This window comes from Actinia tenebrosa, unplaced genomic scaffold (genome assembly GCF_029948245.1).
Source record: "Actinia tenebrosa isolate PJP-AT-01 unplaced genomic scaffold, QUT_ActTen_1.0 PGA_scaffold0__85_contigs__length_37466705, whole genome shotgun sequence".
NCBI lineage: Eukaryota > Metazoa > Cnidaria > Anthozoa > Actiniaria > Actiniidae > Actinia > Actinia tenebrosa.
The window spans coordinates 18,609,030-18,838,675 of NW_028292569.1; the positions used below are offsets into that span (position 1 = coordinate 18,609,030).

Below are 229,646 nucleotides of genomic sequence, written 5' to 3' on the forward strand. Positions count from 1 at the left end.
TCAAAACCATGGGCTATATGTTTAATCGATGCTTTTTGGCCAAAAGTGTTCCATTTTGAACATTTGATGAATTATGCATGATTTTGTTAAAAGGTGTGAAAAATAAACTTGCAATCGGTATAAATGTGAAAATGTCAAATCTATTTTGAACATTGTAGAGGAAAAAACATTTTATTCGCAATTGATCTGAAGTTTTGGTCCTTCAATGTCCAAAACGGGATCAATTTTTCATTGCTCAACTTAATTAAAATAATAAAGTTTATCATCTTTGTTGATAAACTAACCTTCAATTTTCATTGCTCATCGGAACATGTTAGATCTGGGCTGATCTAAGTCAGGTCACGGCTCACAGATCGAACCTGAATCAAACTCTGAGCTGATCTAAGTCAGTGCATGGCTAGCTGGCAGATCGAACCCTGAAACAACCTCTGGGCTGACTTGAGTTAGAGGGATGTGTGGAAGAAGGTGGAGGAAGGATGGAAGAAGGTGGCGGGGGAAGGGGAAACGTCCTCTATGCTTGATAAAAATATAATGCAGGTCGCGGCCCTTTACGCCATCCCCTAGAAATGCACGAGAGAAGCGAGTCGCTCGTTGAATGTCGATGATAGTAAAGAAACATTTGATAAACAAATGAAAGCTTGCAACATCTGCCTTACCATGGTAATTATTACCATCTCCACAAACATACTTCATACTGAGTTTAAGTAATATCTGTACATGTTTTTATTTCTTAATAAGAGAACTGATTCAAATCCAGCCTATTTTATCTTCATTTTCAAAAACAACACTAGACCGAATCCCTCTTCAGAATCCTTTTGTAATATTTTTAAAGCACTTCCATGTTAGCATATGATGTCTTTGAAATTGTGCTCGATGCCTTCCTGACTTTACTAGTGTGTAAATCAGTTAGTTAAAATCCAAACATTGTTCTAGATTAAATGTGATATCTATTTTAGGATTCACAAAAAAGTGCATTGTAGTGATCGTGAACCTTGACGCGCGAGCCAAAACTTCGCCGCTGCGATTGGCTCGATGGGTGCATTGTATCCCCTTAAGACGTGGCCTAGTTGTTTACCCTTACTTTTTCTCACTCTATGCTCTTTCTGTCCTTTTACAAATCATTTGTAATCAACATTCAATAGCTAACTTCCTATCGGGGGAATCGTTTTGTTTGTTTCCGAATTAAATCAGCATGAGAATTCATTTTGTTTTCATCCATTTTTTAGTTTCAGCTGCTTCAAGTCGAAAATCCGACCACACTGAAACTCACTCACGAAAAGCATAAAGACCTTTATTTGTACGAAGCAAAGAAGCAAAGAAGCAAAAAGTTACTGGATGCAAGGAAATCGAGTTTTCAAAAGTGGCGGCGTTTTCATCATCATATCAGAAAGGTAGAAAGATCATTTCAAGACGAATGGAAAAATAATTTTGTTTTTCAAACCGTTGAAAATAAACAGGAAGAAATCTCCCAGTGATCAAGAAATCGATTCTAGTTTGAAGACGTAAAGACTGACTTTCAGGGAAGCAGGATAAATGTGAGGATTTTGAAATTTGAAACCGAAAATTTAAAATTATCTTCAAGAATCTAGCAATAAAAACAAGGAGTGTCAAGATTTAAGAATTCAAGAACATCGAGAGACATTTTTCGAATTACTATGAATATATGAACAAAATTTTGATTCTTCAATGAATTGTGCGGCAATGCAAATCTGAACAGGTTTGCCGTCTGGAAGATTCAGAACCGATAAGGCAAGCCTTACGTTATTGCTGAAAGCGCAATATCAAACATTGTTCATGATATACGTCATTCAAACTTCACTGACTTGATAACGATTGAAATATTGTTTAACGAATGTTATTGTTATCGCTGTAGCCTTGTCAACGTTCTCTCAATTGGATCAAAACATTCATAAATAACTAAGCTTCCAAAAGCTGGTCGTTTTAGAGCCGAAATGTTCCCGTATGGTGTCCGAATTGGCTCGTGCGTATTTCTCCTCATAACATTTTTCGTTGGTTTGATCGGAAATCTGTTAGTTTGTCTAGCGGTTCGCAATAGCGTGAGCATGCGCACTCCGACCAACTTGATACTCGTCAATCTGGCGGTTGCCGATTTCTTGGGCTGTCTGGTCAACATGCCAATAATGTGTTACACATTCTGGACTGATTTTCAAGACAAGAGTATAGACGCTTTAGGCGAGGTCCATTTTGTACTCACCGTGTTCATAGGCTTCCCTATTTGTTGTTGCCACGTGCTTCTCTGCATTGATCGTCACGATGCCATTAAGTCACCATTCCAACGACGCATCAATAAGAACAGAATCAAAAAGATCTCCTTAGTGGTGTGGGCTGTATCGTTTGCTACAGGAATACTGACAATATCTCTGGTTCTTTTGGTACCCACGCACTGGTTGACACTGCGTGAAGAAAAACCACATTTTATCGCTGGCGAGATATTGAACGGAACGGGGACGTTTGTGATACTAGCGATCCTTTCCATGATGATATACTCTTCATGTGTCGTCAAAAGGGGGATCAATTCTCATAACAACAACATGATGAGCGCGATGGGTCGTGCTACAATAGACAGAGAAATGCGGATTACCAAAGTGACCACAGTTTTAATCACCGCATTCACGGTGACATGTCTTCCCTGGGTCTTCTTTCGACTGTTGTATGACATCAATGGACATCAAGATGAAATAAGCTACGCGATCTGTTATACCTTCTTGTTCACCTCCCACGCCATAAATCCTATTGTCTACGCTGGTTTGATGCGCAACTTCCAAAGAACAATGAAACAGAGCTTGAAATATTGTTTGGCGAAAATATGCTGTGGAATGGCTTGCACGACGGGTTTGGGAGGAAGATTAGAGAGAGAGCAAGGGGAGGGAACGTCTGTTAAAGGTTTGCAGCAGTCGAGAAACTCTCTAGCAGCAATTCAACCTTTGGACCTTGAGAATCTTAATACATAGAGTTTTCAACAACAATGGCATGTGCAGTTTAATGAAATAGTAAGACTATACGAGTTATTATACAGCTCCATTAAGTACTTCTAATGTTTATCATTCATTCATCGAAAACGTTCATTCCGTGTTTTTCCTTTTCCTTCCATTGCTTCCCTCCCAAACTCTCTCCCTAGCTTTTTTCTTCGTTCTTTCGATCTTTCGTTCTTTCGTTCTTTCGTTCGTTCGTTCGTTCGTTCGCGTTTGTTCGTTCGTTCGTTCGTTCGTTTGTTCGTTCGTTCGTCCGTTCGTCCGTTCGTTCGTTCGTTCGCGTTCGTTCGTTCGTTCGTTCGTTCGTTCGTTCGTTCGTTCGTTCGTTCGTTCGTTCGTTCGTTCGTTCGTTCGTTCGATCGATCGTTCGATCGTTCGATCGTTCGATCGTTTGTTCGTTCGTTCGTTCGTTCGTTCGTTGGTTGGTTGGTTGGTTGGTTGGTTGGTTGGTTGGTTGGTTGGTTGGTTCGTTCGTTCGTTCGTTCGTTCGTTCGTTCGTTCGTTCGTTCGTTCGTTCGTTCGCGTTCGTTCGTTCGTTCGTTCGTTTGTTCGTTCGTTAGATCATTTGTTCCTTCCTTCCTTTCTTCCTTCCTTCCTTACAATCAATCGATACATCCATCCATTTTTTTGGATTTGAATTATGGAAACGAATATTGCCTGAGCTCAAGTTCATTCTCTTTTACGGCTACAAACTCTTAGTAATGGACTATTACTAATCCTGCTTTCTGATTGGCTATGCTAACATAGGTTTATTGGTGCTATCCAGCCAGTAGAAAGCTTATCTCTATTAATATTTACAAGCTAGTGAACTATTTCAAATCCTGCATTCTGATTGGCTATGCTAACATAGGTTTATTGGTGCTATTGGTGCTATACCACTAGCAGTCTCTATTACTATTAACAAACTAGTAGAATATTACGAATCCTACATTCTGATTGGCTATGCTACTATAGGTCTATTAGTATTAAACAAATATTATTACAAATCTGCATTCTGATTGGCTAAGACTACTAGTGGTCAATAAGTGATAGATCTTTCGCCCTCATGGTCTACAAGTCTAATTGTTAATTCAGTATCAAAAAATGAGTGAACTATTTGAAATCCTGTATTCTGATTGGCCCGACAATAGTCAAAGAAATCTTGTAAATCGAAGCAATAACGCTTGCCTTGCTTTTTGACAAGGCTCTTTTCTGAATTTCTGAAATTTCTGTAGTAGTCCCCTTCACACTTCTGGCGCCACATTGAAAGGTAGCCGTGCCTTTGCATCGAAGCGAGACGAACGGTGAGCTTGCAATGATAGAGACATGTGAATAATTGTCCAAGGTGTTTAAAAAAAGGTCTCTATTATCCCTATTATTGATATGTGATTGCAAGCTCATCTTGAAGGGGACCATTCAAAATTTTCTACAGCTATCCAACTAGATTGTTCATACTAAATTCATTACAGCTCTCGCACTTATAAACTTTAAGGGAGAAATAAGCCCATGATAGCCTGTGGTTGTAATTACTTTTAAGTAGAGAACATGCATGTAAATAAAAATAAACTATTGAGAGAAACTTAAATAAACTTGTGCCACGAAACTTTCAAGAAAGATATAAAATAATATAATATATTTTTTCAGCGATCAGAGCTTTGCTCACGCTGAGGTCTCCCTCCTGATTGGCAAAAAATATTTGATTCGAAAAATAAAAAATATTCCTTAAATAAACTTGTGCCACGAAACTTTCAAGAAAGATATAAAATAATATAATATATTTTTTCAGCGATCAGAGCTTTGCTCACGCTGAGGTCTCCCTCCTGATTGGCAAAAAATATTTGATTCGAAAAATAAAAAATATTCCTTATGTGGTAAATGAAAAATTCTTAGAAATATTCTTAGAAATCATGTTTACATTGCTTGACTACAACTATAACAAGATTTAATATGCATACAATTATTAATATACAACTGTACATACAATTACTAATTGCAGTACTTTTTGAAAAGTAATGTTTTTTTTTGTACAATTCTAAGCAATTGTAAATGCTTACCTTTGGTGAACGAAGTGTAAGAGAAGACAAAAATGGTTTTAATAGAGCCAGCTTCTTGAAATGTTTACATGCATCTTTATGTTGATATACTGATGTTACTTTAGTTCCAACTTTTAGTAAAAGCTTGTAAGTGTTCTCCTACGACAGGAATTGAAGAGTTCTTTCCAAGACTTGCTTCTGGTCGACGTCTATATAACACGGCTTGAGTCTGTTGTAATCTTGAAGATCGGATTTTGAGTGTTTATAATCATATTTGCTATATCTTTTTTTTCTTGAAGATTTAGCTAGATACTATTTCTTCATTTTTGATGGGTTATGATTCTTGGCGGCAGAAGAAAAAAGATGGAATCTTCAAGGATTTTTCGAGAGTCTTCGAACGTTCTTTTGGCAAAGTTTGTGAATGAGTGTAAACGCGCTGGCGGCCGCGCTAAAAAATTCAAGCGAGCTGATTGGTCGCGTTTGATAAGTGTTGGTAGGGAGAATTTAGTGCTCCATCACTTCCAATTTTTGACTTATTTTTGTGTTTGTTAAAAAAATATGGCTTTTTTTCTCGAAAATCAACGAATAGAAGGGGGAAAAAACGAACAAAACAGGCTAAACAACTATTAGGAAGTACTGATCAAATACAAGCCACGAGCAAGCAAAAGATACTTACAGAAACAAAATACATCTCTTCCAATCTTTTTGCTTGATTTTCTTCGTGCTTGATACTTTATTTTTAGTATCGAATATTTTTTGGATCAAACTTTTGATTTTAAGAGTCGGCAAATACGGTTAATCCTACCCTTGCTCGATTGATCAGAATTAAATGGAAAACAATGGGACAGTTAGGCTCAGGTCAAACGTCGAACGAACTTCATGAGTCGAACCTGATTGAAACAATGGATAACAAGGCGGTGAAGTTCGACGTTTGACCGGAGCCTAAATTTTAGGAAAGAAAATTAAAGTAAAAAATTACACTTAATATACGCCATACAAGAGGGTGCCAATGGGGGTACTTAATTGTCATTTGACTACTAATTGTTCGGCCGAATGTCAGTCAACTGTAATATATTTACGCCGAGCGCTGGCCATAATTTGCCAATGGTCAGTTAACTACTAGCCCCATTGACCTTCATACAACACTCAAGTCACATGTTGGATTTTAAGGCCGGTTTAGACGATACGATTTTCGCCTACAACTATCGTATACAACACGCTCGCACCATCCTACAACTCGAGTCGTAGCGTGAAAACCTGAGAAAAACCCTCGTGGCAAGGGAGAGAACACTACACAAACAAACTTAACTCACATGTAATCCAGTGCGATCCGTCGGAGCTCGAACCAAGTGCCAGTATGGGTAACCTGGGTCGCGCGATCGGACTGCCTGTGCTCCCGTCATGCCCAGGGAGAGAAAACTAAGATGCGGCGTCCAAAGAAAACAAGCCAGGTTGACGACTAAGGGGACTATGACGTTTTTACGGTATCTACCGTCCAATATAAAGTGGTTAATTTTACGTTGTATTTTTGAAAAACGTACATTAAAGGAAGATAAAGTTAAACTTGTAAGTTTCCTGGTACAACACTCCAACTGAGAAAAAAGCGGACCATAGCACTGAGGTGAGCGGAGCCACCTTAGCAGTGTCGCAAAAACAAAATGAGAGCCAATAAAGAAATGACATTTTATTTTCTTAACAACTTACAAAATAAGGCAAATTAATAAACTAATATTAGACATTTTAAAAATTCTAGAGTGAATAGGATTCAATATTCAGCTGTTATGTTTAAAGTGATAAATATTACTATATAAATATCATTATCAACGCAGGCTTGGCCTTTGAAAGGCAATGGCGATGCATTTTCTGGTCTGCGAATTATTTAGAGGGACCTCCACGTTGAGTCGCGGTTTATTACTGTCAATGCAAGGAATTTAGGGAGCTTTTTCTTGTTTCAACTTAAAATAAAACCCACTGAAGCTGTTTTGATCTCGAACTATATTTAGTAAAGTTTCTTTGCAATGCAAAGTCATTCTTTGGGCAAATTTAGATTCTACGATTTTGAGTGACGTCACAGTCTATTTCTCTATCACACCTACATATTAAACGATAAAGTTACTACGAGAATATCCCGTTAAGAAAATTAAGTAAGCTCTTATAACGAAATATATAGCAGATTAAAAAGGGCTTTATTGCTTAAGACATTAATAGGCATTAGGTAGGTCCTCGCATGACGTAAATGAATGATCCCAAAGTAGAGCTTTATGTAAATGTCACGAAATTCTAATTATATCTAAAAATCTGTTCTCCTGTCTATTTAAAATTGCTTTGTGAGTTTATTTTTCGAAAGCTATTGTATAGATTTGACGTGACGCGCAGTGCATTGTAGGGTTTTTACTCGATAAAAAGGCGACGTGTTTTCTACAATGGTATCCCATGACGCAATGCTTTAGATTACGTGACGAAATTGCCCGTGCTGTTAAGTGAACTATGTTCTAAGTGTTCATTTCTTGACTTTTATTTCGGTGCATTGTGTGACTATAAATAACGTAAGAAGGCCATGTTACACGAGTCACTCCGTCACACAATTACTAATTATAACGAAGGAAAAAAAGTCACTAAAACGAGGAAAAACTTAGTTAAATTGTTTAAGAGATTGTTTTGCCATGCGTTTATGTTGGCAATTTCAGTTTTATAACAAGAAATTCGCAATAAAAACACTACAAATTTGTATTGACAAAGTTGCATAGTCTTGTTGCGTGACAATAAAAATGTCGGTCACGCGACGTTAGCTCGATCAAAATGCACTACAAGTCGCGTAACATGGCATTCATGGAGAGAAAGCAGTATTCACAGTTACTGCTTTAAATCATTCACTAAAACGTCTACGAATAAATACATTTAAAGCATAAATAGACGAGGGAATGGCGATACTGGCATTTTCTGGAATGTGTATTGAGAATTTATTTCCTGACTCCTCGAAGCGTTGGAGGTTTTCGTTGCTTGTTTAAGTTGGAGAGAACAAGAGAGATGTACGAGGTTAACAAGTCGTCCATTTTGTAGCCCTGAGAGTGAAAAACATAGTTGATATCATTTGCATGGTATAATGGCATTTGTCATGATATAAATGCATCATATCTTTTAAGACATAATGCATTATAATGCATTATATTAATGGTTAAAACCATTAATATATCATCACAATCACCTTCATATTGTCATCAAAAAATAACCTTTCGCTTTAACGTCATCATCATCACCATCATCATCATCGCCACCGCCACCGCCATCACTATCTATTTATTTTTAACATAATCACCATTGTCATTATCCTCATCTTCACAATCATCATGGTCGTTGTCATTACTCTTGGTACAACCATCACCAGTCTAGTTTACCCTCATCAGCATTAAGCATCAGCATTACCCTCATCACCATTATTATTATCATCATCATCATAACAACCACCACCATCATCACCATCATAAACACCATTATCATCCTTGCCATCATCATCACCACTATCATCATCACAACCATATTCATCATCAACAACAACATTATCATCATCATCCGCATCATCAAGATCATCATCACAACCATTATCATCATCAACATCGTCATTACCATCATCATCATCATCATCGTCATCACCATCATCATCAGCGTGAGCAATTCATAAAAACTAATGGGCGATACTAACCAGAGCTGTTTCACACAGGAATCTACTGCCCTTCACTACATTTCCTATCGTCATGTGAAAGTAGGTATTACCGCTGCTCCAGTTTGAGATTTTCGTGAATGGATATGTCGCTAAGATTTCCTGCAAAGGCGACAAAGAATATCCTACATTAGTATAATTTTAGACTTGGTCACTTAAGGAAAATTACTCAAAGGAATACCTTCGACTGTGATTAGCCCCAGTTATACACATATATTGGCATTAGCACACCTCACACCAAGTAGTTTTCCTATATTCAGGTGTCTTTTGCCCTGGTTAACATACCTTGGTTTTGGGATCAATTAGATTGACACCGTTCTTGTTGATAGCGATGAGGAGAAGCTGAGGGAAATTCTGTTCTGTTGTTTGCTGGAGAGGAAAAAAAAACATAAAAGATAAGAACTGGTAAAAATACTGCCGTGTTCAATTCGACTTGCGCCAAGAGCAACAGAATGCCCAGTGTGCACCAAGAAAGCGTACCAGTTTGTTAAAGGTATCCGTCTAACTGTTTGCGATTTCCTTCAAAAAGATAGGAAAGGAAATGTTGCAACGTGAAGAAAAGGGAAGAAAAGTAAAGAAAAGGAAAGAAAAGGAAAGAAAGATGCCCGGTAAGGCGGCCACTTTCTTTAGCGTCAAAGCAGAAGCTGAATAACGCTAGATTTACGATGTGACTAAAGAATGAGCCAACGAACAATAACAAGATTCTTACTTTGACTTCGAAGAAGGCTGAACCAAACGTCGGCCATCTTTGGATGATTTTCAAAAACGAAACTTTAGCATCACTCTTGGTTTTTCCAGTGTGTTTGTTGAATGCAGCGACGATATCCTAAACATAAAAAGAATAGAATAAGTTCTTTGCATTTTTGTCTAATATTTATTCCATCTCTCCCCCCTCCCACCCCTCCCCCCTCAACTCCTCCCTCCCCCTCCTCCCATCTACCTCTATTAATCAGGAGTCACATGATTGTGGCTCATTACGATACACATACGATACACGATAATCTTTTCAGAAGATAATCTGGCGGACATTTTTTTTGAATCAATTCAAACGCGGTCTGACTCAGCTGGATAGACGCTTCTGGTTTTTTTCTGCCGCAAAGTCTAATATTGCAGCGTGTGTTGGCAGATATGATAGCTCTAATGTCTTACCCTTTTCCACTCATCAGGAGAACGCTCTTTCATGATATCTTGCGACACGAGTTCCTTCAACATTTTACTAAAAAGAGCAACAAAGTCTTAGGGCTAAAAGCAAATAAAGAATTCAATTTCATCAAACTTCAAAGCAAGCCCTATCCTAAATTTGCAGATCCAAAGGTGGGCATGCTATAGTCCTCTTTACCATAGGCATAATGTTTTTCACCACGTGTCATTCCCTAGACTACCATTTATTCATTTACAGAAGGTGCCAATGGGGGTATACCCAATTGTCAGTTAACTACTAATTTTTGCGGCCGAATATCAGTTAACTGTTAATAATTTTACGAGCACTCACCATAATATTAACCAAATTATAATGAAATATCAATTAACTGTTAACTACTAATGTTAGGTTATTTGTCAAGTAACTACTATTTTTTTTAGCCAATTGCCAGTTAACTACTAATCCCTTTGGCATCGTCTTTAAAGGTAGTGCATGAAAAGGCACATGAAATATGGATACAACTCAACCAAAGAATCTTATTCTCAAGAGAAGGACACGTTGTCGTACGTCTAAAGTAAAAGTAATTCTGACCACAAAGCAATGATATTCAAACCGACAAAACGACGTTAATGATGTCTTACGGAATATTCTGAAACTCTCGTTTGTCTTCTCCGAACTTTACTCGGTAGATAAGAGCAGCAAGTTGTGCAGCTTCCTCTTTCGTACACTTGTGATAGCCTCTTAAATATTTAGGCAGCTCCTAGGATTCAAAGTAACCAGTAATTTATTAAAATTTAGATTCAAACAGACACTTTCTCATTTCAAGCAACAAGGTGAATCCTTTACCTTTCCTTACAACAACAACAACCACAAATCTACCACCACGACCAACAACAACAACAACAGCAACAGCAACAACAACGATGACGACAGCAAAAGCAACAATAACAATAACAACAACTACAACAGCAGCAACAAAAAACAAACAGACAACAACAACGACAACAATAACAACTACAACAGCAACAAAAACAGAAACAACACAGCAACAGCAACAACAATAACGAAAACCACAGCAACAACAGCAGAAACAACAACAGCAACAACAAACAAACAAACAAACAACAACAACAACAAATTGTTTGAAAAAATAGTCATGAAATTAATATATGAAAAAAATGGCATAAAAGAGCACAGCTGTTCAAAGTAGCTAATAAAATATATACCTGAACGAGTTTTAACCCTCCTGAATGCTGTTATACTGAATAGAACACGGTAAAGGCTGATTTATTTCTTATTTACTATTTTTAGTGGTAGGAGTTCAATACCTGGTAAAAGTGGAAGATACAATCTGCAGCGTTGTCTTTACCGACCACTGTGTTAATCCAGAGCTTCTTCATGAAGAACACTTGATATGTCAGGTTGGGAAGCTGACCTGGTGACAAAGAGTTGCCAAATGGTTACCAGGGGGTAACAACGGTTACCATAGTGATATGCATAGTAATAGGCGTGACTGTAAATACACAGATTAAGTTGCCATTTAATTAGACCTCTTTAGCAAATTGCCCACTTCAGACCACGTGACATTCCCTTGAGAATTGTTCTTTTTTGACATTTTAAAATATTTACATATGAAAGAATCAACTCCCAAGAGTTTCATCACATGGTCTGAAATGTCCACAACAAACAACGAAGGTAAAGAGGTCTATTGTTTTCCTACCATGGTTACGGTGATGAGAGGTTTCGTATAGTGCAAGTAACAACGGCTAGCATAGTGTTACACTCCTATTACAAAAAAACGTTGTCGCTCGGAGATCTGAAATCTCGGACCGAGTAGCAAGCTGCAAAATGTAAATTATTTAAAGCCGAACAACGTAGTTTCGTATTACACTGGAATATGATGAATGATGATCTTTTATATGATCTTTTATATAAGAAGATATAACTAGCTAAAAACTAGTGTGAGCTGCGTCGGTGTTTCTAATGAAACAGTAATGATAAAAAGGTAAATTATACACCGTGAAAAGATGAAAAAACTTACTGACGTTTCGGACGCTAGTCCTTCGTCGGAGTAATATGTTTTCTTGTGGCCTCAATGAAAACTAATGCATTGGTATTAATTGAGTTTATACCAATAAAGTCATCATTATTATTATAATGAGCTTTGTGTTAGAAATGTGATGTTTCGTATTTTAACGGCAGAAAACATAAAAGCACAAAAAGTCCGTTCAGTTTTAGATCGCCCATCTCAGATCTCCGACCGCCAATGTTTTCTGAAACAGGTGTTTGTATACATAGTAATAAACGTGGCTCAAACAAAACTCAGATATAACGTTGCCAGGGATATTACCATGGTAATGATTACTATAGTTACGGTGATGTTAGGTTTCGTTACGAGTACAAACCGTCTCTCGTAGGTCTTGCTTTCTTCAGCCATTCTGTCAAGTGTCTGACAAAGTCGAAGAAGAAATCCCCTTCTGGGACACTGATGACTGGAATAGAAAATCTGCTATAAATATCTTGCACTACGATTGGATGGAAGAATTTGATTGATGGATGGGTAGATTGATCGACGGATACATGATAGACGGACGAGTGTGTGGTTGGATGGATGGATGGATGTTGGATGGATGGATGTTGAATGGATAGATGGATGGATGGATGGATGGATGGATGGATGGATGGATGGATGGATGGATGGATGGATGGATGGAAGGGAGTGAATGGATGGGTGGTTATTGATCACGTGACGTAGATTCCTTCATCATTATACCTTATACATTATATATAGTAGATTACCCACCTTTATCAGTAATTTTGACGAATAAGCTGAATCCATCAGAAGACTTGAGTCCGAGACGTTGAGCGACGATCGAACAGAACTCTCTGGCCTTCGTACTCGAATCAACTTCAAACGCCTAAAATTCAAAATAATAAAAAAATAAATTCGTTTATGTTAGAACGCGAGTATCCAACATGGCGGCATATAGTCACCTGATCTACTACTAGATTTTTAGTTATTTTTGAATTAAACGACGACCTAAATCGAGTCACAATCTCTAATTTTACAAGTACCAAAACGTTAACAGCTATTTCAAAAAAGTTTGTTGCATTGTTCATGTTGCCTGTTGCTTCGTAAGCTTGAAATTAATTTTCTTGATATGTAGTAATGTCAGCACAGACGAAAATATGCCTCAAAGACGTGCAGACAAAGATTAGGAAAATTTCATATTGTTGTGACCTTTCGCATATTGTATTCAAATCGCCAATGGTGTAGCTCGGGTTTGGTATTCAACATACGACAAAACCTTCACGAATTCCTTTTGAAATAGCTGTATACAATTTGAAAGTAGCAACTACTGAAATAGTCCAGTTTCGAGTTCCAAATTACCGGTGTGTTTCTTGATTACAGACTCATTTACTCAGGCTTAGCCTCGAATCAGTGTCTAATTACTCGCAAATACCAACGGTAAAGTAAAGAATGCACAACTTCAACAATACAAACACTTTGAAACTTGACGGACCTTGACTGGAACACGTGAATATTCTTCACAAAATCGAGGCTAAGCCTGAGTAAATGAGTCTGTAATCAAGAAACACAGTGGTAATTTGGAACTCGAAAAGGGTCTATTCAAGATGGCAGCATCTGATCACGTGACCAGTCACCATATATCGCCTTGTCCATCTCTTTTAGACATCTTAAGTCACAATCAGCTACATCGAGATGGAATCTTTTAAATTAAATGCATCTTCATTGCAATTAGCAAAGGCATACCTGGTCACTATCATCTGGAAAATATACTTTGTGGAAGATCTGTGTTGTCTTGTGCTGTGTTTTGAAACGAAAAATCCAAATATGAGAATACAGAAGACTAAACGAAGGGAAGAGAAAGAATTCGGGACATTTGGTTTTCTTGGCTTCCGCCAGTCAAAAAATACTAAATTCAAACAGTTGGAGATTTGAATGTAGGAAATTAACCGAACCGAGACGTCTAGAATTATATGCGCATCACGTAATTTAATAGTAATACGATAATGCGATAATATATATGTAAAAATACTTTATCATATAATCGTGTATACCTGAATGGCTTCTACTTCGACCAGATGAGGTGGGTACTTCCGCTGACCAACTCTGATTGTTTTCTGCAGGCGCATTAGGCAGTCATGTGCCAAAGGTTGTCTTATTCGCCAAGACTTGAACACTTGGTTGACCTCTCGGAGAAGCAAGGAACTAAAAAAGCAAATATGGATTGTTAACGATCGTATTTTCGGCGACGCGAGTGGAAAGCGTCTGCGCATGCGCATAGTCTTATTGTAGAAAATATGGAAATTTGACTTGCCTGAAAAATGGATTCATTAAATGACAAAGCATAAGATTAGTCCTTGAAACTTAAGACTAGTTATTTTCTATTGTCTTTTTTAATGCAGTATTTTGTTCTGACAGAAATATCGTTGGTCACAAAGTCTTTTGTATAGCCGTAGAAATAAATGACATACCTGCAGGCAAAAACACCGGTACAGAGCCACAGAAGCTCCCAACCCTTCTCAGAACTTGATCTGGATGAAGTTCAAAAGAAATCATAAATTAGTTTACAAAAAATAAATCACAGACAAATTACTTAAAAAGAGTTTTTAAAAAAAGTTACAGCCATTTTCAATCACACGTTCCCTCTAGCGATTGTTTCTGTCGCGATGAAGAAGGTTTTGGTGGACGTCAATCACAAGACGTTTCCATAACATTGTCGGAAAACACAAAGCTATAAGGGCACGTGCCTATAGAATGTCATGGAAACTCGTCGCGACAGAAACAATCGCTAGAACGGCGCGTGTGTTTGAGAATGGCTGTGAAACGTGATTTGCAGAAACATTAATTTTTCTTTTTAGAACTGGAGTTGAGAATCTTATCTTTGACACCCTTAGATCACATAATCAACACTGCTAAGGTGCTACACAAGAATCAAAATAATGCTGATGAAGCACGTATATTAGTGTGAAGCACGCATGCGCGGTTAACTTACGGTAGCCTGTTTTCTGTTATTTGTTTGATCAGCTGACAGTAGACCTCATCCCGAAGTGGTTCCTGACAAAAAAGAAATTTGAAAAAAATCATTAAATTGTTCAAATTCAAGATGGCGGCTATGAAGTTCAGTAATGTGGTAGATCTCGTATTCCTGTGAAAAATGTCAGAATACGGCACATCACGGTAGCTCCTTCGAGCCAACCTGGGTACATGAAATAACTAGTCACGCAGTGGAAATGTTCGGTCACGTTACCGTTACGTTCAACGACGGTGTATGGCGTCCCTCGTTACCCAAGCCAATACAGTGCGTGACATTACTTGTCATTGACTGACAATGCTCGGTCACGTTACCGTCACTGTCAAGGCACGGCAGGCCCGACTGTAACGTATTTTTTATAAAGTCTTGGCTCCAAAAATCATGTAGAATACATACGTGTTGCAGTGCTGGTTCCAGTATAGCATCAGTTAGTTCAGTGGCTTGTCTGGCTCGCTTAGATGGGTAGTCACCCATGTACTTCATAATAGGTAAGAAATAGTTAAGATCAACAAAATGAGAAATCGGGCAATTCTTATTACTGCAACCACAGGAAGCCCAGCGACAAGTATTTTAGCCCCATAATCAATTAATCAAACACAACTAAACAGGACGTTATCACACTGATTTTGTAACTTGTTTTAAAATGTGTAAAGGATATCTAAGAAGATCTGTGTTGCCTTTTGTGCCAGTTCTTCCTGACCTCCCAGTCTCTTGAGTAGCGGCTGCTTGATAGGATCCTAAACAGAAATTTTAAAAATGTTATAAATATCTCGTTTTCTGATTGGTTGGTGGCGCGCGCTTTATGGTATATATAAGGCTTTCACTCTCAGACCGCGTGTCATTGCCTACAGTATCATTTCTATGTTTAACAGTTGCGCATGCATATAATTATAAAATGAATGTTATAAATATCTCGTTTTCTGATTGGCTGGTGGAGCGCGCTTAATGGTATATACTCTTTTACCCTTCTACCGGTATACACCTAATTGAAAAAACGTTGTCGAGTTCAAAAAAAGGTTATATAATTAAAGCTAAGACCGAATGGGAGCATGGGAAGACAAACAATTATGCTAATTTCATGCGTATTGCAGTTTTCCCTTCCTGTGCACATTTTATGCATCATGGCTTTGGCATGTTGTTAATCTAGGTCGACCGACTTTGCTCTACTGTGCATTTTTACATGTCTATATGCAAATATAATACACATTTCGGAGTACCCAAAATCCTTTTCGGTCTTAGTTTCGATGATATGACCTTCTCGAACCCGACTACGTTTTTTCAATTAGGCGTATATAATGCTTTCACTTAATGCTGTCACTGCCTATAGCATTTTTTTTTTGTTTAACAGTTGTGCATGAGAAGACACATGAATCTGAATACAACTCGAAGAAATAATGTTATTCTCCATGGAATGACATTACGCCCAAGTGAAAAATACCTTAGAGAACGCCCATGGAATATTCTTGTCCTTCTTCCTCACTTGTGTCTGTAGAGTCTTACTCAAGGTTCTCTTGGATGGCGGCAAGAAGTGATCGATGGAGAAGGCCTCCAGGGTGTATGGCTTGTCGAACACCTCTTGGCCTTCAGGATACATGGCTGTCTTTGTGGTTGCTATGATCTTTTCTGAGCTTTCAAGATTTTGGTCACTAAAGGTTATCTGTATTTAAAAATGATGATAGCTATTGTTATGTATAGGACTGAGGCCCGCGTTACTGTGCAAAGCGGAGGAGCAGCGTCTGTTTTGTAAAAAAAGCCGTCTATGACAACACATGCACAAGGATAAAAGACATGGCCGCAAAGTTGGATGACATATCAAAAGAAGCCAAGACTGTCAATCAACATGACAAGGTTGTCACATGCACCCAAATAAGTTTTAGAACAAAACTAAGATTAACCCAAATTGGAGTATAGAGGTTTCTATACAATATATAGGTTTCGCACCATCACGTGCCAACACCCAAAATACAGCTTGGGTTGTCTGTGGTTAGATGATCGCAGAACAATAAAATCCCCTTGCTCTTGAGAAACGGTTGTATTGTTTCTGCCATCTAATATAGCTGCCATCACGTGATGGTGCAAAACGCATATTGCTTGAAATATCTTACCAGGGTGTCCTGTCCAGGTTTAGTCGTGGTAGGAAGAACATACACACATTCCGCGGGGAAGTCCCCGACCTTCCCTGTTCGTTCGCACAGACCCGTACACCAGCCGGAGTTAAGGACAGTTTCTCCGGTATCGTTCTCCAGGACGATGAGATCACCTTTCTTGAAACTGAGGAAAGACGACTCTTCGCCTAAAATAGTAATAAAACATGTAATTCATGAAGGAGGTACAGGAAAAAGTAAATGATTTGTGCCAAGAGGCCATATAGTGCTATTATTTATCAATCGACACGGGTATTTTTTGTTACTCTTAAGGCTCTATTTTTGTTATTTCATTATAAATGCGAGGTCAATATACAGTTATTAGAGAGTTTCAGACTGACTTTTTTTTCTCCCCGCAAACGGCAAACGTGACCACGTTTTCATCGTTTTTCTGTATTTTACTTTACCTTTTACAAAGCTTCTCACCAAGCGCAAATACTCTTTTGTTTTTCTACTACTTGGACTTTTTTGCGATTCTTTTTCAGTAATTTAAAATAATTTTAAAATGGTCAACTGACGTTTCACGTTTGCCGTGAACGTAAATCTAAAACTCTCTATTAACCCGGTAAATAACTATATATAGACCGTTCGCATTTATAATGAGCAACAATTGATAGAAAACCTTCTCAATTGATAAATAAAATACTTAATTACCTCGAACGTCGGCAATAAGCCTATACATCCCTCTGGCCTGCGGCCCTCGGGATGTATATGGCTTATTGCCTCCGTTCTCGGTAATTAACTCTTACTTCTACTGACCTTGACTCTGATAATCTATTAAAGCCACAACATATTTGGATCGATTACGTAAACCATCCCAGAAAAACTGCACCAGCTCACAAATGTCTTCAGCGCTCGTGGAGGTAAAGGTGTACTCGTCTCCTTTGACTGTAGATATTGTGAAGCTTGAGCCCTCCAAACGCTTGGTCCTGAAAGAAAGAAAAGAATAGGATAACCTCGTAACTGCGTCAAGTGATAAGAAAGCAGTGACGCACGGAGGGGGGACAAAATGAGACGAATGGATGGCGGCCATCTTGAATCGCAAGGCATTATGGGACCCCAGGGGCCAAAACGAACCAAAGATGCTGAAATGACAACCCCACGTTACTTGAGAAATTTTCTCAGTTGTGGAACCGTCCATTTTTTAAATTCATCTCTTGTCAAATTTTATTGCTTTAACTTTAAATGTCAATCGATGCCATTTATGTAACAAAGCTTTATATATTTGCTCCCTGAACGACCAAAAATGCCTTGTGATTCAAGATGGTCGCCGCATCGTTGAAGCAGTCATTCCCTCCCCCCAAAAGAATTTAACTTTTTATCTCAAGCACTTTTTTTGTCACAACGTTTGAGCCCTTTATTACTTAAATACTAATGATGTTCCTATAGATTTATTGGGAAATTTCGGCCGCAATGCACACAATGGCCGTAGCTACACAAGTGCGCCAGCAGTAGATCGAATGAAATATTATCTGGAATCATTTTGAAACCTATTTGATCACGTGATTTTAACTCAAATGATTTCTATCAACTTACTGATTACAGTTGACGCGAGCAATATCCGGGAACTGCAGATCTAGTAGCACGTGCTCCTGATCGTCTACTATGTAAACCCCGGTCCAATTGACCGCGATGATGACGTCATTCTTGGGGAGACTGGGTCCTGAGAATTGATAGGCTTCGTAGAAGCGAGAGAACAACAGCGGCCATTTGTAACGGGCATAGTTAACGACGTCTTCTTTGACGACCTGAGGCTCGACTCTTCGTAGAGTGTAATATCCCTGAAAGGTAGCAAGAACAGGTGAGAAAAGGAAGAAAGACCGCCATGTTGGTTGACGAAAACAAAAAAAAAAAAAAAACAAACAAAGAAATTTTTTTTGTTAAATTTAGGCCCCGTCCACACGTATCCGAAAATTTTTGTAACCGCAAATTTTTATTTGCGGATACGGGTTGCGTCCACACGTGTCCGCAAATTTTTGTGTTCGTATCCGCAAATTTTACGAAAACGGATACGTGTGGACGGTGAAAAAGATTGAAATACGCTGTGTGTGGACGCAAACATTTTCGTATCCGCAAAAAATAATTTGCGGATACAAAAATTTTCGGATACGTATGGACGGGGCCTAAGCCAAGATGGCTGCTTTGATGTCACACATGTAACGAGAAATCCACCGACTCGTACCATAAATATCCAGCACAAAATCGAGACTAACCCTGCGAAAATGAATCAGTAGTCAAGAAACACAGCAGTATTTTATTCGTAAAGGGTCTATTGATAACGATTTCATTCTGGGTTTCGCGTAACGTCATCACCGTCATAGAGCAGTTTTCGTATGACAGTGAACAATTCGATGCCGTATTCGTGCCTTACCTCGATCGCGATGTTTAATAGAATTTTGTTTGCGGAATTATTTTCCGCGCAATGTGATTGGTCTGGCAGTGCCGTGACATTGTCGTGGCCGTGTCAGGACGCCGTGGTCATGCCGTGTTTCGGGTATTTGATTGGATGGAGAGTAAATTCTCGTGCAATGTGATTGGGCTGGCGTATGCCTTGGCGTATCCCGACCGTGCTTGTGTTGTAAGCTTTTCACAGTCATACGAAAACTGTTCTATTGAATAGGCCCTTTGCAGTTAACGGTCACGTGTCTGTACTGGTGAGAAAAATCTTTTATTTTATTTCAAATTGATGATTTTTTTTAGCTACTTGCAAAGAACTATGTGAAACAATGTGTATCCAGTGTTTCACGAAATGCAGTTTTATTACGATTTCTCGAAACAGGTTGTAGAAATTTTGTTTGCTCACCAGTATATTTCACCCATGGGAATCAAGATGCTCATTCATTTGCTCTCAGTGAATTAATCAGCACGTGATTAATGTACTGCAAAGGGCTTATTTACTGCCGTACTTGTGCTTCGTCATAATAGAAAAACAAACATGAGCTTTTGATTCTTTTTTATTGTTCTGAACTTACTTTTCTATGTGCATCGATAATCAAAGCCTGCCAATGCTCAAGCGCGCCTCGGCCAGTTTCAAGTAAAGACTCCGGTAGATATGAGGGTAATAGATTCATTAGCCGGTCAGGAACCATGTCTTTACCATACTCCACGTAATACTGCTTGGCTGCTATGTCTGCAAAGTCTTCATCCTAAGAACAATACAAATAGATAAATAGATTATAACTTTTTAAAAGCGACCGGCATTGATTGATTGATTGATTGAAGACTTTATTTAATGAGTGTGACACATGACAGTAATTTTGTTAACTGATTAACTTGTGGCCCTCGGGTTTTTTTTTTTTTTGGCACGTCCACTGAAGATGGTCGTCACCAGCGTCTTCAGTGGATCTTTTACGTCCGCCTTATACAGGGTTATAGTGAAGACAGACGGGGCCTACGGTTTTAAGTCCTTGTCCGAGAAGACTCGAAGGTCTAACCATTCGCAGATATAATTTCAAAGGCAGCACCTTCTCCTCAGTTATTTTAAAACCCTGAGTGTTGGTCCGGCCAAGGCTTGAACCATGACCTTCCGCACAACAGACCGACGCACGCTCTTACCAACTGAGCTAACCGGGTAGCGGCATCGTTTTACCGATCAGTTATATAATACTTCATCTTACAGTTCTCTTCAGTGACTCAAGTTGAGATTGAAGCTTCCTCGCATAGCAAAACTATACTTTTTATCATAAGCAGCAACTCCAACCTCGGCTTGGAACTATATTATTCTTGGTCACTGAACGGAACTTTAAAATGGAGTATTCTCAAAGATTATTTTTTTGCACTTCGCTTTATCTCTTTTGGCAACCTCTAATATTTCGCGACCAGTTATCAAATTATGAAAAAGGATTTTGTTTTGCACTAATTTACAATTCTCTTAGGCAGTCATCATATATTTAACTAACAGTTGTCAAAGTACAAAACTATTTTTAAAAATCAAAATGGTTTGTTCAATAGAAATTCTCATATGAACAAGCTGAGAAACAGAGAGGAAAAACGGGAAAAATTTCTTGAAAATACGAGCTATACATACTAATTTAATAAGAATACTAGTTGTAAAAGACAACGTTTCGCTGTCATCTCGACAACATCATCAGGTCTAATAAAAACTGTAAACTCTACTAAATATAGCTAAAGTAAGTGTGAAAGTTCAATGAATAACAATTAAATCAAGTGGAAAAATGACAATAAAAGCGCATAACAATGAGAATCAAATGAGAAAACGACAAAAGGCAAAAACATGAAAAAATGAAAAAAATGAAATGAAAACTTTCGCTCTAATAGAGTCTGATTGTTTGTTAAGTTCAGGTTTAGGGTCTTTGATGTATAACATTTCGTAGATCAAGCAATCAAGTTTTCCTCTGCATTTCTTCAGAACATACTAAAGAATAGAAAAATTTCTGAAAATAAGAAGAGAATAGCAAAGAGATATGTTTAAGTCACTGCAGTCTCGAAAGCTTGTAAACGTTTTTCTAGCATTCAATCAAAAATATACCAAACACCGAACAATAGGTAAACTCGATAAAACCAAAACAAGAAAATTAGTTTTATAAAAGTTTTCTGGCATTTAGGAAACTAAATATACGATATAACAAGAAAATAAAAGTGTAAACTAACCTTATTTAATTTTAATTCGCCAAATTTTACAAACTTGGCAAACAGATTAAAATCTCGATCAAAGTCGTCGTAATCTTCGTATATCAATGTTAAATCTCTTAAATCACATTGATGTTTCTTTATTTTCTTTTTTCTTCGTTTTTTGCAAATTGAATGCGACTTTTTTCCATGTTTTTTAGTTATTTTAACTGGGAGTATCCTCATCTTCGGTACGAAATGTAATTCTTTTCAGTCCTGCAACTAGCGAGTTGAACTTGGAATATATTAATGTCGAGGTAGTTTTTTTAATAGCGAAAAAAAAGACTAAAACAATAAGAAAACATCTGCACATTAATAATTAAAATCAAAGACAATTACGAAAACGTAGGTTATTACCCTTTCTCGGCAAGGAAATATTTTTTCATTGTACTTCGTTAAAAAACAATTCTTCATAATCACGGAAAAACCTATAAACAGTTAGTGCAATTATCATCTTCGTTTTTATCGAAAAATTAATATACAATGTGAAATAGTTGTATGAAAAATACGGAGAAAAATTTGCTTTTATCATAAATCCAAAAACATCAATACAAAAAATAGTAGCAATATATATATATGATTGTTTCAGCAAAAGAAATAACAGCATTTGAATAAATATCTAGTTAATATTAAGATGTGCCTAAGTATTCCTCATCTACACATATTACATTTTCTTCTTTTTCTAATAATTTGATATAACTTATGAAACTTGTAAATGCATTGTAAATGTATATGTGTATGATTGTAATGTATTGAAAACTATTAGCATTAAGTCTTAAATATTTGTAACTGATATATAGACGCTAATGATGAAACTAAACTAAACTAAACTAAACTAAACTATATTCCGAAGTTAGGGCTAGAAATATACTTAACACTTAAATATTGTTTTGAAAACTAAAAGCTAGAGAAAGATAAAACGGAATAATAAAGGTGCAATCCGCCTTTTTTGTTTCTGTTTTCTTATAATTATTATTATTTTTAATGATAATAATAACAATAATAATAATAATAATAATAATAATAATAATATTAATAATAATAATAATAATGATAATAATAATAATAATAATAATAATAATAATAATAATAATATGAGCTGAAAGTTAACTTGAAAACTTTAATTAAAGCAAAAAATTCTAATATTAACCGAGACCTAAGTTTTAAAAAACTTTTAAAAAATCTTTTTTCGACAGCGGTTTCTAATGACGAACGAAACAATTTTCGATTTTGTGAAGAATGAATTTTTAATGATGTCAGTTTAATAACCTCAAAGTAGTGCATTTACACTGAGAAAGAAACAGCATGACGTAATTCACTAAATCGAGAAAGAAAACCTTACATTTTTTACATTAATGCCACTCGTCTACATTACAATGCAATAAACTACCGTTACCTAAAAATAGAACACAAATACAATAACAACCTACCCTTAGACAACAAACATCTAATACAATAAACAACCTACTTAAACACAGGGGGAAAAAGACTCCAATACATAAGCTACCTGCCTAAAAATATTCTACAAACACAATAACAAACTACCCTAAGACAACAAACATCTAAAAGAAAGAAAGAAAGACTTCTCAATTGCTTTTTTTAAAGATTTGTATCATCTGTAAAAAGCTAATTTGTATATTTTTGTAATTTTAAGGTCACGTGACACAACTTTAGCTGTAATTTCAGCATTGCTATCATATATTTTTGTAATCTACAGACGATAAGCTTTATTTGATGTATGATAGCCTTTACCACATCAGGTGGTAACATTCCGCCAATTTTTGGCACTTGGACTACAGGGGGAAAATGACTCCAATACGTAACGAGGAAGAGTTAAAAAGATCGTCAACCTAGCCCCTTAAAATTCGGTCCCACAATCCTATGCGCCGCGAGATTGTTTCTCGTTACCAGTTTTCCTTTGATCATATTACGTAATCATATTCGCTGAAGCAAAGTAATTATCGGTGGAATATTTACCGAGCCGCGAGTCTTCAAGGGCCGCAAGTCTGCTAGGTAAGTATTCCCCAAAATCACTGAGCCTGAGGTGAATAATTGTTTGGGACTTAATTTAGACTCGAATATCAAAATCTAAATTAATAAGGATTAAAAAAAAAATTGTTTTAGCATTACTTCCGCTCTGACAAGCTTTGGAAAACCTCATAATTACCGCTGGAGCAGTGATTATCGACTAAGAATCACTGGTCGCTCAACCAATCACAGCGCGAGAAACTCTATATTCAAGTCTAAAATTATATTAATTATTGCTAATAAAAATATTAGAAATAAAATCCATTTATTTCTCAGGACTACATCCACCCGGATGATCATAATACTTCGATTAACATTCATTCACCTGGGTTCAGACCGTTCTATACAATAAAATCCATTTACCTTATCACATCTGTATTCACCAAACTTAATTCCTCGTATGACTTGCTGGTAGATAAGGTCTGTGCCACTTTTATCAATCGAGGGATCGTGCCAAGGGGAGAAAATCTCTTTGCGGAAAAAAAGTCTCCAGGGTGCGTTCCTTTCTTGGGCTCCCTGTTCTTTTGCGTACTGCTCGCACTGGGAAATGGCATCCATCACGTGATCATTCCCACTACCAAGACTAGAGACCTGATTGGATAAGAAAATGACAGTAAAGATGATTGGTCATGAAGTAGTCACGTGGTAAAAAGCCAATGACTTGAACTTGCTGTGTCAAACTCAAGATCTAATTGGATAAAAATATCAACATATATAATCGCAATCACGTGGGTGATTTTACAGTATGAAATCAACAAATTCTCGCTTCCCCTCCCCTCCCCCCCCCCCCCCAAACAAAATGTCTGGAGACAAGAGGTCGACTTGGGGCAAGTCTGCTTCATTGGAAAAGAGGTCGATTTCCTTAATCAAATATGTATGCAATGATTCGATTCTTGAAACTGAGTTTTGAATGAATAAGGCAAGCCAAAAAAGCTGTCAAAAATCTTCATATTCCTAACCCCCACCCCCTCCCATTGGAAATCCTTGGGGATAGGAGAATGAAAAACCTGAAACAATCTCTGAGCTGATGGATTAATGAAGCAAGCAAGAAAGCAAGCAAGCAAGAAAGCAAGCAAGCAAGAAAGCAAGCAAGCAAGAAAGCAAGCAAGCAAGCAAGCAAGCAAGCCAGAAAGGGAGGAAGGGAGGAAGGGAGGAAGGGAGGAAGGGAGGAAGGGAGGAAGGGAGGAAGGGAGGAAGGGAGGAAGGGAGGAAGGAGGAAGGAAGGAAGGGAGGGAGGGAGGGAGGGAGGGAGGAAGGAAGAAAGGAAGGAAGGAAGGAAGGTTTTTAAAATCAAAACAAGGAAGTAAAAATAATAAAGAATATAACCCACTCCACAAAACGACAGTTCTCTCTCCTTCCACAAATCCAATGGGTCGGGAGCGAACATTTGTTCATAACGAGTAGCAAAATCCTCCATTTTTCCAATAATATCCAAAAACGATAACAAGATTTCTCACGGAGCGATCCTTAAGCCATCACAATGCTAGGCCATCGAAGGACTGAACTTCAACACTCAATCGTATATAATCCCTTATTACGAAACCTTTCGCTGTTTTCGTTGATCAAACGTAAACGCTAATAACGATCCGGTCGCTTTTTCCTCAAATGAATTATTTGTAATAAGCCACGTTTTGACAAGTCTTATATCGCTAATAACAGTCTAAGCTTCAAAGGTGGTAATAATAAAACATCAAAGACAAAATTTGAGTTTAATTGGAATTCCTAAATTGAATTGAAAAACACTTTAAATGTTGGCTTAGAGATAATTGTTAGCGAGTTTTTGAAGAGTTTTTAATAAGATGTTATTGGAATATCCAAAATTAGCACTTTTGCAAGAATGTAATTGTTTTAGGCAATTTTGGAAAAAAAATTCAAAAAGCTATTTAACGAGCAAAATTCTATTTTCTTATTTATTTTCGAATAGAAAGGAAGAAAACTATCTTAATATATACTATTTTTAGGCAATTTTGATGGAAATTTAGAGAGTTATTTGACTAGCAGAATTCTGTTTCGTCTTCACTTTCGAACAGCAAGAGAATTAAAAAAAACTTGGTTCGCACATTCTCCGTTTGCCTAGCAGCGCTGTTACATTTCTCAATAGACCGTTTTTCTCAAGGTTGCGTGCGCATCCAAATTTAAGGAACCTGACGGGCCACGATACCAGAACACGAGTATTATCATGCATTCCTTCTGAGATATTTTCCGATAAGAATTCATAGAATCGATTATTCTCCGCTTTAAATTTAAAACTGTCTTCTCAATTTTACTGAAATTGCGTTTTTCAGTTTTTTGGCTTGGATTGGCTTGGAAGTTGGATGCGCACGCAACCTTGAGTAAAGGTCTATTAATTTTGACAATATATTTCAATCATGCGAGAAATGTGACTATAGAGCAGGTGCATGTTACGTCATTGCCGCATCTTGGTTGACGATAACAAAGCATTCCTCATTAGCTTCTCTTGTTAGACCAACGAAGAAGGCGGCTGTTTCATTGTAATCCATATCTCAAAGGAATTTTGAGTCACATGGTTGCTCACACTTCATTAATACAATAGCTAAAGAAATGTACACACACCTTGTCGAAGAGAGCGATGTATAATGAAAATCCGAAGTTATCCATGAGTGAGATCTTGTCTGCCAGTTGGGTGCAAAGTTCTCTCGCTGTTGTCGAAGAATCAGCCAGTAAAGTCTTGGTTCTCCCGTCCATGAATGTTATGGGTAACATTAGTGGCTTCTTCGACTTAGTTGCCTTAAAAAACAAATTGAAAATATTAGAATAAATGATTAGGGTAAAAATTTGGCTCAGATCAATGTGTGTTACAACATTACGTCATCTTCTTCTTCGACACTGCTCGAGTCTTTCGCTACGAAACACGAACAGCGCTTAATTCCAGGAAACATCACTCAAAACGTGTCCTGAGTAAGTTTTTTTAAGTTACTAAGTCAGCTTTTTACAGCTTGGACTCTGTAAATTCGCAAACTACAACTGTGTTGTTGTCACAGACAAGTGAACATGGACTTGGTTGGCTCTTTTGCGAAGCAAAATATTCACACATACCAATGGCAAAGTAATTAAGACAAAAGATTAAGAAGAACAAAAAAATGTGAAAAATAAATGTGTTTTATACTATCCCAAGGGAATGTACTTGCGCAACTTTATAAACTGAAAGTTTTATTTTAGAAAAATTTTCATGTATTTGAAATTATTTAAAAAATTACACATCAAACTATGAATTTTTGAGTGAAAAAACTAACTTCTTTTGAACCTTTTTTTATTGAGAGGCAAGCGCTACTTTTAGAGTCAAGACAAATTGATTTATCCATATTAATAGACAGCTGCCAATCAAATAATAATGAACTACACATGACATCAATTAGTACCAAAGGCTGACAAGATTGGCAGCGAATGTACCCTTCTTAGAATTGTCTTGAATGCAAGGCTAACATGGAAATACAAAAGAAATGCCACAAATAGACCGTTTTTCTCAAGGTGCGTGCGCATCGAAATTTAAGGAATTTGACGGGCCACGATACCAGAACACGAGTATTATCATGCATTGCTATGAATTTTTTTTTCGATAAGAATTCATAAATCAATTATTATAGTTTTTAAATAAAAAACTGTCCTCTCAATTTTACTGAATTTGCGTTTTTCAGTTTTGGGGTCCGTCAAGTTGGATGCGCACACAACCATGAGAAAACGGTCTATTGCCACAAATTCCATCGAGAAAAAGTGTGATTTCTTTTGCATTTCCAAGTCAGCGTCGCATCCGCGATACTTTTAAGAAGGGTCCATTCAAGATATTCTCGTTCCGAAAGCACGCATTACTTTTGGTTCCTTTTCGCTTAGAGAAGAACAACATTGTTTTCTACTCAGGCAGAACCAAGGAAGAACTAGGCATGCGCAAAATTAGGGAAATTATTCATTTTAAAATGCCAAATAAAGAGTATTACGTTGAGAAAGTAGTATGAGGAAATAAATATTTCGTTCTTATATTGATACATTGAAATAAATTTTAAAGAATTAGAAATATTTTGTTTTTAATCGCGTCCGCCATTTTCCCGCCTTTTTCTCCGTACATGCGCAGTAGGGTTTCCCGTGGCTGCGTTTACGAATAGTAGTACATAAAGAATCAAGTGTATCCGAATTTGTCTTACCTGAAGCTCTAGCCAGCTCGGTGGCTGATCTCTGCAGCCATTCTGTTGTGTTCTTCGTAGTCGTTCTTCGCAGTAAGGAGCGTAGCCAGGCGGACCTTCACTGATGAAGCATTTTAGGTATTTCTCGAACTAGAAAAGAGCAAGAAATGTTCATATGTTTTTATTATATAGTTGGGATAGTACGCGCGTGCTGTTAGGTCAAAAACTGTGCTTTATTAGTGAACGAAGCACAGTGCTGAAGCCATCCGCGCGCGAAGTGCTGCTAAATCCTGCGACCGTCTTTCTTTTTGTGTAAATAAATTCAATATTGAAAAAAAAATACTAGCTATATGATAAAACAGCTTTGTCCGTGCTCTGTTTAGTAATAAAGCACGCAAGAAAAGGCGCTAGCACGAAAGTAGTGTAAGGAGAGTAAGGCTTCTCACACTTCTTGAATGCTTACGGCGCTTCCTAATTTTTCCTTGCTCCATTCAGTAATAAAGCACTTAGGAAGCGTCGCAAGCATTCAATAAGCCTATGGCTCGTACTTCTCCTTACACTCGGTCGATCAGTCGGTCGTTCAGACAGACAGTCGGTCGGTCAAACATCCTGTCAGGAAGGAAAATAAAATAATAACTGAAAAAAGAAGACTGACGAATACATACCTTATCTGAAGGAGCAAAGCATCCCAGACACAGTGACAACAATATCCACCCTCTTGCGTGACTAGTCTTAGAAGGATTCGCGCTCAATTGTTTACATATTTGGCAATAAATCTCGTCACGCAATTCAAGTCTCAATATTCCATGGCCGATAATGAAGTGAAGTTTTTCCAGGTTTGATGTTGGGCGGTCCTGTGCAGATAATGGACCATATCCACCATCTAGAGTACCACTTTCTTCAGCCTCCCTCAGCTTAGTAGCCACGTCCTGTCAGAAAATATGGACTCTATTAGACTCTAGGCAGATCTTTATAGCCATAACTATTAAATGAATCCAATCTCTTTTTTTTTTTCCTAGCTGCGTGCAAGCAAGAAGCCTGATTGCTTTTGAAAATGGCTGGCTCACCACACGATTTAACTTAGTCCCCGCCCACACGTATCCGGAAATTTTCGTATCCGGAAATTTTATTTTGCGGATACGGGTTGCGTCCACACGTGTCCGGAATTTTTTGTATCCGTATCCGAAAATTTTCGAAAATTTTCGAAAACGGTCTCCAGAGTGGAAATTTTCGAATACGCTCCGAATATGGATACGTGTGGACGGTCGTATCCGCAAATTTTCGAATACGATAACGTAAACACGATTTTGTGCATGCTCAATAAGAAAAATTATTCGTCAAATGGACTAGGCACTAGCGTGCATCAGGGCGGATCGAGAAATTTCCGGATAAGTGTGGACAGTGAAAACGATTCGAAAACGATTCGAATACGCTGCGTGTGGACGCAGACATTTTCGTAACCGAAAAAAAAAAATTTCGGATACAAAAGTTTCCGGATACGTGTGGACGGGGCCTTAGAGCAGTTTTGTTATGACTGTGAAAACTTCACGGCACGGACTTGCCTTGTGATGCGCATGAAGTGAAGTGTCTGAGCATTTTGATTGGATAAGCAGTTAGCTCGCGCGCTGTGATTGGCACAAAAGATTTCGTCAATTCCGTACTGTTAAAAAGGTACGAAATCTGTTGATGTGGTAGAAACAAAGTACTAGTTTTTACCTTGGTGATTTTGGATTTTCGTTTCAAAGTCAGAGATACAATTCTTTTGCGATTTGCTTCTCTTATTCGTCCAGGAGACTGGGACCCCTAAGTAAAGAAATAAGAAATGTTTTAAATAGCACGGACGCAAAGACGCAGGCAGACAGACAGACAGACCTGTAGGACGGGGCAGGGTGATAACAAATAAAAAGGTATGTATATAAACTGTGCGACAGACAGACAGGCCAAAGGACAGAAAGACAGACAGACGGACACGCAGGGTAGCAGACAGGCAAATAAATATTAATATAGACACACAGATAGACAGATGAACAATCACGCCGACAGACAGACAGACTGGCAGACAGACAGACAGACTGGCAGACAGACAAGCAGACAGACAGACAGAAAGAGCAGACAGACAGACAGACAAAAACACTTACAGTGAAATCGTCTACTCCTTCGACTCCTTTCTTGGTGAACTTCTTTCCCAACGTATCGTAAAGTTTGCTCATGACAGACGAATTATCCTGTTGACAAACCAAGAAATAAGTCACATTATCCCAAAAGAAATGTCCAAGCTCCTTGATTTCTCACTCACCTTGGCCTCGGGATTAGAGGTGATGTACTTGGGCTCTGGTAGGTCACCCATGAATCGAAGGATCGTGATCCACACGGCGAGAGAAGCCTGGACACAAACAAAAATACATTAAGCTTAGTTGCTGCTCCTATAAAAATGCAGCTGCGTGCTGCATAAGTAAAGCCTTAGTACACAATGAGGATCAAGATATGTTTGGTTAAACTGTTACATGATTGGCCACTTTCCATATAACGGAATACTTTACAGTCAAAATGGCTCAATCTTTACCCCCTACGTGCTATTAATGGTTTCATCATTCGATTATTGAAAGAAAAAAAATTTTTCCTCAGAGTACAAACATTCAGGATTCAAAATCATAATAAATAACCGATTAAAAACTCGCATTCTGATTGGATTACGGAGTTCCTTATATGGAATAATCCAATTAGGATTCGAGTTTTTAATCGGTTATTATTCTCGATTCTAAGTCTTCTTGTTTTCAGAAAGAATAATTTTTTTCAATATTTGAATAATGAAACCATTAATGAAACATAGGGGGTAAGTTTGAGCCGTTTTGAACTTAAGGGATTATTTAAAAAAAACTTATCCGCAATAATCCTGTAGCGAGATGACGTTTAACCCCCGACTCTATACCATAATAGTTTTTAAAATTCTTTCATATTAACATTTTTGATTCCTTAGAGAATACTGGAACAGTCATAATTAAAGAACAAAAGCAGTGTGAAAAGGATTATGGTCTAGAGACGGGGGTAAAACGTCATCTCGCTTCAGGCTTATTAGCATCCCCCGCAGGCTACTCCATATATTCTATATTCTTTGTTGGGATCCCTGTATTAAATTTCATGGCAGAGAAGAAATAGGAATTTTGTCCTCGCCACAGGAAGCCCAAGGAGCAAAAAGAGCCAAGGCGATGCCTGCGGAGGAGGCTAATTTGCAATGACATTATAGGATCTGAAATTGTAAAATGCGAGCTAAGTCCCTCTATTTCCCTTTGACACTGTCCGTCTGTCTGTTCGTGTTGATTGGACTCGTAACCAATCTTCCTCGACCAATCGACAAAGACAGACAGACGGACAGTGACCAAGGGAAGTAGAGGGACCTAGCTCCCAGTCTACTGAAATTGAATAGAGGGGACTAAAAGCTCCGGTTTTTTAAAACCCAGAGCGTGGTACAGGGTTTTTTATAATGATTTGCTTACCATGCTATCAGCTTCTGAATTCAGGAGCAGTAGTGATTGTTTCAGAGGTTTTCGTATGTAGGTATGTGTGGCACCCCCCTGGAAGTATGTGGCTGCGAATTTCGAGAATTTGTACTCAGACACGTCTTCTTCGGGCTGAAGAAAGAAAACAAAGAAGCCACTTAGTTGAAATATCCACGCGCTATCAGATAATACAGGCTTAATAATGATAACTGGCTAAGATGACAGTATGGTGATAGTAATCAGTGGTAAATGATAAAAACAGTTCATGACTGATTATGATGATGATGATTGAGGGTAATTGATGATTAAGATGAATGATGATAAACAATGGCTTATGATGAAGAATATGAAGAAAGTGATGAAAGTTGATGGTGGTGGTTGATGATGGTTAACTTGATGTGATGTAGAGGTGATGATGATGATGATAGTGATGATGATGACGGTGATAATGGTGATGATGATTATGGTGATGATGATGGTGGTGATCGATGATGATGATGGTGATGATGAAGATGGTGATGGTAATGATGATGATGGTGATAGTGATGTTGATGATAATGATAATGATGATATTGGATATAATAAAAAAAATTGAAAGCCTGATCTTTCATCACCTTTTTGATGAGGATGATGATGATGATGATGGTGACGATGATGATGATGACGATGAGGATGATGAGGATGATGATGATGGTGACGATGATGATGATGACGATGATGGTGATGATGATGATGACGATGATGATGATGGTGACGATGATGATGATGATGATATTGGATATAGTTTAAAAAATTGAGAGCCTGACCTTTTCAAATCTTTCTTTGTTATTAATCTTATTAAATAGGTCAAACACAAAAGCATTCGCAATGCTACAATACCACCACCAAATACCAACCCCATCTTTTCTCCGTTTAACGACAGCTTGATCCTCTGTGGAAATCATAGCCTGCTGGTGCTGTTCCAAATCCTTGCAATAAAAAACAACAAACAAATAAGAAAGACACCCTGGACAGCAACTTGGCTCAAAAATACGAAAGTAAATCGAGTAAAAAGCAGAGGAAAGGCTAAATTTAAGGAAGCAAATGTGGCAAGTTGATTGACGTAATTGTTATGGCTGCTGTGATTGGATAGCGTACATAACAGCGAAAAGCCATTTTACAGCATCCGCGCTATTTTATCCAAAAAAAATTCAAAGTAGCTATATTTAAACTTATCACCAAAAAAGAGAAAAAAGTATTTTTAAGAAAAAATCAAAACAATTGGTTAAATATAGCTATACTTCGTGGTTAAAAAAAGATTTGAAAGCGATAAAAAAATTTCCTTCCGCTTTTGAAAAACAGATAAAAAACTTTAAACCCTTTTAGGAGGAGGGTGAAGTAAGAGTTTATCGCAAATTCTAGATAAAATTATTTATACTAAATGGTTTTTATAAGATTTTAAAGTCAGGTTAAAGCGGGCCGTAAGAGATGGGGAAAGTTAGTCTAAATAGTTTTTACCTTAAAGGCTGACGGTGTTTCGGCTGCTGTTGGTATAGCTGCTCTCTCCTCTGGTAAAAATCCAAACATTTCATCGACCTAAGAGAAAAAGTAAACAGAATCATTATTGAAATAATAAGCTATAATTAGACCCCATTATCGCTTTTATTAGTAAAGCGAGGACACATCATTTACTAAAATCTTGAAATGATTTATATCCTTGAACATGACAAAATATTCTTGTGTTTGTAGTAGTTTATTCGCCTCGAGGCTGAATTTATATTCTTTTAAAATTCAGAATATTTTTTGTTTATACAGTTTATCATTAAATTTTAAGTATTTTGGTTAAAGACACTTGGAAATTCACCGAAGACAAATGTGAGATAATTATGGCATATAAAAAACTCATTTAAGAATTGAATTTCGAAACGCTGAAAAAAATATATAGATACAATCTTACCAATGATACCAAATAGCACGGATTTTCTCGAAATATCCTAGTATTTTCTGCTTCTTTATCGTAATTCTTCCTTTTCTCGCTCTGAGAATGCTTTGGAAAGTTCACAGGAATTTGACTGAACTCCTTATTACGATTTTTGAGAAAACAATTATCATTTGATTCAACTTCGCATCGCTGTTGATCAAAACACCAAGGATACGTCGAAGCCTGTGGTCTTCTACGATCTTTTATCCGATAGACGTTCCGAGCAGCAGACTTCATTTTAAAATAAAACCAAGATCATCGAGAAAGATTGAAAACTCTCCCGGTGAATGGAGAGATAATCACTAAATTGTGGACAAAATTTTCAAATATTCTGATGCTTAATACTAAATGGTTTTGTCTAAAACAATCACAAATTCTTGTCCTTTGACCTTAGGATATAAATTAAACGTTTTGCAATATTAAATTTCTGTTTTTAATACCAAATAACATGTAACTTATACTAAGGAATTTTAAGAAACTGTTGGTATTTAAAAGGTTCATACCAAGCATGCCTAAGTTTTCCCGCGCTTTTGCAACTTTTAAAATCTCACTATTTATGAAATTTTGCGAAGAAAACTTAGACAGAAAATTTTAGGCCTGGTTTTGGCTTCTAAACTGAGACTCTCGGCATAATTTACCGCTATGATTCGAGCTACGATACACTATTCAATATTCATCTAGTATTCAAGACATCAACTAAAATGAGCCGTAAAATTTTTAAGAATATGAATTTCGCAAGACATATTTAAATTCTTTATAGATATACATTTTTGGCTAAAAATCTTTAGGTACAGAGAAGATACTCTGTTTTTTGTTTTGTTTTTACCATTTTTTCGTCGTCTACATCTGCTTCTTTGCGTTGTTTTGCTAAAGCTTCAGCCTTTTCAATCTCTTCCTTCTTCAGTTTCGCCTTTTCTTTGTCCTGCTGTTGAAGATCACGAACTTCATCTTCAATCTTCGCTACTCGCTCCTAAAAACAAACCATAATTCATAAATCAATAAGCAGTTGCAAATCATAAATCAATAAGAAGTTGCTACAAATACTTGGATATCTAGATATTGTTACCAGCTAAAATTATTCTTCATCTTGACATGATAACATGATTATCGTTTATCAAAATATTTTAAATTCTATGGACCAAAAAAAAATTCGTATCTCTTTATCTGAGCAATAAAGAGCACATTTTACTCAAAAATAGAGACGAAAGCTTATCCAATAAATGTATATTTTGAAGCTATTGATTTAAAATACTCCGTTTTTGGCGGGAAAATGTTTTAAACGAAGAATGCATTGCGCGCCTGGAAGAGTCACAATGTATTTTTTAAATTTATTTTATGTTAGTTTAACCTTGTAACGTCTTTCCGCTTCCATTTTGGCCTTGTCAGACGCCATTCCTTTCTTCAACTTCTTTTCTTCGATTTGCCGAAGTTTTTCTGCCTCTTCGCGTTTAACTTTCTAAAAAAATCAAAAGAAAAAATATTCCTGAATTGCGGCTTGAAATTTTAGAGGACAACATTAGGGAATTCTTACCTCAAGTCTGAGACGTTCTGCAGTTCTCTTGGCCAGCACCTTTCGTGCCCCTGCTTGAATCTTGATAATACTACGCATGCGCACATTGAAATCTTTTCGCGCCATGTAACCGCGGCAATAAGCCTGGAAAAAGCACACGCGGAGACGAAGGTTTTGGAATTTGGCTGATCTTTCCCGAGCTCGGTATACAGCTTGGAGACGTGCGTAACCATTACGAATCTGGAACAAAAGAGAAGTTGATTTCAGAATTTTTGGTAACCCTGTGGTGGGTGAGTCCACAGGTAGTCCATTTTAAGATAACTGACCTTGAGGAATCTGGCTCTCTGGTGATGTCCTCGCCAGACTTTCTGGATCACTACCGCCATCTGTTTTTGTTTAACAAACCGTTTCTTGGTTAAGAAGCCTCTTACGACCTTCTGGATAATAATAGCGCGTTGGGTAAGTAGTCTGTCACGGCTTTCTTCCAACTCATGGTCCTGGGCATCCTGTGGTAGAGAAAAATACATCAGAGACGGTAGGTCAAATTTCGTTTAGTGGGGTGTTACCATTTTAATCAATCCATCCGATTGGAAATTCATTCGTTAATGCCGATACACGCTGCAATTTTTTCTCGGGCTGGCAATGCAATCTCAATTTTTTCGTTGCATTGCCAGCTCGAGGACCCAATTTCGGCGTGTATCATGCCCCGCTACAAAATGTTTTACCGAAAATCAAAAAGTTTGAACTTTTCTCTGCAACATTTTCGGAATTGCACGCCTAAAAATAGAGAAAACTAAAAATTCTATTATCCGTGTTTACTCGCAATGCAATAACCCTATTCAAACTAGCCAATCAGGATTTAATACTGATTTTTACCCATTTCAAACCTTTTTGATATGGTAGATGTTGCAATTTTTAAAAATGTAGTAAAATTGCGTTGACAGCGCGAAAAAAAATTGCGTGTATCGGCAGCTTAAGAAAAGAGCGGGAAACTTTGACTTCCGACAAATGGTACACGCGTCTACCGGAAGAACCGAAGAGAGCGGGAAAAGTGGATTACCTCAATCGAGAGACCACTCCAATCGGAATGACCATTTGTTTTTGGGTAAATGTTATGTTTTTGTTTTTTGTTTTGTTAAATGGTAAGCCCCGAGTATAAAATTGACATCATGTTACGAAATTGCACTGACTGTGACGGTACGGTGCTGTGTCCAAGCATTTTGATTGGGCGAAAAATAATTTCCGGCAATGTGATTGGTTTAACAGACGTTGTCAATTTCGTACCATCACCGTGCGTTTCACAATCATGCTAAACTTTATTTACAAGTCAAACACGCGGAATTAAGACTTTTTTTTCTGGAAATCCGGGCGAGAATTGTCTTCTTATTCATTTCCGGGCATGCGCAGTGCGTTTTTCAGCCATGCTTAACATGAGGATAAAATCCCCTTACGTCACGGCATAGACATACGAATGTCAAAATTACTAACCGAGGTCCTCGAAAAATTAACTACCATAACGGACATCGAAAATACTCCATTTTGCAGTTCCGTTATGTGACTGATTAGGGACTTTAGGATTTGCAAAATCTACGACGGCGACGTCAACCGGAAGTGTAAGTAACTTCTCTTTAGGGTTCTGTTCATTGGATGATTTCATTCAAAACATTGTGAGTAAAGTCAACTCATCCACAGGGAAGATAGACTTTGAAGGCGCGAAACCCCAAAGTTAAGTTGTTTACACCTCCGGTAGACGTCGCCGTCGCAGATTTTGCCCTTTAAGTTTCCGCGCATAGCAAAACTATAGTTTATCATGCGCGACAAGTCCAACATCAGCTTGACAAACTATTATTACAACTGAATGGAACTCTAAAGGCCCCGTCCACACGTATCCGAAAATTTTTGCATCCGCAATTTTTTTTTTTGCGGATACGGGTTGCGTCCACACGTGTCCGGAAATTTTCGAAAACGGTCTCCAGAGTGGAAATTTTCAAATATGCTCCGAATACGGATACGTGTGGACGGTCGTATCCGCAAATTTTCGAATACGCTGACGTAAACACGATTTTGCGCATGCTCAATAAGAAAAACTATCCGTCAAAAGGACTAGGCACTAGCGTGAATCAGGGCGGATCAAGAAATTTCCGGATACGTGTGGACAGTGAAAACGATTCGAAAACAAATCGAATACGCTGCGTGTGGACGCGAACATTTTCGTATCCGCAAAAAAAAAATAAAAAAAATTGCGGATACAAAAATTTCCGGATACGCGTTGACGGGGCCTTAATTCATCATCGACTTTAACCACGTGGATGGTTAGTCAGGACGCAGCAGCTAACTCAAATATGGAATGGCCTTGAAAAAAAACTCAGCTCACGTGACGTTGGGCTGAATTCAAGTTTCGAACCCTGATACCCAGACGTGTGAGGCGAGCGAGCTAGCGCTACACCACCCTTGATTCCCTTTGACATCATTTTTTTCTCCATTAACAACGCTTAGAATATTAAAATATCAAAATTAGTATAATTCAAACAAAGAATATGAGTTATATTTAAATGATTGGTATTCCCTAAATTCTACCACAGGAAGCCCAACAAGATCAAAACAAACCTTATGGTTTCCATCATCCCTGAATAACGAAGCTGACGACAACACAGAACGCGATCAAACATCTATAAAAACAATGAAAATGAAACCTTAAGAATTCAGAATTTATTCAGAATTCATGGCAACTATAGTTTGTGTAGGCAGCATGCTTGGCAATGCCCTACAAGAAGGGTGTCCGGGAATGTTGGGTGGGATGGAGGCAGAGAGGTAAAGAGGGGGACGAGCCAGTGGTGTGTTGCGGAAGGAGTATTAGGAGGGACGGTAAGTGGGGTAGAGGCAGAGAGAAGGCAGAGAGATTAACAGAGGGAGGGGTTGGGTTGGGAGGGGTGAGGGTGGGGGTGGAGTCTGAGGTAAAGAGGGGGAAGGACCAGTCGATTGTAAGGGAAGGAGGTATGTAGGGTCAGGGGTGGGAGATTTGGGGGGGGGGGGGTAAGGGATAGTGAGTAGGGTGGAGTCAGAGAGGTAAAGAGGGGTAGGGTTGTGGATATGTGTGATATAAAAAATACTTACCAACGGCTTTTTGAAATCATTGGGTTTGATACATCGCACAAAGAATGGATGACAAGCTGACAAGGTCTTCATCAGAAGGTCTAGAGACCTGTTGAACTGTTCGCCTAAAGTTGGGGATCTTTTGCGGGTTTCTTCGCCCTAAAACAATGAGTAAAAAACAGTACTTAAACAAATTAAAGGATAATTATGGCAATATATATATACTAGTAATTGAAGACCATTAGTAGGAACCAAACAGAAGGCAGAATTTTTCACTTTCAATGCGAAACATTGCTACGTGCAACAAATTTTGCTTCCAAGACGCAAAAATGTTTCTGCTGTGCGGCAGAAACATTTCATGCTTCCAAGACGCATGGAAACAATGTTTCCCAATGTTTCCTCGTTTAGCAACGAAAGTCAACATTCTAAAAGTTCGTTACTTAGCAACGCTAGCTCTATCTTAAAAGTGCGCATGCGCTAACCGATATTGAGTAAAACATTTTCCCGATGTTCCCTGACAGTTTTGCCACCTTTGGAAATATTTAAGGAAACATGTTTCCTCGTTCAGCAAGGGCCTAAGTTAACTTACCATTGCTCGTTCTTTAGCAAAAATTTCCAACAGGAAAGGCGACTTACTCCTGCCCACCAGATCAACCAAGTCAGCATTAAAGGTGTCTCTGTTCTTCTCCAGAAAACCTGCGTAAACAATAAGATACGTCAAACCTTTTTTATGCAAATCTGATCGTTAGTTATATCCAATTTGATCTATGAGAGGTGGTTCTGTGACCACTAGCTGAGACTGTATTTGTCCCGATGCCTGATTAGTTCAGATTCAGTTTCTCGACCAAGCTTGTAAATAGCCAAAACTGGTTTGCCTCCTTGCCGGTTGGGATTCAAAGGAATCCCAATATCTGATAAATGTTTTACCTGCGGAGTTGTAGAAGACAGTGCCGGCAAAATGTTTGATTCCAAATGTCTTGTCAGAGGTATTCTTGGAGGAAATATATAAATCGTTCTTCTTGTGATTCGAATGGAGCTTCTGTAAGAATGTCGCATCTGTTCCCTGAAATAAATCGTATTGTTAGCCATGGGCATCAAGAGTGCTGTAGCGTCTCTCAATTTTAGAGGTCTCGCCCAGGTTCGAATCCTGGACTCGGCTTTACTGTGAGAAGAATTATTAAGGTATCATCTTCCTGGATTTGAGGAATTTAACAAGCTATTTCTATCTGAGTGTGAACCATACCCTGACTTCAATCAGCCAAGAGTTTGTTTCAAGTTATCAGTAAAAATTGAAGGTTTAAAGGTGATGAGACTTTCGACCAATCAAAAACACTCGAGAAACTGTGTCACTTTGGTAACGCAAAATTGCATAAAGCTATAACTATGGTTACAATTGGACGCCGATGAAATCCCAAATCCCGAAATTCCATAGGCACGTGCCTTCCAAAACTCTGTATTTTCCGACGATGTCATAGAAACACTTTCACTGACGTCCTCCCCAAAACAAGCATATTTTAACGCGCCGGCAAATTCTATTTCGCAAGTGCTTTTAGGAAGCACTGTAAGCAAGACACCACGAGTTATTTTTTGACCAATCAGAGATGCTAAGGTGGATATCACCATGGTCTAATCCATGCTTTAATCCATTCTTTTCTTTCAAGACTTTCCGAACGCATAATCTATTTACGGGTCTAATGTTATGTTTCATATTTATGTGATACTGATGTGAAGTGATGTGTTGTGATTCGAAAATGATGTCTTGCTGAGTGTATGGATTAACTCAAAAAACGACCACCGAAACGTTATCTCTACTAGGGGTCTCGCCCCAATCCCCTTTAACGAGTATGTAAAACCATAGCAACAGTTACCCTTGGGAATCTGCTCTCTTCGTTGACAATAGCCACCACGTTCATGGGTTTTTGGGCCAGTAGATCAAGGATAGACTGGTTGTCTACGAACGTGATGTGATGCCACTTGATGTGTTCCTTGTCGTATTCCTCCTGTTTTACCAAATAAATTACGTTGTTAATAATGTTGTACAATTAAAGATGATAACAATCTTTATTGAGGGAAGCTCTTTCACATAAGTGATTTTCAAAGATGCCCTAAAGAGGTAGAAAAAAATGAAAATTTCATGGAAAAGATGATTGGTATTGCTGGAGATGATAAAGTGGTGGTGGTGGTGGGAATAGAGCAGTTTTATGACTGTGAAAAGCTCAGTGCCGTAAGCGTGACGTGCCGTGACCGTGATGCTTTCTAGAATTTTAATTGACTGATTTTTTTCACGCGCAATGTGATTAGTCTGGCATAGCCGTCACCTTGGCGTGACCGTTTTCGCGCCGTGTTTATGCCGTGTTCCGGGTATTTGATTGGATGGAGAGTAAATTCTCGTGCAATGTGATTTGTCTGACGTATCCCTTGCCGTGTCATGACGAAAAACTGCACTTAATGGTGGAAGTAGAGGTGATGGTGGTGATGATGATGGCGATGGTGTTAGTGATGATGATGGTGATGATGATGGTAGTGGCGGTGTTATTAATGATGGCGATGGTGATGGACACTTTGTATCAACATCATTACCTGTTCTAGCTTGAAGATGTGTCGTACAAAGAACTGCTGTAGATTTTCATTGGCATAGTTTATACACAACTGCTCAAAGCTGTCAATAAAGAAACATTCAATAACTGTTTAACATAACATATATAAATTCTTGTATAGATACAAACCACAAGCTCTTCCTTTACCTGTTATGGTTAAAATTCTCAAAACCAAAGATATCCAGGACTCCAAAAGATGTCCGCACTGCATTTTCGTACTCCTGGAAAATTTCAAAAAGTGTTAAAATGATTTTCGTTCTTTTTCCTTTGCCTTCACACCACTCGTCATCCCCTTGATTGCTATTTCTTTCTTTACGGACATCGCTTGAGGAGACGAGAGTGGATGCAGAGTATGAAATGCAGGCACCGCTTAATCCTACTAAAGTTGAAAGACGAAGCTCCCTCCCTCCCCGTCCTATTCAATCTCCATGGATACCCTTCCCTCCCTCCACCAATCTCTTACCCAGAGTCCTCCAGCGCCTTCCTGCTTTATCGTCAACCCGCTGACCAAAAAGCCGGAAAACTCTGCGCTCGAGGTGGTCCCTCCACCAACACGAACATTTCCGAATTTGAACAATACCGCTGTTTTCCTTGATAACAGGCTCATTTATTAAGGGTTAGCGTAATTTAAGCGCCATTTTATTTATAATTACCATCAGTAAAGTAAAGAATGCAGAACGTCAACGATACAAAGACTATGAAATTCCACAGACCTTTACTTGAACAAATAAATATTCTACACAAAATGGAGGCTAACCCTGAGCAACAGAGAACTCGAAACAGGAGCATTGTAGCCGCGATCCCAACTTCTCTAGAACATGTGGAATGGTAGTCTCCAATATACACCAGTATAAAAAATCCTAAATTCTTAACGCCTCTTCCTACAGTTCTTCTTATTGACCAAAAGAGGTCCACACACTCGCCTGAGACACTTACTAACCCTCCCTACCCTTTGAACTAACCTTTGGCTTAAATATTGCCTTGTTGATTTTATTAACGATCCAGACGAAAATACGCCCATAGATGCCCTTGACAAAGGCGTCACGGACGTCTTTGGCCTTCTCGATAGACACGGGAGAGAAAATCATCTCGCCTCGAGCAAAAGTTGACTTGCTGGTGAACGCGTTCGTTAGATGTTTATATTGTACCTGTGGAGGGGAGGGGTGAGGTGTTAGATCCTTATAGGAGGACTTGGTAGGGGTGGGGAGAGGACGAGTGTTACATTGATAGGGGTGGATTAACATTTTGATCGGATGCCTCGAGAAGGGTGGGGAGAAGTTAGAGTGATAAGGGCGAATTAAAATTTTGATGGGAAGCCTTGGGAGGGGTGGGGAAAGAAAAGATTGATAGCGGTCGATTAACATTTTGATCGGAAGCCTCAGTAGGGGAGAGGATGAGTGTTACATTGATAAGGGATGGATTAACATTTTTATTGGAAGCCTCAGGAGGGGTGGTGAGAGGACAGTTTGATAGGGTACCTGTGTGTGGGCGTGACAAGTGGGAGTGGCAAGTGGGAGTGGCAAGGTGTAGAACTTATGGGTGTTAGATTGTTAGAGTATGTGTTTGTGGTTGTGAGATTTCAATAAGGGAACCTAACCTTTGATTATAGCAGATTATAAACCTCGGGGGTTGGGAGGGTGGGGGTAAATAATAATTACCTCTAGGAGTTTGGCTGCAGTTTGTCCTGTGTCATCATTACTGACATCACAACCTTCTACTGTACTCTTTTCTGCTCCTGTTGAGCAAAAGTACAAACAATTTTAGTCAACACAGTTTTCCATTTTCAGACACATTTTAGACATACATGTAATTATAATGAACAAATGAAATGATGAGAAGTGAATACAGAAAGGAAGGGATTAACTTATGCATTTCCTCTGAAAAATAGGCAAGGCAAACCAGGGTACATCTAAGAGCAAAATGCAGTGTGTATTCTTGTAGATCAATTAGAATCATGAGATACTGTACCTTCAAATTCTAGATTTCCCAAGTATAAAATGGCAGCCAAAAGCTTGAAAATGGCTTTTGCTTCTGCATCAACAAACAGCAAAACCTAAACAGTAACAAAAATTTTTTTGTGATCATGTTTATTATCTTCATCATCACTGTCATTATCACCATTATCATCATCACCATCCTCATCATCATCATCATCACCATCATCATCACCATCATTATCATCATTATCATCATCATGTCATCACCATCACCATCACCATCATCATCACCATCATTATCATCATTATCATTATCATCATCATGTCATCACCATCACCATCACCATCACCATCATCATCATGTCATCATCATCATCATTACTATCATCATCATCATCATCATCACCATCATCATCATTATTAGTTGATCAGCCAATGATTGTTTCAGGGACTACTTCTGCTGCTGCCACTAAAGTTATTGTTGTTGCTGTTGTTGTTATTGTTATTAATATTATTTGATCATATTATTTGAGGTTGCTTCAAGGTATAAATAATCTTTGAAGTATTTTTTCAGTCATATTTACCTTCATGGCTGCTTTGATGATGATAAACTCTTCCTTGTCATCCATTCCTTCACAGCTGATACATCCCCCTTGGGTGAGGTAGTTGTAGTGAGAGGCTTCGGTTAGGTGAAATTCACGTTTCTCCTCATCTGTCATACCAGCAAGCATTCGATAGAATATATGGTAGTTCCTTTCATCACGCATCTAGTACAAGGATAACAAAAATATATGTTATTTACTGTCCTATAGTCAGTCCGGATAGGGAAAAACTGTGCCCTCGGTCTTGAAAACAGACCTTGGCCGTTACTTGTTTTTGTAATCATTTTGTTTTGCTGTTTAGCGGCAAAGGATAACGGACCGCGAGTGTGGGCAGATACTGACAAAATACTGCCTGCTCAAACAGCCAATCAGAACACACCATTTTTTAGGATACCGGACCTGAAAAAAGATTTTGTCTTGCTTGAATTTCTTTGAAATATGCTTCCTTCTATCTGTCCTAGCTCCCGCCTTCAATTCCCACCCTACCACCCTGCCACCCTGCCACCCTGCCATCCTGCCACCCAGCCATCCTGGTAATTCTATCTTTCAGCATGATTATATTATACATAGCACATGAATACACACATATATCATCCCTAACCATAAAATCTTAACACATACCTGATTCACAATTCTTGATTTCTCAAGCAGATACTGTTCAATCCTTGCTCCTTCGATGGCTCCTGACCTCTCAAAATGAACATCAATGTACTTGCCAAATCTACTGGAGTTGTCATTTCTGATTGTTTTGGCATTTCCAAATGCTGTAGATCAATAGAAAACTTCAATAAAAAAGCTTGAGAGATGAAGAGCATGAGAGACATATGCAAGGTTACATACACCTTTTTGCCTCAGGCATAATTTTTGCACATGTCATTGCATTCCCTAGAGTATCATTTCTTTGTATAACAGTTGCACATGAGAAGGCAAATCAAAATATGAACACAGGTAAAACAAAGAAGCTTATTCTCTAATAAATGGCATGTGGTATAAATGTTATTTGATCTCATACTTCCTTCTTTCATCCTCATTTCAATCCCTTCCTTTCCCTCAGCTTCCTTCTTTCATCCTTACTTCAATCCCTTATCTTCCCTTCCATTCTCTCCATCAATTCATCCCTCAGTGTCCTTCTTTCATCCTTACTTCAATCCCTTACCTTCCCTTCCATTCGCTCCATCCATTCATCCCTCAGCGTCCTTCTTCCATCCTTACTTTAATCTCTTACCTTCATCCATTCATCCCTCAGCGTCCTTCTTTTATCCTTACTTCAATCCCTTACCTTCATCCATTCATCCCTCAGCTTCCTTCTCTCATCCTTACTTCAATACCTCTCTTTCATCCATTCTCTTCTCAGCTTCCTTTTTTTAATCCTTACGACCCTTCTTTCCTTCCTTCCATCCACCTATTCATCCTTAGTTTCTTTCTTTGATTCCTTGCTTTCTTACTTCTTTCCATCCATTTAAAATCCATCATTTTTTCTCAACAGAATCAAACATGGGAAATGCTAATCAAAATACAATTCTGAATTCTGATTGGTTGACCTTGTGTTTGTTCTGAAGGTCAGCTCAGCTTGCTGTTTCCCTTCTTTCCTTTCTTTGTTAAAAAATCATACCTACCTTCTAAGATAGGGTTGGCTTCCAGGATTTGTTGTTCAATCCAAGAATGCCTGCCACTAACAGCTGCTAGATATTGGAGAATTAGCTTGGTAGACTCTGTTTTGCCTGCTCCACTTTCTCCACTGGATAACAGAATAAGAGAAGAGTTAAAATAAACAAACAATACAAGGACAGAGAGAAAATGGAGAACATAAGTAAGTAAGTAACATAAGTAAATGAGAACATAAAGTCAAAAAAATAATAATGTAATTAATTAATTCAACTAATTATTTAATTAAACTAAACTAAATTAAATTAATTAAATTATTTAATTAATTAATAAAATTAATTAAATAAAGTAATTTAATTAATTAATTAATTAATTGAATTAATTGAATAAAGTAATTGAATTAACTAAATAAAATAAAATTATTTATTAAATTATTATTTATCATTATTAAAGGTTTTACGTTTTTATGTTAAAACATATGATCAAAAAATGATAGGTAAGATTGAATGAATGATTAAATAAATGGATGGATAAATAGATGGATGGATGATCAGATGGATGAATGGTTGCATGCATGAATGGATGATTGGGGAATGGATGGGTGGACAAAAGAATGAGTTCGAATGAATAGATGATAGATTGAATGGAGGAATGAATGAACAAACGATTTAATGACGAAAAGGAAAAACAAATGAGTGAAGGAATGGATGAAATGACAAATGAACTTATTAGCAAATGAACACGCAAATAAAAAAGTGGATGGATGGAAGAAATGAATAATTGAATGAGTGAATTCATGGATAGATGGATGGATGGAGGGATAAGTGAACAATCAAACAAAGGAACAAATGAATGAATGGTAGAATGGATAAATGGATAAATGAATAGTTGGATAAACAAATGAGTGAATGGGATGAATAGGTAATTAAATGGTAGGACGAAAGACAAAATGAAAGGGGAAAGGTAAAGGAAAGGAAAAGGAATAGTTGGATAAATTGAATGAGTGAATGGGATGAATAAGTAACTGAATGGTAGGACAAAAGACAAAATGAAGGGGAAAAGGTAGCATCAATGGAAGCATGAATAACTTTAGACCTAAAATGAAAGAATGGCAAAAGTAAGGTGCTGCACTCATGTTTCCACTTTAGTTTTGAACATTTTAAGATGTCATCTAGATGATCAATAAGAGGACAGACAATAAAAATCTGTGAGCAACTTGTTAAACACCTTATAATGACACACTGGTCCTGTTGTTCTCTCTTCATGAAGTTATAAGCATTGTCGGCAATGGCAAAGATGTGCGGAGGCAACTCTCCTAGTTTTCTGTCCTTGTATTTCTTGATATGCTCGGCATCATATATTGGGTATAGTTGATAGGGGTTGACAGCCACAAGAATAGATCCAGTGTAAGTCTAATGAAAGAAAAATAAAAATATATTTAAGTAAATAAGGTACATGTAAGGGTGGAGAGGGGGGGATTAATTTATTTACTGATACTCCTATACTCCAGTGATAACTCTTTTGCTTAGCATCTAAGCCTCAATTGTAATTTATTGTTATTAAGCCATTCAATCAAAACCCATGGAATCTTAATTAACTTGTATTGTTCCATAATATGTACAATTCTTTTACCCAGACCCTTTTCACCAAAAAAATTGAAGGCTCTCAGGTAACACACAAACCGGAACACCCAGATTTTAGGTTATCTGATATGCTCATGCTCCACTTATTCTGACTTCCAATATTAATTCAAACCCTTTTTTTCTTCAAAAGAAAAACAAACAAGCTCATTTATACATTGTTTATGGAACAGTTTATTTGTCTGTGATTAACATTCTAAAAAAAAATAAGCAATTTAGCGAGACCCTAGATGCGTACAGTAAAGTACTCGAATTTCGACCGTTGTCGACTGTAAATCAGCGAAACAAATCAAAAACAGATGATTATGCAAAAAATTTAAACCGGTCAAACTAACAGCCGATTTGTGTGTTACCAGAGCCTTCAATTTTTCGTAAGAAAGCTGAGAAGGCTATGGGTATGTAGTACATACATTCCTTACTATACAATGGGCCTTAATAAAAGAAATTAAAAAGCATATTTGTACACAATCGAGGCTAAGACTGAGCAAAGGTGAACTCATAATATAGGATCATTGGAGTTCTCTTGATGAATAATTAGTTAATTAATGATTTAAGATTTTATATAGCACTCTTTCTATATGGATATAATCAAAGTCTCTTTACATTGAGTTGTGAATGTCAGAAAGGATTGTCCTTTTCCGATAATATGACACCCTAAACCTAAAGGAAGACATCAAATAGAATTCCGGGTAAGAGAATCCATAACATCATACATGTATTACTGTATATTGCATACTCACATAAATTTGGTGGCGATAATATCTGGCATACAAATTGTGCAGCATCCCTGCTTCATTCAGATCACCAAGCTGGATCTGATTTATTTTTAAATCAAAAGAAAGAAAGAATTTAATTTTTATTCTAATTCTAGCAACAAATAAATTCTGCAGACATCAGGCAAGGTCTAAAGGTAATTTGCAGGACATAATCACATGACTGTACGTTTACTGGATGACAAAAAAATTCAGACTTATCTTTATTTAATAAATAACTTTTGCTGGATTACTAATGTCATATATACGTGTGGCATGGGTGGTATAGTGGTTTACCGCTCGCCTCTCACCACTGTGGTCTGTGTTCGAGTCCTGGCTCAGACTGGATCATATGTGAGTTGAGTTTGTTTGATGTGTTGTTCTCTCGGACCTTGCTGTGAGGGTTTTCTCCAGGATCTCGGGTTTCCTCCCTCCATAAAGAGTTGAGTGTTGTATGTTGTAAATATAGAATGTAGTGGTAGTGCGTGGGGAGGGAACCTCATGGAAGAGCCCCGTTTGGGGAGTGGTGGTTGTAAAATATAAGTTTTTAAAAAAAAAAACTTTTTAAAAAAAATTTCTTTCCCTTATAAGATACTTTCAATTCCAAGATACGAAGCACTTTAAAATTTGTTTGTCATCCAGCAGAGTCTTCCCCACGAGACCTTTGGCTGAATTGATTCGTTAGCAAAGAGATAAATCAGCTACATGGGACTGTTTGTTGCAAATGACCTATTAAAAAAGGTACAGGTTCATTTAATACAGGTACCACTGTACTTACCATGTCGTCAACTCCTCCTATACTTGAGGGATGCATGACTTTGAGTTTCTTGGACATGGATGCTTTAATCCAATGTTCCTGAAAAAAATAAGATGAGGTCAACATATTACACTTCAAGCAAAGCATCTGATAGACTGAGAGGGTGCAATTCTGCACAATTGAACTAAAATCCCACCAAATTGCACTATTCATTGTTTGTCACACTATTCGTCATTTCCCACAAGATTTGTCACTTTCTGCAAAATGTTCAAAAAATACATCGAATAATAATTATTAATCACTGAACCAAATCCAAGAAATATTTCTTCTTAACTAAAATGAACTCCCAATTTTTTTTATTTCTAGGTGGATTTTATTGCTTTTACGACAAATCTGAGGCCCTAAAACATGTTGCTTTACATACATTCTTGATTGTTGGACAATTTTTTCATTTTTTCATTTTTCAATTTTCTTTTCTTTTTCCACTCTATCAGAGGCTCTAGATCTCTTCATGTTTAAACAAGGTTGTCAATGATTGTGCTAGATAGGTATACATTAGTAGGTTTGGCAGCAAAGAGTGGTTTATGAAATAAATTATTGTAACTTAGTGTACTTACTCTGCCTTCATCATCAACGACTTGTACCTGTCCCGTATCGGCCATCTTGACCATACCGCCGATAGGCAGGTCAAACTCACCTCCATTTGTAATGTCAAGCCAAACATGTTCCCCCTAACGATAATTGGAAAAGAATATGCTTCAGCTTAAAACCATGGGAAAACTTGCTTTATTACATATTTAGGTTTGATATCAATGTGACAAATAAAGGTGTGAATAAAAATCACATCAGTGAAGTGAGATGATATCAGTAATGATAAAAGGGTAAATTTTGCACTGTGAAAAGGTGAAAAAATGAAAAAAACTTATTGATGTTATGCGTTTCGGACTCTTCCTTCTTCGGATTAAAAGAGGTGATATGATATCAAATATATAACAAATACACAAATACAGTATGTTGTTTAGCATGTGCGCAAGTAGTACATTCATGTGTGCCATTTGACTTTTATTTTTGAAGATATTTGAGGACAAAATCGAGGATTTTGCTTCCAGAGGAAGTGTGATCACTGGATAGCCCCACCCCTCCCCTCTAAATAGGGTCCAGTAAAATGACAAATGCTTGTTTTAATTTATTTTTATGTCACCAAATTAAACCTGAAAATAAGTCTTTAAGAGTAAATTTCTGTTTGAAAAGATGTGTTAATATAATTATACAATACAATAAAAAATAAGTTATCTAACTTATTACGATATGTTTTATTACAACGTTTTTCAATTTATCAACAACTTGAATGCTGAGCAATTGAATGAAAAAAACTGTTGGAAAACAAACACCTTAATTACTAAAAAAAACATTAGCAAATGTATTAAAAAAACCAGTTTTAATTTCCTGCAGCCCAATTTTTTTTTCTTTTCTTTTCTTTCCCTTTTTTTTTTTTTTAATTTTTTTCCAAGAATGCAATTTCATAAAGAATACCAATTTAAAAGGAAAAAAATGCATGAAGCTGTGCAATCATCCAATAGCTTATTTTTTTATTTTTTTCAATTACGAGGAAATAATTTTCAAAGTTATTTACATTTCTATATTAGACAACAGAAAAAGTCAAAATTCATGAACAAAGGATAAAAAATTATTGAACTGTCCTAAAAGTATTGAAGGGATTTGGTTAATCTTGTAAATCTTTGTTACAATAATTTATTATCAACGCCCAGATGGAAATTTTGCTTGGATCAAAATTACATTTTCTCCCTCTTTTTAGCTATGAACTTAAAGGAATAAAAATAAAAGATGTTGCTTTAGGCAAGATAGCAAATTATCTATGCATTGAAAAAAAAAAAATTTGACAACGGGGCGCTATTTTATTCGATGCGTTAAATATTCAGAATTTTTATTCTTGACAAGGCATCGAAACGAAAAATCAAGATTTATGAGCACCATTAAAAAGCTTAATTGCATTCTTAGAAAATATCAAAAACGTAGACAAACAAAAAAATAAATAACTATATTTTAAACTATCAAAAATATTCCATACACCTCGTTATATTTTTCTTCATTTTCTATTTTATTATTATTATTTTTTCAATATGCATGAATTCGTCTAGGGTTTGAGTCTGGTAAAATGATTTATTCCTAGAATACGCAAACGTTTTCCTTTTTACTCGAGATTAAGATATACTCTTTTTGATTTTAGAATTACAGATAATTTTGAGATAGGAATCTCTTAAAAAGTGGTTTAAAAAGCTTGAAAGGCCGACCCAACAAACCACGAAAAATATAAACATTAGAATCGCTGCTGTCATACCCAATTATTTCAGCTTATAAACGCCTTACCTTAGATACGATTACCATCTTGAGTATAAAATCTTATAAACCATACATAAATCTAGAGCTAGAGGGGGAAAATATAATAAAATAAATGTTAGAATATAGTTTAGAGTTGAATTTTGTTTAGACTTTGTAGAAATTATAAGAGAGTGCGTTCGAGTGAACTAGAGTAAGTTTGGTTTTAGAGTAAAGCATAAATAAATAATACCTTCCTAGTTGTAATATTAGCTATTTTTTTAAGTTTATGAGGCCTAGGAAGGGTAATTTCGGATGATAACGGAAGAAAATAGAGTAGGAATAAAATAAAATATTAGAATTTCCTACCGTAAAGTTCTCGAATATGGAAATTCAAAGCCGCGAAACTTCAATGACCGCCTTCATTCAAGCTCGATAAACCGAGTGTTTTCCACTTCAGTTGGTAGAATTTTCTCGCATACTGCTACCGTAAGCCCTCGGCGTTGTCTTGCGGTCAAGATATGGAGGAAAAAATAATTTTTTGGGACCTTTTTTGGGGCCAAATTTCAAATTATCTTCCGAAGCGAAGCCCTCGAAAACTTTGAAAGTAATAACATTCAGACGAGGCTTAGCGATATTAGACTCCCGAGCGGGGGTAGAGCGGGGGTAGAGAGGGGCTTAAATTGTCATCAGTATGTCATCGTTTTATTTAGTTTAAAGCTTTATGAAGGCCAACTTAAACAAAAGTTTGTAAAGAATTCAAACTACAGATTTTCAAGGAATATTTTAGGATCTAAGTAATTGTGTTCAAGTTAGAGACAGAATAAAGGCAAAAGCAAGGGCTGGATTGATTTATTCCCGATAATTTGAAAACAATATTGTGCGATAATTGAAAACAATAGAGTTATGAATGAGCTTCTCAGTAAATCAACCATCCGATTCATTTCTATTCATATTAGGGCATAGGGCGCTGGCTTACGCTTGTATTGACGTCATAGTTTGTTTGGAATGGATTGTAGTAATCCCAGTTATCCTAGCAAGGCTTACACGAAATAATGCTAATTTTAATGCTAATTTTCGTTCTCAGGAATACGTTCTCTCTTTCCTTTTCTTTATTTCCTTTTTATCCTACCCCCTTTTCCCCCTTATTTTCATTCATTCCCTCCCTCTCTTTGTTTATTTTATCTTGTTCGCCTTCAGTCAGTTCCTGTAACTGAACGGGGAAAATAAATAAATTCAAACAGTCTTTTTTTTTAAATATAAATATGGTTTATTCTAGAAAAATATAGTCTAGAAGATCAATTTTTAATGACAAAACGTAGAAATATTTCGTTCCCAAAATCATCAAGCAAATTTTAAAAAAAACAGTTACAGATTCCTTGTTGAGCTACGGATGCCATTGAACAAAGTATTATACTTACTGGGGCTAGGGTAGGGATTTTGAGCATGGAATTCAAGTTCTCCTGTTAAATTTAGTATTCAAAAGAAAACAGGATTCGTTATCTTTTTATTCTTTTGGTGAATCCCTTCTCGAAAAATCAGTCACCTTTATTCAATTCAGCATTTTAATTAGTTTTTCGGCTTTTTCAACTCATGATCATTATTATATATGGGTTTGGTCACTAATGGAAACATCAGTTTTTCTAAGTAGTTTTCTTCATTTATTTATGATTCTAAAATTTTGTTCCAAACGAGCTATTGTTTTTTGTCGTTTTGTGATAGAAGTAGGTGTAAGACGAGGAAGGCAGATGTTGTTAGTTGTTGGTGTTGTATTTTTTTTTAACAGCGTATTTAATAGAAGGCACCGTAGTATTTGAGGGGGAAAATGAAAAAGAAAAAACACACACACACACACACACAAAGAAAAGAAAAAAAGTTTTTCCGCCGGCCATCTCTTATTTCCTCTTACTCGAGATAGAGGAAAAATAGACCCACAAAGTTTTTCCGCCCATTCCCCGGACATGCGCAGTCCGTACCTCTACAGACCCCTTGCATATGACGTCAAAGAAGCTCCTTGGAGGGAACAAAACAAAAGAATTCCAAACACCTAAAAAATTGGAACCTATTGTTTTGTCCCTCAGATTGAGCTGCATACCAAAGTGCAGCAAGGGGTCTATTATTCGGCGTGTACCTCTGATCATGAATTGATGATCCAAGCTGACCTCGAATTGACCGCGTTCCCCGAAAGGAATTATGTGGGTCACCTCTTTTTGGTTGGCATTTTCCTAGAAGGTACTAATTACGATGGATTTATCTTTTTGATTGAAATTGAAGTCCTCCAAGAGTTCGACTTCGGCGTTCACGAGCTACCAGTTAAAGAATGAATCGAAGAATTCTTATTCCCATTTAATTGGTTCTCCGGCAGAATCACGAGATAAGCTTTACATGACATACATGAGAGGGTTAACTCAGCTGGTCTGTGTTTCTGTTGTATGAGAGGTATACAAGGACTGGGTAACGCAGTTTAGTAAATTTAGATTTAAAATAAATAAGCATATGCAACGCTAAAAACATACTTTTTTTAGACGTTTCGAGGCTACTTTCTCTTGCTGAGCAAGAGAAGCGCCGGCTCTGAGGACAAGATTCCTGATGTGACGTCATTCCGGACACTATACCCTCAAACAACCCCTCGGATTTGACTCACAAACGTGATACATTACTTCATATTCATATTTCATTATCTTATTTTAATTAATTAATTAATTAATTATTGTTTTGAAATTTAATTATTGGCTGCCTAAGTTGTTTGACACATGAAGCCCAACACTGTTATTTAGTTTTGGTATAGTTAAAAACTTGCATTGTGTGGTGGAGTGTCAGCGCTGTATGTAGAGCTGTTCCTTGATGTCATATGAAATCCACTCGCTAGTAGTGCCAAAGCGGTTTATAGATGTAATTAAAAAGACATAAATAAGAGAGGGAACCTTCTTAATAACGCTCGCGCCATGTAAATTTCCGATTGGGCTATTTTTAGTAACCGGATGCACTTTAAATTTTGCCTCACCCCACTTCGGTGCTCTTTCCTAGTTATGAAGTATATATTTTAAGTTGCAGCATGAGTGGAATTTATTTTCTGAAGTTATTTTCTTTTGCTTACGCAGGCACTTCATTTATTTACTTGCTATTTACGTACGAGTATGCGACAAAAATGTAGTTCGTTCCTCTCTTCCCCTAGTACAATATTTTATTTCCTGTTTGTGACAACAGAGGGTCTCCTTTTCGATAGTCTTCGAGGAGTATGTTACCAAGCTTTTTCATCTCAACGGCTCTTACTGACTTGAGAATGTAAATCGACTTGTCGTACTTTTGGAATGACACGATGGACGATGGATCAGCATGTTTCAAGTTTTTGGGACTGAAAATACAAGTATAGATAAACACTCAATACTCCAGTTTCCAATACTTCATTTTACAGTTCCGTTCAGTGACCTAGAATAATATAGTTCCAAGCCGAGGTTGAAGTTGTCGCGCATGATATAAAGTATAGATTTACTATGCGAGGAAACTCCAGTCTTGACTTGGAACTATTATTCGTGGTCATTGAACGAAACTGTAAAATGAAGTATTCTCTCTGTTTGCAGGTAATTTAATTTCGCATGGAATTGCTAAGAATATTCATGCATTCCAGTGAAGCATGCTGACATGAAGACTGGCTTATGATGAGCTAGTTCCCAGCAATAGACCATTTTCGAGTTCCAAATTACCGCTGTGTTCCTTGGTTAACAGACTCATTTACTCAAGCTTATAGCCCATTTATTACAACAAGGCTTAAACATGTTTTAAAGTGGTTTAACTAAACAGGTTTGTAAAGCTATCTACGAACACTGCACAACATTTGGTGAAATAATGCATGTAAACTATCCTTTGTCTTGCTCTGAAAATATTTTACAAAGTTTCATTATATTGCAGGTTTCTAGTTTCTCAATTTTTTCCTAATGAAAACATAGTTTAACCAAATACGTTTAGGTGTGAATGGGGTGTTAGTCTCGTAAAGGCCGATTTAGACAGTACGATTTTCGCCTACAACTGTCGTATACAACACGCTCGCGTCTGTCGTAGTCCAGTTGTAGGCTTGATTTACACGCACGACTCGAGTTGTAGGATGGCGCAAGAGTGTTGTATACGATAGTTGTAGGCGAAAATCGTACCGTCTAAACCGGCCTTAACAGTGTCTAAGATTCGCAAATAGCAACGGTAAAGTAAAGAATGCACAACTTTAACAATACAAACACGTTGAAATTCAACGGACTTTAACTGGAAAAAAAGAATATTCTACGCAAAAATCGAGGCTAACCCTGAGCCCTGCGCAACAGAGAACTCGAAACTGGAGTATTCAATGGAAACACATGTTCCCTTTCTATGGCGTCATGATCCTTACCTGTCATTTGTGATTACAGCCAAGTGATCAAAGTCGAGGCTCACAAAGAACGACCCTCTCTGTTCACTTACAGAGTGAAGATCAATTCCCTTGCTGTGCATGTAGACTTTGACTTCGCCCTTGGGGATCTTACGGCCTGATATAATAGTGGCATTGAAAATCTTGGAGAAAACATGTACCCACTCTGCCTTGGCTAGTGATACTACTTCCTGTTTGATTGCTTCCGGGTCGCTTCCCACACGCAAGGTAGGAGTCTGGGTAAAGAACGTTAATCTAAGTTTATTCAAGTGGTGTTCTTTAAACGTTGTCTTCACTCAGAACAAAAAGAGCGACTACAATACAACAACTACAAACATAACAAGCGATAGATAAATAACTTAAACCTGAAACACCAATTAGCGCATGCGCAATTAATTAGAGCTCGGTCTATTTTGGCAAATATGCAGGAGGTCGTGCCTCAAGGCTCGGCCGGACCAACAATCAGGGTTTTAGGAATAATTGAGGAGAAGGTTTTGCCTTTTTGATTGCGTAAGAAAATGGTTAGAGCCCTCACCGTGGCTCGAACGACCACGTTAATGGAGGTCCCGTCGACCCTAATTAACCCAGTGTCGGTGCAAGGATTACGAGTTTATCAGTTAATGCGCTGTCGAGTGTTATCAGCAGCAAGAGGAACAACAACAGCAGCAGCAACGATAAAGCGGTTTTCGTATGACTGTTAAAAGTTCATGGCACGAATACGAACACGGTCGTGACACGAAAAGGTAAGCCAGACTAATCACACTGCACGAGAATTCACTCTCCATCCAATCAAAATAATACTTGAAACACATGCGGACTGGGTCACACCAAGGTCGTAGGACTTTCTAAGTACACCAAGCCAATCAAAGTGTGTGACGGACTAATCACACTGCACGAGAATTTACTCTCCATCCAATCAAATACCCGAAACACGGCATAATCACGGCGTGCCGACACGGCCACGCCAATGTCATGGGAATGCCAGAAAAATCACAAAGCACGAGAAAAAGTCAGTCTATCAAATTTCTAGACCTTTTTTACGTCAGTCATACGAAAACTGCTCTAACAGCAGCAGCAACAACAACAACAACAACAGAAGCAACAACGGCAACAACATGAGCAGCAACAATGACAACAGAAGCAACAACGGCAATAACAGCAGCAACGACATCAGCAGCAACAATAACAGCAACAACAACAGCAGCAACAACAACAGCAACAACAACGGTAGCAACAACAGTAACAACAATAACAGTAGCAACAACAACAACAGCAGCATCAACGGCATCAACAACAACAGCAGCAACAGCATCAACAACAACAGCAGCAACAGCATCAACAACAGGAGCATGCAACAACAGCCACTGTCAAGAAAGCCGGTACCTACCGTGTTGATAGTATCTCTTATCAAACCAATCATTTCCATCTGTTTACGGTGTGTCTCCAGGAAGCTCTCTGGTAGAGACTGCTCGATCAATTGACTTGCGAGATTTTCATTGAAAGTCTTTCCATGGTTGATGTAATATTTTCTTGCCAAGAAATCTGCTAACTCTACATCCTAAGATATGATCAAGAAAATTATTAAGATATTATTAATTTTACCAAAATACTGATCGTATGCTGTGTTCCTGGGCCCGGTTCTACGAAGCCTGGATAGCGCTATCTGGCGTATATATAAATCCTTATCCAGTGGATAAGTCGATGCTGCTATCCGATACATTTATCCACTGAATAAGTTTTATCCGTCGGATAGCGCTATCCACCCTTCATACAACCGAGCCCTGATGAATACCGCGTAATGGATAATAGCGGTATGACCACTCGAAATCCAAACCAAAATCCAAGGGAAAAAAATAAATCATAGAGCGGTTTTCACAAACGTGACAAGGCAGCTATATTGGTTTATATACCAGACATCATAAACTTTCTGCGCAGTTTTTGCATTAAAATAGAGTTCAATTCCCGGAGGATAGAAAATGTATCGTTTTGGTACACCAACATGGCCGCCGTGACGTCACGTAAAAAACAAGTAACATTGGTTCCACAGAGTGGATCTTCTTCCACTGGATTTCGATTGGAATTTAGAAGTTGATATTTGCGTGGGAGGAAAACTGGGAAACCCGAAGAAAAATCCACAAAGCACAATAGAGAACTAACAAATATTTCCTTTGGCCGATGCATGATGCGGAGTGGGGACTGGGAACGATCGCGCAAATGCAATGGTTCCAAACAACATTGGCGGAAAGAAGCGGTTTGGAAGGTAAGTTCATGTTTTCTGCTTCGTAAGATATCGTTTGTGTAGAATCTAAATGTTTTGGTTACTTCTAGCTAATATATGAACTTAAGATATTGTTAACGATAATTTATAATGAACGTATCGAATCGATTTTAAATATTATGCTCTTCAATATATCATGGCCAACCGCCAATTGTTTGCATAATGATTGTTGGCGCGTAGCTTCCAGAGAAAAATCCGCCCTCATTTCTACTCACAAGTGAACAGCTACATATTCATTCTGAAGAAGAGACGCCTGGTTTTGGCTTCTTACAGCGCATTGCGCAAAAGTATGACCACATTTAATGTATTCGAATACTTCTATGCACGGGCTTTTCCCTGCAAAACAAGCATTTGAACGCCTTATTTGGTAAAACCAGCCAGCTTCGCATCGGAATGTGTCTGCTTAACGTACAGAACCCGTGCATAGTAGTATGCGCATACATAGTAATATTGCTTTTGCGCGTCCCGCTGTAATCCGTGAGCTGTAATGGCTCGGGGGTAATGTTTTCCCATTTCGGGCCACGTGTCATCCTCTTGAGGATGATATTTTTGTTTGAGTTGTATCCATATTAATGGGTCTTCTCATACGCAAACGGTGAACAAAGAAAGGATGCTCCATAGGAAATGACACGTGGTATGAAAGGAAAAAAGAAATAAAAAAATCGCTAAATGTAATAAAGGTCTAAATGTAGCCCTGTATATGTCTATCATGCCCGTTCATCTCTCAAGTCTTCTATTGGTCTAAATAATTTGGAAATGATAAAAATATCAGAAACGACAACTCCAGTCGATTTGGCAATTGCCAAAGTACATGCTAAAGAGGTCTATTCTCTGTTTACGTTAAAATCAAAGATGTAATGCTCAAGGGAATGACACTTGGTACTCACCGTGTCACAGGCGTACTCGCCAAATCTGATGCCTCCAATCACCTGGTTATAGATCAGGTCGGTCTCCACAGGGTCACTGGAGGGATTGGCGCTTGAAAGGAAGAGATCTTTACGGATGAAGATGCCCCACTTGCCTCCGATAGCTTCGATTTTGAGATTCTGGAATGATCAGGTTTATATAGTATTATCTTTAATTTGTCATCATCATCATTTTCATCCATCATCATCATCGTCATCATCATTACCAAAATCAGTACTACATTATCATTTATCATTTATCATTTATCATCACAGACATCAACAACATTATCGTCCTTATGCTCATTAGTCATCATTATCGTAATCGTAATTAACAACATCATTATCACCAACACCATAATCATCTCTGTCATCAACAACAACAGCATCACCATCTTCATAAACAAGTTCATCATCATAAACAACATTATCATCACCATCATCATCACCAACGCCATAATCATCATCGTCGTCAACAACAGCATCGACATCATCATCAATCGATCAACACTTGTCATCATCATCCTCATATGATCACCAAGAAATCTTCCACCTTCTTTAACAATGACTGTAATCTAATCTCCATGATGGAAGGTTGTTAACATTTACGACCGGGTTACGTACCACCACCATCATCATCATTATTGTTGAGGTCATATCCTCAACAAGCTAGTTTTTATGTTCTCCCACCGTGTTGTTAAGTGTAAGTCCGCTAACCGGCTAATACTGCTGTCGCTTTGTGTGCACGTGGTTATTTTGGTTTTGATGGTTGCGACGTGTTTGTGTGTGTATAGTGCGTCCATCAATTGGTAAGTTTTTCATTGTTCGCTCGCTAATATTTGTCGTGATTGTAATGTAATGCTCTTTGTTTGCTAGGATCTTACTTCGGAACGAATTGGAAATGACATTGTAAAACCTTTTGATGAAAATAGACCAATTGTGACTACACGACTCGCGACCGTCAGTGGAATATGTGATAATATCAACCTACGATCATCATCATCATCATCATCATTATGGAATCATCCACTACATTCTGCTTTCATCATGATGGATGATTGTACATTTACCTTGTGCTGTGCATATTGCTCACAGAGCGAGATCACGTCCATCACACTCTCTTGTCCACACCCCCAGTTGAACACCTAAATAAATACCGTAGATCAATTACAAAACTTTAGAAAGTCGATTAAAGCCCTGGAAAGGGGAATAATATCACTATTGTCTGGACCTGGGCTTTCAAAGAACCTTATACATACGAATGAATAAATAAATAAATCACTTTTATTTAAGTGTCTAGTCGTTCTAGCGCTTTCTCACTAATTGGGGACACTTTTCGCTCACACGCACTACCACTACATTTAATATTTTATGCACACAACGCTCAGCTCAGCATGTTGATTTTTACGGAGGGAGGAAACCGGAGAACCCGGAAAAACCCAATTCACATGTGGCGACCGCAGGGCTCGAACCAGCGACCCGACCCGTTGGACTCACAGCGGTGAAAGACGACACGTTATTAGCCGCGAACGCCACCCATGCTACTCTTGAATTGAATTGCCAAGCTAGATTTCTAAATTACTTTGTTCGGGTTGAGCACATATGTGGACATAACTTACCAGGATGGTTTACGTATGTGATGTAAAATATTACCTCGTCAAAAACTTTGGCAAAGACAGAGAATCCAAAGACATTCTTCAAGCCGATTTTCTTTTGTATCTGTTGAAGAAGTTCTTCGCATGTCGTTGAGGAGTCCACTTCGTACTTGACGGTTTTGCCGTCCATTGTGGTCACTGGGAGAAAGATTTTGCCTTCTACTTTGGCTGCCTGGAGTAATGAGTGAAGGAAATTTTCAAACTATATGCTTTCAGATATTATAATATACTGTTATTTAAACAATGTCACTGATTTAAAATTACGTAGGTTGGCATTGAAATTATTAAAGACTCTGATTCACTTCAACCTATTATGACGTATTAGTTTCCGAGATTTCATGGAATGGAAGCCTCAAGGAAGAAGGCGAAAGGTCGGGAGCCCACTACAGTCATGGAGGAAGTCACGCATGGCAGACCTGAAGAGCCCAAACATCACATGGGAGCAGGCAAAGAAGACAGCAGAGTGAAGTAGAGGACAATGATGAAGGATTTCCTCAAGGGAACGAACAGGAATAAGCGAGATTTCGTCATGAGGCATTTGTAACTTAAAGGTGGGTTTTGCTCTCGGAAGCTCGGTTAATAAATCATAATTCGTTGGGGAAAAACAAAACCAACGCCTTTAATAAATGTAACTGAAACTTGAAAATACGCAAGGCAAAATCCGCGCATTGCTGGTTTTTAAAGATCCCAAGGAAAAGGAAAAGAAAATGTTGGCAGAAACCGAATGAGGATTGGGCACTTATTTAAAACGCGGTGACAGGACAACGCTTTTGAGTAGATGTCATTAGCTCCAGTAACATATAAGACATACGAAAATAGAGAGTAATGATAAAAAGGTAAATTATACACCGTGAAAAGATGAAAAACATTACTGACGTTTCGGACGCTAGTCCTTCTTTTACTCCGACGAAGGACTAGCGTCCGAAACGTCAGTACGTTTTTTCATCTCTTCACGGTGTATAATTTACTTTTTTATCATTACTTTTTCATTAGAAACACCGACGAAGCTCACACAGGTTTTTAGCTAGTTATCTCTTCTTAACATAGAGAGAATATTTTGAGAAAGTAAGAATGTAACCAACATATATGGCAGCTATGACGTCACATGCAGAAGGGCGAAAGACTTGGCGGCCATGTTAGTTAACATGACAAAAGAAAGCAAGACCAAACTACGACGTCACATTCACAAGAACAAGACATGACAGCCATGACAATAGGAAGCAAGTCTTTTGTACGTCATCAAAAATGGCGGTTATGACGTCACATGCTCCTCAAAAATTCTATATTCACGGGATTTTTAGGTAATTTTCAAATGGTCTTATAAGAAACTAAAGAAACTAATACATAAAAAACGAGAGTCAACAATATTGAACTACAGGGATCAATGTAAATGAGAAACGCTTACGGTACGATCACAGTTCGCTAGGTTACTGTTTATCCAATCAGAATGCTCAAATAGGCACCGTGACAGTCACGGCACCTCACGTTCGTACCGTGAGCTTTTCATACTCATACGGACCCTCCTCTTTATTTCTTACGTGCATCTCAATGAAGTTTGGTGCAAGCTTTCTGTTGCCGACCTCTAGTGTTCGTTGTAGGCGTTTCAGGCAATACTCTCCGTATTCACTATTAGGTCCTTGCTTGAGAAAATTCCTCAGAAAATTCAAAAACTAAAAAAACAATCAACCAATTATAATGTTAATTAATCATTGATAAACAAGGCGCACGTCACTCGGGCTCTCTTACTCAAGAAGGGAACTGCAGTGTTGAAGGGAAGAAAAAGAAGAGATGGGCAACAATGATGAAGTCAGATGTACAACAATAATGATCGACTTCAGATGGGGAACAATAATGACTTCAGATGGGAACAAATATGACGTCAGATGGGGAACAATGATGACGTCAGATGGCGAACAATGATGACGTCAGGTGTCAAAAAATAATTATGTCAGATGGGGAATAATGATGAATTCAGATGGGGGACAATGCTGACGTCAGATGGGGGGCAACGATGAAGTTAGATGGAAAATCATGATTACTTCAGATCGGGAATAACTAGAACGTCAGATGGAGAACAATGATGACTTCAGATGGGAGGCAATAATGACGTCAGATGGGGAACAATAATTACGTCAGATGGAGAACAATGATGACTTCAGATGGGAGGCAATAATGACGTCAGATGGGAAACAATGATGACGTCTGATGGGAACAATAATGACGTAAGATGGGAAACAATGATGACGTCTGATGGGAACAATAATGACGTAAGATGGGAAACAATGATGACGTCTGATGGGAACAATAATGACGACAGATGGGAAACAATGATGACGTCTGATGGGAACAATAATGACGTCAGATGGGAAACAACAATGACGTCTGATGGGAACAATAATGACGTCAGATGGGAAACAACAATGACGTCTGATGGGAACAATAATGACGTCAGATGGGAAACAATGATGATGTCAGATGAGAAAGAGTTCATACCTTCTGAGATGGAGGGAAGCAGCCAAGACACAAGGCCATGAGAATCCATCCACGTGATGAGCTGGTTGAAGAAGGGTTTTCAGTCAACTGAACACATATTTGATTGTAGATCTCGTCTCTGCGGAAAATAAATTGGGTCTTAATTTCTATGTTATGACGTAATCTATTGTATATTTCATGTCAGGTCGTGTCATATTTTCTCATTCATATCCTGAAGACATGATATCATTTGCTGTGAAAATGACATCGCATGATGTCACGCCATTAAATGTAACGCCTTTCTGCTCCATGTAACACGACAGATCATCTCACGTCTCGTCGAAATTGAAATTGTGAGTTGAGCGCGTTGTGAATAGAACATTGAATGTAGTGGTAGTGTGTTTTAGTGCGAAAGCACTGCAACGACTAGACAAGGATATAACTTACAGCCTAGTAATGTCTCTACCAATCAGAACGCAGCATTGATGATTGACCATGCACTAGTTGGATTTGACTGATTAGATTGAGATTATATAAGTCATTCATACCTGAGCTCAGGGCGGAAAATTCCATAGCTGCAGATGAATCTGACTTTCGTGATGTTCGAGGTTGGTTTGGACATCAGAGAAAGCTCAGGCAAGCTTTGCCATTCTGGATGCTGATCGAATAAAAAACCGTTAGTAAAAAAAGAAAACAACAACAACAGTAACAGCAACAACAGGAGCAACAGGAGCAACAACAACAACAACAGCAACAACAGCAACAACAACAGCAACAGCAACAACAGCAGCAGTAACATCAACAGAAGCAGCAGGAACAACAGCAGCAACAATGCACAATCATATGACGCAATGTGCTGCGTACCTTAACTGAATCCATCTTGCGTTTAAATGTACCAGCTTGTTTCAGCTCAGCGTTTCTTTGCATTGTACGTTTGAATACATTGTCCTGTAAAGAATTAGACTATCATTTATAGCCAGAAAGTTTAAGTCGTGCACAGATAAAATGTTAATTAATGACTTAATTATGACGCTGTAAGAATTATGACCATTTGAGGGCCACAAGGATCAGTGATAGGTTGCGGCAATTCTACTTTCTTGTAAAATCCTGAATTTAGAAATCGGATAAATTATTTATTTTTTTCCGGTCCGGTATCCTAAAAACTCGTGCGTTCTGATTGGCTGTTTGAGCGGGCGGTATTTTGTCAAAAATAAAACAACAAAACAAAACGATGACAAAAACAAGAAAGAATAAATACGGGAAAAAATGAATAAGTTATTTACCGTCCTATAGTCGGTCCGGATAGGGAAAAACTGTGCCCTTAGTCTTCAAAACGGTCCGTTTTCAAGACCTCGGGCACAGTTTTTCCCTATCCGGACCGACTATAGGACGGTAAATAATATATTTTTATTTATCTAATAGTTGCTGACCTCTTCGCTTATTGCTTCTTCTTTAGGTTCTGGTAGATCCATCATGAATCGTTTAATGACATTGAAGATCGTCAGCGCAATCTGAAAATCATTTTTTTTGAATATATCTAATAAAAAACCACCTCTAGGGTTTCGTGTTTGATTCCTGGACTTCGATAGGTCTCTCCCATGCTAGTTAGATCAGCCCAGAGGTTGTTTCAGGGTTCAATCTGTGAGTTAGCCCTGCCCTGACTTAGATCAGCCCAGAGATTGTTTCAGGGTTTGATCTGTGAGTTAGCCATGCCCTGACTTAGATCAGCCAAGAGGTTGTTTCAGGGTTCTATCTGTGAGTTAGCCATGTCCTGACTTAGATCAGCCAAGAGGTTGTTTCAGGGTTCTATCTGTGAGTTAGCCATGCCCTGACTTAGATCATCCCAGAGGTTGTCTTAGGGTTCTATCTGTGAGTTAGCCATGCCCTGATTCAGATCAGCCAAGAGGTTGTTTCAGGGTTCTATCTGTGAGTTAGCCATGCCCTGATTCAGATCAGCCAAGAGGTTGTTTCAGGGTACCGATATAAAAATAGTGTTTAGTTTGGTTTCGTTTTAATTTTGCAAAGAAATCTGGGTTTTTCATGAGCCCATAATATTTACGAAGTGAAAACTTATGATTGGTGAATCAGAAGTACCTCCTCGTTATCTTCATGTTCTCCCAAGTCATGCAGAGAAGAATAGAGTCGTGTTCTGCAGTAAGTGTAGGGTGACCCATTCTGGTAGTGATCACGTGCATAGTCTGAGAACGCGTACTGCGCAAGATCTGCTGGCTCGTCGAGGGACGTCAACTGAAAGGAAAATGAATGGGCCTATCAAGCTTCTGATTTTTGGGATCTATTCATCTCATCCCACCCCATCCCATCCCATCCCATCCATCCATCCAGCCATCCATCTTTCATATCCATCCATCCACCCATCCCATCCATCCCTCCCATCCATCCCATCCCATCCATCCATCCATCCATCCATCCATCCATCCAGCCCATCCATCCCTCCCATCCATCCCATCCCATCCCATCCATCCATCAGGTCATCCATCCATCCATCCATCCATCCATCCATTCATTCTCAAGGGCCTTCATTATCTTCATTCATCGGCTTATTAGTTATTTCAAAATGTTTGAAAGAATCCCAAAAATCTCAAGAATTCACTTCACTTTCAACCGTAAAAAAAAGTCATGGATTTCTAAACTTTATCATTACATCAAATTTTATTTATCTAACGAAATATGTTTCTCCAGAGATTCTAAAAATTCAAATTATTACAGAGAAATCTGATTTTCTCTCTTTCTTTCTTTCTTTCTTTCTTTTTTTTTATCTTTTAAAGTAACGCAAGCCTTTTTGTTTACTTTACTAAATAAGCTTGATAAAAAAACTGCCGGAGATCATGGAATTAAATGATTAGTAGATTAATGATAAATCGATAATTAATTAATGATAAATTAATGATTACTAAATATTTTGAAGTGAAATGCCATACCTTTTTGATTGGCGAGAGTTCCATGTCTTACTGCAAAAGCTTCAAAAATTATATATTCATAAATCATTAGTTTTCGAGACCAGTAATTATTTTGTGCTATTAAATTTGCTGCTTTGCTAATTGCTTAACTTATAATCAATTTAGTAAATCCTTAAAGATTGATACGAATTGTTTGTCATTTTCTCTTTCACAATAAAAATATCTAGTGTTCAAAACTTTTTAAAAAGGAATAATTATTACGATAGCAATATACTGTGTTGCGCAGTCTAGTCGTGAATTTTAATATTTATACATAATTTAAAATCCAACAGAGTTGCTAAAGTTGTTAAATTTATACTTATATAAATAAAAAAATGCAAAATATACAAGTACAAAAGTAAGGAATACTTGATGGTATATGGTGATAAATTGTTTTTGATAAATTTTTGCTTATTTCCTCTGGACTAAGATTCGAAAAAAACAAACTAAAAAATTGCTTATATTTTATCGAAGAAATTTGTCTTTAATTTATAGACTATATTTCAAAAATATATACCATTTATGCTATTTAAACGTTATAATTTACGTACTCACCTTTCAAGGTGTCACTTTTAATCGCATTGATCAAAAATGACTAGTTTTATTCAGCCACGGGAGAAATCAATAAAAGTTATACTAACAAGTGGCGAAAGCTGGAAGTAAGTTCTCGAACTTCTATCGGTTCGCTTGTCAAGCAGAACTTGCATGTAAAAATTTTTGTCTCGTTATTAGTTAAGAAATATTGACATCCAATTGGTATAAGATGAGTAAAACCAGAAACGAATGGATGGAAAGACAATTGCTTTTGTTATGTAGCAGCAGTCCAAAAATAATAGGAATGCCGGACATATATTTTTGAATTTTTTAAATGTAATTTATAAACTAGTCAAAACACTTGCGATTTTTTTTGCCCGAGGTAATGTGACGATACCTCACGCGTCACGTCATGGTGATGTAAAGGAATGGAATTTGGATGATGTAAACATAGTATGTTGGACTTTCGGTGGGGTGATTATGTACTTGATGAGCAAAAGATGTATAAATAAAGAACTTGAATTTAAGAAAAATAATGAATATTATTGGAGGTTGGATGGATGGACGGGCGGACGGACGGACGGATGGATGGATGGACGTATGGATGGATGGATGGATGGGATGGGATGGGATGGGATGGATGGATGGATGGATGGATGGATGGACGGACGGATGGATGGACGGATGGATGGATGGATGGACGGATGGATGGATGGATGGATGGATGGATGGATGGGATGGGATGGATGGATGGATGGATGGATGGATGGATGGATGGGTGGGTGGATGGCTGGACGGACGGATGGATGGATGGACGGACGGACGGACGGACGGATGGATGGATGGACAGATGGATAAAACGATGGATGAAACGATTGGGACTTTACAGGAAATTACAATTTTTCAATTACTATCAAATATCTTTTATTAAAAATCCTCTTTAACTTTACTAATAGAAAATACTTACTCTTATCATATTAAAAATATCTTTTATCATTACTTAAATGAACCAAAATAAATCCGATCCAAAACCTCCTCTCACGAGGAGTTTTGTTTGTCCGACTACTTTATAATTGGTTTTGTTTAGATTTTTTTGTTTTTGTTTACTTGTTTGTTTCATTGTTTGACTATTCATTGATTTCTTTGTTAGTTAAATAATTCGCAGAAAAATCCCCTTTTTAGCTACAGCATTCGAATCACTTCAATTCTTCATTGAAATGTCAAAATCATATCATGAATTCTCAAATGCTAATTAAATAAATAGAAAGCTAATTTTCTTTTAATTAGTAACTAGGAAAAAATATAAAAGTACTGGCCTTTTCACCCTCTGGGCTGATCTAAGTCAGGGCACGGCTAATTCACAGATCAAACCCTGAAACAACCTCTGGGCTGATCTAAGTCAGGGCATGGCTAACTCACAGATCAAACCCTGAAACAACCTCTGGGCTGATCTAAGTAAGGGCACGGCTAACTCATATATCAAACCCTGTAACAACCTCTGGGCTGATCTAAGTCAGGGCATGGCTAATTCACATATCAAACCCTGTAACAACCTCTGGGCTGATCTAAGTCAGGGCACGGCTAACTAACTGATCGAAATGGAATTTAATGGTTAGGTTTTGCGAAGGAAGGAAAAATACAGGACCAGGAGAAAATCGTTTGAATCAAGGGAGACACAAATAGAAACAGCAATAGTCAAATCAATTCACAAATTCGATTCAATTTGCAGTTCGGAGAAACCAGAGCTTGGTAAATACGCTCTTAAATTACTTCTAAGATGTTCTGGGATGTAGTCGAGTAGTTGAGGTCTGTGTTGAGATTCGTAGGCTCTTTTCGCCTGTTCCATCAGGTTGGCAGCATTTTCTTTCCCTGTTTGCTCGACAAGCCTGGAAAAAGCGCTGTCTGGGTCGAGCAACAATATACAAGGTTCGTCAAATTCAACCAGGCGACCACTTTCGAGGACCTGACGAAACAGAGGATAAAACGTCAGTTTATTGCAATACATCTCTTCACATTGGCTAGCTGATAGCTGAAAACCTGACTGAGTGACTGGTCGAAAGACCGATGGATATACCGATCCCGCATTCATTGTACTACCTCCCTAGTTACTGTTGCTACGTCGGACAAGCGTAAATATGTTTTTGATATACAGCATGGAACAGACACCGTTTGCTGAAAATTCTAAATGTCTGTCTTAGAATCAGAAGATATAACTAGCTAAAAACTAGTGTGAGCTGCGTCGGTGTTTCTAATGAAACAGTATGATAAAAAGGTAAAATATACACTGTGAAAAGATGAAAAATTTTACTGACGTTTCAGACGCTAGTCTTTCGTCGGAGTAAAAGAGCTCTTTTACTCCAACAAAGGACTACAGCGTCCGAAACGTCAGTAAGTTTTTAAATCTTTTCACGGTGTATAATTTACCTTTTTATCATTACTGTCTTAGAATCGATGCATTTAAAGGGACATTAAGAAAAAAAAATCGATAACAACTGAAAAATCTTCCAAATTTGAGTTTGTTGGTCGGACATTCTGTATTCCATGCATCTGGAAAACTACCCATGCACTATTTGCGTTGACACTCAAGCATAGTCGGGATCGGTCTACTGTCTGACTGACTGATCGATGTAATAAAATAGATAAAAATAAATCAACTTATTTAAGTGTCTAGTCGTTCTTGCTCTTGATTTTTACGGAGGGAGGAAACCGGAGAACTCGGAGAAAACCCTCGTAGCATGGGAGAGAAGAACACATTAAACAAACTCAATTCACATGTGGCGACCGCAGGGCTCGAACCAGCGACCCGACCCGTTGGACTCACAGCGGTGAAAGACGACGCGTTAGCCGCGAACGCCACCCACGTTACCCATAACGACTAACTTACTTACCGAACAAAGGACTGAATAGCTAAAAACCTGACTGACGTACGGAGCGGTCGAAAGGTCGACGGATATGCTGACTGGCAGAACTACCGGCCGACCTTAGAATCGATTTACTTACTGACTGACCAACTGACTAACTAGCTGAAAACCGACCGACCGACCGAACGAACGACAGTACAATTCATTGCCTGACCGGATCTCCCAACTGGCTGATAAACTGACTGACTGACTAAGCGATTGCATGTTCGACCAATCGATTAACTGACTAATAATAACTGACCTACTGTCCATACTAGTCCGGGCGTATCCGGATCAATTCTTCACCGAAAACGATTTTTTTGGAATACGGCCTCCAGAGTGGAACAATTTGAAAACGCCGGCTAGCCGTATTAGCGTGGACGGAGAACATTCCGTATCCGAAAATTTTCGAATACGATGACGTCATGATTGTCATGGGAACATGGCGGGAAGGCCTAAACAATCACCGCAGGCTCAATTTCAGCTTCCGTGCACATGATCAGATGTGCAATGAAGCGTTTTTGCCGCCTCTGATCGGACTAGTGTGGACGCGAAACATTTTAACCGTTTTCATGTGTGGACGGAAAACTTTTTTGGTTTCGGTGTGAAAGTTGCGGATTCAAATTTATCCGGCATAGTGTGGACGGGGCCTAAAAAGGACCAAGCAACCGACGGACGGACTACAAAACGGAGCACATTTTATGCTTATGAAGATCACATATCCAAACAATCGTCGCGGGACTCTTTTTCGTCCTCATTAGATATCATTAAGTTTGATAATATTTCATCACTTACCATGACCCGGTCACAATCAATGATAGTGTTGAGTCTGTGAGCAATGGTCAGCACCGTGCAGTCCTTGAATTTATTATGAATTGTTTTTTGAATCAAGACATCAGTCCTACAATGGAAAAAAGACTTACTGAATCTCATAAATGAAGATCTTAACATTTGTTCAAACGATATATAATCATTATGGGTTTCAAAAATTGTACAGATAAACGCTAGAGATGTTGATCGCCAATATAAAATGAGTGTGGCATGGCCGCCGTGAAAATGGTCATCATTTGTACCTTAGAACGTCTATTTTTCCGACCAAGAGAGTATAAATAAGAGAGGTAAACTTCTAAATAACGCGCGCGCTATGCAAATTCCCGGTTGGGCTATTTTTAGCAACCGGATGCAGTTTAAACTTCGCCTTACCCTACTCCCGTGCGTCATCAACTTGCGCGCGCGCTCTTTTCGTTTTTTTGCTTTGATCACTTTTAAAGACGAAACAGAAAGTGTGCGAGCGCGCAAGTTGATGACGCACGGGAGTAGGGTAATTTTGAGTTAACCTTTTTAAAACACGTCCTAAGAAATAACTTTACATTGAAAAATTCTATGTTACATGTACCAGAAAAGCTTTCTCTTGCCCCATCAGCAAAAAAAGTTAAGAGGAATTCTTTTTCAAGAACGAGCAATAATGGCCAAAAGCGCCAAAAACTAGACCTTCGTATGAGTTTTGATCCCAATTTTTTAAACAGTTAGAAACTGATGTACTTTGATAAAATATGTTTGAAGCGATATTTTCAGTTGTACAAAGATGTTTTGTTGCATTTGTGTTAGAATGTTGCTTTGTCAGGCTTTTTTATAGAAAATATATGGGAAATAAGCAATATATGGGCCTAAACCTCATTTTCGAATAAAATTTTTGCTTTGGGTTAACACTTTGATTCCACTTTCATCGGTCATCTCCACTTCCAAACAAGTTAAACTTTCTGAATAACAACATTTTAGCCTTGTACAACATCCTTTCTTCAAGAAAATAGTTTTTGGCGCTCACTGCTTGAATACGAAAAGAATTCTCTCTTAATAAAAACAAAGCACAAATGCAATAAAAGTAAGCAAAATCTGTGTTGTCTTAATAAGTCACCAGCTGCCATTTTGATAACTGTGAGATATTATGAAATAGGAGACTGGGTATTAGGAACTGTTTAATTTGACAAACAATACTTTGCGCGATTCGAGGCGAGATCACGTGGTAACGTATTAGATTCTACTTACTTGGAATCCACGTGAGAAGTAGCTTCGTCAATAATCAATATCGCATTGTGTCTCAGCAACGCACGTGCCAAACAAATGAGCTGCCGCTGACCAACGCTAAAATTCGAGCCTGACTCAGTAATAATAGTCTCCAGTCCTCCCGGTAGATCATGAATCGCTCGGCTTAGCTCAACCTGAAAATGATTCGGATTAAGATAAACTTGAATTGCGCCTCTTTTCTAAGGGAAGTTGGAAATTGCTATGGTGATGGCAGCTGCTATGGTGATGACAGTTGCTATGGTATCTAACCTCGTTAAGGGCGATCCACAAGTCTCGGTCAGTGTAGTCATCGAAGGGGTCCAGGTTATATCGTAGAGTACCGCCAAACAGAACTGGGTCCTGATAACGAGAAAAAGCATTTTGGTCGACGCTAAAGCAAAGACCTGGTAAAACGTAAGGTGAGCAAATTTCAACACCATTTTGGACAGCTATGCAAAAAAAAAAAAAAAAAAAGAAAAAAGAGAACATTTTGTACGACTAAAACTCGCCTCAAGGACGGGGCGAACCGTGTTCAAATATCTATAGCGCGCTGCGATTGGTCCAAATGTCTTTCGCGCGCTGTGACTGGTCCAAAGGATGTAATCAATTTCATGTCCGTACCTCGAAGTATGCCGCGCCGCACCGGCTACGCCTTGTGTTTCTCTACGACTTCTCTCTTGCCCTACAGTTCCCATCGTGTTTATATCACAGTATATAGACACGCGCGCCGTTTTATATTCCTAATATATATTATGTCCTAAGTTACAGGTTTATTAACCTGAGGGATAACAGAGATCTTGCTTCGTAGGTCATGGAGTCCAACCTCAGTGATATCTATGCCGTCTATACGAAGAGTACCAGTATGTTCAACCATTCGTAGTAGTGCGGCCATAAGTGATGACTTGCCTGCTCCTGTACGACCAACAATTCCGACCTGAAGACAAGAATTTGTTAACAAGCAAACCTGTGGTTAACGACCAACCTTGCCTTAACGACCAGCCTTCAGTTGACGGTCGGAATAATAGATATAAAATGAATTTGAACCTCCTCTTATCGACCTTATGTGATAAGTAGACCTGTGGCTAACGACCAACCTCGTAATTCCTATCAGGGAGGGTGGAGGGGGAGGGAGGGAAAATATAATGAAGTTGAACCTGATCTTATCAACTGTTATGTTAGGAAAACCTCTGGTTAACGACCAAGCGTGCGTCTCAAAAACAATATGCGATCGAATCAAACCTCTTTTTATCGACCGCCCGCACCTTCTATGACCTACTTTGCCGACCACGTGTGAAGTACTCAAAATTCTTTAACACCCTAAGTTACCGACCATAAGACGAAAATAATAAACATACAGCTCAGAAATAAATATACAAGACGTCTAGTTAACGACCGGCCGGATGTGAAGTCGAGGTGACAGGTTCGACCACTTTTACCTTTTCTTTTGCCCTGATACAGAAGTACATGTTCTTGAGTACCCGTGGGAGGGAGGGGTGGTACTGGAGTGACATTTTTTCAGCAGTAATCAGACCATGTACAGGCCAGGCCGGCGGGACATCCTCATTAGTTTTCGTCCAGTCTCCTTCAGGATCTAGTCTACAGTATTCCAACACTCGCTCTACAGATGTCATCTAGGATAGATAAACGTTTTGTAGATTAGGCTTTTCGTAACGTCAGATTTGGTGTCACGTGACTCGCGTCACATGGTACAAAGATAAAGGCAATCTCTCTATTACTCCAGTTTGTGATTCCCTGTTGCAAAGGGTTAATCTCGATTTCGAATTATTTTGAATATTCACGTGTTCCAGTGAAGTTCCGTGAAATTTCAAAGTGTTTATATTGTTGAAGTTGTGCATTCTTTACTTTACCATTGGTATTTATTGAAACTTTGATGCTGAAACGAGGCTAACCTCGAGTTAATTAGTCTGTAATCTAGAAACACAGAGGCATTTGACTAATTCGAAAACGGTCTTACTATTTTATTTATTTTATTCAAACAGAGAAGTATTTTTAGAATAAAAAGTATACTGGTGAGAGCCCCGAAAACACGACATACACTTTAGACTTATTATGACTAGATCACGTGGCGTTCAACCAATCGCATTTTAGACAAAAGATGATCACATGATATTTAGCCATTTACCATAAAGGCAAAGAAAGATCACGTCACAACAGCGACATTTTAGACGTATTATGACTAGATCAAGTGACGTTTAACCAATCACCTATTAGACAAGATGGTCACGTGATACTGACCCAATGACATTTCACAGGATAAATGACGAGCTATTAATGAAATTTAGATCACGTGACATTTAGCCGGTAATGGGCCAATTTAGGCAGTGTTAAGTCACGTGACGTCAAACCAATGAGATTTCAAAAATAGAATATAATCATCTGACCTGGTTCTCTACTTCAGCGCTGACCCGTACACACCACTGAAACATGCCAGTCAGTACTATGGCATACGTTAGGGCGAGACCAACGACGCCTTCATCTACAGCTAAAAAATAAGTTAACATTAGCACGGTAGTTAGAATCTTGTAAATTATGGCATACGTTAGGGCTAGATCAACGACGTCTTCATTCAAGCTAATATAAAAAGTTATAATTTGCACGGTGATTATATTATTATTAGCGTCCTGATTATAACTATATTATTAGTTATTATTAGCGTTCTGATTAGTCAAGAACTGTGCTGTGTTTATTATGAACGGAGTACGGCTGCTGATGCAATCCGTGAATGCACAGCCTTGGTTTTGCGCAGTAATGAAGAAAACAGCCAAGGCCAGAATATTCCAATGTTTTTTAGAAGAGTGAGAAACTCTTACTTTGTTTCTCGGCGATGAAAAGGGGAGTAAACGCTGCCATGGTAACGAACAAAAAACACAAAAACTCCAGACGATAGGCCAACCACCTTGAGGCAGCCAGGTAAAGAAACCAGGCTTCAGTATGGTGATTTTGACATCTGCTCAGCTCCTGAGAGACGAGCTTTTGGCTCGCCATGGAACGAATGGTTGATATCCCCTCTAGAGTTGAAGAGAAATGGTTGAATACTGGGCTACGACCTGAAAGAATACGAGAACAGCGATGATTTACATGGCGTGGTGGTGAAACACTTGCCTCTCACTTCTGACGTCCGGGGTTCGAATCCCAGCTACCCCATGTTAGCTGAGTTGGTTGGTTCTCTTTCTGGCTCCGAGGGTTTTTCCGGTCCTCCAGTTTTTCCTCCCTCCTCTCAAAATTAACTCTGACTAATTCAAACTGTTTAGAGCTATGCTCCGGGGTCATACATGGACTGTATAGCGACTGCAGAGACGCCTTCACATGCCTTTATTTTGACTCAGTTGAGCTGCGTCACTGCTGTACTTGTAATAATGTTTAACGATGACAATTAACAGTAACATGACAAGGTTTTGTGCGCGTGTAAAGTTTGGGAAACCACAAATCATTTGTTGATGGGCCTTTATCGACGCTATTAAGGACTTTAAGATTTGCAAAATTTGCGACGGCGACGTCTACCGGAAGTGTAAATAACTTCACTTTAGGGCTTCTCGCCCTCAAAGCCTGTCTTCCCTGTGGATGAGTTGATTTTACTGACAATGTTTTGAATGAAATCGCCAATGAACAGAACCCCAAAGAGAAATCATTTACACTTCCGGTTGACGTGGCCGTCGCAGCATGAAAAAGGCCTATTAGAGAAGTACTCAAGTTAGGTCAGGTGCATTCTGTTTCTCCAACCCACATCACTAGATCAACTAATCAATGGGAAGCAGTGACCATCAGCATCAGCATCATCATCTTTATCCCCATCACCATTGTCATCATTATCACCATTACCATCACTAACATCATCATCATCATCCTTACCACCATCATTATTACCACCATCATCCTTACCACCATCATTATTACCACCATCATCCTTACCACCATCATTCTTACCACTATCATCCTTACCACCATCATCATTTCCACCATCATCCTTACCACCATCATTACCACCAACATCATTACCACCATCATCATTACCACCATCATCATTATCACCACCATCCTTACCACCAACATCATTACCACCAACATCATTTCCACCATCATCATTATCGCCATCATCATTACCACCAACATCATTACCACCATCATCATTACCACCAACATCATTAGCACCATCATCATTACCGCCATCAACATTACCACCATCATCATTACCACCATCATCATTACCACCGTCATCATTACCACCATCACCATTGCCACCATCACCATTACCACCATCATCATTACCACCATCATCATTACCACCATCATCCTTACCACCATCATCATTACCACCATCATCATTTCCACCATCATCATTTCCACCAACATCATTACCACCATCATCATTACCACCATCATCATTTCCACCATCATCATTACCACCATCATCATCAATACTCACTTATAGCTTCGAGTCGTTTCACTTCTCTTCCAGTCTTCAGGTAATAGGTCCGTAAGAACACGAACACGGCGATCAGGGGTACGATACCAATCAGTATCCATGGCATAGAAGCAACGTTCACAATCACTATGGCAATGCTGATAACTGACATCTGGCGTGTAAATGATACGTCATTAGATGTTGGGAAGATAATAGATGTGTTTTTTTGGTTCAATCATTCATCCATCCATCCATCCGTCCATGCATCCATGCATCCATTCATACGTCCATGCATCCATAAGTCCATGCATCCATACGTCCATGCATACATCTATGCATGCATGCATGCATGCATCCATCCATCGCTCATTCACTTTTTGCCATCTATCATTCAATTCATTTTTACTTTCTTTATTTAAACTCATTGCCATGAAAACCACAACCTTTTCCCACACACGTTGGCTTATTTCGCTAGGGTCACGTGTAATTCAAAATTGCAGCACGTGCTGTTCACGTGAGCCCACATTTCAAGTGAACAGTGATTGGCAACTGAACTTACGTGTAAAAATTCGTAGAATTCCTCAGGAAGCGAGTCGTCCATAAACCCGATGTCCTTAGAGAAACGATTCATTATTCGACCTGAAAAATAATTGGATTTAATTCCTATTAAGCACAGCTATAGTTGCGGTACTGTCCATTCCAAGCTGTGAAATTGTGGGAATTAATTGTGGTGCACTATACTCTCAAAACTGGAGCCATTGGAGTTTCAGACATGGTAGCAAATATGAGAAAAGATGAGCGTTTGTCGAGTCTCTATAAATTTGTGAGTTTTGTCGACCGGGTTATCAGGTTTCCATCCCTCTAAATCCCAATGCGATCTGTGAGTTAGCCATGCCCTGACTTAGATCAGTCAACGGTTGATATTCGATCTGTGAGTTAGCCGTGTCCTGACTTAGATCAGCCCAGAGGTTGTTTCAGGGTTCAATCTGTGAGTTGGCCATGCCCTGACATAGATCAGCCCAGAGGTTGTTTCAGGGTTCTATCTGTGAGTTAGCCATACCCTGACTTAGATCAGCCCAGAGGGTGTTTCAGGGGTTCTATCTGTGAGTTAGCCATGCCCTGACTTAGATCAGCCCAGAGGTTGTTTCAGGGTACGATCTGTGAGTTAGCCATGCCCTGACTTAGATCAGCCTAGAAGTTGTTTCAGAGTTCCATTTGTGAGTTAGCCATGCACTGACTTAGATCAACCCAGAGGTTGTTTCATGGTTCTATCTGCGACCTAGACGTATCCGGACTTAGATCTGCCCAGAAGTTGTTTCATGGTTACATAAAATTGACTGTGTGTTTTCTTTGCAGTAGTTACTTACCTACTGGGTTCGTGTCGAAGAAGTAAGACGGTAGACGAAGCACTGAATCAAACATGGCGTCGTGGAGCTTCCGAGATGCGTTGACTTTGATATAGAAAAACAGAAAAGCCTTCAACATTGAGAATAAGAAAGTGAGGCCCACTAGGCCAGCGAAGACATATATGTAGAAATACTGGTTGTATTCCATTGGTGGCACTGGTGTAGTGGAGGAGTTGAAATGAGGCGAGGAGTATCGCTTTTGTTGAGCTGAGAATCTTGAGTTCATATCTGACCTGGGAAATAAAAGGAAGGGAAAGAATGAATAAAGTACGAAAGAAAGAGAAAGAGAGGTAGAGGATGGGTTTGAGCTGGAAGACGAAGATAAAAGAACAGAAGAAAAGATAAAGAATGAATAAAGTATGAAATAAAAGAGAAAGAGAGGGAGAGGATGGGTGAAGAAAAGGAAAACGAAGAGAAAAGAACAGAAGAAAAGATAAAGAATGAATAGAGTATAAAATAAAAGAGAAAGAGAGGGAGAGGATGGGTGAAGAAACAGAAAACGAAGACGAAAGAACAGAAGAAAAGATAAAGAATGAATAGAGTATGAAATAAAAGAGAAAGAGAGGGTGAGGATGGGATTGAACAGGAAAACGAAGAGAAGAGAACAGAATAAAATAAATGGATGAGTAAAAGAAATGGAAAGGCAATAGAATTGAAAGGAAATGAAAGGAAAGGGAAGGGAAAGCGAATCAACAAATAAAATGAATGACAGGATTTTGGCATTTACCAGTGAGCCAGCCACCAGTCACCCATGGTGTATGCTGCCTACAAAAAAATAATCACATTGAATTATTACTAATATTTATTGATATCAAACATTACTAATATACTAAATAATATAATGAGGAGATTACGAGGAAAGGGGGAAGTAAAAGAGAATGGATTTGAAAGATTTTGCATTTATTAACGTATTAAAGGATTTATAATGGTAACTGAAAATTTGTCGTGTCAAGGTCATCTACAACCATCATCGTGAATTATGAGAAAACACAGCAAGCGCGCGCACTTTCTACTTTGTCATTCGTATCCAAAATAACGGTTGCACTAATTTGCATTTTATTAGAAAATATAAAAACTTGCTTGCTATACACCGTTTTCATAATGGCCGACAACTTGCAAGGCTGAGCAAGGCTGCTTATACAAAATAAAGGTGCATGGATAGCGCGAATTCAGGTCAAAACGAAAAGTCAATTTCAATACTTTTCTTTACTTTCATTCTATAAACGCATTTCGTGTGCTTTTATTTCTTCTATTGTAAACTAATGACTGGTTGACATCGTTTTCGTGCACTTGTCAGCCATTATGAGAACGGTGTATGCGATGTATAGGTATAAAGCACTTAGGGATTAACAGAATATTGGAGAAGTGTCAAATAGCACTCCGCTACGCGTCGTGCTTTTCTTATCACTTCTCTCGTGTTCTGCCAACCCCCGCGTGCTTTATAACTGCACACAGCACGCGTGCGCGTTTTTTATTTCTTCATTATATCCTACCTGAGTAAAGATGAAAAGGAGGAACAAAACCGTCAAAACACAGCAGTTCGCGCCTGCGCTGAACAGTTTTGTGTAGACACTGATTGGGATGCTACCACGTGGTCTCTCTTCAGGCTCAAGGTCAACATCAGACACTGGACCCCCCTGGAAAAAAGGGAATTACTTAGTATTGAATTCCTAGAGGAATTGTTCGTAGGGACAAAACAACAGGGTGTCTTTTCTTATGCAAAAAAAAAAAAAAAAAAAAAAAAAAAGAAAAAAACAACCATTGGTTTGTCCCCCAGAACAATTTTTCGAGGGACTCAATGCAAGGGGTCTATTGTCTTGGCAGTGGTTTCACATGGCTCATGCTTTGCTGTTTGCCGTTCTTTTTATTTAGACAAAATCTCATGGATAAGTTAGTCGATTTGTCGTTCACTCATTGATTCACTCACTCACTCATGCCCTCATTCAAATCACTCATCCTTTTGGTCCTTCATTTCTTCAGTTTTTCTGATTCGCGAGACTGAGTAATCATACATATTTTGATATTTTTGCTCGCAGTCAAAACAAGAGATACTTTTTCGAGGATAAAGTTTGCCCAAAAATACATTTAAAAAATATTTTTAGCGCTTTTGCGATTTATCTAACTTATATATCACTATTTTTCTTTTTGTACTTGTATAACATGTCCAACTTGTTAAATAGTTAGTGGGCCCCCTCGATGAGCTTCTGCTCTTAGTTTGGGGCAAACTATTTAATATATGTCTAGAAAAATCACTCATGTTATCTTACCTGATCGCCATCGATTTCCAAATGCAACTCAGTCGAAGATGCAAAACTTCGTCTAAAAAGCACATTTGTGGAGCTGGATGGTTTGTCCTCTGTCTTGACCGGAGGAATCAGTAGATCACTCTCACTTGTCTCTTCATCAATAGCACTGTCCCTGTCTTCGTCGTGGGATTTGGTCTTGATCAGAGATATCAGGTCTATACCAGAAGAGGCGAGCTCTGTGTGGGTCCCGAGACCGAGAACGCGACCCTGGAAAGAAACATGAACGCGTTATAAACAAACAAACAAACAAACAAAAAAAAAAAACAACAACAAAAAAACAAAAACCAAACAAAAAAAAAACACAAATAAAGGGTAAGCTTGTCTTATTTTTACAAGATTATCGTCTTTGGTTAAAGCCTGGACACCTGAATCATTCTATAGCGGACCCCTTGCATGTGACGTCAAAGCAGCTCAATCTTGGAGACAAAACAAAAGAATTCCAATCTCCTGAGAATTGGAACCTATTGTTTAACAAGAGACCCCTTGCATGTGACGTCAAAGCAGCTCAATTTGGGGGACGAAACAAAAGAATTCCAATCTCCTGACAATTGTTTTGTCCCCTAGATTGAGCTGCATCCCACAGTGCTGCAAGGGGTCTTACAGGAATTAAGAATGGCGCAGTCTCTGGGGTCTCAGGTTTGATTCCTGGACTCGACATCACATATCAGCAGAGTTTATTAGGTCTCTCGCTTGATTCGAGGGTTTTTTCTCTGTAAGCTTAAGAATTCCGCAGGCCATATAGATCCCGCAGGCGCCATGAATAAATTAGCATCTAGGAATCAGTCGAGCTGGCATCATTAACTTGTGAGTAGTTTTCTTTTCTTTTTTTTTTTATTATATCGATTTTGTCCCTTTTTATAAAGCTCATTATTTGTAAATAGTTTGTTTAGCGAATCGTACAATCTTCTGTATAATCGTGGAAAAATTCGTCAAACTGGAATTAAAAACGAATGTTGGAGTATAATGTGTTTGGAAGCTCAACTATTTAAGTGGTGGGAGTCTACATCCTCCCTCTGCATAACCTGCTGTATTTCACTACGAGGTAGAGTCAATAATATTGCAACTCTACTAACAGCATTTACCTCTTTCAAGCACAGAATCTGGCATGCTTGATTCAGGAACTGAAGTTGGTGTGTCACCAGTATTCTTGGGCATTCCTTTAACAGTCCGTTGATGCATCTTTGGAAATGTTGAAAATATGATCATTAGGGTCTTTCGCTTAATGGGCATGTGGGTCGGGGGAGGGGGGGATTTTTTGAATCAAGTAAAACTGAATGCATGACCCCTTCTCAATCTGAATATGTCTTACGTGGCCCCCTGTTAAAACAGGACAATTAAAAAAAAATTGTTTCTATTTAAATTGCATTTTTTTACGTGCCCTCCCCTCTAAATCTCACCATCACTATTACCATGTCCTCCAAATTGAGCTGCATTCCGACGTGCTGTATTTTCTAATTAGCTAATTATTTTTGGGGTCCCCCCGTTAAATGTCATCTTTTTACGTCTCCCCCCTCTAAATCCGACCAGCCCTATTGTCATGTCCTCCAAATCGAGCTGCATTTCCACATGTTGTATTGTTGTATTTTCTATTTAGCTAATTATTTTTGGGGTCCCTTACTCAAATGCCATTTTTTTCGTGCCCCCCCCCCCCCCCCATTTCTCTAAATCCCGCCATCCCTATTGTCATGTCCTCCAAATTGAGCTACCATTCGACGTGCTGCGAGGGGTCTATAGGACCTTTATGTGTGCGGGTGCAAACTTACTCGTCAAATAAATGTCTGGCAACACGAGAGTCAACTGAGCTCAAGGGATCGTCTAATAAATAGATATCAGCATTGTAATAAATAACCCTGGGGAAGGAAAAGTAGTCGAATTTAGTTTATGTTGTAATAGAAGTACCAGCAATTAAGAAAATGAGCTGCAAACCTACTATCGTCATTATATGTGTAACACCACTACTTGTAATCATCATCATAAGGACTATCATCACCAACACCATCAACACCAACATTATCATCATGATCAACATTATTATCACCTATGCATCATTGCCACAACACCATCATCATCATCATAAACGCTATCATCATCATTACCACCAGTATTATCTTCACGATCAACATCATTTTAACAAATAGACATCATTTTTTTTATGTCTGTCCTCTTATTGACGATAAATTGCGTCATCACATTGTCAAAGTAGTGTGGATTCACGAGGCGTAGCCGATCAACATCATTATCACCATATGCATGATCGCCACGACACCATCATCATCATCATAAGCACTATCGTCAACACCATCATCAACATCACCATATTCCGATCATTTTTACCAACACTATCATCAGCAACATTATCGTCACTTGTCGACACCACGCCGACACCATCATCAACATTCCCATAATCATAACCATTTCCAACATCATCATCATCACCATCATCAACATCACCCCATCACCATCGCAACATGATCAACGCCAACTTAATGGTAATCAACATCAGTGTATCATTCTCATCACTACCATCATCACCATCATCATCATCTTCCATTATTACACGTATTGTCAATATCTTCCTTATCACTACTATCGTCATGACGACGTACTATTGGCTGTTTCGAGGTTCAGGAGGAGACTAGGTCTAATTACAGTGCAATATGGGACCCTTTTAGGCAACATATTTTCAAGGCGTCTATTTTCCCCCAAAAAACGTGAGTTAGTGCAAATTTAATTCGACCTTTTTTCTTTTTTCTTCTATTTTGAACTATTGTTTTACTCAACCTCGAAATGGCTAATAGTAACGGATTATTAACCTTGCCAAGTTGATTCTTGCTTTCTGTCCTCCGCTTAAAGCAAGGCCTTTCTCCCCGACTAAAGTCATGTCTCCTTCTGGCATTAGTTCGATGTCCTGAAAAATAAATGATCGCACAGATTACTAGATAAACAAAATAAACTATTACAAAAATATAAATAAAAGCAATAGAAACTTTATTTATAGAGAGTAAACACTAAATAGTATACAATACTAAATAAACTCGTGGCAGTGAAGAACATTACAAGAAGAAATGACAAAATAATGGATAAACGAAGGAGACGATACCGGATGAATCAATGAACGAAAAAATGAAACGAAAGATTTGTTTATAAGCAATATTTGGACAGGGCAGCTAAGGCTGGTTTAAATGGAGGCCTGCACGTGTTAAAAACATTAATAATTCATGAAGGGAACATGATAGAAATCATGACCATGAAGGAGGTTTTACATCTCATCCCATCTCTCTAAATCCCACCATCCCTATTGTCATGTCCTCCAAATTGAGCTGCATTCCGACGTGCTGTATTTTCTATTTAGCTAATTATGGAGTTTTTTATTTCTAGTGTGGAAAGTATGGGAATTACGCGTGAAGTGAAAATCATTCAGGAGTTAATTACGCGGGCGCAAGGTCATTAAGGCACTTGAAAATCTGAAGACAAATTTGATATTTGCTGCGAGATTCTGACGATGGCCAACTGATACTACAAATGATTACATGCACCTGGATTTTGCGAAACTCTATAATACTGACCGCACGCCTTTGAAGTTTGCCTAAATAATAGAAACCAAATGAAGAAACCAAATGAACTTGAATGATCAACAGACCGAACCTTTTACTGACCGACCGCTCGATCGACTGAATTGAAAAACAGGGATACTCGACCAAGCAAACGAACAGGTGTTAACGACAGTGACCAGGGGAAAAAACAGGCAATAAATATAGCATTTATCAATTCTAATTAATATAGATATCCCTTTTTTGTGGGGTTACAAAAAAGTAAATATAAAACTACCAGAAATAAATAAATGAAATGTAATATTAGGAGGGGAGGAAAATACAATGGAGGAAATTCGTTTCCTGTTATATAAATGTTTTGTATAGTAACAGAACTAGGGGATTAGGGCAAAACAATTGTCATCTCACGGTACCCGATTTAGAGGGGAGGGATGGTGTTACCCGGTACCCACTACCTCTGATGGAAGCAAAATCTTAGATTTTGTCTCCAAATATCTCCAAAACTAAAAGCCAAATCACAGAAATGAATAGATTGTCTGTCTGCATGTATGCTAAAAAAAAAAACATATTTGCGTATAGAAATTGCCACTACAGACCCCCAGTATCAAGCATTTGAACAGGTCTCTGAGGGGGAGGGGGTATGTACCGATACCCACCACCTTAATTCATAAAATCGGGTCCCTATTTTGGACCATTGTTTTGACCTCGTCCTTAGAGGCTCTACTCTTAATGTCATAGTATTTAAAATGAAGTTAATGGTATATGAAATAAATGGAATATGGCATTGCCAGAAAAAATGGAAAATTACATTCTCATGTAACAAAGTACGAACAAATCCAGGAACTTTTACTTAATGGAAAGAATGAAATTCCTTAGTCTTAGTGTGAGTGTTAGTAATATATATAGTATAATTAGTATTATTTCAATGCAGTTTGAAAGTATACTTTTAAAAAATTACATATATGAGATATCCTATTTTTTGTATAGTTCAAGAATGGTCACTGACAATTAAAGAGTATGTCACTAAAATGGTTATTCCAACCAAACTAACTGACATAAAATTTCCAAACTACCTTAGAAAATTGCAAGAAGTTTTACAAACATGTGAAAGAAAAAAGTTTAAAATTACGAAATTAAAGAGAAAAAAATTTTAGCAATTCGACATTTTTCGTATCCTAATACCTGACTGATAAATGTATATATTACACAAAATGCAAATGCATTACTTGTTAAAAATCAATTTTCGATTTGGTATCCAAAGTTTTACTCTTTTTCTTTTCTTTCATTCTTTTTTCAAGGAGTATTGAGATGGGCAGGTGAAACCAAAGTGGGATAAAAATAGAATTAATTTTCTTTCATGGTTCATTAACCGATGTTGGAGACTGCAAGGCTGCTGCCTGTAATTGTAACTTCTTTAAGAACAATGAAAATACCTAACACAATAGATAGAACGACAATGGAGTGAAGTTATTAAAACCGTGAAATAGATATTAGACTAATACACTTTAGTAGACCCTACTTCCATTGTTTTCGTTTGTGCCTATTTGACTACTACACGTTGACTAGTATTTTTTTATTTCACGGGTTAAGAGCCTTCCCTCTAAGATACGATACATTTTCTAAAAAATACATTCCATCTACTGAGTACTATGTAGGTTCTATCTAAAAATTCCGTGTTTGAAATCGGCCACCGTGGCGGCTATGAAGTCACATAAAAACAAAAAAAATGGCGGGATCCCCAATACTAGGTATCAATGAACCTATTTTATTGACTGCCCTTTCAGCAACACTGAAAGAAATACCGTTTCTTTAGATTAAAACTGAAGCGGTGCAGCCTTTGTCGGCGTGGAGTTCAAATAAAAAGCTGAACTTTTGGACACTCTTTTTTTCCGGAATTAAAAACTATGCGGTCTTCCTTGTAATTGAATAAGATAGAAAGTTAATTTAAGGCTAACAATGAAATAAGAAATACATAGACAGTTCGACGTCTAGTCTTAAATACCAGGGTTTTTTCCATTTTTTTCTAGAAAGTTATCGCGATTTTTTCGAATTCGTACGGGCTTTCTTTTACAGAAGTGAACCCCAGACTGTAGAAGACACATAAAGTTTTTTTTTTTAAATTTCTTTCTTTTTTTAAATATATTTAAAGCTTTAACTAAAACTCATTTATTTACATCCATTCATCCCTTTTTCTTTGACCAACTGTGTTTAGAACAAGTGCGAGGTGTTAAGTATAAATTCAGGTGTGAACACTTTACACTTTCTTATAATGAAAATAAAAGAAAAAACCATCACTTATAACATAAGAAAGTTATCAATTTGATCTTGAATGGGAAACTATGAGGTCATCAGTCAAAAAATTGCCATTAGTTCAGTAAAAAACGAAGTTTTGTAAATCAGCCTACACTTCAGCGCTGAAGACAGGTGATATATTATTTATGTTATTTATTTTTGACCGACGGAAAAAGGAAAATCAATTAAAACTTTCTTTAGCGCATAGTTAAAAAAAAAAAAAAAAAAAAAAAAAGAAAGAAAGAAAGAAAGAACTGAGAACAACACCTTTTCAGTATTTGGAATTTAAATAAGATATAGTTTTAGCTAAAATTGAATAATATTCATCAAAGTAATTGAATACGTATATAACTGAAAAATTGAAAACGGCCCAAGGCAAACGCCTTTGTGACATTAGTAATCTATTGTAGATGAAAGTCCCATTAATTTTCTCTTTGATTAACGATTCTAGTTTGGATATTGGATTTTACTGTTTCGTTCAAAGCACAAATCCGCAGGAAACATCACAACAAAACTAAAGCAAAGTGTTAATGTCAACAGAAATCGTTGCTAAGTTCGATGTCAACACTACTTACCTATAAAAGGAAACGTCCAAGATTTAGAAACCTAGTCTTCGACACACGGCAAGATATGTAACTAAATCATTACTAGATTAGTATATTACGTAAATAATTACTAGATTGGTATATTACGTGCGGCAAGTTAAAGATGATCTCGGATCCAAGCGTCAATGTTACTTTGTTCAATACCTCGTTTGTGCCACGGCTACCACCACCATGGACCATCACCATCCCAGAGAGCCAGAGAATAGCATTTATAGTGTGTTACGTCTTGATTCTGGTCTTGTCTGTTGTAGGCAACACTTCCATTATTGCTATCGTTGCCAGAAATCCATCGATGCGAAGTACCATCAACTATCTGATCGCCAACATGGCTGCAACAGACTTGGTAGCATCAGTAGTCGTTACAGCACGTTTTTTCTCCATCTTCCATAATCTGTCCACGGAATTTGAAGTTTCGGGAGTTCTAGGAAACATGTTCTGTAAGTTAGCTCCTTACATTCGTGACGTCTCGATATCTGTGTCAATCCTTAGCATGGTAGCCATCGCAGTTGATAGGTTTAACGCTGTTGTTTTTCCAATGAGAGCAACACCTCGACTCCTAGACCTCCGTGTCCTCTTACCAATCATTTGGTGCCTTTCACTGGGGACATTTACAGTGCATTTGGTAAACTTTAAACTGATATCCCCTATCCAAGGGGTTTATATCTGTGTACCAGAATGGCCTACTGGAGTAGACCCAATAAAGGCCAGTACCATCTTTTTCTTGAGCATTTTCACTGTATTTTGGTTGGTACCGCTAACAACCATTGCCCTCTTGTACACCATTATTGCCCTAAAAATGAGATACCAGACAATTCCAGGACAGCAGTCATCAGATGCTGAACAAGCGAGGCGAAAACAAAACAAGAGCATCGCAAAAATGGCCTTTGCAATCGTAATTTTCTTCTTCTTGTTCTGGTTTCCGTATCACGTCTTCAATATCTTGGACCTTCTCGTTTGGAAAGGAAGAATCCCCAATGGGGTCGATCCTCATCTGTTCTTCATTCTTCGAGACACCGTAATCATGATCTCTTTCGTCAGTTTTGTAATCAACCCATACATTTGTTTTACGTTCAGTTCTAAATTTAGAAATTGCTGCAGGAATCTCTTCCCGTTTTCTCTCTGCTTCGCTACAAGGATTAGTCCTCTTGGCGTATCTTCCCAGGGGACTTCGAAGGGTACTTCGACAACGGGACAGCAAAAAATGGTCAGGTTTAACAGGACTACTACTTTACAGGCCCACCGCGAAAACACATCCAAGACTGAATCGCTTTAAGACTTTCATTAAATATTAGTCTACAGCAGATAGACAGCAGCACAAGGCGACCGTCAATTTTAAAAGTTCCACTTCACAGGTACACTATACGAGAACGTACACATCCAAGGCTGAATCGCTTTAAGACTTTTATATCGGATACTAGTCTACAACACATGGGCAGCAGCACAAGGCGATGGTCAGTTTTAACAGTACCACTTCGCAGGTACACTATACGAGAAAACATCCAAGACTGAATCGCTTTAAGACTTTTATATCGGATACTAGTCTACAAGACATGGGCAACAGCACAAGGCAATTTTAACAGTACCACTTCACAGGTACACTATACGAGACTGAATCGCTTTAAGACTATATTTGTCTACATCAGATGACATAGGTGCATGATGGCACAGACTTGACGGTAAAAAGTTTGTCTTCAGTTAATGACACAAATTTCATCGTGAAAAAAAGTATAATTTCATTTTAATGCAGTTTTCTTTTAGCCTCGCATCCGAGATCCCTGTTTTCACAGGACTCTATGACGATCTAATAGACAAATAGTATTCGAAGATTACTTTGATTAACATTCCAATAAAACTGTTAATTTCTTGAACCATTAGGTATCGAAAGAATTCTTGTGTTTTAGAACAGGTAATATAAATCAGTTGCCGACGGTAAAACCTGTAATCGAAAACCGCAAGAACATGAAATAGTCAACAGTGCGAAGTTATATTTATAGCAAACGATTTATCTTGGAACGCTCGCGTAAATGTGGTAGGTAAAAAAAGCATCCAAAAGGCTATATTTTAAAATTCAACCCAATAGACCTCATGTTCCTTTAAAGCATCTGTTTATTTTCGATGTTAGCTGTATAAGGTCAGTTTTGCGTTACGCCATACCTGTATTTTACTATTCTTTGCCAAATTATCTTAGACAAGACAAGACTTAGAGACCCAAAGAGAGCAGAATCTATCATATGTCCAAATCCAGATTATAATAGCACACTAGGTAAATTGAATATACCATATTTAGCTGATCACCATCAAGTAATATGTGAGACATTTGGCAGATTAAGATTCCCATTTTTCCTTCCCGCAAACGGCAAACGTGACCACGTTTTCATTGTTTCCCTACATTTCACTTTGCCTTTTGCAAACCTTCTTGACAAAGACACGTGTTCTTATTTTTATCCACTACTTGGAGATTTTTGCGATCCCTTTTCACTAATTTTAAAGAATTTTTTAATGGTCAACTGACGTTTCGCGGTTGCCGTAAACAAGAATCTCAAACTCTCTATTATTCGATTAAATTTTACGACATTCTGTTAATCAAAAAAGCGAGACGACGTATGAGCCTAAACATTTTAAGAGCTGGAAAATGAGACTATGAGCAGCCTCAATCTATTAAAACTTTTTCACACATTTTCATATTGCTCTAGCTAAGATTGTTCACGACTTTACAGTGAAACTACTCACTGCGCTGTTAGTTCCACTTGAGTTTAGAATTTTATCTGGAAATCTATGAGCGATTTATTAAAGACACGATAAAGATCATCGCCTCCAAAAATTATTGACTTCCATCAATGATTCCAAGTATAATTTCAGACGTCCTTTATAATGTACCTTCTTGGAAAACTAATAGATTTATGAATAATTTCAATGTACAGTCTTGTATTCGACTAAATACTATGTAGATGCTTAGAAAAAGCAGATGCACACATAAAAAACCCAGAAAATTAATGGGTGATAAAAAGATCATAGCAAAGCAATTTACGAGGTGACTGGACGGAACAAATTACACCATACGCCCAGCAAAGAAATGAAAGAGAAAAAAGTGTGTATATGTATATATATATAGACACATTAAAGCCGAAAACAACAATAAAAACAAAACGATCAATGCTTTTGAAAATAATTCCATTTTTTTGGTTAATGCTTTTTGTTGCAGAACAGTTATTAAAGTTTAGTTCCAGTACAGTTAAAACCCAAAGTCAGGTATTAAAATAATATTAACTCATATATAATATTTTCAAAGAAATTGACAAATATTTCAGTCAAAGAATCAGTTCTCATGAAAAAATATTATAAGAAATTCGATTTTTTAAACATTTACCAAGATTAATAGTGACAAAGTTTCTGGGTTCCATTCGAAGAATTCTCGTGGTAAAATGTTACGTAGTAATAAGAAATGTTCTGAAAGTTTACCAAGATTAATAGACAGTGATGTTAGTTTGTTTAAAGCGCCATCTTAAAACCCACCTTTTTAAATCAGCATTTTGATAGTTTTTTAGTATTTATCAATATATATTTATTCATCTTAGTTATATATATTATATTATATTATGTTATGTTATGTTATGTTATGTTATGTTATATTATATTATTATTGTAATGCGCGCATGATCATTGTATGGAATGAGCGCACAATAAGTGATTAAACTATTATTTATTATTATGGAGGTCGTGTGTTTTACTGAATTTCTTGTACAATTAGGGAAAAGTTACCCTGTTGGCAGAGCCTGCTTTTAATTTCTTCCTAGCGAGAGAACTTCCTAGCAGAAGTCGTGTAGTATTTTATTTGCGCATGCTCGGTGGTTGCTAAGAAACTGCCTTGTATGTATCTCAAGCCCAACCCTAGCTAATCCGTTTATAAACGGTTTCCGGTTCAACGGTGTATACGTACTCCTATTTGGAAATTTAGCGACTTTTCATGTCCTGTAGGTAGCGAACCAACGTGTCTTTACTATTTATGGAACTTTCTAAAACTTTCTTTACTTGCGAGTTGGTTTAAGTTGGTTTATTCTAGTTAAGAATATCTTGCGGTTCCTTAAAAGCGATTCTTCAAAAAATGTCGGCCAATTTGCTTCACAACGCGGACTAAATTCTGATCATCAAATACTTCTCCTAATACAGACTCGCGCGTCAAAACCTGTTTAAACCACAGGTAGCCCAAGCTTGGTTTCTGTGGTGTCCTGTTATAAGGAAATGTATGGGGATTCATCAAAAATTTCAATAAAATCATCTAAACGTGAAATTTTACCCGATCATTGAGAAATAGCACTTCTTTCGCTCTGCGTGGTTATTTTTTGAATTTACCCCGTTTTAACCACGCAGAGCGAAAGAAGTGCTATTTCTCAATGATCGGGTAAAATTCGAGGCTTTATTTTCACGTTTTTAAAAAAGGAGACTCTGCCAGCAGGGTAGGGGAAAATGCTACTAATTTTGGATGTCAATACTCCTGGCAGTAAGAGACGACCTAATTGCTTAGTAGAAGCAGATGTACACAGGAAAAACCGAGAAAATCGATAGGCAGTCATCGAGATACACCAGCGTATTTTATATAGAAAGACAAATTATTGTTATCCTTTTATTGAAACTTTTTGAGACTTCTAGTTGCAAACCCTTTTTGATGACCCGTTTTCATGCCTTGCCGGCAACCTTCACAAAAATGGTCTATTCTAGATGTTGAAAATATTCAGATTTTGCATGCGAGTATCCCTTTGGAAAATATGAAATTCAAATGTGATATTAACAGCTGCGTATTGTGGAGAGTACGTATTGTCTGGCCTTCATTAGTATAGGTAATAACACGGTTTCGAGTTCAATTTGTGATTAATTTGCACGAGTGTGTTTTTCGAAGAGTTGAAATTGCACGAGACCGTAGGTGGAGGTTTTCGAGAAAAAAGGGAAAACAAATTTGAGCTTCAGGGGCGATTCTCTCTATCAAATTATGGCTGTCACAGTTCTTTACTGCCTTCAGTGACCTCACTGGCATTTTAAAGGATTAATTGTGCATTCTTGGTAAGCGTATTGTCTGTCCTAATAGATCCATACTTCGATCCTCAGTGATTTCTAAAAATTCGTTTTCAACCTCTATGTCATCCATGTAGCTTATAAATGCATGATTAGTATAGGGCACACTAAAAGGCTTTATGAAAAACCGGTTGTTAGGTTCGTCTCGCTTCGATGCAAATGCTCGGCCACCTTTCAAGATGACACCAGAAACTGTAAAGGGGACTGTTTCACATACCACGACCCACGCGCGCCACTACCGACCGGAGGTCACAAGAATGGCCTCATTTGAAGTTACAATTCCTTCAGGAACAATTCTGACAGCACATAAAACAGAACATGGAAATGTCTTCCTGAAACCTTGTCTAAAGTTAGAACTAAAAATAAAACAAATGTACGGATTGATTACAAAAGTGACATTAGAAATGAAGATAAATGTTTCAGAAACTAATTTCAAGTGATCTACGGAAATCTCTTGAGAGAGCCATTGAGTAGCGAACAAATTCATGGTGTTTAGAATATGAAATGGAGTCCAACAAATGAAAAAGATGAAAACGATAGCGAAAGCCATTTTGGCGACCTTCTTATTCCTTTTTCTCCTATTTTTTTCTACTGAAGGTGTCTGTTCCCCGGGAATGGATTGGAATCTCATTTTTAAGGCTATAACACTGTACAAAACTGCGACAATTACAAATGGTACAGAGTAAAACGCCACTAAGTTGATAGTCACATAAAATATTTTGTGAGATCCCGGATGCCATGTTGGCATACAAATGTCAACTCCTTGAAGGGACAACAGTTTGTGGTTCAACAGTTGTACGAAAAAGAATCCGAGGGACAAAAACCATATCAATGGTAAAAGAATGCGAATGTCCAAAAGTCGAGGTGTTGCTCTTAATGGGAAAACAACAGCAAAAAGTCGATCAAATGCGATGGCTACCATGCTCTGTATGGACACAGATATCGAGACGTCACGAATGTAAGGGAATACCTTACACAAGAAGCTTCCAAGAATTCCAGACACTTTAAATTCCAGGGAGAGATTGTGTAAGACGGAGAAATACCATCCTGTAACGATCGCTGATGCTACCAAGTCTGTAGCTGCCATGTTGGCGATCAGATAGTTGATGGTACTTCGCATTGATGGATTTCTGGCAACAATAGCAATAATGGAAGTATTGCCTAGCAGAGACAAGACCAAAATCAAAGCGTAACACACTATGAATGTTATTCTCTGACTCTCTGGAATGGTGATGATCCACCTCTGCTGTAGTACAAACGATGAATTTATTGAGGTTTCATTGAGGCTCAAGTTTGCTGGAAGGTGCATATCCATCCCGAAAAAAAACACCAAGGTTCTCAATAATCTCTAGCGCTTGTATTATTGTTGCTCGTCAAAACTCTGACTGAAAAAGATGGTCAACAGAATTCCAATTTTGTTTCTCGGTTAAGTGCTAAATGATTTGCTAATGTTTACAAAAGCTTCCTTTTAAGGGTGATGCTTTCAACACTAACATCAATTCCAAAAACTCATTTATCAGTTAAGTAAACGTTGTCTACTCTCAAATTAAGACAATTCACACTTAGTGATACATGATTGATAGCGCATCATATTTTCGATTTATCTGAACGCTTTCCAATATCATTTTAATTAAAGGGGCACTTTGATGAAAACGCCCCATTTTTTCAAAGTCCGAATAATTGAAGTATTTGTGGATAATTTGACTCAATTATGATTATGTAAACCAGATTAGTGAAAATTTTCGCCTGGGAGCCACTTGCAGTTGAGAGATTTTGGATTAAAAGAGAAAAGAACAATAGGGCTGAGTAAATGACGTCATTTCCTAGCTTTTTTTTTTTTTTTTTTTGCTGCATAAAATTGATAATTTTTATCCGACACATTTTACTGTGAAGAAAATATGTTGCTTGGCTACTATGGGGCCATACAGATACGTTTAACTAAGTTTAAAGTCAATTTTTATACATTTTCATCCAAGCGCCCCTTTAACATGACTCCAACACATATGCGAGTATCGCGTAAAAAACACTCGGATATTTCTGGATTAAGAACATTTAGTAGCTCAAACATATAGGCTTTTAACGGTGAATTGAATTCGCAATTTTATTTTTATGCTATTTTTATTTTATAAAATTCATGCATATCACTGAATAAGTAATCTCCTTTGGGATTTCGTGGCCACTTTGAATAGTGATAATGATGATAGTGACAGCGATGATGATGTTGATGGTAATAATCATAGTGACGATGTCGATTGTAATGACAGTTAACGGTTGTTCACGGTTATAAAAGATTTCGTGGCCACTTTGAATAGTGATAATGATGATAGTGACAGCGATGATGATGTTGATGGTAATAATCATAGTGATGACGTCGATTGTAATGACAGTTAACGGTTGTTGACGGTTATAAAAGTGCTGATTATAATGGAGGTGGTGGTAATATTGGTCGAGTGGCAATGACGATAGTAATGACGGTGGTGGCGCTGATGTTGATGGCAATGATAGTGATGGCAATAGACCCTCTTCGAGTTCCAAATTACCGCTGTGTTTCTTGATTACAGACTCATTTGCTCAGGGTTAGCCTCGATTTTGTGAAGAATATTCACGTGTTCCAGTCAAGGTCCATCAAGTTTCAAAGTGTTCGTATTGTTGAAGTTGTGCATTCTTTACTTTACCGTTGGTATTTGCGAGTAATTAGACACTGATTCGAGGCTAAGCCTGAGTAAATGAGTCTGTAATCAAGAAACACAGCGGTAATTTGGAATTCGAAAAGGGTCTATTTCGATGTCGATGGATATTAATAGGGAATGATGATAGAAGTCATTGATATCGGATGTTGAAAACGTGCGTGGGTTGTTTTCTGAATGAAAGTTTAGATCAAACGAATTCCGTTCGCATGACACTATGCCATTTTCATCACTAAAGTTGTAAAAAATTCATGTAAGAGACGCAATAAACTCTACTCACATATTTATGCTGAGTTCAGGGTTCGAAAATGAGATACAAAGTTAGGTTTCGAGTTAAAAAATGGTAAACATAAAGGTAAAACCTAAAAGGACGATATGTGATGCTTTTCAGCCACCCCCCCCCCCCCCCCTTGAAAACATTCTGCACCCTGCCATTCTGGAACCACTGAGTGAAAATGGATATGCAGACGAGTTGAAAATGTTCAAAGAAAGTATCCTCATTAAGAAATGAAGATGGCTGACAATGAAATGGTAACACTCGAGGAATATTGTCATTTTGTCTGAATCCACGCCAAAAACCCCAAAAAAGATAATAAGCGCGTGAATTTACGTCAACTTCGGTTAAATAGGGAATACAATTTCTTCCTACCTATATTTACTGTTCTCCAAGGCAGGTGCCTTTTTTGTTTATTCATGCTATTTCCTTATTCTACTAAGACTAAGTTCCTTAATCCCTTTAAAAAATGGACAAATCGCACACAAGAATAAGGAATACTTCTGCCAAACTTGGTTGGAATATCATACATAGGTCAAATTAGTCTCGTTTTATTTGCTGCAAAAAAAGGATTTACATGCCACACTGTCTTAAGCCGGTATTTTTATTGCAAAGTTTAAAATTTCCCGATGGTTCATTTTAGTTAAGAACCAAAATTCCTAGCAAGGCTTTTACTAAGATCTTTCGACGTTTCTGACCATTTTCTTTAACAAAAAAATAGCATAATCTATGCATAAAGCGTACAGTTTTCAGTCAACTTAGGGTTTCTCATGATCACACCTTTTGCAGCTGGCACTTTTGTTCATTAAATATTATTTACATTTTTTTCGTGACTGCACTTCAATTTGTGGAGTTTTTACCCCAAGCTGTCACATCTCGTATCGGTTACAATGTCTATACAGTGTCTATACACTGTCAAAGGCGCTATACAATGCGTTTTTCATTCGCCATTCAGATAACGAAGAATATGAGGGCGAATAATTGTTTTAGTATTTTGAACACAAGTGAATATATTAAGTAATGGAGAGAGAGTTTTTTTTCAATGTTACTTATCTCTGCAAGCGGCACAAATCGACAAGGTAGCGCGCTATATTGTAGGTATATATATATTGCGACCTATAGGTGAATATAGCAGCATAAGACGTAATAAACTGTGATCAATGAGCGCGCCGAATTTATTATATTCACTTGTGTAAAAATACTAAAAGTTATTACCAGTTCTTCGTGCGCCGCTACGTGCCAAGTATATTTCACAGATCTGATCTCTACTCTCTTCGTCCAGAATACACAGATATATAAGATGCAGTTTTGAACCTGCTTAGGCCATTCTAAATGCGCTTTATCAAAGTGGTATTTAGCATTCTATCCACTGATTGATAGCATATTATACAGATATATAAGATGCAGTTTTGAACCTGCTTAGGCCATTCTAAATGCGCTCTTTATTAAAGTGGTATTTAGCACTAACTCTACTGGCTGATGAAGTACATCTCCGTCTGTTGCACGCGATTCGTTGCTGACCTTTGCGAAGTGTCATCCAACGAGCCGATTCTTGTCGCAAAGAACAACGAAAATGGAAAAAGGTTTCGAAGGGACTTTCTATAGTTTGAACTAAACACAAAACAAATGTAGGGATTGATGATCAAACTTACGTAGGATACTAGAATGATTATGTCATAAATGAGACCAAAGTGACGACGAATAACTTGCGGGACATTTCCATTCCAAACAAATCCCAAAAGAAAATTAAAAACATGATAGGGAAACCAACAGACAAAAAAGCAAAAAACAATGCTGACAGCCATTTTGATGACATTCTTGTTGCGTTTTCGTCGCCTGGTTTCGGAAGAGGACGACTGTTCACCAGGTACAACCTGTCGTCTAATCTTCAAGGCAATAACAGCATAAACAAAGCTTACGACCAAAAGAGGTAACAGAAAGAGGAAAGTTACAGTTGTAAAGTAAAATATATTATCTGCTTTTCTACCATCGACACCAGACGGCCATATGAAATAACAAAATTCTACCCCATATATTGATATGAGTTTATAAGTTACTAGCTCCACAGAAAAATATCCCAGAGCTATGAACCAGATGGCTGGTAAAAGTACACGAATGCCAAGAATTCGAGGTGTTGGCCTCATTGGGAAAACAACAGCGAAGAACCGATCAAATGCGATGGCTGCCATGCTCTGGATTGACACTGCTATCGAAACGTCACGAATATATGGACAAAGCTTGCACATCATGTTCCCAAAAACTCCATGAGCTGCCCATGCCTTAGAAAGGTTGTGCATGACGGAGAAAAGACGTGCCGTGACGACCACTGATGCTGCCAAGTCTGTTGCAGCCATGTTTGCGATCAGATAGTTGATGGTACTTCGCATCGATAGATTTCTGGCAACAATAGCAATAATGGAAGTATTGCCTACAACGGACAAGACCAGAATCAAGGTGTAAGATAAAATAAACGATATTCTGTAGCTGTCTGGTATGTTCAAGATCCATGGCGGTGTAAATTGCTGATGTGGAAAAGACGAATTAAAGGTTGAGTTGGGTTGAAGACTTGAATTCGTATTAGACATACCCGTAAAAAGATAGTGATTTGAGAGATTAGTATTCGAACTTTATCTAACTATGTCTGCCTCAAGAGTTATCCTTCTGCATGCGTAGCACAATGATTATGACCGAACAGAATGCGTATATGAATAACTTCTGTGCACACACACTTTGCAAACCTTCCCGTATCCAAATGGACAAGCTGTCACCAAGAGCCAACAATATTGTCCATGGTTTCACCAATTAAGTCCATTAAAATCTTCGATTCAAAAATATTTTGATCATTGAGAAAAAGCCATTACTATCTATTAAAGTTCCCTTTGTATCCACTTTTAAGGAAATAAGTAAGTGTGAGTGAGGAAATGTCGGCTATTTGTTGCAAGCAATTATGAAATTCTTGCTTAGTAAATTACACAGACTGTAACGCCGCCGTGGTCAGATAAACAGTTACATTTACACAGCTAGCGCTCTGTATTATTAGAAGCAGAAATCCTCGTAAAATTGTATAGCTTTAATTTATTTTTGGTCATCTTGCCAAAGATTTTTGACGGCTTTTGTTACGACTCTTTACACAGCCCAAGCATTCGCCTTTAATGGTCTTGCCGTGATTCATAAGCTGCTCTTTATATTACAGAATTCATTAGAAAGAGCAAACTCAGAAGAAAAAACAGTTTTTCTGGGAAACTAGTGTTTACGTACTGTAGATATTTGAAGGTGCAGCCAGCTTTTTTTTTTTAAATTTGGGAAAATTTCGTCCAATGAAGAGTGTGCGGTAATAGTCCACTTTATTGCTTAATAACGAGCTTTAAACAGCTTATGGGCTGTAACATTTAATAGTACTATCTATTTTCTCTACACGAGTATTTATTTGGTGCATCCACCTTTTTAGTGGCATGTAGAAAATTACTGTACCGTCAAGTTCGTTGACTAAAATGCCGGCCACTTCTTTCGGCCATGAGAATGTGATGTCATATCCCCGCCATGTTGGTTGACTTGAACAAAAGATTTGTTCTTGGTTTCTTTTCTAATGTCCTATTATTGTCCTGTACTTTTCCTTTGTCCTATTTAGAAGGGGAACACCCGACTGCAAATACACCGATCCCGCATTTATTGTTTTCTACCTCTCCTTAGTTACTGTTGCTACGTGGGACAAACTCAAATGCTAAGGTGTTTGACAACAATTGTTTCGCCTTCAGATGTGTTTCTAATATAAAGTATTTTTTTAAATAATCTTTATTCAAGTTTTACATTGAGGACTACATTTACAGTGCATATGAAGATTTAGCATATACCAACTTGTCGTTTTGCTACAATTTCCTATGAGGAAATTGAAAAAATGAAAGTAACTGCCATTCCTATCAATACTAAAAAGGCAACGAAGTATGGCCTAAAAGTTTTGCTAAAAGTTTAAGTTTCTGTTTGTATGTTTTTTATTGAATTATTGTATATAAAAATAAGTTACTCTGTACACAAGTTGGTATATGGGACTCGCGTCTCGGTAAATATTCCACGATATTCACTTCGCCTTCGGCGAATAATTGCTAATTATACAATATATGGTACATAAAGTTTATACTATTACAAAATGCAATACAATAGAGCCGGAGCATGTTACGTAATTGCCGCCATCCTGGTTGACAAAAACGAAGCGTTCCTCATTAGCTTGTCTTGTTAGATCAACCAACATGGCGGCTATTTCATTGTTATTTATATCTCAAGGGATTTTGAGTCACAAGGTTGAACACCCTCTATCAGCTAAGTCCGATATAAAATGACAATACAAACAAATACCATATATTCCATTCGTTACGTTTAATTTTAAAGGTTATAAATAGTTTTAATTTGGAATAAATAGTTTTGGGGACAAATGAGTTTCTCAAGATTTATTGTAAATAATATAATGCTTTAGATAGAGAAGAAAGTGATTGATCAAAAGCAGCATTTTATTTATTGCTATATACTCTATACTATTTCCCAAAAAGATTCCAAACATCAAATCTTCCGTCTTTTGATAGGCAATACGGAGTAGATACCGATTGCTGAAAATTATAAATGCGTGTCTTAGAATCAATCCATTTTAAAGGTACATTAAGAAAAAACATTAATAAAATAATTGGGATACTACGCGCGCTATGATTGGTCGAAAACCATGTTTGATGAGAGTATCAAAACATGCTACCGTCATTTTTAATCTCATTGGTCAGTTTGAATAAGACTGCACGTAGGGAGAATTTACCTAACTTTGCTTTTTTTCGATCTTTTTTCGCGTTTGTTATTTTATAAAACAAATCAAAAACAGTTTTCTGTGTTTGATACTCTGATCAAAACACTTGGGATGTTGAGAGAACACTCGAGAAGCTGGAAACCACTCCGCTACGCGTCGTAGTTTCCTACGCTCCTCTCGTGTTCTCCCAACATCCCGCGTGTTTTGTTAAATCAAGGATAAAATTTTATTTTCAAAATCACTTATGTGTGAACAGTGTAGTAGTGTGGTTGCAGTATTTTTGTGTGTGGTTTTCTCTTTTCAGAGAAATAAGCATTTGAAATATCAATATGCAAATAAGATGACGTAAATTCAAGAATGGGTTACATTTTGCAGTGTGATTTACGACAAGTGTTCTGAAGTGAAATAACCTAAAAGTGTACAAAGTCATATATTTCAGTTATAAGGATGATTTGCAAATGAAAAAACAGCAGTACTTTCCACAACAGCATTTTTGTATAATAAACTAGTCTTGAATTTACGTCATCTCATTTGCATATCGATATTTCAAATGTTTATATCTCCTACGGCTACGCCTCGTGGTTTTAAACCCGATAAAACACTCCTGCTCGTTTATTAAACAGCACTTAAACTATAAACTGGCTTATTAGAGTTTGTTCGTCGGACATTTAGTATTTCATTGGGAAACTACCCAGTGTTTGGGTGGACACTCAAGAATAGCAAGGATGCATCGGTCTATTATGGAAATAAACTTAGTCATTGACGTTGTACATTACCGTACTTTGTTGTACGCGATTGCTTTGAGCTCCTTCCTCGAGATTCTCCACTCTACTCACAAAAAACAAACAGCATGGAAAAAGATTGCGAACGCCTTTTCTAAAGTTCGAACTAAACCCAAGACAAATGAATGCATTGGTGGTCAAGCTTACGTAAGAAATAAAAATAAGGACTTCTGATATCAGATCATAGTGAGGAAGAACACTCGATGGAATTTTCCACTGCCAAACGAAAATATCAAAACTTACGAAAATTTGAATGGGCGTCCAACAAGCAAAAAATCCAAAAACTATTGTCAAGGACAACTTTATGACTTTATTGTTTCGTTTTCGGCGTCTATTTTCTGCTGCAGAATTCTGTTGACCTGGAATGTTCTGGCGTTTTATTTTGAAGGCAATGATTGAGTATAAGATTGTGACGACCAACAATGGAAGCAGAAAGAAAAAATGAAGAAATACTGCATGGTAAATAATTATAGCCTTTTGTTCATCGATTCCCAAAGGCCATGAATTGTAGCACCAATCTCCGTCAGGAAAAGAAACGAGGTTGTAGTTCACCAGATGCACAGAAAAAAATCAGAGCTACAAGCCAAATGGCTGGTAAGAGGACACGGAGGTAAAGAAGTCGAGGTGTTGCTCTCATTGGGAAAACAACGGCAAAAAAACGATCAAACGCAATGGCGACCATGCTGAGGATTGACACAGCAATTGAGACATCACGAATGAAGGGACATAGCTTACAGAGAATGTTCCCAGCAACTCCAGGAACTTCCCATTTCTTAGATAAATTGTGCATGACGGATAAAAATCGCCCTATAACAACCACTGATGCGACCAAGTCTGTTGCAGCCATGTTGGCGATCAGATAGTTGATGGTACTTCGCATCGATGGATTTCTGGCAAGAATAGCAATAATGGAAGTATTACCTAGCACAGACAAGACCAGAATTAAAGCGTAACAAACTGTGAATGTTATTCTCTGGCTCTCTGGGATGAACGATGGCGGTTTTAATTGCTGTGGTAGTGACGATGCATTGACGAAGCTTTCGTTGAGACTTTGAGTTGTTGGAAGAGACATCATCTGAAGAACGTTACACGATACACTGGCAGAATAAGTTTCAGTTTCAGACCAACCTCGTATTTATGTCGGTTTCATAAATTACTTCTAGCGCGCAAATAAAATTAGACCTTTAAAGAATCGAGCAGAATTGACATATGTATATACCGTAAAACAGGTGAAAAAGATCTACAATAAGCACCTTGAGCTACTGCGTAAATATTAAAGTGCCTATCACCCTTCTTGACAATATTCACAGTATTGATTCTACATGGGGTAAGATGTGGAATAACCCGAAAGAAAGTATAGTTTGAGTGCGGCTTCTTGAAGTTATAAAGGTTTTTCCATGCCATGTAGAAAATGGCTACCATGCTCTGGATTAATACGGCCATCGAGACATCGCGAATGTAGGGACATATTTTACAGAACAAGTTTCCAAAAAATTCCAGGAACTTGCCATTCATGTGAAAGATTGTGAAAGATGGAGAAATACCATCCAGTGAGGACCACTGATACTGCCAGGTCTGTTGCAGCCATATAGGCGATCAGATAGCTGATGGTACTTCGCATCGATGGATTTCTGGCAACGATAGCAATAATGGAAGTATTGCCTACGACAGACAAGACCAGAATTACCGCGTAAGACAATAAGAATGATATTTTCTGACTTTCTGGGATGATGATGATCCATGACTCGTTGCTTGTTGCTGTTGTAGAACCGATGAATTGAAGAATGACTGTTTAGACTTGAATTCATGATTGAGAATAACAAATCTTGAAAAGAGTAACAGGAAAGCTCCTTATATAATGATCAGATGATCTTGTGCACGCTCAATTATGCTTCAATCTCTTAAATCATCGCGATGCAGTGCCTTTATTTATACCTTTCCCTTTGAAGATGTGATCAGGCAAGCGACCATTTGACATCTGTGTCTATATATTTCTAATTTGCGTCAGACAAAACGTGCAAAAAATTTTCTTTCGGTATACATCCTAAATCCCATAAATACACTCGAATCATAATGTCAAGACTGTTGATTTGAGACTGGTATTGAAATAAAATCATGTCTACTTTCTACATTGCTACTTTCCAGAGTCAAATACCTTTTATTGTCATTTGCTTTATATCTTATCTATATCAAAATAAATTTCCACAGAAAGAGCTTTTTAGATGAAAGGATGTAACTATACCTTTCGCAGTTTATTATTATGATATTCAACATTCAGGACGATATTACGAAAATCCGTCGCTTTTATCTTTCAAGTATAGTAAATGATCATGAAGGAAGAAGAACAGTTGTTTCTCTTTCATTTAGTCCACGTCTAAACTAATGCATTTTGGCCAAACGCTCCGTTTTCGTCTAACCGTAAATGCATCGAAAGCCTTCGCGTTCACACTTCTCACTATATGCATCTGTCTTAAAATGTTACCACCTTGGAGAGCGTTTTCAAATGCGTTTTTTAATCGTCTTAGTGTATTTTTCTTTTGTGTGTGTGTTAAATCTAGGAGTTGGTCTTCAGTTGTGGAGGGAGGAAAAACGGTGAACTCAAGAAGATAATAAAGCTATTCAACTATACTTTGATTCAGTGTCTCAGAAATGTTGAAGCAGTCTTGCTGCCATCATGAACATCAATAGATTTAAAAGTAAGTTGTCGAGAAATTAGCAGACGATAAAATTGATAAAAATTCTACACTTGTCGAAACATGTCTTTAACAAAATTCAAAAGAGTAGGGATTTTTTTTCAAAATTATCAAAAACAGTTGGCGGAGTCCGGACGGAGAAAAAAAAAAAAAAAAAAAAAAAAGTACAAGCAACGACCAAACAGAAGGGCAATAACTAAATAACACTGCTTTTCTGATCAAACAGATCTATTTACACTGGGATGAAATTTGTTTCCTAAATATTTCATAACATTTTGGTCATAAAATTGTCATGTTCATCAGATAAGACATGTAGCTTTGCACGACACTACAGCACGTTTTTTAAGAATTTAGAAGAGCTTGAGTGAGAAAACAAATCTTCGTTTTTCTCCGAGTATAGAAAACATTTCGCGAGTGTACTTTTATGAGACCAAGATACTGTATTAACAAACACAATGTGAAAGAATTAGCCTTAAGTTTCAAGCATGGACACTAAGTTTTCGAATTTTGTGAAGTCCATTTATCAGGCATGTTAGAAAGGCAAACTTGCATATATTTTTATCAAGGAGACGTTTTGGCTAATTTGCATAAGGACTTAGAGCATGCGCAGACGTTTTACACTCGTGTCGTTTTGCACGAATAAGTGCTGGTAGCCATTTTAGCTGACGTAGAACAAAAGCGACTGGTTTGAAAGTAGGGGGGGGGGGGGGGGGGGGGGCAGTGTCCATAAATATTCAATTATCAAAAAGTAAAATGAACAGGTGACCCACCCCTTGTTAAAATTCAAATATATATTCCAAAAGTTTGACTTGAAAACTGATAACGGCTAAATACTCTATAGAGAAATACATGCGTAATAGGTAAATTACGAGCCTTATATGAAACGACTGAATAAGAGTGCCCTAAAAACCTTTCACAACTTCAAGTCACGTAAAAATTGAGAAATAAGTTTATAGAGAAATACGTTTTTATATTGGTTTTATCACCGGAGACTGATTTAACGGAAAGCTAAAACCGTTTTAAACATAGATTACGTGGAGAGAAGTAAAAAATGAGATTTGAATGAGATCTTAAATCTAGCAAAAAAGCTTGAAGCCGAAGAATCTATAGTGCCTTTTAATTAAAGCACAAGGAATCAACAAAAATACACAAAAAATCCAGATGTTTTCCCTATGTAGTATACACTAATTTGATGACAGTCTTTAAGGGATTCAGTCTTGGATGTGTTCTTGTATAGTGGACTTCTGAAGTGTTCTTGTTAAAACTGACCATCGCCTTGCGTTGTTGTGCTGTCCATATGTTGTAAACAATAATTTGATGATATTCTTAAAGTGATTCATTCTTGGATGTGTTCTTGTATAGTAGACTTCTGAAGTGTCTTGTTAAAACTGACCATCGCCTTTGTGTTGCTGTGTTGTCCATACGTTGTAGATTAGTATATGATGATAGTCTTAACGCGAATCAGTCTTGGATTTGTTTTCGCGGTGAGCCTGTGAAGTAGTCCTGTTAAACCTGACCATTTTTTGCTGTCCCGTTGTCGAAGTACCATTCGAAGTCCACTGGGAAGATACGCCAAGAGGACTAATCCTCGTAGCGAAGCAGAGAGAAAACGGGAAGAGATTCCTGAAGCATTTTCTAAGTTTAGAACTGAACGTAAGGCAAACATAAGGGTTGACTACAAAACTGACGTAAGATATCATGGTTGTGGTGTCATGAAAAGTAACCAACAGATGAGGATCTACACCGTTGGGGATGCTTCCTTTCCAAACGACAAGCTTCAAGATAGAAATAGTGTGAAACGGAAACCAGCACAAGAAAAAGAAAAACACGATTGCAAAGGCCATTTTTGCGATACTCTTGTTTCGTTTTCGCCTCGCTTGTTCAGCATCTGATGACTGTTGTCCTGGAATTGTCTGGTGCCTCATTTTTAGGGCAATAATGGTGTACAAGATGGCAATGGTTGTTAGCGGTACCAACCAAAATACAGTGAAAATGCTCAAGTAAAATATGGTACTGGCCTTGATTGAGTCTACTCCAGTAGGCCATTCTTGGATACAAACATCAACGCCTTGGATAGGGGATATCAGTTTGAAGTTTACCAAATGCACTGTAAATGTCCCCAGTGAAAGGCACCAAATGATTGGTAAGAGGACACGGAGGTCTAGAAGCCGAGGTGTTCGTGTCATTGGGAAAACAACAGCGTAAAACCTATCAACTGCGATGGCTACTATGCTGAGGATTGACACAGATATCGAGATGTCTTGAATGTAAGGAGCTAACCTACAGAACATGTTCCCTAAAACTCCCGAAACTTCAAATTCCATGGACAGATTATGGAAGATTGAGAAAACACGTGCTGTAACGACTACTGATGCTGCTAAGTCTGATGCAGCCATGTTGGCAATCAGATAGTTGATAGTACTTCGCAGCGATGGATTTCTGGCAACAATAGCAATAATGGAAGTATTACCTACAACAGACCAAACCAGAATCAAGGCGTAACACACTATGAATGTTATTCTCTGACTCTCTGGGATGGTGATGATCCATGGTGGTGGTTGCCGTGGCACAAACGAGGTATTGAAGAAAGTAACGTTGACGCTTGGATCCGAGATCATCTTTAACTTGCCGCACGTAATATACCAGTCTAGTTATGATCTAGTTAGATATGTCATGTGTCGAAGACTATATTTTTCTGAACCTTGGACGTTCCCTTTTATAGATAGGTAGTGTCGACAACTAACTTAGCAACAAGCTCCTTTGACTAGACCAAATATTGACTATTATTGCTGTTTCCTGTTTCCCGCGATTTGTGCTGTGAAAGAAACAGTGATTAAAACTCACTCTTCTTCAGTCGTTTCATACAAGGCTCGTAATTTACCTATTACGCATGTTCCTATATGATTTCCGAGCCCATCCCACACGGCTTACTGCTTCATCTATCAGTGATTAAAACTGTTCATCAAACAGAAAAGCCATAAACATTTCCTCAACAATAAATAACCCTCGGACGTCAACTCTTAAACGCATGTGCCTTTGTTTCTTTCCTTTAAAAAACTGTGCGCTGAGGGAAGTTTCAATCAGTTATCCTTTTTTCCTCGATCTAAGGTAAATGACATCCGTAATATGACCTATCATTAACGTTGTGCGTAGCGTTAGTGTAAGCTGATTAAGACATCTTCGTTTTTCTGAAGTAGAGGCGAAAGTTTCCCACCAAAGATGAATATTTTGTGAATGGTTTGAAGAGCTACGATGGGAGTTAGAACCGCTGTTCTTAAGTATGGTTGCACAGGTTCTCCTTCCGGATTCTGTTTAAATTTAACATATTTGGAACATCGAAAGTGTCAAATGTTTGCCTGAAGAAACACCTCGCTCTGCAGCTCACTTCAGTTGATCAAAGAAAAATACGTCTTTGTCGATTGCGTCTCAATCATTAATCCATTAATGAAATGACGGCAAACGGTCTTGACATGTTTGTCCGTTCGTCAGAGAAAAATATGATAGATTAAAAGATTGAGTTTTAGATTAAGCTTTTTAATTTCAAAAAATGGAAAACCCGTTGCTTTTATCTCTCTGACACATGATAAATGGAGTGAGTAGAGAAGTTGACTTTTATTTGTGGAGGGAGAAAAAACGTTGAACCCTGAGAACAACCCTTAAGAGGACGGCAACATACAAGCAATACTGGATCATACTTTGATTTGTTAACAGAAGTTGTTTGACAACCTCCATGATATCTTAGGGACTGTTTGTTCATTTATTTATAGGAACCTCATGAAATTTTGAGTGGCGCTGCAAAGGGGTGTCTTGAAATAATAGTTATATTTATAGTAGAGCCTTCAAAATTGGAAATAAAGAAGGGAGTCCGGGGGAAAAAAGAGGTCATTGATACTAAAGGGAGTTCGGAGAAAAAATTGAATTTTGCTATTTCTGATCTCATTCTACGTGATCAAACATGGAAAAGCTGTTTCCTAGTATTTGCTCATCAGCTCATACATGTAGTTTTGCACGAATACGTGATAGCAGCCGACCTTGATGACGTAGAACAACGTTTTGGAGTATGTACGAAGCAAGTTCGTCTGGCACTGCTTTATCGTTGACTTAATTTTCTCTGTAGTCAAGTGTTATACAGGGGAAGAGGGGTGGGGGGAGATTTAGGAGGCCCCCTGAGTTTGATTGCATTTGTGCCAAGAACGCAGGAAATATCCCCAAAACGAAAGAAATGGTTTCTGGAATCCATATTTTAAGAATTCTTCTTGGAAGTATGCGCCCAGACCTTGTCTTGTTTCGTTTTGCTTAATAAGCGGGGAGATTAGTCTAATGCCAAATCCCCCCCCCCCCTCCTCCCCTCCTTCACATATTCTTTGATTCACCTCTGTAATAGCGGTATTTCATGAATTGAAAAAATTAAAAAATTAAAAAAAAAAATGCAATCGCACTTTTCACTTGAAACCCATCAAGAGAGCATAAAATTCATGTGTGATAAATATTTTCCCCTTTCAATTCTTTCACAACTAGTTATATAGGAATGAGTTCGAAATGGGTCATTTCTAAAGTGATTGGAAAAAAGGAAGTTTTGGTAATTCTAATCTGAAGCTCATTAAGCAGGTTACATATTCATGTGAGATGAATACATTATCCCTGTGATTGACGTTGAAGTTACTAAATGTTGCGATGCTCACTTGATTTTTTTAAAACTGAAACATTATTAAACTTAAATATATTCCCCACAACTAGTTTTTATTCCGGTGATATAAGAATCCTTCTTGAACATTTGTATAACAGTATTTAAGACATAATTATATATTTTTGCACTTAGAGTACACTTTTAAGATTCTCTTACTAAACTATGGACCTTGTGTGACATAGCACGAACAACTAAGGAAAGTCGGGAAGGTACATACATATGCCCGAAATAACTTTTGAAATTTCAACAAAATAAGCTCAGCCATGACATATGGCTGCAATGGTGCGACTTGCTCCGAAGAAAATCAATCCAGTCATTCAAGGTAGCTGTTTGTCTGTCTGTCTGTCTGTCTGTCTGTCTGTGTGTGTGTCTGTCTGTCTGTATACTACCTGACCATCTTGTCTGACTTCTCCATTATTTCCTGTCTGGCAACTGATTTCGGTGTGCCTGCCGTCACCACTTTGTGTCTGTCTGTCTATTAGTTTCTTTGTTTTTCTTTATCTCTGTCTTTAAGGTTTATGTGCATATATCTTAATGTCTGTCTGTCTCTAAGATTTTGGTCTTTCTTGATCTATCTGTCGTTCTGTCTTTGCGTATATGCGTGTGTCTAATATAACTTTTGTTTCAAGTGGAAAACGTAATAACCTATTACGGTTTTCTAACTTACGGTACTCTGTACGTACGTATTTGTCTGTACGTATGTACAGCACGACATCATGTCATCCTAATGGAATCATTCGACACTCGATTGATAAAGAAAAGAGAAAACGGGAAAAGGCTTTTGGCACGATTCCTATAATTAGAACTGAAAGCAAAGCAAATATAAGGATTAATTGCCAAGCTCATGTACGACAATAAATTGAAAACATGTGTCAAGACCTGTACGCTTGAAGCAAGAGTTTTAGGAATGCCTTTTGCTCCCCAAATTACCAGTTTTTTGAACAACAAAATTTGATAAGGGCACCAGCACAAGAAAAAGAAAAAAACTATCGTCACAGACGTCTTAAGAACGTTGTTGTTGCGTCTCCTTCTTCTTTCTGTAGCGTCAGAAGATTGTTGTCCGGGGATTTTTTGGCGTCTCATGCGCAATGCAATTAAAGTGTACAAAATGGCAATGATAGCCAATGGTACAAGAAAAAGCCCTATCAATTTGGAAAAGTAGAAGACCGTTTCAGAGTCTCCAAGAGGCCATTTATGGAAACATAAGTTGACTCCTTGGATTGAGATGGTTTGATAGTTAAACAGATGCACCGTAAATGTTCCAAGTGATAGGCACCAAATGATTGGTAAGAGGACACGGAGGTGTAGAAGTCGAGGTGTTCGTCTCATTGGGAAAACAACAGCGAAAAACCGATCAAAAGCGATAGATACCATGCTGAAGACTGAGACTGCTAGCGAAACATCGCGAATGAAGGGGCATAGCTTACAGAAGATTTTCCCTAGAACTCCGGGAACTTTCCATTCGTAAGAGAAATTATGAACAATCGAGAAGTATTGAGATATCACAACAATTGACGAAACCAAGTCTGTTGCAGCCATGTTGGCGATCAGATAGTTGATGGTACTTCGCATCGATGCATTTCTGGAAACAATAGCAATAATGGAAGTATTGCCTACAACGGACAAGGCCAGAATCAAGGCGTAACACACTGTAAATGGAATAGTATAGCTCTGGGTAACGTTGAGAATCCAGAACGGTGTATTTTGCTTAAGAGGTGACGAAGATGAATTAAGGAAAGATCCGTTAATACTCGAGTTGGGATCCAGCGAAGATGACATCTTTAAGCGCAGTTTCTAGGACTGAATTTTGTCTCCCAAAAGTGAGACAATTTTTATGGTGTAACGTCGTTGCAAATCTTGTTAAATGAGTACAAAAACGGAATAAAGTATTAATATAGCTTCCTTACTTAGATTGATGTATTTACAGAAGTGAAATCGATCCGGTATGACAAAAGCTGCCATCTTAATAAAGGCATGATGTAAAAATTTCACACTTATTTGCGCAAATGGGCCTCCAACGAAAAATCCAAGCAACACTCTAAATGTTTACCTGTCTTCCTTCCTATTTCTTATATTCCTATGACTTTCAATTCACGCCGAATTTTCTAGTCTTTACTGAATATATGACGCAAGAACCAACATATTTCTTATCAGATTAGATAAGGTACTTTGATTTCCCATTTAATTTCCTAACCAACCATTAAAACACGTACGAAGTTATTAAAATTAATGTCAACTTTGAAATTATTCTTTTTCAATTTCAAAAATAATTTCCGGGAAAATCCGGAAACTTTGTAGTTTTTAATATCGCTATAAAAAGTATCAGTGAAATTAATATTTTTATTTTAGAAAGACCTTCGGTTTTCGGTTACAGCTGTTTTGGAATAATTAATTTTGATCAGTATTCTTAATATTTTATTGTGTTTGATTTCTTGCTGGAGTAATCCAAGTACAGTACCGCTTTTGTAAGGTTAGGTTTAGTGCTAATGTTTGGATGACCAATCTATTGTTTTTTGATCCAATCACGTAACTCGTTCCGAGCGGTACGGGCTGGCTCTCTTGCTGCACTAAACCCGCAACCATTAATTTTATCTATGGGACTCGATTTAGCTAGATAAACCAGCCTCAGCACTCAAACATCATTACATAAATTATGACGCCAACTTACAATTACATGCCACTCATAGATTACTTTAGTTTTTAAGAACAAATGCATTTTGGCGCCAGCCTTATTTCGCAAACTTAATTAGATCAGCTAAATTTTTTAAAATGATTTATTTCGATTTGGATGATAGTGTTTTTGCTAATATCATTATTAGCTACGACGACGATGAATCATTACGTTAATTGTTAGGTTTTTCGATATTAAAAGAAAATTGTGAGGACACAAAAGTGGTGATGGTGACGATGATGCATGATGCTGATGATAATTGAGATGATTATAATGGTGATAATAATTGTGATGCTGTTGCGTCAAATGATGATGATGTCAATGATAACGTTGTCGAAAATGATGACTGTTGAAGCTGTTTCTGCTGCTGCTGCTGGTGATGATGATGATGATGACGATGTTGTTGATGACGATGACGAATACCATTGAATTATCTTACATGAAAAACGTCCACACGTATTCGGATTTTTTTGAAAACAAAATTTTTATTATTTCGTTTTCATAAAAATTTTCGTTCACCGTAGCGTTTTCGAATCGTTTTCGCCCGTATACACGTATCCTTTTTCGAAAAGTTGCATTTACATGGCCAATCCGCAAAGAAAAACGATCGGAATATTGTGGACGTCGCCTACATTTTATATTTATTGTATTCGTTTTTCAAGGACCGTGACATTCGCATGTAAATAACTTGCTCTAAATATACATTTTCGAATCCTGATGTCTAAATACGACCAGCTGCATTTCTTCTTATCAAATATCATCCCAAAGCATCACTGAAACCTAAAGCTACTTCATAATCTGTTGGGTTTTTTAATCTTATACTATAATCCTATAAATATTCATTTTCATGACCAGACTTGTTCAAAGAAATAAAGATATTAAAAACTACAAAATTATGGAAGAAAATTTTTTCAGTAGATTCAAATACAGCTTTCGTTATTTTGTGCAACAATTCTAAAAAGTTCGCAAAAAGAAAAATAGAACTGATTCTAAAATCTGAATATTTTAATATTTATTTAGTAGTTAAAATGAAATTAAAGGTAATAAGACTATGGAAAAAGGCGAATGAAAATAGTTTTTTCTTCATGCATTTGTTTCTTTCTTTCGTGTTCTCATTTCTTTCTTCTTTCTTGTCAATTTTTATTTCACTCTTTTACTCTTTTTATATTTTTTAAAGTCTGTTTATTCTTTTACTATTTTTCAGCGTTAAAACTGCATCCATAACAAGGCAGTTAAAACGGAAAGAACGTGTCAGTAGCTGTTCAAACATGGTTGCATGTCAGGAGACACCAAAGTGAGCCATATTTGACTTAAACAAACAGGTATTTCATATCATTTGATAAAAATTCGGTAATAAATTAGCAGGGATAAAAAGGGTAGTCAAAGAGGGAAGCCAAAAGCTGCAAAACTTTTTTAACAGAGGATGGACTGACTTAGTTTTCATGTAATAGTATTTATAAAAATTAATAACAGTTACAAAAATTCCAGAAAATGTTTTACAACTGGAAAAAATATTGGGTTTCAAAGGAAAATCTATATATATAAAGCAATAAATAAATAAATAAGATTAGAGACCGACAATTTAGTTGCTTGTTAGTTCTTTCTTGCACTTCGTCTAGATCCCAATAAAAATTTATTTGCTATACTTTAACTTTCTAGCAATGTTCATAATTTACAATGTCTACCAATAAAAGACTTTTTGGTAAAAATATTTTTATTTTTATTTATTTTTTCTTTCTTTCTTTCTTTTCTTATTTTAGAGCTTTGGTTACACAGGTTGGAAACTCGATAAAATACATCTAAGCAAAAAACGCGCTTGCAGAGGTAAGCTGTCAATCATCTTTTTTAAATGAAGTCATGATTTTTTTCCTACGTCAAGAACGCGAATTCTGTAGAAACAGCTGTAGTAAGAATCAATGATAAAAGAAAAGCTAAGTTATCTAAGTTACTATCATTGGACGTAACTTTCGGTCTCGTGTGGATTTTTTTCCAGCTGAAATTGAATAGCAAGTTTTCAGTGAAACTGGTAATGCAAATGACTAGATTTATTCAGCTGATTGATACCAGAAAATAGAAAAAAAACCTGTGGTTGATGGCACATGACGGGCAGTGTTTGCCTGTCATTGTAAGATAGTAATGATCTGCGTTAGATTTATCAAGCCGATGGATCCCGTGCAATAGAATACTCTTTGGTTAACTGCACATGACGGGCAGTACTTGCCTGTTATTCTTAAAGTTGGTAGGAAGATTAATGAGATTCAGCTGATTGATCCCGTGCAATAGAATACTCTCTGGTTAACCGCACATGACGGGCAGTGTTTGCCTGTCATTGCTGAACATGAAATTTTTAATGTTCATTCAGCTCACTGATACTAAGCAAAAGATAATAACGTTTTAATATTAAGAGGGAATTTTTTTCAATAATGAGCTCTTCAGTGCTCATACAACCCAGACTATCCTCACTCATGGAAATCCATTTGTTTAAGATGTTATTCAGCTTGTTGTCTCCTTAGTCCTTTAACGTGCTGCTCCTAAATGTACTGACAAGACACTGACTTTATTATTTTGATAAGGGTCGGCAGTAGTTGACATTATCTTTTGCGGTTTCTCTGCCTCAAAACATGTAGCTATATTTGTCCCCTTCGTAAATAAATAAATAATTAAAAGGAAATGAAACGAAAACGAATCAGAAAAAAAAAAGGATACCATGGTGCGTCTTTATTTACACAGCTCGTATTATATAGTATATCATCACAAAAATTGTATGACTATAAACAACACGTACACTATATTATTAAAATAAGAGTGTCAACAGTGCACGATATTATTATAATGAAGATTTTAAAAACTCGCTAAAAAGTTTAATTTTTTTTTCGTTTTTTTTTTTCCTTTTCCTTTTTTTTTTTTTTTTTTTTCTTTTTGTAAGGGAATTCTAATTTCCTTTCAACTCGAAAGCAATGTATTTTCTAAAAAAAATACCTCGTAAACAGATGAATGGAAAAATGGCTCTTTCTTGGTGTTGCAAGGCACCTGAAGCATGAACTGAAGACAATAGAACAATAGCCAAGGATAATGAATTTGGAGCTAAACAATATACTGTAAAACTGTAAATCTCTAACCCAGAATACAATAAAGCTTGCTACACCAAGAAAGACCTGAAAGATACGAGTCTATTGCGACAAACCCAAAGCGTCCATGTTTATAGGATTTTTAACGGTTTCGTATGCCTGTCTATGAGTCACAAGTTACGAGAAGTCCAGTCTTATAAGCAATATCTACAGCCTGTACCTAAACCTAATTTTGCCTCAAGAAACTACTACGAAAACAATTTCCAAGAACTTAATCTCTTCAAACAATACTATTACCTTAACTCATTTCTACCTAGATCTATCAAACTATGGAACTCGCTACCAATACACTGTAAAATGAATGATGTAAGCCTTTCCAAATTTAAGGAGCTTGTGACCACCCATCTTGCTTCCAAAATGGAACATTACTTACGACCTTAAAATCTTTTGAATTTGAATTTTGATAAATTTTGATATGCTAACTAAACTAAACTAAGAACTGTTGCTTGGAAACTTACTTACAAGTACAATTTCGTTCCTTTACAGTTCCGCCACAATCTTGGCATTCCTAATTTTCTATTCAGTCGAATATCCTGGGCGTGATTCCATCATGTTCTTTAAGCTCAGTAGAAAGAAATTGGAGCAAACTATTTTGAATTCATGCTCCGCCTCGTGCAACTCTTACGCTACCATCGTGCTCTTCCAACTATCCGCGTGCACCATCAATAGATTTACGCACGCTAAGCATTGACCATGGCTTAACTGCAAAGCCTTTTCCTATGTAAGTTGGAACTCCTGGCTTTCTGGAAGAATTCTTAGAGCAAATAATTTAGAAAACGGAAACAGGTTCTTGAGGCGTTTTCTAAAGTTCGAAGCAAAGGCAAAGCAGATGTAAGGATGGATGACGAAGTTCACTCGAGAAAACAAGACGAAGATGTTTTGTAAAAGAGGATAGTAGGGACGAACAGTCTTTGGGACATTTCCGTGCCATACGAACATTCGTATGAATCTTAGAATATAACGAGGGGACCAACAGATCCAAAATGAGAGGACAACAGTTATAGCTACTTTCAAGACACTTTTACTGATTTTACGTCTCCTCTTTTGGGACCCCGTTGAAGTTTGTCCTGGTACGATCTGCCGTTTCATCTTTATCGTAATAACAGTGTATAAAATAGCAACGACAATCAATGGTAAAACATATAGGATGACTATTTGAGATGCTTTGAAGATACTGCTACCTTTTTGTCCTCCCAAGGCAGCAGGCCATTTAGAAACGCAGATTTGCATTCCTAGCTTAAGTTTAAGGCGCAATTTTACTAAATGAACGGCAAACAGTCCCAAACCTGCAAGCCATATGGTTGGTAATAGGACTCGAGTAGTTAGAAGTCGAGGTCTCACTCTGATTGGAAAAACGACAGCGAAAAAACGATCAAATGCGATGGCGACCATGCTGTAGATGGAGACAAATAATGAAACATCGCGAATGAAGGCAAACAATCTGCAGAAACTTTCTCCGAGAATTCCTGAAACTTTGTACGTCATGACGGAGTCGTTGGCATTTGAAAAGTACCGGGTTATGACAACCACTGATGCTACCAAGTCTGTTGCAGCCATGTTGGCGATCAGATAGTTGACGGTACTTTGCATCGATGTATTTCTGGCAACAACAGCAATGATGGAAGTATTGCCTACGATAGACAAGACCAGAATCAAGGCGTAACACACCATGAATGGTGTTCTGTGTTCTTCTTCTACGTTGACGAGCCAGACGAAAGATACTTTTTCGAGGCTAACGTTTGTAGGAAAAGACATTGCTCCCCACTATGGCAAACTTATCTCTTTTAGTGATCTGTGGAAAGTTCATTACTTGCAGACAACATCTCGGTATAAGACAAGTGAACAATTCATGGTCCCATTTATGCCTTAGATAATTTTCCCCCATGCATGACGATGAGGAAAGCTAGCCAATAGCTGAGGTCTAATTAGATAGCTTCTAATTGAAGTTCGGCTAAGAGAAAAGATGTCTACAAAATGGTAGCTCAATTCAATTACCTATTTATCAAAAACTGCCTTTCATAACCTTCTTTTCATAGTCAATACATATCCCTATTTACACAGCTTAAGCCAAGCTATTATAATAAGCCTTTTGTAAAAGATGTACACGTGATTGTTACTGGATGGCAATAAAAAAAATGGACTTCCTTTATTTGAAAAAAATTGCTAGATTACTAATGTCGTATCCAAAACCCTTTCAAAAATACTTTTTTCCTCTTATCAGAGATACTTTCGATTTCAAGAAACAAATTGCAGTTAAAGTTTGTTCTCCATCCAGAAGAGCTTTTCCCAAGGGACCTTGAGCTGAATTGACTCGTTATCGAAGTCATATACCAGCACGGGACTGTTTGTTGGTTTGTTGCAAAAGGCCTATTGGCCTATCGATTAACGTGAGATGAACAATTTTGAAGTTAAATGCAAGTGAATTCTAATTAAAAAAAAAACTATAACAAAATAACAGATCAGTTGGTTGTGAATCTGGCTTTCAATTATAATATGGGTGATGCTTTCATGAAATATGTTGATTAAGTGGCATCGGTGTTTTCACTACAAAGATCGAAAGAAGTTTTGATAAAAAGGGTCTCGGGTTTGAATGCTGGACTCAGTATCATATTCTACTACGTTACGTCTCTCCGTTGATTGGAAGGATTTTTAGAACTAAACGCAAAACAAAAAATAAGCATTGATTATCATGCTCATTATCATCACAGTGTCAACAGGGCAAGATATTGTTATAATCATCATTGAAAAAAAATCGATAACAAAAAGAATTATATAGCTTTGGAGCTTTGAATTAGGAAAATAATCTGCTCCTTAAGAAAACCTTATACAACAATTGTTTACACAGTTTGAATTATACACAATTATGCAGGACTCTATATAAACTAGCCTTGCTAAACTAGATGTGCCTGTATAAATATTGACTTAAATAAAAGTATATTATAAAAAAAGTTAAATCGTAATAAACCACACCAGGTGATCTCAGACACGCACTTCCTGTTATTATTAACTAACCACAAGCATTGTTGTTGCATCGCCAAAAGTTCCATGACGAATTTCAAAATGGAGTCGTATTTCGAGTTAACCTTTTTAAAATACGTCCTGAAATATAACTTTACATTGAAAAATTCTATGTTGCATGTACCAGAAAAGCTTCCTCTTGCCCTATCAGCAATTAACATTAAATAAAAGTAAGCAAAATCGGTGTTGTCTTAATTAGTCACCAGCCGCCATTTTGATTACCGTGAGATATTATGAAATAGAAGACTGGGTATTATGAACTGTTCGATTTGCGAATAATCCTTTGCGCGCTTCGAGGCGAGATAACCTGGCACGTACATTACGTCGATAGTGCTCGATGTTTTTATTAATCATATCCATTTTGAAACCTCAGAAGTTTCCTGCAATCTTATTGTAATGATGAAAAGGTAAATTATACACCGTGAAAAGATGAAAAAACTTACTGACGTTTCGGACGCTAGTCCTTCGTCGGAGTAAAAGAGAAAGAAGTGGTAGAAAGGAGTGTGTATATATGATAGAATAAGACAAAAGAAACCATTGGTCATCATTAGAAACACCGACGCAGCTCACACTAGTTTTTAGCTAGTTATATCTTTGCAATCTTATTGGTGTGACTATTTCCGACACAGACAGTACGGTTTATAGACCTAATCTAATTGGCTACGCGGTCGTAAAATTTTGTAAACACTTGTGTGATTTCAAACCAAATTGCACTCCACTCAGGTCTATAACCATCATTAATCATTAATGAATAAGGTAATTTTTCGGTATAAAAAATTCTTATTTTCTTTGAACTCTCGAACTATATTTTCAAAAAACTTAGAAAAACTTGTACAAAGATATTTAAAAAATATTCTTCTTCTTCTTCTTCTTCTTCTTCTCCTTCTCCTTCTCCTTCTTCCTCTTCTCCGTCTTCATCTTCTACTTCTTCTACTTTTTCTTCCTCTTCTTCGTCTTCATCTTCTACTTCTTTCTTTCTTTCAGGTTCTTTATCTTCTCGTATAATTTTCTGTGTTTATGCTTTCTTTAAAACTTCACTTACAACTTGTGTTGAAAAACTTTCGATATGAAATCTTATGTTACTTCCCAAAAAATGGAACAGATAGCCTATACTGGTCGTAGAAAAATGTGATTCTGAAGAAGCGGTATTTTGAGCACCAAGAAAACTATATAACATGTTTTTTATATTTCGAAATGACCCTGAACGTAGTCCAAGAGAACAAGCTAGTAAGAAGTGACGGCACTTGAACCGCAAGTAAACCACAAGCCGTTATGATTCGTTCTGATTGGATTCGGCAATGGAGTTAACCCTATACCTCATGGCCATTTTGCACAGCCATAATTGGCAAAAGATGACGAAAAAAAATCGCCGAACCCTGTCATATTATATAGTACGATGCGCTTGGGAATGCGGATAGTCGTAATTCGTAACCGGAAAAAAATGAGGTATAAAAATGGTGATTAAATGTTCGAAGCGACGTTTCGGAAATGCAAATGTAAATGTTGAACTTACTTGCGTTCGAATTACGAATATTTATGACATAATGGCGGTAAAACAAACGTCTGCGCATGCTCGCAGCCTGTATGCAAATTAGTCTTAAAACTTTTAAAATTTAGCTGTCAAGGCAAAGTTACTTTTAAGATTTACTTTACACAAAAATAGAATCAGTTATTCGAACTTTTAAAAGGCTAACATCTATTCAAATTGCTTATTTATTAACGCAGCATAATTTAGTGGCTAAAATGTATTGTATATGGAAAAAAAATAGCTTCTATTTTGCGCTAAAACGTTTCTGAATTTTTAGGAATGTCCTGATATGCACAAAAATATTTGTCTTCAGCCTCAAATCTATCTACAAGGGGCTTACCTTCTCCAGTGCACATGCTCTGATGACTCGCTTGTATCTTGATTCAACCCAGTTTTGCCCAAATAAGATGTTCTGTTTAACGGTACCCGAGAAAATCCAAGATTTCTGAGACGCGTATCCAATTTTCCCACGAACTTTGATGTCTCCATTGAGCAATGGAAGCTCTCCGAGAACGGCCATTAGCAACGAAGACTAAACGCCGAGAAATATGACATTCGTATAAAAAATTATGTAAATGACTTTTGAAAAACAACTAGTAAAGTAATACGATATATTCGAGTTACACTCTGTCTTGAAACTATCGTATCGAGTTGAGGCATTTGGGTCATTATAATAAATGTATAGAAACTGATTCAAGGGCAACTATTTTGTTTAAAGGCAATAGAGTATAAGGCCCCGTCCACACGTATCCGGAAATTTGTGTATCCGCAATTTTTTTTTTGCGGATACGGGTTGCGTCCACACGTGTCCGGAAATTTTTGTATCCGTATCCGGAAATTTTCGAAAACGGTCTCCAGAGTGGAAATTTTCGAATACGCTACGAATACGTGTGGACGGTCGTATCCGCAAATTTTCGAATACGCAGACGTAAACACGATTTTGCGCATGCTCAATAAGAAAAACTATCCGTGAAATGAACTAGGCACTAGCGTGCATCAGGGCGGATCAAGAAATTTCCGGATACGTGTGGACAGTGAAAACGATTCGAAAACGATTCGAATACGCTGCGTGTGGACGCACACATTTTCGTATCCGCAAAAAAAATAATTTGCAAATGCAAAAATTTTCGGATACGTGTGGACGGGGCCTAACTCTAATAACTGCTTTAGACCCTTTGCATGTGACGTTAAAGCAGCTCAATTTGAATAATTTTTTTAAAAAAAGGATTACATTCTACACAGGTCCACTTCACGTTTCCTTGCGTCATCTTGAAAGATAACCGTGCCTATGCATCTAAGCGAGAAAGGCGGTGACCTTGCGATGATAGAGACGTGTTACAAAAGCTGTATCATCGCAAAGTCAATGCCGTTCTTACTTCGCTGCATAGGCACGGTTACCTTTCAAGATGGCGCAGGGAACTGTTATAGGGACTATTTTCACTTCAGACCAAATCCAACTTGCTCTATCCATATTGAGGCAGTTAGCGCATCAATTCAGTAAACAGTATGTATTACATGAGTCTTACCTTGCCAGAACCAACAGGGCCAACGACCATCAGCAAATCTCCCTGGGTAAATGAAAAGGTGATGTTAGCAAGTTTTGTCTATATGAAGCAAAACGTTCTTGAGAGCTTTCACCCGCAGTAACCTGTTATGCTCGATAAGCAACATTTATATACTAAAGACTCAACAAGAAATCTTATTCTCAAGGGGAAGACGTGATGTGAAATGGGACAAAATGAAATGAATGTCAAAAAGATGGTCTTTTTACTTCTCACCTTTCCGATCTCAAAACTAATGTTCTCAATAGTTGAACTTTCAATGTTCTGAAAAGCAACAGTTGATTTTCTCATTTAAATCATTTAACTAGAGTGTTTTTAACTAGCTGTCAATCGTTGGTGTTGTTGTTGTAAATCTGCAGTAGCTGTGGTTGCGTTTGATGCAGCTTCTACTGTTGTTTCAGCTTCTACTGTTGTTACTACTGCTACTGTTGTTGTTGTTGTTTCTGTCGTAGCTTTTATTGCTGTTGTTATTGTTGTTATTGTTGATGTTGTTGTTGTTGATGGTGGTGTTGTTGTTATTTCTGTTGTTGTTATCAAGTGTTGTTGTTGTTATTGTTGTTGTTGGTGGTGGTGGTGGTGTTGTTATTGTTGTTGTTGTTGGTGGTGGTGGTGTTGTTATTGCTGTTGTTGTTGTTATTGTTGTTGTTGATGATGTTGTTGGTGTCGTTGGTGGTGGTGTTGCTGCTGCTGTTGTTATTGTTGTTGCTACCGCTCCTGTTGTTGTTGTTGTTATTTCTGTTGTTATTTTTGTTCGTGGTGGTATGGTGGCGCTGGTGTTGTTGTTGCTCAGTACTAATGTTACTGTTGTTGCTGCTGATGGTGTTCATATCACTTACCTTATCCCAGGCCGCTGTAATACCGTTTACTACAATCCCTTTCTCGCCCGACCTGGGGTTCAACCTAGTCATCTTGTCATATCGCAGTTCATCTAACTCAAGAAATTCCTGGAACACAAACAAGCAATTCCACTTATTTTGATGACACCTATGACATTTTTCCAATTTCACTTCAATCTCTGATTTTTCTGTATCCTGAACTAGATCAGTCCAGAGTTTGTTTAAGGTTCAACCTGTGACTAATCCATGCCCTGACTTAGATCAGCCAAGAGGTTGTTTCAGGTTCTGTCTGGGGGTTAGCCGTGCCGTGCCCTGACTTAGAACAGCGCAGAGGGTGTTTCTCGGTTTGATCTGTGAGTTAGCCGTGCCCTGACTTAGAACAGCGCAGAGGTTGTTTCGGGGTTCTATCTGTGAGTTAGCCGTGCCCTGACTTAGAACAGCGCAGAGGTTGTTTCTGGGGTTTGATCTGTGAGTTAGCCGTCCTCTGACTTAGAACAGCATAGAGGTTGTTTCAGGGTTCTATCTGTGAGTTAGCCGTCCCCTGACTTAGAACAGCACAGAGGTTGTTTCTGGGTTTGATCTGTGAGTTAGCCGTGCCCTGACTTAGATCAGCACAGAGGTTGTTTCTGGGTTTGATCTGTGAGTTAGCCGTCCCCTGACTTAGATCAGCACAGAGGTTGTTTCTGGGTTTGATCTGTGAGTTAGCCGTCCCCTGACTTAGATCAGCACAGAGGTTGTTTCTGGGTTTGATCTGTGAGTTAGCCGTCCCCTGGCTTAGAACAGCACAGAGGTTGTTTCTGGGTTTGATCTGTGAGTTAGCCGTGCCCTGACTTAGATCAGCACAGAGGTTGTTTCTGGGTTTGATCTGTGAGTTAGCCGTGCCCTGACTTAGATCAGCACAGAGGTTGTTTCTGGGTTTGATCTGTGAGTTAGCCGTGCCCTGACTTAGATCAGCACAGAGGTTGTTTCTGGGTTTGATCTGTGAGTTAGCCGTCCCCTGGCTTAGAACAGCACAGAGGTTGTTTCTGGGTTTGATCTGTGAGTTAGCCGTGCCCTGACTTAGATCAGCACAGAGGTTGTTTCTGGGTTTGATCTGTGAGTTAGCCATGCCCTGACTTAGATCAGCACAGAGGTTGTTTCGGGGTTTGATCTGTGAGTTAATGAACCTTTAAATGAGAACACTCTCTAAAAGGAGCATACCTGAATTCTTCGGACAGAGATCCTACTCTCGCTCAACTTTTTAATTCCGTAAGGGAAGTGTTCCCCCATGGTAATTATCAACCTGTTAAGCAAAGCAAGGGAGCTGAAGACTGTGGCAGCGGTGAGTGTGTTGCCAAGGAGAGCATACGTGGTAAACATCAGGAAACTTAGCAGGGTGTGGGATGCAAACTCGAAGCCTCGATCGGCTGCCTTGATGAACGAAGACTTCATTATCGCAGAAACTTCTTTGCTATTGAAAATAATTATTAAAAAAAAAAAAAAACCGATTACATAGCGCCCGCTGTCTCAAGTGTTACAGTCACTACATAAAGTCGATGATGGTGATGTGGTGGTGGTGGTGTTGATAATTGATGCGCAGACGGTGATGATGGTAAATGGTAGTGATACGCGATAATGGTGATGGTGATGATGGTGGTGATGATGATAGTGATGGTGATAGTGATGGTGATGATGATAAATGGTAGTGATACGCGATGATGGTGATGGTGGTGATGATGATAGTGATGGTGATAAATGATAGTGATGATGATAGTGATGATGATGATGATAAATGGTAGTTATGATGATGATGGTGACGATGGCAATGATGATGGTGATGTTAATAATGACAGTGATGATGATGATGATGCTGGTGATGATGTTGATAAATGATTTGGAGGTGGTGATGATGATAATTGGCTGTGATGATGATAAATGGTTGTGATGATGGTGATGATGATGATGTTTGTGCTGATGTTGCTGCTGCTGATGATAAGAGTCGATGTAAGGGATGGTGATGATAGTTATTATCATAGTAATGATTGATAATGCTGATAATGGTGATTGTGATAATACCAAATGGTAGTGACGATAATGATAATGTTGGTGCTGATGGTGTCGATGATAATGATGATGTTGGTGATGTATTGGCTGTGACCTTTATGATGACATGATGATGCTGATGGTGATTATAAAAATAGTCAATGTTAGAATGATTGTGATGGTGATAGTTATGATTGATGATGAGGATGATGGTGATGATGGTTATGATGATAGTGATGATGATTGATGACGTTCATCATGATGATGAAGATTATTGTGGTGACGGTGTTGATGACATTTATGTTGATTATTGATGATGACGATGATGGTGATGATGGATGAAGATATGATATCAAGAATTTCTGACACCCCTCCAGCAACCCCAAAATTCATCACTCACACCGTCCAAAATTTGATTGCCAGATATCACTATTAGTGGTGAATGTAATTAATTCCTTCGTACTTTTCTATCCCTACCTTCGTATTCTTCGTACAAGTAGTGAATAAGGTATCTCCCAGACGTACATTTTAATCACTCTGATGCCAGTAATGATTTCATTCATCAGCCGACATCGTTCGTCTGACAGAACAGCAGTCTTGTTTCTAAAAAGATGGGGAATTTTCATTTTCAAAGCACTAAGTGGAAAATTTCTGATGCTGTTGCTGCGGTTATCACTTGTGTTGTTGCTGCTGCTGATATTGTTTTTGCTATTGTTTCTGTTGTTACTGTTGCAGTACTAGTGATTGTTGTCGTTGGGTTATTGTCCTTGCTATTGCCCTAGTAGTTAGTGTTGCTGCTGTTGTTGCTTTTGTTTCTATTCAGAGTTACTGTTACGTTGTTATCATTGTTGTTGTTGATGCTATTATCCTTCTTACTAATTCTACTTTTGCTGCTGTTGTCTATGTAATCCAATTACATTTCTCCTCCTGCAAATTCCAATTTCCAACAACCCTTCTTACGAACCTCTAGCCCTCTCACATTTAATGACCAAAGATATCATATTCACATAGAAAACATGAAATTCTACTTACTCTACCTTAAATCGAGTGCTTAAATATATAGGAGTGCCCAGGCTTGACTCAGTTACTACATACGCTGCGTTTAGAGCTAGAGAAAGCTCCACGGTTCGATCTGTTTTGATTTCCCTATCTTCTGTGTAACTTAAGCTTTAAATACCCGTAATAAGGAGGACGTATACTCTGAGGGGGTAAAGGGCGTACAGGAACCCCTGGCTTGCGAGAATTGAGCAACGACTCCCCGCGTCATTAAATTAAAGTAAAATAATATACCTTCACTTTTAATATCCTACTGCATATATTACCTTAGTACGCCAAAGATGTGACCAAGCCAAGCTTGATAAGGGATCAATAATAGACTTATGGATATCCCAACAAAACAAGACAGCCCTATCAGCCTCCACAATAGATAAGTAGTAATAACCAGTAGAAGTGGACCAATCAATACATAGTGAGCCATGATGAAGCACTAATAAAAGAAACCAGGTTATGTACTGAATTATTTAAGTCTTAGGCAAGTAATCTTTGGTTTGGTAAAGAGCTCTCTGCTATTTGTGAGAGTTCCGTAGTTTGATCCTCAGTGACCGCACACACTTGTTTTAAGGAGCAAGTGTGGCTTGGTTGGTTAGTGTGCTGCCTGCTCAGCAAGAGGTCCATAGTTTGATCCTCAGTGACCGCACACACTTGTTTAAAAGAGCAAGTATGGCTTGGTTGGTTAGTGTGCTGCCTGCTAAGCAAGAGGTCCATAGTTTGATCCTAAGTGACCGCACACACTTGTTTTAAGGAGCAAGTGTGGCTTGGTTGGTTAGTGTGCTGCCAGTGTTAAGCAAGAGGTCAATAGTTTGACCCTCAATGACCTTACACACTTGTTTTAAGGAGCAAGTGTGGCTTGGTTGGTTAGTGTGCTGCCAGTGTTAAGCAAGGGGTCCATAGTTTGATCTACCTCAGTGTTAAGATCTCTACTGGTTTGATCATTTGTGTTGATGCTAATATTAAAAAATGGCACTAATGCTTTTTTTTTTTTAAAAGAGGGAAAAATATTAAATATGATGATATTTTTACCTCATCAAATTTCTGTGCGTCTGTTGATATCAAGTTCATTATGAAACCAGTATTTACTGTGTCAGGTACTGCAGGACTCAGACTTAATACCTGGAATAGGATCAATTTAAAATTTAACGAACTGCCTTGTAATATCAACCTTGTTTTTCTTGTATCAAAGCATGTGCTACATAGAGCATCATTTGCCAAACATGCCCCACTCACACAATACTGAACCATTATTAAGGGGAGCTATATTATTGTTACTGTATGTTGCATGTTGCATGTGCTGTGTACTGTACGTGCTGTAAGTCAGTACCATACGTCTCTCACTCAAAGGATAACCATTCTTATGGGAAGCCATTTCAATGCTACAAAATACCGTACCGTGAAGTACTACGTGCTGTAAGTCGTTTTCCACTTATAAGATATAAACATTCTTGTGGGGAGCCATTTCAATGTTAGGGCAAGTCGTACCGTGTACGTGCTGTGAGTCAGTACTGTACGTTTCCCACTCATACAATAACCATTCTCATGGAAAGCCATTTCAATGTTACGGCAAGTCGTACCATGTACGTGCTGAGAGTCAGTACTGTACGTTTCCTCAATCATAGGATAACCATTCTTGTGGGAAGCCATTTCAATGCTACAACATACCGTACGGTGTACGTGCTGTAAGTCGCTTTCCACTTAAAAGATGTAAACATTATCCTTGTGGGAAGCCATTTCAATGCTACAGCAAATCAAGTAAGTGCTGTAAGTCAATATCAAATGTTTCCCACTCATACGATAACCATTCTTATGGGAAGCTATTTCGTACCATGTATGTGCTGTAAGTCACTATTGTACGCTTCCCACTCATACGATAACAATTCTTATGGGAAGCCATTTCATTGTTACGGCAAGTCGTGCATTTGTCACATTCTTATGGGAAGCCATTTTCAACACTTTTGAAAGACAATAATTCTGATTCTTTTTGTCCTATCAAATTTAACTCTTTCCAGACTTTTTAAACTTGAGATGCTTTCTCAAATGACAAAAATAAAAAAAATAAAAAAAATGGTGGAGTGCAAATAAATAGCCCGTGAAATAGATAGCTAGCTAACTAATTACTAGCCTTTGGTTGCCTAAGTTATAATTAGTTAAAATAGGCAAGCCGTGACGGGTAAACTAGTGCACGTGTGCTACTCAAGGGCACGATTTTTTAATATTTTTAAACACGCTTACAAAAACTGAAGCATGCTTTTCCTTCGTATAATTTGACATGTTCGCATTTTCATATCTATTCATTTGCGTATTGAATTGTTATTCTAGTAAACGCCCGTGCCCTTGTCATGCCTCACTGAATTCCTATGTCTTGTCTAATTAAGCGCTAACTATCTCCTATTTCATCCTAACTATTTCACGGGTATATCATTTGCACTGATAATAAGATTAAAATTGAAAACTGGCTCTAGTTTCTTGCTCCTCTCTAAAGTCGCTAATTCTAACATTCCATCCATTCACTTGCCTTTTTGTAAATCAATCCTATTACAGCAACTCTCAACTGCATACCCAGCCGCCTTGCAGTAAAATAATAGATCTGATGTAACAAGATAGATGTCAGTGTCATCAGCACCAAGCCTAATGCATACAGGTATGCACTGACTTTGGAGATGTTGGAGTTTGGATTAAAATAGGATACCAGGAATAGAAGAAAATATGCTAGAGCCATTTGGCAGGATTCCTGGAAAGATAGAAAGTATGAATATCAGCAAAAGCAAAATATGGGAGGAAAGAGGGAATGAATGAATGGGAGAGGGAGAGGGAGAGGGAGAGGGAGAGGAAGAGGGAGAGGGAGAGGGAGAGGGAGAGGGAGAGGGAGAGGGAGAGGGAGAGGGAGAGGGAGAGGGAGAGGGAGAGGGACGGGGAGAGGGAGAGGGAGAGGGGGAGGGAGAGGGGTTGGGGGTAGGGGGTTGGGGGTTAAAGGGTTGGAGGGTTGGAGGGTGGGAGGGTGGGAGGTTTGGAGGGTTGGAGGGTTGGAGGGTGGGAGGGTGGGAGGGCGTGAGAGTGGGGGGTTGGGGGGTTGGGGGGTCGGAGGGTTGGAGGGTTGGAGGTTTGGATAGAACGATGGGCAGATGAACAGAGATGAATCAATAGATGGAATAATTGAGAGATGAATGGAAGGACAGACGTATAGTCAGGTGGATGAAGAAATGGAATTGGATGTATGGAATGAATGAACGGGATAGATGGAATGGGCTGGACGGATAGATTTATGGAAGGATAAAGACAAGGAAGGAGAGAAAAAGGAAGAATGGTATACAATATGGAAAAATAATAGAATGGGGTGGATAAATAAATGAATGGATGAAAAGAATTAATAAAAAAAAAAAAGAATGATTCAACATACTTTTATTAAAAGAACCAATCCAATGAATATAAATTTCCATCTGATCAGCTTAAATAGAGCTTTAGCAAAACTAGGACGTTTGTTCAATAAACTTTCTCTGCATTTCAGCTGTTCTTTCCATTCCCTGTAGTAAAAATTGAAATGAAAAACAAAGGAGCCTTCAAATTTCATTGAACTCTGAAACAAGCTCTGGGCTCATAAAAGTCAGGGCATGGCTGACTCACAGATCGAACACTGAAATGACCTCTGGGCTGATCTAAGTCAGAGCATGGCCGACTCACAGATCGAATTTGAATTAAATTGTTAGGTTTTTCTAAGGAAGAAAAACTGGAGAACCAGAAGAAATACCCTTGAGTCAACTAGGGAAAAACCCAAAAAAATTCAATCACATAAATTATATCAAGTTGGGTGGTGTGACAGTGAAGGTTCTCCCTTTAAGCCAAGGTAAGGCCCGAGTTCATGAAGGCAATCAAGTTCAGGAACCCCGTTAATTCTCATACCCATTATTTATTCATCCTGAAGCACTTGAGTGATAAGCTACACAGTGAAAACTCTACTGTAGTTTGATTCAAAATGGCTACCATGTGAGAGAGGTCTGAAGTCCATTCATTCTGGACAATAATGACACAGGGAGCCCAAACTAAGGTAAAACACATAGCTTGGGTTTCCTGTGTCTTTTTTTGGTTTTATATATATATATATATATATTTATTTATTTATTTACTTTTTTTTTTTTTTTTTGCCTGGAGGCTGGTGCTGCACAACGGGACACAGAGTCCCCTTCGAGGTAAATTGCACTAATATTGTCCAACCCCATAAAATCCCCATACCCACCTCACAATCAACCCTAAGCAAACATCAGTAAAGCTGTCATACTCGGAGGGTTATATGTCACTTACTGTTCAAGTCTACTAGTCACAGTTTCACTAGAGTCTTCTTCTAGGACTTCATAGAGGTCATCTGGTTCTAGTCGTCTGTCATAACCCTTCTTAAATAATCCATTCATCCACCTATCATATCATCATAATTCATCAATTTTAGACCAATAAAATGAAAAAAATATAATATTGTGTAGTTCCAAAAATAATTATCCATACCCCCTTCTCCCCCTCCCCCCTCCTCAAAGAGGGATTTGGAAATTCTGAGGGGTAGGGAGGGCAGAGAAGGAACAAAATTACAGACTTTGTATGGAAGAAAATTGGAGTTTCTGGGGGTAATTCTGCATGAGGGGTATGGATAATTTCTGGAACTATAATAATAATAGTAATAATAATAATAGTAATAATAATAATAGTAATAATAATAATAGTAATAATAATAAAAATAATAATGGGGTTGTTGTATAGCACATTTCACATTGTCTCAATGCGCTTTACATTTATGAGAAGTGGAAGACTTTATGGGCTGCATATTATTAAGGCGCCACTAGCAGCCGTGCAGCTTACAATCATGAGTGATTTTTTAGTACATTATACATTTGAGAATTTCACAGATCCAAACAAAGCTGATATGGGCATATAGAATAACATATAACGTATCGTGCCTATTTTGTTCCCTTGGTGGTGTGGCATTGGTTATCGATTGTAAACTTGACTGCATGTGTCCTCAACTCTCATTCACAAATATTATATTAAGGATTTCAGGGATCAATTTTCCATGATACATCATTCAACACAGCTCATAGGTGATGATGATAACAAGTACTTGTATTATAATACTTGAAGTATAAATATCATTATCATTTTAGTTATAACATCCGCAGAGTCCAGCGAGAAAACGAGAGACAGTCGATGGTATTTATACCTATCTATCATTATTTAGCAAGGGGAAGCACCGGTGGCATGCGCTGCTAATGTGCCGCCTCTCACCAATGCGCCCCGAGTTCAAGTCCTTCCGATCTCGATGATGTATGTAAGTAGAGTTGTTTGTTGGTTCTCTCCTGTGACTCGAGGGTTTTTCTCCGGGTTCTCCGGTTTTCCTCCCTCCTCAAAAATCAACTTCTAAATTCTAATTCGATCTTTGGGGCCTAGCTCTGTTGTGATTGTCCAATGCTGTGATACAACAGCTAAAGCTAGTAGATTTTATGATTTTTTTTTATATTAAAAATTAATCCATAGTCATAAAAAAGGTTTCTTTATATATAAAAATAAAAAACACAGCAGCATTGACCGAGCTCTTATCATTAAAGGTATCAATTCTCCACAAAAATAACTGAAGACTTGACTATTTAGCTATACAGTAAGAATAACATCGTTCTTAAAGTTAATAGCTTTGACATAATGTATCCATTAGTGTAATATATACTTGCATTCCTGTCAAGAAGTACTGAATGAGTATTACCTTATCTATCAGACAAAATATCTACAAGATTAATGGGTTAAGATGCATGAGCTGATGTCTTCTGACCTTTGGGATATAAAAAAACAGTTTGCCCAAAATAACTATTTTAACAGTTTAATTTCTAGAGTGTGGAATAGATAGGTTTAAAGAGAGTTTATAAATTTTATATTATTCAATCGTAAGGTAATTTTTGGCATTAGGCTTTGTATATGGCGTTTAAATGGCGTTTAAATGGCGTTAAAATAAGAATCGCTTAAGCTTAACACCTTTAGTAAAACGTTATAAATCAAAATTTAATTAGAAATCAGGCTTATAAAGATTTCAGTTCTATAGCTGAAATATCTGGCTCACATTGCAAAAATATCTATTTATGAAAATAAGCCAGATATCTTCTTAGAAGTAGCAAGCTTTATAATAAATAGAAAAATCGCAAGAATTGTGCTCGCTTCACATGCAATTATTAAACGGTTATTGATTAAACAGTATTGAGCTTTTTTTGGAAATTTTAACTCGAGTTCTGATCAAACATTCCAAGACATTTACTTACCAAAAAGTGAGTCTGGAGCAACAGTTTGCATTTCTCATAGGATTCGGAAGGCTGGTCTTATCTGAGAACTCCATAGCTCAAGACAGTACAAGCTTTCTTTTGTTTTTTGTGTACAATATTTTGTCTGATCGAACGCGCGCGAAACCTTCGTCGCATTGAAATAGGAGACTGGGTCGAGGCAGTATTCAAAAAATCTGCTTTCTCTGTATCGTTTTACATTTTTCTCCACAAAAATATAAAATCAACTTAATATCGCCTATGTAGTTACAAAATAGAATAGATTTAAAATATTTTTACGAGTTTTATTTTCTTTTTTAGGTTCGTATCATACTCGGCTTATCATCGAGAAGTTTTCGGAAACATAGGAAGTTTCCTCTTATTCTTCTTTGCTAACGAAACCAAGAAAATTCAAAACATTTTAGATATGATTTAATGAAATATGTTTTTTTGCTTAAATTTTGAGATTTTAGAATGTATAAATGATGTTTCGTGAGAGAAATATTCAGAATATTGTCGGAAAATATTCGTAAGATGTCGGTAAGTTGTCGGGTGTTATCCGCTGATAATGCTACTTGCGGGCGCTCTCTGATTGAATCAGCAAAAATGGAAGAAGTCGTAGTTTCCGACGAAGATTTAAAGGTCGTTAAAAATATTTAAAAATATATTATTCCTTATATTTTTTTTTCAATATCAATCTCTCCAGATGTTTTTCTAACTCACTGAGCTCTTATTTCGTTATATTGTTTTAATTTTCAGAACGCTCAATGTAACTACGTCGAAGAGTTTTCTACTGGCAACGTCGATTCAAACACTCAGTTTCGATATGCTTACTGTCTCGTTCACAGCCCAGCTAAATCTGACATTTTAAAAGGTTTAGACCTTCTACGAGGTAAAGGAAGTTGAATTGAATTGTCTTTCGATGTTTATGGGTGTGTTTTGTAGGTGTCTATCACCTGTACTGTACGCCCGGAGTAGTCAATCGTTAAAAATCGATATCGATTTTGCCAATCGATAAATCGATAACAATCGATACCGCTGATTTGATTGATATCGATTGTATCGATCAATCGTTAAAAATCGAACTCACACTAAATTTTTGTATCGATTTTTATCGATTGATTGATTATATACATACATGTATCGATTTTTTTCGATTTATGCCTTGAACAATTTCTATCGATGATCGTACGAGGGTCGTGTGGCTACGGATTTACATCACCGGCAATTACTCTTTCGTAACCATAGCTTGACACAAACTAGGAGTTTGTTATAGTCAACAGTGAACAGACAGCAAAAGTACTTGGATAATTAGCTGCCTGATCTACATGTTATTACTTGTGAATTAATAGTTATAAAATCTATTGCACTATCATCGATATTTTCGAATACTTTCCGTGAAATAAAGCTGATTATATGATTGTACTCATTATTGGATCGAACTAAAGCGGTCAAATCTTGATCGATAAAAATCGATTAAATCGATAAAAATCGAACTCACACCAATATTTTTTATCGATTTTAAACGATTTCCTATAAAAATCGATACAAATCAGCTGATTTCTATCGATTTTTATCGATATTGATTTTTAACGATTGACTACTCCTGGTGTACGTCAAATAAAGCTTGCCTTTTCTAAAAATATATAATTTTTGTGCATTTGCTGTTCATAAACTACAGTACAATGATTTAAAGCTGTTAGTAGTTTAGAAAAATGTGTTCAGAATATAACTGAACATATCAGACGTTTTATTCCTCCCATCGGCTACCTGACGATCACCAATCCTTACCTAACCTTGGACAACCTAAAAAGTGGTCGGACAAAAACTGTCTCCATTTAATTTAACTTTTTCAGTACATTCAATATCTTCTCATGCAAGATGAAGTAAGTGGTAAGACTGATGCCATACCAACCCAACCCCCCCTCCCCCCCCAGTAGTGCTATAGTTGTGAGCTGCATGCTGAAATTTGATTTTTTGCGGCCGTCAATCAAAAATAATCAGTAGGTACCTTTTATGTTCTTGACTGGTGGCAGTGAAAAACCAATCACAACAAGCCATTTAAATGTAAGAGTTGACAGAATATCGAAAACCGCAGTAGATATGATATAAAATAATGTATTTTTCTAATAGGGTTATGCCACAGCGGGACAGATCAAAGAGACTATCTGTACTACCTAGCAGTAGGGAACTATAAACTAAATGTAAGTAATCACAATACAAACCCTTTAACTCGCCTAATGAAGACTACTTTTTCGTTTGAGCATGCTATACTTAACTCCATTGAAACTGATAAGTTGTCCCGGGTTTACAAGGACAACTTCTTTCCATATAAACGCTCAGTATAGCTGGCTGAAGTAGGAGGGTGTCCCTGCTACCAGGAATAAGTTGTCTCCTTGTAAACGGGCCCTACGGCTGAACATTATATTGCTCACTGTGCATGTCACTATATGAAATTTTTCTACATGACAGGAATACAAGACAGCTTTAAAGTACACAAGCAGAATATTACAAATAGAACCAAACAATAGACAAGCCTTGACTTTGGATCAAAAGATTAAAAGCCAGATGCAAAAAGGTGTGTAATTGCATCAAAATATTATATTCAACTTACCTATAGAGAAAAAATATCGCTCTGGAATCCTCACGAGTACCCTACATTTAATATTCCGGCTGCGTTACCAGCGTGGTTGGTCCTTGTAGTGTAGTGGTTAACACATCAGACTGGAATACCAAAGATGTGGGTTCGATTCCTGCCAAGGGCGTTTGATATTTTCTCTTATTCTCTCTATTTCCTTAATTCTAATTCCATCTAGAAAGGGCCTAGATGAGCATTACTCCATGTAGATCTAGTTAACCTACTGTGTACCAAATCAATTGTGTATTACTTGTGACTGACTCCACATGGTACAATACTTCATACTATTGTTTTTGTATTTTTTTCCCAGATGGTTTGCTTGGTCTCGGCATAGTGGGAAGTGCTATAGTGGTTGGCGGTGCTGCTCTCCTTGTTGGGCTTCTTTCAAGGAAAAAATGAATTAATGGGAAAATCCACAATTCCATCACGGCATATAATATTCGAACTTCCAAAGCAAAGAAAAGCTTTTCTTTAAAAAATGTCTATTAGTTTACAATTAGCAGATATTAGAGTTACACTCGATAATGGCCGCAAACGGTTGTTTCAAGTGGAGGCATTTGGTTCAAAAAATATATACAATAAAATGCATGGAAACTGACCCAAATGCAACAATTCTTTGAAACAATAGAGTGTATAGCTCTAATATACACCTATTTCAGAAATCGTCGCCGCACCAAAAGCCTCAAGCAACAAGCCAAGACCCCAGAGAAAGCCTGTACTTTTAGCTGTAATTAGTTTATTCATGGTGCATTTTCATTTATTGACTTCACAAATTGCTCGAAGCCAGGCTGCTTGAGATGATAATTAGTGGAGAGCCATAGCCACTTGCATGAACCATGAATAAATCAATTATAATAAAAGTACTGCCGTTCTCTGGAGCCTTGGCTTGTTACTTGATGCTCTTGGTCCGAAAACTATCTGCCATTACCTAATGCAGGTATTTCATAGGTTAGGTAGTCCCATACACACAGTAGAAGTATAAACAAGAAGTCTATTATGTGAGCTAACTATGCATATACACTCAATTGAAGATTCGTTGTCGGGTTCAGAAACATAGAACATAGGAGCTGAGACCGAAATGGCACATGGGAAGTACGTTAATTAGATGCATGCTGTGACTGGCGAGCCGTGGCATCATTCATTGTTCTTTAATACGCTTTTGGCATTCTAAACCGACTGCATTGATGGCGCAAATGAATAAATTATAATATAATTATGTCATTTCCCAACTGCCATTTCTGTCTCAGCTTTTATGCTCTATGTTTTTGAACCCCACAACGATTCTTCAATTGAGTGTATATAAAAAAAAAAATATTGCAGCAAAAAAAGTGGTGTTTTGAAAGTATGAGTATAAAGTGCAGTATTTTATAAAAATCGTAAAATCTTTGTTGTGAGAAAGTAGTTTGGATTGAATGAAGATGCTACCATGACGTTCCATAGATATGAACTTGTCGTCAAAATATTTTAACGTTATCCAACAACTAAAATGCTGATGCTGTGATTGACACCTGTCAAAACACTCAGTAGCTGTTTTTGTTGACAGTGAATTGTACATGTTGATGTGATGTTGATATCAAATGTAAAAGTGGTCTATTTCGTAGCTAAGTATTTCCTCTTTAAAATAGGATATGAAAATGTACTGTATTTAAACTATTTTTTTATAAATTATAATAAATGATAATTAAAAGAAACTTAAAATAAAATAAATATTAGCATATGTTGGGAGTGATTGTTTTCTTAGATTATCCATTTGCATTTTACCTGAGTGCCATCTACTACCAATACTAGAATCCCCTTCAAACTTATGTTTTTCAGTATTAACCAGTAATATAGTGCAAACAATTAATACGTGAAACATAAGTACTAAATTGTTCAAAACAGTGCTAATTAAACAATAGAAAACAATAGAATTAGCATAAAATAGTGTAATTTGTATTAGTAATGTTTCACAGATATGTTGTTTGCACTCTATTTTTTGACTACAGTATGTTTTAAATCGGTGTATACTTCAAATTTTCCCCTTTATATGTCTGGGGTGGATCCAGGAAACATTGGTTAAGTTCAAATACGGCGAAAACCCTTGTGGCAAGGTAGAGAACAATACGTCAACAAATTCAACTCACATGTGATCTGTCTGAGCCAGTGGAGCTGAAACCTGGACAACAGAAGTGAGAGGCGAGAAATGTGTTTTAACAGCAGCTTAATTTAAACTAGCTCTGCTAGAAATATATGAGACATGCTTGTATGAATATTGTTTAAATAAATAAATAAAGTAAACCACTATGCTACTCATGCAAAGAGTTTCATTATTTGAATGAAGATGATTCAGTGAGGAATCTATCGTTATGAAAATAAAGATTGAACAATTAAACTAGAATGAATTAGATATCCCTACCCTCTCCTCCCCTAAAATGCTTTGTAATCTTGTCTGGTCCAAGTCTCTACCGATCACCGCGCGGAACGCCTCGTAAGGATCGCTCATCCTCAAAATTCGCTGACTTTTTCCTATTCCTACCTCCATTTTCTTTCTTTTAAATCAATGCAACAACATGCCAAGAAAACTAGAAGAACTCCCCAAGAACCCGTTACTAAAAGCATCTTGCATTTCTAAATACATTACATACCAGTAAGTAATCTATTTTAATCACATATAAGCGTTCATAGATTTTGATGGTTTCACTTAACCCGTGAGACGTATTTTATAGTTAGTAGTCGTAAGCTTATGTAATAGAGATACACACTTAGATAAGATCTTTTTTTTGTATACTGTCTCTTTGATTATTACACTTTAACAAATAATTTTTTGTTTTGCTGGTTTATAAACGTTACTCAAGCTATCAAAGCACATGTAAATTTGTTATGTAACTCGTGTAAGACTCGTGACCTTCAATATTTGACTTTTACTTTACTGAGCGAACTCTAAGCTTCTTTGCTCCTTTCAATGGGCAATGGCGCTTTATTTCTTTGAATAGGAACCATATAGCATTTTGATCGGCTTTGAAATGAAGGAAATATTTGCTTACGTTTCCACTTCAATCAGCTGTTATTTTGTAACTTTTTTTTATGTTAGACTAAGATCAAACGTCGAACTTAACATGAACCGAACCTAATGACATCAAATAAGACTTCCTTGTTATCCACTGTTTCAAGTAGGTTTGGCTCAGTTTGACGAAGATGTTCAACACTTGACCTAGCATTATTCTCTTGAATGTTCTCTTTGTTGAATGCAAATATTATATCTATAGAATAGATAACAAATTATTTAGCACTGATAAGCACTAAATGTTAACTGTGTGCACGTTTTTAGGTGGTTGAATCCTCTCTTCAAGAAAGGAAACAAGCAGCCTTTAAAATCAGAAGATTTTTATGAGGTACCACCAGAAGATGAGACAGAACATATAGCAAACAAACTTGAAAGGTAGGGTGCATACCATATTGATGGACTGCAAGCATTCCCAAGAGAGTCAAAAGACAAAAATGTATCGGCCATTCTGGTGCCATTAACAATGGATGCTAATGAGAAATATTTTGTTAAGTGACACCAAAACTCCCCTGAGAGGCCACGATGACATACATGTAACGTGCAATCAAGCAATATCCATGAAAAGCTTTGTAAGAAATTGCACAAACAAATTGCATAAATTTCAGTAAACCATATCAAGTTCGCTGAACTGTAACAATGACACAAACCTCAAAGAAACAATTATTGTTTCTTTGAGGTGTGTGTCATTGTTACAGTTAGAATAAACAATTCTATATCCTGTGTCTGTCAGTTCCATCATTCAATCCATCCATCATAATATGACCATTTACTATCCAAGTTAATAGACCTCCTCGGCTCGGGCGTAATGTTTTCCCATTTCAGACCACGTATTTATTCCTAGAGTATCATTTCTTTGTTTAATGGCTGCGCATGAGAAGTCACATGAATATGGACACAACTCAAACAAAGAATTTTATTCTCAAGGGAATTACATGGGAAGCACGGGTGGCGTGTGCTGCTAATGCGCCACCTCTCACCAATACGGCCCGAGTTCGAGTCCTGCCGATCTCGATGTCGTATGTGAGTAGAGTTGTTTGTTGGTTCTCTCCTGTGCTTCGAGGGTTTTTCTCCGGGTTCTCCAATTTTTCTCCCTCAAAAATCAACTCCTAAATTCTAATTTGATCTTTGGGCTTTCCCTTAGTTCGGAGCCTAGCTCTGTTGTGATTGTCCCATGCTCCGATACAACAGCGAAAAACTTTGTAGATATTAGTCTGAAATAGGAAAACATTACACCTGAGCTGATTAGGTCTATTACTGACAATATTGTTTCTCTTGAATACTTTCAGACAATGGAACAAAGAACAAGAAAGAGCCAAAACTGCAGGAAGGAGACCTAAACTAAGCCGAGCAGTTGCAATGTACCTTGGAAGGGACTTTATGATGGTTGGGTTACTTAATATGTTGGAGGTACGACATGCGAAAATAGAGAATTTGAACACTTAAGATGATTTTGCACTATTTAGCACTAAATAATTACTTATTTAAACAATAGAATGAGCATGAATTAATACTATTATTTAAGTAAGTGTACTATTTAAGTGGCATACTTTGTACTCTGGTGAAATACTCGGCTAACTACTTGAGAGTTTTTTAATCAGCAATAGATATGTATTCTTGTAATTGATATCATTGGTTGACTCAGTCTGAGGATCGAACTAAACATTTTTATTAGCTAGAGATATTTATTGTTATTGATTAGCATCACTATCATAGTTATTATCACACTTGACCCCCGATAAAGTGGACGTAAAAGATCCTGTTGTAGGGGATTGTTACCCGATACAACAGTCTGACCTTTATTCGTAGTTTCGTCATGCGTGTGTGTTTATTTATTTTATTTTCGTATCATTTATTTATTTATTTTTCCTTTTCCTGTGGTATGGGTTGTGTAGCGGCAGCCACAGGCGCCAAGCAAAGCTCACAGCCTACCACAGTTTGTGGTTTTTCTTTTTGTTTAAAGCGCCTAGAGCAGATTTGGATAGGCGCTATATGAATATTTATTATTATTATTATTATTATTATTATTATTTTCATCATCTTCATAATCACCACAACCGTCTTCATCATCATCATTAACACCATAATCACCCATCTATCACTATAATCATTATGGTTAGTCTGGAATGACCATCATCAGCAGCACAGCACCATCATCACCATCATCGAATAAATCACAACCAGCACCACCATAATCATCATCATCATCATCACCATCATCATCATCACTATTATCACCATCATCATCATCGCCATGACAACCACCATCATCATCATCATCAACGTCACCACCACCACAACCTCCACCACCACCATCATCATCACCATTATCACCATCACTATCAGTCATCATCATTGTTTTTAATGTCTTTTTTCTTTCTCTATCATAGGAATTTATGCGTATTGGCATGCCATATTTCATAGGCAGATTTATAAGTTATTTTGTACCAGGAACGACTACCACAAGACTCCAAGCAGCTTTATACGGTGGCGTTATTATCTGCTTCTCATACACTCTTGCCGTAATTCACCACCCCTTGTTTTTCATAGCAACTCGGTACGGAATGCAGCTAAAAAATGCCTTAGCAACTTTGGTCTACAGGAAGGTAGGCAGTTCATTATAACTGTATGACTGGTAATCAAATGAGAGTTTGTTTGTAGTGTTCAAATTCATTTGGGGTACTAGTTCAACCCTTATAGACTTTACTGCAATTCCCAGTCACACGCAATCAACTAGACCTTCATTACAAATGAAGAATTTTGAGTTTGGGTGGATGTCAATCAAAAGGGTTTCTAACGTTTCTATTGGTTTCTACACCAGGGCTGGCGTGAATACTGAACACATGCAAACGTGCAAAAAACATTGACCTTATCTAATGCTTCTTGTCGCTGTGAATTTCTCGCTCTGGGTATATTTTCTCAAAAATGTCACAGGATTCCGGCTCCGAATCTCAAACGCTTGACTGCAAAGCTATAGCTTCGACTATGATTTGAGTTTATTCAAGATCAGATAAGTCAATACCGATAGCTTGAAAAGTGGAGTCAGAATCCTTAGACATATTTAAAATACCTTTTTGATTGACGTCCATCAATTATTTATTTTCCCTATTTTCCCACAGTCCCTTTGCTGGACATTAATGGAAACACTAATTGGCGGGAAAGAATTAAACGGCATTAAAAAACAAGTTGGGGGCCACGATTGGTCACAATTTAGAAGTTGGTTTTTGTGTAGGGAGAAAAGTCTGCGAGTCGAACCCTGGTTGCATGTTTTGTTATTAGAAAGAAACCTATTCCTGGATATGGTTTTGTAATACCAAAAAAATAATGATTGGTTGAATATCAATGTCTTGTCATCTTTTAATAGTCCAAAAAGTAATCATTATTGAAGACTAAAATATGTTGTAGTTTTCAATGCCATTTCGGTACCCTTATTTGTAAAGCAGGCTGCATACTATATGCCTGAAGGGCATCAACACCATGCCCCATTGGCTAAAGTTCTCAGCTCACAGTTCTATACCAATCAGAGCGTGGGTACTATTAGACTGTCGCAAAATCAGCTGCCTTCTGTGTATTCGCTTGAATAAAAAACTCTTGCAGGAGACAAGGGAGGTTGACTTGGGGCAAGTCTAGGGTACAATCTAACACTATATATTATTTTGTTATCCTATAGGCTATTAGGTTGAGTCAAAACTCAATGTCTAAGACCACCACTGGACATATAGTAAATTTGATGACAAGTGACGTGCAAATACTGGAAAGGGTAATAATTTGTCATAAAAAGATTTATTACTTGGGATTCTTGTCAATGTGAATTAGAAAAGTTACATACATTACAATAAAAACGATCCTTAGATGGGATTAAGTTATGTTTGTAAAAATCTACAGTGCTCACGCTACATAGCCAAGTTTATCTATTACGAAAATAACTATAAGCTTTAGCTGTTGTAGCACAGCATGGGACAATCACAACAGAGAGCCTAGACTCAAAACTTAGTGGAAGCACTAAGATGGAATTGGAATTGTGCAGTTTCAGAAATTATCCATGCCACACGTAGGAAAAATAATTAGTGTTTGTAGGGAAGAAAATTTCTGAAGGTGGGGGGGGGGGGGGGGTAGAAAATCCTCCGTGGGGAGGGAGGGATGGGGGGTGGATGGAATGTAATTTTTGGACCTACACCTTTAGAAGTTCATTTTTAAGGAGGGAGGGGAACTGGAGATCCAAAAGAAGAACCCTCGAAGTACAGGAGGGAACCAACAAACAACTCTTCTCACATACATGTACAACGTCACCAAGCCCAACAGGACTTGAACCTGGGTTGCATTGGTGAGAGGCAGCGCATTAGCACTGCACACAGCCTGTGCTAATTCTGTTTCATGCTACTTTTGTCTTGCATCCTCTTTCGTCAAAGGTGTTGCAGGGGCAAATCTTTCGTATTACTTGTTTCAAATCATCACATCAGTGTAATTCTGTTTTACAGACAACTATATTTCTTCATCAAACGTGGCTTGCTCCACTGCTCCTCATTGTTGCAGCCGTCTTGTCTTGGCTTGAGATGGGACCATGGTCTTTCACTGGTATCCTGGCTCTGCTGTTGCTGGCCCCTTTACAGGGCTGGATGGGAAAGCAATTTGCTCTTTTGAGGTGAGGAAATCAACAACATCTTCGTTATTGTCATTTTTACCATCAATGCGAAGATCATTCATCATCAGTCATCATCTTTTCTGTTATTGCCACATTCATCATCATTACCACCATCTTCAATATCATCATTATTACCATCAACGTCGTCATATCAGGTGCAAATTAAAGATTTTCTTAGAGGGGGTTCTGCATATGAGGGGCATCCACCTGTATAAAACTATAAAGAAGAAGTGTAAATTTTAAGTAGGAGGGTTGCCACACCCACAATCCCCTCCCACCTAGATTTGCCCCTGCATATTTGCAATCAGTCGTCATCATCATCATCATCATCATCACCAACATCATCAACGTTATTACTATCATCATTTAGCACTATCACATTCATATTATTAACATGCTGCATCATTACTGCTTATTATTGCCGCCACCTCTGTCATCACCATCAACATTACTATCATCATCGCCATCTTCATTATTGCCATAAGCATCATCACCATTATCATCATTATCATCTACGATATTCTACCATCGCATCACTATCATCATTATTACCATAATCATTATCATCATCATTGTAAGCAACATCTGTCATCACCACCATTATCATCATCATCATCATCATCATCATCATCCCCACACTGCAAGCAGACATCCTCATTATATATCAACAATAATACAGTTGCTGTCCAACAAATAATAACACTTCACTTTATAGACTGTAATTTTTGCACACTTTCTCCTCTAACTTGTTTTCTTTTCCCAAGGCAAAAGACAGCGACTATGACTGACCTGCGCTTCAAGATCATGAGTGAAGTCATAGCAGGAATGCGGGTCATCAAGATGTACACATGGGAAAAAGCATTCTCAAATTTAGTAGCTGATGTCCGCGGGTAAGAACATGATGCTAGAAAACAGGGGTGTACCTCTAAATTAAGGTGTCAGGGGATCTTCGCGACCGATGTTCACTAAAAGGTGCGGTTGAAAATTATGAAATTCGCACTGTTAGAAAAACTGATTAAATTGATCAATAAGTAATGGTCATGGTTGAAATCTGTGCTTATTGAACATCAAGAAAATATATACTTTTATAGGCATTAGATGAATAGTTAGTGCGCTATGGCGTTTTTAGTGAAGATCTGTCACAAATGTCCCCTGGTACATTAAACGGATAACTTTGGGAACTTGCCTGGTGTCCGCTTACAGCCATTCTCAATCAGATGCGCTGCTCGAGCGATTGTTTCTTTTGCGACGAAGAAGCTTTTGGTGGACGTCAATCAAGGCGTTTCCATGACATTCAATAGGCACGTGCCCTCATAGCTTTGTGTTTTCCGACAATGTTATGGAAACGCCTTGTGGAAACCCCTCATTTGCCCTATTTCACTTTGACGTCACATCAACACAATCTATTGTTTAAACGCAAAGGATCATGGTCGTCGGAGGGGGTCAAATCAACACAAATTCACCGAAAAATGTTCTAAAACCCGTATTAATCCACGAAGACAAGTAGAATAACCAGCAAACGCTCAGATATTTTTGAATACATATTAACACATAGTATATCTGAAAACCAGGCCATTTTAGATTAAACTGTTTCGGTAGGAGCAAATTTTGTTGAATTTACCATTGGATTTGGCGATTCTATCCCCCACATAAACAAGCAGTGACGTCATAGTGAAATAGGGCAATTAAGAAGGCACCTTTAGGACCTTGCCAGGTGTCTGTGTAAAAATTTTAAAAATTTTACTGTGAATACAGGGACACCCATCACCTTTGGGACCTTGCCTCTATAGACATTTTTTCGTATATTTTTAAATAATTTATTTTAATTATAAACGTCGCCTTATGCTTTTTTTATTATTATCATCATCATTAACATCACCATCATCATCATACATGCATACTTTTATTGAAGTTCCTTTACAAAGGCTTTTCAGTAACAGTTTAGAAATTAAGACTACTATTTAATTGAAAAATATATAAATTGCTTATACTGTAAATGGTATTAGGAATATAAAACGGCGCGCGTGTCTATATACTGTGATATAAACACGATGGGAGCTGTAGAGCAAGAGAGAAGTCGCAGAGAAACGCAAGGCGTACCCGAGTGTTTCTTTGACTTCTCTCTTGCTCTACTGTTCCCAGAGTGTGTGTATCACAGTATATAGACACAAGCGGACGTTTTATATCGCTTTTATAGAATCTTTTTGAATGATTTCGCACGAGCGTGTCTCTGTCCTCTGATATAAACACGCGTACGGTAGCCAGGCAATCAGCGCGCGCGTTATATCTCAAATATTTTATAGAATAGAATTCAATATGGTTGAAAATAGATGAATGAATCATTAATTTGATAACATATAATAGCTTAAATAGCTTAAATCATCATCAGCATCAGCATCATCATCGCGCTCACCATCATCATCATTACCATCATTCACTATCATCATCACCATCATCATCATCACCATCATCATCACCATCATCATCACCACCATCATCACCATCATCATCACCATCATCATCACCATCATCATCACCATCATCATCACCATCATCATCACCATCATCATCACCATCATCATCACCATCATCATCACCATCATCATCACCATCATCATCACCACCATCATTATCATCAGCATCATCATCAGCATCAGCATCATCATCGCACTCACCATCATCACCATCATCATCATTACCATCACTCACTATCATCACCATCATCATCATCACCATCATCATCATCATCACTATCATCATTATTATTATTACTCACTATCATCATCATCATCATCATCACCATCATCATTATTATTGTTACTCACTTTCGTCCATCATTCACAGGAAAGAAGTCAGTATCATCGAAACAGCAGCGACACGTCGTGCAATCAACGGTACCTTATATGCCATGTGCATCCCTGTTATAGGACTAGCAGTGTTTATACCATATGTCAAGACCGGCAACTCGCTTAACCCTGAGAAGGTCTTCACTGTCTTGGGTATATTCTACTCTGTCAGAGTGTCGCTTACTATCTTTTTTCCTGAATGTGTTCGAACCTTGAAGGTTGGACTGGTGTCGTTTAAGAGAATACAGGTAATGTTTTAGAAAATAATCGCTTTAGAAGGTCATTGCGGTTGTTGTTGTTGTTGTTGCTGTTGCTGCTGTTGTTGCTGTCGTTGTTGCTGTTGCTGTCATTGTTGTTGCTGTTGTTGTTGTTGCTGTTGCTGTTGCTGTTGCTGTTGCTGTTGCTGTTGCTGTCATTGTTGTTGCTGTTGTTGTTGCTGTTGCTGTCTTTGTTGTTGGTGTTGTTGTTGTTGTTGGTGTTGTTGTTGCTGTTGCTGTCGTTGTTGTTGCTGTTGTTGTTGCTGTTGCTGTTGTTGTTGCTGTTGCTGTCATTGTTGTTGCTGTTGTTGTTGCTGTTGCTGTCATTGTTGTTGCTGTTGTTGTTGTTGTTGGTGTTGTTGTTGCTGTTGCTGTCATTGTTGTTGCTGTTGTTGTTGTTGTTGCTGTTGTTGTTGCTGTTGCTGTCATTGTTGTTGCTGTTGTTGTTGCTGTTGCTGTTGCTGTTGCTGTCATTGTTGTTGCTGTTGTTGTTGCTGTTGCTGTTGCTGTTGCTGTTGCTGTTGCTGTTGCTGTCATTGTTGTTGCTGTTGTTGTTGTTGCTGTTGTTGTTGGTGTTGCTGTTGCTGTTGCTGTTGCTGTTGCTGTTGCTGTCATTGTTGTTGCTGTTGCTGTTGCTGTTGCTGTCATTGTTGTTGCTGTTGCTGCTGTTGTTGTTGCTGTTGTTGTTGTTGCTGTTGCTGTCGTTGTTGCTGTTATCAAATTCATTAATAATACATGAGGAAAACACAACAGAAATCACGACCGTGAAGAGTGTTGTAAATCTGATACAAAACTGTGTTCATTTGCATAAACTTTAAGTTGGATTTTCTTGGCCAAATTCACTTTAATTTTGAAAATTTTAGTGAAACACAAAGGAACTAACCTAGACGTTTGATAAGTCATATGCAGTATTCGTGTCCGTGTTGTATCAGATATACAATCACTCGGCTACACCTTGTGGTTGTATATCTGATACAACACGGCCACTCATACTGTATATATTACTTATTGTTGCTATCGTTGTTGTCGTTGTTGTTGCTGTTGTTGTTGCTGTTGTCGTTGCTGCTGTTGTTGTTGCTGTTGTTGCTGCTCTATTTGTTGTTGCTATTGTTGATATTGCCGCTGCTGTTGTTGTTGCAGTGCTTTCAGAATATGGACCTAGCCGCCGGAACTCTGGCGATTGCTTCAAATCTAACCGCCTGCTAGTTTTTCTTTTCTATTTAATAGCCCAAATTTTAACAATATTTTGTTGTTTATAAATAGAATTTCCTACAAATGGAAGACAAAAAGATGATGTCTAATAACAGAAGTACGAAGACTAGCTCAACAACCTCGCTGAAACCTGTTGTCGAAGTGGAAAAAATCTCTGCAAAGTGGAATGAGGTGAGGAAATGTTTTTTTCTCTAAGGAATTCCTGCATTTTGTGTTGTTTTCGAAAAAGTGCAAACTTGAAGACAATAAGAAAAGATACCTGATAAAAGCAAGGGGTTGAATTCGGGGTTACCGACGTCCCTTTTTTGGCTATTTAAACTCTTTTTTATTTGGAGTTAAAACTGTTTTTTTTTTCCTTTAGAGCCTGAACACGCAAACTTTGACAGATATTAGTTTTAAAGTCACTCCGGTAAGTCATACTCGTTCAAAAAACTATTTTGCTATAGTTGCTTTAGATTTGAACTCTCTTCGTTTGCTAAACATAAATTATATTTCCTAGGGTGAATTACTGATGATCGTCGGTCCTGTTGGGGCAGGGAAAGTAAGTAAAAAAATATCTTAAATCAATAGATAGGAATAAATAATGATTATTCTACTGTAGTAACATCAAATTGGAACGGTTATTATCGTATGAGTGGGAAATATAGCGTACTGACTTACAGCAACTACTGTACACGGTAAAACAGGCATTAACTATGAAATGGCTTTCTACAAGAATGTTAACCTTTTAAATGGCAAACGACGTACAGCACGTGCACGGTACAGTATGTTGTAACATTGAAATGGCTTTTCTAGAGAATTGTAATCGTATGAGTGGGAAATATACAGTACCGACTTACAGCACGTACTGTACACGGGACGACATGCAGTAACTATGAAATGGCTTCCCATAAGAATGTTTATCTTTTAAATGGGAAAAAACGTACGGCACGTGCACGGTACAGTATGTTGTAGCATTGAAATGGCTTCCCAAGAGAATGGTAGAGCAGTTTTCGCATGGTTGTGAAAAGCGCAGTGTCGTAAGCGGGAGGTGCCTTAACCGTTGGTTTTTAGAATTTTGATTTTTTTTTTTTAACGCGCAATATGATTGGACTAAAAGTGCCGTGATCTTGGCGTGACCGTGTCCGCGTCGTGTTTATGCTGTGTTCCGGGTATTTGATTGGATGGAGAGTAAATTCTCGCGCAAAGTGATTGGTCTGGCGTACGCCTTGCCGTCTCACGACCGTGTTCGTGTCGTGAGCTTTTCACAGTCAAACGAAAACTGCTCTAATAGTACGAGTGGGAAACGTACGGTACTGACTTACAAGCACGTACACGGTACAATATGTTGTAGCATTGAAATGGCTTCCCATAAGAATGGTTTTGGTGTTAGTTTACTTACTTCTGTTTATTTATACTACAGTCTTCGCTACTGATGGCTCTTCTTGGTGAGTTACAAGTGTCACACGGTGTAGTAAACGTACAGGGGAATATCAGCTATGCATCACAGCAATCCTGGATCTTCTCGGGAACTGTAAAGGAGAATATCTTGTTTGATCAAGAATACGACAAGGAAAGATATGATCGTGTGATAAAAAAGTGTGCCTTGGAGAAGGTAGGATAAACTTCAATTTTTCTTTTTTTTTAATTATTTTTTGTAACTTTTTCAACTGAATTTGTTTTGTTTTTTTCCCACTTCATTCCTTCTTTATTTGGATTCGTTTGTTTGTTTATATATCTTTTTTGTTTTGTTTATTCCTCGTTTTTGTTTGTTTGTTCAGTATATATTTGTATTGATTTGTCCATCAAGAGAAGTTAATTTGATACAAACATCCATTCCTCCATCCATCTTTTTCCTTTCATTCCTCTATCCATCCACTCATCCTCCTGTTCCTCCATCCATCGATCACATCCCATCAGTCCATCTATCACATTTGTTAATCCATCCATTCATCCATTCATCCCATCCATTCATCGCATTCATTCATACGTCCATCCCTCTATCCATCCATTCATCCATCCCATCCATCCATTCATCCATCCATCCATCCCATCCATCCATTCATCCATCCATCCATCCATCCATCCCACCAATCCATCCGTCCTTCCATCCATTCATTCGTCAATCCCTCTATCCATCCATTCATCCATCCCTCTATCCATCCATCCCATCCATCCACCCATCCATCCCATCTGTCGGTTCATCCATCCATTCATACCCCCTTCATCTTTTTCCTTTCATCCCTCTATCTATCCACTCATTCTCCTATTCCTCCATCTATTCATCGATCCCACCCCAAGACATATCATCCTATCCATCCATCCCACCCGTCATTCCATATCCATCCATCCCATCCACCTATCTTTTTTATTCAATCTTTCATTTTTCCACCAGGATTTAAAGCTTCTTCCAGCAGGTGATGAAACTCTAGTCGGTGAAAGAGGCGTGGCTCTGAGCGGTGGACAGAAGGCACGTATCAACCTTGCAAGGTATGATGTAATACATTCACCCAGTCTAGATAGTTGTGACTAGTCATTAGAGTTCAAACAATTTATCCGTGAAATAGTTTCCTTATTTTTTATTTATTTGTTTATTTATTTTTTGTTTTGTTTGTTTTGTTTTGTTTTTTTGTTGTTTTTTTTTTTGTTTTTTTTGTTGTTTTTTTTGTTTTTTTGTTGTTTTATTTTTGTTTTTTGTTTTGTTTTGTTTTCGGTTTTGTTTTTTTTTTGTTTTTTGTTTTTTGTTTTTTGTTTGTTTTTTTTTTGTTCCGAAAGACAGTGTTTATATTCTGAAAGAAGACATACCAATGTTAATAGATATCCAGCCAATCACAGCTTGCGTTATATTGATGCTATGTTTGGAAGTCGTTTCTATTCATATTATTATCAATGATACTTAAGTTCAATGGCTATGATATTGTTTTGTGTCCCAGGGCTGTGTACTACGATGCCGAAATTGTTCTTCTTGATGATCCCCTTAGTGCTGTAGACACGAATGTTGGGCGAAAACTATTCGATGAGTAAGTACTTGATTCGGTGAACATGACGTCACTCAATCACCATGGTAGAGCAGTTTTCATATGACTGTGAAAAGCTCACTGCACGAACACGTTCTTGACACGGCAAGGTAAGTCAGACTTATCACGTTGCACGAGAATTCATTCTCCATCCAATCAAATAACCAGAACACAGCATAAACACGGCGCGGACACGGTCACGCCAACATCACGGCACTTAAAGACCAATCATATTGCGCGAGAGAAAAAATCAGAAAAAAACATCACGGCACGGTCACGGCATGGCACACTTACGGCACTGAGCTTTTCACAATCATACGAAAACTACTGCGTGCTCTACGGACACACGATGGAACACCGCGCACGATGTCGACGGCAATCGACGTTGCAATGTTGCGGGGCATGTCACACGACGCAATTTGTTACACGCAATGTTGTTGAAGTAGAAAAGGAGAGTTCTTCAGCAAGGTAACCTGCAATATTGCGGGCAATGTTGCACCGCGTTTCACACCTTAGGCTGATAAATCAATATCTTACTGAGTTCACTCTCTTTGTGCATTCGTTTGATTGTTCTTTCGTTCGTGTATTCGTTCGCTCTTTGTACATGTATTCGTTCTTGAGCGTTGCTAATTTATGTATGTTCGTCCAGGAAAGCACCTTACGCTTACGCGCGCTCGTTTTTTGTTTGTTTGTCTGTTTTTTGTTTTGTTTTGTTTTTTGTTTTGTTTTATTTTTGTTTTTTGTTTGTTTTTTTGTTTGTTTTTTTGTTTTGTTTGCTTGTTGTTTTTTTTTGTTGTTTTTGTTTGTTTTTGTTTTCGTTTGTTTTTCGTTTTTTTGTTTTTGATTTTTGTTTTTTTTCCTTGTTTTTTTTGTTTTTGTTTTGTTTTTTGTTTGTTTTTGTTTTATTTTGTTTTTTTGTTTGTTTGTTGTTTTTTTTCTGTTCGTAGTTTGATTTGTTATAATGCTAAAATATTCTATCGTTTAGGTGCATACGTGGTCTTCTAAAGGATCGTATCTGCATCCTTGTCACACACCAGCTTCAGTATCTCAAGGGAGCGACCAACATCATCTGTTTGAAAGACGTAAGTACCGTACCATAGACGCTCAACATTTTCCTCGTAAATTATTGACATCTGAAGGGTTCTGCAGCAGCGTAGTTTTAGAACAAGAGCAGCCTCAATCACAATCCTTTCGCATTGCTAATATTTTATTTCCAAAACGAGAAGATTTCTGCAATTTTACCCCATGAGAGATGGCTGCCTAGTCTTCTATGCAGCCACAATTAGTGTCGTCACGCAACACCCACTTCCCTAGGAGTGAGCGTTGCGTTACGACACTAATAGCAGCTGAGTATAGGAGACTAATGGCAGCCATGAAGCCTGAAAGAAAAGAGAAATGTCATGAAAATTTAAACGAATTAGGAAGTGCTGACTTTCGAACAAGTCAGTCGAAAACCGGGATTTTTTGTATTGTTTTGTAAATGAAAATGCGTCGACCCAAAATAACGAGCGGAATTTCGATAACTGGTAAGCGCGTTCCTATAAATTGAGCGTGGAATATTCAATGAATGGTAAGTGTGTCCATCCACCAAGAAGAGCGAGAAATGTTGACTTCCGGTAGAGTGTTTGCACGTCCGTCCAAAAAGAGCGGGAAATATTGACTTCTGGTAAAGAGAACTCGCGTCATTCCACCGAATTGAGCGGGAAAAAGACGACTTCCTGTAAAGGGTACGCGCTTCAGTCCACTCAAAAAAAAGCGGGAAACTTTTACATCCATAAATTATTATTTATATTCTCTTAATAGATTAAAATATTTCTGAAATATCATTGATTCAATGCCAAGAAATTGTAAATATTTCCTTCCAAATCAGGGCCATTGTGTTGGAAAAGGAACGTTTGAAGAGCTCAACGAAGGTGGTTTAGATGTCATGTCATTGATGTCGACCCTCTCTGACCAGGATGTTATGGTAGAGCAGGAAGCTGTCGACCTTCATCAAAATGAATCAGACCATCATGTGGTCATAGCCAATGGAAAGACTCCTCTGTTGGAACCCAATCACATTTACAAGAGATCTACGTCGGCTGTATCGGAGGCGATAACCGAAACAAGGACGAGAAAAAGTCACTGTGACTTGCCTTCATCCATGTCCATGGAGACGCTTAATGATGTAAGTTATTAAGAAATTTCATAAAAATTATTTGTACATTAATTTGCACTGTAACTATAAAGTGGTGTTGCACCAGATAATGTTCCTTTAAACTGATTTGTCGCGAGAGCAACTGCACAAAAAAACAAGCTTATATCATGTATTTCCAAAATTCTCAAGACAGAAGCCGGAATAATCACCATAGCTGTTAAGAGCTTGTTAAAGTTAGTAAAACTGTTAAGTTTGAAGGAAGTAAGTTCAAAAATCGAAATTTTGTATGAAAACATTTGATCCAGGCATCTCTTGCCTCCGGTAAAAGTTTTCTTACGAAGTTCTCACTATTACTGGGTTTCACCACAGGCAACCCAAACAAAGTTCCTGTGATCGGCCAATCAGAATGCAGTATGTAACATGACCCGCTCACGCTTTACAACGGCCGTTTAAACACCATCGATCACACGCTGTAGAAGAAATCAAATATTCGACTTTAAGCCAGGATTTTTCTGGAAATATTTGGCGTGGTGGCATTCAGAATACATGTTATGATAGAGAAATTATCGTTCCTTGTTCCATGTTGCATTTTATTGCGGTTCAAGGGGAGAGAGAGATTTTTTTTGGATTTTCTAGCGTGATGTAGTCGATATCGGGTGCTAAGTCTCCAGCCTTCCCATTATTTAGGTAGAGAAGAGCGGATTTTGAAAAAAACCACTAAACGGCCTCAAATCGCGCTGAAACTTCGCCAGAAGACTGAACAAAGTAAAAGCAACAACTGGAGCAAGTTTTGAGGCAAATTGTTGAGTGAAACATTTTATTTTCATGACCTTAATCATAACTCCCATACATTCCCTTATAAACCATACACAGGAGCCTTGTTTGGGCTGCCTGTGGGTTTCACTAGACATAATTTCTTGTCTAGTGGGGAATGTTTATTAGCTGAATCACAAAATTCTTTCTGGTTAACAGCACATGGTGGTCAGTGTTTGACCACCATTTGGAGCAGATAATGAGATCCAAAAACTTTTATCAGCTGAGTGAAATCTAAAATTATGCCTTCGCGAGTTTTTAGCATATTTCGTTTAAACCTCGCATTTCTACTGGTTGTAATATGCTTATCACAGCTATGGAAATTATTTTTTCTGTCTTTCTAAATTTCAAAATACTTGATAAAAAGATTATTGTGTACAGTACCGAGACTGTTCCAATCGTCGAATTCGGCTTTCGCTGCTAAAATAATGCAAAACAAATACAAGAAGCAATGATACCCCCATTCATAACAGGATCAAAGAGAAATGATTTTGGACTAGCTAGCACATCTCCGCTGAATACATCTTCTTTAGCACTAAAGGGAAGCATCTAGTGAATTCACTCGATGTGAAAAAAATAAACTCCGAAAAATCTGGTATGAATGTTTAATTTTCTAACCGTTTTTAGTGTAAAAATGGCATTGGCCATTACGGGGTTGAGGAAAAGACAAGCTCGAATTTCATTGCAGTGCATTTCGGGACTGTTTAGGGGACAAAATAGCCGCCATCTTGGAAATATCTCCCCTCAAACAACCCCACAATGCACTGCAATGCCAACTGGACCCAGGTTTTTATCTTAGAATGGCTAATTATTGAACTACTGTCTAGAGCCCCGAAGAGATCTACGTGTCGAAACAAGAAGCTGAAAAACAGACGACTGGGACAGTAACCTGGAACGTGTATCTGAATTACTTAAAAGCTGGGAGTAGCCTGTTTGGTATGATCGTACTAGCAATCCTAGTACTAGCATCACAGGTAGGATACGAAGCTCAACTCTCGATTATCTAGATCCCTCTCGACCAAATTAAACCCTAGCTGTTGAGAGAGAGCCTGGGTACTTAAAAATTCAAAATGGCGCCTGACTGGATTTGGGGCAAAAGGTAAAAGAGTGTGTGCAACCATGTGACTCAAAATCCCTTGAGATATGAATAACAATGAAACAGCCGCCATGTTGGTTGATCTAACAAGAGAAGCTAATGAGGAATGCTTTGTTATCATCAACCAAGATGGCGGCAATGACGTAACATGTACCTGCTCTATTGCTTGAAGTACAATATACGTTACATGGAGTCCTCATTGGCCATTGGCTAGTTTGTACAACCCGAATAGAAGTTTTCGACTTCGTAAAATACCCCTGTATTCCTTGATTACCAGACTCATTTACTCAGGGTTAGCCTCATATCAGTGTCTAAATATTCACAAATACCAACGGTAAAGTAAAGAATGCACAACTCCAACAATACAAAGACTTTGAAATTCTATGGACCTTCATTAGAACACGTGAATATTCTATACAAAATTGAGGTCAAACCTGAGCAACAGGTTTTTTTTAATGTTATTGAGAGATTTTCATTGACTGTTTTTCTTGCCAGGGATCTATTCTGGTTGGAGAATGGTGGTTAGCTGAATGGTGAGTTCTAAAGTTGTCTGTCTGTCCGTCTGTCTTTCTGTCCTTCCATCCTCTTGTCCAACGTCTTCCGTCATTGGAGAATAATATTCTTTGTCTTAGTTGTATCCAAATTCATGTGTCTGATGCACAACCGTTAAACAAAGGAATGTTACTCTAGGGAATGACACGTGGTCTGGAGTTGAAAAATATTAAACCCATGTATTTGTCACTCCAGGGCGGACAGCGAACACTACGTGTCAACAGTTGTACCAAAGAAAAGTAACTCGACATTCTACTTGCCCTTCTATGACAGAGACACGTACATCATCGTCTATGGTGTACTCGTAGTCGTTGGCATGGTAACCAATCTGCTATCATTTGTCTTGTTGTTTCGCCTTTTTGTCTTGGCCTCAAAAAATCTTCACAACAACATGTTTAACAGCGTTCTCAGGGCTCCCATTTATTTCTTCGACACGAATCCTGTTGGTAAGTTCCTTACTAAGGTTATGAGCATATTGCGAATACTTCACGACTACTGTACGACAGCTTACGCACCACCTGACGAGAAACTTACGGCTGCTTCACGATCACTTTAAGAGCTTTATAACTACGACACGACTGTTTCACGATCACCTTACCGGCTTTATAACTACTGCACGACAGTTTCGCGACCACCTTTAGGTTGTATGGCTATTACACGACAGTTTCACGAGCACATGGTTGACTACACGACTGTTTCACGGCCACCTTACGAGCTCTATGGCTACTACGCGACTGTTTCTCGACCACCTTACGAGCTCTATGGTTACTACACGACTGTTTCTCGACCACCTTACGAGCTTTATAGCTACTACGCGACTGTTACTCGACCACCTTACGAGCTCTATGGTTACTACACGACTGCTTCTCGACCACCTTACGAGCTCTATGGCTACTACGCGACTGTTTCTCTACCACCTTACGAGCTCTATGGCTACTACGCGACTGTTTCTCGACCACCTTACGAGCTCTATGTCTACTACCCGACTGTTTCTCGACCACCTTACGAGCTCTATGGCTACTACACGACTGTTTCTATACCACCTTACGAGCTCTATGGCTACTACGCGACTGTTTCTCGACCACCTTACGAGCTCTATGGCTACTACGCGACTGTTTCTCGACCACCTTACGAGCTCTATGGCTACTACACGACTGTTTCTCGACCACCTTACGAGCTCTATGGCTACTACACGACTGTTTCTCGACCATCTTACGAGCTCTATGGTTACTACACGACTGTTTCTCGACCACCTTACGAGCTTTATAACTACTAAATGACTTTCTTATGACCACCGTACGAGCTTTATAATATATATATATTTTTGAAACTGTCGAAATTTCGTCTGGCAAATAGTGCTGAAACCTGTCCTTTAGGAGTAAGTATATCAATAATGTACGTATACCTTCCATTCGACAGGTCGTGTTCTCAATCGGTTTGCTAAAGACATCAGTCAAATGGACGATCTTCTTCCCTCCTCATTTTCGGATTTTGTCAGGGTAGGTATCTTTCGTAGGTTGTTTGATGCTGTACAGTACTTCCTGATGCCTTGCTGCATCATGCATTACCGTGCTCTTCCATACAGCAGTTTTCGTATGACTGTGAAAAGCTCGCGGCACGAACACGGTCGTGACACGGCAAGGCATACGTCAGACTAATCACATTGAGCGAGAATTTACTCTCCATCCAATCAAATCAGACCCGGAACATGGCGCGAGCACGGTCACGCCAAAGTCATCGCGCTGTCAGACCAATCACGTTGCGCGAAAAAAAAAAATCAGCTAAGCTCATTCCTTGCTGTACCATACCGTACCTTGCTGCATTGAATCATGCTGCACCGCACCTTGCCTTGCTAGACCATTCCGTACCTTGCCTTCTTCCACCATGCTGCATCGCACCTTGCCTTGATAGACTGTGCCGTACCTTGCTGTCTTGCATGTGTCATAGATTGTGCCATATCGTTATGTGCCACGCCGTGTTTTTACTAAGTATACGTCATTTCCAATCAGCATACTGATTTGCGGATCAGAAAAACCAATGGTTCCAGATTTGTTCATGTGATGCTTATGGAAGATTACAGTTAAGATTATAATTATATCGTTTTTTCAGTATGGATCTTGATAAACATTTGATTAAGAAAATAAACGCAAGAATTGCTGGACGTTTCGATGACATCCTGTCATCATTTTCAACAACATTTAATGACAGATCAAGCGTGAGTTACTGAATGACAAAATAAATATATGTACTTTTTTTTAATATCAGCTCAGTGTCCTTACATTTGCCATCCTTCTCCTCAACGTGGTCAGCATCCCATACCTTTTGGTCGGCGCACTACCAATGACTATCCTCTTCGGTTACCTTAGAAATTATTACCTGAAGACATCACGAGACATCAAAAGACTGGAAGCTATCAGTGAGTATTTATCAAATTTTTTTCCGTGCTCCGTTCAGTGTTAAAGCCAGCAGAAAGTGCCGCAAGCACGAAAGAGGTGTGTGAAGCACGTGCTTACGTCACTTCCTGCGTGCTTCATTACTGAACGGAGCTTGGGAAAAGCTTTTTTATTCGTTAGTTATTAGGCTATATGCAAAATATTATTCAACAAATCCATGTTCCCTTAAATTTTATCCCCTCTCTCCATCAATGCTCTGTTTTAAGTGTTCTGTCGAGTGTCAAAGTGTTTGTATTGTTGAAGTTGTGCATTCTTTATATATTACTTTACCGTTGGTATTTGTGAATATTTAGACACTGATTCGGGTCTAAGGCTCCGTCCACACGTATCTAGAAATTTTCGTATCCGCAAATTATTTTTTACGGTTACGGGTTGCGTCCACACTTGTTCGAAAATTTTCGAAAACAGTCTCCAGAGTGGAAATTTTCGAATACGCTCCGAATACGGATACGTGTGGACGGTCGTATCCGCAAATTTTCGAATACGATGACGTAAACACGATTTTGCGCATGCTCAATGAGAAAAACTATCCGTCAAAGGGACTAGGCACTAGCGCGCATCAGGGCGGATCAAGAAATTTCCGGATACGTGTGGACAGTGAAAACGATTCGAAAACGATTCGAATACGCTGCGTGTGGACACGAACATTTTCGTATCCACAAAAAAAAAGTTGCGGATGCAAAAATTTTCGGATACGTGTGGACGGGGCCTAAGCCTGAGTAAATGAGTCTGTAATCAAGAAACACAGCTGTAATTTGGAATTCAAAACTGGTCTGTTAGCTTAGGAAGACAGAAATAAAGCTTTTGAAAAATCCCAGACTATCATAACTCCATGTATTTCCCTTCACCAGACCGTAGCCCAGTGTATTCTCACGTATCGGCAAGTTTGGATGGTCTGATGACGATAAGAGCCTTCAATGCTGAAGAACGATTTATTGACAGTTTCTATGACTACCAGAACTACCACTCGGCTGGGTACTTCCTCTTTCTGACTACTCAAAGATGGCTTGGTGCCAGACTTGATGTCATGTGTGCCTCGTTCATGGCCTTGGCTGTTATTGGTAGCATGGTAACATTTGAAACCGGAACAGGTATGGGAAGAGTGCTGGGCAGTACATGATGATACGTTCCTCCCTTCCTTCCTTCCTTCCTTCTTTCCTTTTTTCCTTCTTTATCGATCTTCTCTCCGTCGTTACTAAGATGTTTTTAATTATTGTTCTTTTCTTTCAAATATCTAATCTTTCTTCTTTTTTCTTTGCAGCTTTGAGCGCTAGTGTTGTTGGTCTGTGTCTGACATATGCTAAGATGTTAACAGGCATGTTCCAGTGGTGTACAAGGCAGAGCGCTGAAGTAGAAAACATTGTAAGTAAGCATTCGTTATAATGCGTTCTCACTAAAGCTAAAAACTTTACAAAAAAATCTTTGTTCAAGTTTTCTTTACTTTGTGGATAATGTTTTAAAATTTGAGCCAGACCACGTGTCATTCCCTTGAGTATAAGATCCTTCGTTGGAGTTGTATCCATATTTATGCGTCTTCTCATGAACAGCCTGTGTAAAGCAAAGAAATGATACTCTAGGGACTGACACGTGGTCTAAGATTGGAAAACCTAAATAACCCAGTTAAGAAGGTTTAGATTCCCTTCCATACCTAATGCGAAAACATGCAACACGCATTCATGGTGCATGGATGATGACCCTGGTTGAACCAATCACAGCTGGCGTGATAAATATGCAGCCAATCAGATTTCACACCCATTGTGATTGGTTTGTGTGGATTCTCGCTTTGATTGGCTCAACTCGAAAGCCATTTAACGGCCGTGCAAAATTTTCTCTAATGGAGTTATATTTTTATTGAACGCCAGATGACATCAGTTGAGAGGGTTATAGAGTACTCACAACTAGAACCAGAAGCAGAGCCCTCGAAACCCTTACAAATCCCGCGGGATTGGCCTAGTAATGGCGTCATTTCAGCCGAGCGGCTGTACTACTCCCATCACAAGACGCTACCTCCAGTTCTCAAGAATCTTAATTTTTGTATCAAAAGTGAAGAAAAGGTAATGTTCTGTCCAGTTGGTCGCACAAGTTCTTATTAAAAGTTTGTTGGTCGTTTGATTAAGACGGACGGTTTGAGAGGCTCGTTTTTTGTTGTTGTTTTTTGTAGTCGTTGTTTTTTGTAGTTGTTGTTGTGTTGTTTTGTTTTGTTGTTTTTTGTTTTGTTTTTTGTTGTTGGTTTTTTTGTTGTTGTTTTTGTTTTTGTTTGTTTGTTGTTGTTGGTTCGGCAATGAATTATTACAGTCAATTTGACAATGTTGTTATTTAGTTGGTCGTAATCCAGAGGTTTAATCAAGAATTACTAAAGAAAACATTCTATAGTTCGGAATAGATGGTCGCACAGGGACTGATAACTTACTTTGACCTTGACTGGTGGTCGGCAATTCAAGGTTCAAACTTTCATGAATTTCTCATGATACCTATACTTGATCGCAAAGATTGATTTAACCAGACCTGCGGTCGGCATACACAGGTTCGACCGGATAATAATTTATATTTTCTCCGTATTTAGGTCGGTATAGTTGGTCGTACAGGTGCTGGTAAATCGTCCTTACTCAGTATGTTATTCCGACTGAATAACCCAGAAGGACTGGTACAAATAGACTCTCTAACAATCACTGATTTGTCCCTTCACGATTTGAGAAGCGCTATATCCATCATACCACAGGTATGTACTCACCTCTCTCCCCTTACAAGCTGAGCGGTGAAATTTAGTTTCAGCCAATCACAGCGCGTTTAGCTGTTCTGCCGCCAGCCCTCATCTCTAGGTTATTGTAAAGCAGCAGTAAGGGGGACTCGCGGTCAATGTCAAAGATTTACGGGTTTTACAGGCGGTTTAAGGAAGGCGCCGGCAGCGGGAATAAGCCGCGCGCCGTGTCCTTACTGCTGCTGTGTTGGGAATCAAAGATAAGTGTTTATAAAAATGTACGATATATATACGATGCATGAATGTAAAAAGTTCACCAATGACTTCTGTATAATTTGCCTAAGATCCAAAGTTAACATACCTAAGCCCAAGGGTTTCTGGTGTTGTGGTAAGAAAATGCAAATAGAAGACGACACGTCAGCACAGTGTTACGAGTGTGGTAAGAATATTCGTAATGCCGTACCAAATGCTACCAGAGAGCAGTATTACGCCAATGGAGGTCGTAAGAAAACGCCATATAAGAGAATAAAATACTTCAGGGACTGGATGAGTCATATCCAAGGTTTACATCCGGTATATTTAAGCGACGAAGTAAAGAAGAAAATCATAGACCATTTAGAAGAGCCAACCCCACAAAGCCTACGGAAAGCGTTGAAAAAATTAAAGCTAGGGAAATATTACAAAGCTATTCCCTATCTTTTGTCTGAAATTACCGGTAAGTCTATTCCTGAGGTTTCTGATATGACAAAAGCCGAGTGGATGTTTTGTCGGCTGAATAAGGATATTCCTTATTATCCTGACGTAATTTACGAAATATTTTACAAAATAGACCCCAACCACCCCCTGTTAGGATGGATTCCCAGGCGATGATTTTACACAAGTTTTTTCACATTTGTGTAATATTTTGTGAAAACGATGCAGGCTGTGTAATATTTTGTGAAAACGATGCAGGCTGCGTAATATTTTGTGTAATATTTTGTGAAACTAATTTGCATATGAACCTGACAGCCGGCGTTCGATATGTAAATAGAATCCTGTCACGATGTTTACTGAGCAAGCTTTCTTTGAAGCTCTTCTTTTGCCTCCTGGTAGATCTTTTTGCGAGATTCCTCGGAAAGATCTTTTACGACTGTTTTTTTATTCCTTATGTCCGTCTTTAATTTCTCGTATTTGTCTTCTTCGGCCAGAATAAGCGAGAATTCGACGTCGTCTATCTTTCTGTCACGCAAAGCCTTTGAGACAAGATCGGTAATTGTATTTACTTTAGCCCTTGACAGAGCTATTGTCGTGTCATGCTTGGATATCTTGCTTGACAACTGTTTCATAATACCCGTAGCAACAGCAGAAATAATACCACAGGCTGCCCCAACGCCGGCCAAAGGAACTCCAACGATTATTCCCGGTCCAGTAAGCGAAGTAGCAACGCCGGAGCCCGTTAACACAACAGATATGGATCCTGAAGTTATCGCAATCTTATGTAGCGTACTCCGGGCTCTGACGTACTTTTTTCGGACTTTTTCGTAGTGTTTTGTCTGCCCTTCCAAGTAAGCCAAGATTAAGTTCGCTTTATTCAGACGAAAGTTTTCAGCGTTTAGTTCGTTAGGTGTAGTATAGGGAACATCTGGGTACAACTTAGGTGCTGATGGTATAACATCCATTATATATACTAATGTACGACGCTTTTGGGAATAACATAGAGGAGCAGCCGCATCACGACAACCGGGATTACTGGAATTGGAGAGCATTTAGGAAGATGTTCCCGCATGCAGACCCTAGTAAGTTCGAAAGAAGGCCCGATGGTATTTACTATAACGGCTCTAGGATGTACAGCAATGCGGACTTGGAGCCAAAGCATCCTAAGATTTTACAACCAAAACCCGAGCATAAAGAAAGGCAACCTAATTTTCCAGAGAATCTATTGCCGGCAACCCAGAATTACCCATTTTACGACAACAAAGGTGGAGCGAATGACTTTGCTAAGATGGTTACCTCCTTAGAAATCCCCGTGGGTCCTACGACTTTCAAGACAAAGGTCAGAGACATCTTTAGAGAAACTGCCATGAAACATACCTCAGGGAAAGAATCCAGAGAATGGTTATCAGGTCCCAACATGCGGTATTGGCCGCAGCAGTTAAACTTTGCCGTCTGGGCTGCTACTAAAGGATGCGGTATAGCCGCGGATATGTTCCATATTCCTTTCCTGCGATTTCATGTTGCTTTTACTATTCGTAGGATATTGTTTGAGTTAGGAGCGCCGCTTCCTAGTGACACTATCTTTAACCCGAAGGATAACAAATATGACAAAGTCGCATGGGAGCGATTAAGGAATGAGTTTAAGCTTACCAACCCCGATTTTCGTAACAAAGAGGGTACCGCCCATGGTTTAGGAGAGACTTACACCTATGCTTCGTATGTTGGTGCCAGCATAGAAACGCCGGGCATGGGGTATCCTAGCTCTTACGAATTCTCGGACTTAGGAGGCAGCGGAACGAAGGGTAATTTAATTTACTACATAGAAAGCAAAGAAAAGTATCCTTGGGCGCCTTTCTTTGCCGCAAAGGGCATTGGACTGAAAAACCTAGCAAGGATTAATCGAAGCATCGAAGCCTTTGTTTACTGCATTCTAGGGGCCCAGGTTAGCACTCGCAGCCCCATCGTAGATGCCTCCGGTGCGTCACAGGAAACGCAACAAGTATTCCTTGTCCTCTTCGAAAGCGCTGTTATCGAGAATGAGATCTCTAAGTCGGTGCAGAGATATCAACTTGCAGTGCAGCAGTCTAAAGTGCGACTGGATTATGCCTTGAGTCCTGGTTGTTGGTTAATGCCAAGTAATTTGGTTATCAACGCCGATTCCGTCGTGGGATACAACAACAAGCTGCAGCGAGCAACCAAGGATATGAAGTTTGGGGTGAATGACGTGAATTCTGACACTCTTAGGAACATTCCCCATTTCGTGGAGAAGCCTAAGAAGGAGCACGTAGAAAAGCCCGCACCAAAGAACGTAAAGAAGAAGCCCAAAAAGAAGGTTATGCCTGCGATACCCGAGGAATATGACCATAACTTACTAAAGGCCGGCTTAGCAGCTGCAAGCATTGGTCTGAGCTATTATATATGGCGATGAGTAATCCCTACATGGCTGGAGTAGATTGCGTTTATACGACTTACACAGGTGAGAAAAAATACACCCAGGCATCTTGGGTTGATGTCACGGGCATGTCCGTGAATTTGAATTACTCAGGAAAGAAATTGATCCTTTGTAGTATTTGCATGGGCGCGAGCAGTCACGCCAACGTCGGCTTTAGGTTCCTGGATGAGAATGGCGTACTGCAGCCTATGCGTGCGAAGACGAACAACAGGGAGCCTGTGCATTTCTCCGTAGAGCCCAACACCGACAGCGCTGAGAATTTATCGGTTTGGACTTTTCATATGGTCGCCGATTGCCATGGGAAGGTAAAGCTGCAAATGCGCGTAGATGACACCGGGAGCGTTTGCATAAATAGCATAGAAAATCAGAGAGATGAAAAATATAACCACGCAACCATTTGCACTCTTACGGTAATGAGTCTCTAGAAGCAAATTTATTTGCTGGTATATATGAACCCACATACTAAGGAGGATTCATTCCTTTATTTTCTGGAGGAAGATAGATACTTGCGTAATGCTAATTGGGTTGACACGGAATTGTGGGTGAAGGTTGGTGGGTTGGGATTGATTATGTGCACAATTTGTATTAGCGTAAGGGAGGAATATGGTATTGGATTTAGAGTAGTAGATGAGAATAACGATCCATTGTTACCATACAGAACACTGAAAAATACTAGACGGTCAGCTCATTTTTCATATGAACCGCCAAATAGTCTAGACGATATAGTACCAATAACCTTTCACATGGTAGCTAATTGTCAATACGCAAAGCTTCAGATCAATACTGACGCAACATCTAACGTTAATGTCGAAGTTAAGATAAACGCTGTTATTTCACAATCAGCTGCGCCAAGCGATTCTACTTTTAATCATAAGACCATTTCTACTATGACTGCCATACCGCTAGTTCCGCATTATCAAGGCGGTGCGAATACTATCTTTACTTATCCCCAGTCTAGAACACCCCGTGCACCCGACGACGATTATAAGCCGCCAGTAATACACAAGGATAAGATCAACCCCGCATCTTCTTCAAAAGGACCACGCCGATAGCGACGACCAAGATCCAAATGTTATTCCCCACGAACTTCAACAGTTCGCCGCCGGTCTTCAGTGTCAGGCTTAAAACGCTACCCAGCAGCCCAGGAAGACCGGCTGCCATCTTTTTTCCCAAGTCCGTCAGCCCATTGCCTAATTTCTTTACGCCCGCGCCTGTAGCCTTAAGCGTGGATAGGATGACTCCTACTACGGTACTAATAGCGACCGCAAATGCCAGTGGAACGCCATACTTCAAAAGGGCTCTTTTTACCTTTTCCTTGGTGGTAAGCCCGAGCTCTTTTTCCAGGTTGTCCTTTTGCGCCCGTAATTCCGCAAGGCGTATTTCAAGCGTATCTACTTCCTTTTGGGCTGCCTCCCTTTCCTCTTCGGGACGAGTTTGGTCCTCGATTACTTCTTGCTGCCGCTCTATTTGCCCCTCCAGGTCCTCAATGGCCTGATCTCTTTGCCGGATTTGTTCCTCCTTAGTATTGATTTCAGCCATTAACCGTCGCCGTTCCACTAAAGAGCCGGCTATGGTGGTTTGCAGGTTATCGGTATCGTCTTTAATTAGATCCAACTCTTGCAGGGCGAGGTTAAGAGCCCTTTGAGTTTGATTTCTTTCGCGTCGAATTTGGGTTCTTTGGTCTACCAGCTCCCTTATTTCTTGATTTTTAAATTCGACCTCCCTCCTATGCGCGTCGGCAAGCCGCTGGTTTTGCTTCATGTATTCCTCCTCCCTTTCTTCCAACGTTTCCCGCAGTGCTTCCACTGAGGCGCCAGAGCTTTGGGCTTCTCCTAAGTCCTCCCGTGCTTTGTCTAATTCGCGCAGGGCCTGATCCACCTGATTTCCTATTTCTTTTATTCTTTCATCTTGATGGGCGGACTTCTTTTCAGCATCGGCAAGTAGCTGACCTTGCTTTGCATATTCTACATCTTTTTCTCTTAACTCCCTTTGCAGATCCGCGGCACGTTTTTCCGCGTTGGTCCTTTCGGTTAAGTTGTGCAGCCTTTCTAACAGGCTTCTAGTAGCACGCTGAAAGCCTCTTAATCTCAAGACGTCACCCCTAACGTTGCCCTCCTCATCAAAGAGGTTTTGCGGTTTTGTCCAGCGGTCTTTGTCGGGAAATCTTAAGTCTTGGACGCTTATGAGGACTTTGTTTCCCTTTTCCGTGAGCTTTACGTCGTCAGCATCAAAGTTGTCGTAGCGCAGCTCTAGCTCCCGCGCTGCCCACTCTACGGTTTCCCGCGCGGCTGCTTCCGGCTCGCCTATGTTTTGAAGCTCTATGTGCTCACGCGGAAACGCGTACTCGCGTGCTTTGAGATGTCTTAGGGCCTTTGCAATCCTATCCCTTAGGGAATCGTCGACTTGTTGGGTGGGAAGCAGCGGTTCTTCATCACCGTCGTTAATGTCAGCCTGACCTTCCTCAGTGGTGGGATCAAAGTCGGGGTCTGTTCCTTCTACTTCCATTATATATGATAAGCTCAAAGTTAAATCCCAACGTATTACCTAAGCAGGTTGGCGGGCTGAAGGCAGAACGCACCTTTCATCGGGTCACATTCGCACCTTCTAGCGCAAAGCCAGGGGAAACCTTGTACGTAGGCGTACCCCGCCTAACAGATAACCTAGTCTTAGTACCCGGCACCTTGGCTTTAAGGTTCGACTTAGCGGTGCAGTCAAGCCCCACAGATGAAAGGATTATCGTTAACAACGTGGGTCGCAACATCGTTTCTAAGATGAGAATCAAGTTTGCTGGGGAATCCTTGCTGGACTTAAATAGGTACGATCTGTATACCACCTATAAGGATCTATGGTTAACAGCATTTGACCGCCCGCAAAGGATAGAACAAGGAATTGGTAGTGTCATTCTACGTAAGGTCCGCACACCTACGAAAACGCAACCTACTGACGGCAGCGGAGAAACCGCAGTGGCAGACGCAAAGCGAATAAAGACCGCCTATGGTAGTAAGTATGTCATACCATTAGACTTTGAAGTGATTACGAATCACGGTGTGTATTACCCAAGACAGCTTGCCGAACTGCAGTTTGAAGTAACTTTAGCAGATGCTAATAACATCATTGGTGGGCTAAGCAGTGCACTTACCACGACAACCCCATACTCTATCACTAATCTAGAATTACAGTACGAAACGGTGTACAGCGAAGAGCTGGCCCGTAGCGCTGGCATGGAATATAGCGCCGGAAAGGCATTCTTATACGACCACGTAGTGATGTATAAGACGTTCAGCTTCCTGGATAAGACGGATGAGGTTATCAACCAAAGCATTAACCTCCCCCAAAGAAGTCTCACGGGGTTAATGTTGGTGTTTGCCAAACCCTACGAAGCCGGTAAGCGCGACTCCGAGGCCTTTCACAACCCCAACATTACTAACGTCGGCGTGAATATCAACGGAGTCCCAAACAAGGTCTACTCCCAGGGGATAAAGCCCGCAGACGTGTACAGAGAGGCCATGCGCAAGTTTGGCGACCAAATTAGCCCTGAGGAATTCTTTAAGGATAAGTATGCGCTGTGGATTGACATGCGCACCATTAACGACGAAGACCTACATGGTCAGGGTTTACGTCTAGTAAATACGCAGGATGGCATAACATTGGAGATCAAGCGCACCAAGAATGCCTCCGCGGGCGACGGTGATAAAATAAACTGCTACGTCTTCGTCGTGTCTGACGCGCAACTGAGCGTAGAAATGAATCAGCTAAAGAGCGTTGCCTATTGATCCACTCGCTCATCCTTTTGATAAAAAAATATCGTTGGTATATAATGCTTCGCGTATTCGAAAACAACGAAACCAAACTGCAATGCATAGTGCAAGGCGATAAACTATACTTCAAAGCAAAGGAAGTGGCGCTGGCGTTGGGTTACGAACGCCCAAAAGATGCAATTAAGGTGCATGTTCGTGAAAAGTATAAGGTAAAGCTTAGCGAACTTAGAGTGGAGGTGAATCGCCTCCCCTCGTATTCACAGCCTAATTCCCTGTACGTAACCGAATCTGGGTTGTATCAACTAATATTTAGCTCTAAGATGCCAACGGCAGAGACATTCCAGGATTGGGTCCTCGAGGACGTTCTTCCCGCATTGAGAAAGACAGGTAAGTATGAAATAGAAAGGCGGTTCGATAGTCCTAACAAGTTAGTCTTCAAAATGGAAAATGAGTTTGACCTGCATAAGAAAGTCGTGGACTACATACGCCGCTTCTACCCACAGATGCTCATAGCGCCCGGCTTAGGGGAATTGCAGGATTCTGACAGCAAACGCATAAAATGCTGGCAGAAGGGTTATCAAAGGGGTCAACCCGACCTCTTAATACTGAACGCGCATTTAAGGTATGAAGGGCTTTGCATCGAATTAAAGACGCCGAAAGGAAATGGCATACTCTCCGCAGACCAACGCAAGATAATTTCGCAGTATGACGCGAATGGTTACCTGACCATGGTTAGCAACGATTATGACGTCATCTGTCGTGCCCTTAGCAACTACGCGGAAGGCATCCGTATTCCCTGTCGGTGGTGCTGCAAACGCTTCAAGACTACGGAGACAAGGGCAACGCATTTAAGAATATTTCATAGATATAATGATCGTCAACCAAATACACTGGCGTGACCTGATTTGCGGTAAAGCATACGAAATAAAAAATTACGTCGTCTTCGAAGACATCGACCGTTTACGGTTAGTCCTCAAAGACTTAGAAGGTAAGGAATATTCCCTTTGGGCGCCGGATTGCGTGCGGTACGTAATTCAGGGCGAGGAATTCACCCACTTACGCAGCTATGGTAAGGTAAATGGCCGATGGAAGTTTGACATTGAAAGAAGAGTCACTCCATCTCCTCTTTGTAGTTAAGCGCGTCTGCTAAAGTCCGCTGCGCTTTAGGATCCGCGGAGCACCAATGCCCCACAAAGGATCCTTCGGAGAATACCCTGTCGCAATGAAGGCAGATGTATTTTTTACGCGGTTTGGGTATCGGTGGCTTACGAGGGGTATTGCAGTCGGCAGGTAGTTCGCAAGTAATACAGTCCATATATTGAAAGGGTAATTAGAATGCCTCCCAGAAAGGCAGCTGCGTAGGCTAGCATATACCTTTAAAAGGGGTCCTTATTTTTATTTATTATTATTAAATATCCTTAATTATTCTTAATAATAATAAATAAAAATAAGAATGGGATTTGAGACTCTTTGCACAAACCCTATCTTACTATCTTAGGTCCTTTCTAACTTCTACGGGCTTTCCTTGCGGCCTCATTGCCGGCATGCCAGGCCTCAAAGCGATCTAAGTACTCTTCAAAACCGCCTTGGCCTTCATACAAACACTGCCAAATATGTTGACCGCTCCTTTGACAGCCGCAGCGATCGCAGGGCGCCTCCCAATATTCCCTATCTTCCCACCTTACGCCTTCTACGAGGTCAAACTCCGCAAAGCGCTGGTCGATTTCCTTCTTCCGGCGCGTCAACTTCCTTTGGGTTTCCTGCGGACAACATCGTGCAGCAACGTCGCCGTGCTCCTCGCAAGCCACGCTCAGCAGGTCGTAATTACCGCAGCACCGATGTCGATGCCATTCGTCGTTCTTGTCCTCCTCGCAGCGCTCACATACGTTCTTTAGGCAAACGCGGTTATCCACGTGGTAATCCAACATCTGCGCGCTGCTAAAGAGGCGATTACATTCCTTACAACGTCTTTCGCGTGCCTTCTTAGCGCACACCTTCTTTTCCAGGTGGTATTTTAACATTTGCTTCGAGCTGAACTCCTTGTTACACCGCTCACACTCCATATATAATAAGGATTTAATAACCCTTATATGGGATACCGCATAAAGTCCTTAATGGACTCTTTTGCCCCAGATACTATTTCAAAGAGTGTCTCAGAATGTTGACGTTTAGGTTAAATCTTTGTTAAGGATGCCTGGAAACTATTTAAAAAGTGTCTCAGAATGTTGACGTTTAGGTTAAATCTTTGTTAAGGATACCTGGAAACTATTCCAAAGAGTGTCTCAGAATGTTAACAATAAGGTTAAATCTTTGTTAAGGATGCCTGGAAAGCCCGTAAGGATTAGTAGGCGGCTTAAGATAGTAAGGTAGGGTTTGCGCAAAGAGTCTCAAATCCCATTCTTATTTTTATTTATTATTATTAAGAATAATTAAGGATATTTAATAATAATAAATAAAAATAAGGACCCCCTTTAAAGGGCGCTTGCAGGATTCAAAATAGTAAAGCTAAGACACTCTTTGGAATAGTTTCCAGGCATCCTTAACAAAGATTTAACCTAAACGTCAACATTCTGAGACACTCTTTGAAATAGTTTCCGGGCATCCTTAACAAAGATTTAACCTTATTGTTAACATTCTACAGGGGATATCGCATGAAGTCCTTAACGGACTCCTTAGCCCAGCCCGCCATCGTCAAGAGCGCACCAAACCTTTCTGCGCGCTTCAGACCGCACATTTCATCGTACAACTCCTGCACGCGCTCTTTTAACCGGTCAATCTCCTCCCTTTGCATTTCTATGGTGTCTCTTTTATCTTTTGCATCGGTGGCAATCCTTCTTACTGCGTCCACTGGGTCCATCGTATATATAATGGATCCGAACCATATTCCCTGCAATGCTCTGATAGTAGGACCCACCGGCTGCGGAAAGACCCAATTCGTAGTGGAGCAGCTATTAGGACCCTTTAGATACCGTTTCGACTACATCGTGCTGCTTTGCCCCACCTACGTGAATAACCGCACCTGGACGGGCATAGGAGTGAAAGATGACGACTTCTTTGTAGATATCTTAGATCCTAACGAGTTATCCGGCCATCTTAAGTTTTGGCACAAACAATTCCCCAAGAATACGCAAACCCTCCTTATACTGGATGACATTGCCTGTGGGGACGACGTAAAAAGACGCACTTCCGAGCTCGTTAAACTCGCCTTCAGCGGTAGACACGACAATATCAGCGTTTGGTTGCTCTCGCAGCAGCTTACCAGTGTCTCTAAACCCTTCAGGGAAAACATAGGCTCTCTCGTAGTATTTTATACTCCAAGTAAGTCTGATCTGGAAACCATCTTAAGCGACTACGGCGGTGAGATATCCAAGGAACAGTTACACGAATACATGCGGCATTTAAAAACGCACCAACATTCCAAAATGATCTTCTCTTTAAGGTTTCCCTACACGGTTGGAATCTATGATTCCTAATGTATATGGACATTGAGCAGCTCTTAGATGAAGTCCCCACGCAGCTAGATGAAAGCAACCTCAAGGAACAACTTAACATCCTTGTGTCATCTGGGAAGTGCAAAGAAATGATAGGCAAGGAACTTACCCATGAGCAGCTTAATAAGTTGTCAGAAGAGGAGGTTAAGAAGTTCCATAAGAGGTACGAGGCCGCCCTTGCAAGTAAGACCACGGACGCCGTAGCAGACTCCGCTATCCGACTTGCGACTAAATTGCTTGGACTTGCGCTGCCCATAGACGACGTGGAGCAACTACGGAAGGACATTAGCGAGGACTATGTCATCGCCCAAGAACTTAAGATAACCTGCGGGTGGTTGTCTTTGAAGTGCGGTAAGTTAATGGCAGTCGCCTCTGCGGCACTTCACGTAGCTCAGCACGTTGACTTGAAGGAACTTACGATGTCTTGGAAGGACTTCAAAAAGGACAGAGAAGTCGAAAAGGTCTTCCAGGCAGCACTTGCTGAGGTACCTGATCAAGTCGCCTCAAGTACTTAGTCAAGTCGTCCTTAAGTACTTACTTAAGTCATTCTCAAGTACTTATCAAGTCCTTCAAGTCCTTAGATATAAATGAGTGAACCAGAGTCGAAGGTAGAGCAGCCCCAAGAGGAGCAAAAGATTACCAAGGCTAAATCTCCAGGCAGAGTTGCCGCGGGGAAGAAGCTCGCGGAGATGAATAGGAAGAACAAAGCCAAAAAAGAAGAAAAGGTGGAGGAAAGAGAAGAGGAATCCTTTATTAATCCTGGGTACGTCATCGGCGCGTTAGGAGTTGCTATAGCAGCAGGTAGCCTTTACTTACAATGGAAGGCAACGAAAAAGGTAGAACCACCAACATATCACGCGCCCGTGCACGCACCTGTGGAGCCGGCTGTTAGAAAAAGTAAGATCCCTGAAATGGAGTAACAACCTTCTCGCTCTGTAATATAATGTCAACCGCGTTATTGAAAACTGTTGAAGAAGCAGCTATCATTACTTCCATCGTTGCGGGTATTGGTTGGGTAGGTAAGAAAGTGCTCAAAGAAGACTTTACTGAAGACCCAAGCAAGAGCTTCGCTAATTTTGCTAAAATGACCGCTGCCGTAGGCGGGGCTATCATGGCAAAGAATTACCTACAGAAGGAAAAGTACATTCCTAATGTATAAATGGCTAGCGTGGTCGCAGGTGGAGTTATTGCAGCTTTAGCATTCACTGGAGCTAATTATGGTGGTCAGTATTTGGATAGATTAGTCAGAGGCGACAAAAGCGGAGATTTAGCCGCCGAAAGGAAGAGACACGACTTGGCGCTGGAGAAATATCAGCGTGACGTGGCAGCTTGGAATGAAAAAAGACAAGCTTACAGGGATTGGTTGGATAAGAACTACCAAGACAAGATGCAGGCGGATAAGAACTTCGAAAACACGGACTACGCCTTTAAGCTCTATGCGCAAGCACACCCCGTGGCATTAACGGGGTTAAAAAGGCCTCAGTTTAAGAATTACTATCAGCCTTCTAAGAAACAAAAAGACAATGAGCTGGTCTTCGTAGGAGTCGCAGGGCTGGCAGGAGGCGTAGCTTTGGCGTATCTGCTCTAACGAAGGGGAACTGTGTTTCCTGAAATATATGATCGTCTTTTTGGAAAGCGATAAAAATAACTTTACCACTTATTTGAATCCCCCCATTAAAGCCCATAAGGTTCGGCTGGTTAGTTGCTCTTTGTACAATTCTTGGTATAATTTAGTCAATGCCTTGATCACTGAGCATAAAGGCGGCGGCAATTATCAAGGCGTATTGCTGCCCGATGGACATTACACACCAATCACCCTTGCTAAGGAATTAGCAAAACACGGTTATACGCTCACCACAGGATTGCCGCACGAAATGACCTTCAAACATAATATGCCAAAGTATTCAGTAACTTTTGGAAAGTCTGACCCATTGGGATCTTTATTATGTGCCTCGGGCAAGACAATTACCGACACAGCCATACCTGTGAAATGGAAAGTCGCATCCTCTTACGAAGTCTATTGCGACTTGGTCCATAGTTACAACAATGGAGAAAAGTCTTCTCTTATGTCCAAGTTTCTGCCCAAAGGTAATCCATTTGACCCAGTAGAATACACTCCCATTTCTTTGAGCTATGATTTGTCTAATTTGGTAGAAAGCATAAACATCACCATTAAAGTGGACGGAAAGACGGCGGATTTCAACGGGCGAAAGATCAATCTTGTTTTGGAATTCATATAATGGGCCGCGTAGAGGACAAACTCAAAAGGATTTACTATGGGCCTGAAGGCTATTGGAAAGGAGCGTCGGCCATCAAGAAACTCGCGACCACGGCCAGGGTATCAGAAGAAACGGCTAAGAACTGGCTAAGAAAACAAACCCTCTGGCAGGTCTATCTTCCCGTGCCCAAGTACATTTCCAGGCCCAGCTTTACCGTAAATACCCCCAATGAAGTTCATCAGGCGGATTTGCTTTTCTTACCGCACGATAAGTTGAGAAAAAAGACCTATAGGTACGCTTTGGCCGTAGTTGATATCGCAAGCAGATACAAGGACGCCGAACCCATAACCAGCAAGGATTCTGGGGAAGTCGCAGAAGCCCTAGGTAGGATTTATAAGCGCGTCTTGAAATGGCCTAAGCTGCTGCAAGTGGATGCGGGGACAGAGTTCATGGGCGTGGTTACTAAGACCCTGAAAGACCACAGCACTAAGATTAGGAGAGCCGAAGCAGAGTACCACAGGGGTCAGAGCATTGTCGAAAGATTTAATAAGACCCTGGCCGAGCGTCTCTTTGGGTACCAGTATTGGAAAGAGCTGGAAGATCCCTCCAAACGCAACAGGGAATGGACCCAGAGGCTCCCCCAGGTCGTCGCGGCTTTGAACAACGAGGCGGCCAGGGCTACGGGAATGAAACCCAAGGATGCTATGAAGAAGAAACACGTGGAGCACAAGTCCTACGTCAGAAGTTCAAGGGCGGTCGGACTGAAGGAAAAAAAGCTACCCCGCAACATAGTGGTCAGATACCTCTATCAGCCGGGGGAACTCGAAGGTGGCAGTAAGAGAGCCACGGATCCTAACTGGTCCCTGGAAACGTATGAGATTTCGAAGTCCGTCACCAAGGAAGGGCAACCCGTGTTGTATTACCTAAATGGCCCAAGTCGCGGATTCGTCATGGAAGAGCTGCTCATAGTCCCCAAAGACTCAGAGTAATGCTGCTCCACGCGCCCGATTACACTCTAGGCATGTCAACCTTACGTTGCCTCTACAATGGCCGCGCTTATTATTTATGCGATCCACGGAGAACTGCTGATCGTCATTTGGGTCAAACCTCCATAGTAGAGGTATGTTACATTTGGCACACCTTGCCCCTTTCTTATAGACGTCGTCCACGCATAGGTCGAATTTGACCCCCGCATAGCGGGGATCCATACTCTTTTCTTCGTCGTGTCTTTTGTAGCGAAGGAGTTTCTTAGCAATGTTCTCTTTGGCTACGTCCTCTGGGATGCGGTCGTAGCGCAGTTGCGGCCCCCAGGCTCTTTTTAACTGTTTGGCATATTCTACGCAGCTTACGGCGGTGTAGATAAGGTTGCTCCAACACAACCGCTGGTCTATGATCCATAAGGTTTCTCTTATGGTAAGCCCTTGCGCGCTGTGGACTGTCATGCAATAACCTAAGCGCCAGTCTGGATGGGAGGTTATTTTTTCCACCTTTTCTATGGGTACCCAGGCTTTATCATGCGTTACTGCGTTCTGCAGTTGGATGTCGGTACCAGGTACCCAGACGTCTCTTTTTTGCATGCGGGTGTCGTGGGGTTTGTAGCAAACAGGTACGGGATGCGTAGGGAAGCGCTCTCGGTGTATATTGAGTAAGTCTTTCTGTATGCGAGACTGTGCCGCGCGCTTACTACTTAGCACCAGATCCTTAGGGTGCCACGTGTAAAGGAAGTCCTCGTATTTCTTCGCTCGTACGCGTTTGCGCAGTGTTTTGCATTGGTCGGCGTCACTAAGGCCCCTTAATTCCGCTTTCAGGTTTCTTACTTGATCCTTACTGCGGTAGTCGGTGTTAATTTCCTCTGCATGGTCTACGAACCCCTTTAGCCATTCGTGGGGCATCTCTCCGGCTATTGGAGGAGGCTGGCAGGGATCTCCGGCGAATATTACTTGACATTTCCCGCGAAGGAACTCTACGAACTCCTGCAGGATTTCCAAAGGCACGGTGCAAATCTCATACCAAAGTATCACGGGAGGTATGTCGTGGATGGCTTCTGGTACCCACTTTTGGCCATTCCAACGGAAGAAGCTGTGGTACGTTTGAGCGTCGTAACCCATTTCGCAGAGTTTTCTTTCCAAACGATGCGTTGGCGTTAACACCTTCACGCGGGGAAAGAGTTCCAAAACACGCGTCGTCTTACCGCTGCCTCCCGTACCGTAGAGGTAAGAGAAGCGTTGGTAGGAAATAGGGTCCGCAACTGAAGGTAGAGGCTCTTTGGTAGGCGTTACGGAACCCTGGGCGTGCTCGCCGTGATATTCTACGCGGCCTCTCCAAGCTTTGATCTCTTCGTCTTTGACGCGCCATTGGCCACTTTCCGCTAACTCGTCTTCTGTGTAGAATTCTTTCATCTTTTCTAAGACGTGCGGTTTCACGTACAAAGAATCCGTGGCTACACGCGGAATGTCTTCTTTGTCGAACCGCAGCAGCATCGCAAGAAGGTTAATATGCGCATATGCTAACATGCTGGCACGCAGATGGTAATACTGTGGTCGATGGTCCTGGTAGTAACACAAAGCATTCCATTTGCGTTCTTTTTGCTCGGCTTCTATGAAATAGTCCCACTTCTCCACGGACACCATGGTTCCTTGGTCATGGGCACGTTTTATGAGGAAACTCAACTCACCTTCGTCTGTTATTAAGCGCCGTTGCATGTGTTTTTCTCCCTCCTTAGCGCCCTGGGTGAATTTACCTATGACAATTCGGGCCGTAGGGTTATGCTCTGGTAACCATTTGGTAAAGGCGCTGTGACAAAGTATGGCTTCATGCGCTGTGTATTTTAAAAGCTTGCGCTCTTCAAAGAACTTCAATAGGGGTATGGGTATCCATTCTTTCTCTTGTAGATGCTTCCCGTACCACGCGTAAATTATGGGATGTAAGTCTTTAGCCAACTTCCAAGACGTTAATCGTACGAATCCAGTTGCTGGGGCGTCGTAGTGACCGTCTAACGAAACGCGGAAGAATTGGGAGTCTGGATGTCCGTAACGGTCGTAATATTCCTTACAATCCCCTAGACCTTTAAAACTTGCAGGGTAACAGTGTTTCATATCCAGAGACACGTACTCGTCTTCGTCGTACTCCATGTTCCAAAGACCACCGTGACCATGCTCTACACAGGCTTTGGCTATGTCTCCGAACTCTTTTGGGGTAGGTTTCCACCCATTCCTCTTCTTGGCCGCCAAGAAGTCCAAACTACGAGAGCTGAGGACCTCGTCTGAGAAGTCCTCACCAAGGGATTCACATGCACTTTGTATGCGCAGGTGTTCCATTTCCGGTCGGTATAAAGTACCATCTTGGGTCATAAACTGACTTCCCTCCGCGTCCATTAACCATATGGAATTCTCATGAACTAATTCTGTCAATGGAGAATTCTTATAGACCTTCGTTTCCTTCTTTCTTGGGAACCGCAGTTCGCGCCAGGCGTGCCCATTGTGCTGGTAGATGACTATAGGCGCACCGCGGCCCCCATATTTGTGCGTTCCGGAGTAAATAAAGCCGTCGGTGATATCTTTCACATGGATTCGCCTCTCCAGCGCCGTTTCTAACTTCTTGATGTTATCTATCGACCCTCCGGTCCTATTAGTATCTTTTTCCCATTTCCTGATGGCTTCTCTTCTGTTTAAAGTCAGTTTACCGCCCCGAGAGGAGTCTTCAAAGAACTCTCTTACTAACTTCCCTACGCAGTTACCAGGATGTCGCATCGGTTTCAACTTCTTAACGTCTGGCGTCTTTATCTCGTACGCACCGTAAATGACTACGGTAACCGGGTAAGCAACCTCGTAGAACAGCATGTCTATTCCTACCAATGCTCCCGGGCGTGTGTTTTCGTTTAAGACAAACAGGTCCTTCTTACCAGATGCCCTGATAGGATTGCGCCCCTTTTCTATCATCCACTCGCCGTCTAAATACTTTATGAACGTTAGCTCCAACCGGTAGTTACCTTCGGGTATTAAGTTAATTATTCTTTCAGCCCTTTCTTCTGTCATCGTCTCGTCCGTATCTCCCTCCATAAATGTTGTGAAGGCAAAGTCAGCATCCAGGCGATCCAACACCTGAGTTCGCAGTCGGCGCACAGTTTTATTTCGAATGCTTGTGATGGCGTCCATCTATATGTAAAGGATATTTTAACCTCCGTTTGCGGTTCGACAACTAGCAGCAGTAAGGACTTATCGCGCGGCTTATTCCCGCTGCCGGCGCCTTCCTTAAACCGCCTGTAAAACCCGTAAATCTTTGACATTGACCGCGAGTCCCCCTTACTGCTGCTTTGTAACCCAACTTTTCCTCAAGAAGCAGAAATATAGACCAAATGCAAAACTCGCACCGATGTGAGGCTTAGTTGTGAACAAAGGGATCTGGCATGATTTGTGACTTTTGAATCACACCAGATTGCTTTGAATCACACCAGATCCCTTTGTTCACAACTTAAGCCTCACATCGGTGCGAGTTTTGAATTTGGTCTATGGAAAGGAAGAATCAAAACGATTCCACTTACCGCCATGTTTGCTTCATTCTTTTAAGCTCCAAATTGCTTAGGGCCGGTCATTTTGTCCACTCATGCTTTACGCGCCGCGTCCACTGCTCATCTGGTAGGGATAGTACGGTTTTTATTTGGGGGACTAGAGCTGGCGCTTAAAAACCTCTAGTCTGTTCTAAAATGTCTAGCGTTTTCGTTCCTTAGGTTTTTCATAATTGGATGGCCGCTTTATAAATTATAATATTATTATAATATTATTTTTCTGTGTTTTGTATTGCTGATATATTTTTCTCGTTAAAAATAATGCCAAAAAAAAAAAAGAAGCCAGATCCATTATCGATCATTATCGATAGTACTAAGCGCCGGATTGTTTTCCCTTATCCTTAGGATCCAGTGCTTTTTAGTGGAACACTCAGAAAAAACCTCGATCCTTTTGGTTCTTATGCCGACGTGGACCTATGGAACGCTCTTGAAGAGGTACATTGACAAATGTCCTTTATATAGTACACGCCAACTTAAAAGTAGCCTTCTCCGCAGGCTACCCCATATATTCTCCTTTGGGATTCCTGTGTGAGCCAAAGGAAGCCCAAGGAGTGAAAAGAGCCAAGGAGATGTTTGTGAAGGAGGCTAGCTCTTAAGATCGGTTCTTTCCTGTATCTAACCGTTTCGTTCCCAGTCTTCCTCGACTGTCGACCTCTTCTCGCCGTCCCAGTCTCTCCTCGGTCCCCTCTCCCCAGTCTCTCCTCGGTTCTATCTCCCCAGTCTCTTCTCGGTCTTCTCTCCCCAGTCTCTCCGTTCTCCTCTCACCAGTCTCTCTTCGGTCTGATACTAATTTCCCTTTAACAGGTTCAGCTGAAGGAATCTATTGAAGAATTACCAGAAGGACTGGAAACACCGCTCGCTGAGTCTGGCTCAAATTTCAGTGTTGGTCAGCGGCAACTGATATGCTTGGCGCGCGCCATCTTAAGTCATAATAAGATCTTGGTTATTGACGAAGCGACTGCTAACGTGGATCACAAGTAAGTCCAAAAATATCTGGGGGAAATTTTCTCGTATCCTGTAATCAGACGAGCGTTCTCTTATTCTAAGTTGTGCGAGCGATTTTTATATGAGTAGGAAACGTGGTTTTGATTTCCAGCACGTACATGGTACGACATGCCGTGACATTGAAATGGCTTCCCATAAGAATGGTTACCGTATAATTGGGAAACATTAGATACTGACTCACAGCACATCCACGGTTCGACATGCCGTAACATTAAAATGGCTTCCAGTAGTTCATCCTACCATAACGCGTAGCTACAGCTACGGTTAGATACGGTAGGACGGTACGACTTCAGTACGGGTGCGAATTTGTCGTATCGTTCCCTGCTCATGCTAAAAATGGTTTGAAGCACGACTTAGTATATATGCATGTGCATATTTCATAACATAACCAACCGTCACAGCACAGCCTACATCCACGGCTTCTCTAACCTCTTTACATGTATAAAGCATTTTCAGGTGACGTCGCAGCGGTCATGTTGGTGTGCCAAAAAAATACATTTTCTATACTCCGGGAATTGAACTATTTTTATGCAAAAATTGTGCAGAAAGTTTCAATTTTTTGGCACACCAATTTGGCTACCTTCTCACGTGAGCCCTATTTTTGGACCAATCAGAGCGTTTTTTTTTTTTTTTTTTTTTTTTTTTAAATCAGTATTTTACGATCCTGATCTTGATGTTCATATCGGTTGTGTTTTCAGTACGGATTCTCTGATTCAAGAAACAATCAGAAACAAGTTCAAAGACTGCACTGTGCTGACGATAGCTCATCGACTCAACACGATAATGGACTCAGATAGAGTTATGGTAAGGATTCTTCATTATAGACACCTTGCATGTGACGTCAAAGCAGCTCAATCTGTAGGACAAAACAAAGAAATTTTTATCTCCTGAGAATTGGAAACCTATTGTTATATATGTCCTCCAAATTGAGCTGCATTTCGAGAAGGCCTCTATTGGATTCAGTGAATAAATTCCCCACATTATACAAAATATTTCTTTTGCATTCTTTACCGATTCTTTACACTAGAAAATGTTCATTGCAACTTATCTTGCAATCTTTTCGTGCGATAAAAATTACGTTGCAGTTGCACCACTTGGGAATGTTTCATGCAACCATAAACGACACTGTAAAGCACAGTCATTGCGAAAGGCAAACTCGAGTCATTGTTCCCCCTTAGAAATAACGAACCAATCACCGTTGCAGCAGCGTTCCCAATAAAATTAAAATCTTGTCCCACAAACAAACACACAGTATCTGTTTTAAAGAGTACTAAAAGGGTTACGAGGCAATTAGTTATATCTCTTTTCGTTTCTCAACAACATTTAGAACCAAGTCATTACAAAAGGCATTGTCCAACAGCGCCTTTAATGTTTTGTCATTTCCAGGTTCTAGACGAAGGTCGTCTGGTGGAATTCGATGAACCTCATTTATTACTCCAAAACCCCAAGGGTGTGTTCACACAGCTCGTCGAACAGACAGGTAAACGATCCATCGATGTCTTATGCGAGTCGGCCCGACAAGCTTACGAACTACGACACGATGAACCAACGAATACTCCCGACGACGAAACCGTAGGTACTCTTAGTACAAACATGGCTGATATGGAGGTAGAAAACCCAGATAAGAAATCTAATGATAATAATGGTGATGGTGATGATGATGATGATGATGATGGCAATGATAGTGATACACCGTTCATAGAATATAAAGGTACAGCATCAGAGACAAGCACTAGGTAGGCTAGATGCAGGGAAATACGTAGAGGGTGAAGGGGAGTGGGCCTAGAACAAATAAGCCCTGAGGGGGGGGGGGGGGGCGGTTAGTGGGAAAGGTTCCTACTGTTTGTTTTTTCCTTTCTTTCACTTTTTCTCTTTCTTTCAATTCTTTAATTCATCTCGTATTTAATGCTGTGTTACGTTCCAATACGGCGGTAGAGTTAGTTTATTTTATTAAATAATTAATGATGGTAATTGAACTGAGTGGAGTGCAATTTGGTCTGAAATCAAACGCGCGATTACAAAATTATTTTGTTTTATTTTATTGTTTAAAAATAATAATTTTTTAGGATGCGATTAAGAGCTCCTAAGGATGCAATTTGGGAATTAATCGCACTCCTTTGAACCAATCAGATTGCAGGATTGGTAGTGATTACAAAAAGGATATGATTAAAAAATTAATTACAGTTAGTTTTATGTTCGATCGTTGTGTTTCGTAGTGTCACGAAATCAAACTTTCACAAGCCTCCTTAATGCGAACGAGTACCGCGGACCAGATCAAATGAAGATCGCGTTATTGAGTTGTCCGTATTACACAGGACAGGACTCGGTAGTTTAATGGTGTGTGTCGTAATTTGAAAAAGTCGTTGGACGCAGGCAAGGCTTATGTGATATAAATAAAAGATTCATAGTAGATTTAAATGCCCCAGCTCAAAACATGCTGGTTTTATAAAAGGCTAGATGTCTCGGTAATTACAAGTGCACGTAGTACAAAGGTATTAGAGAGTTTTAGATTGACTTTTTTTCTTCCCGCAAACGGCAATCGTGACAACGTTATCATCGTTTTCTTGTATTTTACTTTACCTCTTGCAAACTTTCTTATGACACACACATATTCTTTTGTTTTTCTACTACTTGGATTTTTTTGCGATTCCTTTTCACTTATTTAAAAGAATTTTTCACTGATCAACTGACGTTACACGTTTGCCGTGAACGTAAATCTAAAACTCTCTATTACTAATATATATCTGAACCGCGCTCTACTCTGAAAACCGCACATGTTTAAACCAATCACAGCGGGCGTAGCGAGGTTAATATATGATTATACTAAATTTAGTAGGTATTTGATTTTTTGAACGACATGAAAAATTATATATTTTTAAATTATTATAAATTAACTTCTTTTGTCTTTTGCCCGAATTCGGAAAAGATAAGTATTATATAAATACTATTTGTGGATACAATTTAGTATTTAGTGCTATTTATAACCATTAATTATCTATGTCATCTGTTAATATGAATGCATGCATCATTTATATAAATCATTCTTTCTATCACTCAAGTATTTAACATTGAATCCAAACAACAGGTAATTAAAAAATAAAATTGTATTGAAACTTTAATATCAATTAAAAGATATTTCATTTGCTTATTACTCTTTTGTTTTTGAATCCAACATGCTTTTCCCCATTAATTTTACTTCAGAATTTTTTCAACTAAATTTACTTTCGTTGTTTCCCAGTAATCACTCCCTTTGCGGTTTACTTCCGTTTATTTTACTTCCGATTAATTCTTACTTCCGTTAACCTTCAGTTATAACCTTCTTGGTTTACTTCCGTTTATTTTACTTCCGTTCATTTTACTTCCGTTTATTTTACTTCCGTTTATTTTACTTCCGATTAATTCTTACTTCCGTTTATTTTCCGTTATAACCTTGTTTTACTTTATTTTACTTCCGTTTAATTCTTACTTTCTTTAACCTTCTTGGTTTACTTCCGTTTATTTTACTTCCGTTTATTTTACTTCCGTTTATTTTACTTCCGTTTATTTTACTTCCGATTAATTCTTACTTCCGTTAACCTTCCGTTATAACCTTCTTGGTTTACTTTACTTTATTTTACTTCCGTTTAATTCTAACTTCCTTTAACCTTCTTGGTTTACTTCCGTTTATTTTACTTGCGATTAATTCTTACTTCCATTAACATTCTTCCAATTCATTCTTGTTTAATTCTGTTTATCCGATACATTCTTTCATCGCTTACTTTACTTCCGTAAAATTCTTTGGAGAGTTAGAGTCCACTATCTCTAATTCTCTAAAAATTTTAATCCGTCGAGCAATATTATTGTTTTCCTGGTTTTCATAGCCGCCATCTTGGTTCAAAGATGGCCACCATGTTTTTTGTTACTTTATTTTCTCGAAACGATTGCGCTCGAACTACATATTTTTCATACGAAGATTTTTTATTTACAAAAAAAGAAACTTTTGCTTTCATTTTTTTTTTCTTTTCTTTATTTAACGTCAATTTTGTTTTATTTATTTTCATTTTGTTATGTATATCAGTGTAACATGTTTTCGTCACGGTAAGCTATCGTTTTTGCTACTTTCCATGACAAAAAACGTTTCAAAAAACGTCGGTCAGAGATCTGAAATCTCAGACCCAGTAGCACGTTGCAAATTGAAATAGACTCACAGCCGAACAGCTTATATATAGTTTCATTTTAGATTGGAATATGAGGCATGAGCTTTGTGTTAGAAATGTGATTTTTCGTATTGTAGCAAGAAAATATAAAAGAACAAAAATTCGGTTTAGTCTCAGATCGCCCATTTCAGATCTCGAATTGGCAACGCTTTTGAAATAGGTATATAAAGTCTTGGGGAAGAGCGCATGTAAGCGTAGTTCTACAGTTTGTAGGCCATAAGGTCGGTGATTTGCTGACCATGTTGAAGTCGTTTTTCCATCTGGACTAATAAACTAACACCATCGATCACTTTCTGGACGAGTTCAACCTGGAATAATGAAAGGAAGAGTTGGTCAAGTGATGGAAAAGTAAAGACCTGCAAATGAGAGCAGCAAAGGAAGTGGTATTGAGACAAATACAGGTTGAAAACATCCATCGATTGTAATGGAAAACTCCAAAAAGAAGCACATCTTATTCAAAAGAGGATTGCATTTGGAAAACAGGAGAAGCAAAGAAAAAGGGCTCTACAGGTCAGTTTAGATTACCAGCGTTAATGAAGGTAAAATACAGGTCCCAGTGATAAGCTCTGGGGAAATCCAATGTTGACGATATAAATTCCCATTTCCAGTGAAAATCCCTGTTTAGAGATTTCCCCTACAAGACTTTCTCTGTTAGTTTAGAGCTGATTTTTACCTCAGTGTGTCCAAGTCGGTCTGCGTTTGAGATCTCAAATATGTTGTCCTTGACGGGGCTCACTGATCCTTCTACGAATTGAGAAACAAATATTTTACATAGTAAAAAGGTGCCCTATTTTGGAACACTAAAAAATTGCTGCACGCGAAGGTTGAACCGACTTCGGGTTATATTTGCAATTCATTTGTTGCCTGATTACACCTCATTCGTTTTCGTGCAATATGTACTCATTAACAGATCAGGGAACAGGGCCCGGTTGTACGAAGGGTGGATAGCGCTATCCGACGGATAAATCTTATCCAGTGAATAAATTGATGGCATAACAGCATCAACTTATCCACTGGATAAGGACTTATCCTCCGAATAGAGCTATCTACCTTACAACTGAGCCTAGTTGTCATTCTCTTGAGAAAAATATTCTTTGTTTGAGTTGTATTCATATTCATGTGTCTTCTCATGTGCAACTTTTAAACAAACAAAAAATGATACTCTAGGGAATGACATGTTGTCTAAGATGGGGAAACATTTTACCACAACGAATAAGTTACATAGGCGCACATTTCTAGGTGCAGAACTTGAAATGCGATGATATCACAAAATGACTTACCGCTTCCCCTCTTTTGTAGCCGCAGATCACTCAAAATGGCTGGAAACTTTGGATCCTAACGAACCAACGTCGAAATTTTCATGTGTTAAAAAAGAGAAAGATTTCAAAGGTATTTAGGATTGATAGTAATTGATTCCCGTAATCCCTCCCGAACCCTCCGAACCCTCCAAAAAAACGATTGCGCAAACTCGTATTCAGTGCGCTTTTAATGGCAACCTCTCACTAAGTGCTCTGGGAATCGATCCCAAGATCCACTATAAGAATAGACCCCGTGCATGTGACGTCAAGCTCAATTTGGAGGACAAAGCAAACAAATTTCTATATACTGAGAATTGAAATCCCTTTGTTTTGCCCTTCAAATTGAGCTGCATTCCAAAATTCTGAAAGGGGTTTATAGAGTCGTTTGTTGGTTTTCTCCTGCTCTTCATTGGTTTTTCTTCCTTACATAAATATAACAATTTTTTCACGTTTTTGATAATGAATCGAGTACCATAGTTTTTTAGCGTCAGTAGTGTTACCTTCGTAAGACGAGAGCGATCTTTATATTTTCATAAATAGAACTTTTGCATGATGGCGTCATTTGACTCCTACTACACCAGAATACCTGGCACACTTTCTTTTGTTCAGTTAATTAGCACCAATTGTCTTACTATTCTCCGATGAGGGAATACTAATTTGAATAAGAAAGAAAATTCGCCAAGCATTATGGTAGTGCTAGTGAAATGACGCCTTCATGTAAACGTACTATTGGTTTATTTTTAACTTTGTTTACCTTTCCAAGATTCGGTAGTCTGACCAAAGCGCTAACTCTGAGTCCCGTCCCGAGGTTACTCGGACACGTCGTTATATTCCCCAGATGTTTATTGCGCATGAACGATACGCCGCTGCCCTCTACACTTTTTTCAATCTCTTTCAGCCCTAAGTAGAATCTTTCGTACAGTTTTTCCATATCCCCGCCCGTTTCCATGGCAATAATCTTGATGTGGTCCTCTTCGTTGACGCGAACAGTGAAACACTTGCCTTTGGTGTACCAAATGCCACGCGCATCCGGCCAGTCACGTGAGAGACCGCTACTTGTGAACAGTGGGCTCGTGGGTTTATCGAAGAGGGTGCCCTCGGTGATTAGGAGACTGCGGTCTTCGGCGGTAAGGGAAGAGATGGCATAGTAGTGGCCTTCCATGTCACCTAGTCATATGATTAGAATATATATTTGTAGCAATTCTATTGTTCAGATTCCTACTTTTGATTGGCTAATTTGTAGAACATTTGTTGGAGTAGTCGCACTTTAATTGGTCAAACAAATGGATAGAAATAATTTTGAAGTAAGGTTGAAAACAAGAGTAAGACCCCATCGTTTTGGTTTTTATAAACTGGCTCTATTCCTTAAATATTTAGACACTGAAATGAGCCTGAGTAAATGAGTCTGTAATCAAGGAACACAGCGGTTATTTGGAACTCGCAAAAGTTTCATCCGATATACACTTACCTTTCATTGTACCAAGGACATTCTTCAGTATCGATTCTATGGCTCGCCTCTCTCTTCTGCTACAAAATGAAGGAAGCCTAAACCCTTTCAGAGATCTACACGCTCTTATTCGACATGAAATCACAAAATTTTCATCTAGCTTCCCGTGTTTCAGTTTAGCCGGGTCCATATCAGACACGTGGGCGGACGTCTTTTTGTAGCCATTGTGTCGTTCCTCAATGATTCGATCAAAAAGTTCTGCAAAAACGTGATACGATTCCTCGTCTCCTGCCACAATCCCGACGGAACAAATATGTGGATGATGTGGATTGTCCACTCCAGTTTGGATCGCTTGATCCAACGTGAAACCATTCCGAGTTTTCCGGTTTATAAGCTTCACATACAAATCAGGGGTCAGGTGTTTGGCCATTAGGTTCGAGTGGTTCCAGAGAGACGGGTAGTTCGCCAAGGCGTCTTCTTTAGGTATATATTCATACTTGCTTCTCGCTCTTCTACCGGCGTATAAGAGCAAAACTACCGTTGCAATAGCTCCGCCGGCGGCGGTGATCCGTCGATCCTTCAGGCGATTGATTAATAATTCTAAACATTCTTTCGCCTCTTCCCAAACGTCTGGTGTACAGATGTTTTTCAAAAGATCAGCCATCAATAGTTTCAGTAAAGTTGTCACGAGTATTACGTCATCAAAGGGGAGTTAAAAGCGCGCGCTGTATTACCCAAGATACACTTCGTGTCATGATTATTACGTCATACAAGGGCGAGCACAATTTTACCCAAAATTCCTCGAGCTATGTGTTTATTACGTAATGAAACAGAATTGAGGAATGAGCACTCTACTTATGTAAACGTTTCTAAAATTTCCAATTAACAGGCCTCATTCGGTGCAATGTTTTCCAATACAGACTACGTATCATTCCCTAGAATATCATTTCTTTATTTGATGGTTGCGCATGAGAAGACACATGAATATTTATTAGTTTCAGGGTCCGTGAGGATCTGGGACCGATATTTGGTGGAAGCCCAAATATTACAATCGAATTTAGAACTTGATTTTTGCGAAGCAAGAAAAATAGCAAACAACTAGAAGAAAAACCAATGAAGCAAAGGAGAAAAAACAAATAATTCTACTCACATGTGATGGCAGGTTAGAGGATTAAACCCATAAATACAGCAACCATACTGATAGCAAGGGTGAGGGTTCAAAAATCCGCCTTTTTGTTCGGAACACCGAACCAAAAAAAATTTCTTAAAAACCGGCATTACGTTTTATTATTATTATTATTATTATTATTATTATTATTATTATTATTATTATTATTATTATTATTATTATTTCATTTTTTAAATTTGTTTTTTAATGGAAATTAACGCATAAATTCTAAAAAGCAGCAATTTAGTTGTCGAGGTAGATAGGAAGGCATACCAATAAATTGCGTCCGCAAATCACGCCTCTTGAAATCTTCTTTCTTTTAACATTTTTAATAAGAGGACATATCACGGAAAACTGGAAGAAATTGGTTAAACAGCACACATTTTGAGTCCTTTTTAACATCATTTTCTTAATTTTGACGATCCGAATTCCCCTACTTCTAAAGTCCATTCCATGATTTCCTCAAGTGTTTCTATATTTGAAAAAATATATTGTCCACTGCGGGAGGTACTGAAAAGTTTGATTTACACAAGCATCTACAGTATTTCGTTAATCTTAATATTCTCAACCATCTATTCATCCATTTATTTACCTTATCTTAAGTATTTCACATGAAATAATTCAGAATTCTACTGTGAGTTTTGAACATGCATAGCTTTCTTTATAAAGAAATTTTCTAAACTCATATTCAGATATCGAAATAAATAAGATATGTTTAAGATTTTGAAAAAATTCAGGGCTTTTTCGACTGGTTTAAGATCATTAGTACAGTGGTTAATTATCGACGATAATTTCTCAAGACTCCAACATAGAAAGTAATCACTACAATATCCATCTACCTCTTACCTAAATGAAATCCAAAAATATATAACAATTCAGTTATTTGATTTGATTTTTTTTTTTTTTTTTTTTTTTTTTTTTTTTTACGTTTAAATTGTTTTCGCTTAGCAATCCTTGATTCGCCTCTAAATAAAAGTTATATAAGCGAAGCTTCTATCCATCTACTTCTTATCCAAATTGAATCCAACAGAATAGATTTTACTTTATTCAGCGATTTTATAACTTTTCGTTTAAATTGTCTTCGCCTAAGTTTACATGTAGCTATCCTTCATTTTGATTTTCTGTGTAAAGGTTATTCCAAAGTAGCGGGCAAGAGCGAAATTTCTAAATATTACAAATATTTTAAATAATACAATGTATTTTCTAACCTATTGCGACCATCTTTACATATTATTTTGGCGCTTATTTTCATACCAACTATGAGATATTGTAAAAAATTAACAAAGAATAACATGTTCTTCAGTTCGAGGGGAAAAAACAAAAGTGTGTAATTTTTTAAGCAGGACTGAAGAATGTTTAAGAAAAAGGTCGTATTTTCTAGAGACGTTTTTTTCTTCTTTTAACTTACTTATAGGAAGCTGTTTGTGTAGAAAATTATGTAAGGCGTTCATTCGCTCGGCGTTTTTTTTTTTTTTTTTTTTTTTTTTTTTTCTTTCTTAACATCCGAGTTTGTCATTTCTTAACTCTGTCATTGCTACCTGTTTATGACAAGATAGCCGGATATCGTTGTATATTAGGTAGGCCTAAAGTTAACACAATATAGCCTATCTTCCTTAAAGTCATAAATTATAAATACCACGCGTTCGACTGGACAACTGCTGCGAATAGAGTAGTTCCATCGACAATACTGAACCTTGTTTACAAATTCATTTCCATGTTGAAAATATGCTAATAAACTCCAAGGCGAGTTTTCTATCAAATCTTTCAACAAAACAACGACTTCTACTTCGGCATAAACTCTACATTTCTAAAACGTTTAAACAGTTCAAAAAGATTCAAACTTTTCTTTCTTTACATCGTATTTTCCTTCGCTAAATTTTACAAATAACTGTTTTGTTAACAATTTTGATTCAAGTTTTTGTTTAGTCTGTGAGAATGTTTTGCTCCACGCTTTTCGGTGTTATCAACTACCGCTTGGTTTTTGTTTGAAACATTCTAATGCTTAAAAAGATATTTTCTTTTACCGCTGTCATAACATATATTGGGTTGCCTGTGTCGCAGCACGCTATTACCTAATTTGGAAAAGGCCTCAATTTTGTTGATGTTACCCGGCTTTCTTTTGATATCTTGAGATATATTGGACTGCCTGTGTCAGCCATAGATTAATTATTGCCATATTTGGTGAAGGCGCCAATTTCGTTCCCAAAAGCCACCTACTCGTATGCGCATGCGCTAAAGGGGAGTCAAGATGACGTGGTCCGGGTTCGATTTTCTTTCTGACTCCGAGGGCTTTTCCAGCCCTCCGGTTTTTCTCACTCCTCTCAAACTGACCATAGCTAATTCAAATTGGTTAGAGATGAAGCGTCTTCTCATGCTTTCCGTTCGACTCCTTTGAGCTGCGCCACTGTTGTACTTTGAGTTTGTTATTAGCGATGACAACTGTCCAATAAAACAAACATGGCCGCTGAAAATAAAAACTTCGCATTCAACAAGAAAATTTCGACGTTTTCAGGGAAACTTATTTTAGCACAAACATTAGTAAAGTTCTATATATGACATAAGCAGCTTTTGAAACATGCAAAAGCGCTCATGAAAAGAGATTTCTTTTGCACATTTTTTAAAAATCTTATTCATTTTGTTTGTAAAGACCCCTGCCAGTAATAAATGAATGGTGCATTTTAGGGATAAAAGGTAAATCAATTAGCTTTAGGGATATCCGCAAATAGGCTTTTAGAAACAACTGTCTTGGTACTTAAGGCATTAAGAATAATCTTCTTAGAATCGTAAGGATAAGAGATAGATGAATACGTACGTTTTAGAGAACATTGATCAAAAAAGATCCTTTTAGCTTGCGCGTAATGTTTTCTCATTCCAGACCACGTTTTATTCTCTTGAGAATAAGATTCTTTGCTTGACTTGTATTTATATTTGTGTGTCTTGTCATGCGCAACCGTTAAACAAAGAAATGATATTCTAGTGAATGACACGTGGTCTGAAATGGGAAAACATTTCGCACGAGCAAGGAATAGGGATAACTTAACCTATTAGCCACCTCGAGGTTGCTTAAGGAATACGCTGGGACGAATTTGCATTGCAGTGCATTGTGGACTGTCTTAGGGGAGATATGGCCAATATATCTATTTAGTCCCCTAAGATAGTCTCGTAATGCTCTGTAGTATCACCTTCGTTTATTCATGCACGACCCGTGTTTAAATAAAAGTATTCTATTCTATTCTATTATATTCTACTCCACTCTGCTCTGCTCTGCTCTGCTCTGCTCTGCTCTGCTCTGCTCTGCTCTGCTCTGCTCTGCTCTGCTCTGCTCTGCTCTGCTCTGCTCTGCTCTGCTCTGCTCTGCTCTGCTCTGCTCTGCTCTGCTCTGCTCTGCTCTGCTCTGCTCTGCTCTGCTCTGCTCTGCTCTATTCTATTAATCTATTCTATTAATCTATTCTATTAATCTATTCTATTAATCTATTCTATTAATCTATTCTACTAATCTATTCTATTAATCTATTCTATTAATCTATTTTATTAATCTATTCTATTCTATCCTATTCTATTCTATTCTATTCTATTCTATTCTATTCTATTCTATTCTATTCTATTCTATTCTATTCTATTCTATTCTATTCTATTCTATTCTATTCTATTCTATTCTATTCTAACTCGACCCAGTTTTCTCCTCAACCTTGAAAATTCTAATTGTAAAAGAAGCCTGGGTCTCTTATGACCATATAGCCACCATATTGCGAAACGTAATCATCCAGCATGGCGGTTTATGCTCCATTTTTGAATTCTATGTTTGGCTCAGATTAATAGTTAGACACTGAAATGAGGTTAACCCTGAGAAATCGAGTCTTTAATTAAGAAACACAGCGATATTTTTAGAATTGAAAACTGTCTGTCTTATTAAAAAAAGCGTTTCCTCGAGCCAAACTTAATCGATATAAGGGAAGCAAACTAGTTTGCTATCCTTTAACCAAGCCTACAAGCTTATTAGTCTGTCTATCTTGTCTAACGCACAATTCAAGACTAAAATATTTGTAAATGTATACGCAGAAGCAGTCTCGGTTGTAATTCATTTATTCATGCACTCCAAGTCATTAGAGAAGTAATTACACCAAACTAGTAATCAATTTAAGTCATTTACTTCAGTTTGCTCCATATTACAAGTTTTTTCTTTGGCTCCAGCTTGACGGAATACAAATCATTTCAAATTACAAAATAAAGCCTGAAGTTGTGAACAAATCGTAAAATTTTTTGTCCAAAATTTCCTTTTGTCAAAGAGAAAAACATAAATAGAAACTTTAAGATTATTCGTCGATCATACGCCACCTTATTGTTCGTATCACGAGTGAGTTTGAAATGAAAAAAGTATATTAGGCGGCGTTCTGTGGTTAAATTATCTAGTTTGATTCAGTTTATGTTAAAATTCAAAACAATGCCGAAAAAAGAAGATTTAGCAAATAAAGAATAGGAATCTTGAAAATAAATCGCTAGACACATTTGTCATTTTATCAAAGCAATCAGTTATTTTTAGATAATCTCTCGATAGACAAAATCTATCAAAGAAAGACTTCCATCGCGACAAACGGAATTCACTCAACCTAAATCCTCCTAAATCTATGATACTGATTCTAAAAAGGTCGCATTAGAGAAGCCTTAATTTTTCGTTTGCTGATTTCCCACGCGTTATTTCCAGACAAAAAAAACACACATTTTAGTGTGGGAGAAAAATTTTAAGTTTCTGTGAAATCCTTAATGAAATTTTCTTTTGAATTTGACTATTTGCTTTTTCAGGTGCACTTTGGTATCTTTAGGTACTGCAATTTGCTATCATGAATATGAATTCAATGACAATGTGTCAAACTCTCGATTGAAATTTTGGATTTAGCACTGTGGGGCTGCGCTGCAAATTGATATAGACCTTATCTTTCATTTTATAGGTTCCGTCGTATATCATTCTTTTCAAGAGTTCCATAGGAACAACAAAAGCTACGCTTTTTTGAATTTCATAGAAATGTTTCAAGAGAGTGTCTACAAAATACTTCGAGAAAAAATGCAAATTCTGCATTCAGTGCTGTCTGGCAGTGATCATTTTGGCCCATTATTCTCGTAAATACTTCCTTCCATCGAAATCCATTTTTTTATTCTTATAATTCCAAATATAATTAAATAAATGTAGTTTATTATAATTTTTTATTAGATTGTGCGAAATCAGCTTGAAAATTTAGACTGAGTAATTACATATATTTTATTTAAAAGAACAAAGCTTTCTACTTTGCAAGAACAACTCAGTTTGAATATGTCTTTAACCACAACTACGACTATCATACTATTTCGTCTCTAAAGTTAAATTAATAGCCCTATTTTCGTTTATCATTTTGAAATTTATATGAAAACAAAAATCATGACTTCATTATATTGTAGTTAGTGGAATTTTCGAAAAATAAATAAATAAAATTGATAGTTCTAGATAAGATTTTTTTGTTTGAACTTAAGATCGCTTTTAAATCTTGTGAATTCAAGGGATATTAAAGTGGGAAAATTTAACTTTTAGTAAGAATTCTAGAAAATTTCCAAGGTATTAGTGTAGGTTATTTAGAATTATTCAAATCGATCCAGGTTCCGCAGTCCAGTCCAGTCCATTGGTTAGCCACCTGCTACATGGGCACACTATTGAAGCCCTGCAAAGTCGCTTTGTTTTCATGCGCTCGGTTTGAGCGGCCCAAGTCGATTTGAGGCATAAACATTCAATCGCTGTCCCGTTGAACTGAATAACTCTAAGATATTACTACCAAAACTCACATGTGACGATTTAAACCCCTTTTTAATTCATAGTATTTGAGTACTATAATCTTTGAAAATTGAAAGAATTTCGAACGGATTTAAAACAGACTGGTTGGGAAACTTCTACGACGTGGTTGTTAGAAATGAAAAAAGTATCAATAACAAACGTTTTTCATCCTAAATCTTGGATTCGATCAGCGACTTTCTTAATTCTAACAACATTTTTCACGGCCGCAAAGGCGCAAGGTAAGTTCATCTTGTTTCACGGATCCTTTAAAATATACTTTTCTTTTTGTGTTATTCTTATTTGTTTATTTTAAGACCCGGTTCCAAATTACTCTAATAACGACCTTCTTCGTAAACGGATTTTAGACCCAAATCTTACCACAAAATTCACACCATATTATACATTATTTGACCTAGGTTTTCTTATCTTTGGCTCCTTGAAATAGAGCCCTGCTTTACACAATTCATGGCTTTAAATACATTCGATTGCACAAATATACCGCGCTTTGTCTTATTCTAGTGCTTTGTAGGAATACATTACGAGACGGAAATATATCTATATATATGTGATTGTGTGTATTTTTCTTTTCCAAAGGTCTAAAAATCATTTTAGATTACAAGGTTGATGATTTAGACCAATTTTTTTATTCTTGTGATATTGCCGTAGTTGTATTTATCAAGTGTTAATAAAATAATAGAAACGAGACATTTTCAAGCTATAGTTTTATTATGTAAATCAGGTCAAAGTCTAAGCTTGGCTCTGCAATTATTTCAATTATAAGCTATGTTACCAAGAACTTTACAAATAGAATCTTTTCAGCATATACTGTGAGTTTATTTTTCATTAACTAGAGAAATTCTACAAAAAGCAAAACTGTTATTGATGTCATTAGCTAGACAAGTCAAGAAATTCGTCTAGTTTTCCTGGGAACAACACGAGGAATTCTCCCCGTTGTGAAAAAGATATTTCCTTGAAAAAATAAATAAAATCTAAGGTTTATTTACTCGAAGTGTATATCTGCAGAGGAATCAAAGTTGGTACAATTTTCAATTAGTACACAATACATACACACAAATGTATATATAACTTCATGCAAGAGGCTGGAATTACACTTGTTGGGCAAATTTTGATTTCTATGTAACAAGAAGAAAATTAAGTTGCAAGGAGAAAGATTCCTTAAGTAGATTTAACAAATATTTTCTTTTGTCCAGTCGACATGCTTGAATATTTTTCAAAATTATAAATCGCATATTTTGAACAAGAAAGATGGATTGAAAGATTTCTAGTATTGTAGAGAAAATATTTTATCAGGCTTATCTCAATATCAAAAGATGTTGAAGCCAACTTGTTTAAAGCTCGAAATTTTGGTATATATTGAATGAGTGAGAAAAGAAATTGCATGTCGAAATTTAGACTATTAAACAATTTTTTTTTCGAGGAAACGAACTACAAGTCTATCGAAGCGTGAAGTCTTATTCAAGCTATGAATTGTATAATCTTGGACCCAATTCAAAAATATGGTGTCCAATTCATTAATTTATTTGTAAAACTTTATCTTTAGTGGAGCAGAGTGAAGAGGATTTTTAAGTCATTTTATAAATAAATACTCATTTTCAAATTTCGAATAATTTTCGTGAGGTTTAGAGTTACTTGAGTTGGATTCTAAACGTTAAATTCAACGCGAAGGAAATCCTTGTAACCTAGTAACAATATATAAATATTTCATGACTATTTTCCTTTATTATTCCATTGAATTCCAAAAAGTGACAGTTTTGTTCTAAATAGGTTAGCTTTATCTATAAGTGCCCGTAAAACTGTCAAAAATCATATAATGAATTATTTTCATTGGGATTGGAACGATACCAAAATTGAATTGAAGGTTTTTTGCAAAGTTGTGCCAATACTCTCATACAGATTAATAAGCCTCAAATTTAATTTCACGGGAACAATCAATTTTTGAGTGTCTTTTACGGTTTGCATTAAATTTCCGATTTATATATTTTGTCCTAGTTGTATACGACAAAGAAATTTATATCTTGTTGAAGTTTATATAAATTTATTGTTTTTGTGGTCTATAGTCTTGGCAAACGTTTAAACCACAAAAACCGCAGGGAATTTTATGACGAATCCCCTGAGCTACGTGCTTCTCTTCTCGATGTCCTTAACTTTGGATTAAAGCTAAAGCTATTGACTTTGAAATTTGAAATTATAAATTATAACCAACTATAAGCGAACTCTTACAAGTTATTTTTGTGAATGAAATTTGTCTCGACTTTATTATAATTTCTCCAGAAAAGTCCATTCTTTACTTCTATAATGTGTAAACTCCTCAGGGCAAAGTGTCAAAGTTTTTCTCTTTTGAATAGAACCGAGTGCTCAATTTGAAGTTTTAATATCGATAGAACTATAAACAAACATTTAATAAGTTGTCGTTCAACTTTGGTGTCCGGTCGTTTACATGTGTTATTACTTTAAAGTTTTACAACAAACAACCTCAAACGGTGTTAATATTTATATGAAGAGAAATTACTAACAGTTTCTCCTGAAAAATCTAGTAAAACTAGCTATTTTTAAGCAATAAAGGCTTTGGAAATTAAGTTAAAAAAACGCGTGGGCGTTACAAAAACCGCCATCTTCAATTTCTCGTATTTCAAATAATTTTTATTTCTTCAACTTTGTTCCGGTAAAATTATAATTTCAAGAAAAAATCACTTCAGTTTTGATCCTAAAGACAAAACATTCAACATCAACAGTAGAACCTTTTTGAATATTTCTTCCTCTGACGTTGGGCACCAAAAAAGAATTAGTTTGAAACCTAAACATCGTCATTCAAAGTATCCGATTCTGTCCTTCTCTTGGAATCGGTTGTCAAAAACCACGAATGTTTAGAAATTTTTCAACACTAATTGCGTAGTGCTCATTTGATAAAATGGTTTACATTTGATTTACATTTAACAAATGAAATACATTTGTTTTATTGAACTTTAAGAAGTTTTTTAATGAGCTTGTCGTCATTGTGAAGCTCACAAGCAAACATTTATATCAACAAGGGATCGAAAGCTACAGCCACTGATATTTTACTTGGCGCCAATTCAATAATATTTGAAGTAGTTTATTACCGAGACTCTAGGCGATACTGATTCTTCAAGATTCTAAAATATAATTGATAATAAAAACATATTTAAATAAATATTCTTTTCAAAGCATAAAAATGTTAAGTATTTTTCGAATTACATTTTTAATTTTAATTCAAGATTAATTCTTACTTTCCCGCGCTTTTGAGACGCGCGCGCGATGCTAAAATCGAAATCGCTCACTTGCTCATGGTTCTCTCACGTGGCTGAGATATGGACATGTTTCAAGCCAATGATTTTATTCTTATTTTGATTTATTTTGTTTTAGAATATAAAATGTTTTTTTGAAATCTGTCTTATTTTTGCCATTTTTCTTCAACTTTGTAGATGGTAATGTATCAGTAATTAGAGATTGGCCTGGGCCAAACCCAGAGGCGAATGCAGGAACATCAATAGATTTTACGTGGAGATACACACTAACCAAACAAGACAAAGAACACTTAGATAAAATAAATTTTGGATTATGCTTCAAGGAAAAGTTAAAGGAATCTTTGATAACAGTCACAAAATTGGTCGAAAATAATTCAACAAAGTTTCAATTCAATGTGACAGAAAAGTACGAAAAAAGACTTCGATGGGTTGGTGCCGAGGGGAAAATATCCTTCAAGCTTTCAAATCTCACGAAGGAAGATACTAACAGCTATATAATGGTTATGTCATTCGGGTCAACGAGAGAGCCAATCAGCGACCACGTGGAATTTGTTGTTAACTGTGAGTAACTTTGAGTTGGTTGGCGCATCAGCCAAAACACCTTATTTATCCATGGCAAGACTGCACACTCGTTTAAATTCAAGAAATAGAGAGATCACAAAGGAGATGCAGATGAAAATCGGCAAATCATTTTTGGGGATCTGATCATTTTTTGTTTGAGCTACACGATGACCGACCTCTTGCTTGCTTGCTTGCTTGATTGCTTGCTTGCTTGCTTGCTTGCTTGCTTGCTTGCTTGCTTGCTTGCTTGCTTGCTTGCTTGCTTGCTTGCTTGCTTGCTTGCTTGCTTGCTTGCTTGCTTGCTTGCTTGCTTGCTTGCTTGCTTGCTTGCTTGCTTGCTTGCTTGCTTGCTTGCTTGCTTACTTGATAGATTGATTGCTGTTAAAAAAAACACGACTGCATGGTAATTACTTTGAATTAATTGTTAAAACATTTTTCTTGGATTATGTCTAGATGCACCTAGAATCCTGAACAAACCCCCAGAAATGAGACAAGTTCGTCTCCCAGAAGGAGAATCTGTCCATATCTCCTGCACAATCACTAGCTGCCCGCTTGCTGTAGTCACGTGGTCTAAAGAAGGTCGCGTGATCCAAAGCCAGTCAAAGGAACACGATTTGACCATTCAGAAAGGTCGTGTGATAGACTCTGGGGTGTACACATGCGAAGCGAAGAATAAACTAGGAGAAGACAAGATGCAGGTATTGGTCATCGTCACGTCATGCAAGGAGCTAAAGAGTGACGCATCTAAAAATACAGATCCTGGTAAGTTATTATTAAATCAGCTGAGCGGTGTATTTTGTTTCAGCCAATCACAACGCGTTAAGCCGTTTTGCCGCCAGCCCTCATTCTTATCCTACTGTAACGCAACGTTTGCGTATTTTTCTGAAAATATAATATAATATACGTGCCTACAAGAAGCAGAATTATGAAAAGGAAGGGAAAAAAACAATTTCACTTTACCGCCATGTTTGCTTTGTTCTTTCAAGCTCCATAAATGCTTAGGGGCAGCCATTTTGTACGCTCTTGCTTTACGCACCACGTTCACCGCCCATCTGGAACAACTTGCTTACTTATTCAATCAACTCGTTCCCAGTCCGTTTCGAAATCGACTAGCTAAAATGTGTGCTGTTTTTAGATCAGTCACTTCACGATGCCAACGATCCCAGTACTCTATTTACGATGATCGCGCCTGCAGTTGTGTTCTTCGTAATATTTTTGGCGTACTTTGCCTTTAAATGTCCTGCGTATCGCAACAGAAAAAAGTAAGTCGCCTCAATATATCTTTTGGGATCCCTGTGGCAAAGAAAAGAAAAGGGACATTGAGGAGAGTTCGCTCTCAGTCACACACAGGTAGCCCACCAATGAGATGCTACTTCTAGTCTGTATCTAAATTCAATTTTAAAAGACACTTTTTTTCAAACGTCTGCAAAAGATTGCAAATACATGACCTAAAAAATTAGACGTTATTCCGAGGAAGGGTGAAAAAACTCGACCTCGGAATCTTACTCAAAGAGAATGGAGCTTCATTCATATTTTAAAAATATTTTGTTCATTTTCAGGCGCAACCGAGCTTTGCTTAACTCCAAAGCCACATCAACATCGCTAACCAACACCGATGAACAAGCGACAAGTTTACTCGCTGACTGGTCGAACTTCAGCGACCGAGGAGAGAAAGTATAACGACAATGTGACCTCTTAAGAAGCACACTTTAAAGCATTTGCGGACCAAACTGCTTCGAAATAATCTCTTGGGGGAAAATTCTTAAAACAAGATTCGTTTTGAAGTATTTTCGGACCAAATTGCTTCGAAAGAGTCTCTTGAATGGAAAAATTCTTAAAACCAGATTCGTTTTAACGCATTCGCGGACCAAACTGCTTACAAAGAGTTTCTCGAGGGAAACAATTCTTAAAACAAGATTTGTTCTAAAGCATTTGCGGACAAAACTGCCTCGAAAGAATCTCTTGAGGGGAAAATTCTTACAACAAGCCATTCGTTTTTTAAAGCATTTGCGGATAACCTGCTTTGAAAGATTCTCTTGGGGGCAAAAATTCTACAACATTAATTTGCTAGAAGACTTTTATTTTTCAGTTAAAGCAGTACTCTGTGAGAATTATTGTTCGAAGATGCTCTTGAAAAGAAGAAAGAGACGAACAGTTAAAAAAATGGCTCTTCAAGCCGAATAACTAGCCAAACAAACCCGTCTCTACCGAAATAGCGGGTGTCAAGCCCTCCACATAAGCGCACCTCTATTTCTTATTATTCTAGTATTTATAATAGCTCACCTTTGCAAAAAAAATCTAAATAACCATTCTCCATTTTGACGCGAATGTGAAATGTATATAGTGTAGTTAGATAAAAAATTTCTTGTATTTCGCAATCAATATAGTTCGTACTTTTATACAAAAATATTCAAATTATATTCCTATTTCTGATTGGCTGAAATGCTTGCTCTAAATAGATAATCGCGCGTTCAATTAGAACTGACCATATTTGGTCATGCTCGGTCAAGAAACGCTATATATATATGATATATTATGATATTCATTGGTCTGGATAATATTAATGAAAAATGAACATTAATTTTATCCTCAATAATTGATAATATCTAGAAATCTGATTTCGAGAAAACGGCATTGAGCCTACAAACTCAAGCAATGACGTCACTGGGCATAAACATCAGGTTGCCATGGCTACTCTCACGTTACTATTTTTAAAAAAACTAGATGAATCTTCTTCTTTGTATAAGTTATCCAAATACATGTATTCGATAGTTGAACTAAGCCGAAATATCTATGGTTATAATAAGAAACAATTGAAATCCAGGAAAGCTTTTAAAAGTGGATCAAAATGGCTTCCAACAATCCTAAGGAACGGATTATCTTCAAAAAGACGTCTGGTCGCGAAAGTAAACCAAAATCCTCTACATATTGCAGTTAGAAGCTAGTGAACTCCCAGGAATAATTATCAATCAATTATGCGGATCCACACTACTTTGACAATGTGATGACGTAGTTTGTCGCCAATAAGAGGACAGACGCATAAACAACTGGGCCCGGTTGTACGAATCCTGGATAGCGCTATTCAACGGATAAATCTTATCCAGTGGATACATTTATTGGATAACAGCATCGACTTATCCACTGGATAAGGACTTATCCTCCGGATAGAGCTATCCAGGCTTCGTACAACTGGGCCTAATGTCTATTTGTTAATTAATCAATACGATTGAATAAGGAGATACCTCACTAGAGAACCTTGTATAAGCTACAGAATACGAAGCAGAGTCAAATCACTACGATGTATGCTATTTTTATTAATGATTGAACGCTAATACAAAAGGTGACAGGAAGGAAAATTATCCCACTTTCTTAGCTTTCTCACTCTGATCAGCAATTATTATTATAGATTATTTAATTATTAAGAAACAAATTAAACTCATCGTGTTATTGCCTGACTAAACTTTATTAACCAACTACGATATAACGAGTACCCTGAGCCGAACCTAATTGAAACAATGAATAACAAGGCGGTCTTCTTTGATGTCATTAGGTTCGGCTCATATGAAGTTCGATGTTTGACATGAGCCTAACAGTGGAAACCACCAAGTGAGAGTACTTTCTTTCCCCCTCTCCCCAGAGATTCCTTTACTCCCCACTCTTCCCCCCTCCTCAAAATCACTCCGCCCCCCTTAATGCATTAGTTCAAGGACACAAGATGCAAAATGCCTAAAACTACGAGAGGCAGGCTGTCCTTGGTGCTTGTAGCGTGACTTGCATCAGGGTTCGTATCGTACATTCGTACAATCGTTCCCACCATTTCGCTTTGTACCTTCGTGCAAGTTTTGTTCAGCCCCAATACCACGTTATACTTCACAACTGTAGTGAGTTTTTATGGCTTGACCGAGCGAGTTTTTCTGGTCTTTATCGAATGGAATAACTGTATAGTTCTTGGTATTATTCTGCTCGCTAACTTCACGGTTGATGATTTCGCTTTGGTATACCACAGGTAGCCCAAGTGTTGAACGATTGAAATTTTATGTGCTTTGAAAACATGCTTTTAAGAGGACTTAAATCTGCTTCAATTTTAGTTCGGAATGTGTAGCATTAATATATATTTTTTTCTTAATTATCTTTGGCTCCTAGTCGAGGTTAATATTTCATCCCATCTCTTATATCAACTGAGCATGAATGGGAGTATGTGGAATAGGTTATTAACTTATCTGTGAAAACGATTTTATTTTCCACGTGAACAAGATCTAGTCAGTCCAGAGCAATAGTTATCCAAACTGGTCGCCATATTTCGATTAGGTGTATACTTTAGTTATTATTCCCATAACTTTTAGCTGTTTACTGATACGGAAAAAAAGGATCCTGTAGTTTAAACACATTGTTAACGTGATATATCTAGAAATTTCTATAGGTCTCCACTATAATAGCAAAATATATCATGTTTCTTGCAATATTAGCAATAGATACAACTAAAACTGAAAGTAATAGAAGGAACTACAAAAACATGCCAACTAAGACCATTGCTCGCCTAAGGATTAGCAAAGTACATTTGCGCTACAGTTCAGTCCTAAAATTTTTGGTACAGTTTCTGTTCGCCACAATCGTTCCATTGTATTTTACCAGAATTGATAGATCAGTGTTCCAGGAGGTCATTGTTGATCGTCATTACTGTCTTGTCTTCTCCGACAAATACTCATTCCTCGGTTTACATCAGGTTCCACTCGATTGTTTAAATTATTTACCAACGTAAGATCTTTATTTGAATTCAAACAAGCTATATCGTTATGAATCCAGCATGTCTTCCTTGTTAACTCTTACAGCTCGCTCCTCTTGGATTTTGATTTCCGTGTTGTGCTGGTAATAACTTTTTCTGTCAACAATCCCGCTCTTCAGAGTGAAATTATATATGAGACAAGTATCGAACGAAGACATTCCTTGCAAGGTTTGGACGTTTGCTAAATCACGCCTGCTTCACGAGAAAAGGTGATCTTATACTGGTAGCAGGCATAGGATGGTTCTTGTTAAGTCTACCGCTGTATACGTCCTCCTCTTCTTCCGGGCTTCGCCAACACCGAGTCCTCCGTCACATTGTCCGCCATCACGATCTATCACTACTGACGCGACAACCACCACCTCGAACACCACCGCTTTACATTTTCTATAACATTCTCAATAATACGATTGAAAAATAAAATTTAGAAAAATACTATATTGTTGATCAATACATATTTGTTTTAAACATACATACTTATACATAACATGATATTACTAATAAACTTGGTTTAAATATTCCATTAATTTTAATAAAAGTTTAAAATCATAACAAATAAGAGTTAGAGTGCACGCACTAAACCCGTGAAACAAATACTAACTTTTAGCACTAAATGGTGATAATCAAACAATAGAAAACAAAGGATTCTGTATGGAAGAGTACTAATTAGTACTAATTAATGTTCACGGATTTAGTGCGTGCACTCTATCAAAATTCTAAAATACATTTGTTTCACTATATATAAACATACATTAATTTTTTTTTTTACTTAATGATACTTTACAGTGATCTAGTATTTGTACTGAGTTGCTAACTGAGAGATTAAATGAGAGAGAAACTAACTTATGAAAATAAAAACGATAACATTCATTGACTTCTTGGTATGTAAGTTGTTGATATTGCACTCCATATTTCCAAAACAACTTAGATGTTTGTGACCACACTTGAATGGTTTTCTTTATCCACAGGCATTCAGATAACGTTCATTGACTTCTTGGTAAGTTGATGATATTGCACTCCATATTTCCAAAACAACCTAGATGTTTGTGACCACACTTGAATGGTTTTCCTTATCCACAGACAATCACATATATAATAACGTTCATTGACGTCTTGGTAATTTGGCTAATATTGCACTCCATATTTCAAAAACAACAATTTTGAATAATAAAAGAATGATTTTGTATATTTTAATAATATGAAATAATAATAATAATAATAATAATAGTAATAATAATTATTATTATTATTATTATACAGCTTTTCATTAATCCCATATAGGTAACTGTCCAATTATTTTCTTAATTGGACAGGTCTTGTTGATATGGGATTAATTAGGCAGCTATATAATTAATAGGTGATGGGATTTCATGCTCCCCAATCAAGAAATAATTAGACTCGAAAAATTCCTCTGACTGCCAAATTGGACTCGGCCTACTGCCTCATCCAATTTTGTCAGTCCTCGGAATTTTCCTCGTCCAATTATTTCTTAATTGGACAGCATGGAGTCCTATTACATATACTAATAACAATATTTCATATAGCGTCAATATCCTGTAAAGTTCAACAACGCCTTACACTTCATTTCACAATAGTCAAAAATTAAATTAAAATTAACGGACGACAATGCAGTATAAATTCAGGTGCTGCATATGAGAAAGCCCTCCTACCATAAGATTTAAGCTTAAAATAACTTTTTGTTAAAAACTTGGAAGATTGAGATCTAAGCTGGCGAGCTGGAACATATGGTTTTACAAGATCCTTTAAATAAGAGAGCGCATAACCATTTAAAGACTTGAAAGTAAGAAGAAGTATCTTGTAGTTGATTCGGTATTCCACAGGCAAGCAGTGTAAGTTATAGAGAACAGGAGTAATAGAATGATTTTCACATGACCGTAAAAGAAAATAGACCATTTAGTTTATAATAGTTGATAAAGCACAAAAGAAACTCATTGGTTTAGAGTCTACTACTAACTATTAGTTTGCCTATTCTTTCACGATCATATGAAAATCACTCTATGATCTAGTTTACGACTCTGAACAGGACACTAAACGTGTTGCTGAATTTTGAAATCGCTGAAGTTGAAGCACTGGTGGCGTGCGCTGCTAATGCGCCGCCTCTCAACAATACGGCCCGAGTTCGAGTCCTGCCGATCTCGATGTCGTATGTGAGTAGAGTTGTTTGTTGGTTCTCTCCTGTGCTTCGAGGGTTTTTTCTCCGGTTTTCCTCCCTCCACAAAAATAAACTACTAAATTCTAACTCGATCTTTGGGCTTTCACTTAATTTGGAGCCTAGCGCTGTTGTGATTGTCCCACGCTGTGATACGACAGCGAAAAGCTTCGTAGATTTTAGATTTTAGAGGTTTTTGCATTAAGTATTTAGGTATTCCATATAACAAAGAATTGCAAAAGTCAAGTCGTGAAGAAATGAAAGCATGTACTAGAGTTTCACAAGCTTCAAGGGAAATAAGTCTTCGAATTTTCCAAATATTTCTGATCATGCGGAAGAAACATGACTTGCAAATTGAATTCTCAGGTGAAATCTCTTGAAAAGATAATAATAGAGAATCGAATGACAAAGAATGTTCTGGAAAAGTGACCTTTTCAGATGAACTATCAAATCCTGCCTGGAGGATCGTTATTTTATTTTCGAAAAAAATCAGCAAAAGAGTCCGCAAGTTTATTTGACGAGAAAGGAAATTGCTGAGCCCTCATACTTCTCAATTTCTGAACAGTAGAAAACAGAGCACCGCTGATTGGATTGGTTCTCAGCAGGGTTCTCAGGATGATGTTAGAAAAGAACTAGTTTTATTGATAATATTTCAAACCACTTTGCATTGATTCACATACAATTGACAATGAATAGTGAGACGAGACTTTTGTCCTCTCCAAACGCCTACGTTTTACTTTAGCTACCTTAATTTCCTCATTATACCAAGGTGCAGATGGACGCACAGTGATAAGGCGATCTTTACAAGCTGATCAAAGATGGAAGTCAGCACTGTCTCATATTGACCAACAGGACAAGAGAGATCAGATTTAGGAGCTGTCAATAATGAAGAGCTCAAAACATCAATAGAAAAGGAGTCAAGATAACAGATTTCAATTTGCGGCAATTAAGAAACCTTCTATCAAATTCTCTACTTTCACATCCCCATAATACTTTGCATCTTTGGGGGGTAACCAGAGGGTAAAAACCCACTTATTTTGCTGAAGGATGATCAGACAATGTTGAAAACACCTTGTTTGGTATCCAAAGATAAAATGAAGAAGTAAAAAACAGAAAAAGATAGAAGCCAGCTTGAAGACGTTTAAGGTAAATTTTAAACATTTTTTCGTAAGTCAATACATTTTCTGTAAGACCAAAACTATGGTGTTGAGCAATGGCGGGAAATTTGACTTCGTTGAACATCTAAAGATTTCCACCAAAGACACCGCGATAGAAGAAAATTCCTCAAATAAGAAATCATAATTGAAAAGCTAAAAATGTTGTCAATTGTATTTAAACCAAAGAAAAATGGTAAAAGCTAAAAATCCTATGAAATTTGTAAAAATTAGAGAGAGCCTCAAGCAAAATAAGCAACTATACGCCGAGTGCTGATTTCGCTATATTTTCCCATTTGTTTTCTCTTCTTTTTCACCCTTTTCCCATTTTGTGACTAATAAATATAAAATCGAATATGTATATAAAAATTCCAAGGACCAATGACTCGGAAACATTCCTTCGAAAACCATTTCTGAAAACACGTTGCATTTTGATCTAGCATGGGTACAACCATATTTACCATGCCTATTTGCTCACTCCATGCCTATTTGCTCACTCCATGCCTATTTGCTCACTCCATGCCTATTTGCTCACTCCATGCCAATTCACATCTACCAAAGAATATAAAATAATTACGGGAGTTTTCCAGTAATACCAGATAAGTACGATCCCTTTTTCGACCTTCTTTCTTTTGTACGATTTATTTCCATTTTCTCATTTTCTCTTTTTTATCATGTACACAGTTTAGTGTAGTTTTTCTCAGTATTCATCACGTTCTACGTTGTGTCGCTTTTAAAGTTCAGATTAAAATTTATTAGATATCAATTTTATTTAGAAAGCAAATGTAAACACAGGTATCCCAAGCTCAATTTTAGTGTCGATCGAATTACAGCTAGTAAATGTTTGAAGTTGTTTGTATTGTTATCATCGTAGATCTGAGATGAGTTTACAAACAATTTAGTTTAAAAACATATTTACAAATGTATTTCTTAGCTTATACTAATTGATCTTTTACAAACTCCATACATTTACTGAAAATTGCTTAATATCAATCACGTGACTTTTTAGAGTCGACTGGGGGACAAACCGCGGTTGACTAGGTGCAACTAGCAGATCTTAGGTCAAAACATGTCAAAATAAGTCCTCAAACTATTGTATTTGACTAATTCTACGACACATGAAACCAGAAAACAAGAGATGAAAACAACCTCCAAAATCCTACAAGCCATTAAAAACGCAGCTATTACCGGATGTGACGTCTATTGATAGCAACCTATTCTGTGATATACACATATATATATCCATTTATTAAAAACTGACAAAGAAGCTTTTCAAAGTATTTACACTACATTTCTTATTATCATCTTTTTTGGATTTTAAATTTTAAATTTAGAAATTTATAATCGAAATAGTTGAAAAGTTTGTTAGTTGATATACTGAGATAATACAAATGATTTAGTCTTGGTTGCCATGGGAGCAGAGAGAGAACGAAGGCCAGATGTCACATTAGTATTCAACTGTTCAGATGAACTACTTTTTTGAATTCAATAATTCAGTCCGGCCAAGAAAGTAAAAAACAAGAAGATTTTTTGATTAAAAAAATAGGGTAGTTATTACTCTTCTTCTTCAGATCTGATACAAAACAAATATATCCCCAAACCAATCGAAATCAGTACGAATACACCGAGCGCTGTGTAGAATACTATCGTGCTTATTTCGTTTACACCTTCCCTGAAGTCTGGGTTCGTTGTATACATTCGTACAACGGTGCCATTCATGGTCCATACGGCCTGTGAACACTGTGAAGTAATCGCATCGTCGTATCCTACCTTAGCAGACAATTCAACTGATTCTTCAAGCGCGTTCTCGTTGATGCTAATCGTTCCGTTTTCTCCAGGAATCAATTCCTTCTTACCGTTATTAAACTTCTCGTATCGAACACTGCTTGAGACGTACTTTACGTTTTGATTCAAGTCGTGCCGAAGGTTATAGGATTTACTGAAATTCAAGCAAATCCTTCCAGAACGATCAAGCATTGCTTCCCTTGTGAATTTTACCCTTATTGCTCGATCCTTTGGGATTTTAACTTCAATCTTATGCATATAATACGTCTCTCTAAACACTGGGCCGTTTTGCAGGTTATATAACTCCATCTTGTTCCCTGGAAAGACATTTCTCGCCAGATTTTGAGGAGTTCCGACGCTTGCTTGATTTACAATTACAGGAGACTTTGAATTCACTGCTGGAATAGGTGAATATTTGGTTATTTTTCCTGTATATCCTTCATGCTCTTCCCTAGCATCGATCGCCTCTCTCATTAAAGCGACAAGGAATACTTGAAGAACTATCTTCATCATACTGGCCATACTGACAAAGACATGTTTTCAGATATTGTGGTTTTGGTCGTCATTTTCAACGGGTTGATTAGTTCCCGTTTGCAATGTTATGTTTCGTGTTATACGTCTTGCACAGACAGACGTATTGTCACGGCAGTAAACATACACTGTGACAGGTGTTCAAGTCATGTTTTAATTAAATCGCGTGACATTGGATTTCATCCAAAGGTAACCCAATCTGACTTTTCCTAGAAAAAAAAAAGATGAAGCTGAAAATGATAAAGATAGTAAATTTCTTCAATTTAGGGTACTCCAAAGCTCACTTTTGATTATTCCGATTCCACAGATAATGCTTTCATTTAGATATTTTCCCTAATCCAGATCCATAGCTTGAAATTTCTGATTTCAACCGATAAAGGAAATGTACTTTTAGCTCCTCTAAGACACTGTAATCGTTTAAGCCATTTACGCTGAAACGCAATAAGTTTCAGTCTCAGAATTGCTCAATCACGATGTACAATAATATAGATATTTATTTCACAATTCGTCAACTGACCGAATAGAAGGCAGCACGTGACGAAACGAAGCAATAGGACACAAAGTCCCAGCTTTTCTTTTTGACGTCCCTCGATAATTTCAGATTTATCTGCTCCGAAAAGCTTGTTTTAAAAGTAAAATATATTGCCTGTAGAGGAAATTCGGAATTTATAGCGTTATTAACTACAACCCCCAGATTCCTTTGCACGCTCTTTGGTCCAGTTACTTAGCACCAACTGCCGTTACTACCGTCATGAAAAATTCAAATTCGAATAACAATAAATATTTCATTTTAATTCACGAATCATTTTAGTAGCGGTAGTCAAAGTCGTTTTTAGTCTCCGCTCCATTCCCCCACGTTCCACCGTAACAGCTGCGAGGAAGCAAATCAATCGTCCCATCACGAGAAAACCTATATCGCATTAATCGCGATAGCGGTTATTTGAGTAAAATTCTGTGGAATTTTTCAAAGTCACTGATACAATGAATTCTTGTTTCAATCCTATGTCGAAAACATTGAAACAAATTTAACCATGATATTCTTATTGTTACCAATAAACTACACATTTTCAACATTAAAATTGTTTCGTCTACTTTAATTTATCTCAAACAAAAAGACTGGCTTACTAATAAGTATTTTTCAAGCCAGCTGTAACCGGTTACCTAAATTCATACCAGTTTCACCCATGTCCGTTCAAATACATCATTACAATACAAAGTGATAATTTATATACATTAATGGACGAAATTAATAAATTTCAATATAAGTAGTTCCACAGTTATATATCAACCACGTTATTGCAATTTTCATAAACATGCGAACTGTCTGCAAGCTGCACGCTGAAATTTGGTTTTTCGCTGCTGCCAGTCAAAAATATGAAAGGTACCGACTGATTAGGTTTGATTGACGGCAGCGAAAACCAAATTTCAGCGTGCAGTTTGCAGACACAGAGTTCGCATGTTTATGAAAATCGTAGTAATCAGCCTGCGAGAAAACCAGCTCGCTTGCTAGGTGTTTTTGTGTCTACTACATATTATTAAATAAGCAGTAGAGTGATTTTATTTAACCCATGAAAGAAAAAAGACTTTTTACTTACGTTATTGCTAGTTGATAAAATATAGAAAGAAAACAATGGGTTTAGAGTCTACTACTAAATTATGCATGCGTACTATTTTTTCACGGGTTACAGCTATTATCATAAACATGCGACCTCGGTGCTCTGAGTTGCACGCTGAAATTTGGATTTTCGCTGCCGTCAATCAAAAATATGAAAGTTACCGACTGATTAGTCCTTTTGCATATAAGACAGGTGTCCCGTGTCCCGAAATGTCTCACTTATACCCGAGCATTGTTATTCAGGCACGCGGAAATGAGTATATTCCTCTTACTAGCGGTTTTCATGTCGGCTCTAATGTTCCATTTCTGCCATAATTTTGCTTCAGTTTATACCCACGCTGAAAAATGTGTTTTGTATTTCGTGTTTCATTTATCAGAAACAATCATTAAAAACAATATGGACTACTTCGACGATACTGCGGCCATTGTGTTAAGGGGCACTAATAAAAAACTTAGCTTGTTTTACAGTTATGGAGTCGATTAGCATTCAATAGATCTTTAACGAACACGAAATGGTTTCAAGTCGAGGCTGGCCTTGATAAAGAAAAGAATCAAGGACCGCCTCCATTTCAAGCGAATTGGGGAAAGGTTTATTCATCGCGAGAGACGTTTTTGGGATATGAATTTGCAAGATGAATGTGGAATGATACCAAAATACCATTTACAACCTGCACTTTTGCGAGTGGTCGCCAATACTATAGAAAATCTTATGGTATTTATATTGTTATTTACATTTTATCTAGCTCGAGCTCATTTGTAAAAATCCTTACAAAAAGTTTTACGGATATGATGGAAATACTCTACTAGATCTTTGTTTTAAACATTGATGTCTTCGTAACAAAATATCAAAATTTCTTTTGCTTTTAATTTTTCTTATGCAATACATGCACGATTTCAGCTTCCTTTATGGTCCAGTTTCATTTAAATTATACTTGACTAAGTGTCTTTTATACGCCAACTGTATCTATAAGATATCGTTCGAAAAGAAATCTTAAAAATAGAAAAACGAAAAAACAAATGAAACATGTATAAAGGTATCAGTAGACCTTTATCAATAGACCAGTGGTTTCAATAAAAAGACTATTCGTGAAACCAGCCTAAGCATGTAGATGACCAGGAGTTTAAGCTACCAAATGGAATAATATTCCAAAATTTTACCGAGAGGAAATAGAAACTAGTAAGGTCTACTGATACCTTATTCAGAATCTGAAAGATTTTGCCACTTGGCGACAGCTTTCTTATGGGCGTCGCGCCTGATTTGACGCTGTCCATCATGCCTGGAAGCATGTCCAGGACGCTATCAATCTTCGACTTTTTGGTGTCCTTCTTATACTAGAAAGTTTGAGTGACCACAGTCACCATTGTTATCTATTTATCAAAGATATGCCACCACCGTTTCCTTTTTTTCTTTGGTCAAATTCCAGTGATTGTTCTGACAGTTATACCAAATTCTGAATTATAAACAATACCCAGTTTTTTCCTTTGAAATTTTTAGCATGGCTTCAGTGTTTCATAACAATGCTTGTCGTTCAGGTTTTTGGCCGTGATGAATATCCACTTGACGTCCTGGATTGTTTGGGTGTCTTTGGTCCCGAAATGAACGGTGGTAGAGATTATTACAGTGTCCTTATAAACTCGCCACGAATACTGAATTTTGGTATCTAACCGGGGAAACTATAGAAACATTTGAAGAAATCGTGATAAGGATGAGAATACCGATACTGAACTTTCAACGTCGTATTGCTGCTGCTCGCGTGCGAATTCAACGCCTAACTATACGAAACAGAAGACGAAGATTTCTAATGAATTAATATTATTGAAACTTTCGTTGTGACAAGGAAAAAAAACGAATCCAATAAATGAGTCGCCAACTCATCACTATTCTTCCTCCATTCATTCGTCCATTGAAAACAAAACAAAAGAAGAATATTCCCTCCCCCCTCACCCAAATAAAAGAACCGTTAATTTGCATAGTAAGACTGCTCATCAACAATGGCATGTATTCATAGGGTGATAATGATGCTTTTAGAACCCTCATTATCTTATCACGGTGCTTGATAAGTGGGACGTCTTGGTACAACGGACACGTGTCTTATATGCAAAAAGTCTATTAGGTTTGATTGACGGCAGCGGAAAACCAAAATTCAGCGTGCAACTCAGAGCACCGAGGTCGCATGTTTATGAAAATAGCTCGTAAATAAAACCACTCTAGCACGATCAAATATGCAAATATCTTGGTTGTTTATACACTGGTTGCATAATATAAAATATCATTGCCAATATATTAAGTACAAGTTCAATTGTCGTTTAAAAAAAGCGATTTTAGAACCTTCGAGAGCAAGAAAAGCAGCGGAATTAATTATGTAAAGCATTGAGATTATGGAAATTAAAATACCTAACGACGAAATTAAACCCGAAAATTGTGCACGTGTTGGTGATCGTTGTAGTTTAACAGCGTGAAAAATAACCATTTGTGCCAAAAATCGTCGTATTCGATTAAACTGGATTATTTCTTAATTCTCTCCTGTGCTTCGAATGCTTTTCTCTGGCTTCTCCGGCTTTCCTTCATCCCAAAAATCAACTTTTCTAATAAATTCTATCTAGAAGGGCCTAAAAAATTAATCATCCATGAATGTGATTATATTAACCCTACCAAATAGTAGTGTAGGTTTTTTGAACTTGTTTGGAAAATTTTAAGCCATGTGTTTTGTTCCTACAACCAGAGAACGCAGTAAATCCAACTGGACAAAATCACAGCGAGAAAAGAGCTTTGAATACTGATTGCACCGTCAGGATTAGTAGCGTACATACGCACTATAGTTCCATTCATGATGCTCTTAATTTGAGTACAAGCGGTGTTCGCCACGATCGTTCCATTGTACTTTACAACTGTCGAAATCTCGACGGATTGATCCAAGGCGTTCATGTCGATTGACACTGTCTGGTTGTCTCCATAATAATTCTTAGGTAGGCCTCCGTAAAGGTTAGAGTAGCGAACAGTGGAGAACACATCACTGACTCGCTCGTTCTTGTCCGGTGCTATAGTGTAATTTTTGGTTGAATTCAAACAGATTGTTCCATTAGAATCCAACATGATCTCCTTGGTGAAGTTGACTCTAATAGCTCGTTCATCTGGGATCTCTACTGTGCTACGGTGAATAGGGTATCTACGACGATAAACAGGAGCTCCCATCAAACCATAGCGATAGAACATGTAACCAAAGAAAACATTTCGACCGAGATTCGAGCGAGATCCGAGCTTGGTTTGTGGGATAATGACCGGGGACTTGGAAGTGTAGACAGGAATTGGAGTGTTCTTGTAGACTCGGGATGAACCAGGCGGACTAAAAGAACGTCTGGTTCTCGATCTAGAAGTTCTGGTCGATGAAGAACGTCTGAAACCACCACCTCGACTTCGACCTCCACCTCTTCCACGGTAAGCAGAGTCTGCGAACTGGACCAAGACTACAGAAATGACAATTAAAAGAAGAAGGATTTTCATATTCATCTTGCTACTGTGATGTCAACCGGGAGAAACCAGAACACTACTAGTGATTAGCGATTATTGCGAGCAGTTTATACTCAACAACACTTATTACATTACGTCGTGAGCAAAATATAGTCTTTTGTAATCAATTCACCGGAAATACGTCATAGTTAGAAACTAACGCGTCCCTGACGACCGAGGTTAAAAGAATTATCTTTCGCTCTAAAAATTGCATTTCAATGAGACAGAATGATTCGTAATACAAATAAAGAAGTAAGTAAAACAAAACAACATTTTCTTAATGATTTGTTCCAGAACTACTGCAGAATTTAAGAATGAATAACTCAATTTACTAGTATAGGCCAGTTAGCATTTCAAAGCAACTTAATAACGGCACCCCCACCACAGACTCCATGGTTTTGTCTTGTACCGTCCGTCACTCTGCCTATAAAAATCTAGCGCCGGGCCCAAAACCAACAACGAAGGCCTCAAGTATTAACTGCTGCCCTCTTTATTTTTACATTAACATTTCTTATATACAGCTGGTGATGTAATCCCAATTTTCACGTGCATATCTATTTAATCCCTTATTCTTTATTCCTTGCTCAACAGCGTGCATTTTATCTATTTAATCCCTTATTCTTTATCCCCTTATACTTCATGCTTAACCACGTAACAGTCTTTTAACTCTCTTGGAAATGCTTGCAACCCATTAAATGAACACTTCAGGTCAGTCTCTGGAGTATTATTTCTTGTGCATTAGAAGATACTTAAATTTGAATACAACTTAAAAGAAAAAATAGTACAGCTTGTTATTCTCCAAGGAAACACAGGTGGTCTGAAATCTGCAAACATTGCACTAAGACAAATTAGAATACTAATTACTTACGTCTTTAGACTTCTCAGCTTTAATTAACAGTACAGGCTCATAATCACACTAAAAAAAAAACGATTTTAATTACAAAATTTAAGTGCAAAAAATAGCTAATAGAGTGACAAGGCATTTTTAACTAGTCAACGTGTAATAGTCAAATATGCACAAACGAAAACAATGGAATTAGGGTCTTCTAATATGTAATATCTATTTCACGGGTTTAGTGACTTCACTGGACTTCACTCTAATTATCAATCTTAGGCAAAATGGATTCTTAATTATGCGAGTTAAAATCCCAAAAGACAAAGTCACAGGAAAAAGTATTCTTGTTGGCGCCCTATATATACCATATGTTCGTTCTACAACTAGAGAGCACAGTAAATAAGGCTTGACAAAATTAAGGCGAGAAAAGAGCTTTGAACACTGGCTATGGCCGCACTCGTGTCCGCGTTGGGATTGGTTGCGTACATACGCACTATAGTTCCATTCATGACGCTCATAACTTGAGTACAACTTGTGTTGGCCACGATCGTTCCACGGTACAGCACACGTGTCGTAATCTCGACAGTTTGATTCAAGGTGTTCATGTCGATTGTCACTGTCCTGTTGTCTCCGAAATATTCCGTTGATAATCCTCCCCTAATGTTAGAATACCTAACCGAAGTGAGTACAACACTCTTGTTAGGTGCTATAGTGTAACTTTTAGTCGAGTTCAAACAGATTGTTCCATTAGAATCCAACATGATCTCCTTGGTGAAGTTGACTCTGATAGCTCGTTCATCTGGGATCTCTACCGTGCTACGGTGAATAGGGTATCTACCACGATAAACAGGAGCTTCCATCAAACCATAGCGATAGAGCATGTAACCAAAGAAAACATTTCGACCGAGATTCGAGCGAAATCCAAGCTTGGTTTGTGGGATAATGACCGGGGACTTGGAAGTGTAGACAGGAATAGGAGTGTTCTTGTGGACTTGATAAGCGGAGTCTGCAAACTGGACCAAAGCTACACAGATAGCGATTAAATTCAGAATGATTTTCCTGTTCATCTTGCTGTTGATGACTGACAGAAGTAAGCGGCAAGATCAACTACTGCGTTACGTTATCTCCTTCCCACAGCAGTTTTTAACACGTCACAAGCGAAGAGTAGAAACGAGTTATCGTGAGGGGTCTGAATATACAAATGTGTCACACACTCCTAGTCACTAAGATGTTAGCAGATCGATATTTAAACGTTTATCGATCGTATTACGTCATTTGATTACAAATGTAATTATACAGCTTCTCATTAATCCCATATAGGTAACTGTCCAATTATTTTCTTAATTGGATAGGTCTTGTTGATGTGGGATTAATTAGGCATTTATATAATTAATAGGTAATGGGATTTCATGCTCCCCAATCAAGAAATAATTAGACTCGAAAAATTTCTCTTCCTGCCAAATCGGACTCGGCCTACTGCCTCATCCAATTTTGTCAGTCCTCGGAATTTTCCTCGTCCAATTATTTCTTAATTAGACAGCATGGAGTCCTATTGCATATACTAACACGACACTAATAAGTACGAAGCTCTTATTCAGTATAGACTACTTTGGCTTTTTATATGAGGAAATGAACTGCCTCGTTGGCTACGAGCTCATGTACGACGAGAGTAAGTGGAATAACTGTTAATATTACACATTGTACTCACTATATGAATTTTCATTGGTCGAGAACCACCATATAATTAATTCTAGCTATCAGCGTGCGCCAGCGATTTTTCAGCGGACGATAGTTATCTGTAGCGCGTTGTCCGGCAAAAACGAGCCTGCATAGGTCAGCGGATGGCGGTTATCTGTAGGTTGTTTTTTATGTATTATTTGGAAACTTTTTTTAAAAAAGTAAAGTTTATTATAAAATTTCTATTTTCACAATATCAATTAATCTATTTGAACAATGTATAATAATACATTTATTGAATTCTGTTTTGATGATATCCAGAATTATCAATGTCTCGGCAATTATTGGCCGAAGCTGTAGGCTGAAGCCAATATCCCTTACCTTGACATTGATTTCGGTTATCATCAAAACCTCATCCAAAAATTGTTTCATACACATACTCGGCGAAATAGATGCCTCTTGACAAATCCAACCACAGGATTACCACCCTAAGTATTAGTGGTTTAGGCTTTTTCATATCAGCTATTACAGCTTTTTATTCTATGTAAGATTTCAAATGTTCAACAAAAATGTTTCGTTTCCACTACCTCCCACCTCCCTGCATCACAGAAACGTTCAAAATACTAATTGTGAGGTGCTCTTTCTTATTATGTCTGTGATGTTATCGATCATCTTTCCATCCATTTGGTACAGTCGCTTTGTGCCACGTGACAAAGCCTGCAAACGGTTGACTAAAGCCGAATTCCAACAACTGTTGGACAAAAAGGAGTCGAAGCAAAAATGCTACCAAAGAAAATAAGATACTCTTTGAAGAATATCTAAAAGATAAACGACTTGGCAATTTGCTCGACGCTGACTGAATTCACCGTTTTAATGAAGAATTTTTACGGTCGGAATGCTCAAACACATACATACAACAAATGAAAGCAGGTAACGCAAAGTCGGCTTACTATATTCAGTAAGTTGAATTTATTTATTTTTAGTAATTTATGGTTGAGCTCTACTTGTTATAACTATTTATAATTTCGGTAAACTTTAATAATTTGTTCAAATTCTTTGATAAATGCTCCAGTTTTTAGTCAATTAGTCGAATAAAATACCTTTTGAAAAAACCATATTGCTTTAAAAATATTTTGAATACATAAAACGATATGAAAAATGATGCAAACCGCTTTGAAGATGTTATCTTCCTAATCCTTCGCCTTCCGCAGATAACAGTGTCACACTCTCCTCGTTTTGCATATTTGTTTTCTTCATGCAGCATACATGATTTTCAAATGATATTACCGGCCGAAACCGGATTATTTTAAAATTTGAACCGAAAAAATGACAGTTTTGACAATGACTGCTGTCATTCACATAGAACTACGAATACTACAATAATTTCGTACCTATTTCAAAAAACGTTGTCGCTTCTTGGAAATCTTAAATCTGAGACCAGTAGCATGCTGTAAAATTTAATTTGTTGCACATTTAGGGTCGATATCTGTGAAATAAAGCCGTAAAAAAAGACAGATCAAAGAAGTGATACGATATCACTTCACGGTAAAACTGTCCAATAAGATCTCGCCACATATTTTAGTTTTGGCCAATCAAAATCGACCCTAAATGCGTATCTCGCTTTTTCGCGATATGATACAAAAAACTCGTGAATAAAAACGATATCAGGCTCTTAAAGTGTGTATCAAGGAGAAAAAATATTTTCAAAATCACTTGTATGTTAACAGTGTAGTAGTATGGTTGCAGTATTTTTGTATGTGGTCTTCTGTTTTCTGAGATATAAACATTTGAGATATCCAATATGCACTGTTCACATACAAGTGATTTTGACAATAAATATATTTTTTCCCTTGATATACACTTTAACATGTGATAATCTCTATATATTCACAGTCGAACAACGTACTTTACTTTTAGATAGGAATATGAAGCATGGCCTTTGAGATACAAAAATACAGTTTAGTCTCAGATTGCCTATTATAGATCTCCCGCCGACCGACAGCGTTTTTTAAAATAGATGTAAAGAGGTTATGGGCAAAGTGTTTACACCTGTCATAATATAATAATCCTGTACGTGGTATATGGTGAGCAGCACTCGGAATCTTATTATCATAATCATAAATCGGTAAGCATTATTTTTTTTAAATTTAAGATGTCATTTACAGCATGTTTGATTTACATCGTTCCAGTTTTCCCTTAATATGGGTATTTATTAGACGTTTAAGAGCACTTTGATTCAGCAAATATTCAATATTCAAAGAAAACAAATGTGCACTCGTGCAAATGAAGGAAAACAGAATGTTTTTGTCGATGGAATCGAAGATAGAAATTGCATTGAAGCGATGGCTGTGACAACATGACGTACACTGGAAGTCATCACCAGCAAGGAATAAACGTTCTAGCCAAAATTTAAGCCTTGATTTAATAAAAGAAATTCCTTAGTAAAACTGGAACATGAAATAAATAAAGCTTGATAAAATAGAGGCAAGAAAAGAGCTCTGAACACTGGCTGCTCTGTCTCTGGCGTCAGGATTAGTAGCGTACATACGCACTATAGTTCCATTCATAATGCTCTTAATTTCAGTACAACTTGCGTTCGCCACGATCGTTCCATTGTACTTTACAACTGTCGAAATCTCGACGGATTGATCCAAGGCGTTCATGTCGATTGGCACGGTCTGGTCGTCTCCGTAATATTCCTTACTTAGACCTCCGTAAAGGTTAGAGTAGCGAACAGTGGAGAACACAGCACTGACTCGCTCGTTCTTGTCCGGTGCTATAGTATAATTTTTCGTCGAGTTCAAGCAGATTGTTCCATTAGAATCCAACATGATCTCCTTAGTGAAGCCGACTCTGATAGCTCGTCCATCTGGGATCTCTACCGTGCTACGGTGAATAGGGTATCTACCACGATACACAGGAGCTTCCATCAAACCATAGCGATAGAACATGTAACCAAAGAAAACATTTCGACCGAGATTCGAGCGAGATCCAAACTTGGTTTGTGGAATAATGACCGGGGACTTGGAAGTGTAGACAGGAATCGGAGTGTTCTTGTGGACTCGGAATGAACTTGAAGCTTGGCTAAGGCGTTGTCTGGTCTTTGAATTCGATGAAGATGAGCGTCTTCTACGAGACTTAAATTTATTTGAACCAGTTCTTCTAGTCGTCGAGCCTCTTCTCCGAGACGTACAGTCGGAAAATTCCAGCAATGCTACCGCAACGATCACCAAAAATACTGCTAAAGTCAAACCTTTCATTTTGGCGAGGAAAACGATGAATACTTTAGGGCGGAAAATGTAAATGACAACGAGCGATGTATGTATATTTAAATATACATACATACAATTTTTATACTCGTAATCAGTATTGAAATGTTGCTAAATGTAATCTTACATATTTTTTTTACGTTTTTGAATATACCTTAATTTAAATTTCAATATAATTTTTTCAACTGAATTCGACTTCCGTTTAAAGAAATAGAAAAACAAATCTATAAACTAAAAAGGATAAACGGAAGAGTTGACAAAATAAAAGTAAAGAAAAAATGCCACAAAATATATGCATATTATAGGTACTTATTGACTGAGTTTGGTTGGCGGGCCGTATACGAGAAATATTTATGGGGTAACGACCGAGCGCAGAGGCATTTTATCACATCACCCTATTTTTGTTGTAAAAAGTTTGAAAAATCCTGCTAAAAAATTGATAAATACTACAGCGCACGTAAACGGAGGAGGACAAGACCGATTTTTCCAGAGCGCGCGAACAAGTCCATAAAGGATGTATGAATATATTAGCAATAATGCAGCAAAAAATAAAAGTACACAACTTAAGTGTTAAGAAAAAATTTAATCCGTGTTTTTTAACTCCTATATATATTTTCTGTGGAACTTCTCATCTAAAATAAATCGATCTGAACTTTAGAAGATTTTCGTTTTCAAAATACGAAAATGGTTTGATGAAAAACCTGTAATCATGTAATTCTGAATTCAGTCCAAAAAAGAATAAAAAGGACTTGCAAATAGGAAGTAAAAAGGAAACATCGTATGCTTTATTTTAGGAGAAACGCTTTTCAAAAAAGAGCGAAAAATGATAGGATCGAAATCCTTGCCAAACCCATTCATCTGTCTTTGTTATGCGTTATCTTCCGCAAGTTTCCAAGATGGATAATTTGTTTTTTAGAACTGAAAAATACTGGGACTCAATATCTATCACAGTCTTTGTTATACAAGTCATTTGCTAGGATAAATTGCAGTATAGTATTAAACTCCAAGGGCGGATCCAGGGTTTTTTGAAAGGGGGGTCTCAGGGGTAAATTTTGTGGGCAAAGGAATCCCAGTCGCATTTTTACCACAGGAAGCCCATTTGACCTCAGGAATGACAGGGGGGTCGCGACCCCCCCGACCCTCCCCCTGGATCCGCCCTTGAACTCGACAAGTAAAATGAATCAAATGAGTTAATTAATACAGTGCGCAGCTTGACAGTCATAAACGCAGATTAATGAATTTGAATTTTCAAATAAATAGAGAAATGCCAACAAGTCCATTCAACTTTTAAATCATTATTTCCAAAACAACCCTTCTCCTTATTAAGAACCTTTATGAGCAGTAACTGAAGAACTGGATATTACATTTAAAAATTAAAATTGAATTTCAAAAGTGGAAAACATTTCAAGTTTATATATTTGACGAAGAAAATTTACAAAGAGCTTATTCAAAAGTAAGACATCGCTGCTAATGCGCCGCCTCTCACCAATGCGGCCCAATTTGAGTCCTGCCGATCTCGATGCCGTATGTGAGTAGAGTTGTTTGTTGGTTCTCTCCTGTGCTTCGAGGGTTTTTCTCCGGTTTTCTTCCCTGCTCAAAAATCAACTCCTAAATTCTAATTCGATCTTTGGGCTTTCTCCTAGTTTGGAGCCTAGCTCTGTCGTGATCTTCCCACGCTGTGATACAACAGCGAAAAGCTTTGTAGATTTTTTTTTTAGAAACATCTGGTCGGCTTTAAAAAAATGAGGTTAGACGAGGTAAATACGGGTATTTCAATTTGCAATTTTCTTCGAAGACCTTCCAACAGCTTGTTGTGAATTTTGGTTTTTCACTACCGCAAGTCATAAAGGTACCGACTGATTATTTTTGATTGACAGCAGCAATTACCAAGTTCGCAGAGTATAAATGAAAAACCGCAGTACTGATAAAACAATTTTGCAATAGCACAAAGACCTTTTCGACTCATTTAACTTGTGCGTCAGTAGAGCTAGCGCTCGGACATGCTCGTATGCTATTAAGGCATTTTTTGCTCGAGTTTTACAGTAGGCTGTTTTCGTTAGGTATAAATCCCTAACTTGTTATCTTTTATACGTACGTATTCAGTGGAATATTTATTTGTCGTTTTGGCGTACGTATAAAAGATAACAAGTTAGGGATTTATACCTAACGAAAACAACTTACTATGACTACAAAATCTTTTGAAGTCTTGGCTAAAACAATTTCGCTCGATCGAGTTTTAAAATCTAGTTTTAGAAATTAGCTTAAACTTACTAAATAGCGCAGCGCACTGATTCTAAAAATAGCTTAAAGATTCGGACAAACATTGCATTTTGTTTAACCGCTACGAGGATTATACGAACCGATTTTATTATTTTTACTTAAAGTTACAATAATAACTCATGTAAACTAAGATCAACTGCGATCGGCTGTGAAAATTATCTGCTGAAAGTAAACTTGTAAGTTTGTTTGTCCGAATTTCGCCTTTGTCTTCGTTTTTATGACGTCACGGTTGCGCTGCGCTATTATAATGGACTCTGTCAAAATCCTGTACTCTGATTGGCTGAGTTACTATTTCTACACACTAATTGACATTTCTAATGACGAGAGAAGTATTAATTTCAAACCTCTAATTTAGTTTTCAATTAAAAACTGTTGAGGAAACAACGAATTATCTATCGTACATTCATTCAATAGTTTTAATATTACTATAGATAATGTATTAAAATATCGAATGAAATATAAAAAGAAATTAATATTAAACCAAATATTCGCCATTTATTTAACTTTTCCAGCTAATATGATCATTATTTATTATACAGTTGGGATAGTACGAGCGCGCTGATTGGTCGCCAACTGTGCTTTATCAATGAACAGAGCACAGAGCTGACGCCAACTGCGCGTGCAAAGTGCTACTAGATACCTGCAACCGTCTTTATTTTTGCCTAAATAAATTCAATACCGAAATAAGATTAGCAACTATATAATAAAACGAATAAAACAGCATTTTCCGTGCTCCGTCCAGTAATAAAGCACTTAGGAAGCGCCGTAAGCACTCAAGAAGTGTGAGAAGTACTCGCCGACGGCTCGTGCTTCTCCTTACACTTCATTCGTGCTTACGCCACTTCCTGCGTGCTTTATTGCTGAACGGAGCGCGGAAAAACCTGTTTTATTTGTTAAATACAAATGAGCTTCTATTTGTGTTTTCAAGGGACCTTGTGAGACCTTGTCTTTCACTTTAAAAAGGGGCTTACGTATACAGTAAACGACGAAACAAAAAGACGAAGATATGTCAGTGCAAATTTAGAAGTAGATAAGAGGTTTGTTCTATTAAAATAGGCTTCATTACGTTTTCTAGCTTGTCAAAACATTCGAAATTGTGTTTTTTTCCTCAGGACTCCTGAATTGATTGCCAACGATGCCCAAACATTTTTAAAAACCATATTTTTTTCAAATATGATGCGTATTTATGACCACAATAAGGAAAAGTAACATATTCCTAAAATATGACTTTAATTTAGGAATATTATGATTATTGATGTTATACGTTAACTTTGGGAGCTATTTTACGTGCAAAAAACGTATTTTCCTGAATATATATATTAATTGGTCGTTATATTGTTTATTTTGTTTTTGTTTTGCTTTCCTTTTCGTAATTATTTGTATTTTCTTCCGGTGTTGTTTGAGAGCGCATTAATTTTTGTTTCGTTTTTGATTTTCTTGTTTATTTGTGGTTGTTGGTGTTTGAAGATAAAAAATAATTTTTATATGGTTTCGAACCCACGTCCGCCATAAAAGACAATCGAAAAAGCGAATCCACTGTGCCATACCCCCGAGACATTCGCAGTGCTGAGGCTGCGCATGTGATCAGATGACTCACATCACAAGGTTCACCCAATGTACCAAGTTTCGTTACCAAAGCATTCATTGTAATGAGTGTTCGAAAATATCGGCAAAAATGTTTGGTTCTTAAGTCACATGGTATGTGATGTCACGCCATGTCACGTGGTCAGATGGCTGACAACACAAGTCTCCCCCATCGTACCAAGTTTCGTTACCATAGCATGCATCTTTCCGGAGTTATGGCCAAGGGGCCAGGAGATGCGAGGGGCTACCAGATCATAAATTATGACCAGATGTAGGTGGCACGTGCTAGCCTTACTTGCACCTTACGGCAATTGGCCGAGACTAGCCGGTCCCCGGACCATTTCTATAGCTAATCCCCTGTCACGCACGGATTCTGTTGTCTATCTGACGCATTGTTTTCACGCCTATTGTTATGCTGATTCATCTGGAAACGTGGCCCAAGTGAAAAAACTTGAGCTAAGCTAGTACCAGGATGGATGACCTGAAACTAATATCAATTATCGTCGTTTTAGTTGGGAAATCGTCGAAATTTAAAAACTGCTGGGCATTAATATGTATACAATTGTGGACGATCTAAGTCTAAACCCGTTAATGATATTTTGATATATTTTGTTAGGCTTTTTGGCGATCTTCATTCAAAAATGTTTTGTATAACGAAGATTTGAATGTTTTAAAGAGAAAATCATTTCATTGTTCTGTCTGCACTTTAAGTTGTGTGGACCGCAAATTGACAAATCATAACGCGTTGCCATATGCTAAAATATCTTATACCATAAGCATGCGTTTTTGCCGCCTCTGATCGGTTTAGTGTGACGCAAAATCTCTAACCCCCCCCCCCCCCCCACCACCCCCACCCACATTAAAATTCCTTCTGCTCTGACATCATTCACATACATCTGAAACCTTAGTTTTTGTTGTTGTTCTTGTTGTTGCTTTTTCGTACCCGCTAAAGAACGAGTTTTAAGATCTCTTTAATAATATCGCACTAAACAAGGCACACAACGACTATCATTAATCGAGAATCTCAATTTAATAATTGGTTTGACATTATTACTAGAGTATCCGACCATTTTAACCTTAACTCATAATTCCAATTTGATCTAAACTTCACCCATTTTCAATATTAATCGACAAAAACATCCTAAGACGTCAGTTTGTTTTGCTTGCAAAAGCACGTTTACTTTCATTTGGATTCTTCATTCTTGTCATTGTGAGATTTTGATTTTTTTTCGTGCTCACCAGGGGCCGCATCATCTGTTGGTTCGGCATCCTCCCTGGCTTCTTCATTATTAGGCTCGTCGCTTTCCGCTGGGTAGCAGAAGTTACATGATTTCAAACACGCATAAAAATCATGTTTGGCCATGTTGAAAGCTCCTTCTGTGTTGCTAGTCGTTCCACAATGGCTTCCCTTAGGCATGCAGCTTCCGGGTTTGAATCTGTCCTTGCATTGCCTCTCTAAGAATGAACAAGGAGTATTTTGGCGTTTCGGACACAGGGAAATATCGTACAGCATATCAAAAAACACAAAGGTAAATTTATTATCAATACCAACCTCGAACGATGACCTTCTTGTAACCCTCGGTGTCCACATGTCCTGGCCAAAACTCGTAAGTTTTTTTGGTCTCATAGTCAGATATTATTCCCTGCAAAAAATTAACACATTGGTTATTGTTCCTAGTAAAAAATGATGTTCCTATAGACGTAAGGCCGGAGATGGATGCTGCTAATAATGAACTCCTGATCTTTTATACTGGCGCGATCACAGAGCCATCATGGGAGAAGGATGCTCCTAGTAATGCGCTTGATCCTGATCTGGCAATATCCTGGCCCACAGTCCAAGTATGGAAGACGTATGCAACTAGTAATGGGTTCTCTATGGCTTTCAGACTTCGTATATTAGATGAATGCTCTACGATTTATATTTTGGTTGATATATTGAGGATGAGGAAGATGTAGATGATAATGATAATAATAAAGAATATACAATCAAAGTCATTAACGTTGTCCACCGAAAAAAGACATTCAGACATTCAGACATTCAGACATTCAGACATTCAGACATTCAGACATTCAGACATTCAGACATTCAGACATTCAGACATTCAGACATTCAGACATTCAGACATTCAGACATTCAGACATTCAGACATTCAGACATTCAGACATTCAGACATTCAGACATTCAGACATTCAGACATTCAGACATTCAGACATTCAGACATTCAGACATTCAGACATTCAGACATTCAGACATTCAGACATTCAGACATTCAGACATTCAGACATTCAGACATTCAGACATTCAGACATTCAGACATTCAGACATTCAGACATTCAGACATTCAGACATTCAGACATTCAGACATTCAGACATTCAGACATTCAGACATTCAGACATTCAGACATTCAGACATTCAGACATTCAGACATTCAGACATTCAGACATTCAGACATTCAGACATTCAGACATTCAGACATTCAGACATTCAGACATTCAGACATTCAGACATTCAGACATTCAGACATTCAGACATTCAGACATTCAGACATTCAGACATTCAGACATTCAGACATTCAGACATTCAGACATTCAGACATTCAGACATTCAGACATTCAGACATTCAGACATTCAGACATTCAGACATTCAGACATTCAGACATTCAGACATTCAGACATTCAGACATTCAGACATTCAGACATTCAGACATTCAGACATTCAGACATTCAGACATTCAGACATTCAGACATTCAGACATTCAGACATTCAGACATTCAGACATTCAGACATTCACATTCAGACATCAGACATTCAACATTCAGACACACAGAACAAGACATCAGACACATTCAGACACAGACATCAGGACACAGACATCAGACACAGGACACAGGACACAGGGACACAGACACAGGGACACAGGGACACAGGACACAGGGACCAGGACACAGGGACACAGGACACAGGGACACAGGACACAGGGACACAGGACACAGGACACAGGACACAGGACACAGACACAGACACAGGGACACAGGACAAGGACACAGGGACACAGACACAGACACAGTACACAGGGAACATCAGACACATGACACAGGGACACAGGACACAGACACAGACACATTGACACATGACACAGACAAACACATTACACATTTACACATTTACACATTTACACATTTACACATTTACACATTTACACATTTACACATTTACACATTTACACATTTACACATTTACACATTTACACATTACATTTACACATTTACACATTTACACATTTACCACATTTACACATTTACACATTTACACATTTACACATTTACACATTTACACATTTACACATTTACACATTTACACATTTACACTTTTACACATTTACACATTTACACATTTACACATTTAGACTAAAGTGAGCCTGAAATTTAAATATATAATTCAACTCGTGCTTCGAAAACCCAAAATGCCCCGACCATTCAGTGAGGATTTAAGATGGAGAATTGTATTTCAGCGTTTGTTTTCTGCCAGAACCTTCGAGGAAACACATGATATTTCTTCTAGTCTAAATGTCTAAATGTCTAAATGTCTAAATGTCTAAATGTCTAAATGTCTAAATGTCTAAATGTCTAAATGTCTAAATGTCTAAATGTCTAAATGTCTAAATGTCTAAATGTCTAAATGTCTAAATGTCTAAATGTCTAAATGTCTAAATGTCTAAATGTCTAAATGTCTAAATGTCTAAATGTCTAAATGTCTAAATGTCTAAATGTCTAAATGTCTAAATGTCTAAATGTCTAAATGTCTAAATGTCTAAATGTCTAAATGTCTAAATGTCTAAATGTCTAAATGTCTAAATGTCTAATGTCTAAATGTCTAAATGTCTAAATGTCTAAATGTCATGTCTAAATGTCTAAATGTCTAAATGTCTAAATGTCTAAATGTCTAAATGTCTAAATGTCTAAATGTCTAAATGTCTAAATGTCTAAATGTCTAAATGTCTAAATGTCTAAATGTCTAAATGTCTAAATGTCTAAATGTCTAAATGTCTAAATGTCTAAATGTCTAAATGTCTAAATGTCTAAATGTCTAAATGTCTAAATGTCTAAATGTCTAAATGTCTAAATGTCTAAATGTCTAAATGTCTAAATGTCTAAATGTCTAAATGTCTAAATGTCTAAATGTCTAAATGTCTAAATGTCTAAATGTCTAAATGTCTAAATGTCTAAATGTCTAAATGTCTAAATGTCTAAATGTCTAAATGTCTAAATGTCTAAATGTCTAAATGTCTAAATGTCTAAATGTCTAAATGTCTAAATGTCTAAATGTCTTTTTTCGGTGGACAACGTTAATGAAACTGACTGTATATGGTGGTGTTGGTATTGGTGGTGGTGGTGAGGTGGATGGTGATGATCGATAGTAACACACTAACCTGGTATCCATTCCAGTCGTCTTGGTGATGTTGGCCCCAAACTTTCTGGACATGCAAGTTCACCTTGGCAATATCGCCAATACTAGGCTCGTCAATTTCGGCACTTCCATAGCTTCAAGAAATTGAAATAAACAACGGTTTTATTTTTATAAATTAGCCCGCGAATTACAACAGACATTCATTCAAGATCCATCATGTAAATTTGGTAAAATTGACTGCCTGCCTGCCTTCCTGCCTGCCTGTCTGTCTGTTAATCTGCCTGTTTTCAATCTGTCTGAGTATCTGTATGTCTGTCTGCCTCTGTCTTTCTTTGCATTTCTCAAAAGCAGAAACTCTGGCTCGCCACAGATAACGTACCTAAGTAATCTCCACAATAATCGAATGATATCATATGACCTACCGGCCTCTGCTGAAAGATTTCTTTGGCCACATCCACTTGGTCTTGGTTTTCCCATCAGCCTTGAAAGCTTCGAATCCAACCCAATGGTTGGTTCCTGAACTGGTTTCAACGTTGGTAATCCACGATATACGATACTTTCCTGTAAGTGTATACAGTTGTTTCAAAACAGAATGCAGCATATAATTATGACGAATACTGCGTAGTGAACCAGGACAGAACACAGGGTTAGATTATACCTTTCTAGCTTCGTTTTTTTGTTGTTGTTGTTGTGCACGTTTCAAAATGCCGCTCATGGGAGTTGATTTTTTTCATGTGTAAATATTTTGACATGTTCGCCATAAAAGATCAATTCTCAAGGGAATGGCATGTGATCTGAAATGGGCAATTTTGCATACGAATCTAAAAAGGTCTACTAATCTAAAATGCAAATGAAATCATTCTGTACTTACACATCTTGGATGTGTTATCTAAAGTATTCAAAGTATTTGGCTCCCAAAAGCTTTTGTTATGGTATTTACAAAAACTAGGGCTCGATCTGTGAGTTAGCCGTGCTCAGACTTAGATCAGCCCAGAGCTTATTACAGGGTTTGATTTGTGTGAGTTAGCCGTTCTCTGACTTAGATCAGCCCAGAGCTTATTACAGGGTTTGATTTGTGGAGTTAGCCGTGCCCTGATGTCCTTAGATCAGCCCAGAGGTTGTTTCAGGGTTTGATCTGTGAGTTAGCCGTGCCCTGTCCTTAGATCGGCCCTAGATCAGCCCAGAAGTGGTTTCGTAGTTCGAATATTATAAAGTATGAGGGTTTTTACCGTTAACAGAAGCCAAAGAGGACAAGGCCACTGCACAGAGAGCCATCATCAAGTGTTTGCAAGCCATCTTTTACTACCAATAAATGGAAGTAAAGTATAGTAATGGAAAAATACATGATAAGGTAAGTATTATAAGAATCACAATCGGAATAAGATGCGGAAGAAAACGAAACCATATATAGTCGACAGAGATAAACAACTGAAACACATGCAAAACACTGATGTCCAAAGAAAAAGGGGGGGGGGGGGGGGGGGGATGTTGAAGTATAGATAAACGAAGAAGAAGAAGACGGGCACCATATGGGCACCAGCAGCAACAAATGCACTGAGGAGAATATATGAAAAACGAGAAAAAAAGGATCACTTAGAAAGAAGAAGAACAAGAACAAGAACAAGAACAAGAACAAGAACAAGAACAAGAACAAGAACAAGAACAAGAACAAGAACAAGAACAAGAACAAGAACAAGAACAAGAACAAGAACAAGAACAAGAACAAGAACAAGAACAAGAACAAGAACAAGAACAAGAACAAGAACAAGAACAACAAGAAGAAGGAGAGGGAGGAGGAGGAGGAGGTGGAAGCAAGAAAAGCAAGCAAGACAAAAAAAAGAGAAAAAGAAAAAGAAACGAAGAAAGTAACAGAAAATGAAGGAGAAAGAGGATGAAAAGAATAAGCAGGAAAGAAAGGAAAATGATAACTTCTTTGGCAAAAGAAATAGGAGCAAGAAGAACAAGGGGAAAAAACATTTAAAGAAAGTTCAGGACAAGACGAAAGGGGAAAAAAGAAGAGTAAACAGCAACAAAATGAACATTGAAAACACGAGAAGAAAAGGAAGAGTAAACAATAAGAAAGCAACGAGAAACCTCGAGCTTAGTACTTACATCTTGCAACTTTACAGCTTTCAGCTTCAATTGTAAAAGCAACTGATGTTAAACTACTCAAAGCGACCTGTTTTATATCTTACGGATAAAGAAACTCTACAAATCAAATATTTATTGTGCGACAAATTTGACGTTTCCTGACAAAAAAATGACATTTACCTACTACATTGACATCGATCAGTTAAATCAAAACTCGGTATATATTTAAACTATATAATTCAAGATTTTTGACATTCTAGAGACTAAAAACCGTTCGTTTTAATTGTGCATGTTTGGCTCCACCATGGACATATAGTGTAAACAAATCTGCCCTTAATTAAAAAACATTTCTAAAAAAAATGTTTTCAAAGCACGGATTTTTAATCAATTATTAATCACGTACAGGTTGATTCCTCTACTACCTGCTGACAAACCAGGTTAGCGTTAAAGAACCGTACAAGATTCCGTTAGACAATTGGAATCTTGGTAAGAAAAAAACGGTTAACGTAAAGTGAACATGAAATTGTTATTCGATTGCTACACAAGTGTTTGTAATATTTTGAAGTGGTCTTTCAGCTACAGGTCTTACTCAAGTCTCAGTTAACTCCTTACTTACTGAATTCCATTTTCGCTAACAATATATAGTTAATACAGTTGATAGATAGATAATTTGTAACACCGTATGGTATGTAAAAATGAAACTGACGTTTCGGACGTTAGTCCTTCATCGGAGTAAACGAGAGATGAATGTATATAGTTAATAGCAAACAGCATCTGTTGTCAAACTATGTTTTATAATAATAATAACAATAATAATAATAATAATTCTAAGTTGGAAAGATCAAAGACTATGTTTTATAATAATAATAATAACAATAATAATAATAATAATAATAATAATAATAATAATAATAATAATAATAATTCTAAGTTGGAAAGATCAAAGAAAAGACAGCTATCAAGCAGGATAAGTACACAGGGCTGCGAGCTGGAACCAAAGACATCTACAAATAAAAGCGCAACCGTAAAGCATATCAACGTCGTATACGACTTCCTTGGGAGGATATCATGAGAAACTAAAACACGAGCTAGAGACAGTTAGTCAGAACGGCAGAGAAACGTCGTTCCTAGTCCAGAGATGCCAGAAATGGATCGCCAGTCAGAACGTGGAGATTGTTAAGACATTTTATAATTACACGACCTAAGAAAGAACTATAAAGCAATACCGCTACACTGTAACAAAGCCTAGGCTCGTCCCGCTAGTTATTATGAATTGAAATGATAGAGAAAGGGAAAAAAATAGATTCCAAAGTAATAATAATAACAATATAATGATAATAGTAATAATAATGACAAGTATCAAGACCTCAGAATAGAAATAGAACTAGAGTGTGGAGGATGAAGACCATGGTAGTTCCGATAGTCATTGGATCGCTCGGACCAATATCAAAACAATTTAAGGATCATGTTTAGAGGCTAGAACTTCATAGTATAAGCTTGTTAGACCTACAGAAATCTGTACTTTTAGGCATGGCACACATCTTAAGAAGAGTACTTCAGCTCTCAGGAACCGGGCAGGATCTCGAGCTGAAGGTTAATGTATACCAGCAAAAGAGTTCTAATAATATTCTTATTTTGTTGTACAATATATAAAGGAATAATAATAATATATATTTCTTCTGATATAGCGCCTCTTCCATAAATGTCCAAGAGCGTCGCTTTATAATCAAATCAAACTTAATCAATCGTTTTCAACCCTAGAACCTTCAAAATCATTTTTATATTTTTGAATATTTTTCAGTTAGGTAATGGCTAGATTATATCATAGAACAAGCGCAATTGGAAATTCCATAGAACAAAGCATTTTATTTAATCGTTTGGTGACTAGGAGATGTTGAAATGTACTATCACGTGATGACGACCGTGAGCAAGCAAGTATGTTGCTGAAAACTTGGTTTCCTTATTATTTTCAGATATGAACCGTTTTAAAGTGAAAACTTTCATTCGGTGATCACAAACTAATCGGATGAATATTTCCGCTCAGATGCAGTTAAGTTCAGTAGATTAGAAATAAGAAAGCGATTTCCTTTTCAATAAACAATTAATCTTTTAAAATCATATAGATATAATTAACAAATAATAACTATTATAGAATTTTTTTAGGAAAAAGCTTCTATATTCCCTGATACTATGAACAAAGGAAGTAGCCTTTCCTTCTCTGTGCGCGTTCAACAACACATAACTATAGATGAAGTAGAACAAACACACAGAACAATAGGTCATCCATTAACTTCATATTAGAGGTGTTTCCATAAACCCGTGAAATGCACTTTAGCGTATTTATTTATTTATTTTGTCTATTTTATTTAATTTAATTTACTTTTTATTTTTATTCAACGGCTTAACACAGCCAGATGTTATTATTTAGTATTAATACACTCTAATTCTTTTGTTTTCTATTGTCTTTATCGGACTATTTCACTCTAATTAGTTCACTTGTTTTATGGGTTTATAAGACCTCTCTAAAAAGGGACTAGTTCTGTAGCGGGTTCAGTGAAAAAGCAAGAAAAAACAAACTTGAAAGATTTTGAATTATTTATCAACTAGGTGGCAAAAGAAGGAGAAAAAATCTTCCCTTCCTTCCTTCCTTCCTTTTTTTTAGTTTTTGCTGTAAGTCGGCAACGTATTTCCATGCACACTCATACGCGAAGAACCATTCTTATGGGAAGCCATTTCAATGCTAAGCCATGTTGCACCGTGTAAAGGTGCGATTACACATAGCAATTTTCTCTGCAACTTGTCTGGCGTTGCGCGTTGCGAGACAAGTTGCAAGAGTGATTACACGGTGCAGCGGAGACGCAATCGTTGCCAAAAATAGAAACGAATTCTACTTTTTGCAACGATTGCTGCAACTTGTCTCGCAACATTTTTTAAATTGCGTTGTAGGCTACACGCTGCAATGCTCCGTGCAAGAGAAAATTGCTCTGTGTAATCGCGCTTTAAGGGGAAGTTGTCTGTAAACTGCGTAGGAATAAAAGCTAGGCCGAACTCTCTGGAATCTTTCTAGAGTACCCCTCTTCATTCAATCAGAGGCCGGTTTTTTTGAAACATTGCTCATGTTTTGGCTTAGCAAATGGAGACAGTGTAAATAAAACTGCCCTTAGTTGTTGAAATTGCTTTTCCAAAATTAATCACGTACGAGATGACTCGTCTACTACCTGCTAAGAAACCAGGTTGGTGTTCAAGAACCGTGGAAGATTCCGTTCAATTGGAATCTAGAGTGAAAAAATAAACAAAAAAAAACAACAAAAAAAAACAAAAAAAAAACGGTTAACGAATAGTGAACATCAAAGTTTGCTCGATTTGTACAAGTTATAGTAATATTTTGAAGTTGTCCTTCAACTATATTCCTTTTTTTAAATATGTTTAATTCTTTTCTTTTAGCTTAGTTTAATGTTCTATGATTTTATTAATTTATTTTCATTGTCGTTTTAAAAAAAGCAAAACAAAAAACTAGAAAGATTTTAAATTATTTATCAACTAGGTGGCCAGAGAAGGAGAAAATATCGCTAAAAATAAAAAATACGTTTTATTCGTTTTCCAGAACAGCGTCTATTCTACACACCCGGCTTAGACTAGAAGCGTGTGCTTTAAATAAGTATTTGCTTCGTATCAATTGTTCGCCTTCTCCGAAATGTGTTTGTGGCATATATTATGGCATATATTATAGGCATATTATTATTATTAAACGTGGCCCAGGTGAAAAAGCTTGAGCTAAGCTAGTACCAGGATGGATGACCTGAAACTAATACTGGCTATAACAACTTTTAAGCTAAAACATTTTGCAAGATTTTTTCCACAACTTTCAGTCGATTACAATTATCGTCGTTTTAGTTGAGAAATCGTCGAAAATTTAAAAAACTGCTGGGCATGTATATGATCGTGGACAATCTAAGTCTAAACTCGTAAGTGATATTTTGATATATTTTGTTAGGCTTTTTACCGATCTTCATTCAAAAATATTTTGTATAACGAAGATTTGAATGTTTTAAAAGAACATCATTTCATTGTTCTGTCCGTACTTTAAGTTGTGTGGACCGTAAATTGACAAATCATAACGCGTTGCCATATGCTAAAATATGTTTTACGAATCAAAAACGTTGGTGAAGGTTTGGTTTTATCGTGCATCCATGGGCTAGGTGAATGCATTTAGCAAATGGTCACTCACGCCCCGTCCACACTATGCCGGATAAATTTGAATCCGAATTTTCGGGCCGCGCGAGGGGAGCGCCATACTTAAGAAAAAATGGTAAACCATCGAGTTGATTTTTCATGGCTTGGCTGACGTCACTTCCGTCCGTCCGTCCGTCCGTCCGTCCGTCCGTCCGTCCGTCCGTCCGTCCGTCCGTCCGTATATATTTAAACTATATATATAATTCAGGATTTTTCACATTCTAGAGACTAAAGACCGTTCTTCTTAATTGTGCATGTTTTGGCTCCACCATGTACACATAGTGTAAACAAATCTGCCCTTAATTAAAACACATTTCTAAAAATAAAAATAAAAATTTCAAAGCACGAATGTTTAATAAATTTTTAATCACGTACGGGTTGATTCCTCTACTACCTGCTGTCAAACCAGGTTAGCGGGTATGTGCCGCCCTATAGGGTATGGTATTTCGGCTTTTGGGTCTGGGGTAGGGTATCCTTTTTGGACATTTTGTTTGGGATAGGGTCTCATTTTAGTCTGGGATAGGGTTAACGATTTGGTCGTTTTTGTCTGGCGAATAGGCTACGCTTTCTGCCGACACAAAAACAATAAAAATGTTAGTAAATATTGATTGCAATCGATTGCAAAGCCGTATTTTCCGTCTTTTAGTCTGGGATAGGGTGTACAATTCTTAGTTTTAGTTTGGGGTAGGGTATGTAAAATCAAAATTTTAGGTCTGGGATAGGGTCAGGGTTTTGAGGTCCTGGCGGCACACCCCTACCCAAGTTGGGGTGGTAGTACCCCCACCCCCCGTGGAAAATAACTTTTATATTCCCTGATACTATGAACAAACGAAGTAGCCTTTCCTTCTCTGTACGCGTTCAATACCATATAACAATGGATGAAGTAGAACAAACACACAGAACAATAGGTCATCCATTAACTTCATATAAGAGGTGTTTCCATAAACCCGTGAAATGCACTTTAGCTTTATTATTTATTTATTTTATTTACTTTTTATTTATATTTAACGGCTTAACACAGCCAGATGTTATTATTTAGTATTAATACACTCTAATTCTTTTGTTTTCTATTGTGTTTATCGGACTATTTCACTCTAATTAGTACACTTGTTTTATGGGTTTATAAAACCTTTAAAAAACAAACTTGAAATATTTTGAATTATTTATCAACTAGGTGGCAAAAGAAGGAGAAAAATCTCTAAAAAGAAAGAATATTCTGTTAAATGCTTATAAATCAAGAAAATGTTTGGAAAAGAGAGGCTCGAGTAAAAACTGCATTTCACTACTGACCGCTGTTGTCGTACGTTCGTTCCATCCCTAGAGCTGCTATCATATGTGAGTAAAAATGCTCGTTGGTTCTCTACTGTGCTGGGAAAGTGTTTTTGTTTTTTATTTCCTTCCTTCTTTCGTTTATTTATCTATTTATTTTTGCGGTCTTTTTTAGTTTTTTGCCGTAAGTCAGCACCGTATTTCCAAGCACTAACGCAAGAACCATTCTTATGGGAAGCCATTTCAATGCTAGGCCATGTTGCACCGTGTAAAGGTGCGCTTACACATAGCAATTTTCTCTGCAACTTGTCTCGCAACGGCGTTGCGTGTTGCGAGACAAGTTGCAAGTGTGATTACGCGGTGCAGCGGAGACGCAATCGTTGCCAAAAATAGAAACGAATTCTAATTTTCGCAACGATTGCTGCAACTTGTTTCGCAACATTTTTCAAATTGCGTTGTAGGCTACACGCTGCAATGCTCCGTGCAAGAGAAAATTGCTCTGTGTAATCGCGCTTTAAGGGGAAGTTGTCTGTAAACTGCGTAGGAATAAAAGCTAGGCCGAACTCTCTGGAATCTTTCTAGAGTACCCCTCTTCATTCGATCCGAGGCCGGTTTTTTTGAAACATTGCTCATGTTTTGGCTTAGCAAATGGAGACAGTGTAAATAAAACTGCCCTTAGTTGTTGAAATTGCTTTTCCAAATTAATCACGTACGGGTTGACTCGTCTACTACCTGCTAAGAAACCAGGTTGGTGTTCAAGAACCGTGGAATATTCCGTTCAATTGGAATTTAGAGAGAAAAAGAAAAAAAACAACAACAACAACGGTTAACGAATAGTGAACATAAAAGTTTGCTCGATTTGTACATCTTTTAGTAATATTTTGAAGTTGTCCTTCAACTGTATTCCTTTTTTTGAATATGTTTAATTGTTTTCTTTTAGCTTAGTTTAATTTTCGACGATTTTATTAATTTATTTTCATTGTCGTTTTAAAAAAGCAAAACAAAAAACTTGAAAGATTTTAAATTATTTATCAACTAGGTGGCCAGAGAAGGAGAAAATATCGCTAAAAATAAATAATACCGCCCTTTTTAAATGTTATTTGATTATCAATAAATATATAAGGAATCGGGAGCAAAAACCACCTCTCACCGTTGTTTTCGTTGGTACGTTCCATCAT

General features: G+C 38.0%; 17 protein-coding genes, 1 long non-coding RNA gene and 1 pseudogene across 19 annotated transcripts in view; 4 read left to right on the forward strand and 15 right to left on the reverse strand.

The window, feature by feature from the left end:
* LOC116295232 (uncharacterized) overlaps window positions 1-564 on the reverse strand; it is a 22,981-nt gene extending 22,417 nt beyond the window's left edge. Inside the window, exon 1 of the mRNA XM_089034444.1 lies at window positions 285-564. Within this exon, the coding sequence (XP_088890570.1) occupies window positions 285-297 (13 nt within the window). The 5' untranslated portion in view covers window positions 298-564. The remainder of the gene's footprint in view (window positions 1-284) is intronic.
* A 6,112-nt stretch (window positions 565-6,676) lies between these two features.
* LOC116295229 (unconventional myosin-VIIa) lies at window positions 6,677-50,764 on the reverse strand. The gene is made up of 54 exons (XM_031702989.2): window positions 50,518-50,764; window positions 50,200-50,257; window positions 48,429-48,542; window positions 47,833-47,910; window positions 47,043-47,117; window positions 45,890-46,074; window positions 44,674-44,795; window positions 43,679-43,821; window positions 43,040-43,222; window positions 42,487-42,571; window positions 42,177-42,253; window positions 41,481-41,666; window positions 40,666-40,739; window positions 40,502-40,580; window positions 39,790-39,921; window positions 38,849-38,984; window positions 38,511-38,617; window positions 37,943-38,080; window positions 37,436-37,497; window positions 37,241-37,319; window positions 35,155-35,334; window positions 34,850-35,068; window positions 34,667-34,774; window positions 34,145-34,288; window positions 32,856-32,933; window positions 32,255-32,326; window positions 31,356-31,490; window positions 30,158-30,244; window positions 30,000-30,086; window positions 29,578-29,664; window positions 28,527-28,790; window positions 27,883-28,011; window positions 26,300-26,473; window positions 24,089-24,316; window positions 20,041-20,214; window positions 18,605-18,849; window positions 17,828-17,997; window positions 17,030-17,217; window positions 16,363-16,581; window positions 15,583-15,661; window positions 15,321-15,412; window positions 14,886-14,947; window positions 14,365-14,424; window positions 13,948-14,098; window positions 13,640-13,693; window positions 12,668-12,782; window positions 12,270-12,356; window positions 11,193-11,299; window positions 10,506-10,624; window positions 9,873-9,939; window positions 9,433-9,549; window positions 9,009-9,092; window positions 8,706-8,825; window positions 6,677-8,067 (listed from the first exon to the last, which is right to left on the reverse strand). The coding sequence occupies exons 2-54, from the start codon at window positions 50,215-50,217 to the stop codon at window positions 7,966-7,968; spliced, it is 6,477 nt and encodes a 2,158-aa protein (XP_031558849.2). The 5' UTR covers window positions 50,218-50,257; window positions 50,518-50,764; the 3' UTR covers window positions 6,677-7,965.
* A 1,717-nt stretch (window positions 50,765-52,481) lies between these two features.
* LOC116295222 (myosin-VIIa) lies at window positions 52,482-65,623 on the reverse strand. Its single transcript, XM_031702984.1, has 14 exons — window positions 65,367-65,623; window positions 64,794-64,832; window positions 63,949-64,101; window positions 63,285-63,365; window positions 62,719-62,802; window positions 62,403-62,512; window positions 61,876-61,993; window positions 60,921-61,052; window positions 59,381-59,554; window positions 58,798-58,872; window positions 57,710-57,868; window positions 55,932-56,102; window positions 54,527-54,780; window positions 52,482-53,503 (listed from the first exon to the last, which is right to left on the reverse strand). Exons 2-14 carry the CDS (start codon window positions 64,815-64,817, stop codon window positions 53,320-53,322), a joined length of 1,719 nt encoding a protein of 572 aa, XP_031558844.1. The 5' UTR covers window positions 64,818-64,832; window positions 65,367-65,623; the 3' UTR covers window positions 52,482-53,319.
* A 640-nt stretch (window positions 65,624-66,263) lies between these two features.
* On the reverse strand, window positions 66,264-128,191 carry LOC116295227 (ATP-binding cassette sub-family C member 4-like). Of its 2 annotated transcripts, XM_089034469.1 has the most exons (30): window positions 127,968-128,191; window positions 127,421-127,486; window positions 125,980-126,090; window positions 125,081-125,204; window positions 124,199-124,414; window positions 122,710-122,799; window positions 121,953-122,116; window positions 121,108-121,233; window positions 119,809-120,058; window positions 118,609-118,716; window positions 117,989-118,036; window positions 117,737-117,778; window positions 116,551-116,742; window positions 81,258-81,352; window positions 80,208-80,294; window positions 79,527-79,623; window positions 78,406-78,651; window positions 77,632-77,775; window positions 76,866-76,903; window positions 76,100-76,371; window positions 75,292-75,371; window positions 74,754-74,904; window positions 73,141-73,377; window positions 72,712-72,812; window positions 71,746-71,940; window positions 71,088-71,243; window positions 70,580-70,669; window positions 70,292-70,464; window positions 69,041-69,146; window positions 66,264-67,308 (listed from the first exon to the last, which is right to left on the reverse strand). In XM_089034469.1, the coding sequence occupies exons 3-30, from the start codon at window positions 126,084-126,086 to the stop codon at window positions 67,051-67,053; spliced, it is 3,993 nt and encodes a 1,330-aa protein (XP_088890595.1). In that variant the 5' UTR covers window positions 126,087-126,090; window positions 127,421-127,486; window positions 127,968-128,191; the 3' UTR covers window positions 66,264-67,050. The 2 variants fall into 2 exon arrangements, with proteins under 2 accessions (XP_088890595.1, XP_088890592.1); XM_089034466.1 differs by lacking the exon at window positions 127,421-127,486.
* LOC148913637 (QRFP-like peptide receptor) lies at window positions 90,195-91,333 on the reverse strand. Its single transcript, XM_089025777.1, has one exon. It carries the CDS (start codon window positions 91,272-91,274, stop codon window positions 90,195-90,197), a length of 1,080 nt encoding a protein of 359 aa, XP_088881903.1. The 5' UTR covers window positions 91,275-91,333.
* LOC116295225 (substance-P receptor-like) lies at window positions 93,475-95,603 on the reverse strand. The gene has a single exon (XM_031702986.2). It carries the CDS (start codon window positions 95,503-95,505, stop codon window positions 94,390-94,392), a length of 1,116 nt encoding a protein of 371 aa, XP_031558846.1. The 5' UTR covers window positions 95,506-95,603; the 3' UTR covers window positions 93,475-94,389.
* On the reverse strand, window positions 96,267-100,409 carry LOC148913638 (QRFP-like peptide receptor; annotated as a pseudogene).
* LOC116295224 (QRFP-like peptide receptor) lies at window positions 102,226-104,562 on the reverse strand. Its single transcript, XM_031702985.1, has one exon. It carries the CDS (start codon window positions 103,794-103,796, stop codon window positions 102,630-102,632), a length of 1,167 nt encoding a protein of 388 aa, XP_031558845.1. The 5' UTR covers window positions 103,797-104,562; the 3' UTR covers window positions 102,226-102,629.
* LOC116295226 (QRFP-like peptide receptor) lies at window positions 105,900-107,985 on the reverse strand. The gene has a single exon (XM_031702987.2). The coding sequence runs from the start codon at window positions 107,642-107,644 to the stop codon at window positions 106,580-106,582; it is 1,065 nt and encodes a 354-aa protein (XP_031558847.1). The 5' UTR covers window positions 107,645-107,985; the 3' UTR covers window positions 105,900-106,579.
* Window positions 122,723-125,692, forward strand: LOC116295228 (uncharacterized). Its single transcript, XR_004197009.2, has 3 exons — window positions 122,723-123,435; window positions 124,225-124,324; window positions 125,189-125,692. It is a non-coding gene; the product is annotated as an uncharacterized LOC116295228 (long non-coding RNA).
* Window positions 128,192-128,526: 335 nt separating the features above from the next.
* LOC116295233 (mitochondrial fission 1 protein) lies at window positions 128,527-132,319 on the forward strand. Its single transcript, XM_031703000.2, has 5 exons — window positions 128,527-128,606; window positions 128,724-128,856; window positions 130,098-130,168; window positions 130,437-130,542; window positions 130,913-132,319. The coding sequence occupies exons 1-5, from the start codon at window positions 128,571-128,573 to the stop codon at window positions 130,999-131,001; spliced, it is 435 nt and encodes a 144-aa protein (XP_031558860.1). The 5' UTR covers window positions 128,527-128,570; the 3' UTR covers window positions 131,002-132,319.
* A 766-nt stretch (window positions 132,320-133,085) lies between these two features.
* On the forward strand, window positions 133,086-175,316 carry LOC116295230 (ATP-binding cassette sub-family C member 4). Its single transcript, XM_089034480.1, has 29 exons — window positions 133,086-133,228; window positions 133,910-134,020; window positions 134,932-135,052; window positions 136,033-136,248; window positions 137,313-137,402; window positions 138,121-138,284; window positions 139,049-139,174; window positions 141,129-141,378; window positions 142,651-142,770; window positions 142,961-143,008; window positions 143,099-143,140; window positions 144,002-144,193; window positions 144,974-145,068; window positions 145,512-145,598; window positions 146,581-146,677; window positions 147,466-147,762; window positions 149,373-149,519; window positions 150,137-150,174; window positions 150,389-150,639; window positions 151,613-151,692; window positions 152,459-152,609; window positions 153,498-153,737; window positions 153,908-154,008; window positions 154,509-154,700; window positions 155,210-155,365; window positions 172,867-172,956; window positions 173,326-173,498; window positions 174,225-174,330; window positions 174,913-175,316. The coding sequence occupies exons 1-29, from the start codon at window positions 133,152-133,154 to the stop codon at window positions 175,264-175,266; spliced, it is 4,212 nt and encodes a 1,403-aa protein (XP_088890606.1). The 5' UTR covers window positions 133,086-133,151; the 3' UTR covers window positions 175,267-175,316.
* Window positions 175,317-177,546: 2,230 nt separating this feature from the next.
* On the reverse strand, window positions 177,547-181,131 carry LOC116308547 (creatine kinase B-type-like). The gene is made up of 5 exons (XM_031719001.2): window positions 180,489-181,131; window positions 179,775-180,187; window positions 179,003-179,057; window positions 178,396-178,466; window positions 177,547-178,030 (listed from the first exon to the last, which is right to left on the reverse strand). Exons 1-5 carry the CDS (start codon window positions 181,129-181,131, stop codon window positions 177,923-177,925), a joined length of 1,290 nt encoding a protein of 429 aa, XP_031574861.1. The 3' UTR covers window positions 177,547-177,922.
* Window positions 181,132-187,318: 6,187 nt separating this feature from the next.
* LOC116308549 (uncharacterized) lies at window positions 187,319-194,726 on the forward strand. Its single transcript, XM_031719002.2, has 5 exons — window positions 187,319-187,671; window positions 190,894-191,277; window positions 191,731-192,039; window positions 192,413-192,539; window positions 192,837-194,726. The coding sequence occupies exons 1-5, from the start codon at window positions 187,569-187,571 to the stop codon at window positions 192,955-192,957; spliced, it is 1,044 nt and encodes a 347-aa protein (XP_031574862.1). The 5' UTR covers window positions 187,319-187,568; the 3' UTR covers window positions 192,958-194,726.
* On the reverse strand, window positions 194,722-201,813 carry LOC116308550 (uncharacterized). Its single transcript, XM_031719003.2, has 2 exons — window positions 200,940-201,813; window positions 194,722-195,167 (listed from the first exon to the last, which is right to left on the reverse strand). Exons 1-2 carry the CDS (start codon window positions 201,686-201,688, stop codon window positions 194,975-194,977), a joined length of 942 nt encoding a protein of 313 aa, XP_031574863.2. The 5' UTR covers window positions 201,689-201,813; the 3' UTR covers window positions 194,722-194,974.
* A 957-nt stretch (window positions 201,814-202,770) lies between these two features.
* Window positions 202,771-206,925, reverse strand: LOC116308552 (uncharacterized). The gene has a single exon (XM_031719006.2). It carries the CDS (start codon window positions 206,818-206,820, stop codon window positions 206,026-206,028), a length of 795 nt encoding a protein of 264 aa, XP_031574866.2. The 5' UTR covers window positions 206,821-206,925; the 3' UTR covers window positions 202,771-206,025.
* Window positions 206,926-207,338: 413 nt separating this feature from the next.
* On the reverse strand, window positions 207,339-208,837 carry LOC116308553 (uncharacterized). Its single transcript, XM_031719007.2, has one exon. It carries the CDS (start codon window positions 208,720-208,722, stop codon window positions 208,039-208,041), a length of 684 nt encoding a protein of 227 aa, XP_031574867.1. The 5' UTR covers window positions 208,723-208,837; the 3' UTR covers window positions 207,339-208,038.
* Window positions 208,838-211,406: 2,569 nt separating this feature from the next.
* LOC148913639 (uncharacterized) lies at window positions 211,407-212,649 on the reverse strand. Its single transcript, XM_089034492.1, has one exon. The coding sequence runs from the start codon at window positions 212,590-212,592 to the stop codon at window positions 211,771-211,773; it is 822 nt and encodes a 273-aa protein (XP_088890618.1). The 5' UTR covers window positions 212,593-212,649; the 3' UTR covers window positions 211,407-211,770.
* A 4,827-nt stretch (window positions 212,650-217,476) lies between these two features.
* Window positions 217,477-223,062, reverse strand: LOC116308546 (uncharacterized). Its single transcript, XM_031719000.2, has 6 exons — window positions 222,988-223,062; window positions 222,105-222,177; window positions 221,298-221,436; window positions 220,898-221,009; window positions 218,018-218,108; window positions 217,477-217,920 (listed from the first exon to the last, which is right to left on the reverse strand). The coding sequence occupies exons 2-6, from the start codon at window positions 222,169-222,171 to the stop codon at window positions 217,649-217,651; spliced, it is 681 nt and encodes a 226-aa protein (XP_031574860.1). The 5' UTR covers window positions 222,172-222,177; window positions 222,988-223,062; the 3' UTR covers window positions 217,477-217,648.
* Between the last annotated feature and the right edge of the window lie 6,584 nt (window positions 223,063-229,646).

Bases quoted from the DNA above. Each gene is read 5' to 3' on its own strand.
- LOC148913637 (XM_089025777.1), bottom strand. From the start codon at position 91,274: ATGGATATGCACCTTCCAGCAAACTTGAGCCTCAATGAAACCTCAATA.
- LOC116308549 (XM_031719002.2), top strand. From the start codon at position 187,569: ATGAAAAAAGTATCAATAACAAACGTTTTTCATCCTAAATCTTGGATT. The intron at 192,040-192,412 runs GTAAGTTATTAT...TGCTGTTTTTAG, and splicing joins ATCTAAAAATACAGATCCTG to ATCAGTCACTTCACGATGCC. The intron at 192,540-192,836 runs GTAAGTCGCCTC...GTTCATTTTCAG, and splicing joins GCGTATCGCAACAGAAAAAA to GCGCAACCGAGCTTTGCTTA.
- LOC116295222 (XM_031702984.1), bottom strand. From the start codon at position 64,817: ATGGAACTCTCGCCAATCAAAAAG. The intron at 63,366-63,948 runs GTACTTCTGATT...AATGATTTTCAG, and splicing joins AACATGAAGATAACGAGGAG to ATTGCGCTGACGATCTTCAA. The intron at 62,513-62,718 runs GTACGCAGCACA...TTATTCGATCAG, and splicing joins GCAAGATGGATTCAGTTAAG to CATCCAGAATGGCAAAGCTT.
- LOC116295226 (XM_031702987.2), bottom strand. From the start codon at position 107,644: ATGTCATCTTCGCTGGATCCCAACTCGAGTATTAACGGATCTTTCCTT.
- LOC116295224 (XM_031702985.1), bottom strand. From the start codon at position 103,796: ATGATCTCGGATCCAAGCGTCAACGTTACTTTCTTCAATACCTCGTTT.
- LOC116295233 (XM_031703000.2), top strand. From the start codon at position 128,571: ATGGAAGAAGTCGTAGTTTCCGACGAAGATTTAAAG. The intron at 128,607-128,723 runs GTCGTTAAAAAT...TTTAATTTTCAG, and splicing joins TTTCCGACGAAGATTTAAAG to AACGCTCAATGTAACTACGT. The intron at 130,543-130,912 runs GTGTGTAATTGC...TTTTTTTCCCAG, and splicing joins TAAAAGCCAGATGCAAAAAG to ATGGTTTGCTTGGTCTCGGC.
- LOC116308550 (XM_031719003.2), bottom strand. From the start codon at position 201,688: ATGGCCAGTATGATGAAGATAGTTCTTCAAGTATTCCTTGTCGCTTTA. The intron at 195,168-200,939 runs GTAATAACTACC...GGTCAAGCCATA, and splicing joins ATCAGATCTGAAGAAGAAGA to AAAACTCACTACAGTTGTGA.
- LOC116295230 (XM_089034480.1), top strand. From the start codon at position 133,152: ATGCCAAGAAAACTAGAAGAACTCCCCAAGAACCCGTTACTAAAAGCA. The intron at 133,229-133,909 runs GTAAGTAATCTA...GCACGTTTTTAG, and splicing joins TCTAAATACATTACATACCA to GTGGTTGAATCCTCTCTTCA. The intron at 154,701-155,209 runs GTAATGTTCTGT...CTCCGTATTTAG, and splicing joins GTATCAAAAGTGAAGAAAAG to GTCGGTATAGTTGGTCGTAC.
- LOC116295229 (XM_031702989.2), bottom strand. The intron at 30,245-31,355 runs GTAAGCAAATCA...GTTTGTGTCCAG, and splicing joins ATTCAGAAGCTGATAGCATG to GCTTCTCTCGCCGTGTGGAT. The intron at 13,694-13,947 runs GTATACACGATT...TTCAAAACACAG, and splicing joins TCGAAGTAGAAGCCATTCAG to CACAAGACAACACAGATCTT.
- LOC116308546 (XM_031719000.2), bottom strand. From the start codon at position 222,171: ATGGCTTGCAAACACTTGATGATGGCTCTCTGTGCAGTGGCCTTGTCC. The intron at 218,109-220,897 runs GTTAGTGTGTTA...AATTTTTTGCAG, and splicing joins ACGACTGGAATGGATACCAG to GGAATAATATCTGACTATGA. The intron at 217,921-218,017 runs GTTGGTATTGAT...GTTCATTCTTAG, and splicing joins CAAGAAGGTCATCGTTCGAG to AGAGGCAATGCAAGGACAGA.
- LOC116308553 (XM_031719007.2), bottom strand. From the start codon at position 208,722: ATGAACAGGAAAATCATTCTGAATTTAATCGCTATCTGTGTAGCTTTG.
- LOC116295227 (XM_089034466.1), bottom strand. From the start codon at position 128,041: ATGGAGTTCTCAGATAAGACCAGCCTTCCGAATCCTATGAGAAATGCA. The intron at 70,465-70,579 runs GTTAGATACCAT...AATCATTTTCAG, and splicing joins TGTGGATCGCCCTTAACGAG to GTTGAGCTAAGCCGAGCGAT. The intron at 67,309-69,040 runs GTAAGTGATGAA...CTGTTTCGTCAG, and splicing joins TTGATTGTGACCGGGTCATG to GTCCTCGAAAGTGGTCGCCT.
- LOC148913639 (XM_089034492.1), bottom strand. From the start codon at position 212,592: ATGAAAGGTTTGACTTTAGCAGTATTTTTGGTGATCGTTGCGGTAGCA.
- LOC116308547 (XM_031719001.2), bottom strand. From the start codon at position 181,131: ATGGCTGATCTTTTGAAAAACATCTGTACACCAGACGTTTGGGAAGAG. The intron at 179,058-179,774 runs GTAAACAAAGTT...TTGGTTCGTTAG, and splicing joins GACTACCGAATCTTGGAAAG to GATCCAAAGTTTCCAGCCAT. The intron at 178,467-179,002 runs GTAAGTCATTTT...CTCAATTCGTAG, and splicing joins GCTACAAAAGAGGGGAAGCG to AAGGATCAGTGAGCCCCGTC.
- LOC116308552 (XM_031719006.2), bottom strand. From the start codon at position 206,820: ATGAATATGAAAATCCTTCTTCTTTTAATTGTCATTTCTGTAGTCTTG.
- LOC116295225 (XM_031702986.2), bottom strand. From the start codon at position 95,505: ATGTCTAATACGAATTCAAGTCTTCAACCCAACTCAACCTTTAATTCG.